This window comes from Artemia sp. Qi Xiang Cuo, chromosome 4 (assembly GCF_049724085.1).
Source record: "Artemia sp. Qi Xiang Cuo chromosome 4, ASM4972408v1, whole genome shotgun sequence".
In the NCBI taxonomy this organism is placed as follows: domain Eukaryota; kingdom Metazoa; phylum Arthropoda; class Branchiopoda; order Anostraca; family Artemiidae; genus Artemia; species Artemia sp. Qi Xiang Cuo.
In genome coordinates, this window is record NC_142797.1 from 7,452,489 (window position 1) to 7,740,846 (window position 288,358).

Below are 288,358 nucleotides of genomic sequence, written 5' to 3' on the forward strand. Positions count from 1 at the left end.
GTCACTAAAATTACGACGCTTACAGCATAAAATATAAAAAATTACTAAATGAAAATTTCCATATTTATAGTGAGGCTATGTTCCAAGATAAAACACCAACGAAATACTGTCAAGTCAGAAAATCTTATGTGTTGAAATCTTATGTGCAAAAGCAAAAACAGTTAAAATCTTATACATAATACGTATACGAACAAAGATGCATTATGGCCTATAAAATGTAGTAACACCAAAATAAGAAGTTCATCTAAGAGAGTTGAAAAAAAAAACATACAAAAACAATACTTAAATAATACCTCAAACTAATTCTAACAAGCCTAAACGAAAACATGACCTAAATTAATTGAAAAATTGTTTCAATACATTCTTTTCCATTATGATATCTCGTGTTTTAGCGAACACCTGGTACTAGCACGATCAAAATATCGACATTAACCAGTCTGGTGCATTACATACACAAAAGGTGTTTCTTATGAAGGGTCACGAACAACATAGTTAGTTTTAGCTTTATAAGGCAGTCTTTGTCTCACTTATAGTCCAACTTGAAATGGAATATATTTGAAAAGGCATATGTGACGTCTTCACATTATTACACGAGGAAAAACAAGCCTTTTTAACATTTCGCGACAATCCTTTTCCTCTAGAGGATTTAGATAATTTCGGAGACCACACTGCCTTTCCATGACGATAAAATAAAATTCCAAAGTAGGGATAAAATCCTTTTTAATAGACAGTGTATAATAAATTTCACAAAAAATACCAGATATTTCGGGACCGAAATATCTGGTATTTTTTGTGAAATTTATTATACACTGTCGATTAAAAAGGATTTTATCCTTATTTTGGACTTTTATTTTCTCGAGAATTTCTTCGAGGACATAGTTTATAGTGCAGCACTGATTAATTTGTCTCTTTTTTAATTTTAATTAGGTCATTAGGTCATTTCCAGGACGAGAAACTTAAAAATAAGACGTTCCAACACCCTCCTACCTCCTCTCGTAAGAGGTCTTTCCTACCGCCTACGAAATAAATTCACCTCTACAAATTGCGATTGAGAAAGTTTAGCATTGGGTACGATCTAGCTTACATTGACAATAATACAAGTTTGTTTTAGCAAAATTAACAGCATTACAGTCTACTATTAAAGTCTACTTACAGTCCACTTCATTTCATTACTTAAACAACTACCATTAGTTTCAGTATCATCTAAAAGTTATAGTTGCGATTATATTAGGAATGCAACGACCATTTTAAAGCCTCATTTACGACATCTTGGGCCTTACCACAGTACAAATCAATGCCGCATTTATCTATTTATCTCAAGCGGAAAATAAAAATCACCCCAAAAGTAAGAAATTGTTATGTTTGTTGTTGGAAATTTTCTTTGATTGGCAGTACCATTTTACTAATGTCCATGTTCATTAAAGCAGCGAAAATGCGCTTCATCTCAACTTATAAATAATTCCATGAAATAGAACATTATATTAAATTATTAATCCAAGTTCTTAATCTGCTTTTACTTCCAAATACTTCGTTTGCACGTAAGTAGATATAAATCCCGTTACCATAGTACACATTAATGAACAGATAGTGAGCCCATAGAAAGTATCGTAATAGGGATAATTAAGGAGCCTTAGGTCCAAGCTTCATCTAAGCATTAGAATAAAGCTTGCAGGTATTTTAGTTTTCCTCAATATGCAGACCCAAATACCTTCAGAGAATCTCTAAAACCGTTAGTTACAGCAACATAGATAAACAGCCTAAAAACCTGTGGAATCTAATGAGACCTGAGTAACGCCACAATGACATACAAGGTAAACCAAATTCACTTACAGTGCCAAGAACAGTGAAAATTTTGATTGTTTGAACTGGTGAAGTGGAAACTAACACAAACATACACATCTTAAAAATTAGAATTCCAACTAAGAAATATTTTCCATGTGAAGTTTCGCAGTGTTTAGTAGTTGTGAACGCCAAATTTAAGACGAAAAAGCGTAGGTGACAATCAGCAAAAAAAGCTAAGAAAATGTGGCACTAAGAAAATGTGTTCCTTATAAGGGGATAGCTTTCCTTCGAAGGTGGAATTGTCTCCTGGAAAAAATGGTAAATAAATACCAACATTCCAGAGTGTGGCTGAGTTGTTGCGTCGTGCCCATTGCCACTCCACCGCGGCGAATGTTGCTCCCGTTACTACGGGTGCTAGCACCAGGTCCTCTATCCAGTCGTAAGACTTGATGAAGCCTGGGATATACACATTCAAGGCTGCACTGTAGTCGTTCAGGCCTGCTACTGGCCCTTCTTGTAAGGGTAGATTCATGGACCCTATCCCCATTCTTGCCCACGGTCGATATTGTATTGGCCATGCGGTATTTCTGACCAAATTTTGTGATACGGCGTTGAGTACCCGGGCTCCATAAGATATGAAGCCCCACGGTGTGCTGGTTGCCTGCCCTCCTGAAGACATTATACTGTATGTCTCATCGCCTACATCTGCGTACCAGCCCGCTCCGGGGCCGCCAAACATCACCTCCTGTTTATTGGTTAGGCCATAATTTAATCATCCATGACATCACCAAAGGGTTAATCAGGTAAGGTATGCGGTGTCCCCATACTCCCGCCCATTGTGTGTTGTTATTGACGGGTCCTATATTCACAGAATTTGCCCCCCCACATGTCTTGGGCTAATACGTTGGCATCGATAACCACCTCAGTTATCATAGTAAGCTCGTGAAAGGCTATCTGGTATAGTGGCGGTGGGTCCCTTGCCCCTGTACCCTTGAATAGTTGGGCACAATAGTTTCGTAACGCGCCTGCCCCTGCGGTGGCCACTCCTGCTACGGCATTAAGCTCGTTTCCACCTATGTTTTGGTTGTGGAAGGCCAAGCTTATCGATAAGGATATTGCCTGTGAGACGCCTGCTGCAACTATCAGTAGCTCAGACATTGCTTGCCCGGCCAGCGTGTCATATTCCAGCGTGTTAACGGAGATATTAGTGTTCATTCGAGCTTCTGTGTTCAATTCATCTCCTGGTAACGCCTTCCTGAATTGGTATACCTCCAGCCACCTCCATATCGGGTTGAAGTCCCTCGGGGCCCGCCAGTTGAAAATTACTGCCCTCTCTAATGTAGCTGTAAACCAACAAACTACAGCTGGAGCCCCCTGCAATGACCGCCGCTGAAGTATCAGCGTGCATGCCTTCAGGAAGCCGTTAACTAGGGCGTATATCTCCCCTCTAGTTGCGGCCAGCTGGACCAAGGTGCTCCTCATGTCGTCGGCACTAAAGTCCACTATAGCAGGCACGGCCGGGGCTTGTCCCGCATAGTAGACGGCAATAGGAACGGGGAACCAGTTTATTTGATTTATTCTGGGCCTCTCTTCTACTGGATCTTGCTGCATAGGAGCGTTTTCTCGAGACAGATGTTGTAAGCACATTAGTTGTTCTGTGGTGAAGTCACTAGCAAGGCAAACGAACCTGCGCTCTTGGATATCTTTACACAGACTGTGTATTACATTTGCATCGGCCCAGCCCCGGTTGAAAAAGTTGGCTCCAGTGGCATTCCAAGCTATCGGATACGCCGCATTCACCCCTATTCTTAGCTCCAATATAGCTTTAAGGAATGCTAGAATCCAGCCTTTGGCATAGAGTGCAGAATTGTCGCAGACATCTCTGTTGATTTTGAATAAGGATGCTAATTCCAGGCATTGAGTGTAATTTAGGTTAATTTTGCTTGTGAGCACTGATGCTATGATTCTGCCATCTGCATTGGTTGCATCCTTCATGTAGTCACTAAAGAGTGCGATGTCCAATGTTTTTATTATTGTGGGGAGTCTGATGGTGACGGTCACAAATGGGTCCTCATTGTCAGAAAACATCGGGAGAACCGCCACCGGGTTATCACTGCGTAACAACGGGGGTCGGTCATTAACAACCAGCAGGGAACTGAACTCCCACTGTGTCACGTTAACATCGTATCGTATATAATCTGGGTTGGCCTTGAGGTAGTAATACATCCATGAGATGGCATTCGACCTGGCACCACCCCGCTGCCTGGTTCTATTAGGGGCTGCAGACCCTTCTCCATGTATTGAATAGTCTCCAAAGACAGATTGCTGGTATTGGTCTTTCACCTGATTTAGGGTAGTCGGCCTCTCCTCTTTGGCAGCCACTATCTTGACCATACCCCTCTTTCTCTTCTTGGGACATGCCAAAGGTGTGGGCCTCTGTTGTGTGTGATGTAGCGTACGAGCCACGGTAAATAGGTGTGATGGAGTAGGTCCGGCGCTCTCTGCCGTCGTCTTTACTGGTGTGTTGTCAAGGACAATCATTCGAGCATTTACGTCATGTCTTCTCCTGAGCCTCACCTTGCTTTGTTTCTCAATTGGGACGGCCCATAGCCCCCATCTCTTTAGGTTGATGTAAGTCGAACTGCAGCTCATCGGTTCATCTATAGACGTCCGGACGTATATGAAAACAGCGTCTTTGGGGCGGTATCCATGCGTGACTGCCCAACCTGAAAGGTGGATAAACCCAAAGGTTGGGTCAGCTTCTTGAATTAAACTAGCGCACTTGCAGCTACGTTGTCTATGAAAGTTTGCTGCAACTAGGTATAAATAGTAGCCGTCCACATTCCTGCTCCATGACGGTATGGCCACACCTAATATTCGCCATGCACCTCTAAAGTACGTGCAGCTTGTAGTATGCACCTCCCATTGGATTTTAGCTTCCTTATAAGGCGTATGATCTTCTGTTGGAGGGCTGTCGTATTGAGACGACTGATTGCTGAAACCAGCTGTGTATGCTACGTCCTGGACCTCGAGTTCTTTTGCGTCCAATCCCGGGTAGAGCTTACTTGCTCTGAACACAATTTGAGGATTCCTTTCTTCCCCCGGCACCTCACAACCGAGCCTAAGTTGGTGAGGATTCCTTTCTTCCCCCGGCACCTCACAGCCAGGCCTGATAGTGGTCTTGAAATCCGACATTACCACTGGGCACCCGGCGGCGGGTGGACTGTGCCGATACGTGAGTTAAGCCGTTGCAGTCTCTCGGCATTTAGGTTTCCCATTTAGCACCCCCGTTACCCGACCAAGGCTTGACGTTTTGGCACGCATTAAGCGCTCACGCACGAGTGGATTTTATGGACGATAATTTATCCTCGTGGAAACCCCACCACCAAGTCAATGACACATAGGCGTGGAGAGGCTCTCCTTTAAAAAAACAGGGCTTGTAATACGGTGGCGGGCCCAACCTACCAACCCTCTATGACTTTGCTCAGGCAGCGTACATTCTGCTGCTGCTGTGTGCGAAATGATACATGGACCGTAGTCACGCAACTACGCCAACGTATAGTGGGGTCATACCTGCGGTTGAGTGAGGCGATGTTCCAACAATAAATTATACGACTTACAGTACCAAATATGTTGGAAGCTGAATATAGTCTTTAACTTCTTAAAACAATTACAAAATTGACATAGTTCTCCAAAATGCTGGCCAAGTCAATCGTAAAATCAAAATAATAATAATAATAAAAAAAAAAAAGAAAAAAGAAAATCTACTTTCATGTTCCATATACTTATCTCGCAATAGCTCAAAACTATAGATTTTTCTTAAACATAAAGGAAAACTTTGTGTAGTAGATGAGGTGCCCAAACTTAGAAGAGGGAAAAAAGTTGCCCAATCTCTCATTTTGTTAGTGCACTATAATTTAAATCTTTTTTTTTTTATTAAAATCCAAGATATAGTAAAAATTGCTTTGCGATCAAGCACTCTTTTTAGACACCATTATTAATCTTTAATAGTCATTTTGTAATTAATGTAAAATTTGTAGACCCACCATTGTAGAATATTCAAATGTTTTAGCAAGATTGAACATTGTTAGCAGAAAGACAAACAGTATTTTTTTTCTCTAAAATAGAAGGGCTTTAAAAAAGCAATTTAGCAAAATTGTATTCCTGGAGAATAATTGCAATGTGCGAGACTAGTCAATATATATATGTATATATATATATATATATATATATATATATATATATATATATATATATATATATATATATATATATATATATATATATATATATATTATAATATGACACTTTCTAAACATAAACACAGCCCTCTCATTGAGAGAAACTGTAATCGAGAGGTCCTCCCTCTTTTGTACTAAGAGATAAGCAAAGCCCTAAAGGTGGACGCGCATTAGCTAAGTACGGATATACCATCATTTTACATAAGGTCAGTAAGTCCATATATATTTATTTATTTTATTCAATAAAGGAGGAAACCATAGGCTTGTATATTATATATATATATATATATATATATATATATATATATATATATATATATATATATATATATATATATATATATATAATATGACACAGTCTAAACATAAACACAGCCCTCTCATTGAGAGAAACTGTAATCGACAGGCCCCCCCTCTTTTTATCGAAAAATAAGCAAAGCCCTAAAGGTGGACGCACATTAGCTAAGAAGAGTTATCCCACCATTTTACATAAGATCAGTTAGTCCGTAAACTTATTTATGATTGGTGAATAGTTTTTACTGATTAACAATAGACAGTTTGAAATACTTCAGCTATGAAACACAAGTCCTTATAAAAGGCCGATTGACAATCCCAATCTAGAGGGCACTTGATTACTTCAGACTATAATACATAACTCTTCTTCTCCACGTGTTTTTGGGAAATGACATCCTTACATATCGTATTTAATCAACACAGAGTATAAAACCTTGCATTTTTAATTTAATGTGCAACATATAGCATAACATTAATACATGATTTTATCATTTAAATTAGCCGCCATTAAGACTATATACAATGCTTAATGAAAATACTATGTTAAAGTACCAACTCGTACCAAGGACTCTGTAAATGAGATCTGGTTGATTGAATTGGTAGAGTGGAAACTTTCAGAACCATACTTATCTAAAAATTAGAAAAAAATAACGAATTCACTTTTTTATTAAGAAGACGTCCATAAACAGTTATGTGGTTTTTGGTAATGACGGATGACAAATTTAAAAGAAAGAAAAGTGGTCGAAAATCAGCAGAAAACAAGCTAAAACCACATATTACCCAACAGGTTAAGAAGGTGTAACTTTTCTTTGAAGGTGTGGTTATCTATGGGAATCAAATCAACATATTTTTAAAGTTAAAATTTTTCCAGACGAGAACTATTGCCAAATATAGCTAATTAGTTTTGTTTATTTATATTATTGTTGAATCTGGCAACACTGAGTAAAATGTGGCATGGCTCTAAAAATTTGATAATTTTGAAACAACCAAAAGAAAAACCTTAAAAAATTAGGGATTTCAGGTATGGAAAGAGTAACAGTGGGTTCAAGGGGAAAAACAGTTTTTATTTTGATGATTTAACTTTTTTTTTTTCATGGTTCAATATGGCAACAGTAAAACAAAGGTGATAATGCTCTTAAAAACGTCACAATTTTACAACAACTAAAAGAGAAAATAATGATTTTCAGGGATGAATGTAGCAAAAATGGATCTAGGGGCAAAAATGTTTAGATTTTGATGTCCTTGGTACTTAATTATACATTAAAATACACATAATAGGTACAGCTTGAATAAAAAAATAAACATGGCAAACTTGTTACAGTAGCTCAACATGTCTATAAATTTCCCATTTATAATGGCAAATGTATTAAGCAATTTGATATTGACTACAATTACTATTTTTTAAAGTTTATGCTCCAAACAAAAAGCATTTACATATATATATATATATATATATATATATATATATATATATATATATATATATATATATATATATATATATATATATATATATATATATATATATATATATATATATATATATATATATATATATATATATATATATATATATATATTTACCCAACACATTTGGATAATTATTTTTACTTATTATTTTACACAACACAAGCTGATGGAGTGATTAATCCTGCTATCAGTGTCTGGCATAGTATGCAAAGACCTCTGTGTAAGTATCAACATCATGCCCAGGATAATTAAGGAGTTCTTACTAATCAAGGGTCAATCTTGATTGAAACAAAGAAGCAGATAAAAGACAACACAATACAATAGGACTTAATCAAGAGCTAGGTTAAAAAATGTAACTACTCGGGACATCAAGGTACAACAGATCTGATATCATTAAATATCATAACGAATTAAAAAATTGCCGAGATATTACATATAAATGGTATAATAAAAGATAATTGGCTTAGCAAATTGTATCAGTACATCTACTGTATCTACTGTTTCTATATAGACAAGTAGATCAAAATAGCAGATACAAGAGTGTATTTAGGATTTTTTCGGGGGGGGATTTACAAGAGACCATTAAAACCGCATTGAAATTTGAATAAATGCAATTTTATTACGTTTTTACGAGCCGGAAAAAAATGTTGGGAGGGGGGGGGGGGTCAAACGCTGAACTCCCCCCTCCTGGATACAGCCTTGAGTAGATATTTCTCTAAAATAGTTAGATCTACTTTATCAGATTTATCTTCCTTCTTGTTCATCTGTTAAAGTGTAAAGGCTTTTATTGTATCAAACTCAAGAAATGACAAAACATTCAATATTTGATATTGAACATCAAATATTCTTTTTAGAAATCAATTTAATTTTCAATAACAATTTTAGTAATAATTGCTGTTTTTTGTAGACACGCGTTTGTGGAATACACGACAATATTAAGGCATACAAATAAACAAATTTGACCACATCAAACATTTTCACCAAGTTTTTTTGTGACTTAACAAAAATTTCAACAAAAAAGTTTAAATATTGGTTTTGTTTTCACATCAAAATTCTTTTTTTTCAAGAAAAATTAGGAGAGGAGGGTCCTTGGAAAACTGTGGTCTTGGATGATAGTTTACAATTATTTAAATGGTTTGTTTATTTAAAACACTGTTTACATACTTTCTAAACCGTTCACAGAACTTTCCTGGCCAGACCTCCCAAGCTTTTAGCCTGGACTTTCTTTTTTCAGAGAGAATGGTAAAGGATTTGAAATGCAAAATTTAAAGATTTACACAACCGAATTTTGGTTTTCTTCAAAAAAAAGGAAAACAAAAAAAAATAAAAAACTTCCCTGAAAAAAACTATCCCATTTTTGTTTGGTTTTTCCATTAATAAAAAAGGGTGGAGAAGCTGAAGGAACTTGAAAAACAATACAAAATACATTTAAGGAAAACAGCACGATTTGGAGAGCTCAGAATTAAACACAGTTTTTTTTCATTATTATTATTCACATGCCTGTATATACATCTTAAGTCAAGGGGAAAACCCCTTAGTAAAATTTGTGAAAACACGTTAAAAAGTACAGACTTCATATTTTGACGACGAATTTTTAACCTACAAGCAAGCATATGATTTTTCAAAGGGCCTATTTTATGCTTCAGAAGTATAGTAAGCTGCTGAATTAATCATTGAAGATTAAGTAAGAAAAATCTACAAATTTCAGGTCGTGCCGATCAATACAGAATTAAGGATGAAGTCCATGCAAGAGTCAAAAGCTTTATCTATGGTCACTATAAAATCTTATCATTTTTATTAGAAGCGACAGAAACAAACACTTGCCCACATATATTAAACATATACAAGTTTTCTCCATCTTTTTGAAGTTTCGCTGGATCCTCACTGGAGAAACACACACCTTCATCTTTGGCAATATTAACAGAGCCATCTACTTTTTCAGCCTTCAAGGAACTTCTATCTTCTTTGAGATCTTTTGGAACTTTATCATCTTTGTGAGTAGACACAAAATGAGCCTCAATATATTCAGCTGAAACAAAATCTTGCCCACAGACATTACACATATACAATTTTTCTCTTTCCTTATCTAGTTTCCCCGCAGCTTCACTGGAGGAGCACGCTGGCCCATTATGTACCACGTTTTTGGCAGTGTTGCCAGTATCATCTACTTCTTCAGACTTCAAGGAGCTTTTATCTTTGCTGACATCTCCAGTTCTTGAGCCGTCCAGTTCTTGAGGATTTCGATATAAAATCGGTTTCCCAGCTTTGTCGCAGCAACGACTATCAATATGCACTTTCGCTCGAACGCTATTATCAAACGTCTTTCCACAAAGTTTACACTTAAAAGGTTTATCAGTTGAGTGTGTGTTCATATGCTGTTTTAATTTATCTTTGAAAGTGTAGCCCTTGCTACATATGGTACAATTGAAGGGCTTAATATTCATATGCCGTCTCATATGCCCATTTAAAGCATCGGTTCTAGCAAAGGCCTTCTGGCATATCTGACAAGAAAATGGCCTCTCTCCAGTGTGGATCTTTACATGTTGATCCAAGCTATATCTACGATTAAACATTCGTTTACAGATAATGCATTCATAAAGACCTTTCCCGGTATGCATTCTCATATGTACATTGTACCCGTATTTAGTGATATAATCCTTGCCGCAAATTTCACAGTGGAAAACGCGCTCAGCTGTTTCTTTTGAATTTAGCTGCCCGTTTTCCCGTCGTAAGTGTGATTTAACATGTTTATCTAAACGGGCTTTGCGGGCAAATGCCTTACCACACTGATCACGATCACATTTGAAATTCTTCTCACCCGTATGCATCGTCAGATGAAGATTCAAATGCTGACGACGCAAAAATTTGGCATCACAAAACGTACAGACGTGCCGCTTTTCTTGGGTATGGATTCGCATGTGGTCCACAAGATATTTTCTACAGGCAAAAAACTTGGTGCATAGGATACAAAAATGCATGTTCTCTAAGGAAGGCGCAGTATTATTATGTTGAGGAGGTGGAACGGCTAACGTGCTTGTAGATGGGGCTTCTAATACCTCTCCCTTCACTGCATCAAGTCCTAAAATTACATAAAGTAAATCTAATTCTATTACTATCCCTACCCTATTTTTAGATTGACTCTGTGATAGCACATGCATTGATACTCTGTTTGTATATACAGGGCCAAGGGACCTATTCCCCTGTAGCAAGGTTGGGCGACAAGCGTGCTATTTGTCCCTGTAAAAAAGACCCCGCAACTGAAACGTTGTTTTGATGCCCAGTCACTCTTCAACTGAAACGTTTTACGTTGAACGCTATGACGTTACAAGTGAAACGTTATATGCCAGCAATGGCTCTGGAGGATTTTTTATCCTTTGAGATCAAAGGAATTTTTTCAAGGGGAGGCGGGGGGGGGGCAGAAGAGCCCAATTATAAACAAAAATCTCTGGGGGGGGAGTACAAATGTTTTTTTTTTTTATTCGAGCAAGGGTTGCCCAGATAGTCCAAAAAATTAGGGCGCCCAGGGCGAGTAAGTCCACCCCCCCCCCCGTAAGTCCGTGGTGACACTGTAAAGCGACTACAAGACATTCTTACAAGAACAGCTATATCATTTGTTTATATGGACGAATAGCACATCAAGAATAATAATAGATCAAGGATGGGTGATGCAAAGTTTTTTTTTAGGATTTCTGTTTTTTAGACAAATCTTATGTTCATAAAATAAGAATTTTATGTTTATTTACTTTTAATATACTTTTACTTTGAAATCTGAAATTTTTGAATCCTATACATTTTCTGCTGGTTGAACATATTGTCCCAGAGAGACGGGGATTATCATAGCAGCGGTTTTCTTTTGCTGACTCATGACTAGCCTATAAGAAGAGGTAGATTTTAGGCAAGTTCTATTTACTGTACTAAGCGGGCCTTCCTTCACTGAGCCCTAATAGCGTCGTGCGCTGATATATTTTAGAGTGCGGTACCTACATTTACCAATGTTGGCGGCTATCAGTTGCTATCAGTGGCCACACTCCCAATATCGGTGGCTATCAGTGGGCACACCCCCAATATTGGTAGCTAGCAGTGGCCGCACCCCCCAATATTGGTAGCTAGCAGTACGCACAACCCCAATAGGTCTGAACAAAATAGTTGGATACAATGTCAGCGAACATAAAAATATTGAAAAGCATGCCAACAATTTAAAACTCAAAAACTCATAAGTTCATTATAATGTTTTATGTTATGAATATTATATGTATCATACATCTATTATATATTTTAACCTAGCCTATATATTATTTAACCCGACAAAATTTATTTTATAATACATATTTTATATCAGATATATTGTAATTAGATTATATAACATATATTTTATAAATGCTATACAGGTCCGAGCATTTGACTTCTTGGAGTTGTTTTGTTCATTGCCTCTTTACTCTTATAAATGAAGCTCATTAGCTCGATAAAACTAAAAAATTGTTATTTAAAAATATAGCTTGTTTATTAATAGTGTGATTAAAATTAAACAGTGTGATGCGATTTGACACAATAAAGCGCAATGAGTAGAATTTAGCTACCCGGCTGAAGAGTTAGCAGCTCCTTATTTGGAGTAGGATTTCTTTCCCAATATTGTAAAATTACAATATTATTAATTAAAAATATTATAATACTTTGGATTAAAAACACTATTGTATTGTAGTAGGATTCCCCCCCCCCCCAAATTCTAACATAAAGTATTCACAACCTTTCACAATATTCTATACAATTCTTGACTGCCACACTAAACGCTAATGAAAAGGTGTAACAAAACTAAGAGAGTCTCTAGTCCTTAAAGCCAATAGGCATTATGATAAATAAAAGTCAAATAGGGATAAAATCCTTTTAATAGACAGTGATGATGATAACAGTGATAGAAATTCACAAAAATACTAGATATTTCGGTCACATATGAAGTGACCGCCATCAGTAGTACTACTGATTACTACTGATGACGGTCACTGCATATGTGACCGAAAAATCTGGTATTTTTGTGAATTTCTATCACTGTTATCATCATTACTGTCTATTAAAAGGATTTTATCCCTATCTGAACTTTTATTTATCGTCATGGAAAGGCAGTGTGGTTTCCGAAATTATCTACGTAATAGGCATTATCAGTTGATACAGTGAAGTAAACCATGGGTCGACAATCTATGGCTCGCGGGTCGTAAGATCTTCGCCGCAACGCACCTGCCGGACCGTATTACTCACCATACCAATACACAACGAAGTGAAAGGGGGTGCTATCTAGCATTCTGCCATATAGCATTCTCGAAAATATCCGTAAGCCTCATCTAACATAATTAGTTTGATGTTCAACTTTCCAGACCAATTATTTTGGTATGTTACAATTTTTGGTTTTGAGTAAAAATACACCCCAAAAAAAATTTGTCTTTAGAGTTTCTTTATTTGTTCTTTTTTAGTTCAGTAAAATTGCTTGGGGTACCAAATGAAAGCCAAATTATCTGGTTACGGTATGGGACCATTTTCTTTATTTGTTCTTTTTTAGTTCAGTAAAATTGCTTGGGGTACCAAATGAAAGCCAAATTATCTGGTTACGGTATGGGACCATCTTGTGGAGAAACATTAAGAAGAAAAAAATAACCCTTGATTTTGCAGATGGGTGTCATCTGGTATATAGTGGGACAGGAAAATATGGCAAACACTGGGACATTTCCCAGCATGTACCAGATGACACCAAAATCGAGTTTTTCTGAAGGGTTTAAACACATCCACGTTGTCAAAGGAACATAGATACAATATCTCAGGATTAGAATAGGTATTAAGTTTCAACATTCAGGGAAACTAGAGGGGTAGTAAAACTAAATCAAAAGGGACAATACATATCCAGATTCTCAAAAGGGTGTATGTGCAATATTCCAGGAAAAAGCGGGTGGGGGTACGTTGGAACTTTCAGAGCATATTATTGACGATGTTGAACTGAATAAAAAGACTATGCCCATCCAAGTTTGTCAAAAGGGCGTATTACGGCATCTTAGGAACGGATAAAGGTATTAAGTTGAAATTTAGGGACCTGTTGAGGGAGATTTCTAACTAAATATGGATGTTGAAGTGGTCTATCTGCAATATATCTGGGATGGCTAAGGACATTAAGGTGAAACTATCAAGGATTATCACAGTGTATATTGAACAAAATCAATATGTACTCTATGCATGCAGGTTGTCAAAAGGGCATATGAACAACATCTGAAAAACAGCTGAAAGCAATAAATTGAACTTTTGAGGGCTGCTAAAATTATTACTTATGCAATTAGTGCTACTGCTATTATCTTTCAAACTGTGACCGCTTTTAACTGTTTGAAATTGTAACTACTTGGAAATGCAAATACTTGTGAATGTGACTGATTGCGACTGTGACTTCAACTAAGTGTAACTACAATTGCAAGTGCATATGACTTTGAATGCATCAACTACTTTGCTATAGCAAACAACAAGACAATCCCTCAGAACTGAAGCCATGCCAAAGAGGCAGGGATAGACTGGCTTGTTGGTTTTTGAGTTCAAAATTCATAACTGTTACTATACAAGCCTGAACCCACAAGCTTGGGTCATGCAAGAGCTTGAACAGGGTGAACATTGAACAGTTCTTCTCATACCCGAAGTCATTTCTAGAAAAGCTTCCTTTTACTTCAAGTGACAAATACAACTGTACCGAAAATTCTGTGACCACAGTTCACGTTCCTCCTAGGGAGAGGGGTCAGATGACATTGTGCAAGGCAACATCTTCAGAGAGAAGTGTCTTTTTTGCCATGGTCGGGACTGTTTCGCAAGCAGTCAGTATTTACCACCTTAATTTATACTTCCAAGGAAATATTTTCAGCCTCAAATGCTAACTAATGCGCCAGCAAACTCAGCAGGTGGAGTCTCACCATCCAGTTGGATCAGCTAAGATCTATTTTTGAAATATATTCATCAGCTCAAGGATATATTCACACCGACCATTTTCCAAATTGCAAGAAAGCAGTAGAAGAAGCTGATATAAATTTTGTTTGGCAAAATACTAAAATGAAAAGTGCATTAATACAAGTTGAAACTGAGTTTGAAAACCGGGTTTCTGATTTCACAAAGATCTCACGTAAGATGGATATTTTCGAAAACCCCTTCGCAGTGGGTATCAATAACAGTGGCGTCGTTTGGAGGTGGCAAGGGCGGGGGCAGTTGCCTCCCAATAAATTGATCACACTGGCTATCACACTGCGAAGTGTGATAGCCAGTGTGATACATTCCGAGATCACACTGGCTAAGCACGGTATAACAAGAAACGTAACGAAGAAAAACATCCAAGATAATCAAAGCGTGTGACGAAAGAGAAAAGTATCGGTTGGGATCGTCCACACACCAGAATTAGGAATAGAAGCAAAAGTCCAAAGGACAACACAAAAAGACAACATGACTTAAATATTCATGTATGACATTACTGTAATTTTTTCACAGTCCAGGTGCTGGCCCAAATAATGTGGATTTTATTTATGTTTATTTTGGAGTCTTTCAACGAGAATCAATTCACTCCTAAAGCTGACACAAACACAAAAACAAACCACGCTGAACAGATCTGCTAAGACGCCTTTTTATCCTTCATTAGGTGGAGTATCCTCTCAGCCCTTACCTGTTTGGAGGGGTGTCCCGCAAGGCTCCGTTATAGGCCCTATTTTATTTCTCCTATATATCAATGACCTTTTTGTGGACCTGGGCCCTTCGGTGTATCCTGTACTATTTGCTGATGACAGCAACTTCTTCATCACTGGCACCAATTTACCATCGGCAATAACCTCTGCCCAAGTCCTTTTGAACAGAGTCCAGGCGTGGTGCCTTACGAATAACATAACCATTAATATTAATTCAGAATCCCCTACAACAAAGACGTAATTCAACCTGCTCTTGGTCTCAAGTACTCCTCCGACATCCTCCTGCAAGTGGAGGCTGCCAAGTTTCTTGGTGTATTTATTGACTCATGCTTGTCATTCTCTAATCATATTTCTTACATCACAGCAATAATTTTGAGAGACGTAGCTATGATTAACCGTGTGAATTATTTTCTTCCTCCTGACATCCTAGTTACCCTCTATTATTCCTTTATTTTCCCTTACTTTTCTTATTGCGGATCATTTTGGGGAAATAAAAACCGGTCCTTCACTAAAAAACTCAAATTTGCCCGAAACCGTGCCATTAAAGCAGTTTTTCGGCTTCCCCATCTATATCCAACCCGTGATTCTTATTCAGATTTTGGCATAGATCCACTTGATCAAATCATACAAAAACTAAACTTATCGCTTGCTTACTCTGCTTTCCACAATATTCTTCCTCCTCAACTACTAACCTATTATAATTTAATAATTCGGAAGCCCACTTTCTCCGTTCATCCAATAGAGCCTTTATAATTCCTAAATGCACTTCTAATGCTACCCAGTAATCTCACACTTACAAGTCAATTATTCAATGAAAAAAAATACCCTCCAGTGTTGACTTAGCCACAAGTTTCTGCAAGCTGTACAAAAATGTAACAAAACTTGATAATATAATTTAACCTTTCCATTTTTAGCCAATTTGCTTTAATTACCCATGTTTTATTCTTCTATCTTTTTTCCAGTGTTACTTTAATTTTATCTTTTTTTGGTCCTTAACAAGTTCTCTTCTAGGATCTTTATTGTTATTTATGTTTGTGTTATGTTTTTATTCGAATAAATTGAATTGAATTGAACTATAGAAGAGTGCAAATTCTACAAAATTAAGCTGTTAGAACAATCCGTAGGCATGTCCAGGATGTACATGACACATGTGCTTGTTTTAGGTCCCTGAAGCTCCTTAACGTAGGTCAGATAAAAGATTATCAAGCTGCAGTATTTGTGTTTCAGCGTAAAAATGGTTTAACCCCTGATGTTTTTAAGAATTTTTACCAAATTAATTGTGACCTGCATAATTATGGAACTAGGCAAAGTGATAATATAGTTGTTGACTTATGTCGTGGTACTAGGTCTTCATTTTCAATGTAACACCTGGGTCCATCAGTATGGAATGAGCTACCATTGAGCATTAGAGCGGCAGAACACGTACCTAAACTTAAAAAGAATTTAAAAGATTATTTTTGGGGGAAATTTGTTAGATTTTATTAAGGGTGGTAGGTTGGGTAGGGGAGGAAGAGGAGCTGGAGAGGTAAGGGTGGGCTGGGAAGCTAAGGGTGGGTAGAGGCTAAGGTAAGGTTGGAAGGGCAGGGTGGGGAGGGGAGTTGAGTATTAAGAGTGATGGTGAATGGATTTGTTATTATTATTTTCTTTTATATTTTATTTATCTGTTATTATTATTTTTAATTCAGTTATTTATTTATGTATCTATATATTTTTTTCATATATATAGGTCATAGTTTACCTATTTTTGGTTTATTTATAAAAATAAACCTAAGTATGTAGTTACGTGGACTTTCGCGCGATCGCAAACCTTCAAAGGTTTTCTCCAGCGTGAAAGTGTTGTTTAATTTATTTATTTGTCTGTGAATGTGGATTAATAAACTTACGAATATATATATATATATATATATATATATATATATATATATATATATATATATATATATATATATATATATATATATATATATATATATATATATATATATATATATATATATATATATATATATATATATATATATATATATATATATATATATATATATATATGCTGGCGTTATGACAAATATGAAATAGAAACCGTTTCCAGTAAAGCTCAAATAAGCCTTTAGAGGGTTTAGGGAGGGCAGAATCCCAATGTTTATTTGTGGTAATTTCTTTTTGTTTCAAGTTTGAACCCATTATTCATTTTAATTTCAGTTCATATTAGGTTTAACTTATTCATTCATGTAATTTCGTTTCATTTCAAGTTTGATCAATATGTGCCTTTATTTCTGTTTGTTTTACCTTTTGCCAGGGCTTTAATATATTTTTTTTCTTCGGAAACTTTTTTTAAATTTTGAATACATAGATTTAAAGGAAAGTTTATGGGCAGGCTAGAAGATTTAGTTGTACTGTGTTTTCCATGTATCATATATATGCACTTATTTTGTTAAGTTTTATTCTAATTAAGAAACTCTTCTTTAATATTTCTTTTCTTTTCTTCTTTAGCATTAGTGTTTCTACTGTTTTATTGTGAATATCTATCAGCCAGAGAATGAATACGCTTTCTTAATTTTAGCAGACCAAGTACTGATGAGTCCCCCCCCAACCCTGTTGTGGTGACCTTTTCTAAGAGTTATAAACACAATAAGACATGGCATAGTCACAGTTCTTCTTCCTCCCCCTTTCTGTACTGGCAAATTATTTCAATACCTTCAATTTTAACAGATTCAACATCTCCTTCAATCATCTCTGCTTGCAAATAGTGTAGAGAGTCCAAATCGGAAAAATTTTCAACATCGTCATCATCAGAATCCTCCATTCCATTCTCACCTAAAATTAAAACAAAAACAAAAATAATAAGAAATTCTCTAGCTGACAAAATTGTTGGCTTACTCATTGTTACAAGCTTTTCACATTTTAAATTTAAGCTTAAACCTCATTTTCCGCTCGGGTTACACACTTGAGTCCTTGGGTAATCAGCATAAACGAATCGGCAGACAAACAGATATGTTCAATGGGTAGATGATATTTAGGGTTAAACTAATGAAGAAGTCAAAGAGACTTAATAAATTAAGGACAATTTAATCTCTGGAGCATGATATCCCCGACAAACCAGACTTCTTCTTGCTACTTAGCTTATGTATAGACTTCAAAATCTTCATTACTTTAAAATCTTAAGCCTTTCTTACTGAGCCACTTTCCAGGGCTAAACAGTGTCAAGTTCTTCAACATCGTCAGCGTCATTGCGGTTATGACAATCTCGTCATCTATAATTTTGTGCTGATCATCTCCTGAAAGTCACTTTCCTGCTTCAACCAAATATGCATTCTCACATCCATGCTGCGCTAAGGACAAAACATTTTCCTGGGCTTCATCCACTACACCTCGAGTGGTCTCTCCGTCTTCACGCAACAGCTTGTTTCATTCCCTCGTAAATTTTTTGCCCCGATATTGCCCCAGGCGCTTGCAAACCAATAGGCCATATCTTTCAGATGTGTGATTTTCAATTTCTGAATCTAGTCTTGGCAATCTTCCATTTCTTCTATGAGGTCGCACAGAGATATTCTTTGATAATGTGTCTTAAATGCTTCTAAAATACTTTGGTTCATTGGTTGACAAATGAAAGTTTCATTTGGCAGGTAGATATATAGCCCTTACATCCCTATCGCTAAGTTTATCTTAATCAAGATAAGGTGGGGTTTTATCTAGGAGTACAAAATACCTTTCTGGGTAGATTATCATCGCTTAAAAATCTCTCAGTTGGTGGCAAAACTTGATGAGTGCATATCCATGCACGCTTTTGATAAAAGTACTCTAGTGGCAGCTCAAGTTTTGAAACCGCCACAGAAGCGCCACAGAAGCTCTTCGCCTTTCCAGTCATTGTCGAGTTATATTTAGTGGTTTGATTTGGAGTCAGAACCTCAACAATTATACGTCATAGGTAGGTAGTAGAAATGGTCGTAATTTAATCTAAAATCTGGTGAGGGTTAAAGTTCTAATAAATCTGTTGAAATTAAAATGATGTAAAAATATTGATACAAAAAATAGTAAGGTTATAAAAACCACCCTGACTGCTCCTTCAACTACCATTACTACTCACTACCCCGGCTACTTCTACTATCGCTACTCTTAACCTTGCTCTCACCAAAACAACTGTTTTTAGAACAGCTCCTCTTCGTAAGGCGACGAACGTAGCGGCAATGGGCCTTGACGGCCTGAGTCTCAACCCACTGATGGTGGGTCCACCCCTTCTAATGATAAAAATAATATGGCTTAAAATCTTGCTGAGATTAGAAGAATTTCATTTTCAAAAGCAAGAGCCAATAAAAAAGTACTAAATATCCAAAATTTTGGTAAATTTTTTTCTAGTTTTGAGTTTTACATTTCAGTTTTATGTTCCACTGATAATTCTGAAATTTTTTGCAAAGATTTTAAGCCTTAATATTGATAAAATAAAAAGCTGTTCACCATCTACCAAAAGAATGATATTTAGTATTTTCTGCATAATTTTTAGCCTTTGCACTACTGGCCACTATAGCGAGTGATTTAAGCTTTGTATTGTCAAAAAAATCCATCTCTTGGCGTCATGCATTCTTTGTGGCTATTTGCATTGGTCAAATCATTTAGCATGTCGCCTAACTATATGGCATTGTTTAGAAATTAGTCAAAGAAACTTTTTGCACAAAATAAGTTTTTCAAAAAAAAACTAAAGAACTCCATTAAACCAAAAATGTACAAAAATAGAATCAAATAATTTACCAAGGATACAACAACTAAAAATTCGTATCAATAAATAAATGAAACCCAAGACGAGCAGAAATTAAAATAAGTCTAACTCAAAGCAAGCAGAAATTAATCGGTGTAGAGTTCTAAATCCTATCCTTTCTAAGAGCTAGAATATAATTTTTGATTAAGTGAAAAAATTCTTTTAAATGTTTTCAATTTTATAAATTTAATAAATAAAAAATTAATTAATATTTTAAGGAATAAATATCAGCATATGTATATTAAACTGACAATGCAGATTTTTTTCAGTAAATTCATTTGATTTTTTTTCAATTCATTTGAATTTAAACTTTACTGTTTAAAATTCTTTTAAATGTTTTCACTTTTACAACTTTAAGAAATCAAAAATTAATTAATATTTTAAGGAATAAATAGCAGCATATGTATATTAAACTGACAATGCACATTTTTTCAGTAAATCCATTTGAATGTTTTTCAATTCATTTGAATTTAAACTTTACTGTTTAAAATTCTTTTAAATGTTTTCACTTTTATAACTTTAAGAAATAAAAAATTAATTAATATTTTAAGGAATAATTATCAGCATATGTATAAACTGACAATGCATATTTTTTCAGTAAATCCATTTGATTTTTTTTCAATTCATTTGAATTTAAACTTTACTGTTTAAAATTCTTTTAAATGTTTTCACTTTTCCAACTTTAAGAAATAAAAAATTAATTAATATTTTAAGGAATAATTATCAGCATATGTATACTAAACTGACAATGCACATTTTTTCAGACATTCATTCATTTGAATTTTTTTCAATTCATTTGAATTTAAACTTTACTGTTTAAAATTCTTTTAAATGTTTTCACTTTTATAACTTTAAGAAATCAAAAATTAATTAATATTTTAAGGAATAATTATCAGCATATGTATATTAAACAAACAATGCACATTTTTTCAGTAAATCCATTTGAATTTTTTTCAGCAAAGTACAAATTATATTCTGGCTTTTAATATTCCGGCACCGTATATTACCAAAATTAAAGACGTCACTCATTCACAAACACCCGATAATAGTAGCTTTTATGCACGAACTGTACAGAAGAAACTATAACGTTTTATTTTATTTATATTTTACTATTTTATTTATTTATATTACTATAACGTTTTGTTTTATTGATTATATTTTATTTATAATATTGTTTTACTTATTATATATTATTTATTATATTGTTTTATTTATTATATTTTATTTGTCTCCAAACAGATCTTTTTTAAGGGGTGATTGAGTCGAGGCAGTTTGGAGATTTGGAGTTGTAGGAGATTTGGAAGAGGGTTCACTAAAATATAAATCTCTCACTTTATTCCCCTTTTTAAGTTGCAAAATAGACGAGTCCTACAACAAATCAAGAAGTTATTATGGATAATTATTTCTACAAATAATATGTCAGTCATTACAATGCAGAGATGGCACTATAAATTGTCTGACAACGTGGTATTCTTTACTCTTAATCACCGTTCCTCATTCTTTTCACTTACGAACCCCCTCAATTTATGTTGGCATAATCAAGCTAAGTTTACAATTATCAAGGAAATTTCGAATAAAATAACACATAAAATTAGGATTCATTGCTGATTAAGGCATAATTAAAATGAGGCCTTTATAGCCAATGCTAACTTTGAAAATTATCTAAATGTAGACACATTCATAATTAAATTTAGGCAATACCCAGAGACTAACTGAGGCGGAACACAAGTTAAAGTCATTTGGAAATTGATAAAGATTAGCCAAGTAGAATATCATTATCAATGCTAGGTCATTTAGAAACAAAACCAGACATTTTAATAAGAATTTGAATTTCAAAATTCAGGTAATTTAAATTTAAATTTACCGACGGGTTCAGCATTGAGTGTTAGCATTATCTGAATCTCATTGAAAGTAAACACAATGCTAATAGATCTTTAGCGACACAACTACACTGAGACGTAAGATTTGGTAGAAGTATGAATTACTTCTATTGTTTAATAATTATATATTAATAATTAATAATTATTGAAGAAGTATCTATAAATCCTCACGAAGACTTATTATCATTCAATAAAAGTGAAGCAATTTATTAAGCATTTTGAGGCTCCAAAACTTGCGTTATTATCATCAGTGATACATTTGTTCATAATTTCCTCCTAAATACTTAATAGAACAATGTTTTAACATGGTCTTCCCATAGTAAGGCCTGAGAAACCGAAATATCCTCTTCTTGCACTATACAAACGCTAAAGAAGCTACATTTTGACTAATCCACCATTTTCAACTAAAATAAAAAAAAATATCTTATTAGAAATGACGATTTATGAAAACCAGGCTTACAGTCCTTATTGTAATCTGTATTTGTTTCTGTTAAATATCCAATTTCTGTTAAATATCCAAACCCAGGCAGTTAAAACATCTGAAACATTGAAGTTTATTCCCAAGTAAAAGAGATATTTGGATTTGAATATTATTTTAAACTAGGATTACCGGGGGAGACATTGAGGACTTGGTTTCGGATCTGAAAGAATTGCCTGCCACAAAAAAATAGAAAAATAGTATTTGAAAGAAAAAGGGTGGCCCCAGATGCATATGCAGATTACTCTTACCCCAGATGTAACCTAGGTATTGAGAATGTGGTCCATATTCTCGCCGAGTGCCAGCAACTTTCTCTATTAAGGGTAAAGTATTTTGAGGGTGGTAACTTGGAGTTCCCGGGGATCCTTAAAACGACTGTAAAAAGGACAATCAGGCAGTTATGTAAATATGTAAATGAAGCGCTGACATCAATGAGCGAACCTTGATAATTATATTATTTTTCTTGTGGAGTGTATTTAAGAATACTGTACTGTATGGCCTGTTTTTTTTTGGCTTATAATAAATTATTATTATTATTATTATCTAGTTTTGCCCGACAAAAGAAAATGGAAGAGAAATTAACTAAAAATTGTATATCCTTACCGTCAACTATTAGTGCAGGCGTCACAAATGACTTCGATAAAGCCTCGGGGCGATGAAATTCAGTTTTACATTTCATCACCAAATTCATACTAAACAATAAACGTCAATATGACAATAAACGTCATATTCATAAATGACAATAAACGTCAATAAATGACATAAATAACAATAAACGTCAAATTCAGTTTTGATACTCGACATGCGATCAGGACATCCGTACGAAAACAACGAATCTTTAGTATCTTGATCTACAGCGTATTCAGTTTACAACACTTTTTTGTTTTCCAAGCCTTAAGAATACACAGTGATTGTATAAAATAGAATTTATCTGCGATTACAGCCCATAGGCCATGGCAAAAAACATAAAACAAAGAACAATGACACGGAAATTAAAAGATCCTAACATAATCCTACAGAAACCTCCATGATCCATGGCGAGACAAAGAAATCGTGCCAAACTTCTGACACCCATAAAACATTCATCCGCCAACCACTCCATACTCTCGCCAACCACTCCATACTCTCACCAACCACTCAAAATCATCCATACTAACACTTCAATTCTACAGTACATACACTACATAGACTTTCATTCAAACCTCAACACATAAGATAAGTATATGAACCAGTCTTTGAGCTTTCCCTCCCGATTAACTTTCTTCTTTGGCCCGATGGAAAACTGTCAGCTCTCATTTCAACAAATAACTTCATTTCCTTTTTATTCAAACCCACCTTAAAAAATAAAACTTCACCCCAAATATCCTTTAACTGACAATAACCACCCAGTGAATTCGAAAGCAAGCGCTGGGCCTGGCACGCCTGTATTTCTTAATCCTGTAAAAATCCTTTCAACTAATTCACTTACTTAGTCCCTAATATCCTCAAGCCCTAACATATGACATCCCCGCACATATGACATATATCCCCACACATATGACATATCAGCGCACATATGACACAATCGAAACTGATCTAATATAAAAACTTGCATATAGTTTACACAACATACATAATATACAGTTTAACCATTCTTGTAAAAACAAAATAAAACAAAACAAAACACAAGAATCAGCTAAAATTGGCAGTTTAGATTATCGGGCAAGAAAAATAGAAAGAAAATAGGAAAAAATCCTTGGAAAGGAAAATAGGAGGAAAAGATGTATAGTCAACTAAAGGTAATGAATTTATAAACCCTTTACAAGGCAAGCTTTAGCAAGTTGCAAGAAACAGAGGCAATTTGAAAATTAGCAACCGTGTAAAGAAGAAAAATTGACCGCGTAGTAGGCTAGGTTTCATCCACCATGGTATCCCAGTAAGGTTACCGCATTTGTTGTGGCTTCACTGAAGGCTCAATTAAACGCAGCCAAAAATAGGTAAGGAAATTAGCTGACCATCCTCAAAGGTACATCTACAGGACCTTTCGGTCAAATCGACTATCCTCAGAGAATAGCTATCAGGAGCCTATATCATGGGTTAAGTCCCATTTTATCCGTTTCATTTAAATAAGAATATATGGCTATATATTGAACAGGTAAATCAAAAATCCTATTCTATTCTTAGATTATTGTATATCTATCTTATTAAAAGAGAAATAACTGTAGATGTGTATATTTTTCCTCGAAAACAGCACAATTTTTCGAAAAACTGACGTACAGGCATTTTCTGGGTGAAAAGAAGATTTAGATAGGCCTAAACTTTGGGAAAACTCTTTTAGAGTACCATTTTTCATACAAAGGACGTCACATTGATATGCGTCTCTGTTTACGATTCTGTTTCTTTACTTTTCTTTATTAGCCCACTTAGCGGAAGGGAAAGTGCGTCGGATTCCGAAAATATTTTTCGTTGTTTCATTCTAATACCGACAAACATTTGCTTTAGATATATTGAGGTTAATACTACGAGTTTTATATTTTATTTATTGATGAAAACTACATTTGTTTTATTTTAATATATATATATATATATATATATATATATTTATATATATATATATTTATATATATATATATATTTATATATATATATATCTTTCTCTCAATCTATATAAACCTTTAAAAAACAAATACAAATAGGAACCCGAAAAGAAAGACAAATGTTACCATAAATTTTTGGCATATATGTCCCAAAAAGTTGGGAAGGAGCTTCACGTTGCGCATCACCAGAAGTGCCTATACAGTCAATGTTGGATCCTACTGAGTTACTTTGAAGTCCATGAGAAAAAGGTAAACCATCGTTATCTCGAAACTCCAATTTTTTATTTGACAATGGCTTTAATTCTTCTGAACCTTAAAAAAGATGAATAGATAGAGAAAGAAAAATAATCAAATATAATATAATAAATTACTGTCAAGCATCAACGATTTTTTTATGTTATTTAAAATTACCTCCCTTCCAGGGGGAATCCTGCTTTCACCACGCCAATCCTGCTTTTGGCCACGAAAACTGCTTTCGATTCAGGTAGTCTTGAATAGTATAAATCAAAGGGATTCAATATTCCCGTTCTAGCTCTTTATTTAGCTTAAAGAATTATTAATTTCTTAAAAACAATAGCGTGAACAAGACTATTTTCTTAGCCTTTTCTTCCAGTTCTTTTTTTTTATTTACTTGTAATGAGCTTAAGTAGTGAGCATATAACATGTAATGAACTTAAGTAGTGAGCATATAACATTCCACATTCGCAATTCTAATCCATCCTCTAACTCTTGGCCCAAAGACTTACTCCTACCGCAACTGACAACTAACTGCTGCACAAAGCCACTTGAGGCCAACACAGCTACACTCGCTTCTCCTCCATCCCAATCTACTCGAAGCCTTCCTCTTTTAACCCACCCAAGAGGGTCCAATTTCCCTCAAAGCTTTGTTTACGACATCCTCCAATCCCATTCGGGGGCAACCTTCTCCTCATTTGGCCCTAGATGGTTGGCCAACAAGAACGATATTTGGCAACATGTTGTCCTTCATCCACAGATTGTGTCCTAGCCTTCTCAACCTTTCTCACATTATAGCACCAGAAAGCAGGAAACAATCACATTTTTCGTAGAGCTCACTCTATGAAATGTGGTCAGTTAGACGGGTACCCAAAAAAGTTTTTACTTAAATTTTCTGGAAAATAGGTATGAAATCCTCCAACGTCTCGCGTAGCGTCTACGCTTCAAAGCTTGACCTCTGTTATTACTGTAGCATCCAATATTCTAATCTTGGTTCGCAGATACACTAGGTAGAAAAAAACACACTAGGCCTTGGCTGTTCTACTTTTAATATCTTCTCTGAGTCTACCGTCTTTATTAACAGTACAACCTAGGTAAGTGAAGCTGTCCACTTGGTCAATCTTCTTGTTAGCCAACATTACCTTTTCAACTTCACTTATTCCCAGTCTTAGAGACTTATTTCTCTTAACATTAAATTTCACACCTATTCTTGCATTCTGAACTCTCAAAACCTCAAAAGATCCATTTATTTTGCTAACATTTTCAGCTAGGAACCTTATATCTTCAACGTAATATAATTCTAGGAGAGTTTTAATTCCCCATTTGATTCCATGCTCTCCTATAGCCTTTGTTGTGTTCTTAGGACAAAGTTCATAAAATTTTATCCATGTAAGTATGAATAGAACCGCAACCCTGCCTAACTCCTGATTCAACACGACACCAGCTACTAACCTCATGTCCTACCTTAACCATAGGAACAGTAGTTTCGTACACAGTACAAATCAGTTTAACGTGTTTCACTTGTATACCATATAAGGATAGGACTTTGGCTATCTCTTCTATTGGCTAGAAGAACTGCCTACTCATAATCTATGACATAGAGGACTGAAAGGGTTTGATGGCTCAAAAAATTCTCTGTTATTAATCTCACAGTGAAAATTATGTCGATGTACCTTCTCCTCTTTCTAAAACCACATTGGTCTGATCTTGAAACTTTAGCTACGGCATCTCTAAGTCCAAAAAATATCATCATATTAAGTAATTTGCTTCCTATAAAAACCAATATGTCTCTATAATTACCACTCTCACTTTAATCACATTTCTTGTAGGGGGGTATAATTAAAGTTTTCCTAAAATCGTTAGGTACTTCCCCTTTTGTTAAACCATATTCATAATCTTAGTAATTTTACCTCTAACTTCACAGCCACCATAGTAAAAAGTCTCATTTAACACACTATCAACACCCGGGGCCCTTATTAGTTTTAATCCTTTTAGTACTGTCTCTAATTTATTTATGTTTTTTAGTAACTAACTAACTTATGTTTTTGTTTTAGTTTTTTGTTATCCCCTTGTTAATTTTACGAGTTTTCGTTTTTTTTTGCATTTTTGCTGACTTGACATTGGCCTTCAAATTTTATAAGTTTAATTTGTTTTTAACATTTTTACGTATTTGACATTGACCCTTTTATAATTGTCTTTTGTTGTTTGTTTGTTTTTGTTGTTCTTTTTTCACTTTATTTGACGCTAAAGTGCGAATTCTACCCTTTTGGGCTTGTGATATCCGTTTTTCAGCAATAGATCTTATCTTATCTTCATTTTTCTTCACAAAATAAAGCTTCCTTGACTTCTGAAGAATAAAAATTTTTCATTCTTTTCTATTTTCAAAATTTTCGATTGCACATTTTCAAAATATTCTGCCTACCTCTCTTTAACTCTTTCCTTATTACTAATAATGACCTAGTTCCTATCTTTAACTGAAACAGTTGAGATTGACTATTCCCTCTCAATTTTAACCAGTCTTTTGCAGAAAATTCCACTTTCATGCAATCACGACGAATTTAAAAGTACTTAGATATGTGTAATAACCTGTCATACAGACAGGGTCGGATTTAAAGCTTTGACGCTTCTAGGCCAAAGCGTCTTTGCCTCTCTGTTTTTGCGAAATTTTCGGGTCAAACACAATCTTAAACATTTTCAGACTCCAAACCCTGTTACAAAACTTAAGAGATCAAATTTGTATTCTCTTGTACCTTACAAATGTAAAAGGATTTAAGATTCCTATTATCCAATGTTTTCAAATACAGTTGAATATTGTAACCAGGTCTTTGCTGGTTAACCTTAAAAGGCACGAGAGAAAAATAGCCTAAGGCGCCGCAAGTGCTTAGAACCTAATAGCTACTGTAAATCTTTTTTTTTAATATAGTAAACACTTTGAAAGGCACCGACATATTCCTGGCTGGGACCGATATTGCATTACTTCAGCAGCAGGCTGCTTCGCATTCAATTATGAGCACTTCTTTTTATTTGCCTTCTTCTTTTATTTATTACCTTTTGATTATTCTTCTTTTTTCATTTATTGGTCGTGCACTTTCATCATTACACATGAATTTGTAAATAATACATTGTCTTCTAATTAACTAGACTATTTTTAGTTAGGCTACATCATTAGTCCTTATCCAATACTAAGCTGAAGATAAAACTGTAAATTATGAGCAAGTTTTGAAAATTATTAATTCTTACTTTTGGCATTAATATTTCCCAAGACTCTATTCATTGTGGTCTTGGTTCAGGCTCTGTGAATAAACATAACCATAAAATACTTATCGTATACAATCACTTAAAATCCTATTCTTCATCAAATCACCAACGCTTCTTTTTATGCAACTAATCTGAAACTTCTAGTCTCCACACAGACCTAGAAATGCCTTTAATCCTTTATACATGAATTCACCATTTCCAGGAATAAGCCATTCTCCTCTTAACTCCCCTTTTACCCGAACCCTCTTATTCTTTCTCTTAAAAGTCCTACCCCTCCCATCAACCCCCGTCTGAGATAGAAGTGGTAATGGCCAAGAAATCTTCTATAAGGGCAGGGATGATCTTGCAAACATGCCGCTGCTCAGTGTCTATATAGGATTTTTTTTTTAGAATTTTAAATCTTAATTGGTTCAATATTTCTATTTATTTGTAGATTTCCAATAAAGTTTTTATAGATTTCCAATAATGTTTGAAAAATAAAAATCGATGTCATTCCACTTATCCAAAATGAGAATACAGAGACCGAACTATGCCGGCTAGATAAAAAAATGAACACATAATTATTTGCCCTCCTTTAATAAACAATTTTTTAAAAATCTATTTTTCTCAAATGATTTCTCCTAACTTTGAAGGAGTATTTCGACTCATATATTTAGTTTTAAGTGTATACTTTGCGAACCTTTATTAAAGTTCAGATATTTCTAAAGAGTCATGCCTTGATTTAATTTTTTTAGGATGAACAGAGGAGATAATCTGTCATATAATGCAGAGCTTTAATTACATGAAAATAGGCATTAAAGTGGCCACCGTTTGCTAACCGAAATCCAAAACGTAAATTAATAATATTTTTGCACTTATCATGCGTTTACTTTCTATTATACAAATCCCCAGAAATAACAATGTTGTAAAAACCACAAGTCCAAATTTTAAGACAGCCAAAAAGAGTAATGATATCAATTTCTTCACCTCTGTGCAATAGTAATACTTAACAACAAATCTTTTACAGTAAAGCGAAATTCAAAAGTTTTTCAGCCCTGTTGTGACAGCACAATCCTGACATATCATTTTGACAGCCTAAAAAAGTTAGGATTTTAAGTTTCCCCTCCTTCTTATTACGAAATGAAGATTTTTGATGGACAGTTCCATTGATAAATACAAATTTAATTAAATACTTTTAGATGGTATGCATCATCAGTAAAATCTAACAGAAACCACACAAAGTAACCGAAACTTTGTTTCAAACTTGGTTGCAAAATGAAACAGCCTTAACAATTAAAACTCAACTATTAAAAACCAATTACAAGAAATAGCCAATTAGTATTACATCATCCCAACCCCAACCAGAACAAGCACCCAACTCCAACCCCAAATCCACCACTACGTTAGGGGGCGCGCGCCCCCCGTCTGGATCTGCCACTGGATTAAGATCAGTTATGTCACAAATAAATAATCGATTCCTTGTTAAGCTTTCAGCTTTCAATAAATGTTTTAATTTATTTCTATTTGCTGGATTTCTTCGAAGTTTGATGACGGTGATTGCAACAAATGTTCAACTGATAGATTCCACATTGTCTTTTCCATCTGCCCAGCCAGCATACACTAGCTGTAAAATCTGCATCACCTAATTTGAATTCTTTTTCAAGATACAACAACTTTTATGTCCCAAGAATGACACCCTTTATCCCTTAATTGGAAAAATCAAATGTAAAAGGCCTCATTTGTCTTTGCATTATTACTTTTTTTGCATGTTTTGTTTTGTCTTATAAGTCAATTTCGAAAATTTGAGAGGGACATCATTCTTATAATTTTCATCTTTTCTTGCAACTCCCAACAGGGCAACAACTGACACCTTAGACATTAGCAACCCTATCCAATGTTTCCTTTCCATTCCATACTTTCATTTTTTTTACTTTCCATAACCACAATTTTTAATTAGAACCGGAATAGAACGCACTGTAGTGAAGAACTGAATACAAAATATTTCCTAGTACCAGATACTGAAGAGAGAATAAAGGTTTACTAGGCTAGGGAATCTATCATTAGACTTTTTTTCAACAATTTTTGTGGCATTATTCAATTAAATAGAAAATATAAATGCTGCTGGTAAGGGATATAGCCAGGACACCACTGCATGTACATACACATTATTGACTAAAATACCTGTTAAGTTCTCAACAAAACAGGAGAAAAAAAATATATAGAAAAGAAAACAAGAATACAAGCTGACCTGAAGACAAAAAGACTAAGTTTTCAACATAACAGAGAGCAAAAAAATTAAAAATAAAGAGTAAATAACAGTTCTCAAACAAAATAAGTGAATATTTATAATAAAGGGATTCAAGGAATAAAGGAATTGCCTATAATCAAGCCGTTTTCTATTGGTGTAATTTTCTCATAATTATAACAAGATGTTTCAAATCACAGAACACCCGAGAATTTTAAAGCAGATAAACAGCTTACTTGACATGACAAGTTTTCTCATATTCCTTATTAAAAACATTGGGTCAGCTTCTGAATGTGTAAGTACCTTAAAAATCTATAGGGCTGAAACATTCATAATTGTTATGAATATACCAAAGCCATTTTCATTATGAGTATTTTCTCAGAAATTTGCTGAGAATTTTAAAAATAAATGATTGATCAAAACTCATTTGTAATGCTGAGCTGAAATACATTAGACAAAAATAGGAAATACGTTTCAATGAAATATCCCTTGAAATACAGCATATCCCTTGGATCCATTTTTTCTCTCTGTTTTATTTCTTATAACTTTGCTTTTTTCTAAGTGTCCAACTGATCTTTAACAAAATTTTTAACTGATTTGTAGCAAAATTTTTGTTCTGTTTTTTTTCCAAATCTTTTTTGTGTTCTTCTTTTTTCCTCTAATCTTTTGTCTCTATTTTTTTATTTTTCTAAGTTTCCTGCATCTTCTGTTTGGTTCTTCCAAATAGTTGTTACTACCCTACTCTACTTTTTTTAGAATGATTTTTCTCATGCATTACAATTATTGCAAACTTGTCCATTGGAAAAATGTGTTTTTCTTGATACCCCTTCCTTATAAGGCAAAAAAACATTACTGGATTGTAGACAATTAAAATCATCTAAACTTCCATTTTAGATGTCAGCTGGCAGCAAACTGATAAAGAGCTAAGCACAGCTAAAACCTTATTAGTACCTGAATGGGAAAGCATCACCTTCATAAAATCACCATGCATCCTGAAGTAGCATTACTTCAGAACAAGTGGAAAGGCTTCATCAATGTCCTAACCACCACCAATCACTCCAGAGGATCTAAGGTAAGGTTCACACATTTTCCATTCTACTGTGATTGCTACACTTAAGTGTGGTTTCTATTCCTAAGCACAATTTCCTTGCAAGTCAATCATTTTAACAACCTGCTTTGCCATCTAATTGTAGGCCTATACATGAACTCTAGATTAAACCAATAATCAAAAATGTTCATATAAAGACTTGCTAAGTTCATTTTGGGTATTATCACAATAAGCTGTTATTTGATAATACATTCATGCATAGATCCTTAAACTTTTCACAACTCAAAAATCATAAAATTGTTTAAATTGGATGAGATTTTGCTGTCAATGTCAATACTTTGTCAATACAAGACAATGTCAATACAAGATTTTGCTGTCAATGTCACAAATAGATTGGGTCCATTAACTAAAAATGGAGTCCATCAAATCTTTCTCTCTCTATCAGAAAAATCCTCTAATACCCCTCCCAGGTCTGAGACTTTAATACAAATAATGGTGCAGTTATTATACCAAGGTTTATTTTTTAAAACCTAAACCATGATTTTAAATAAACTAAAATTATTTCCAATAAATTTACTGTTGCAACTATAAAAGAAATACTTATTATGCTAATGTAAATACACCAATCTCAATTAAAGCAACAAATCAATTGAAGGTTAAAATTTAAAATAAATTAACACCATTTTGTAATAGTCTAATATTAAAGATAAAGAAGTACAGCCTTTTTTTATCTAGGGTACAATCATTTCAACATCACTTAGAGCTAGAGAGAGCAAAACCAAATAAAAAGAATAATTAGAGATAACAAATAAGAATTAGAGAATAAGAAGAATAAGAATAATAATATCAGATAAGAATAAGATATAATAAGAAAGAATAAGATCCTAATAATAAGAAAGAATAATTACCCTCATTATCAGGCTGGACTGATTCTTTTGGATCTTCTTCCTTTCCAAAAAGACTAAGAATGTTCACTGCTCTTCCCCCCATTTCAGATCAAAAAAGGAGAAAATACCTGAAAAGACACTAAATTCTTACAATTTTCTTATATTTCTACATATTTTTTTTACTATTATCTATATTTTATGCTATTACCTATATATTCTATCTATATTATCTACATTTTTGTCTACTTTAAAAATTTTACCCTATTTTCTCTGTATTGTCACTTCTAAAATTGCATGCATATATTTTCTTTCTTTTCCTTTTCTCTATTAGATCTTCTTGAATAAAAAGAAGAAAAAGCCAAAAATGGATGGTAGCACCTATTTTTGTTTGTTGCAAAAGCATATGAATAGAGCTATTTCATAAATACCAATGATTGGTAAGCCAAAGTAAGAAGAACTACATAAATTCATAACATAATTCACAATGCTGCAGAATGACCTTGAGGAGTGGTGCCCCTTGAGGAAATTATAACCAAAGTTATAGATTTCAAAGTTTGCTGAAAGCTCCTCCAAAGTCCTACTGTCCTAGAAGAAAATGTTAGGTTGTAATAACTTGTAAATAAACTTGTTTTTCATTGTTTTGAGAGTTCAAATTGCAAAAATAGGTTGGAAAAATAATGCTAACAAGACTAAGTTACTAAGACTAGAAATAAGTAAAGGCAAAGAGGAGATGTTGGACATGATGTAGATCAATCAACTGGACAGCTTCACTTGCCTACAAGGCTGCACCCAGGGGAAGGGGGCTGGGTAGGGGGGTTTGCCCCCCCCTGAAATTTTTGTCTGACTTGTAAAAATGTAACAAAAATGGATAGAAACAAATTTTTGGTGCTGGTTAAGAAAGTGGTAAACATGCAATATGTTGCATAGGAAGCTACTAAAGGAAACTAGTCAAATGGGTATCTGTCATTAGAAAAATGGATTGCAAAGTGTGGGGTGTCATTTTGCATTTAAAATATTTAGACCATTGTTTTTGGGGTTTAGGGGGAAAAGGTACCTAGGTTAGGTTACATATTTAATATATGCTTTGCTTTACCCCCCCCCCCCCCCTAATGTGCAAATACATAGCCAAAATTTGTTTCTAAACTATTATATTTCCATCTTATTTTGTATAATTTCATTAGCATTAACATAACTTCACTTATTGCATGTTTACTGCTTTCTTAACCAGTTCCTTATTGCATTTTTTCTGTGTAGACCCCCCCCCCCCTGCAAAAAAAATCCTGGGTACAACCTTGCTTGCCTAGGTAGTATTATTAGCAAAAAACAGTAGATGCAGTGAAGATGTTAAAAGTAGACTGGTTGCGGTCCAGGTTTTTTTTTACAAACTATGTGTTTTCACTTTTTCATCTACATTAAGATAAAAAAATATTTTACTTAGTTTTGGGCTTTCTGTCTCTCTTTCATTTGCCCTATGCTTGGTTTTTATTTTAGTCAGAGTTCAAGCCTTATTGATACTCTTTTACCAAATTTATGAAATAGATATTCAAATCTTAAGATCTGGTACCCTATGATAATTCAAATTAGAATTGAGCAAAGGTAGTTATGGTAGAAAAGGTAGCTAAAAAATTGTCCTTGTGCCTCATCTAAGAAGTAGGCTAGGCCAAATCTGAGAAGTAGGGGTCTAAAGCCTAAAGTATGTCCTGGGAAGATATTTTTATATACCTACCTCCAGCCCTTCCCTCTCTAGAGCATCCTCAAATTTGTCTATATGACAGGTCACCTATTGAAAATTTGACCAATCAGCATTTTACCTTAATTTTCAGTTTCTTTTTCTCTGGCTTTAGTTCTGAAAAGACAATTCCTGTTATTTGAGTAGAATTTTAAGCCATATCAATTTTTTTTATTTAGGAAATGTATTTGCATATCTTTATAACCTTATAAATTTGGATTGAGCAAAGTTGTGAAGCTGAAAACAATTTTGTTGTACTTCATTTAAGCAGAAGATCTATTTTGCAAGGCTTAACTTTTGTAACACACAGATTTTTAAAGGTCATCAAAGGTCAGGACCCTCTACAGAGAGAAGGAGTAGAGGTAGGTACTTCAAAACACCTTCCCAGGACATAACCTACTTTAGCCTACAGAAACCATCCCTGAAAGTTTCATTTTCCTACCCTACCCTCTTTCCAAGATAGCCAAAAGTAGCTAAGTAGAAGTTTACCTCAACTGCTGTTAAGATGATGGGTAAAGTTCTACAAAATCATATTATTGAGTTAGGACTAAAGTGAATACACCATTTGAAGCCTTTTTTTATGCTGATTACAAATATAATAAGCATTTCTATCGGAAATGAATTTCAGCCCCCCCCCCCTATATAGGCCAATTCAGGGTTAGGTTAGGTTTAGCCTAAATAGGGGGGGGTTGAAATTCATTTCCAATAGAAATACTTATTATATTTGTAATCAGCATAAAAAAAGGCATCATATGGTGTATTCACTTTATTCCTAACTCAATAATATGATTTCGTAGAACTTTACCAGATGATGATTAGCATAGGCCTAGCTGTCCAACTAGGTATCTTACTCTTATTGATTCCTTCAGCAGAGGGGATGGACCGGGCTACACTAAACCAATAGTGTTCTTAGCACATTCCGTATGAAATGCTTGAATAGGCCTATATTAACTCTGACTTGTAAAATAAATAATTACAGCTTATCAGATCTAATTACTCAGATCTTCATTGCACATGCTCCAGTTTTGAATACGATATTAAAATGCTTACTACAAATGAAATCCCGAGGTCAGAAAATAATGACTTTCTCATAGAGAAGAATGTAATAACTAGCGAAAACTGTGGAAAACTCGGCAAATGTAAATATTTTTGAGAATTGCTTGTCTCTTTTTCAAGAACTACTCCTTCGAGAAATTAAGAAGACGAATCTTCTGGAGTTGTCAGTTAGGGATGGGACATTTCTCCCCTAGATTTTGAAAAATCCCTGTTTTTAGTATTTTTATAGAAAAATGCCGGGGTTTTTATTATTTTTTGTTTGAAAAATTGAAAAACAACAAACTGCCACGTCAGATCTTGAGGACATATTTTGTCCCCTCATTCTACATGTTTGTAAATACAATGCAACTCTTTCAAATTGTACATAGTTGAAGATCATTAAATGAGTGCTCCGAAATGGTTTAGTACTAATAAAAAATGGCTAAGGCTAAAAAATTTTTTCTGCTGATGCATGTTAACTACTTTTGTTTAAAAACAAATGCCACCTTGTGAAGCGGTTCCTCAGCACGACTAGCATTAGATTATCTTTTGGTGTGCTAAAGAAGAAAGTTGACAAGTAAAAGTCATCCAAGTAGCAAAGATTCAACAGAGAGAATTATCAAATGAACAAAAGGAGAAAATAAACAATGAAAAGGAGTAAGTATTACATAAGAACTATGATAATTTTATTTTGAAAACTTGCATAAAAAAAAAAATGATTGCAAGAAGAATGTTCAAAAAATATTTTTACATATAAATGCAGAGTAAAAGTGAAATAAAAGAGAAAATGCTGTTGGAAGTTTTGCACTGTAAGAAAAGTATATCAAATCAAAGAAGTTAAAAATGAAAACTTAAAACGATTAGTTCCAGTGGACAATGTCCAAACCAAAAACGAATTAGTCGTAACTAAGAGACGCTTTTTAAACTTTTGGACATGTTTGTAAATGTAAAATTTTTAATGAGAAAGACGCCGACAGAGGTCATGATCACTTGATTAACTCCAATTCATTGGGAGATAATTTTACGGTGTGGCAACAGGTTTTGAAGATCTGTGAACGGCGTTTGATAAGTGACATACAAATAATCTTAACTGTATTATTGTCTCACATTCGACAATGAACAGTGCATGGTCTTTAAGAATCAACATTGTTTAAAATATCTTCTGTAATGATCTGTGTTCAGATTCTTGGTTTTGGATGTCCTGCAGATCCAAAAGGTCTTTGAGAACGATTAAAAAATCAGTTGGCTGGAAAACTTATTCTGCCTGCACGAAAAAGATAATTACCAAGAAGAAAAAACTTTGACGTTCTAAAACATGATATGATGCAATATGATGGTTGTGTTCTTGTCGAAAATTGCATAATATTTTAATATTTCAGTTGCTTTTGGCTAGAATTCGTTCTTTACTATAAGTAATATCTTTGAAACAGGAAAAAGCCTTCGACTCTTTCTTAGCTGTAATTAAGTAGCGACTAGTGACAGCTGAACTCCGAGTACTGAAACCTTGAAGTTCATTGTCGTTTAAACAGTTCTAGTGCCTATTTTCAAAGTTAAAATTGATTGGAGGGCGTAGCCCTCAGGACAAGGGCTATAAGTTGTACTAGTTGTCCATTGTTAACATTTCAGGTTTCATAGGCAACGCAATCGCGCTGCCTAAGTAAAGAACGATGTTGACACAATGTATTATTATTTTTTCTTCTTCTTCCATACCAGGCCACTTCGTATCGAAGGAGTTGTCGTAGAAACTTCGAAAATGGCTCATTCGATTGGAAATTGGAATGGCTAGTGCCCTTTTTAATAGTCGAAAGTGATTGCAAGGCAACTAAAACCTCTTCCAGCGCCCACTATTTCGCGAAAAACATCCAAACTAAATTTTGAGATAGCCATTTTATTCAGCATAGTTAATTTTCACATAGGAAATATGTTTTTGAGGAGGTCACTCTCCCACAGCCCTCAGGGCAAGGGTTTTAGGTTATGCCCTGGGGGCATATAAGAACGATGTTGGCACAATGTATTATTTATTATTTTACCCTTTAGACCAGGGAACTTCGTATCGAAGAAGTTGTCGTAGAAACTTCAAAAAGGGCTCATTCAATTGGAAATCAGAATTGCTTGTGCCCTTTTTAATAGTCGAAAGTGATTGGAAGGCAACTAACACCCCGTCCACGCCCACCATTTCCCGAAACAGATTCATTCAAAATTTTGAGATCGCTATTTTGTTCAGCGTAGCTGATTTCCAGATAGAAATTATATTTTTGAAGAGGACACTCCACCACAGCCCTCAGGGCAAAGGTTGTACGTAATGCCCTGGGGCATATAAGGTTTATATAGAAAGCGTTGTCATAGAAACTTCAAAAAAGGCTCATTTGATTGGAAATTCAAAGCGCTAGTGCCCTTTTAATAGTCGAAAGTGATTGGAGGGCAACCAAATCCCCTCTCAAGCCCCCCTTTCTCCACACACATCCAATCAAAATTTTCAGAAAGCCATTTTGTTCCATAAAGTGGAAAGTTCTGGAAATTAGGTCTTTGAGGAGGATAACCCCTCCACAACCCTCAGGGCCAGGATTGTAAGTTATGCCCTGGAGTCATATAAGGTTTTTATAGAACGTGTTGTCATAGAAACTTCAAAAAGGGCTCATTCGATTGGAAATTGAAATAGCTAGTGCCCTTTTTAATAATTGAAAGTGATTGGAAGGCAACTAACACCTCTTTTTCACCCACCATTCCCCTAAAAATACACAGGCAAAATTTTAAGATAGCCATTTTATTCCCAGCAGTTTAAAAGTTCAGAAAATTATACCCTTGGGCACGACACTCCCCCGACAGTATTCTGGGCTAGTGCTATAAATTATCCCCTGGGGGCATATAAGTTTTTGTTGTCGTAGAAACTTGAAAAAGGGCTCATTCGATTGGAAGGGATTTGAGGACAACTAACCCCCCTCTCATGCCCACTTTTCCCAAAGCATATCTAATCAAAATTTTTAGATAGCCATTTTGTTCAGCGTAGTTGATTTCCAGATAGAAATTATGTTTTTGAGGAGGACACTCCCCCACAGCCCTCAGGGCAATGGTTGTACGTTATGCCCCGGGGGCATATAAGGTTTTCATAGAAAGTGTTGTCGTAGAAACTTCAAAAAAGGCTCATTTGATTAGAAATTCAATGCCCATTTCATGCCCACCTTTTCCTCAAACACATCTAATCAAAATTTTAAGATAGCCATTTTGTTCAACGTAGTTGAAAGTTCTGAAATTAGGTCTTTGAGGATGACAACTCCCCCACAGCCCTCAGGGAAAGGTTTGTAAGCTATGCCCTGGGGACATATAATGTTTTTATAGAAAGTGTTGTCGTAGAAACTTAAAAAAGGGCTCATTCGATTGGAAATCGAAATGGCTAGTGCCCTTTTTAATAGTCAAAAGTGATTGGAGGGCAACTAACACCCTTTCCACGTACACCATTTCCCCAAATACATCAAATCAAAATTTTGAGTTAGCCATTTTGTTCCACGCAGTTTAAAGCTCAGGAAATTATACCTTCGATTAGAACACTCCCCAACTGTCTTCAGGGCAAGGGTTATAAGTAATGCCATGGGGGTATATAAGTTTTTATTGAAATATTTGTCGAAAAAACTTGAAAAAGGGCTCATTCAATTGGAAATTCAAAGGGCTAGTGCCCTTTTTAATAGTCGAAAGTGATTTGAGGGCAACTAACCTCCCTCTCACGCCCACTTTTTCCCCCAAACACATCCAATCAAAATTTTAGATAGCTATTTTATTTGACGTAGTTGAAGGTTTTAAAAATTCGGTCTTTAAGGATGACAAACCCTCCCCTATCCCCTATCCGTAGATATCATTTAGATAAGCAAAAGATATAAGTTTCTTTTCTTTTCAAAGTAAGGAGCAACATTAGGACTTAAAACGAACTGAAATTATTCTAAGTAAAAGGGGCTTCTCCTTTATCATCCTTAGGTTTTTACGATAAAGTCTTAAAGTTAAAAAAAATATCCTCATTCATAGTCAACGGCCCTTGTGTTTGAGCAGTCTTACTTAAAGAACCGTGACAAAAAGTCAAAATTTTGAGTAAAGAGGGAGGGACGAGGAAGGGGCTCCCTCTTATACGAGATAATTTCGGTTCGCTTTAAGTTTTAATGTTGCTCCCAACTTACAGCTGTTTTTCTTTACCGTTTTTCAAATTATGCCAGGAAATATTCCCCCCCTCCTGTGTGAAATTTCCCATGGAAATTCTTCTCTTGAAACTTTCCTCCCCATAGGAAATCCTCTATGGAAAATTCCCCTCTCCCGCGGAAAATTTTCTTATATTCCCAATAACAAATGCTTGGTGTGAACGGTGGGCGAATTGCATAACTTACACCCCTTTCCTTAGGGACTGTTTTGGTTCGTGTCATCCCCAGTGAAATAGCTATTGGGTCGTTCATCTATCCTGAACCTGATGGCTATCTCAAAATTGTTATCTGACGTCTCGGAGGAAAAAAATAGTATGGGACGGGGACTAGTCGTCTTCCATTTTCTTGGTTCACTTAAAATGGACACAAGGACTTTTGATTTTTATTCGAACGAGCCCTCCTCTGTTCTTCTAAGACCACTGGTATGGTATGGTCTCTCCTGGGGAAAAAAAACAGCATATAAAGACGCATTTGTGATTTTTCTTCTGGCTAAAGAATGAAAGTGTACTCACATTGTAACTATGTATTACCAAGACTTTTAACTCATCAATATTATTCATTATTGTTTCCATATTATCACAGAACCTTCTGATAATTTAATCACAACACATGTCCGTTTATTGCGAAATCACTCGGACAAATTGTCATGCAAAGTAGAAGTCATGTGTAAGCGACTCTCTGATTGGCTCGAAAAACACTCTGATTGAAAAACTTGGAGTTGAATACAATGCACCTACTCGCCCAGAGACCTGTCTGGTTGGCTCAGAAACCTGTCTGGTTGGCGCAGAATCTTGTCTGGTTGGCCTAGAAAGCTGTCTGGTAGGTTTCGCATAGTTCCATATGCAATTGATATCTTTTTTTGCAGTGTTTAGGAACAGGTGGGGAATCCCCGCTCGTTTGGAATGGTATCAACGGGACATAAGCAAATAGCACATAGTTTCATAACGTGTTTAATCACGTGTAGAGGTCCCATAGAATAACAATGGAAGGAACACTGAATAGCATGGAAGGGAACATAAGCCAAGCAAATAACATGGGAATTGCTATTGGGCCAAGCAAAATGGTACTTAGTACTCTACTGATGTGGCTTTTAAATGTTTTTTTTTTCAACTAGAATTCTGCAAAAAAGTACGCTTCAATGGTCAACAGTTTTGAATTGAGTCTTAAAATATCGCTGTATGAGAGGCCTGTGTGCTAGTTCTAATGGTGGTAATTGAGGGAAGAGTAGCGTTTTTTTAGATTTAGCTTTTCGATCCTGCCTAGGTTTTGAAAAACGCTTTTTTTTGTAGTCATTTCATTGCAAAAGGCACTTTCTTTCATCTGAGAAAAAAAAACAAGGGAAAAAACCAAAAGTGCAATGTTTTTTAGGAATATGACAGTTTATGATGGTTTTATCAAATCAAATGTATATAAAGTGACGAAGTGTAAAAATTAACGTTTAAATGAGCCCTTAAACCGCTCTTATTGAAGCAGCCTTCTAGTTTCTGCAAGTCAGTAGACAGGCTAAGAGGGCTATATGACTTTTTCAGGCGAAGTCAGTCGAGTAAAAACAGCGTTTTGCTAATCGAAAAACAAACGTTCCTGAAAAACATGTATTGTTTTCCAAAGTATGGATAGTGAACTTTATGTTATAGACTGAAAGTTTTTCGTAGCTGTCACGGTTGTTTGCAATATTGTCTAGGTGTCTTATCTCTCCTAGATCGGTGAAAATTACAAATTATATTAAAAATAAGTTTTCAACTGAAGCTAAAGAATGACATTAAAACTTAAAACGAACATACATTATTCCGTATAAATAAAGAAGATCATGGCAGTGTTGTTTCTCCATTAAATTTTAATAAAAAGCGAACAAAGATTAATTTAAAAAAACGAAGTTTTTCCGAGGGAAGTAAAGAGCGAAGTTGAAACTTAAAATGAACAAAAATTATTACTTCACAGCCTATCTAATTTATATCAATAAAACTAGTACAACTAAACAAACTAATTATGTTTCCCTATGATTCTAGGATTATAGAAAACTAGCGCTTTACTGAAAACACAAATGTATAAAAAACAGGAATATTGATTTGGGAGTCAAAAGTGAGTTTGTAGCCTGACAACAGTAGATTAAACATTAAAGTTTTTTATAGTCTTACACCAGTTATGACCATGGGCGCCCATAAGCTGAATTCCAGGGGGGGCAAATCTCATCTAATTGGCACTTTTTATGCTATATAATAGAAATCTCAGAACAAAAATATAAAAATAAGGCAGCATCATTCAGCCAGGGGGGGGGAGCTCCCCCCTGCCCCCCATATGGGCGCCCATGGTTATGACATCAGTAACTTTCAGTATACAGAAATATTGGATTGATTTATCAGGTAGCATTTTGGTCTCACCAGCTATAATACCAGTAGTGGTATATACAATCTTATACAATCTTATATACAATCTTAAATTGTAAGAAATATGTTTAAGTATTACTTCAAATGAAGATAAAATAAGATATAATATGAAGTCTGGAAATCCTGTTATTTTTCTCTATGCAACAGTGAATGTGAAGCTATGATACAAGTTCTAAAGCTAGCCTATAATCCTATCACTATGAACTTAGTTTCGTTTTAAACATGTTTAAAAAATAATCATGAAATTTCCATTTCGGAACCAACAGGGTAGCAAGTAATCGGACTGAATCACTTCGCATAAATTATATAAAATTAAGTAAAAGTAAAATAAAGCAATAGTCCTAAAATACTTTATTTTTGTTCCGTAAAAAGAGTTCTTAACTGGTTTCCTTTTACTGTTCCAAAACTCCTTTATTAATTTTGTGTTTTGAGTAAAGCACAGTTTTGTATAATCCAAGAAACATAGGGAAACATAATTAGTACTTCCCTCGGAAAATCTTTGTTTTTTTAAATTAATGTATTTCAATAGGCTTGTCAATGTTTAAGTTTTGAAGTTATTTACATTGTGCCTTGTTTTGTTTTTTCCTACTCCGTCAGTTGTGTGCTTTTGTACATTATGATGGGCAATAAAATTTTTTATTATTACAATTCTGTTTGAAATTTCTGCTTTTCACACAGCTCGTGGTAACAAACTGTAAGTAAGGAGCGACCCAGCCTAATAGTAACCTGAACTCTAAAAACAAGAATTTTGATAACAGTTAACACATCAAAAGGATTGGATTTTTATGCTGATTCCAAATATATATTGTTGATTAATATTAATATTACCCGTCAACAGCTAAGAGCCTTTGAAAATGTACTTGATTTTGAAAAAGGAGGGATACAACCCCAAAGTCCAGTGATGTTAATGAAAATCCCACTATGAGATTCAGCATAGATTTAATTAAAACATTGATAGATACATACTCTTATTGGTAACCTGATTGGTGTCCTCTTATTCCATATATGAGGGAGGCTGCCCCTTCCTCAACCATCGCTCTTTGTGCTGCAGTCTTGAAGTTCTTTGAAAATACATCTCATTCAAATTCAACGGTCCTTGTTTTTGAGCAGTCTTTTTTAAAGAATTTTGACAAAATGTCAAACTTTAGGGTAAAGAGGAAGGGGCAGCTCCCATCTTATAGGGAGTAATTTCTATTTGTTTTAAATTTTAATGTTGCTCCTTACTTTCAGTTGAAAAAAAACTTGTTGTTTTTTATTTAGTTTCCGACCGTTTTAAAAATCATATCAGGAAATCCCCTTCCCCCCCCCTGTGTAAAAAATCCCCTACCATCCCCCTGAAAACTTTTAACTCCACAGAGAACTATGTCAAATTTCCCCTGAACTCTACCCGGATACTTTCCTTGACAAAAATAGACTATCAATTCAGATTGAAAGATAAATTTGTCTTTTTTTATTTTTTTCTATGTAATTGCTGAAAACCGCAATTTCCAATTAAAATAATCCCCTATAACCCATAAACTATCTGATATTTTGAAATTTTTGATATTGGCACCTATTCACTTTTTTGGCAACCGAATTTCCCTTATTATGTTTTAATTTTGTTCAACATCCCCCTCAACATTTTCTGAAAGCTTCGTCTCAATGCCCTAAGCCTTTTTGAGACCCAGGATCAAACATGCTCGCTTTCCTAAAAACAAGCCCTATATGGACACAACGGGGCATCTTACATAGCTTACATCGCATGCCCCAAGGGGCTGTGGGGAGGGGGCCATGTCACGCCTGGAGACATATTTAAATCGGATATGTTAGGGGGGAGGGCAGCTGAAAAGGACGCGGGAGGGTGGCTGATCGCCCTTAAATTAATTTTGACTCTTAGAAAGGGCACCAAAACTTTTAATTTCCAATAGAATGAGCCCCCTCCATAGTTTCTATGATCATCCTTTACATATTAAGTGGCTTCAGGAAAAATAAATAAATAAATTGAAGGCTTATGGACCTTTACTACAGGCAGCATTAATAATCCGGTATAGACATTTAAAACATTTTATCGAATATTGCAGAGCACTAATCAATATCTCATTTTGACCTTTTGTAAACCCCACGCCCTCCCCCCCCCCCCACTCCGAAGAAAACATTATCCCTCCTTCTGAGTCGTGGACGTTCAGATACCTATGATAAATCTAAATTTATATTATAATTTAAATTTAAATAGACGGGATCGATTTTGGTCTGTGGATTAAATAATAAAAAAACAGTTTTTTCTACTGAAAATAAAGAGCAACATTAAAACATAAAACTAACAGAAATTATTCCGTATCTGAGAGGGGCTGCCCCCTCTTCAACACCCCTCTCGTCACGCTAAAGTTTTTCAAGAACTTTTAAAAAAGTTTCTGATTCTAATTTCACAGTCTTTCAGTTTCAGGAGTCGTTCTTAAAGAATTGAGCCAAGGGTCAAACTTTAGTGTAAAGAGCGGGGTATTGAGGAGTGGGTAGCCCCCCCCCCCATATACAAAATAATTCCTGTTCGTTTTAAGTTTTAATGTTGCTCCTTACTTTCAGTAGAAAAAAATGTTTCCTTTTTTCATTTAATTTTTGATCGTTTTTCAAATAATGCCAGGAAATCCACCCCCTCCGTGGATAATCCCCCCACAAAAAGTTCCCCAATAGAAAGTTCCTCCCACGTAAAATTCCTCCGATAGGAAATTATCCCGGACAATTCCATACTCGCTGCGAATTCCCTCCAGAAAATTTATTGCTTACGATTCCGCCTGAAAAGTACTCCTTTGCACACTTTCATTTGAAGAAAGACTTGTTTTTATTTAATTTGTGGGCCTTTTTTAAAGTCATGGTGGAATTCCCCTGTGTGGAAAATACTTTCAAAAATACCCCTCCCCCCAATGCAAAGTTTCTTCCGCGTAAAATTCCCCGTAGAGAATTTTCTTGGTGTTAATTCCCCCATGGAGAGTTCCTCCCGTAGTAAATAACCCCACGCAAGAGTCCCCCAGAGAATTCCAACTCCGCTGAAAATATCCCCCTTACAATTCTCCCACAGCATCTCCACGTGCAAAATGGGATCGCCAACGAGAAAATAAGACAAATAAAATGAATTTCGTAAAATTAGACGAATTTTGGGGAAAAAGGGCACAGCTCAGTTCCTAAATGGCACCGCCTTCCTTATACCTTTAAAATTGTTTCTAAGCCCCCTCCCTCAAGGTTTTAACAAAGACAAAATAATACAAGTCATCTTGGGAAGTATTAAAGAGTTTTTGCAACTTGTTCCCAAGTATGTAGTTTCAAATTTCTATTGAAGGGGTTCAAAAATAAAAAATAATCCTAGGAAGATCAATACTGCAGAAAAAGCCTATTTTTGGGGTGTTTAAACGATATTTATCTCTTTTTAGTAGCCTATATATATTAAAAGAAATTTTAAAAGGAATTACCCTTTTGCCCTCTCTCCCACGACGGGTGTGCCTCCTGTCTTTGCCAGAGTTAAGTTTTTTCTCGGGGGAGGGGGGGGGGCAAACGTGGAATTTGCCGCCACCTTCCGTACCGTCAATACTGTAAATATTACAATTTTTGCAAAAAAACATATAATTTAAGCTTCTTTTGTCACCCAGGGTGCTTGTTCCCTCTAGCCCCCCCCCACCACCTTAGATCCGGCCCTGGTCTTTGCACCTCTGCTGAAGAAACACCTAATCGACGTCAAGTTTTGCGCCCTTACTTCTGGTGTAAACAAAGGAACCTAGTTCTAACTCCCTTGATAATAATCATTTACAAGATCATTTGGTCAAAGCTAGATACGCCATCTGATTGGTCAATATTTCTTATTTTCCTTCAGCTTTCAAGCTCTCGTAAAAACAAATGCAAAAATGTATTTCATTCTTTTGACAGTTCGACTGCAACTTTTGAGGTCCTTTTGAATGAAAACAAATCATTCAACGGCTCATCTATCCTATAATATATTCAGTTGACTCGTGAGTGTTGAACCAGTAATAAAGAATCATAGTTTATGTAGTAAGTGAATTCTATTTGAATGTAAAAGATTGAAAGGATGGTAATATGCGATAAAATTCTAGACAAGCTACTTTTTGCTATCTTGGAGAGGGGTTAGGTTACATTTTGCCCCTCTATACTTTACCCTCAACCTCCCTTGATGTGCAAATATATAGTCAAAATCATATATTTCCTATCTGCGTTTCAGCAGGGGCGTAGCTACAGTATTTTTATGAGGGGGGGGGGGGGCACGCGGGGGTGCTATTGAAGTAGGTGAGAAAAGTAGCTATTTAACAAACATGCTACTTGGTGAATTTAAAAAAAATTACGCAATACATTATAAACAATAAAAACGCACTAAATACTCAAAAATAAGTGCTGGTGCTCAGATTTTACTCAAATGTCTGCAATGAGCTGCTGCAGACGACACTAAATTGTAGTATAGCGTAAACAAGCTTTCGGGTGGGCGAAGGTGAATGTCGTATACAGTTGGCTTTTTTCAGCCAGATTCACTATAATGTTGTAGTACATATTCCCCCTCCACTTCCCCCAACGCCCAGCACAGGATGCTCTATCCCATAATTGAACTAAGCTCTATTCCAAAAGCACCGGTTATCGCACTAGTCATTTGCTCGTGATTTTGAATGTATTTTGACTCTGTAAGATTTAATTTGTTGTACTAAACTTATAACATACTTGATTTATCGAAGTATTACTTATGATTTGTTTGTGGGTTCGTCGATTTATATTAATAAATAGCATTGATATCAGCGGGCAAAAGCGTAGCGGTGTTTAAGGAAAGATAGAGGATAAGTCAAAGTATTACCACAGGTTGTGAAACATTATATTGTGACATATTCCCCACATTTAAATAGCGACCGTATTTTAAATGTGAAAATATTCGAAAATTAAAGTTAGGATTATTAACTTATCCGTTGGGCATTGTTTGACAAAGAACATCCAGAAAATCTCAATAATTCTTGGCATCATTGCGGAAGAAACCTTAAATCGATTAAAAATTGCCAGGCATGCCGATTGGAAGGGAAATTTGGGTACTTTCCCATTATGTAGACACCTCTAAAAAGTCAAGTTTGGTTAATGATAATGAAATAAAACAAAATAGGATGAATATATAATAGTTTATAAACAAAATTGGGCTATATATTTGTACATTAGGGGAGTGGAGGATAAAGCATTGCATATATTAAATACGTAACCTAACCTAACCTAGGCACCCCGGTAAAGTTCTACCAAATCATATTATTGAGTTAGGAATAAAGTGAATACACCATTCGATGCCTTTTTTTATGCTGATTACGAATATAATAATCATTTCTATCAGAAATGAATTTCAGTCCCCCCCCCGATATATACCAAAACCACCCTAACTGAACCCTGAATGGGCAGATATATGGGGGGGGGGGCTGAAATTAATTTCTCAAAGAAATGATTATTACATTCGTAATCAGCATAAAAAAAGATATCGAATGGTGTATTCACTTTTGTCCTAACTCAATAATATGATTTGGTAGAACTTTACCGGTCCCCCCCCCCCCTAAACCCCAAAAAACAACAGTTTAAATATAGTTCCTGGAGTGAGAAACCCTTTGTTTATAAGCGTAAACCTGTTTTTCATCACACGTTTTGGTCTATTTCGTGACTGGTTTCCTTGTAGGTGTCCTATAATGGCAAAGTTCCGAAAATTGACTCCTAGAGTTTGAAAATTACCTTCCCCTTTGTATCTTTGTTAAAAAAAGACGAGTTCTATAAAAATTACACAAAAATCTTTCGGTACTTATGTATTCTACGAAGAACACACTCAAGAACTTCTATCGCGAACGTGAGACATTACCCGTTTTTCACGGTGTTAATACCAGACAATTAGCTTCGGTTCGGTGGAAAAATACATTGTAGCTATATTTTGATTAAATATTTAGCTGGTATTTTGGTTAAGTTAGGTTAGTTTATCTTAGTTTAGGTTATGTATTTAGTATAATGCGCTCTGGGCGACCCCCTTCTATAATTGTTTGATGTAGTTTTCATAGCCGAAGCTAATTGTATTGTCTCATGTTCGTGATAGAAGTTCTCGAGTCTGTTTCTCGCACAATACATAAGTACCAGTTTTTCTTGTGTAAATCAGGGTATGGGGGGCTCACATTTTCGGAGGTGGTCACACTGAATATCATTTTATGTCCATAGTTCGCTTCACAAGCAAAGCACGGTCTCCTAGTGCTGCATGATAAAACTAATAACAATAGAAAAAGAAAATTGGTCGGTACCGCTTATACGTGGACACAAAATTTCTAAATTGTGAGAAAAATATACTGATTTTGTTTAATTTCACATCATTCTATTTTCAGCAGACATTTAGTACAGCACTCTGATGCAGAGATAAATGTCCCACAAGTAGCGCTGGCATTGTGCGAAATACAACTAATTTCTGTCATAATTCTTAGCACATTTATGTCAATTCTTTTTTTTTGGAGCTGGTTAAACGAAATATTTAGAAAAGCGAAAATAGGGAAAAGTCGGCATGGTATCGTACATAGAGGCAGTACTACAATTACTGGTTAGTATCTGAATCCAAGACCTAGACCTAGGAGAGCGTGCACTGAACTTATGTTCATTATGCGAATTCTGATTGAAGAGAGCCATGAACGGAGGAGGAAATTGTTGATCTTATTCATAGATTATTAGAAAAAAACTACGTTTTCTAAAGAGTTAAAGAGGCTGAGTTACAAGGTCGAACCTTAAAACGTACAGAGATTAGGAGGCACAGTTGGGGGCTGCCGCCCCCAAACCCCGCTTTCGCAGCCTTTAAATAAAAAAAAAAGTTTTTTAAACTGAAAGTAAGGAGCGACATTAAATCTTAAAACGAACAGAAATTATTCCGTATATGAAAGAGGCTGTGCCCTCCTCAACGCCTCGCTCTTTACGCTAAAGTTTTTATTGTTTAAAAAAAGTTGTGAGAAAGTCAAACTTTAGCGTAAAGAGCGAGGCGTTGAGGAGGGCACAGCCCCTTTCATATACGGAATAATTTCTGTTCGTTTTAAGATTTAATGTCGCTCCTTACTTTCAGTTTAAAAAACTTTTTTTTTATTTAAAGGCTGCGAAAGCGGGGTTTGGGGGCGGTAGCCCCCAACTGTGCCTTATAATCTCTGTACGTTTTAAGGTTCGACCTTGTAACTCAGCCTCTTTAACTCTTTAGAAAACGTAGTTTTTTTTAAATAATTTCTGCACGTTTTTGTACAGTTTATTACTTATTATTGCTTGACTAACTGTTAGCTGATCGTGTCAGGAGTTAAAGTTGGGGGCTGCCGTCCCCCAAACCCCCCGCTCTTGAACATTCTTGTGTTAAGGCTTTTAATTCCTGAATACTCAAATCACGTCGTACAGGGTGCCTCCTAATCCCTGTACGTTTTAAGGTTCGAACTTGTGACTCAGCCTCTTTAACAGCCCCCCAACTGTGCCTCCTAATCCCTGTACGTTTTAAGGGTTGACCTTACATTTTAAGGTTCGAACTTGTGACTCAGCCTCTTTAACAGCCCCCCAACTGTGCCTCCTAATCCCTCTACGTTTTAAGGGTCGACCTTGTAACTCAGCCTCTTTAACTCTTTAGAAAACGTAATTTTTTTCAAATAATTTAAAAAAGAAACTGAGTTTCTTTTTTAAAGTTTAAATTCAGTATATAAAAAATTTCCTCTGACGGTGAATCGAGTTTCTTTTTTAAAGTTTAAATTCAGTATATAAAAAATTTGCTCTGACGATGAATCGAACCCGGGTCTTCCGCCTGACAGTCTAGAGTATCAACCGCTGGACTAAAGAGACACAATTATAATTGTTTTTTAGTAAATGGAATCTATTTTCGACGCAAGCATATTCCCACAAAACTTGATATTTGGTTTTTGGAAAACAGGGAAGGAGTGATCAGATTGAGCTGAAATTTCAAGGATAAGCTCCCAGGCCCCAGGAAAGCTTATCCTCTAAATTTCAGCCCAATCTGACAACGTTAAAGGGGGGTTGTGGTGGGAAAAATTAACATGGGCTATTATAGGAAAACGAGGTTTTTCGTAAATGTAAATTCGGGGGATAATTTTTTCGGTCTGAAAATATCAAAAGGCCCTAACAGGTCGAATTCTGCTTCGAATGGGTCCTCATTCACCCGGATCAGTTGCCAACTATGGCCAGTAGGCGTGGATAAGAAAAAAAAGAAATGATGATGAATTTTAAGTGGCTATATTTGGTTTTTTGAAAACAGGGAAGAAGTGATCGGATTGAGCTGAAATTTCTAGGATAAGCTCCCGGGCCCTAGGAAAGCGTAACCTCTAAATTTCAGCCCAATCGGACAACGTTAAAGGGGGGCTGTGGTGGGTGGGTTGAAACTTCCGGCCCAGTTTACCCCATGAAGATAAAGTCGGAGGAGGATGAAATTTTGCAAGTTTCTAAGTTTGAGCTTGGGCTACAAAATGCGATTGCCGCCGTCTCTCTGCGACCTCTAGGACCTGAAATCGCTTAACATTGTGGTGGGTCGCCTCTTTATAGAGGCACAAGTGTGCCTCCTTGACTTTGAAAAAGCCTTCGATTCAATCGATCGAGAAACCCTGTGGAAGGTTTTATCCCACAATGGATTGCCAGAGAAAATAGTAAATCTGATCATGGCCGTTGACGAAGAAACAGAATGTTGCGTTCGTACCAGTACTGGTGACACAAGATGGTTCAAATTGCTTCGGAGGTTAAGCAGGGATGCGTGTTGTCTCCCCTCCTGTTCATCATTGTCATCGACTTCATCTTCCGAAATGCTAACGGTAAAGGAGTAAGACTTAGCAACTCAAAACAACTGTCAGGTGTAGGATTTGCAGACGACCTAACTCTCCTAGCTGAGGACAAGACTAGCCTGCAAAAATTCCTTAACCGTGTAACAGACCGAGCCGAAAAACTGGGTCTACGCGTTAACGCAAAGAAGACGAAATGTATGGCTGTTAGCAGCGATCAACTTCTCGAGATCCTCCACAAGGGCGAAAGAGTCAAGCAAGTATCATGCTTTCGATACCTTGGCAGTATAGTTGATGAGAGAGGCAACATAGCTAAAGAGGTCCAGACCAGAATTGGGATGGCACAGACTGCCTTGAATCGGCTCTTATCAATATGGAAATCTCTAAAATTATCATTAAGGCTCAAAATGAGACTCTTCAACAGCAACGTGATGAGCATACTGCTTTACTCATGTGAAACCTGGAAACTCGACCAAACTCTAGAGAAACGTCTGCTAGTCTTTGAGAATTACTATCTCCAACGATCGTTGCACGTCCGCTGGTACCACCGAGTTACCAACGAACAAATACAAACCCGCACCATGCAACCACCCATCACAGAAGAAATCAAGTATAGACGCTGGCGTTTTCTTGGTCACGTATTACGCATACCGGACAGTAGACTACCGAAGACGACGTTCCAATGGAATCCAGGGGGTTCAAGACGCAGAGGCAGGCGGATGAATTCTCTACGCCAGACGTACGAAAAAGACCGAGCAACAATAAACACTGCTATTGTGCCAGACTGGGTAGATTTTACTAGCCACCATGGGCGCCCAAATGGGGGGGGGGGCGCCCGCCCCCCCCCCTGGCTGAATGATACTGCCTTATTTTTATATTTTTGTTCTGAGATTTCTATTATATAGCATTAAAAATGCCAATTAGATGCGGTTTGCCCCCCCTGGAATTCAGCTTATGGGCGCCCATGCTAGCCACTGCCCAGCTTCGAGAAAAATTACGGAGTCCCACTGATGTCCTTTGCGCCCCTGATGACGACGGAGAAATTAACGTTCCTCTTATTCTTCAATGATTCCATTTCTGTCCTATTTGCAGATGTAGAGGGTGTATTAATTTCCACTTTTGAAAGTTTTAAAACAAGATAATCTAATCTTAATTCTTGAACTGATAGATTTTAGGAAGTAAAAGCATAGAACAATATTCGATTTTACCATTAACTAGCCTCATATTTTTACTCGATGATAATGTTTCAAAGGCAGTACAGAATATCGTATTAAGAGAGGGAGAGGTTTTGAACCCCCCCCCCCCGAAATGTTTGTCTGACTCATAATAACGTAACAAAAATGGATATAAACAATTTTTTATGTTTTTTGAATTTTTTTTGTGCACCCCCCCCCCCCAAAAAAAAGTTCTTGTGCAAAACACCCCCGAAAAAAAATCCTGGATACGGCCCTGGCAATATATTTGGAAAAAATTTAATGCGGAACGCATTATGAAGCGTAATGGACCGCTATTTTTCTCCTTTTCCTTATGTTAAAAATGAGCATGGATTAATAAGAAAAAAATATCCACTTAAAATAAAGAGTAAATTTGATACATAAAAGAGCAACAGTTTTAAAGCTACTTAATAAATTACAGTTTTTTCCAAAGTATTGGAGGTGCAACTGCCCCCCCCCCCTTGCCCCCCCCCCACCCCCAACGACACGACTGCGGCTCAGTTGTGTCAACAGGTGTACCTGTAAATTGAATCAACTGTGGAGAAACAAGAACTGGTTTTGAAACAAGAAACGGTGGCTGAATGCATTCAAAATATTTAATTTGGGCTATATATTTCCACATTAGGACTGCTATGATTATTATCATTCTGCACTATGATTATTCTGCATATTATGAAGTAATAATTGTTTTCTTAACTTGTTTCCTTCTCTCCAGGTAGTTCTTTAGTCATATTTGTACATTAGGGGGGGGGGTAAAGTAAAGAAAATAATTAACTATGATTATTCTGCGTATTATACAGTAAGAATTGTTTTCTTTCGACGTTTCGTTATGTTCAGTTACTTGTCTAGGCTTATATCACGATTAATTTTAAAAAACAAAGTTTTTCCGAGGGAAGTAAAGAGCGAAGTTGAAGCTTAAAACGGACAAAAATTATTACTTCACAGCATATTTAATATATTTTAATATAACTAGTACAAACAAACCAACTAATTGTGTTTCCCTATGCTTTTATGATTATACAAAACTAGCGCTGTACTGAAAACAGAAAATAATATAGAAGTTTTGGTACAGTAAAAGCAAACCAATTAAGGACACTTTTTATAGAATCAAAATATTATCAATCCCTTTTAGGATCAGTCCCTTTAAAAATAAAGCAACAATTCATTTTAGGATTTCCTTTATTTTTTTACGTTTGATTTGGTATCACTTCCGCACAATGGCTCAGTTCAATTACTGGCTCTCGTTTTGGTTCTTAGAAGGACATGTCATGATTAGTTTGTACACAAGTTCGAAGTAAGGCCATCTTGATAGTATTATGACTATAGACTAGATTTAGAATTTGTATCATAGCTTAAAATTCACTCTTGTATAGAGAGAAATAATTGGATTTTCAGAGTTCATATTATGTATTATTTGATCTTCATTTCAAGTGATACGGAGGTATATTTCTCCCAATTTAAGACTGTATATTACCCACTATTGGTATTATAGCTGGTGAGAGCAAAATGCTGCTTGATAAATCAGTCCAATATTTCTGTATGCTGTTCAATTACTTCGCGTTTATTAAAAAATATTTAGATTTACGCTTATGTTTTTAAGGAAATTTTAATTGTATACTGAAAGTTACTAATGTCACACACAACTGGTGTAACACTATAAAAAGCTTTATAGATTCGTTTAGTGTTGTCGGGCTACATTCTCACTTTTGACTCTCAAATCAATAATCCTGTTTTTTATGCTTGACTTTTGTGTTTTCAGTAAAGCGATAGTTTTGTATATTCACAAAAGCATAGGGAAACATAATTAGTTGAATTATTTGTACTAGTTATATTAATATATATTAAATTGACTGTGAAGTGATAATTTTTGTCCATTTTAAGCGCTTTACTTCCTTCGGAAAAACTTTGTTTTTTAAAAATTAATCTTTGTTCGTTTTTGATTAAAATTTAATGCAGAAACAACGCTGCCATCGTCTTTTTTATTTAAATTATTTGAAAAAAGCTACGTTTTCTAAAGAGTTAAAGAGGCTGAGTTACAAGGTCGAACCTTAAAACGTAAAGGGATTAGAAGGCACAGTTGAGGGGCTGCCGCCCCCAAACCCCCCCCTTTCGCAGCCTTTAAATAAAAAAAAGTTTTTTAAACTGAAAGTAAGGAGCGACATTAAATCTTAAAACGAACAGAAATTATTCCGTATATGAAAGAGGCTGTGCCCTCCTCAACGCCTCGCTCTTTACGCTAAAGTTTTTATTGTTTAAAAAAAGAGTTGTGAGAAGGTCAAACTTTAGCGTAAAGAGCGAGGCGTTGAGGAGGGCACAGCCTCTTTCATATACGGAATAATTTCTGTTCGTTTTAAGATTTAATGTCGCTCCTTACTTTCAGTTTAAAATTTTTTTTTTTATTTAAAGGCTGCGAAAGCGGGGGTTTGGGGGCGGCAGCCCCCAACTGTGCCTCCTAATCCCTGTACGTTTTAAGGTTCGACCTTGTAACTCAGCCTCTTTAACTCTTTAGAAAACGTAGTTTTTTTCAAATAATTTCTGCACGTTTTTGTACAGTTTATTACTTATTATTGCTTGACTAACTGTTAGCTGATCGCGTCAGGGGTTAAAGTTGGGGGGCTGCCCCCCCCCAAACCCGCCGCTCTTGAACATTCTTGTGTTAAGGCTTTTAATTCCTGAATACTCAAATCACGTCGTACAGGGTGCCTCCTAATCCCTGTACGTTTTAAGGTTCGAACTTGTGACTCAGCCTCTTTAACAGCCCCCCAACTGTGCCTCCTAATCCCTGTACGTTTTAAGGGTTGACCTTACGTTTTAAGGTTCGAACTTGTGACTCAGCCTCTTGAACAGCCCCCCCAACTGTGCCTCCTAATCCCTGTACGTTTTAAGGGTCGACCTTGTAACTCAGCCTCTTTAACTCTTTAGAAAACGTAATTTTTTTCAAATAATTTAAAAAAGAAACTGAGTTTCTTTTTTAAAATTTAAATTCAGCATATAAAAAATCCGCTTTGACGGTGACTCGAACCCGGGTTGTCCGCCTGACAATCTGGAGTATCAATCGCCGGACTATAGAGACACAATTTTAATTGTTTTTTAGTAAATGAAAGTTATTTACGACGCAAGCAAATTCCCACAAAACTTGATATTTGGTTTTTGGAAAACAGGGAAGGAGTGATCAGATTGAGCTGAAATTTCGAGGATAAGCTCCCAGGCCCCAGAATAGCTTATCCTCTAAATTTCAGCCCGATCAGACAACGTTAAAGGGGGGTTGTGGTGGGAAAAATTAACATGGGCTATTATAGGAAAACGAGGTTTTTCGTAAATGTAAATTCGGGGGATAATTTTTTCGGTCTGAAAATATCAAAAGGCCCTAACAGGTCGAATTCTGCTTCGAATGAGTCATCATTCACCCGGATCATTTGCCAACTGTGGCCTGTAGGCGTGGATAAGAAAAAAAAAGAAATGATGATGAATTTTAAGTGGCTATATTTGGTTTTTTGAAAACAGGGAAGGAGTAATCGGATTGAGCTGAAATTTAGAGGATAAAGCTCCCGGGCCCTAGGAAAGCTTAACCTCTAAATTTCAGCCCAATCGGACAACGTTAAAGGGGGACTGTGGTGGGAGGGTCGAAACTTCCGGCCCAGTTTACCCCATGAAGATAAAGTCGGAGGAGGAAGAAATTTCGCAAGTTTCTTAGTTTGAGCTTGGGCTACAAAATGCGATTACCGCCGTCTCTCTGCGAACTCTAGGACCTGAAATCGATTAACATTGTGGTGGGTCGCCTCTTTATAGAGGCACAAGTGTGCCTCCTTGATACGGAATAATGTATGGTCGTTTTAAGTTTAAAGTCACTTCTTAGTTTCAGTTGAAAATTTATTTTTAATATAATTTCTAATTATCACCGATATAGGGGAGATAAGACAGCTCTAAAAAATACTGCAAACAACCTTGACAGCCAAGAAAAAATTTAGTCTATAACATAAAGTTCACTATCCATACTTCACGAAAGAATATATGTTTTTCGGGAACGTTTGTTTTTCGATGAGCAAAAAGCTGTTTTACTCGGCCGACTTCCCCTGAAAAAGCCATAATGAAGACAGGGCTTTATAAATCACCTACTGACTAGCAGAAACTAGAAGGCTTCTGTAGCAAAAGCAAGCTGTTTAAGGGCTTATTTAAAAGAATGTGTTTATACTTAATCGCTTTTTATATATTTGACTTAATAGCAGATTCCCACAAAGTGCACTTTCGGTTGTTCCCCAACTTTTTTAAATGAAAGAAGTGCCTTTTCTAATGAAATGACCAACAAAAGGTGATTTCAAAACCTTTTGCAATAATCTTTTACTTTTGATTTATGAAACTTACTGACAGGGTCTGGATGGGGAGTATATGTGAGGAAATCGTATAAGCCTCCAGTTAAGGGGTTTGGACCATAATTATTGCAATGGTACAGTTTTATGCTTCCAAACTCTTCCACTTAAGAAGTGGTACCAAAAGTGCCGTTTCCTCCAAAATGAGTGCCATTAAACATCACTTTTTAAAGTTCTGCTAGCCCAATAGCCCCACACTGTAAAAAAATCGTTTGAGATTCAACAAATTTTTTGTAATGTTTATCAACAACAAAATTTGAATTTCAACAGCTGAAATTGAATATTGGAGACCATTTTGGAATTCCATGGTCATTATTGAATTTCCAAATTGTTGAAAAACAAAAATGTTGAATTCCCAAACCCAAATTGAATTTTCAGTTTGTTGACAAAACAACATGTTGGATGTTAAGATCTTTATTGGATTTCCATTTTGTTTGCTGTTTATGCCAAGGGCATAACTTAAAACCCTTGCCCTAAGGGTTGTGTGGGAGTATCCTCCCTAAAAACATATTTTCTATCTGGAAATTAACTACGCTGAACAAAATGGCTATCTCAAAATTTTGATTCGATGTGTTTGGGGGAATGATTGCCGTGGGGGGGGTCGTTCTTTTATTGGATTTCCATCAAAAGCGTTGTCCAATTTCCTTGGTCTAAAGTCTATTATCTAGCCCCCGGGCTCTAGTTTCCCTTTCTTCTTTCTAAAGCAGAAATAAATACAAAAAAATAATCTAATTTATTTTACCAGTGAAAAGAATCACAGCCGCACTTGTCTCTCAAGTAACATGACAGCTCTTAATAGCTGCAAGTTTTCATGGTGTAAATAAGAAAATCAGTAAATGACGTAGCAGACTGACAGAACATACTGAGTAAGAAGTATCTCCGAATCACGAAAATAGTGACACTTGGACCTGAAGTGAAGATGAAATCAAATCCAGCCACAAATAAAAAAGAGACTCCCCCTTTTTTCTACATCCAGAGGTGAACGGTTGCAATAATAATGCCACGAATCTTGTCTTTTCCGAATACCTTTGACTTACTCATCAGATCTCATAAAAACTCTTGTTCGCCGTCTCATAAAAATCTGTGTTTTATAAAACTGAAACCTTGCAAAATAGATCCTCTGCTGACATGAAGTACAACAAAATTATTTCAAGCTATAAAACTTCGCTCAATCCAAATTTAAAAGTTTTTAAAGACACGCAAATACATTTCCTAGATTTTGAAGAAAAAAAAAACATTGATATGGCTTAAAATTCTACTCTAATAACAGGTATTGCATTTTTGGAACTAAACCCTGAGAAAAAGAAACTGATAACTGAAAATCAAGGTAAAATGTTGTTTTGTCGAAATTTCAATAAGTATGGACCTGTCATGTTGGCAAATTTAAGGACCCTCTAAGGGGAAGGAGTGGAGGCAGGCACTTCAAAATACTTTGCCGGGACATACTTTGGTACTTCCTTTGTATAGGAAAAACATCTTCGAAACTATAGTTGAAAGTTCTGGGTTTCTTTCGAAAGGATTTTCGTTTAGTAGAGAAATGGATTATAAGACCCGGATTATCTTTTGTCTTACAATATTAAACCGTTGTTTTTTGGGGTTTAGGGGAAAAAAGGTACCTAGGTTTGGTTAGGCATTTAGTATATGCTCTGCTTTACCCCCCACCCCCACCCCCTAAATGTGCAAATATAAAGCTGAAATTTGTTTTTAAACTATTATATTTTTATCCTATTTTGTTGTACTTCATTAGCATCAACCAAACTTCATTTTTCGTGTGTGTTCCAGATAGTACATAAGTACCCATACTTTAGCCTGTAGACCCATCCCTGAATGTTTCGTTTTCTTAACCTAACCTCTTTCCAAGATAGCCAAAAGTAGCTAAAGTAGAATTGGTACTGTTCTATTAGCTGTAAGCCATGCAAGATAGATGATAAAAGAAACTAGTCAAATAGTTTCTTTGGGTAGATATATGGATCGCACACAGTGATTTCTAACTGCGTTTACAATATTTTAACTTTAGTTTTTTGGGGTTTGGGGGGGAAAAAAGGTCCCAAGGTTAGGTTATGTATTTAATATATGGAAGCTTTTACCCCCACCCCCTAATGTGCAAATATATAACCTAATTTTGTTTCTAAACTATTGCATTTTATTCTATTTTGTTTTATTTCATTAGCATTAACCGAACTTCACTTCCTGCATGGTTTACAGCTAATCGGACAGTACCGTAGAATTTTAGCAAACTTTTTTTTATTTATAAAAATGTACTGTCTTAAACATTTTGGGAAACATAATACACAATGTATCAATATTAATAGACTAAACAGAACACTTGCCATCACAATCAGAATGTCGTCTCTCTCTGATCTGAATGCCCCCTAGGTAAAATCGTCGCTTCGTCGTTTGAAGGTCTTAACATTAAATCTACTTAAGTATTATAGGTTTGTAGCACAGTTTATATAATTAGACACAGTTATTTCTAATTATATAAACTGTGGTTTGTAGGTAGTTGAAGGAGAGGATTTTTTTTTGTCAGATTGATTTTAAATCATATCATTCGAAAACAAAATAAGAGACAAATTAGGTCTTGGGAGGAGGTTTAGTTGCCCTCCAATCTTTACGGTCTGTTAAAAGGACACTAGAACCAAAAAAAAACAACAGATAGAAACGCATCCGTGATCAGTCTTCTGGCAAAAAGATAAAGTCCACATTTGTTCAGGTAGGAGATCATAAACCCTCGCTATAGCATTTTCTGAAATACCGAACCTGAATGTCTGATTAATATTAAGATTTACTGACCTTTTGGGAGACGTATCTCTCATTTTATAAAATCAGGCTCCCTTTTTTCAAAATCTCTTTTTCCTCTGAGGCTTGGAGCCTTTGGCGGGTAGATATTAAACGTAATGAAATTTATATATTTTGCAATCTGCATAAAAACCCAATTCTTATCAATTGTTATCAAAATTCCATTTTTGAGGTTCGGTTACAATTGAGGTGAGTCGCTGCTTAATTACAGTTTATCACTATGAACTGTTTGATGAAACTTATTCTGCTAACGTCCAATTTTTTAATTAATCCCGTATAAAAACGGAGTTTTTGAAACATGATTCATGCTACTAAAGTGTAGTATTTCTGAGTCCTGTTGAAATGTTCGCTATTTTAGAAAATTCTCTTTTTTGGGAAGCTTTTGGTTCCTTTACGTGTTTCGTAAAGGACTGAAATACCCTTAAAGGCGTCTTCTTTTCTTCGATATATTTGCTTACTTGGCTATTCAACGTAAGCAGCAAATTTATGGCAAATCCAGGGAAGAATTTTTTTTTGAAACGCTTTTTGGGTCTCACTGCAAAAATGACGTTCATCGCAAAAACATAAGTTGTTCCCACATAAGGATTTTCGTTCTTAATTAGAAAAAACTGAATTCATAAAGTAATATATTTTCACCGTTAGTACTGTTAAGGTTAGGGTAGCATCTTAAGAAATTTTCTACCTACAAAAACTCACAAAAATGTATTTAAACAAGCGATTGTAAAAGTTAAAATATAATTTTTGTACATAAATTTCCGCGTGTTCATTTTGCAGACAAAAAAGTTCAACTTATTTCAAAGTAAAAATATATTTAATTATTTTTATAATTATCTTTTTATACTCAAAATTCAATTAGCATTCCCCTTTTTCTGCTATAATTCAAATATTTGAATTGAACTTATACTGAACATATTACTTTCAATGGTCCTATAGTCAAATTTAAAATGATATTCAAGAAACTTCAAACTACTGTTGAAGTTCAAACCGTGTTGATTGATATAGCCTATTTACGGTGAAAATTAATTTTTTTTTCTGCTGAAAAGTACATAAATCTTAATAATTCAATAAGCAATTCACAATTTCAACAGAAAAATTGGAATTTTTTTGACTGGTTTGAATTAAATAAGCAAGCCACAATTCCAACAGAAAAATTGGATTTTTTTTTTACTTGTTTGAATTCGAGCAAAATATTTTGTTGGAAATCAATTTTTTTTACAGCGCAACTTTTCTACTTGAGACACGACACCAAAAGTGCCGTTTTTACTGCCATCTGAACTTGATGATGGTGGAATTTATACGAAAGACATAGATATGTGCAATATCTTTTATATCAGCTATAAAAGATCTACCAACGATGCTCCGGTAGCCTTCTAGTGCCACCCTTTGAGAAATGGCACAAAAAGTGCCATTTTAGTGTCATATGACACTTGCAGATGGCAGAATTTATAAAAATCACGTAGATATGAGAAATAGCTTTTGAATGAGTCATTAAGAATCTCTTATTGATGTTCTGGTAGCCCGCCAGACCTGTTGAAAAAAAATGCATTCTTTGCAATAACATAAATAAAAGGGAAGATACTTGTGTATTATACCGACCCTGTTGTTCTTGATTTGTTTAAAACCGGCTTCTCTGTATGAACTCGGAGATAATCAACTTAGCCTGAGTGAGATAGATTACTATGCAGGTATATTTTAATTAAACATTTAATGTATAGAGGTGGTTAGGTATTTAATATAATGTGTTATGGGTTGTCTGCTTTTTCATAATTTTCTGTTGTAGTTTCCATAATTTTGGTTCGAAAGTATTATATTTTTATCATATTTTAGTATATTTTATGATTAACCTAGCTTCACTTATTGAACGTGGTCGATATGATACGCAAGTACCAGTAAGTCAGTAGTCATAAGTCATTTTGAAAAAAAAGCAGCAAAATCACATTTTCTTTCGGTTAAAAATATTTTGATTTCGTCCTTTAATAACCATAATCTTCTTAAACTTTGACCTCTTGACAACTATCTTGCTTTTGCATGTAATAATAAAGTTGTGTAGCTGGAATCCGTATCCTTACAGAGATTTGAAAATAAACGGCTATTAAGGGCATGGCTCTTAATAAAATTAATTTGAAAAAACAAAGTTTTTCCGAGGGAAGCAACGAGCGAAGTTGGAACTTAAAACGGACAAAAATTATTACTTCACAGCCTATTTAATATATATTAATACAACTAGTACAAATAAACCAGCTAATTATACTTCCCTATGCTCTAATGATTGTGCAAAACTAGTACTTCACTGAAAACACAAAAGGCAAGTATAAAAAACAAGATTATTTATCTAAGAGTCAAATGTGAATTTTAACCTCAATAACACTCAACAAATCTGTAAAACTTTTCATAGTCTCACACCAGTTGTGACATTAGTTACTTTCAGTATACAATTCAAATTATCTTAAAAACACAAGCGTAAAACTAAATATTTTTTAATAACCGCGAAGTAATTGAACAGCATACAGAAATGTTGGATTGATTTATCAAGTAGCATTTTGCTCTCACCAGCTATAATACCTATAGTGGGCAATATAAAGTCTTAAATTGTAAGAAATATGCTTTGGTATCACTTGAAATGAATATCAAATAAGAGATAATATGAACTCTGGAAATCCGATTATTTCTATCTATACAAGAGTGAATTTCAAGCTACGATACAAATTCTAAAGCTAGTCTATAGTCCTAAAACTATCAAAATGGCCTTAATTTGAACTTGTTTACAAACTAATCATGACATGTCCTTGTAAGAACCAAAACGAGAGCCAGTTATGGAACTGAGCCATTGTGCTGAAGGGATACCAAATTAAACGTAAAAAAAAAATCCTAAAATGGATTGTTGCTTTATCTTAAAAGGGATTGATCCTAAAAGGGATTGATAATATTCATCCGGATAAGAAACAAGACAAATGAAAAGACCACTCAGGACACAATATGAGGGACAGTGTGTTTGAGGGTCTTGGACGTAGTCACTGAAAAGTGTTCGGGAAGAGACAGCTCCCTCCCTGGCACCTTTGCAAACATATCGACAAGTTTGTCACATGGAACGGAAGAGCTAAATTTGTCGGTGAATTTTCAGCCTCGAGTACATGTCTCCCGAAGCACTTATGACTCCTCGTTGTGCTCCACGTATTCACTCCTCGTTGTGCTGCAAACAAAAGTATGTCGGCATGTACCAGTGAGTCCGGCACGCCCGACGGACATAATGTCCACCCAAAACAAGCATTTCGCCACTATCATCTGCATCGACCAAGATGTTCTGTCACCGTTGTTGAGAGCATCAGAACACCCTAAGCCGTGCTGAAAACCGAACTGATACGGAGGGGCATAACATTTATGCTTCAATTTGTCGATAAACAACAGCTCGAATAGCTTGCAGACGGTAGTCGACTCAATTATCGGGTGCAACGAAGAACACCGTGTCGTCAACTTTCCTTTCTTGGGAACAGGTGTCAAGTGTCTAATGCAGAAAGATGATGAAACAACTCCCTTTATAAAAATCGGTTCTTGGCGTTTACAACCCCCCCCCCCCCGCGGAAAAAACCTCCCGTGGAAAATACTCACCCAGAAAATACCCCTCGGGAAAAAGCCCCGCGGAAAATACCCCCCCCCTCCCGAAAAATACCCCCGTGGAAAATAAGGCTTTCCAAATTTGAGATTTATTTGGGTTTTATTTTTTAAATTTCCGTAGGTGGAAGGAATTTTGGTACTTGTGTATGCGCCACTCACTCAAGTTTACGCTGTGTAAAATTCGAGAACACCAGTTTTTTCGTTAGTTTCTTCGTTACTTACACATTAGGGAGAGGAGAGTATAGCGGGTCTGCATGCAAAATGTGTTTGTTACGATTATTCTGCATATTAGATAGATAGATAGATAAGTGTATTTTCTAAAAGTTTCATTTTCCTAGCCTAACCCCTTTCCTCGAGATATAGCTTGTATAAAATTTTACCCTTGTCTATAGTTTTTAGACTATGTGGTAAAATTAAAAACTAAGTAGATATAAAAATCAGCTTATAAATGATGTCTTGAATAACTCTATGATGTTTCAGTGCCCTGTCAACAATAAAATAAATAATAACAATAATAATAATGGACGTATCAGCGCTACCGATACAAAATGAGATTTTCCTTGCTGTTCAAGGTGGGGGCTGTAAGTTTCCTGTTCAGGGTTTTTAACTATGGTGATTTCAATTGTGTACTTTTTGTGTTTCTGTGCCGCCTTTTTTGATGGGTTTCAGGCTCTTTTCACGAATTCCTTCAAGTATGTTTTCAATAAAACATATTTACTGTTAAGACTCATGAAAATAATAGTTACCATTCTTGAAACAGCTACAAATGACAGTTTTTTTTCGCACTTGACAGGTTTTTTAGAAACACATTTTTAAACTATAATTTTTTTTTATTTTTGGCCCCTTTAAGACCTGAAAATGGAATTTGCGATTATTGAATTAAGAAAGAGCATAAAAAGAGGCGTCAAGTGATGGATTCATTTTCTTCTAGCTAAATTATCTGAATATGTGCATATTTACTGAGAAGACTGTATAGAGCTAAGGAACCTGTTGCTGTTTTGTAGGGCTGCCTATGGAATTACTGTAAATATTTAATTTGGGTAATTTCTGAAGGAAATATCACAAACAAACAGAAATAGCACCATTAGGTTCCTTATTTAATACTATTTTCAAATACCACAGTCTTTAATCTGGCAATGCATCCGACCCCTCCCCCCTCTGAGGGTCCAAGTTTTAGCCTGAGGAATACATAAAAAAGAAAACAATGAAATTCATTAGTATAATTTCGACTAATTTTGAACGTGAAATGTTATTACGGAAACGAATTTATAGGAATTTCGAAAAAGAGCTTGAAACTCCTCAAAAATGGTGATAGGTTGGAGCAAAAGTACACCATGGGAATTTCCTTGGTCAAAATCCCTTGCAGGAGAAGGCCTTCTTGATCAACAAGGAAAATTACTTTTTTGCATGCGAAGCACTGATGTTTCTCTTACTTTTTCTCCTTGTTTTTTTTTCTTCGTCGCTAATGGGGCGCTGGAACACCATAGAGCTGTTAAAAGGCTCATCTGAAAGCTATTTTTCGTTTATATGTGATTTTTATAAACTCGACTTTATAACGCCATCGTAAAGTGTCGTATGGCGGCCAAAAGTGGCAATCAGGGTTCCATTTCGGGAGTGGAAACGCTAGGTAGTATGAAAAGAGTACCATCACATTCTCCATGATCGAAAAACCTACACCTGAGCTTTACAATCCCCCATCCTGTATACCCTCTCTCACTTAGCAGACTATATAGAACGACATTTTATAAATAATAAATTTTTTCCTACAACTTCTCAAACACTCTATGAATAACATGCCCCATAAACCTTATATATGATAGCTATATTTTTTGTCCTGTTTTAACAAAAAGTCATGTTGACTTCTGCTGTTTCTTCGCCTAAGTTTGACAAATGTCTCTTCGTGAGGCTTATAGTATATTTTTCAGACCTAAAAACGAACAAGGAATTAAAAAAAGAAGAAAAACGTTGCCCTTTCCCTATATTTCGAACTAATACATTTTGGCCTCCCCCAGTTATTTTTTGAATTGACGCAATTACCCAAAGAGTCAGTTGCCGAGGATTACAAATTCTAATAGAGCCATTCAATTTTTCATTTTCTAAACTCATATCTCCATTGGAAAGTGGCGTTTTCTGACACTTTATGCCGCTAAACGTCAATTTATAAGAGAGTAAAAATAGCCCGAAAGGGAAAATCTAAGATAGCTGATTGATTTTTCATTGTTTAAAACCCTCAACTGGTGGGTTTGAGCCCCCCCCCCTGCGTGAAAAAGAAGGTAAATCAGTCTTTTGCTTAGTTGTTATGTATGTCATTATTTCATGATAATTTTTTTCTACCAAGGCTAGCAGGTTACCGCAACATCGTGTAAAGTTTTTAATTTAAAAGCTTCGGCCTCTCTTTATGTGCCACTTGTAAGTTCGTCTTAATAACTCAGTCGCAAAGGGCCATACGAGGCCATCTACTTATGAATCAGTCTTTTATTTACTGCTGGATGCTCGTGGAATTTTCAGATCTCAAGGCTTTTTAGACTGAAATAAGCACCATTATTATCTCCATTGTCGAAAACTTTTAATAGAATCCTATGAAAATGAACTTTTAAGGCTTAGAATGTCTCCCCCAGTCCCCTTTGTGAGTGAAAACTAAAAAGTGTCTTATGATGAAAAAAATGGAGAAAATCGTCCACGGACTTTTTAGTCATGTGACAAAATTGCACATATATTGTGGAAAAGTTTGAGGGAGGTTGCAAGTAAGGCCTATACTTAATGTCATTTTTAACAAAAAAATAATCTTGAGTTTTTAGTGTCATTGCCGAAATTGAACGAAAATTTTTTATAAGCTTTATTGTGCATTTTGAAATACGAGCTGATATTGATTTTAAAAAAAAATGTTTTTTTTTATTGACGTAAAGAACGAACTTGAACCTAACTTGAACCTTAGAACGAACAAAAATTATTGCTTCGAAGATTACACAAGATATATTTACTGAACTATTCTAAATAAACTGACTTCTGCCATTTTCTAATATATATAGAATTCTAAAAACCCTTTTTAAAAACTTAGCTTGCTTGAGTTTGTTAGAGTATGATACTTGTATGTTAAAAGTTACCGATATCATGGCTTGTGATGTGAAACACTGTTTAGACACTTATCTAAATCAGTCTTTTATTTACTGTCGGATGCTCATCAAATTTTCAGATCCTCAGAGAAAATATTGTTTTTAGGTTTTGTGTTTTGTGTTTTCATTAAAGCACCAGTTTTCAGATTTCTAAAGATACTGGAAAATATCACGAATTTATTTCGGCTACTGTTGTAAATATATCTTGTGTAATCTGCGAAGCAATAGTCTTTGTTTTTTTTTTAATTTAAACTTCGCTCTTTACTTCCGTAAGAAAGCTCTTTTCTTAGATTAATTGCATATAAGTAACTGGGAACTTTCGGTAAACGATTTTTGGACATGTTGAATTTGATGGTGGGATTTTCATTTTTAGGTCCAAGTTTTTTATAGGTGGTACTTCCTATAAATAAGGAATGGTGATTTGGCCCTTAATCTTCATTTTCTTTTAAGAATATTTTTGAGCTAAGCCTGGAATATGGAATGACAGCTTCCATCTTATTGCAGACTAATCTTTACGGGAAATTCTGTATTTTAAATGTCATGAATAGTTAAACCGTGGTGTAGAGAGCGGGGTCCCGACGTTTGGTGACACCTTCCCTCTTATTTGAGATTTTATTTTTGTTAAGAAAAGCAAATACGCCTTAATGATCCCTTTTTCTCAAAGCTTTTTCTTAAGTAAACTTTAGCGTAAAGAGTTGAGGCACGAGAAAACTAAAATCGGATAAATAAAAAGGATAAAGGTGTCTTTCAATCCACACCAGGTCAGTTAGAGTAGTTATAGTACGTGCAAATGCTACAAAAAGTGTAACTTCCTACAAAAAACAAATAAAAAACATTACTTTTCAGTGCTTCCTACCACAGCCGCATAGGTAGAGGTATAATCATAGCACATTTCGTATTTTGTATTTCCTTAAGCCACCTGCGTTAAAGTTACCGATTTCCATGCAGGTGTGATAAACTCACCTGTGCCTCCACACAGGTGAAAATATCAATCACGTCTATCTTTGAAAATTTTTTTGAGAATCTATTTGACGCTATCTAAGAATTTTACTTTGTGACATAAGACTATTTGATGTAAAATTTATTTTGTGATGTAATAATTGTGCCGAATCTAAATAGTGAATAGTCGTTGATTTATTCTGGCTTTGTTTTTGTTTTCTGGAATCAAGTATTTCTTCTGCTTAGTGTTCACTTCAATAGGCTGTTTTTTTTTTTTTTTTTTTTCAGCACTGAATATGGTTTGACGGAGGTCCTTGCCGAAATACGAGTAAATGTCCTTTCGCTTCTTTTTTCCTCTGGCTGATACTCACCCTCGTTTTCTTAGTTACTTTTTTTAATTATATACTTCTTTTTTAAACGTCAGGGATAGCCACTATGGTCTTAGAATATATTTATTTCAAATTTGACAACAAAACACTTCCCAATTCAAGAATTTTAGCAAGTTTCGGATTTTCTTTCTTCTGACCCTTTGAATGTTCGTGTTTCTGCAGTTAAACGTTTCACATTTCCAAGAATATTGGCTCTTTTCAAAATCTCTACTTTTTATGTCAATTTTTGATAACAAAACAAAATTCCACAAAATGTCAATTTTTGACCACAAAACAATTTTCAATTCAAGAATATTAATATATATCACATTTTTTTGTTTTCAAGCCCTTTGAATGTTTGTGTTTTTATAACTTAACCTTTCAGATTCCAAATAAACAAGTCTTTTTCTGATTTTCACAGTTCTTATTACAAGTTTGACAATAAAACTTTTCCCAATTGAAAAATTTTAGCAAATTTTTCGTTTTCTTCCGTCTGACCCTTTAAATTTTCATATTTCTGTAACTAAACGTATCACAATTCGAAAACATCAGCTTTTTCAAAACTGCAAAGTTATTTTGTCAATTTTTGACTTGTATGAAGAAAAAATGAAAATCTGTGAATTTCCTACGGAGAACATGAAAATGAGGAAATATACCAAGAGAAACTCTATTTTTCTCCTTAGATATAGGGTTACTTGATATCGACTGCCCACCAAACGAGTGGCCTTGAAATAGCTTTGAAATAGGTTAATTTAGACAAGATTAGATTGACACCACTCTTATCATTGTCGAAATAAACCTAAATTTCAAAGCTATTTTAAGGACACGCGTAACAAGTGTTATGACTCGTGTTAGTGAGTGGCTTGTTAGATGTCTTCATTCTTTGTAGCTTTGTTGGATATTCCAGAAAAGTTTTTCGTTGGTAAAAATGTATATGTTGGTTATTCACCGGCAAATTTGGAACTAAGGTTAATTTTGGTGTTCTCAGAAACACCAAAGGAAGGCTGATCCTAAAGTGAAGGTGGCTAAACAAAAAGCTAAGTTCTGGCTCCGCATGTGGATAGCCTGTGATCGTCCTCCTTCTGGTTCTGTCCATCAAACAGAGGAGAAAACCAAACGAGAGTACAAGTATTCCCTGCGTAGAGCGAGACTAAATGCCTGGGATGGCCCCTGTCACAAGAAATCCTGGGATCGTGTTAAAACAATTTAAAGTGTTCACTTCCAATTAATTCCTCTCTTCGGCTGTGTGATTTCGTTTCCCATTATAAAAATATGTTGCTTTCATTTAATGTTAATCTCCAAAATCATTTTACAAAGCTTGTCAGCTCGATCCTTCCAGTTCGTATCAACCAATCTCAAATGCTACCGGCGGAAGGTGTTATACTCTGAGCTCTTAAGCAAGTGAATAAGTCTAAGTCTTTTGATAGTAATGGTATTTGCTTCAAGTTTTAGCATATGACTGTCCTGAACTACTGAAGCATTTGCAGTTATTGTTTCAGATGGCTTGGCACAGTCCATTGTGCCACATAGTTCTTGTCCGGTTGTATATCTCCCATTGTTAAGAGGGGTAAGGACCCCTGTGCTTGCTCTAATTACCTTCCTATCACTGTATCTTGTTTTGTTAGTAAGCTATTTGAATACGTCCTACTTCCAGCCATTAACTCCAACTGCGATTTTACGCCCTTCCAGCTTGGTTTAGAAAAGGTATAGGCTGCCGTCAAGCTCACCATATTGTGGGTCGGCTAATGAAACAAGCTGTTGCTCAAGAAAGTCCCCTGTATTGTTTGACCGTTGATATATCCAGTGCTTTTGACAATGTAATTCATTCAAATGTTTTGTTTTCTCTAAAAGCGTCTGGCATTAACTTTTCTGTTGTTTCCGTGCTTAAGTATTGGCATGCTAATTCTTCAGTTAGGGTGAAGTGGAAGGGTACAGTAGGGGAGCGTATTCCTGTCAAAAAAGGCGTTAGACAAGGTGCCGTGTTATCTCCAAGTATATTTAAGTGTATTTTAGCTTTGTGTCTCCGACGTCTTCAACCGTCAGTTTTTTACAATGATATTTTAGGCATTAGTCATGTTGCTTATGCAGACGATGTTCTGCTTCTTAGCCAGACAAAACAAAGTCTAATTGCAAACTTTGACGTGCTTTCAACTGCACTTTCTGAAGTAGACCTTTCAGTTAATGCTGCCAAATGTGAGTTTTTGTGTTTTGTGAATCTTCCACCAGCATCGCCTCTTTACTTGAGTTCTTCAACTATAACATGCTCAGGAAGTATTAAATGGTTAGGTCTATTTTTTTTCATGCCACTTTCGACTATTTTTCCGCTATTACGTACAGCGTGCTGAAAAGTATGCGGGTTGGTTACGGAAAAATTTCACTCAATCTAGTCGGTATAACCGAAGAGGAATTTGCCGTCTTTATTCTATATTCTGTGCCCCTGCTGTTTTTTATCTTTCTAGTTTTGCTTTCCTCCTTCGTAAGAAAATTACGAAGAAAATATGCTCAGGATATTTTAAGTAGTATAAATATCTGCTGTGTTTGCCTCGGTGGTACCAGAACCATAGAATCGTTTCTAAGTTTGACATTGTTGATGCGCCTTCGCGACTGAAACAAATATCTGCAGATCTATGTTTAAAAACTCAGCAGATGATTGTTGTTTTTGACCCTCTTTGGCCATTTTTTGATTTTGTGTTAATTTATTTATATTGTATTAGAATCGTATGTTTATCGTTGTTTTTTTTTTCTTTTTGTTTACTCCACAGTTTTATCATTGTATTTTACGGGTTATAAACAAATATTATATTATTAAAACCCTATGTCTGGGAAGTTGGAGTGGAATCGTATTTAACAAAATTTGAGAACTTCTAAGGCAATTATAGTGGAAAATATAGAGTGTATACCTTCTCTGTTTGGGCTCTTAGGATGATGATTTGTCGTGAATAATTAAAACATAGGGAAGAAACACAGTATACAGTTAAAGGGTGAAAGAGATCTTGAAAACAACATCAAAATATGATTGGTAAAATAAAAATCCAAAAATTATCAGTTGTAGAAGTGAAACTTTAAAGATAAAATAGCCTCTAACGAAAAAAAAGAAGAATAAATAAAAGTTGATGTGATTGTAGCAGAGACGCGTGGAGATCTTTTACGTTTGATGGTAGTTTTAGCTTTCGTCAACAATTGCATAAAATTGGGCTGGAAAAAAGCATAAAATAGACGTTAACGAAAACATAGATATAAAATATCATATTAATTTAATGAAAAGATGTGGAGGGGGAGAGGTGCAATTTGGAGGACAAATTGTTAGTTAAATCTTTATCTTTTTATTATTGAACCATAAAACAGAGCTTTTTATGCTGTCCGGGGCCGGGGGGTACAATGGAACCTCTTATGTCTTTACTAGCAGGTTTTAAAATAAAATTAGTTAAGATCAAAGGGGGATTTTCCCAGAAGTACCCTCCAAGCTCCATTAGCAAGAAGTACAAGTTTTATTTTATGAATTATCTTCAAGATGTTTATAAGTGCATTTTGTCTCTTCGATTCTTCCTTTCCTTTCGCTAGTCATATTTTTCCGATTTCTTTTAGTTTCCACCGACTTCTTGGACGAGGAGAAAAGTCTTTCGATGGAATCTTTATTACTCATTGAGGAAGAAAATGTTGAAGAATCTTTACACGTTATGTTTGGTGTTGTCAACATGTGTCTAAGTCAACATGTGTTTTTTGACCGCTCAAAAATCACCCCTAAAAAATCAAAAAGGGAATTTGAGTATTACAAACAAAAAGGAAACCAGGCATTTGTCTCGTGTGAGTTAAACTTAGCTCTTGAAAACTATAAAACTGCTTGTAAATTTGCATCTTGTCAAGAGGACTTGGCTTTCTCCTATGGAAATATTTCAGCCGTGTTATTTGAATCCGGTAAATATCTTAAGTGTCTAGAAGCAGTATCAGAGGCTCTGTTTAATGGTTATCCAAGAGAGAAATTCTATAAGGTTTTCAAGCGAGCTCAAGAATGCCTTACAAAACTAGGATCAGCCCGCAGGCTACCTGTATATTCCATAAACTCGTATGAAACCCTAAGCACAATTTTAGGAGAATCAATCAGCATGCTTATTTCAGAGAAACCATTTCCTATTCCTAATTTTGCGTTGAAATATGTAGGTAGGAAAGATTTTAAAAGAAATACAGATATCCCAACTGTTTCAGAGTCGGTATCGATTACATGGGATGCAGATAGAGGCTCTTCTATGGTGGCAGTTGCTGATATTTCACCGGGAGATTTAATCCTTGTTGAAAAGCCGGTAGCAAAAAGTTTGGACTTGAAAAAGAAAAACTGTGTATGCTACGAATGTTTTGTTCCTGTTCAAGTGCCTTATCCATGTGAAAACTGTGTATACGTCATGTTCTGTTCACGTAAATGCAAAGAAATTGCTTTAGATTACCACAAGAGAGAATGTCCTTTCCTCTCACTTATGCGAGAAGGAGACTCTGGAGCAGTTTGGACAGTTCGTCTTATATGTCAGAGTACCCCTCAGGAATTTCTTGATCAAACCCTCGAAGTCTTTAATGGTCAAACTGAAAGTGTTTATGGAAAAATTTGTGAGCTCGGATCTCGCACTGATATCAATGATATCAAAGATGTATCAAAGATATATATGTCATATACTACTTGCCTTGTTACAAGACTGATGGAAGATTATTTTCGTGGATGCACCACCACAATTAGGAGCAGAGTTGACTTACTCTCGGATGTTATGTATCATGTAGCTTTTGTGACCGCTAAGCTCCTATCAGCTATCATGTATAACAGAGCTGCAGTAAATTCAATCCCACTCGAACATGTTGCCATCGTTGAGGGGTACACTCTTGGTTTAACGTATAGCAGAATTAACCACTCGTGTGATAATAATGTAATTCCTTACGATATAGGTACAGAGAGATTCCTTGTTGCAAGGCGACCAATCAAGAAAGGCGACGAAGTCCTAACAGATTATCATTATCAGTTAATTTATAGTTTGTTTGAAAACCGTTTTGATATAGATTACTTCCTTAGGATGAATTACAACTTTGCTTCTTGCTTGTTGCATGGATTACAATTTTGCTCTTTTTGAAACTTTGCGAAACAATTTCGCTCTTTTTGTGCAGTAGAACGTTACAATGGCACGCGAATGCAGCTACTGGTTGTACATACTTTCATCTGTGAAACATGCAACGAAAAACATGTTTGGACTGACCTAGATCTTAATGAACGACATGTTTGCAATAAATGCAAAAATAGTATTCCCTTTCATGCCTTACATTGCAACTTCACTGGAATGAAGCTTAGAGCTGAGGCTATTTTGTGTTGTAACAATTTTAACGAAGAAACACGCTTTAATGAGCTACTTAACCTCATAGGGGATTTCCATGCTCTGTGTGGCTCTCCATCATATTTTGGGATTATGTTAGAAAAAAAGCTCCAATTTGTTCTGAGGGATTTCGTAAAGGAAGCTGCGTCATTTGAAGGAAAATGACTTGAATATCCTAGGTTCCTACCCTTATGGAAGTAAATAGATAGTTCTTAATTCCTTTATGTTTCTTTCGTGTAGCCCACCAATCTTCAGTGATAATAATGTATATGTTTACCTCAGTAACTGAAAATGTTTTAAGTTTTGTTCAAGTATTTGAAATATGGATTTACTTTAGAAGGTCTCCTTCATTTGCTTTTTTCTGTGTATGTGCCTGGTAAGAAGTGTGCAGAAATCTGCCTTTTGCTGCGTAGCCGGTGCTATACAAAAATAAGGCTTCTCATTATAGCAATATGAAGATAATGGTTCTTGTGTGCAACTTTGAGAAAATGTTTATATTCATAATTTATGAGGAATGAAATAGGTTTTTTTTATATTCGGGATGCTACCAAAACCCTTTACGGGGTCTCCGTATGTGCTTTTTATGTAGTTAAGTAAAGAGTAAGTTCAATTATGATATGTTTTATCATAGATAAATTTCCTGATTGCGGGAAGTCAAGTTTAAACAAGACCAGCCTTGAGAAGACTAAATTCTTATGGGGCAGAGGGAAGGTGCGTTTATTGCGCCTGACAGGTGCGTTACTAGCCCAGGTGGGTCAAAAATTACAGGTTATGTGTTATAGAGTCGTATAGCATGTGTTATAAGCTTATCCTATAGCCGGTGTTATAAAGTTACTGCTGCCTATAGCACGTAGTGCAGTGCCATCTTCATATTGTATATGCTGAGAAGCTTTCTTTTTCTATTGATATGGTCAGAAGATAAGCCTTATTTTTGCATAGCACCGACTACAGAGTAAAAGGCACTTTTCCACTGTTGTGTTATTATATTTTTATTGCTGGGCCATATTCCTTTATTACATTTTTGTCCTTACCTACGCTTTTTCAATGTATTTGAAATTAAACAATATTTTTAAGAACTATGGAACCTACTTGTCCAGATAAGAATAAAATAATTTACCGTGACATATAAGGAAACCTAGTTCAAATATCGAATTGCAGTGCATTGCAGTGCAGTTTGCAGTGCGGTCAATAATGAGGATCAAGGAGCAAGAGACCTACAACTATAAAACTACAACTACATAGATACATAATATTTAACTTAGAAAAAAGACAATCCTAAAGCTTGTTAAGCACTGAGTAAAAATTAAGAATAATTTTTAACCAAATATGATTTAAGATTTTTTAAAGCAAAAGAGAAGAACAAAATATACCCATGAAATCCCAATATGAATCCTAGCATCGTGCAATCGATATTATCGGAGCAAATGTTGACCGATGAAAAAAAAATGTTGATCGAAAAAAAAAATCGATGGGTTTAGAAGCAGGTCTTTTGCCGGATTTTATGGTTATGTAAATCTTAAGATTGGGAAAATATATTTTCATTCAATAAATACAGTGGTGGTTCTTTTTTATTAAGCAAGAAGTATGACACTCTTCGATAATGCAGGGGCCATCTGAAGATAACCAGTTTTTTCCCACTCCTTAAGTCGTTTAATGAATATACAGTACAATGCCGATGAACTTTTGTATGAATGACTTTAAACTAGCTCTCTAGATAGAGCCAACATAGACAAAGATCACGCAAACCTAAATACCGACGAATGCCCCAACACACGACCACGAACTTTCGTACGAATGACCTTGAGCTAACTCCCTGAATACCAATGGTATAACTATTTTAAAATTTTTCGCAATAGGGATTTCCCTTCTACCGTTTTTCATACCTTAGGATTGGATAGATTTTTGAAATAAAGCCCTCAGAGGCTATTGACATTTTTTTCTAGTTTGGACATTCAAAGGATAGTAAAGACAAGTGAATTAGCTGGACATTTCGAGATGAAGCTTTTTGAAGGGTGGCGAGTTAAGCTAAATCCATTGATTTTTTTTTAGTTTGGGCATTCGAAGGGGAATAAAGATCAACTTTTAACCCTAAAGCATACACGAATAAAATCCTTGAGTTTTTTTTTTTTTTATTGCAACACCTGAATTGGTATTACACGGTTTTTAAATGTCGAAAGACAAGCTAATGGCCAGCAATTATATTAGAATGAATCAGAGCAAAGTAAATGCTGCGTATGGCAAATCGTGCTTAAACTTCCGCATTAAACCAACTCAGCTTGAAATCTTTAAATGAAGTTGTTAAGTGTGTGTTTTGAAATATATATTTTTGTCCAGAGATACTTCACAGTATCTGCCCAGGGAATTGATAAGAGATGCTTCGAAGAACTTGTTTCATTAATGTAAGGAAACGAACTTGACTTTAAGCTACTGTAAACTTCAAAACTAATTTTTGATAAGTTCAAATTAAAAACGGCAGTTTCAATTTAAAACAAGCTCCATATCATTTTTCTCAAAAAGGGGAGTTGGCATTTCATCTGCAAAACACGCATGAAGGTAAGCAATTGATATGGCGAATTGAACGAACAACTTCTATTACTGCAAACAGCTCACTGCAGCACCGAACCTTCGGAGGCCTACACAGCTGTGCAAGCTCGTCCTCCATCTCAATTTATTCCAAGCTGCACTTTTTGCCCCACTTGAGAAGTCCCAATTTCATTTATTCCTTCCTTATGACCACTTCCCACCCGCTTCCGGGACGACCTGCTTTTCGTTTGGCTCCACATAGAAAATAATTAGAATAAATTAAAAAAATCCGAAGATCTAGGATGTAACCTTGAGAGACACCTAAAATAGCTCCAGTGGTCCTAAAAGGGTATTTTCTAAAACGTACATTGAAGTATCTCGTTAAAAAAAATAGCTATTATCAAGACCTTTACGATATTCGCAGATGTTGGGAAAGACGGATTAAGCTGGGGATATGTTTTGGCTCTGATCATGACCCCTCCCTATGGAAACATAACCTGACACCCCATATTTTACCTGGTCAACGTCGTGACTTAATTATTAATCAAAAGAAAAACGCCTATTTGCATTATTTTCTTTAGAGACTTACATATTGAGCTTTGAAGGCCAACACTTGCTATTTGGACGGTTTAAAGCCTACTTATTTTTCTCCTATTGTTTTCTTTTTTGGTCACTCTTTCTTTCTCTCTCTCTCTCCTCTCCTCTCCTCTTTTTCTTTCAATAAGGGGAAACATCCGACAACAAAAGTGAGGATTGATAAATTTTTTTCTCAGTGCTTTAAGAACAACTACTCAAGCACAAGAACAACTGAAATGGTATAAAAGAAATGTTTCACAATACTGCAAGAATGGGAGAGCTTATTAATATTCGTTTCTTTTAATAATTGAATATTTCAGTCCAAATATTTTAAAGGTTGATAGGTAAATAGGCACTGATTTCCCATTAGCTATGTGTTTGGACTCGTAAATGCTTTTATCATAGCACTTCCAAACTTAAGCGTAAAGAGCGGGAATTATGCTGGGACAATCCGCCTCATGTATGAATCATTTATTTATTTCTAAGTTTTTATGTAGCTCTTTATTTTCATAGAAAAAAAATTTCCATGAAAATTCTGATGCATCAAAACTTGGAAAGAGAATAGTACACAAACAAGCTTTACATTAAATAAATCTCAAGGAAAACTTAGGTTCCGTTCATTATCGAAAATTTTATTGGGTTGCCTTTTTACAGTCCACCTGGGAAAGCTATTCTTAACTTTATTATTTGTTTTGATATTTGCCTTTCATTTCGTTTCTTTTGGACTTCAGTCTATATTTTGTTCATTCTAAATTTTTTTTCTTTTGGCAAAGAGAACGGCTGAGCGGATGTTTCTCGAAATATTTGCATAGTTTTTACCTGCTAATGTTTTTTTTTTTTTGTCCTGGGATTTTTCTAATTATCAAGCTTAGTTGGTGTTTTCTCAATGCTTATTTACTCTCGATTTTCTTTCTCCTTATTCTCTTCTCCCATATCTCGTCCTTTCCTCTCTCTCTTTCTCATTATAGACTAATCACTTAGATGAAAAGATAAATCCTAAATCATTTCGCCCATCCTCCCAGTCTCAGGAAATTTAGAAATCGTGCAAAATTAGTCTTGTTCGCATAGATGATATTTATGAAGAAGTAGAGTATATTAGATCATTCTCTTCTTTTTTCTTGAGACTTGTCAGATTGGTGCAGTTTTCCATTTTCATTTGAAAGCATAAAATATACGCACCGTACCTTGAAAGGCAAGTAAAGAATACATTGCAAGGAAATCTCAAAAAACAGAAGTATAAAAAAGGGATACACTTTAAAAGATGTTATTTTTTAAAACCCGTATTGTTATAAGCCTTAGAGTTGTGTATCAACAATAAAGGCTGTAAAATATTCAAGTTGCCCATTGTTTACTTGTAGATTTTATCAGAGGCAACAATCTAGCATTGTCTATAGTAAATAGCCACAAGGTTTTGATGTATTCTTATTTATTTTCTTCCCCAGAGCCATTTCATATGGAAGGTGTAGTCGTATTAACTTCAGAGGAGGCTCATTCTATTATAAATTGAAAGTTATAGTGCCCTTTTCTTAAGTCAAAAGCGATAAGAGGGCTACCAGCTCTCCTTCTAGGCCCTTTCTACCCAAAGACATCTGATCAAAATTTTGAAATCACTTTGGTTCAAAATTGCCTAATTACCGTACCGCCGGGACTGGCATAGCCCTCAATAACCCATGGGTCAAGGGCTGCAAGTTGCCCATTGTTCCATATAAATTTTTTGTAAGGGAAAGGGTGGAATGTTTGATCCTGGGTCTTCAAAGAGGCTTAGAGTATTAAGGTGAAACTTTCAGGAAATGTGCATGCTGGGCGTAAAAAAAAACAGGTCAGCAATATGTAAGGAACGGTTGAGGTTATTAAGTTGAAACTTTCAGGGTGTGTTGAGGGGGATGTTGAAGAGTGGTAAAAGGGAAACTAGTCCCATTGCCCTTTTAGATACCCCGTTCCTCAATACTGACTGAAATTTTGAAAAAATAAACGGTTTTGTTCCAAATAGTCAAAAGGTCTAACAACTATACCTCCGGGGAGGCCATGCCCCCACAGCCCCCTAGGCAAGGAATGTAAATTCTGAAAAATGTCAATTGTTTACATACAGGATTTATCATAGGCAGTGCAATAGCGATGCCTAAGTACAGAATAATGTTGGCACAATGTATTATCTTTTTTTGTTTAGACTAGGGCACTTCGTATCGAAGGAGTCGTCGTAGAAACTTCGAAAAGGGCTCATTCGATTTGAAATTGAAAAGGCTAGTGCCCTTTTAAATAGTCAAAAGTGATTGGAGGGCAACTAACCCCCTTCCCACGCCCACCCTTTCCCCGAAAATATTCAATCAAAACTTTGAGATAGACTTTTTGTTCAACGTAGTTGAAAATTCCGGAAGTTATGTCTTTGAGAATGACCCCCCCCTAGAACCCTCTGGGCAAGGGATGTAAGTTATGCCCTAGGGGAATTTAAGGTTTATATAGAAAGGGTAAACGTAGAAACTTCAAAAAGGGTTCAATCAATTGGGAATTGAGAGGGCTAGTGCCCTTATTAATAGTAAAAGCGATTGGAGGACGAATGCCCCCCCCCCCCCACGCCCAACATTTCCTCAAACACTGCCGATCAACATTTTGATATAGCCATTTTGTTGAACACAGTTGAAGGGTCCAGAAATTATGTCTTTGAGGTTGACACCCCCCCCCCCATAGCCCTCAAGGCAAGGGTTGTAAGTTACGCCCTTTGGGCATATAAGATTTTTCTAGAAAGTGTTGTCGTAGAAACTTCAAAAAGGGCTCATTCTATTGGAAATTGAGAGGAATAGTGCCTTTTTTTTAGTCAAAAGTTATCAGAGTGCAAATGACCCCCCCCATGCCCATCATTTTCCCAAACACTTCCAATCAAATATTTTGAGATGGCCATTTTGTTCAAGTTATTTGAAAGGTACGAAAATTATGTCTTTGAGGATAACAAATCCCCCCAGTCGTCAGGGCAAGGGTTGTAAGTTATGCCCTGAGGGAATATAAGGCTTTTATAGAAAGTGTGGTCATATGAACTTAGGAGGGGTCTCATCAGATTGGTAATCAGACGCTCTAGCGCTCTTTTTAAGAGTCAAAGTGATCGGAAGACAGCTAACCCCCCCCCACACACACACACACATACACTTCGTATTGTCCCGAAATGTATCTAATATAAATTTTGAGATAGCCATTCTATTCAAAATAATATAAATATCATATAAAAAGGCTTTTGGGGTTAAAACAAACTCCAAAGATTAGGGGCAAAGGTTGTAAGTTATGCCCAGGGCGTATTTAAGTTTTTATGGAAGGGATTTGGTTGTTTAACTTTAGAAGAGACTCATTTGGTTGAAAATTGGAAGTTCTAGTTCCTTTTTAAGAATCAAAAGTGATGGAGGGCATTTAGCCCCCTCCCATACAACCCCTCCTTTCACCGAACCCATCTGATTGAGATTATGAGACAGCGATTTTTTTTAGAAGAGGCTCATTTGGTTGAAAATTGGAAGTTCTAGTTCCTTTTTAACCGTCAAAAGTGATGGAGGGCATTTAGCCTCCCCTCCCATAAAACCCCTCCTTTCACCAAATATATTTGATCGAAATTCTGATATAACGATTTTTTGTTCAAAATAGTCCAATGAACATATAATAATGTCTCCAGGGATGACACAACTCCCCAGTGCCCAGGGGATAGGGTTGTAAGTTATTTTATGAGGGTCTGTAAGATTTTTATGAAATGGGCGGTCGTATAAACATCGGATGGGTCTTATTTAATTTGAAATTGAAAGTTATAGCGCCCTTTTTAAGAGTCAAAGTGATTTGAGAGCAAATAGCCCCCCCCCCCCGTCCACGCTCATCATTTGCCTTAGCACCTCCAATCAAAACTTGGAGATAAATATTTTATTCCTCGTAGTTTAAGGTTTTGGAAATTATGTCTGTGAGGAAGATACCCCCCGCCCCCTACATCTCTCAGAAAAAGGGGTGTAAGTTATGTCCTTGGAGTATATAAGGTTACGACCACCGACCACCCTTTTTTAAAGGGTGGTCGTATATGCTTTAGAGGGGACTCATTGGATTGGTAATCATAAATTCTAGTGCCCTTTTTAAGAGTCAAAGTGATCGGAGCACAGCCCCCCCCCCACAGACAAACACACACGCAAACACGTCATTAGTAGAGTTGACCTTTTGAATTCTACGGCCCCTCCGTACCAAACAGGTTTTTCTGGTAGGTATAGTATGCTACCGGTCCTATAGGTAAACATTTCTACAGGTCATTACACCTTTGCCAAGAGGAACGAGTATAACTTGATTGTTGATTAGGATTTGAATAAAAGGAATAGTTTTCTTTACAATTCATATTAGTAAGAGAATTGAATTCAAAGAGAATAGTTTATTTGAGAGGATATTAGTGGAGAAAAAAAAATGAGTGGTGCATTTACACTATTGGAGATTAATGATGGAACTGACAGCAGCAGCAGTAGTGATATACGAGAACCCAATGTGGCTGTAGAAATAACTTCTGGTTGTAGACTATGTCTTGAATGAGACATTATGCATGCGAGATACATTATATCATTAGGCAAATTTAAGCTGGAGGAGTAACTATGTTTTGCTGTAAAAATGAATATTCTCCATATAATGAACTTCAGTTAGCATTAAATATCCTATAGATATATATTGATGAAAACGAAATGCATCAGTGAATATTATTATTGTAATTATGATCAATAAACCCGTTTCTAAATCAATGGTATTTTTTCTTTCTATAGTAGTCTAGCGTATATTTCTTAGAGTACAAAAAAGAGATTCTGTTCAGTCTGAGGTTGGTTTTGAGAGAGTTAGGACTCTAATAAACTGACAGTTTCGAGAAAGATCGAATCATGAGGAATCTAGTTCTTATGGAAAAACGTTTAGTTCTAGACGATGATTTTCTAGAGTTGTCTGTTCAAAGGAAGATATTTTCTCGGGGAATGCTTGTCGATATAATGAAAACTGATTCTCCATCATTTGACTATTGTATGAAACTTCTACATCGTGGTCGAAATGCATTTACTCAATTTATTGATATATTGATCACGACACAGCAAAACGATATTGTAGATATGCTTTTAAACATTAGTTTAGAAATTTAGAACTTTTTTTCATGAGAAAGATGGTGCTCAAGGATGATTTACTCCTCTCTCTCTCTCTCAGACAATTTTTTTGATGTTGCTATCTCAGTTTCATGGTGGCAGTGAGAGCGTCAACACATGACAAAATGTTCCATACATGTCAGTTATGTATGTATTCAGTGAACAACTGGTCTTCATCATCATGTGAGATTTGCACAATGATTGATGAGTATGATGAGAAATGTGGATTATGCAACCCATGTAAATTACATAGAGAATATGCTATGCAAATTAAAGGTTGTAATTCCTGTCTTGAAGAGGTGTGTGACTCTCATCCTAGAGGCTCCAATTGCCATTATGATAAATGTAAGCAGTGGGAGAGTACATATCCCGGTATGATTGGACAGAATCCTAACCGTGATTTTAGTTTATTGCTACGAGATTGGTATCGTCGTGGTTTTAGATTGTTCTGGGAGGAGGAACCAGGTCAACGATTCAACTGTTGGAACAACAAGAGAATATGGTTTCTACGTCATTGTTGTGAAGACAATGGGTGTTATGATTATAAGCCCACTGATTTTTATTTGGCTGTGACGGAATGTGATTCGACACTTGAGGACACTGTTTGTGAAATTACTTCAAATACACAAATTGAAACATGTGAATTCTATAGAATGAATGCGAATAGTATCATTGACTATACAAAGAGATATGACAAGAGTGAAGTCACACTGTACTGTAGAAAATGTGACCCTGACATTGCAGTACATCAGGATCAGTACACTGTGAATTCCGATAATCTACCTGCACTAGTTGTTGTCGACAAATACCAAGTAGTGGATGAAATCTAAAGAGTAGAAAAGTCGTTTTATCATGTATATTATTTTTTTTTTATTAATAAACCATTTCACATACATCTTTAGAACATTTTATTCTTAGGTCACTAAAATCAATATTAAATACACTTGTAAGTATATTCTCCACTAGAAAGTCGTTCAAATCGAGGAAGTAAACGTAGATGTTGAGAAACTGCTAGTAGGTGTAGCCACGACATCTGAACATGAAAAAGAGTAGTGCATGAAAGCCACATGTCTTAATCGTTAAATCCTGTATTCTTCGTTGATTTTGAATAGTGGTTTTCTCACTGATTTCAATAAAGATGCTGATTTATGGAGCGTAGAATTTATACGACAGGCCAAGAGGATCAAAAAATTCAATATTCTTCGCTGTTTGAAAGATGTATAGCCAGTGACCGGTCGTCAAAGTCGATGGACAGCTATTAACAATGATTAGGGTCTTGTTAACACATAAAATTTTTCCAATTAAGTCCCAAGGTATGCTATTGGAATTGAACTGGGACATGTAAGGATCCATACTCAATGTATTGATTATTTGATTTGTGTTCATGGTGCAAGATCTATTAGAACACTGCCGTCAGGTGGGATTTCCCAATAGGTTTCAAATTGGCTCAGTGATATTAGCGTGATACTCTCAGTCAGAGCATTGGCAAATGTACAATCTAAACTTGCATTTCCGGTTCGTACTATGCTTATATCCTGTGTGCCTGAAAGTTCCAATACAATAGCCCCATGATTTTTTGAAAACATTGAATCGGTTATTCCATTTTCAAATACGTGAGAGTCATGATCCAGGGATTGCATGGTCAACTCTTGCAGAGTTTTATCGGATTTTGTGTCAAAAGAGAGAGTGTACAGAGGAATACCAGTCCCTTTTCACACGAGACTAGAGAGACCGAAAAAATTAAAATCATTTGGGGATTCAGTCTAGGATCCAACAGCACTGCCACTCTTCACAAAGACCAAAGCCAATGTTGATGGGATTTCTCCATTGATAAATGATGAATCGCTATAGCTACGAGAACCGGCGGCAATGTGACGTTGATTGGTGATTGTATGGGGGACAAGAAGTTTAAGGTTGTTGCCATTGGCTCTTAGCTTTTCCACTGCCAACGCAACAGAGCTCATAACTTGTTGTTTTCGGACATGGAGAATTGCCGATGTGATAATGACATTTGCATCGGGTGCTGCAGGAAGTGTTTTTCTCAAAATGAAATTCCATGGTGCCATCTGTAACTTCATGTCAATCTTGACATTGGGGGGTAGCCATTGGGATATATTGAATATCTCCTTATTTAATTTTCCAACTAGATGATACTCCTGGGTCACTGCAGTAGTAAACTCACCGTCAGTATCAACAACTGTTCAATATTCATAGCCCAGCGATTTTCCTCTCATCTACTTGTACGCCTTTGGCGTCATCATCAGAAATTGTATGTATCTTGCATAGTTTGATGTATTAGTGCCAATGCTCACCAATGTTCCATTAATAAATACATTAATTTGTTTGAATAGGTTGTGTAGAATACAGTTTTCATAGGAGAGACCATCGCCGGCAGTTGGAGTTGTATTATATGACTTTTTCGTCGCTACAACATGTAAATCAATAAATGTTAACGACTAATCAATGAAATAGTCTTCATTGGAAAATATTTGAAAGTGTAAATTCTCCCAGAGGGGCTGTTGAGGGTAAAATTGTTCATAGTAGCCATACTTGACGCTGACACCAACATTTTCAGCATTGAATAGATTCAATGAGGAGCTGATTGATGGATATGATTCCTTACGGGGGAGATAAGTCATCTTAAGAGAAGAAATCCTTCTTTGATCTAACAATCTTTTTCTTTTTCTTCTTCTGCTGCTTATTGCCCTTCGTTGTTTTATTTCTCAAAGTCCTTGTTGATGTCCTTTGCTTCCTGCCTGGGGGGAGACTGATGAGTGAATGATACGAACGCATACTTTTCAATCCCTCCCCATTTTGTCGAGATTTTAATTGTTCACCAACGGCTCTTGCTGAAGATCTAATATTTTCCTTAACACTGTTCTTGAAATTCTTGCCCGACCCCCAGTCTTGTAGTATGGAGACAGCAAAATTCGACGCAGCAGGTACAGGATATTTTTTGGGAAGGAGTAGTGCAGACCGAGATAGCCTAGCAAACCAGCTACCAAGACCATAGCCAGACATTGTAGAACGCCCCTTGTAGTAGTCCAATCCATTGCCTATTTGACGTGGACTCAAAGCACCAACATAACAGTCACTATCGGGACAGACAAATGGAATTCTTCTATTGTTCATTTTTTAGGTGATTGTACTGTCGTTGACAATGGGTCGAAAATGACATGTAATCACTGCTAAGCCTTTTGAAATTGCTAGAGAATCACCTAATTCAGTTCTTAGTGTTAACTGACAGAGTTCCAAACAGGAAGTGTTTACGGGAATATACTGAAGATGCTTTATATTGTAGTGGTGAACATGTTCTTGATTGGTTTTTCATTCAAGAACTCGTAGGAGGGGAACATTTGAATTACCAACCCGAGATGTTTCCACAACTGAAGCGTATTAAAGTATACAAGTGTCCGCGTAGATGCTACGTGTGAAATCAAAGAAAATGAAATTATCTTATCCGGCACTTCTACTAGTGAGGATATTTAACTTAATCCAAATAGCATTATATAGACTATCAGTTAAAATAATCTTTTCGTTGGCAATAGGTGAACCAATGTAGATCTTGCCCTCCTCCTTTGAATAGTTGAAATGAAAAGCTCCTTTTTTACGAGCAGAAATTCTTTTATTGATAGTACGACATAAATCATTCAGGCAGGTGAGCTCCTCGTAGGGTAATTCAACATATGGATAATCCATCCAATTGAGTTTTTGAATTTGTTCTTGATCACCTGGTGGTGGCGGCCAATCAAACGGTCTAATTTTTTTATTATTTTCACGATCCTTTCTCAGTTGCTAATTTGCACTTTCTAGGATGCAATTGAACATAGCAAAGTCGGATGCGCCTGAAATTTGAACGGTGGGGGAGAGTGTCTTCCTAAAATCACTGTTAGAATTCTAGTTAGTTGCGAGAAGATTAGAAACGTTGGACCCAGCTGTTATATAAAAATCATTGGTCATTGTGAATATCTTCAACATCAATCTAAGAATCAAAATCAGAGTTGTACCCTAGCCACCGAACAAGTAACTGTTTCTTACCTCTGCGAGTACGTGTTTTTAATATTTTTTCAATTTGATATATTTAACTAGCATTTTTAACTTTTTGCAATTCATAGTCATAAAAGACGCCGAGAATCTATTCATCTTTGGTATTACGCAGGAGATAAGTTATGGGTTTAGTGTCTAGGATTTTTGCCACTTTGAAAAGTTCAGTGGACCACAAGTAATTCCCCTTTTCAAAAACATTAGTTGTTCTATTAATTCGAACAGTATCACCAACATTGAATTTATTTTTCTTCTTCTTGACTTTTGATTCATTGGAATATCGTTTAAGAAAGGTGTCAATTGTATTATGATCCGAATGATGAACTTCCGTTGGTGTAGAGTTGGACAATGATTGATGAGGTCGTTGATTATAAATCAACATGATTTTATCTAGATCATGAATATAAGCCGGCGTATTTTTCAATGTACAATATCTTGAAATTAAAAGTCGAAGAGGTCTTATCAATGGTTCGGCTAATGCGGCCTTTATACGGCTGCGACTATGATAGAGCAGCACACTATATTTATCTAGTGCTTGTGCAACCTGAGGATATAAAAATTCACTACAGTGATCCTTTTGAATTTTTTATATCAGTCCTGCCCGAGAATACTTTTAATGGCCTGAGAAACTTCAACACCTCTCTTTGATTGCGATGGAATCGCATATGAATAGCGACTAAAAACACTGATTGCAAGTAGAATGTACTTGTACGGTGTATTGTGACGTCTTTGAAGCTCATCTAGAGTCAGGAGATCTGCTTGCATTATATGCAATGGGTAAAAGGCTTTAGTTTTTCGATATTTCTTTTTAGAGGCCATTTCTTTTTAGAGGCCAATGTACGTACAATGGAACGATGTTGCTTTGCCTGTTGCTTAACTACTTCTGGTAGTTGAACATTACCCTCGGTCAAATTTAAACAAAGTTCAGATATTAGATTAATGAAATCATTGTCAATACCGTGTGTTAGCATTGCTTTTCTATGCTGAGTTTTTGAAATGCTGAGAACTGACAACAAATATCTATTTTCATATAGTGTTCTCAGTGTCATGATAGCGACTTATAGGTCTTTTTAGTTTTCACTTGGAGATATACGGTAATTTTATTGTCGAAAATATCTGTGACAGCACGCAGTTCCTCGGATGTATTCTTATTAAGTCCAATAGGATATAACCGTGGGGTTTATTAGTTGCCTGATTGTATGCTGAGAGCAGAAATTTAGGGGCACTTAGATAGATTTGTTTATTGAGGGTTATTAGGGAGCTAGAATCACGAACAACTCTGTAGATGATATAGCAGGTACAGTTAAAAGCAAGTGTTCGCATACATTTGCTCTGATGAAAGAGATTGTGTAGAACCACAGTAACGGAAATCTGTTCATGATGAGAGCGAACAGTTAACAATTGCAGCATTTGCTGGGAAGATTGTTCAATAGATTCAGCCAGATCGTCTATTATCAGCAAAGAGATTGTTTAAATAATGCTGGAAAAATCAAGTCCCTGTATGAACTGTATCTGCACAGATCCCATGTCGGTATCAAGTGGTTTTATTTTATTGTATGACTCCTGCCCAATAATATAGCACTAGTATATTTTTTCTGGCTTTCCGGGAATAATTTTATCACAAAGTTTAATTATTTTAGTTAAAAGTGTTGTTTTTCTCGACATTAAGGGTCCACATAGAAATGATCTGAACAGTCTTTTAAATTCATGCATGTTCTTTTCAACAGATTAACTGGACAACTAACTGTAGACCCTAATTGTCTAATGACTAAATAATTTTTCCCCTACTACTACTACTACTACTACTACTACTACTACTACTCTGTTCTTCAAGAAGACAAAGACAAAAAGACGAATAAATAATCCTATTTTTTTCTTTTATTATATGCACATAAAAAAGTAAAAATGATTTGAAAAAAAAATACACTTTTTTTAAATTTATTCATAATAAAAAATAAAACATTTACATGGGATGCACAGAGAAAAAACACTTTTTTTGTTCGTTTATAGAGAAAAAAAATAAAAAATTAAATTAGAGAGAGCACTTGAAAAAAAAATACACTTTTTCTAATTTATTCATAATAAAAAAATACAACATTTACATGTGTACACACAGAGAGAAAAAACACTTTTTTTTTGTTTACAGAGAAAAAAAACATTAAATTAGAGAGAGAGCACTTGAAAAAAAAAATCTGCTCTAAGCCCAAAAAAAGATAACTTTGGTGACGGTGCACCCCCGCGATGGCGGCGGCCCCCCCCCCGGGCCGCGAGGCCCCCCCCTTCCCGCGAGCCCCCCCCCCCCCCAAAGGTTTTTTAGGTAATTATTTACAGGACTTTATTTAAACCGAGCCTTTCTCTATGGGCACTATATTCGGCCCGGTTTGAAATTTAATAATGACCAAGGGGGAGGGTAGTCACTCCATCTTGACAAACATTGATCTTGTTTGAAATGGTACTCATGGCTATTTTTTCTACATTTACAGTAACGTTCCACTAGTTCAATGAACGAATTGCCAACAATTTGGCTCGTGGAATTGCATTTTCAACAATACAATCCCTATAAATGTTCATGTCGAAATTCTTATCCACATAGCGCGTGGGTACTCCTTTGCATCGTTTCTTGATTTCTTCGTCTTGTGTCTGTATAAAGTAAACCTTTGGACCTACAAACATACCACGGGAAATCAAGTCGCGTACGATTTAAGATTTAAAAAATAAAAGCTGACTTGGTGCCCCACGGTTTACTAGCTCAGGGTAAAGACCACTACTCGAATTGGTGTAGTCCATCCGTGAGCTGATAATATCACCGTGTGCCAAATCATCAATTAGATTTGATGTTTTTACTTTGAGCAGTAGAGAATCCGTGTCACTATAGCAGACCTCTACTTGTCCCTTTTCAGGCCCCTTTAACCTAGCCAGATTGTAGTTGAATTCCAACATGAGCTTTTTTGAGATCTCCAAGATAGCACTGCCTGCAGCAATATTTTTATTCCAGACAATGCGTCTTTTTTTCCTATTCAAAAGTAACATGTCCGGGCAAATGATTGTAAAGGAAGTGTAATTGGGATCGGCAATAATTCAAGCACATTGTTCTGGATCGGTCACAACCTCACAACGATTCCTATTGCGGACGCTCTCACATATTTTGCTGAAAGCCGAATTAAAAATGAGTTTATAAATTTCTTTTTCGGCCTTCGTCTGTGCTTCAGAACGTTTGCTGACAAAAGTGTCGACAAATATTTTCAAATAGGGTTTTTGACTTAACTGAAGTGCTCTACGAAAGTTTTTGAAATTGAAACCATTGTTACACATATATTTTGTAGGCACTTTATGTACAACTGAGTTTCTTTTAGGCAGAAGTTCAGCAAAAAGTTTTTGTGTTGAAGGCGTCCAATGCAATCCGTCCACCTAAACTAAATACCTATTCTAAGGTCTCAAAGATTCCTTAGTCACAGTTTTATTGATGCACGGAAAAACAAAATCCTTTACTGAATCGTGAAACTCGACAGGTATCTCTCCATCAATTTCGAAAAACCATCCAACCGGGCCATTCTCCTCAGCACTGCTAATTTTAAAGGAATGGGGACCTTGAGGATCATTGAGCCATTTATAGTCGCCGCAAGGTAGTGCATAATGGGACATGGCCGAGGGGTAGAGAGAATTCATATCGAGGAAAACTGCATTCGATTTTGTACCCGTCTTCTCCCCCGTTGGCTCGGTTTCCTAGATACGGTCCCCGGGAAAAAAAACTCTCCCCCGCCTTGACCTCTCGAGGACCAGGTGCTGAGCAATGTCAGTGATTAGCCCAATTTTTTCCCCACTAATTTTCAGGATGAGGTCCATCACTAGATGAGGCGAAGAAAAATAATAACCCAAATCAAGATTAAATTCCTCATAGATTTTATCCGTATTTTTATACATAATGTCTAACAAAGTTAACACATCACTCGACACATACAGCTTGCAGAAGTCAAATCCATTTTTACAACCTCCCTCTGCCCAAACTTTCTTAGCAAAACTGTATTCCTCGGGGGTGCAACTACGATCGTGAATACTGTCATCATACGATTAAATTGGGAGAAGAGACTCTTTGGTAAATTTCAACTTGGACAACTACTGGTCGGAGGTCGAGATGTCCGGGAACGTACAAACCTAGTAGACACACCTTTGAAATCGTTTCTTGAGTCGTTAGGAATAGCTGCAGCCTTTCTCATTTTTCCACATATAAATTAATTCGATCAATTAGTTAGGGAAAAAACTATATGACTATAAAAAGCGAATTTTATTCGTCTGCTCAACGCCGGCTTTAACAAATTTCCAAATAAATTCCAAAACAAGCAACTTTTCCGCTGATTTAGGTATGATTTTGTACGTAAAGCTGTCTATCACCCATGCATTATTTATTGTTCCATTTCTTTGAAGGTGAGCCAATGCAGGTAACACATACTTCAGATCGTAGTTAGAGTTATGTATAAAAACAGGAAGAAAAAGATGTTGTTTAATTTTTAAATTACACGAATTGTGAGCCCACCCTCGAAAGTTACTTTGTCCCGTTGAATTGGGGTCAATAAGGTGGTTATGGTCCCAGACCGCGTCTTTTGGGGCAAGGGCACCCCTACACACCCAGCAAATTGTCCCCTTTTCCAGCGCCAGTTGCTCTTTATCCGACAATGTCATTGGATAATTGGTATGACGTAATCGTGAAATTGCCTTGTTTGCCGTTTTTATTAAAGAAACCAATAGCTTTTCCATACTGCCCTCCTCGTCCATAGTAAAAAAAAACTCTTCCAATTGCATTTTACGGCTGCAGTTACGACGAGCATGCGCAGAGGATCACGCAACTAGTTTGTGTTCCTTGACTATATTTGGCCTTGATGGGTCCGATTCCTCAACCAGTCTTGTTTCACAATCTAAAGACACTATCAGATTGCAGAAGGGAATTTTGAAAATTTTTAAATTGTAAAGTGTCTTTGCCTTCTGCCAGCATTTCAATTCTTTGATTTCCATGAATTTTGCAATGCCCCATGTGGTCTGAAAACGTTCGCTCAGATCTAAATGGGGAAAGGCACATGGGGCAATAGAAACGTTCTCCATATTGTCTGCCTTGACATAGGAGTCGACTTATTTCAGTAGCGGGAAAAAAATGATCACAGGAATTTATATTTGTAGGATGCTGGTAAATAACACATTCCCGATTTTGTACATATTACTTATTTAGTATAATCGCTGAGTATAAAAATCCTTTTTTATTCGGTTTTTTTCCCCCATCTACAAATTCAGTGTCGTACTGGAGAAAAACCACCCCCACCCCAAGATTTTCATTTGCTTTTTCAAATATGCTTATTTCTTTAAAGGACACCGGATACTTTCCTTCTAAACAATCAAAATTTACTTTAGGGAAATTTTTTCCGCCGTTACGTGCAAGTCTGTCGAGATTTTTCATTGTTGATTCATCTTTTAATGTCTTATGGGCTGCTGCTAAAAACGCGTACTTAAAACATTGCAGCCCAGTTTCAAAATTGAAACTCTGAGCCCCTTTGGTAGCCGACAAATCTGGGTGGCATTTTATTCTTTTACCCACCCCGTTTAAAATAAAGTTTTTTTTAAATCTACTGAGATTCAGATCCATGTGTTCAATATATAAAATGGTGGACCCACGTCCCCTCTCGCTAAACTTGTCCAAGTTTGAAATCAGTTTATTTACCCAGTTGGAAAAGTTGTCTTCAAAATTGTTTAGACCTGAGTAAAAAGTCTGGTTGGCGGTCGAAAAATGAAAATAAAAAATGTCCCTAGATGTCCCCTTGTGTAAATAAACTTTTAGGTTCACTGATGCTTTAATTCCCTCTTGACCACCCCATTTCTGGATCTGAATCTCAATTTTTGCTTTAATTTTGTCGATATAGCTATGGAGAACTTCCACGGGGACAGTTAGAATATTGCCAGCGTGTTCCTTCGTGGGAGTTAAAATCTACCATTTCCTTGTGCAAAGTATCGGGTTTAGAGTCCAACAAATAAAAATCAATTAAGTCTAGGAAAGTTGCAATGTTGTTATGTCCTGTCCCTGTTGGTTAAGGACTCATTTCCATCATAGTGAAGTTCTGGTTAAAAATACCCTCGGAAAAATTAACTACTGATGTACTACTACTACTATCTACTACTACTATTAGGTGGAATGGTGGAGGAGGGTGACAGGGAATTGTCAATAACACCACTCCCAGTCTGTTCAATCACATTGGGGGGATGTGACATAAGGTTCCCTAGTACATATTCCAATGTGTTTGGGGACAATTGATCGAGCCAGCCTGTATTGTCCTCTAATGGAATTTCGTTTTGAGGACCCGGTTCAGAAGCACTTGTAGCATCACCTAAATGTTCATGCATAAAACTGTCCGCCCACTCCGGGTCCTCAAGCATGTCAATATCGCAAGTTAAGTCCTCCAGGCAAGCTAGTTCCCCAAAAACATCATTAAGGAATCCCCCAAGCCACTCCATATTATCTAGATCTAGTGTAGGTTCATCCCTGAACTCTGCTGGTGGTGACAGATTTGGTTCTGTATATACACTTGCTTCATCACTCAATGGTGTCGCTGGTGGTGTTATATTTTTAATCTGTAGAAAAAAAAGTTTTACTTCTTATGTAAAATAACCATTTTTTTTTATAGTTAATAAACTTTGTCAATTTCTCATAGTCATTGCCCCCACCACCAACTGAACAATTAAAAGAAGAAGAAAAAAAAAGTTAAATTGCTTTATGTCTTTCATAATGTCAACTGAACATGTTAAAAAATATATATTGTTTTGTTTTTGTTTTTTTAGTCAGGAAAATGTAGTCTTATTCTTAGGGGGTAAGTTAGAACAAGAGAATGATAAAAAAAATTAATGGTTTTATTCAAAAAATTTTTTAAAAATAAAAATGCAAAATATGGGTCCAATTCGAGTCCTTGACCCTCTTCTATATAACTCTCAATGAAAATTGACCATCGTTCAACTGACGCGGTATGCTGTATGAACAGTTGCTCTCAGCTTCAGTTAACGGATATGAATCTCATATGTTGACGGGTGGTGGCGTTAATTTCTCAATAATTCGATTGTTCCTCTGTGTTTTGTCGACAGATTTATTTGAACTTGTGGATGTAGCTGACCTGGGCTAAATAAATGATTGTAAGAGAGAAGAACTTTTTTCTCCATCTTTATCAACAATTAAAGTGCAATTAAAATGTTGGATGGTCCTCTTTAGAGCCCTCCCCTCCCCCTCCACCCAACCCCTCCCGGGGGGACCCTTGGGACTCGGGAGCTTCCTTCGAGGTAAGAGGATCGATACCCTTTCGAGTTGGGGTATCGGACTTCACAACACTGTTCAAATAGAACAGCCTCAAATTCTTTTCTCAAATGCATCTTTTTTTCAACGAAAATAATTGCCTGAGTTGGTTCAAAATATTGTTTTCTTCGCATCATTGTGAAACACATAATCGGTGATTTTTAAGGACTTTCTTACCGCAAAAAAGACATTCTGTTATAAGGAAACCCCTAATTAAAATTCAAAGCGGATTAAGTTGGCGATGAAGTAATTTGATAAGAGCCCGGATATGCGTGATGGCCTAGCACAAAATATACGGCAGTTTGAGAACGATTTGTGAAACAGTGAATAGTTAGTTTTTGTTTTTAAAAGGAATATTGGGATTATTGCATTAGAATGCGTCTTGGTTATATGTTACAAGGTAAGGTTTTTTTTATAGAAATGCGTGATAAGCTATTACAGCGTTATAAGCTTTCTTTTATATACCACTAATTTGGTTAATGAAAGAAAAGTGAAATATTTTAGAAACAAATTTTAAGTTTTACTCATCAAAAGCTATGCGCCTGAGAAAATTTACCTTATTTTTGAAAATAGTGATAGAAAAATTTATGTATATACTTACAAATTATGACTGGGCTTCTACATCTGAACTCCTTAGAAAAATATGAAGGGGGTCAAGCTCACGATCTTCAGTAGGCTGAGCTGAGGCATTATGAGAAGCAGTCCATTCTCTTTTCATCTTCCTTCCACCTTGCGTGGAGCTAACACTGGGGTTAGAAGGCTCTGGCACTATAAGTTGGGTGGTCGTTGGCTGATCCAGATCGTGTGTAATTCTACCACCATATTTGATAATTGATGGCCTTGCGGCTTGCATTAATATAGCTTCACTGCATCTTTCTTTCTTTTCATTAGGGGGTCTATTGCATTTATCATCTTACTTGAAAAAAAGGTAAAAATTTAGCATGAAAAAAAACAACCCCTTTTTTCATTTTGTCGGATAAATGCTTAAGAGGTCAAATTTTGTCCTCCTCCTCCTCCTCCTCTTGTTTATTGCTCATTAGGGTGCTCCTATTATTAATATCATACTTCATACTGGGGGGGGGGGTTCTCTCCCAAGTCAATACCTCGCTCTTTACGCTATAATTTTTTTTAGTGCTTTCAAAAGAGCTATCTATTCTAATTAAAAACGGCCTTTGTGATTCAGAGGGTTGTGAATCAAATTTTTTTTAGACTTTTAACGTAAAGAGTTTGGTATTGACTAAGGGGAGAACCCTCCCACCTAATATACGTAATAACATATACGTAATAGAAAAAAAAACAATAAAAAAAAAACACGCGACACGGCTCAATAGTAATCCAAACTTTTAAAAACGGAATTTTGATGTTAATAAATGTATCAAAAGAATGTGTTTATAATGCCGATTCTAAATATATATATATATATAAATTTTATTACGTTTAGTATTACTCATCAAAGGCTACGAGACTGAGAAAAATTTACCCGTTTTTTTTTTTTTTTTAAGAGAGGGGTAAAACCTACTAAAATTGAGTGAATTTTAATCAAAATCCCACCGGCAGATTCAGCGTATCAGAAAAACCTGTTACATAGCTTTAAAGCTCATATATAAGAAAATCTGCAACTTTATATTTTTTGCCAGAAGAAAAATACAGGAATATAGAAGTTAGTTACGTAAGTTAATTTGTAAAGACATCTATTTAGGAAAAGAAAAGTAAAATTTTTGTGCAAATAAAAGCTGCATTAACTAAAAAACGATCAGAAATTAAATAAAAAAAAAAGTTTTTTTAAACTGAAAGTAAGGGGCGACATTAAAACGAACAGAAATTATTTCCTATATGAAAGGGACTGTCCCCCTCCTCATCGCATCGCTCTTTACGCTAAATTTTGACCTTGTCTCACAACTTTTTTTTTTCAAACAATAAAAAACTTTAGCGTAAAGAGCGAATCCTTATGATTTCAAATATATCAGTTTCATCAAGTTTAGCTATAGCGGTCAAAAATTACGCGCCTGAGAAAAATTTGCCTTGTTTTCGAAAAAGGGGGAAAACACCCTCTAAAACTCATAGAACTTTAATGAAAATCACATCATCAGAGAACCCTACTATAGAAGTTAAAAGCTCCTATCTGGAGTCCCATTCGAACGTAAATTAAAATTTATAATGTCCTTTTTAAGTAACCCCAAAAAAAAAAAAAAAATTGAGGGCCTCGAGGCCCCCACCCACGCTAATTTTTCCCAAATCAATCCACCGTGACATTGGAATTAGACAAACCGCCTTTATAGCAACAGCCTGTGAAATTTAACCCCCCAAAAACTCTCGCACTCTTTTTAACACGCAAGCTTTTCATTCAAAGCAGAAAAATACATCATGTTAGGAAAAAGCTTTATTTCTGAATGATAAAGAAGTGTTTTTCAAAACAATTAAAACTTGTAAACATACCTATGGTGGATAGATTTTATTTACATAATAGAAAAACGCGTGCTTTGACGTTTCTATCGAATATAGTCGTCATATTCTTAAGATTTTGTATTGTTGGAGGGGAGGGGGGCTGTCCCTCTGAAATTTGAATTTACTAGTAAAACGTTTTTCTTTATTTTTTTTTTTTTTTTGGGAAATAAAAGAATGAAAAGTGTACTCACATTGAAAATCGAGAAATCCATTGTTTTCAAAAGTTAAAATATATGGTGTACCATAAACAATGTCTTAATGCATAATGAAAATTGGAATGCAGTGTAGGGACATTATATCGGGTTTTTTTTTTAATTAAGTACATTATAGCATGACAAGTTTTTTTTTTTTTTAGAAAACCGACCAATCAAGTTATTATATTGGACTAACCACCAACTTTCTCTAATCGACTGACACACAAAAAATCGATGTCATAATAAAAAAAAACATGTCTGTCAAGCCATGTAGAGCTCATTGTAATAGGCAAATGACCCTGGTAACCCCAATTACTTGAAAGTACACACACAACCTGTTTGGTACGGAGGGACCATAGAATTCAAAAGGTCAACTCTACTGTCATTTTCCTAAGATGTATCCAATAGATATTTTGAGACAGTCCTTTCATTCAAAATAGTTCAAATTACATACATCAAGGCTTTTGAGATTGATAGAAACCACCAAAATTCTTTTAAATGTTTTGATTTTTATAACTTTAAGATATCAAAATTGATTAAGATTTCAAGAAATCAATATCAGCAAATATATAATAACCTGACAATGCACATTTTTTTCAGTAGATCCATTTGAATTTTTTTCAGTAAAGCACAGATTATACTCTGGCTTTTAGAAAGCATAGGGTTTTTGAACCCCACTCATATTAATTTCTGCTCGTTTTGAGTTTGACTCTGTTATTTATTTTAATTTCTGTTTGTTTTGGTTTCATTTATTTATTGATTCTGATTTGTGGTAGTTGAATGCTTGGTAGATTATTTGATTCTATTTTTGTTCATTTTTGGTTTTATAGAGTTCTTCACTTTTTTTTTTAAACTTATTTCGTGGAAAAAGTTTTTTTCATCTTAATCTCTGGGAAAGAAGCAGTGATTGTCTTGATTGACTGTGCCTGTGTCCGAAAAGGCTAAGGATATTAAGGTGAAACTTCCGAAAATGTTGAGGGGTATATTAAACTAAATCAAAAGACACTATGTACTGGATGTTTATTAAAAAGAGGTGTCTGCAATATCTTAGGAATGCATGAGGATATTAGGTTGAAACTCCCAGAGCATTTTGAGGGGGATGTTGAAAAGCGGTCCGATGGCAGCCAATCACCCTCTTACGTCCAGTATATCTGTCCTCCCCCTAAAGATGTCTGATCAAAATTTTGTGGTAGCCATTTTGTTCAAATAGTCTAATTGAAATAACTATTCATCCGCAGATTACATGAACCCCCCTCCCAATATCCCTAAGGGCAAGGACTGTAAGCTATGGAAGTTGACCATTGTTTACATACAGGGTTTGCCATTTGGAAAGAGGGTCATGTTCGATCCCCGATCCCCAGATATTTGTAATCGGCATTCTTTTGATGTATCAATTGTTGTTAAAATTACTGCATTTTGAGTCTCGTTTACTATTGGGCCGAATCGTTCTTTACTTACAATTCAATACCACGAACTGTTTGATTGGGATGCAAACACTAAACGAGCAACTTATCTTTTCTTAAAGGATTTCTTTGGGTAAAATCCCCTTCCCCACCTCCCACAGAAAATGAAGATATTGACTACTTGCTAGGCACGGTACCATGTCGGTATTTATTAATTTATTTTAGGCTTAAAATGTATCCAAGGCTATATAATAGTCTGGGTCAAGCGTTTCTCGTTTTTCTAGAACCCCCTATGGAGCAAAAAGCTGCTTGCTTAGAATATAAATAAAATACTTAGAAAGAAGTAAACATTTTTGAAACCTGAACTAGAACAAGGCTCCCGAAGTTTCAAAAAAAAAAAAATGTAGACAATTTTACAGTTTTCATTAGTTTTTTTTCAATGCTCTACTTGCGAATTATCAAAGCATTGTTGTGAAATTTTAAGCGGCTAATGCTAAAATACAGCAAGAAATATTGTAATATATAACAAAACTTCATTCGGGTCAGTGCTAAGCCCTTAAATATTCAGATTGTATTCCTTCTCTACACCTGTTTGACCCAGTCTGTCCGCACAAGTCAAAGTCGTCCTTCGAAACCTGCATTTATGAAGTCGGTGAGTTAACAGTTTCTGCTCAGATGCTCAATGATAACGACTCTTGTTTATTCCCTGAGTGTTTAGTTTATGATTCTACTGAATGCAATGGGGAATTTGTTATCTATACGCCAACGTATCACCATTTTGATATTTGCTTCAAATATAAACTTTTCACTTTCTTAATGGTTGCCAAAGGGGAACGGTTTTTTTGCAGCTTAAATAGTTCTGAAGTAAAAAAAACGTAAAATTTTTGCCTGTCTACTTCATTCGAGCTATAAACCCAGTCACATGAAAAATAATTTTTAATTAATTAAATTGAATGCTCTTCCAGCTATTTATTTGAATAATTGTTGATGACAAAGATAATCAGAAAAAATTGCCGAAGCAAAAAAAAATCTTCTAAATCTTAGTTGATCAGAGTGCTTCAATCACCAAACAGTAATTTTCAATTATTTTCACATTAAAATGATTTTCTTGGCTTGTGTCACGAAGGGTGGGCGATGAACGCATCTGGTCAAACATTGTCTTCAGTGAAACAACTAAGTATTGGGAACTTTATCAATTTCATTGCTGCAGTAAATAAATATGGTTGCATTGGTTCCTTTTTACGTACTGGAATGCTATGCCAAGCTAGTTACAGAGGCCTCCTAAACCGTCGTTGGCTTCGACGATCATGATGATTGAATTCAAACTACACTATTCCCAAGAGCTTTCATGTCTTAATATTTGATAAATTAAACTGAATATTTGATGTATAATGATATTAATTGTTGAAAGCTCATCAGTTCAAAATTTTACTGTAATTTTAATGTTTGTTTTCAATATTAAGTACAAAAGAAAATATTTGTCATAAAAATGGTTTTCATATTCAATCTAAGGATTACTCGCTTTAAGATATATTTATTCATTTATATTATTACTTGTTGTTTGTTTTTTGCTATGATTGTTTGTTTAATTTCTGTTCGTTTTGGGTTTCATTTATTCTTTAATAGTAATTAATCAAAAAAACTTTTTACACAAAATAAGTTTTTCAAAAAAAATTTAAGGACTCCATTAAACAAAAATGAACAAAAACAGAATCAAATAATCTACCAAGCATACCACTACCACAAATCAGTATCAATAAATAGATGAAACCCAAAACAAACAGAAATTAAAATAAGCGAATCTCGAAACGAGCTAAAATTAATCTGAGTAGGGTTCTAAACCCTATACTTTCTAAAAGCTAGAATATAATTTGTACTTTACTGAAAAAAATCAAATGAATTTGCTGAAAAAATTTGCATTGTCAGTTTAATATACATATGCTGATATCTATTCCTGAAAATCTTAACTAATTTTTGTTTTCTTAAAGTTATAAGTGAAAACATTTAATAATATTTTTTTCAGTAAATTACAAATAAAAATGATGGACGTTGGGAGGGGGGGATTCTTCCTCGGATTACTTTCGACTATTAAAAATGGCACTAGCCCTTTCAGTTTCCAATTGAGTTAGCCCTTTTTGGAGTTTCTACGACAACGCTATCTATAAAAACCTTATATTGCCCCAGGGCATAACTTACAACCCTTACCCTGAGGGCCATGGGGGGTTTATCATCCTCAAAGACCTAACTTTCAGAATTTTCAACTACGTTGAACGAAATAGAAATCTCAAAATTTTGATTGGATGTGTTTGGGGAAACGGTGGGCGTGAGAGGGGGATTAGTTGCCCTCCAATCACTTTCGACTACTAAAAAGGGCACTAGCCCTTTCAACTTCCAATAAAATGAGCCCTTTATGAAGTCTCTGCGGAAACATTTTCTATCAAAACCTTATATGTCCCCAGGGCAAAACTTACAACCCTTTCCCTGAGGGACTTGGGAAGCATGTCACCCTAAAAATCATAATTTCCAGAACTTTCAACTACGTTGAATAAAATGGCTATCTTAAAATTTTAATTGAATGTGTTTGGAGAAATGGTGGGCTTGAGAGGGAGGTTAGTTGCTCTCCATTAACTTTCGACTATTAAAAAAGACACTAGCCCTTTCAATTTTCAATCAAATGAGCCCTTTTTGAAGTTTTTACGACAACACTTTCTGTAAAAACCTTATATGCCCCCGGGGTATAACTGAAAACCCTTGCCCTGAGAGCTCTGAGGGGGGTTGTCGTCCTAAAAGACCTAATTTCCAGAACTTTTAATTACGTTGAACAAAATGAATATCTCAAAGTTTGGATTGGATGTGTTTGGGGAAATGGTGGGCGTTAGAGGGGGGTTAGTTGCCCTCTAATTACTTTCAACTATTAAAGAGGGCACTAGCGCTTTCAATTTTCAATCGAATGAGCCCTTTTTGAAGCTTTACGACAACGCTTTCTATAAAAACTTCATATGCCCCTAGGGCATAACTTACAACCCTCGCCCGGAGGGCTGTGGGAGGTTGTCATCCTCAAAGACATTCAACTACGAACTTTCAACGACGTTAAAAAAATGGCTCCCTCAAAATTTTGATTGTATGTGTTTGGGAAAATGGTGGGCGTGATAGGGGGTTAGTTGCCCTCCAATTACTTTCGAGCATTAAAAAGGCCACTAGTCATTTCAATTTCAAATGGAATAAGCCCTTTTTGAAGTTTCTACGACAACGCTTTCTATAAAAACTTTATATGCCCCCAGGGCATAACTTACAACCCTTGCTCTTAGGGCTCATGGGGGCGGGGGAGGTTGCTATCCTTACAGACCTAATTTCCAAAACTTTCAACTATGTTGAACAAAATGGCTATTTAAAAATTTTGATTGTATGTGTTTGGGGAAAAGATGGGCGTGAGCGGGGGGTTATTTGCCCTCCAATCACTTTTGACTGATAAAAAGGGCACTAGCCGTTTGAATTTTCAATCGAATGCGCCCTTTTTCAAGTTTCTATGACAAAGCTTTCAATAAAACCTTATATGCTCCCAGGGTATAAGAGGTGACCCACCACAATGTTAAGCGATTTCCGGTCCTAGCGGTCGCAGAGAGACAGCGGTAATCGCATTTTGTAGCCCAAGCTCAAACTAAGAAACGTGCAAAATATCACCCTCCTCCGACTCTATCTTCATGGGTAAAAGTGGGCCGGAAGTTTCGACCCTCCGACCACAGCCCCCCTTTAGCTTTGTCCGATTGGACTGCAATTTGAAAGTTGAGCTTTCATCGGGCCCGGAAGCCTATCCTCAAAATTTCAGTTCAATCCGATTACTCCTTCTTTGTTTTCCAAGAAAGAAAGATAGAAACTTAATGTTCATTTTTTTTTGTTATCATTACGTAGAGACCACATTTGGCAGCTGATCCAGGTGAATGAGGACTAATTCAATGTAGAACTTGACCTTTTAGGGCCTTTTGATGTTGTCAGACAGAAAAAAATATCTTCTAAATTTACATTAGCGAAAAACCTTTTTTTCTTATAAGAGCCCTTGTTAAATTTTCCCACCACAGTCCCCCTTTAACGTTGTTCGATTTGGCTGAAATTTAGAGGATAAGCTTTCCTGGGGCCTGGGAGCTTATCCTCGAAATTTCAGCTCAATCTGATCGCTCCTTCCCTGTTTTCCAAAAACCAAATATCAAGTTTTGTGGGGATTTGCTTGCGTCAAAAATAGATTCCACATACTAAAAATACAATTACAATTATATCTCTTTAGTACAGCGGTCGATACTCCTGACTGTTATGCGGAAGACTCGGGTTCGATTCCCAGTCAGAGGAAATTTTTTATATGCTGAATTAAAAGTTTAAAAAAGAAACTCAGTTTCTTTTTTAAATTATTTGAAAAAAATTACGTTTTCTAAACAGTTAAAGAGGCTGAGTTACAAGGTCGACCCTTAAAACACCCTGTCGAGAAAGAAAAGAATAATACACAATCATCTAGCAGTTAGTCAAGCAATAATAAGTAATAAACTGTACAGAAACGTGCAGAAATTATTTGAAAAAAACTACGTTTTTTAAAGAGTTAAAGAGGCTGAGCCACAAGTTCAAACCTTAAAACGTGCAAGGATTAGAAGGTACAGTTGAGGGGCTGCCGCCCCCAACCCCCCGCTTTCGCAGCCTTTAAATAAAAATAAAATTTTAAACTGAAAGTAAGGAGCGACATTAAAACTTAAAACGAACAGAAATTATTCCGTATATGAAAGGGGCTGTGCCCTCCTCAACGCCTCGCTCTTTACGCTAAAGTTTGACTTTGTCACAACTCTTGTTTTTAAACAATAAAAACTTTAGCGTAAAGAGCGAGGCGTTGAGGAGGGCACAGCCCCTTTCATATACGGAATAATTTCTGTTCGTTTTAAGTTTTAATGTCGCTCCTTACTTTCAGTTTAAATTTTTTTTTTATTTAAAGGCTGCGAAAGCGGGAGTTTGGGGGCGGCAGCCCCTCAACTGTACCTTCTAATCCCTGTATGTTTTAAGGTTTGAACTTGTGACTCAGCCTCTTTAACTCTTTAGGAAACGTAGTTTTTTTCAAATAACTTTTTCAAAGAACGACTGTAATTTAGCGGAGTGCCCAGTTACATTACAAACTCTCCATTTGTTATGAAGGCTGGAGGTCTAATTCAGTGGCGGATCCAGAGGAGAGGGGGGGCACCCCCTTCTAACGTAGTCTAAAGTAGTCTAATTCACTTAATTAACGCTAGTTTTCTTTAATTAACCTTGATCCTAACGCAAATTTATCGGATCAGCATATTTTGACCCACCCCCCGAAAAAATCTTGGATCCACCCCTGGTATAATTTGTTTTTCATATATAACGGGCGTAAGTTATATTTTCCAGATCTGCAATACTGTGTTTCAATATACCTATTTATATGTAGTTTTTCCTTTGCCACAAAAATTTCCTGTGAATTAAATTCATTTTAATTTCTTTTTCTTTTTCTGAACAAAAAAATGCCAATGTCCTTTTCATGGCTAGACAACCTCATAGTGGTTTCAAATCATTAAAGTCTGCTCAAAATTAAAAAAAAAAAAAAAATTATATACTTCTTTCTAATATGCCACAGGTCAATGTGCGACCCTTAAAACTATTACGTTATATTAATCAGGCTAATTACTACTACACCTAACAACTCACCGGAGCACCAAGCCGCTTGAGGCCAACATAGCTAAGTGCACTTCTCCATCCTAATCTATTTAAAGCCTCCTTCTTTATACCCTCCCAGGAAGTTCCCATTTCCGTTCAATATTTCTATACAACTTCCTCCCACCCCAACCGCGAACGACCTGCTTTCCGTTTAGCCTTATACGGTTGGCCAAAAAGGACAATCTGTCATCCTTCATCCGCAGAAGGTTAATTATTAACTACGTTAAAGGAGGGCCTACACGGTCAATCATCTTGATCAAGTGTTTCCGTCAATAGTTTGAGGTGTGCTTCAATCAGCCTTCCATCGACACTTCAATCAACCCTTCAATCTCGACCAAAGCTCACGCAGCACACGGCTTTTGATCAAAATGATAGTCATTCAAACTTTCTCACAATCACTGTCACTGATTAACTCCCTCGTCAAACATTTTACTCGACTTTCAATAATGATTGTAAATCTAGTGAGGTAATCTTTTTATATAATTTATTGACCGTCTAGAGCCTCCTTAATACTTGGTTGAAATGTTGAATTTGTTTATTGCTGTAGAGTTCTTTATACATCACTATTTTATTACGTCTTTATGTTTAAAATAATACTTCAGTTTCAAACCTCGCCAAATTTCACGGAATTCACAGAAAAATGTTGATACTTGATGGTGACAAGTTAGTATTGGTATCATGACCTACACTGTTTTTGTGTTTATTATAGAGAGAGAAATGAACTTTAAATATACACAAGCAAAGGTCAGTGATCATACGTGGGAGCAACCTACCTGAACTGAACATCATAGTATATTTTATACTGTATAGCAGTGGCGTGTCCAGGATTTTGTTTCGGGGGGGGGGCGTCAGTCTACCTTTTTATAGCAGTCATGTGAGCAAGAAAATTGTCTATCATAGTGCAAGATTTCAGACGGGAGGTAGGGGGGGGGTAGCGAGGTAAAGAAGTTAAAAGTACACACTTGTCATGAGTATTTCTAGTTGTAGACTTTTTGTTTGAGAATGGATGACAATATTTTGCCAACAAAGTCAGAATTAAAAAAAAAGTTAGAAGCAGTGAGAGGTTCTATTTTGGGCGAGTAGTTGGTTTGGAACTGCCACGAAGCGGCAGAATTTAGAAAATATAAAATAAAGAGTGCATTATTCCTTATATTTGCCTATGGGACCCTTGTTTTAGAGAACCAAATAAATAAAAAATAATATTATATCAAAGACAATTGCCCAGAATTTTGTTTCGGAGGGGTATGGCCTTAGTCTACCTCTTATCACTGCCATGAAAGCAAGAAATGTATTGATATTAACGTTGTTTACAGAGGATAAAGCACAATTAAAATTTAAAAAACAGAATCAACTGCACTTAGAGAAACGAGCAACGGAAGACGACCTAACCTCTCACAGTAACAGCCGCTGGTCTTTTTTGGCTGCAAATCGATCAAAAACTTGGTCAGCTTCGACCTGGATATCGTGGTTCAGGGTTATGTGAGCTAGTCCGTTCAGACGCTCCTCGCCCGAGGAGCTCCGCTGATAGGTTTTTAATCGCTTAAGACAGCTAAAGCTCCTCTCAGTAGAAGCGGTAGTCACTGGTAACGTCTGAAAAATCGTCAAAAGTCTTTGAATGCATGGGAAAAATCTTGCATTGCAAGAAGCAAGAGTTGAAGCAACAGTTGATGGTTTCTCAGACTTTCCGAGCCACTTCTGTTTCCAAAGGACTAACTCACATTCGAGCGCACGTCTACCCCCGTGAAATCCCTCGTAAACAGCAACATCGTTCACAAATTCATTAATATTTAATGACTTGTTGTTAGCTAGCAAAAGCCTTCTGATTTTGAAAGATGCCTCCTGATCGCGCAAAAATCTTTGATCAAGTTCTTCAACAAGTGAAGCAAAGTAAGGTTCTAACAATGACTCGCGATAAAAAACCTTGATGGACTCATTATCGTTGATGGATGTTCGGCGGATAGACCTTGAAACAGCCGGAGCCACATTTGCCTCTTGTGCAGGCTCAAAGGCTTTCTGAAAAATTGTTTCAAAATCATTTTGTTTTGACTGCAGTAAAGTGTCAAAACATAGCTTAATATGCCGACAGCACTCAACTAAGTCTAAATCTTCGGCTTGCAGTGCCTTAGAGACAGAGAGCATTATGGCACTAACAAACTCTAACATAGCCAACATGAACATAAAACTAAATTCGGTTGCTTCTGAAACCAACGCATTTGCTTTTGAAATAACTTCCGTGTCGCACCGTATGCTACCAACTATTTCCTCAAGTACGGAAATAATCGCACAATACAAAGGCATTATAACTAAAATGCAATGGTGACGCTCCACCCATCTCGTTTCGCAAAATTTCACATGATTTCTCCCGGCACTATCCGGAAAAACGACAGCGACCGCTTCTACAAACATATTCGTTCTTTTGGTGATGATGATAAAAATGATATAATCCGCTGTATATTAGCAAAGGTTGACCTAACAAGTCCTACCCGACTAGTTCTACATAAAGCCAAATTTAAGCTGTGCGATGCACAGTGGGTGTAGATCACATGCGGATATTTTTTCCTAATTTCTGCCTGTGCGCCAGAATAGCAGCCTGACCTGCTGCTGGTCCCATCAACACCAACCCCCACAAATTTCTCCATTTTTAAGCCGAACGCAATGAAGAGAAAACTGTAAAGCAACAGTCAGAAAAACTGTTACTACCGAGTTATTAGTAAAAAGCGCTAAGTAAAGCAACCAGCTAAAAAATAACTAGTTTCTCAGATATTTATTGTCCGATTTCACACCGACCTCTGCACTGGTTTGTGGCGACTCGCGTAGTCCTACTCGTCGGCCCTGGACCATCACCCGTTTTAATTGGTCACTACCCAGCTTCTCAGAGCTTTCCCTCAGAAGCCACAACAGCGTGGATTTTTTTAATGGTGTTATGTAGCTATCAGAAGTCTTGACAAGACAAAACCTAGAATTCTTCATGTTCGTCACAGGCTCACTAACAAAATTTTTCTCAACTTGGTGTTTCACACAGTGAGCAATCACTGGCAAATCTTCAAAGATGCCGACACTTTCCGAGCCTGATTCAGTGTCAGTCGCGGAAGCATTTTCCTGCTTATCGGGCAGAGTATTTTCCTCTGAGTCATCGTCTGAGTCACTGTCGTGAAGTACAGAAAGACGAACATTCGGTACTTGGTGACCGAAAGCAGAAAGTACGTCGTCGGGTATCAAGGCTTTCAATATTCGCGGGCTTTCAATACGAGCTCGCCCTAACTCGAGCTTGATTTCATCGTCCCCGGGCAAAGAAAAATTGGAACTGACAGACACAACGCCAATGGATCTAACTCACATAGCATTGGGCAAGGTAAACTGTTCATTAGGACATTGGGCTTCAAAATCCCTTATGCTCTCATATCGACGAAGTCGATGTAGAAGTTAGAGGAACGAAAAGTTTATTTCAGTACTGTAAGTGCTGGTTTGAGACCGCATCTTCCTAAAAAAAAATTTCACACGGTTGGCTATTCATGTCGGAGAGTTTGAAAAGACGTTCAAGTCCAGGGCGTTTGAATCGAAGAGTGAGAAGCACTAGGGAATGCATATTTATCTCTAGGCAATGGTAAAGGTTTGTAGTAATAAAATTATCGTTCAAAGCATAATGTCCACTTTTTAGGACCCAGGATCTCCAATGTCGAACGCAGTAAACAACACGACCAAGTAAAGATAACCTCTCAAGAGGAGAAAGTTTGCCGTCGTAAAAAACGCGCCGTACGCTTTCCATAAGCCAAAGATAAAACCGTGTTCCTTCGCTTCCAGTAACACGCTGTTTCAGGTGTGCCGGAGGCACGGAGGCACAGCCCTAGGCACGAAGGAAGGAACACCTGCGACGGTCAGTTATTACCCCCTCGGTTGGAGCATCATGTAGTGTGACCTTAACATTAAAGTACCAAGAAAATGCTCTCTACCCGTCTGTTCCAAGGCTTCAAAGATTGCCCTTGAATCGTTAAATTACTCATTTTATTACTTATCTCGCTGTTCCTGGACAAACATCAATTTTGGCAATTAAATCATAATCGGAACATTTTTTCTCCCGATTTTACTAATGGTTGCAAAAACTCGTTTTCCTCGTAAAAACTGAAAACAATTAATTTTTGTTAATTAAATCATTTGCGTACATGACTTGTCTGGTAGGTCAAAGTTTGCCCACCCCCCCCCACCCCCTAAAAAGTATTGAATTTTAGAAACACAGCTAAAAAATCTGGAACGGCTCTTAATGATCAATTCACACGGTAAAATTACCGTTTTTGCGAGGTTCCATTTTTTGTGTCTGAAAATATGAGAATATGAAGGAATTCCGACATTAGCCATGCTCATAGTTACACAAGAAATAGAATATAAAATGAATGAAGTATTAATAATCCCATTTTGGGCTCTAGAAAAAGATTAATTTTCAAAAAAGTTTGATCCCACCCAAATAATGATCATTTTTACTGTTTCCTTTAATTGATCATAGCTAAGAAAAATTCTTACGAGAAGATTTCCAAATTTGGATTTGGTCGTTTTCAATCTAAATTGGGAATTGCATTTAATTACAAGTGGCACAGGCGTGCTTCAAAACCCACTAAATACAAACTATTGTCAGAATAGTAGTAAACTCTTTACCGTCATTGCTGGTTTTAGCAAGCTTTAAGAAATGCTTACTGCTGGGCTGGTGTCGCGTCATTTCATTTAGTTCCTCTCACGTTACCTTTCTGTTTCAATGCTTTTCTTACTCTGGAATTATAGCACCGTTTGAATGAACTATCGCCTCTTAGTCTGATTAAATAAAAAAAACAAGTTTTTTTAACTGAAAGTAAGGAACGACGTTAAAACTTAAAACGAACAGAAATTATTCCGTATATGAAGGGGGCTGTCCCCTCCTCAACGCCTCGCTCTTTACGCTAAAGTTTTTTATTGTTTTAAAAAATAAAGTTGTGAGACAGAGTCAAACTTTAGCGTAAAGAGCGAGGCGTTGAGGAGGGGACAGCCCTTTCATATACGGAATAATTTCTGTTCGTTTTAAGTTTTAATGTCGCTCCTTACTTTCAGTTTAAAAAACTTGTTTTTTTTATTTAATTTCTAATCGATTTTTAGTTAATGCAGCTTTTATTTGCATAAAAATATTACTTTTCTTTTGCTAAATGGATGTCTTTACAAATTAACTTACGTAACTAACTTCTATATTCGTATATTTTTCTTCTGGCAAAAAATACAAAGTTGCAGATTTTTGCAGATATGAGCTTGAAACCTATGTAATAGGGTTTTCTGATACGCTGAATTCTGACGGTGTGATTTTCATTAAAATTCTTTCACTTGTAGGGGATGTTTCCCCCTCTTTAAAAAATCGAGTAAATTTTCTCAGGCCTGGAGCCTTTGATGAGTAATACTAAAGTTAATAAAATTTATATATTTAGGATCAGCATTATAAACACATTCTTTTGATACATTTATTGACATCAAAATTCCGTTTTTAAAAGTTTCGATTACTATTGAGCCGTATCGCTTGTTTCTTTATTGTTTTTTTATTACGTATATGTTATTACGTATATGAAGGGGTTCTCCCCTTAGTCAATACCACGCTCTTTACGTTAAAATTTAAAAAAAAATTTAATTCACCAACCCCTGAATCACAAAGGCCGTTTAATAAGAATAGATAGCTCTTTTGAAAGCACTAAAAAAACTGTAGCGTAAAGAGCGAGGTATTGACTTGGGATAAAACCCCCTCATATACGTTATAATTTCTGTTCGTTTTCAGTTCTAATATTCCTTCTTACATTTCAGTTGAAAAAACTTGTTTTTTTTATTTAATTTCTGATCGTCTAATGATCGATTTAATTTCTAATGCTTGGAAATCCGGCGCCCCTTCATAGAAATGTCTCTTACCCCAAAGAAACATCCTCCACGGAAATATTCTCCAGAGTAACCCCCTCCTCTAGCCCCCCCCCCAGAAAAATCCTTCCTGAAAATGGTTGTATACTTCCCAATAACCAATAAATAATGCTGGCAAGTCCGGCGCCCCCTTCATGGCAATTTCCCTTCCCCCATGAAAACTTCCATCATGAACAGATCCTCCAACATAACCACCGACCCACCCTTCCCTCCCACTACCAGAAAAAACACCTCCTGAAAACTTCTGTATACTTCTCAATAACCAGTACTATATGTTAACATTGGGTAAAGTTCATGACTTTTAGCCCTCCCTTTGAGAACTTTAGGGGATTAAGTCACCCTAAAAGTTATATCTGTAATATATTCGATTCTTTTTAACACAACAGCTATCTAAAAATTTCGATTAAGGGATATTGAGAAAAAAATAAGTATGAGAGGTTGCCTATTTACCTTCCATTTTTTTTGGTAACTTAAAAATGAAACATGAAATTTCAATTTCCGTTCGAATGAACCCTCTCACAATATTCTAGGACCACTGGGTCGATACGGTCAACCCTGGGAAAAAAAAAACAAACAAATAAACACGCATCCGTGATCTTTCTTTTGGCAAAAAATGCAAAATTCCACATTTTTGTAGATAGGAGCTTGAAAACTCTACAGTAGAGTTCTCTGATACGCTGAATATGATGGTGTGATTTTCATTAAGGTTCTATAACTTTTAGGGGGTCTTTCCCCCTTTTTTTGAAAATCAGCCAAATTTTCTCAGGCACATAACTTTTGATGGGTAGCACTAAACTTGAGGAAAATTATATATTTGAAATCAGCATTGAAATCTGATTTTTTTAATGTATCTATTTGTATCAAAATACCGTTTTCTAGAGTTTCAGTTACCATTGAGCCGGGTCGCTCCTTACTTACAGTTCGTTACCACGAACTGTTTGATTCCTTATCGCAATTCCTTCATTGCAGAGAGGCCAGTGCTTATAGCTCCGAGGGTTAAATAGTGAGAAAAATTTCTTGACATCTTGTTTGATTACAGGAGGCGATTGCACGTTTGATGATAAAATAATGATATAAGCTTGCCGGAGAAATGGATAGCCATTTAACAAAAAATGAAAAAAGAACGGGTGTTGCAAATAACTTAAAAGCGTGAATATTTCGGAACTTACTAAATTGCCACTTAAAAAAAATAACAAAACAACTTTCGGGGGGGGGCCTCCGACCCCCCTGGATACGCTACTGCTGTACAGTATATATTATAGCATATATAATATAGTATAATTATAGTATATATTTTAATGGATATTGAGTTCAAATTTTTAAAGGATTATGGTTCCGCAGTCAGATTTTTCTCTTTATGGAAAGGCTCCTTTGTGGAAATCGTCTTTTTTTGACCTTTATCAAAAATGACCTGATTGCTAAACCAACAGTTTCCATAAGCCCAAATAATCAAATAAATAAAGCTATGCCAAATTTACACACTTACAGTAAAATAAGCTCTTTTTTAGCACAGTGGAGTATCTTTGATCTTTATTATGTATATTACAGATCTTTATTGTATACATATTACAGCATTAATTAAAAAACCGCACAATGTTGACAGTTAATTCGAAATAACTTTGAAGTAAATACTAATTAAATTACAATGTCCATTGGGAAGACACTGTATCACATGTCAATTGTTTTCTTATTGTAGGTGACCATTGGAGATAAGGAGATTTTAGCTACAAGATTGACGCTTGACAAAGATGATGCCCTGGATTTAGCCATGCTCAGTACTTTTGAAGAACTTACTAATCTTCCTCATGGTACCAAAATACTTTTTTTTACCGCCGTACCCAGACCCAACGGGGGATTTTCACACATTACATAAATGAGTAGGTAAGAATAAAGCCCCCCCCCCCCCACCGTCACCCCTAAGGGGGTTGTAACAGGGAGGAGGGGCCCGTTTCGGGTATCTAGGAGTTATTTGTAGAACCGTTGGCTATTCAAAAATGGATACTCTAAAATGGTGTCTTGAAGTTAGAAGTGATTTTTTGCCTCCCGGAAAAGAATGGCATATATTGAGCATTAGAAAAAAAGAAGGGGCCGGCTCACACCCTCTGCATGGGTGCATAAATGAAAGTGTTTCATTTTGCTGTATACACGTGGGACATTGAATGATTTGCGAGATAACATACATATGTGTAAAGTCGAATGAAGAGGGCTGAAATGTAGATAGATAGATAGATATTTATTGCAACAAATGCCTTTTCGGGCCATGGCAAAATAACACAACAAAAATAAATACAAAAAAACACACATTAAATTACTCACAATTCATCAAAAAAGTTTCTCTATGTGCCATACCCACTCTTACAAATTTACCCAACCTTCTAAAATCATCAAAATTTCTACTTTTTAAAATTTTTTCAAACCAATCCACCCCTCCAAAATCTGTTCAAAACACTTCCCTCCTCAAATTTCTTAACTCCTGGCATGTACCCATAAAATGGATGAGATCTGCCTCCTCTCCACACATAGGACACTGGTAAGGACCATTTTTAATCCTATAATTCCCAATGTATTTCCTCCTTTCTCCAATACCCAAAAAATTACCACGAACCGAAATTACCCATCTTAAATCCTCACTACTCATCCCCGCTTTAAAGTAAACTTCCTCCCCCCAAACCTCCTTTGCCAGCCCATACAGCCATACAGCCAAATGTATGCCTGGGGGGATTGCTGGGATTCTATTAAGCGGCTGTGAAGAGTCCTCAGGGTAAGCAGGGAGAACGTTGAAAATTATGAGTCATTATAGGAGATTTAGGGAAATGGGATCTTCTTGGGAGGGTGTAGAAAGGGAAGCCTCAATTGATAGGACTGGAGGAGTGCGTGGCTGTATTTGCTTAGGTTGCTTGGTGCTGCAGTAAGTTGTTAGCAGCAGTGGTTGTTAAAACAAAACGCTACTAAAATAATAACGCTAAAAAGAGTTTATCTTGCAAAAGTTCAATTTTCATTGTTTAATTTGACGTTATTTTTCATCAGGATCATCAAAATAGCGTGAGATACTGAGCTTAAGATACAATGTGTTGGTATCGTTGTTTTGATAAAGTTTCATCGGAGTAAAAACTTGAAATTAATGTTTTCCGTTTTATATACCATGGTATGCCTAAGTTTACTTTGCCTCCCCCCAGAGACTACCTAACGTAATTTTACTTACTAAAAGTATGTTGTTACACTCCTAAAAAAAATAATGAAAAAAATAAGTTACAGTTTTACTAATTTTTTGAAAAAGCTGTTACTAACTGAAACCACTATAGAATCTTGAACCATAGAACAGTCGTGGTTCCACGAGTCAACAAAACATTTATAGAACAATTTTTTTGAAATACTCTCGCTTTTCGATACGCTGGAGGAAATTATTGATTATTTGAAAAGCGAAAGAAAAAAAATGGTGAACTAATTTTGCAAAACTCCTTTATATATTATAGTTTTATGTTTAATTAAAATAATAAAATTTTAAATTTAAATTAGTTTTTTATATTTTTTAAATATGGAGTTAATTTTCATATGTTATACATAGCTAATTTTTCCCGTGATTTTTTTTTTTTTTTTTTTTTTTTTGCTAAAATTATTTAATTTAAAGGTCTGTTTCCGGGATTTTTTATAAATGAAAAAAATTTTGTAAGGTATAAGCGGGGATGATATAATAAAATTAAGCCGCCGTTTTGAGCCACGTGCTTTGATGCTTTCTTTATAGTAATAATGACAATAAATTGAATAGAGCTAATAATGCTAGTATAATGCTGCGTTCTATTTTCTTAATTAGGTTACTTTTGAACACAGTTTATATAATATACCAGTAAGTTTACCGCAGATGATTTCTGGCTCTTCATTCTCGGTGCGAACAAAAAGCTCCTCCCACTTATTTCTGCACTTATTGTCCACTTATTGGTTGAGCCGGCGAAGTGTTTGTGTCAGTACTTGTTCCGTAGGTGATTATTCTTTGTCTACCCGTGAAAAGATCTAATGCCGCTTATGTTTATATCTGCAAAAACATTCTCTGGAGCACTCGCACCTCGGTCCGGGTTTTTGCAATTGTTGAGATAGGGAAAGATCATACTGGATAATTATATAAACTGTGCTTTTGAAGTAGTACCCTCTTACTGTGGTTTGGACAGATTTAATTGTTTTCTATCTTTTAGTTGTAGTTGTTTTGCATATATTAATAACTGATTTATATTAATTAAATTCTAAACTTTATTACCAATAATAATTCTTTTTATCTTTTAATAAGTTTTAATATCGAAAAATAATAATAAAAGCGCCTGTGATAAAATTTGTACCATACTAGACTCAGAAAAGCCTATATGCATACAACTATGCTAGTAATAATAATATTAATTTCATTATTACTCACCATTCAAAACTAAAAATATCAGACAAGAAAGGACTGGAAATAAACAACAAAAAAACGATCAAGAAAAATTGCATCAATGGTTGCAAAAAGACTGTTGCAGTAATGACTGGCTTTCAGGGGAAGATCTAGAAGTTGGTTTTAGGGAAATGTGCCCCCTCCCCCCTTCACCCAGGAGGACAAAAGTTGCACAAATTACAAATTTACAAAACCCCAGGGTGGAGCGCGAGTTGGGGTGGTGCCCCCCCCCCCTAAAAAATATTAATTCAGTATCCTACTCTAGTCTTTGTACGTGATTTCGTACCAAATAATATTTCACTTAAATTTAATTTAGGTCTTTCTCATGTGTTCTGTTAAATGCATTGATTTTATGTTAAAAAATATCGTCTATCATTATGTATTAGCTTAATTGTCTTAACTAGAAATTTTGATAAAAAATTTACTGCTAGTATAATTACCATAAAGCAAAATAATAGTTCACTAAATTTAAATTATGTGTGTATCATGTGTTCTGTTAAATGCATTGATTTGAGGGTAAAAAAAAGTCTTCTATCGTTATGTTTTAGCTTAATTGTCTTAACTAAAAATTTTGATAAAAAAACTTACTGCTAGTATAATTACCATAACGCAAAATGATACTTTGTCAAACAAACAATATTAATTAATTTTTATTATAAATATATTTGTTGCTGAACTAAAGAATTGCACAAGTATTTATCTGCCATTTTGTGTTGAAGGTAATTGTTAACTAAGATAAGATAGATAAGATAATATTTATTCATAATCAATTAATCATACAAGAAAATACATTGTGCTAATCCCCCAATGGCTCCTAGGCCTGTAATAGAGGGGGAATACATACCGTTTAAATCAAACACTAAATCAATAGAAAAACATTAAAATAGACCTACATTGAATAATCCAATCAATACTCCTAATCCCCCTCGAAAGGCTCCATGGCCAGGGATACAAGGGGGAATGAGAAAAAAAAAGAAAATACAATATATCCAAACAACCATAATAAAATAAATCAATCGCCAAACAACATATAAAATTAAAAAGGGACCATACCTGAGGCCTGAGAGTCATAGCGCAGAGAAGACCACCATAAAACAAAACTAAACATTCAGAGGACATCAACTCCACAAAAAAAAAAAAAAAAAAAAAAAAAAAAAAAAAAAAACCTCTTCTGTTTGATTCTTAACTAAATGGTCCTTAAGAATCCTCTTGAAAGTGTCAAACGAGTGGCATTTCAGTACTGAAGAAGGCAGGGAGTTCCAAACCTGATGACAAGCGATGAGGGGATTGAAATCTGACCGCACAGTGGGAGTAGTTACAGGGTTGAGCGGGAAAAAACTGATGGAGTAGCCACATTTTTATCAGTAACCTCCTCCCTCGTTAATTCTTTATCCGTTAATTCGTTAATTCTTTATTCGCCCCTGGATTATTCCCTATTTCCTTTTTGCATTACTATTTTTATAATTTTTGCTAAATGCACATATTATTTTTATAATAATTTTAAATGTCTTTATAAAAATCTTTTTTTTTTTTGTCATTTTAAAATACTTCTTTAAATTAAATTTCAGTTATTGTTGCTAATTAAAGATTGTTGAAAAATAAGAGTTTTTTTAATGTATTTTTATTAATATTGCTGACGAGGTTTTTTAAATAGAATTAAATTAATGGACGTACTAATCACATGATTTAACATTGCTTTGTTTCAATTTTTTAGGTGGCGCTGTTTTGCCTTATTTTTATCCTAATTTAACCGATCCTAATGTCCGTCCCCCTTTTAGTTACCCTAGCTACCCTAGTCTTAACCTTGCTAGGACCCTTGCATGTGAATTTAACCCTTTAACCCCTTTACAACAGTTCAACCACGACGCATATGCCACCCCATGGATTCCAAATACAGGTCACATGGCCCAGCAGCAGATAGGTCCTCGATCAATGGCACCTCTTGCAGTGCCACACTACCAGGATATTGGAGTGTTCCAACACGCCGTGGGAAAAAATTATCTTCAAGGTAGGGTAGTTGTATATTGATATTATTCTTCTTTTTTTTTTAATTAACAAAGCTTATTAATACACAAGGAATGTATCCGTGATTTCGTTCTTTTTACTGGTTTAAACCTTTTATTTAATCGCACAAAAAAGCTGATCATGTTTTGTTAAATTTTAATAACTAAAAATTTGATATAGCCACAATGGGTAAAATATCATTGAACCATTTTTTGATCTCTTATTTGCTTTCAAATAGCTTTCAGAACTGATAGACTATTTGAATTACCTTTACTGTATGTCTTTCTACCTTAGTTCTGCCTTAGGATGGATGCTACACTATCATCAAAATGTGAAAATAATCATTTTTTTTATACAACTCTGAAAAGTTATGCCAGCTTTGCTTCTCACAGCAGCTATCTGTCTTGGCTTTACTCTATAGTCGGGGAGCCAAAGTTGAAAAAGTCGTCAAATAACGATTTGTAAAAAACATTTTGGTACATGAGTTCTGACTTTTGGAAACGATATTTTCGAACATGCTGATTCCATTTATTTCGGGAATTTCGACCACCAAAGTGCGCTTCATAGTTTAATATGAGGTCAAAGTTTCGACTCGATCATCTATGGTGAAAAATTTTAAACTTAACTTGTTCATTACTAAGTAGATGACACTGCATCTTTCTCGTGGCTTTGTTATGGTTATGTTGACTGCCATGTGCCATGCTACTGTGTAAATAAATTGATGGTTCAAAAGCTTAAAAGCTAATTAACTCTATTATTTGATCCTCAAAGGTTTGTCTTTACCAGTATTTCGACTTTTTATTGTTTCGCCTCGTCTTTTAGGAATATAAATTTAAAATGGATAGGCTAAAAGTAAAAGTCTTACCAGTTTTGGGGTCAAAGGATAGTTAGAGGCTCACTTAAGTGGTTTAAAAGTAGGGTAAAGGTGCAGATTAGTTCCCCCTGATAAAAGCAACTTGTTTCTTACTATTATTCAGTAAATTGAAGGGGTGTCCACGGGAGGGGTTTTAAGAGGAGCTTGGCTCTTTTGTGAGCTAGCCTAGGTGGTACGGTACAGGTTTTTTTCAAGAATAGTCAAGCAAAGGTGGTACACTCTGAAAATACTTGGCTGTCTTCTCTTTCCTTTTTTGTTTGTCAAGAGTCTCACTATTTACCATTGCTCCTCAAGTCACTAACTTTATAGTGCATCCAGACTATCCAGTTTCTGGAAAAATGGGATGGAAATCCAGAAAAAGGAATAGCCATCCAGACTTGGCGGATTTTTAAAATAATATCTTTACAAGTTTATCAGCCATCCTTATCAAATCTGTTTTTCTGAGCCAAAACCTATAGAAAACAATTATAGAGCCTCAGTTTGACAATTTACCTTTTTTCTATTTTAAACCACATCAGACAGCTATTTTTATTTATCACTCATCATGTTGAATCGTCTCCTTCTGCTGGCATTTTTTCCAGAAACGCTGTCCACACTACAGTCTTCTGTCCCATTTTTCCATTTTTGGACCCTCTGATCCTTCCTGCCCAGAAAACGGAAAAATGGGATGGAAGACCTGTCTGCATTTCCGGATTTCCATCCCATTTTTCCAGAAAGCGGATAGTCTGGATGTGCTATTAGGTGGCACAACAAAATTTTAGGCTAGGTGGAAGAAGGTTTGGTGGTACCTTCTTTTTGGCCAACACGATGCCTCAATGCCCAATACCATGGCACAAAGTTGTAAAATTGTTCAATGGAGCATTATTATTATTATTTAGGGCGGACTCAAATGGGTTGAGACTCAGGCCTCCAAGGCCCATTGCCTCTACAATGGAGCATTAAGAATTGTCATTTTCCATCTTTTGAGTGACCAAGACTGAATATGAGTATGCTTTACAGACTCGAAAAAAGTAAAATTTAGCCCGAATACGTGTCTTTTATCTACCAGTTCGTACTTCGAATCACGGATGGCGGGGGGGGGCCGGTACTTACTTTCTGGGTTGAAGATTTTTTTTCACAAGGTCTTTACACTGCTTATATGATCCTATTATATACTATAATAGTCTGTAGATATTGGAAATGGATCGGTTATATATCATGAAGAAATTCTTGAATTTTTTTTCTAAGGTTACCATTAGTACCATACTAAATTTCTTATCTATTTTGCAAAATAGCATTGAATCATTTGCCAGAAAAAAATTAGATGCTCTATATAGCCCCCCCCCCCAAAAAAAAAATTACTATGCAAAGTGTTTAATCTGCCAAACCGATGGAAAAGGACAGCTTCACACTGTTAGTGATATAAAACGTGTCTGAGAACTTCTATTGACCAGATGCAAGTGCAATGCTAAGTACCATGCTCTAAGAAAGGACTGTCAGCAACCAAACTTCTTACAAAAAAGGCTTGTTTGGCATAGAACTTGTAGACAGAAATTTTTGTCTTGTGATCTCCATGGAGGTCTTTAGGAAGCAAATATGCCAGCTACACCTGCAAGACTCACTAGAACATTGGCAACAGAAGTGAGTTTCTCATATGCTGACTGTTGCATCATTTGTGGCAAAAAGGGAAGTACCAAGCGTAAAAGTGAGAATCTTCTTGCAATTAAAACGATAGAAAGGCAACAGAAGTTATCACAGCATGCTGAAAGACTTTTACGAGAAATGCCTGCTGTGTTTTCAAGGTCCAAAGACAAAAATTTGATTCAGTTGAGTGCAAAATACCACCAAAAATGCATGCTTAGCTTCTTTAAAAAGAAGACTGAGGAAGAGACTAACTTTTCTGCCAGAGAGGCTGTTGCAAAAAGTGTGGTGGATGAAATTGAAACTCGTCTTAAGGAAGGAAGAATATACTCGCTTAGTGAGCTAAGGTAGAAATTAAGCAGTGGACTAGCTAGTTCAGGTCTGGAAATAAAGGCCCATGATGTTAGGATACTGAAAAAGCAATTGAGTGTGAAGTATGGCAAAGCACTAGAAGTGAGCTGTAGTAAAAAGGCAGACCAGTGCTTTTACTATTTGAAGCATAAAGTATCTGTTGGAGCCCTGAGCCGTCAGGTTTCAAAGTTTGTCAAAGAAGCAGATGATTCAGTTGTGCTCGTAGAGAGTCCTACCTTAGATACAGACTGTGTTTTTTTTTTTTTTACTGATGTGGTAAATTAACGATCGCCTAATGTTTTGGCTAGGTATAAAAAAGACAACTACAATATTCTAGTAGAAAGCTGGACTTAGTCTGAGTGAAATAGAAAAATCAACAAACTTAGTTGCAAAAAACCACCAAGCGCACCTTTGGCGCTTATATTCCCGAGATATTCGTAATCAGCATGGTCGATTTAGTCTAAAACCTCTCTCAAATCACTTGTCCCCCTCAGATTGCTATTTTGTCAGATTTTCAACTTTGGCTCCCCAACTACTAATTACTCCTGGCTCTCAAGTCTTTCATCGCTTCCACCCAAGTTGAAATACGTGCCATTTGGAAAATCGTTAAGATAGTTCATGGAAAGTCATCGTTGTCAAACAGGACTCAATTGAAAGAACCAATCAGGATATACAGAGTATTATAACTGCATGGATGAACAATAAAGACACAAAGTAAATGTTTAGATAGTTTACCTTTTGTGTAGTTCCAGGAAAACTTACATGCCATGAAGGAATATGCCGAAGTCCTTATGGAGCCATGTTTGTTTTTAAAGCAAAAAGAGGAATACCATCGTTTTTTTGCCTAGCGAACAAATAATTTATAATAATTATAATATATTTTTTAATAATTTTAATTGAAAAAAAAAAGCCAAACATATCCCAGAAAAAAAAAAGCAGAAAAAAATATTAAATATGTAAATAAAAAAAAAAGAAGAGGAAAAAAAAGAAACCTCTACGGTTAAGCCTAGTCTCAGGAATTTCCTTGGCTTACGAATTACCCCACATTCAGTGTTTCTCATTATTCTTATCCAATTTTTATTATGAAGTAAAACATTCCCCCGAAAATTATTTGCTTAACTCTGCCAATTCATAACAATCTTCTGCAAAATACAAAAGATTTCCCCCAATCCCCTGACGCATTGGGCTAAACCAAAGGCATTTTTTCTGCCTAACTCGACACGTATACTTCCTCCTTTCCCCAGCAGTGACCCGTCTGCTCTCGTAGATATCAAACTATCTAACTCATTCCCCCGACACGTCTACCAAAAATAAATATCTTCTCCATGCTTTTTTGATTTCAGTATACAGTTATATCCACCGTGGTTTTGCCATCTCCATCTTCCGGCCCCATAACCTTTCTTTCACTCTTTCCGCTAAGATATACACGTCCTTTGCTGTCTCCTTATGCCACATTTGAATATTCTGGTCCCGTAACCTTTCTTTCACTCTCCGTTATCACATCCACATCCACACCCGTATCTTCATTCCATAGCTCGTTCAGACCACAATCATACAGTAGTCTCTTTATTGCACCTGGCCACGAACCATTCTTATTCTCATGTGATCTCTCAAGACAACTAAATACGCTGCGTTTGCAAGAAGGAACTTACGCATCTTCAGAATCTTTCACCAAGATCTAATCATAAATACCAGTCTTCTACATCTCAGCTACATAGAGACTGTTAATGCTTCTAAAAAAAATTGAGCGGTGGTCGCATCGAGAACCATATCATAGGCAGCGCAATCGCGCAGCCTAAGTAAAGAACGATGTTGGCACAATGTATTATTTTTTTTTTGGGGGGGGGGGGGTATACCAGGGCACTTCATATCTACGGATTTGTCGTATAAACTTCGAAAATGTTTCATTCGATTGTAAATTGGATTGGCGACTGCCCTTTTGAATTTTTTAAAGTGAGTGGAAGGCAACTAACAGCCCGTCCACGTCCACCATTTCCCCAAACACATCGAATCAAATTTTTGAGATAGCCAGTTTGCTCAGCGTAGTTGATTTCCTGATAGAAATTATGTTTTTGAGGAGGAATTTTGTTTTGAGGAGGAACACAGCCGAACACAGGAGGAGAACACAGGAGGAACACTCAGAGCAAGGGTTGTAAGTTATGCCCTGGGGGCATATAAGATTTTTATAGAAAGCGTTGTCGTGAAAACTCTTTTACGACAACGCTTTCGCATATTCTAAAGAGAAATAATGAAGAATACCTGCAATCTATTACGGCTTCCCACTAGGTTCTGACTGAAAAATGCGAGTTAATGTCCAGATGTCCAATCACGGCTGTCTCCCTAGGAGCAGCCTAGAAATTTAGAAGCAACGAACTTTGGTCCAGAGCAACCGAACATTTAAATTTTTATAAAAAGAACACCCACTAAAGAGAATCTTCTGGAAGCAACAAAAATACTCCGAACCTCACAAAAACAATTTCCTCTTGCTCAAATGGCTGATACTCTACAAATACACATCCCTAATTTCGAACATGGCTGTAGAGATAGCCAAAATGTGCTAGTGGTTGCTGTTACAATAGAAGGCTCCGATATCAATGAACTGGAAAATAGAATTAGTACCCCCAAGCAGCTTGACGCATGTAATCAGTGTATATTCTTAACTAACAGTTACTTTCAATAGATAATGTTTATTGTCAAGAAATGTCATTAAGCGAAGCAGCACAGCTAATCCAACAACCGGGGTAATGCTATACAAGCAGTCAAGGCCGTACCCAGGACTTTTTGGGCAGGGGTTTTATTCAAACAAAACTTTGGGGGGGGGTGTTGTTATACAAAAAAAAAACCTCAAAAAAGCATAAAAAATTTGTTTATATATTTTTTTTTTTCGTTTTTACTAGTCACCCCACCCGTGCGGGGGAGGGCGTTCAACCCCTCCCCCTCGGGGGCCGGCCGTGCCCGCCGGTGTGGCAAAAGGAAGTGGTCCAAAATAAAAGTAGGTGTAAAAGCTAGGGCCTTTTGCACTTCAACGTGTCGTGATAATTAAGTGGTTTCAGTAGAACCTACTTAATTCAGCTTTTTATTCATAGGACCTTCCATGTTTATTGATATAAATGGTCTAATGAAGAATTTTCCAGGAGTTATATTCCATGTAATATCAGTATATATGTAAATTCAGAAAAAATGTTCCAGGCTTTCTTTTTTCAGAAGTTCCTTTAGTTTTAATGTTGTCATAAGTATATGTATATAGGCTATTGCGGCAAATGTGTACCTTTTCATATAATTTAACTAAGAAGAAGAGAATATATAACTAGATGCCCTTTTTGTATGCTCTTTCCAAATATAAAAGTCACTTCTTGGTGAATTCCATTCGAACCCTAAAAGATAGCATATTGCAGTTTCTAGTCTATGATTTAAAGTTAGAAAAATAGTTGAAAACCAATTAGATATGAAAATTAGCTTTTAAATGAGCCCTTAAACACCTCTTTGATTTTTAAGTGACGGCTAGCAAAAAAAAGAAAATAAAAATAAGAGTTTAGTGCTATCTGTGCTATAAAGGCAAAAAATGTGATTTGCCGTGTGGTTCAAGGTGGGGGGGGGGGGTTGTAATGGTCAGGTGGCAGGTGATCAAACAGTGTTAGAAAACGGGCAGAATCTGTTTTTGCTGTGCCGCCGTGGTCGGGGGGGGGTTTCAGGCTCGTTGTGTAATTTATGCGAATTTGTTTTCAAAATCGAAATAGTAATTATCATTCCTGATTCTTGCTTCAGGAATTTTTGGTTACTTTGGGCTGTTTTAACCCCTATAAGGACCCAAAATGAAGTTTGCCCCAAAAGGGATTATTGTATTTGGAAAGAGCATAAAAGTAACGTATTCACTTTCTTCTTAGCTAAATTGTATGAAAAATTATAAATTCATCTAATTCTATAGATTGATTTTCTGTAATATGAGAAATAATCAGAGCTAAAATAAAAGTGATAAGTTTTCCAGAATTAAGAATTTAGATGCTGAAATCATTTCCCTGAAAGTTTTTTTTTCTGGTTAAATAAGACACTAAGCAGGTAGCCTACCAAGAACATTATGTATTTACTGCTCTGACATTCTTCTCTAATACATATCTAACTGACTATTTGACTAATTTAGTAGCAAAGAGATGTTAGATCGCAAAAAAACCATTCAGTTGTAGAATTACAGTTACTCTATTACATATATTCTCAGGTCTTATGTTTTATGTTGAAACACTTACTTAGCCTATATCACAGGAGTGTGACCAGAGCCGTTGCTAGGGTGGGTGGTGGCCGGGGGAAAAATAATACCGACTGCAGGAAAATAAAAACAGGTCAAATAACATTTAAAAATTTTCAAACCTATGGCCCTGCCCAATCCGTCAGGCCCCTCCCCCCTCGGGGGGGCGGGAGGGAGCGGCCCCGGTCCCCGTCCCCCCGCGTACCGGCTCGGCTCTGGGCGTGACGGACACCTACCCCGGGGTGTAAGACGGCACTTGATGGGTATTTTTTAAAACCGTCATACATTTACACATTCGGGACTGGTTTGTGTCACAGCCCCTAAAACACAACGTCAACGTGGGCAGCAAATGGGAGGCGTAATAAACTATATCGTCACTTTTTAAAATTTTAAGATGTTTCTTTGGGGGGGGGGGTGGGCGTTCCGGACGGCGTTAGTAGGCGTATCCAAAGTCAAATTTTACAAAAAATCATGATTCCCCAATTTAATAACATTATATTCTTAAATATCAGCAGTATTAACCTTTGACAGGTTTGATTAGAAACAGTTGCAAACAAATGTGTAAAGAAGCGTTTTCTAGATTTTCTAGATTCTTCTTTTTGGCCGAATCTTTTAAATCTATTTCTTGAAAATGTTGACGGTCAGAACTATTATGTTAAGTTATAGTGGCTCATGGTAGAAATAGTAGGGCACTTTCTATCTTTTATCAGTACATAAAACCGGGAACTTTTATTGATTTTAGTCACAGTTTTGACGGTTGGATAAGATACTCTTTAAATTTGATCCAAAACAAAAGTGAACTGAGTTTTCGCCCCCAATTAAGATATTTTGTTTAGTGGTTAAGTGAAGTTACCTGCTTAATTATAATTCGAATATTTTCAGAACCCGCCGGCAAAGGATAATATTTGTGAAAAAAAAAATCAGGTAAATTAACTGTTTTTTTTTTTTTAAATTAATTTTTTTTCTTTTTTAGATTTAAAAAATATGCAAAAAAAACCTTTCAAAAATATCTTTGTTTGACTTAGGAGAGGAACCTAAAAATTTCAAAGCAAAATGAAATTTAAACACGTAAATAAACATTTTGTCAAAATATGGCACTAAATATAGGATTTACTTCGCACCTCTCTTAAACTGTCCCTTTAAAAAAAAAGATAAAAAAAATCTGCATTTTTTTTCAGACAAGGGGTCCAAGAGGTGTGTTATCCTCGGTATCTTTGAAGAGTTAAAGATACAAATTTAAATATTTGACATTGGCTATTGTCCTATATGAAATACATACAGATTTTCGCAAATAAGCGTCACTGACTCTAAACCACTAATTTTAAGTGAGGCGTATTCGCACGGAATTTTTATAGCCTTACAGATGGCGAAAGTTTGCCTAAATGAGTTTTAATACCCATTTTTTATTAATGGGCTGTGTGTCAGTGGCTCCAAGCTGGGGCGTAGCTCCAGCTTTTTTATTGGGGGGGGGCAAACTGGGTCCATATCCAGAGAGTCAAGGGTATGGGTTATATAATAATTTTTTTCTCTAAATTATTGGGGGGCAACTGCACCCCCCTTGCCCCTTCCAAACGACGCCACTGGCGCCAAGTTACAAAAATGTAGCAGCGAGAAAGGGTTTTTTCAATCCCCTCACTGTTGTCTAAACTATTTTTGTTATGTCGGTTTTAAATTAATTAATTGCTTGTTTCAATGCGCAATTTGTCTTCAGTAGTGCCAATGGGGGTAGGACATTTGGGCCTCTAAATTGTTTGCCCCCTCACTGGATTTAGAAAAATAATTTTTTGCTCTTGTCATTCCTCTTATTTAGTATTAGTTGTAATGACTATAAAATCATACTCAGCAATTTAACATAAATAAAAAAAAACGTTTTACTGTTATTTCCAAATTCGAAATTCTGTAATAAATACAGGAGTACCCCTAAAAAATCAGAGCAAATAAGTATGCCTACCGGTTTTAAATTAACAAATTTCTAATAGTCATTATGCCAGATTTATATAATTGTACACGTCACCATCAAAATGCTACGGAATCAAGAGTAATTGCATACAAAAAAAGTGTCTCCAGTGGTATTTGAAACCATCGACAAATTACTTCATCAAGGAGATAAAAATATCTGTTTCTCGGCTGGAAGCAGTAGCGCGCGTCTGTAACCTATGTGGGGGCCGGAACCAGTGGATGGTTTGAGGATGGGGTTCCTCTGACATAGTTGCCCATGTTGAGTAGGCGTCCGCACTAAGTCTTGCGTCAACATCGTGACCCTAGCGGAGGCAAGGATCACGAGGTTGCTTAAAGAGGTGTGTACCGGGCCAGAGGGGAAACCCAGCAGCCAGAAGCGCCCGCGTTGGACAGTAGTGGGACAGCGCCTGTGAGTGGGGGTTATGTTGGAGCCAATCCAATATAATCAGAACTGGTTCTGTTTTGCATATTTTTGCCAAATTCATTTTTTAAGAAATAGATTAGATTAAGACCGTGGACTTGGGATTGTGACAATTTGCAATGCAATTTTAAAAGGACCATGTACCCCCTCCCCCCTTGACCCATTTTAAAACTTTTTTTGATATTCCAAAATTATTTAGTTTTTCAGGCCAGTATATTTGTCAATGTTATAACGCTGAACCGTGAAAATAAATAAACCAATTAATTAATTAAATTTGACAAGCTTTTCAGTCAAAAGCAGTTGGTTTCAAATTTTGTTTTGTCCATTTTGAAGGTCACGCGGGGCCATAATGGGCCAAATCGCCCTTTATCCGGCCCTAGTTGGAGTGTCAAACTCTTTATAAAGTGAAGTCCTTAATTTTCACCTTTGCTCAAGTCCTTCTCCTTTTTTTCTTTCATGTCATTTCTCTACTTAACATTTTCTCCCCCAGCAATCGGTGTGATTTTGTTTTTATATTTTATGACATTTTTCTTTCATTTCAAATTCATTGATTTTTATTTTATTTTTTAAGCAATCGTTGTGACTGATCTACGGCATAGAGCTTTACTACATTCTTAAGCTTAATTTGAAGTTTAATGTCAATCTGTTAATTTTTTTTCTGTATTTGTTCTTGATTCCTGCTTGTGTTTCAGGGCCCCCGGATCCCCAAAGGTCCTCCCCGGGCCCCAAAGAGTCCCCTCTCCATTTTTTTAATGCTTTTTTATGGCTTTATTATATCTTTTCAGAACAAGTTCCAGAACCTATTTTCCAGATCCACTTTTCAAAACAACTTCAGAGCAAGTTACTTTCTTAATGTCCCTCCTAAACCCATTTTCTAACTTGAAGTACTTATCTTTTTCACCCACAACTATACTTTACAGATTTGGATACCTCAACACCAAGAAATATTTTTCAAAAGCCATTTCAGAGCAAGTTACTTTCTTAATTTCACTCCTAAACCCATTTTGCAACTTGAAGTACTTATCTTTTTCACCCTCAACTATACTCTACAGCTTTTTGGATACCTCAACACCAAGAAATACTTTTCAAAGACCATTTTAGAGCAAGTTACTTTCTTAATGTCCCTCCTAAATCCATTTTCCAACTTGAAGCACTTATCTTTTTCACTCACAACTATACTTTACAGCTTTTGGGATACCTCAACACCAAGAAATACTTTTCAAATACCATTTCAGAGCAAGTTACTTTCTTAATGTCCATCCTAAACCCATTTTCTAACTTGAAGTACTTATCTTTTTCATCCGAAACTATACTTTACACCTTTTTGGTTACCTTAACACCAAGAAATACTTTTCAAAGATCATTTCAGAGCAAGTTGCTTTCCTAATGTCCCTTCTAAACCCATTTTCCAACTTGAATTACTTATCTTTTTCACTCGCAACTATACTTTACAGCTTTTTTGGATACCTCAACACCAAGAAATACTTTTCAAGGACCATTTCAGAGCAAGTTGATTTCCTAATGTCCCTTCTAAAGCCCATTTTCCAACTTGAAGTACTTATCTTTTTCAACCGCAACTATACTTTACAGCTTTTTGGATACCTCAACACCAAGAAATACTTTTCAAGGACCATTTCAGAGCAAGTTGCTTTCTTAATGTCCCTCCTAAACCCATTTTCCAACTTGAAGTACTTATCTTTTTCATCACAACAATACCTTAAAGCTTTTTGGATACCTCGAAACCAAGAAATACTTTTCAAAGACCATTTCAGAGCACGTTACTTTATTAATATCACTCCTAAACCAAGTTTCAAACTTGAATTACTTATTTTTTTCATCACAACTATACTTTACAGCTTTTTGGATGCCTCATCACCAAGAAATACTTTTAAAAGACCATTTCAGAGCAAGTTACTTTCTTAATGTCCCTCCTAAACTAATTTTCCAAATTGGAGTACTTTTCTCTTTCACCCTCAACTATTACCTTTCAGCTTTTCGGATACCTCAACACCAAGATAAACTTTACAAATAAAAAGAAATAGCACCTTACTTACTTATTGTCAATCCTAAACCCATTTTCCAACTTGAATTACTTATCTTTTTAACCCACAACTATACTTTACAGCTTTTTGGATGCCTCAACACCAAGAAATACTTTTCAAAGACCATTTCAGAGCAAGTTACTTTCTTAATTTCACTCCTAAACCCATTTTTCAACTTGAAGTACTTGTCTTTTTGATCACAACTATACCCTACAGCTTTTTGGTTACCTCAACACCAAGAAATACTTTTCAAAGACCATCTCAGAGAAAGTTACTTTCTTAATGTCCCTCCTAAGCCCATTTTGCAACTTGAAGTACTTATCTTTTTCACCCGAATCTATACTTTACAGCATTTTGGATACCTCAACACCAAGAAATAATTTTCAAAGACCATTTCAGAGCAAGTTACTTTCTTAATGTCCCTCATAAACCCATTTTCCAACTTGAAGTACTTATCTTTTTCATTACAACTATACCTTACAGCTTTTTGGATACCTCAAAACCAAGAAATACTTTTCAAATACCATTTCAGAGCAAGTTACTTTCTTAATGTCCCTCCTAAACCAATTTTCCAACTTGAATTACTTTTCTTTTTCACTCACAACTATACTTTACAGCTTTTTGGTTACCTCAACACCAAGAAATACTTTTCAAGGACCATTTCAGAGCAAGTTACTTTCTTAATGTCACTCCTACACCCAGTTTCCAACTTGAAGTACTTATCTTTTTCACCCACAACAATACTTTACAGCTTGTTGGTTACCTCAACACCCAGAAATACTTTTCAAAGACCCTTTCAGAGCAAGTTACTTTCTTAATATCACTCCTAAACCTATTTTTCAACTTTAAGTACATATCTTTTTCGCTTTTTGGTTACCTCAACACCAAGAAATACTTTTCAAAGACCATTTCAGAGAAAGTTACTTTCTTAATTTCCCGCCTAAACCCATTTTCCAACTTGTATTACTTATCTTTTTCACCCAAAACTATACTTTGAAGCTTTTTGGATACCTAAAAACTAAGAAATAATTTTCAAATACCATTTCAGAGCAAGTTAGTTTCTTAATGTCCCTCATAAACCCATTTTCCAACTTGAATAAATTAGCTTTGATCCCCAAAAATGTAAATTGAAGAAAGTTGGTTACCTCATCAACAAGAAACCCCTGTCTAAGGCCATTTCAGAGAAGTTTGCTTTCATTATTACTTTTCTAAACTCATATTCAGACTGTACTTCAATTCCTCTTTCACCCAAAACTAGACAATACAGCTTTCTGGATACCTCAACACCAAGAAATACCTTTCAAAAACTATTCAGAGCAAGTTACTTTCTTAATGTCCCTCCTAAACCCATTTTCCGACTTGAAGTACTTATTTTTTCATCCGCAACTGTAGTGTACAACATTTTGGATATCTCAACACTAATAAATTCTTTTCAAAGACCATTTCAGAGCAAGTGACTTTCTTAATGTCCATCCTAAACCCATTTTCCAACTTGAAGTACTTATCTTTTTTACCCAGTTTCTAAATGAAAAAGAAATTAGTTTTTAATCAATTCTATTTTTCCAAATAATATAAAAATTTTCCACTTCGGTTCAGATTTTTCTCAAGGGGATGAAAAAATTTAAAATAATGTTCCAAATTTTCTCAACAAAGTGAAGAAAAGCTTATGATCTCTTCTGAATTTTACCAATGAACACGCTCCAATTCTAATTTCTCCAGAGAAAACAAAAATCTTCCAATTCAGTTCTTTATTTCACAAAGACATAAAGAAATTTAAAGTTCAATTCTAATTTTTCGGTGGAAGATAGAAAAAGTAATACCAAACTTGGGAATATTTTCCTGGAAGATAAAAAGTTCTTGTCCAATTTAAAATTTTCTCAACGAAGTGAAGAAAAGTTCAAGTTCTCTTCTGAACTTTACCATAGAACACACTTCAATGCTAATTTCTCCAGAGAAAACAAAAATCTTCCACTTAAATTCTTAATTTCACAAAGACATAAAGAAATTTTAAGTTCAATTCTAAATTTTTCGGTGGAAGATGGAAAAAGTAATACCATACTTGTGAATATTTTCCTGGAAGATAAAAAGTTCTAGTTCAATTTACAATTTCCTCAACGAAGTGAAGAAAAGGTCAAGTTCTCTTCTGAATTTTACTAAAGAAAACAATACAATTCTAGTTTCACCAGAGAAAATAAAAATCTTCCACTTTAGTTTTTTATTTCACAATGACATAAAGAAATTTAAAGTTCAATTCTAAATTTTTCGGAGGAAGATATAAAAAGTAATACCAGACTTGTGAATATTTTCATGGAAGATAAAAAGTTCTAGTTCAATTTACAATTTCCTCAACGAAGTGAAGAAAAGTTCAAGTTCTCATCTGAATTTTACTAAAGAACACAATTCAATTCTAATGTAACCAGAGACAATAAAAATCCTTCACTTTAGTTCTTTATTTCAAAATGAAATAAAGAAATTTAAAGTTCATTTCTAAATTTTTCGATTGAAGATAGAAAAAGAAATACCAAACTTGTGAATATTTTCATGGAAGACGAAAAGTTCCACTTCAATTTTAAATTTTCTCTAATAAGTGAAGAAAAGGTCAAGTTCTCTTCTGAATTTTAACAAATAACAGAATAAAAGCCTTATTGAACACAAGAAAATAAAAATCGTCTAATTCATTTAAATTATTTACAAAGACATAAGGAAAGTTTATGTTTAATTCATATTGTTTGTTGAAGAGGGAATAAGTCATAACATAATTGGGACTTTTTTACATGACGATAAAAAGCTCTAGTTCAATTTACAATTTCCTCAACAAAGTGAAGAAAAGTTCAAGTTCTCTTCTGAATTTTACTAAAGAGCACAATTCAATTCTAATTTCTCCAGAGAAAACAAAAATCTTCCACTTAAGTTCTTTATTTCACAAAGACATAAAGAAATTTAAAGTTCAATTCTAAGTTTTTGGGTGGAAGATAGAAAAAGTAATACTATATTTGTGAATATTTTACCGGAAGATAAAAAGTTCTAGTTCAATTAAAATTTTCTCGACATAGTGAAGAAAAGTTCAAGTTCTCTTCTGAACTTTACCAAAGATCACACTTCAATTCTAATTTCTCCAGAGAAAATAAAAATATTCCACTTCAGTTTTAAATTCCCCAAAGAAATAAAGAAATTTAAAGTTATATTCTAAATTTTTAGATGAAAGAAAGAAAAAGTAATACTATTATTGTGATTATTTTCCATGAAGATCAAAAGTTTCACTTTATTTATAATTTTTCTTAAATTTGGTTCTGATTTTTCTCAAAGAAATAAAAAATTTAAAGTTCTGTTCCAAATTTTTCATAGAAGATAGAAAAATTTATACATTGATTGTGAATATTCAACATGAAGATAAGGAACTCCACTTTAATTCAGAGTTTTCTCGAAGAAGTACAAAATGTTCAAGTTCACTTCTGAATTTTCTTAAAGAAGAGAAAAAAGTTAGATTAATTCTGAATTTTACCCGTGAAAATGAAAAAACCTTCCACTTCAGTTCAAAATTTCTCAAAGACATAAAAACTTAAATTTCAGTTCTAAACATTTCTGTAGAAGATAGAAAAAGTTATACTATGATTTTGATTATTTTCCAGTGAAGATAAAAAGTTTTCACTTTAATTCTAATTTTCTTAAATTCAGTTCCGATTTTTGGCAAAGAGATAAAAAACTTAAATTGGGTAATTTAGGTTATAGTAAATTATCATGCGCTCACATGATAATTTAACCTAACCTTTTCCGGTGAGTATGGTTAGTTTAGGCTAGATTAAGTTAGGTTAGGTTAAGTTAGGTTAGGTTAGCCCACGTACGCTTCACTTAGGTTAGCTTAGGTTAGGTGAGAGACAGGCAAAAAGTTAGGTGTATGATTAGGTTAGGTTAGGTTAGATTAAGTTAGGTTAGGTTAGGTTAGGTTGGGCTAGGTTAGCCTACGTACGCGCGCGTACGTAGGCTAACCTAGCCTAACCTAACTTAACCTAACCTAACTTAATCTAACCTAACCTAACCTAATCATACACCTAACTTTTTGCCTGTCTCTCACCTAAGCTAAGCTAACCTAAGTGAAGCGTACGTGGGCTAACCTAACCTAACTTAACATAACCTAACTTAATCTAGCCTAACCTAACCATACTCGCCGGAAAAGGTTAGGTTAACTTATCATGAGCGCTCATGATAAGTTAGCCTAACCTAACTCAAAAAATTTAAATTTTTAATCTCTGCAAAAAATCGGAACTGAATTTAAGAAAATTAGAATTAAAGTGAAACTTTTTATCTTCTACAGAAAAGTTTAGAACTGAAATTTAAATTTTTATGTCTTTGAGAAATTTTGAATTGAAGTGGAAGATTTTTTCATTTTCATGTGTAAAATTCAGAATCGAGCTACCTTTTTTCTCATCTTTAATAAAATTCAGAATAGACCATGAATATACTTCGCTTCTTCGAGAAATCTCTTAATTAAAAAGTAGTTAAATATCTATATGTTGAATATACACATTCAACGTATAAAGTTTTCTATATTCAATGAAAAATTTGGAACAGAACTTTAAATTTTTGATTTCTTTGAGAAAAATCAGAACCAAATTTAAGAAAAATTATAAATAAAGTGAAACTTTTGATCTTCATGGAAAATAATCACAATCATAGTATTACTTTTTCTTTCTTTCAGCTAAAAATTTAGAATAGAACTTTAAATTTCTTTTTTTCTTTGGGGAACTTAAAACTGAAGTGGAATATTTTTATTTTCTCTGGAGAAATTAGAATTGAAGTGTGATCTTTGGTAAAGTTCAGAAGAGAACTTGAACTTTTCTTCACTATGTCGATGAAATTTTAATTGAACTAGAACTTTTTATCTTCCGGTAAAATATTCACAAGTATGGTTTTACTTTTTCTATCTTCCACGAAAAATTAGAATTGAACTTTAAATTTCTTTATGTCATTGTGAAATAAAGAACTTAAGTGGAAGATTTTTGTTTTATCTGGAGAAATTAGAATTGAATTGTGTTCTTTAGTAAAATTCAGAAGAGAACTTGACCTTTTCTTCACTTCGTTTAGGAAATTGTAAATTGAACTAGAACTTTTTATCTTCCGGGAAAATATTCACAAGTATGGTATTAATTTTTACATCTTCAACAAAAAATTAAAATTGAACATTAAATTTCCTTATGTCTTTGTGAAAAATAGAACTGAAGTGGAAGATTTTTATTTTATTGGCTGAAATTAGACTTTAATTGTGTTCTTTGGTAAAGTTAAGAAGTTAACTTGAATTTTTCTTCACTTAGTAGAGAAAATTTAAAATTGAAGTGGAACTTTTCGTCTTCCATGAAAATATTCACAAGTATGGTATTACTTTTTCTATCTTCCACCGAAAAATTTAGAAATGAACTTTAAATTTTTTTATGTCATTGTGAAATAAAGAACTTAAGTGGAAGATTTTTATTTTCTTTGGTGAAATTAGAATTGAATTGTGTTCTTTAGTAAAATTCAGAAGAGAACTTGAATTTTTCTTCACTTCGTTGAGGAAATTGTAAATTGAACTAGAACTTTTTATCTTCCATGAAAATTTTCACAAGTATAGTATTACTTTTTCTATCTTCAGCCGAAAAATTTAGAATTGAACTCTAAATTTCTTTATGTCATTGTGAAATAAAGAACTTAAGTGGAAGATTTTTATTTTCTCTGGTGAAATTAGAATTGTATTGTGTTCTTTAGTAAAATTCAGAAGAGAGCTTGACCTTTTCTTCACTTCGTTGAGGAAATTGTAAATTGAACTAGAACTTTTTATCTTCCGGGAAAATATTCACAAGTATGGTATTACTTTTTCCATTTTCCACCAAAAAATTTAAAATTGAACTTTAAATTTCTTTATGTGTTTGTGAAATTAAGAATTTAAGTGGAAGATTTTTGTTTTCTCTGGAGAAATTATCATTGAAGTGTGTTCTTTGGTAAAGTTCAGAAGAGAACTTGAACTTTTCATCACTTCGTTGAGAAAATTTTAAATTGGACAAGAACTTATCATCTTCCATGAAAATATTCACAAGTTTGGTATTACTTTTTCTATCTTCCACCGAAAAATTAGAATTGAACTTTAAATTTCTTTATGTCTGTGAAATAAAGAACTGAATTGGAAGATTTTTGTTTTCTCTGGAGAAATTAGAATTGGAGCGTGTTCATTGGTAAAATTCAGAAGAGATCATAAACTTTTCTTCACTTTGTTGAGAAAATTTGGAACATTATTTTAAATTTTTTCATCCCTTTGAGAAAAATCTTAACCGAAGTGGAAAATTTTTATATTATTTGGAAAAATAGAATTGATTAAAAACTAATTTCTTTTTCATTGAGAAAGTGGGTGAAAAAGATAAGTACTTCAAGTTGCAAAATGGGTTTAGGAGGGACATTAAGAAAGTAACTTGCTCTGAAATGGTCTTTGAAAAGTATTTCTTAGTGTTGAGGTAACCAAAATGTTGTAAACTACAGTTGCGGATGAAAAAATAAGTACTTCAAGTCGGAAAATGGGTTTAGGAGGGACATTAAGAAAGTAACTTGCTCTGAATGGTTTTTGAAACGTATTTCTTGGTGTTGAGGTATCCAAAAAGCTGTATGATCTGGTTGTGGTGAAAAAGATAAGTACTTCAAGTTGGAAAATGGGTTTAGGAGAGACATTAAGAAAGTAACTTGCTCTGAAATGGTCTTTGAAAAGTATTTCTTGGTTTTGAGGTATCCAAAAAGCTGTAAAGGATAGTTGAGGGTGAAAAAGATAAGTACTTCAAGTTGCAAAATGGGTTTAGGAGGGATATTAAGAAAGTAACTTGCTCTGAAATGGTCTTTGAAAAGTAATTCTTGGTGATGAGGTATCGAAAAAGCTGCAAAGTATAGTTTTGGGTGAAAAAGATAAGTACTTCAAGTTGGAAAATGGGTTTAGGAGGGACATTAAGAAAGTAACTTGCTCTGAAATGGTCTTTGAAAAGTATTTCTTGGTGTTGAGGTAACCAAAAAGCGAAAAATATAAGTACTTAATGTTGCAAAAAACGTGTAGTATTGATATTAAGATTGTAACTTGTTCCGAAAATGTCTTTGAAAAGCATTTCGGTGTGATGATGTATGCAAAAAGCTGTAAATTATTGTTGTGGGTGAAAATTATAAGTACTTCATTCTGAACAATGGGCTTAGAAGGGACATTAAGAAAGTAAATTGCTCTGAAATGGTCCTTGAAAAATATTTCTTGGTGTTGAGGTAACCAAAAAGCTGTAAAGTATAGTTGTGAGTGAAAAAGATAAGTAATTCAAGTTAGAAAATGGGTTTTGGAGGGACATTAAGAAAGTAACTTGCTCTGAAATGGTCTTTGAAAAGTATTTCTTGGTTTTGAGGTATCCAAAAAGCTGTAAGGTATAGTTGTGATGAAAAATATAAGTACTTCAAGTTGGAAAATGGGTTTATGAGGGACATTAAGAAAGCAACTTGCTCTGAAATGGTCTTTGAAAATTATTTCTTGGTGTTGAGGTATCCAAAATGCTGTAAAGTATAGTTTCGGGTGAAAAAGATAAGTACTTCAAGTTGGAAAATGGGTTTAGGAGTGACATTAAGAAAGTAACTTTCTCTGAAATTGTCTTTGAAAAGTATTTCTTTGTGTTGAGGTAACCAAAATGCTGTAAGGTATAGTTGTGATCAAAAAGATATGTACTTCAAGTTGGAAAATGGGTTTAGGAGTGAAATTAAGAAAGTAACGTGCTCTGAAATGGTCTTTGAAAAGTATTTCTTGGTGTTGAGGCATCCAAAAAGCTGTAAAGTATAGTTGTGGGTGAAAAAGATAAGTAATTCAAGTTGGAAACTTGGTTTAGGAGGGACATTAAGAAAGTAACTTGCTCTGAAATAGTCTTTGAAAAGTATTTCTTGGTGTTGAGGTAACCAAAAAGCTGTAAAGTATAGTTGTGGGTGAAAAAGATAAGTACTTCACGTTGGAAAATGGGTTTAGGAGGGACATTAAGAAAGTAACTTGTTCTGAAATGGTCTTTGAAAAGTATTTCTTGGTGTTGAGGTATCCAAAAAGCTGTAAAGTATAGTTGTGATGAAAAAGATAAGTACTTCAAGTTTTAAATTGGGTTTATGAGGGAGATTAAGAAAGTAACGTGCTCTGAATTGTTCTTTGAAAAGTATTTCTTGTTTTTGAGTCAACCAAAAAGCTGTATCGTATAGTTGCGGTTGAAAAAGATAAGTACTTCAAGTTGGAAAATAGGTTTAGGAGTGACATTAAGAAAGTAACTTGCTCTGAAATGGTCTTTGAAAAGTATTTCTTGGTTTTGAGGTAAACAAAAAGCTGTAAAGTATAGTTGTGAGTGAAAAAGATTAGTACTTCAAGTTGGAAACTTTGTTTAGGAGGGACATTAAGAAAGTAACTGGCTCTGAAATGGTCTTTGAAAAGTATTTCTTGGTGTTGAGGTATCCAAAAAGCTGTAAGGTATAGTTTTAATGAAAAAGATAAGTACTTCAAGTTGGAAAATGGGTTTATGAGGGACATTAAGAAAGTAACTTGCTCTGAAATGGTCTTTGAAAAGTATTTCTTGGTGTTGAGGTATCCAAAATGCTGTAAAGTATACTTTCGGGTGAAAAAGATAAGTACTTCAAGTTGCAAAATGGGTTTAGGAGGGACATTAAGAAAGTAACTTTCTCTGAGATGGTCTTTGAAAAGTATTTCTTGGTGTTGAGGTAACCAAAAAGCTGTAGGGTATAGTTGTGATCAAAAAGACAAGTACTTCAAGTTGGAAAATGGGTTTAGGAGTGAAATTAAGAAAGTAACTTGCTCTAAAATGGTCTTTGAAAAGTATTTCTTGGTGTTGAGGCATCCAAAAAGCTGTAAAGTATAGTTGTGGGTGAAAAATATAAGTACTTCAAGTTGGAAAATTTTGTTAGGATTGAAATTAAGAAAGCTTATTGCTCTGTAATGGTATTTTAAAATTATTTCTTGGCGTTGTTGTATCCAATTATCTATAATTTATAGTTTTTGTTTAAAATTTTATTAACTAAAGTTTTGACATGTGGTTTAGTAGGGAAATTAATAAATTAACAATATCTGAAAAGGTCTTTGAAAATTATTTATTTGTTTTGAGTCATCCATAAATATGTACATTATAGTTTTGCTGAAAGAGATAAGTACTTAAAGTTTGAAAATGGGTTTATGAGGGATATTAAGAAAGTAACTTGCTCTGAAATGGTCTTTGAAAAGTATTTCTTGGTTTTGAGGTATCCAAAAAGCTGTAAGGTATAGTTGTGATGAAAAAGATAAGTACTTCAAGTTGGAAAATGGGTTTATGAGGGAAATTAAGAAAGTAACTTGCTATGAAATGGTCCTTGAAAAGTATTTCTTGGTGTTGAGGTATCCAAAAAGTAGTAATATATAGTTGCGGTAGAAAATGATAAGTAATTCAAGTTGGAAAATGGGCTTTAGAAGGGACATTAGGAAAGCAACTTGCTCTGAAATGGTCATTGAAAAGTATTTCTTGGTGTTGAGGTATCCAAAAAAGCTGTAAAGTATAGTTGCGAGTGAAAAAGATAAGTACTTCAAGTTGGAAAATGGGTTTAGAAGGGACATTAGGAAAGCAACTTGCTCTGAAATGATCTTTGAAAAGTATTTCTTGGTGTTAAGGTAACCAAAAAGGTGTAAAGTATAGATTTGGGTGAAAAAGATAAGTACTTCAAGTTGGAAAATGGGTTTAGGATGGACATTAAGAAAGTAACTTGCTCTGAAATGGTCTTTGAAAAGTATTTCTTGGTGTTGAGGTATCCCAAAAGCTCTAAAGTATAGTTGTGAGTGAAAAAGATAAGTGCTTCAAGTTGGAAAATGGATTTAGGAGTGACATTAAGAAAGTAACTTGCTCTGAAATGGTCTTTGAAAAGTATTTCTTGGTGTTGAGGTATCCAAAAGCTGTAGAGTATAGTTGAGGGTGAAAAAGATAAGTACTTCAAGTTGCAAAATGGGTTTAGGAGGGACATTAAGAAAGTAACTTGCTCTGAAATGACTTTTTAAAAATATTTCTTGGTGTTTAGGTATCCAAATCTGTAAAGTATAGTTGTGGGTGAACAAGATAAGTACTTCAAGTTAGAAAATGGGTTTAGGAGGGACATTAAGAAAGTAACTTGCTCTGAAGTTGTTCTGAAAAGTGGATCTGGACAATAGGTTCTGGAACTTGTTCTGAAAAGATATAATAAAGCCATAAAAAAGCATTAAAAAAATGGAGAGGGGACTCTTTGGGGACCGGGGAGGACCTTTGGGGATCCGGGGGGGCCCTTGAGGGCCGGGTGGTCCTTTGGGTGCCCGGGGGCCTTTGAGGACCAGGGGAGGACCTTTGGGGGTCTGAGGAGGGCGTTTGGGGGATAACATTTCGAAATTTTTACTTTTTAGTTTACTTTTTTTGCGGCGCATCCCTGAGGCGGATCCTGCGGTGCCTCCCTGCGGAACATTCCCCGCGGTGCTTTCCTGACCCGCAGCGCATCCCTGCGGCACATCCTGCGGCGCTTTCCTGGCCCACGGCGCATCCCGGCAGCGCTTCTCTGGTCCGGGGGGCCTTCGGGGGCCGGGGGAGGGCCATTGGGGGGCACAGGGAGGGCCTTTGGGCACAGGGAGGGCCTTTGAGGGTCTGGGGGGGACAGTTGGGGGCCTTGGGGACATTTGGGGACCGGTGGAGGGCCTTTGGGACCCCGTTGGTCCTTTGGGAGCTCGATGGGCCTTTGGGGGACCCGGGGATGGCCGTTGAGGGTCTGGGTGGGCCTTTGGGGGCGCCGGTGGTCCTTTGGGAGCTTGGGGGGCCTTTGAGGGTCCGGGGGGACAGTTGGGGGCCTGGGGGACATTTGGGGACCGGTGGAGGGCCTTTGGGACCCCGTTGGTCCTTTGGGAGCTCGATGGGCCTTTGGGGGGCCGGGGGTTGGCCGTTGAGGGTCTGGGTGGGCCTTTGGGGGCACCGGTGGCCCGTTGGGAGCTTGGGGAGCCTTTGAGGACCGGGGGCTTCCTTCGGGGTTGGGGTAGGAGGATTGGAACCCTTTGGGGTTGGGTTAGAGGACCTCACACCACTGTTCAAATGAAACTTGTGTATTATAACGACCACAGAGTTTCACCATTAAATTCTCTTCTAAAATCTCTTCAAAAATCTTCTTTTAAAATGTCTCTCTGTTTCGCCGAAATAGTTCCATAACCTGTCTAAAACGGTTTCGCCCAAATAATCCCTAAACGTAAATTCAGCGTGTTCCTTTGTTATTGGCATCTCTGCGCTAACGCATTTCAAATTAATTAGAAACCTTTTCGCGCGCTAAAACAATTCATCGCTAAGATATTTCTTGCCTAATTCTTTCCATGGCCTTTGGTTATTAATATCTTTTGGAGTTCGACCAGTAGAACTGTTTCCGAGGCAAAGACATTAATGATTTGGATCTATTCCTGGAGAAATGTTTCTAGGCGAAAATTTTTAAAGTCTGACAGATGATGTCATTGATTGATTGATCTGTCAAGAAAGGGGAAATTAATTTGTTGTTTCTAAGGGGAATTATTGATTCACGATAGGTGAATTGAGGTCGACAGCACAGGTGTTCCAAGGTCGATGTTGTTGATGTTGTAAGTACATGCTCTCAGCGAATGTCAAGGTCGATGTTGTTGTTGTTGACACACTTTGATTACGCAATCAAGTTCTCGGAAATTCACTTCCCCCTCCAGTCCTAGATCAATAACATTGTTCCCGTTAGAATTCAATGCGCATGTGCAACCTTCATCCCGGAGCTATTACACATAGAAACATCAAATAAATCGACCTTGGAAAAAGAGGTCATTGACCGATTACGCAATCTTTCTCCCTAGGGAGGCGATGCCCTTATTTGGGGTGCAAAAAAGTTGTAGGTGGCAGCAGGGGTGAATCGTGGGAGTTTTAAAAAAAAGTGTGCGGATCGGGATTCGAAGGGGTATTGTCCTCGTGGTGGCTTTAGGGTCACCTCTACTTTTGACGTAGCATTCAAATCAGCATTCAGCCTCTGAAGTAAGTCTTGAACAGAGAATCGTTGGGCTTACTTTTGGAATAAGATTTCAAGACTGTTGACCCATGGTAGAGTTATTGTATCCTGGTCTGAAACAAAGGCAATTTTTTTTTTTTTTAGTTTTGGACTCGAACTCAGACATGAGTCATTTTATCATTCAATATTTATTTTTTATTTTTTATTTATTTATATTTATCTTTTACCATTCTTGGACATGTCATTCTAGCATTCTAGTATCTACTGTAAAAGGCCTTGAAATGAATAAAAATAAGCATCGCAACCGTTGAAATCCGTTAACCCGAGTTGAATTATCTAAAGTAAATGCTCGTTTATTCCATTGTATTCAGCATGTCCCAAATTGCGTGCAACCCACAGAAATTCAGTCTGTTGAAGACATTGTTCAAATCTTAGCGATAAAGAATTAGTAAATCGTGGAAATATGAAGCAAAATATCTTTATAATGAGTTAACCATGAGAATAGTCAGCTAGAGTATAACTAAATAGAAAAATAAATATTCCAATTTTGATAATTTAATATTCTATTTATGGTGCCCAAAGATTAATGGAAATTACACTCAACTTTTGTTTATATTCTTTGTATATTTTGTGTATGTGTATATTTTTGTGTATATTTTGTCTTTGTATTTATTTGGGTGTAAATTTTTTGCATGTTTAGATGTGTAGGATTACAAATCTCTTTGAGATTCACGAAAGCAGCTCTAGCCGCACAACTTACGAACGGGGGAAGACTCGAACTTCAAGGTCAATTTTTTCCTTTACCAAATTTTGCGCCAGTACGTTAGTTTACTCTCAAGACCCTAAGTTAAATCTCTTAAATATGTCGTGATTTTAGCCAATGCTAAAAAAAAATTATAACCCTTGCCGTATAACCCTTGCCCTGAGAGCTTTGAATGGGTTATCATCCTCAAATACCTAACTTCCAGAACTTTCAACTACGTAGAACAAAATGGCTATCTCAAAATTTTGATTAAATGTGTTTGGATAAATGGTGGGCCTGGAAAGGGTGTTAGTTGCCTTCCAATCACTTTCGACGATTAAAAAGGGCACTAGCCATTTCAATTTCCAATCGAATGAGTCCCTTTTGAAGTTTCTATGCCAACGATTTCTATGAAAACCTTATATACCCCCATTGCATAACTTACAACCCTTGCCCTGAAAGCTGTGGGGGGGGGGGTCATCCTAAAAGACCTAATTTTCTGAACTTTCTACTACGTTGAACAAAATGGCTATCTCAAATTTTTGATTGATTTTTTTTTCGGAAAAGGTGGGCGTGAGTGGGGAATTAGTTGCCCTCCAATCCCGATCCCTTTCGACTATTAAAAAGGGCACTAGCCCTTTGAATTTCAAATTGAATGAGCCGTTTTTGAAGGTTCTACGACGAATCGTTCTATAAAAACCTTATATGTCCTCAGGGCATAACTTACAACCCTTGCCCTGAGGACTGTGGGGGAGTGTTCTCCTCAAAAACATAATTTCTATCCGGAAATCAACTATGCTGAACAAAATGGCTATCCCAATTTTGATTGAATTTGTTTGGGGAAATGGTGGGCGTGGAAGGAGTGTTAGTTGCCTTCCAATCACTGTCGGCTATTAAAAAGGGCACTAGCCACTCCAATTTCCAATAGAATGAGCCCTTTTCGAAGTTTCTACAACTCCTTCGATACAAAATGCCCTGGTATGGAAGAAAGCAAGAAATAATAATACCTTTTGCCAACATCGTTCTTTGCTTAGGCAGCGCGATTGCGCTGCCTATGATTTCTGGTAGTTTTGAGTTTAAATTTTAACAGGTATTTGTATCTGCTGAGCTGAAGTTTAAAATAGCCTTTACTTTTCTTTGAAAAACTCATTTTTTGGAAAGTTTTTTTATTTAATTATACTAAAAGGGAGTTGTTAATTTATTCTACAAACACACGAATGTAAGTTGTTTCAATGCTTTTGAGTTTAACAGTCCATCGTTACTGCTTCAGCATGCACGAATACATAATTGAAACCTATTTTAGAAAACTACCAACTGTTACAACTCAAACTGATGTCATAATATTCCACGTAAACTAGTTACATGAGCAGTTCCCAAAGCCACAGCAAAACCAGAAATGCACCTCTGATAATATTTCAGCAATTCGCCGCCGCAAACACTTCGAAGTGCCAGTGTGCCGCCATCATTGCTGGCAAAGGCAATTAACCGGGAAGTTGTTGCAACAAATATGTTTTCGAGATAATTTGTTGAAATAATAGGCGAATATAAGATAAAATCCACTATTTAATGGTACAAACAAAATTCTGGACTCCCTTCAAGATTTTCTTTAATTTACTCGTCCACTACGGACTCTTGATTTTCCTCTACTTGTTAATGTGCTCTTCCCTGTAATTATCAGTTTTTGAGACATTGAATAATCATTAATGTTTAAAAGCAAGCTATTTACCAAAATTCCTTTACAAGATTTGAATATTGGCCAATAAATCTTGTAGAATGTACAATATGTACAATTATGCTAACAATAACACCCGTAGAATATAGTTAAAAGCACAAATTCGAGAGAATGAAGTTTTTTTTTTACTCAGAGCTTTTAAAAATTAATCACCATAATTATCTAATGCATCCTCGGATTGGAAATATCTTCAAAAATGACTCTTGAATTTGGAAATTCATCAGGATGAAGTTCTAATACCATTTTCATTCCTGAATGAGTCTTTTCTTAATTTTTGAACTTTCTTGTTAAGTTTCTAAACAGCCTATCAAGGAGATCCACAGGGTCAGAGATAAACATTAAACACAGAAAAACTAAGACAGAAAAACCAGGACGCAGTGCGGTCCCCAGACACTAAGGGCTATAAATTATGCAGTTTGCCCATTGTTTACATACAGAGTGTATTATTGGGATAGGGGGAGCACTTGATCGTGGGTATGTCCAAAAAGGCTAATTTATTAAAATGAGAAGATGAAAGAATGTTTAGGGGGAAGTTGAACAAAATCAAGACACTAGGTGCATCCAGATTATTGAAAGCTCATATCTACGTATCTTAGGAACGGCTAAGGGAATAATTTGCAACTTTCAGGACCACTACTACTGATACTACAACTGCGACTGCAACCACTTGAACTGTGACTACAACTGCTTGCGACTGCAACTATTTGTAACTTTGACTGCTTATTACAATCATTACGACTACTTTCGGTGAAAATTGTGACTACTTGCGACTGTGATTCTTACTATTTCGAATGTGACTTCTTGTGACTGGAAGTATTTGCAAGTACTTTTGACGATTACTGCAACTTCTTGCGACTGCGATTGCAACTTTGTGTCACTACTAGTGACTGTAATTGTGACTACTTGCATCTGCAACTTCTTGCGAGTGCGACTACTAGGGAGAGCAACTGATTCATATTATGATTGAAGATAAATCTGCGAGAGAATGTGGTACTTACGAAAAGTTTTCTTGGAAGGGCTATAAGGCTTCAATGTTTTTCGTTTACTCTAAACTAAAAATCTAAACTAAAACTCTAAACTAATGCTCTAAACCGAAACTCTAAACTAAAACTCTAAACTAAGCTCTAAACTAGTACTCTAAACTAATACTCTAAACTAAAACTCTAAACTAATGAGCTAAACTGAAATTCTGACTAAAACTCAAAACTAAAACTCTTAACTAAAACTCTAAATTAAAACTCTAGACTAAAACTCTAAAACTAAACTAAGACTATAACTAAAACTCTAAACTAATAAGCTAAACTAAAACTCTAAACTAATAAGCTAAACTAAAACTCTAAACTAATAAGCTAAACTTAAACTCTGAACTAAAACTCTGTACTAAAACTCTAGACTAAACTTCTAAACTGAAACTCTAAACTAAAACTCTAAATCTGAACTAAAACCCTAAACTAAATCTCTAAGCTAAAGTTCCAAACTAAAACTCTAAACTAAAACTCTAAACTAAAACTCTAAGCTAAAACTCTACGCTAAAACTCTAAACTAAAATTTTAAACTAAAACTCTAAACTAATACTCTAAACTAAAACTCAAAAACTTAAAATATATAGTTGAAATCCATAGTAAAATTCTAAACTAAAACTAAACTAATAAGCTAAGCTAAAACTATAAACTAAAACTATAAACTAAAAATATAAACTAAACTCTAAACTATATCGCTAAACTAAAACTCTAAAATAATACTCTAAACTGAAACTCTAAACTAAAATTCTAAACTAATACTCTAAACTTAAAAAAAAACCACTCTGGTCTCTTTCTTCGGACTTTGTGAATGCAGTCTTTGTAGGGGAGCCTTAGGGGGGGGGGGGAGGGAAAGCTCAAGTTCCTTTTTTCTTTGGTCTTCCTTTTGACGTGGTTGGTTTTTCTGCGGTTTAAATTAGTTTTCCTTAGGCGCAGTTAAATCAGCAACGGGATTGGCGGGCATCACCAGATTAATGTCTGATTGCTTCAGATTAATAATTTCACTGATAGTTTCGTTTTTTTCTTTGTCTTCCGTTTTAGGTGGGTGGTTTTTCTGGGGTTTAAATTGGTTTTCCTTAGGCACAGTTAAATCAGCAACGGGATTGGGGGGCATCGCCAGATTAATGTCTGATTGCTTCAGATTAACAATTTCACTGATAGTTTCGTTTTTTTCTTGGTCTTCCTTTTTACGTGGTTGGTTTTACTGCGGTTTAAATTTGTTTTACTTAGGCACAGTTAAATAAGCAACGAGATTTGCGAGCATCGCCAGATTAATGTCTGGTTGCTTCAGATTAACAATTTCACTGATAGTTTTGTTCAGTGAACACATTTTTCTAGTTTAAATTAAAAGATTAAAACTATTGTTCAGATGCCATAAATATTTTTGCAGTTTATAATTTTAGCGATTCTGAACTGAAAACTAAAATAAAACAATTTTTTTCATTTTTTGCGTCGTCACTCCTTACGTCATATATGGTTGTTAGTAGATGAAAAGACATCAAAAATGCTAGCAAAAAATCCTAACATTAGAAAGAAACAAATATCAAAGCAGAAAACAGTCAACAACGTGATTATAAGGACAACTTACTGGTGTGTTTGAGTGGAAATTAACACAAAAGTCAAACAACGCTTGACGAATTTGATCATGTGCATCCGAAACATAAATATATATATATATATATATATATATATATATATATATATATATATATATATATATATATATATATATTTATATATACATATATATATATATATATGCAATTTATAGTATAAATTTATGTAAAATTTAAAACTTAGAAATTTCTTAGAATTTTAAACTTAAAAATTTATTATATAAAGAGTTATGTATAAATTTTTCTAGTTGCTTTTTAATTTTTATCTTGTTTTACCTATTATTATTTAATGTTAACTATAATCTCGAGAAACTAAGGTAAGAGGCTTTACAAAACAGTTGTTATAGATAAATTATCTTCCTCAATTTAAAACATAGTAAATAAGTATACGAGTAAAATATTTATAAATCACGGTAATATAACAATCATTATATATATTTAACATAGACCAGGGGTCTTACAGACAAAACAAACTTAAAGTAGGGACTCCAGTCACTACTGGGGTAAGAAATAGGGACCAAATAGGTACCAGTTTAAATGAAACTAATTAAAGTAACCACCAGTGAGTACCACCTCCGTTGTAACGAGGTGTTCTAAAACTCACCGTCACTGATAGTTCCTCCCTCAAAATATCGGACAGAAATTTCAGTAAACATTTCTATCACTAATCAGAATGTGGCACAGCGTCTCTTGTTTGACCAATATACTGCTGGCCAAAACGAATGGGTAACTTATAACCGTTGAACCTGGCATTAGTGTCAGCAAAAAAACATCAACAATAATTAACTCTTGGTGACACTTGGCTCTTGTAATTGTTTTCCTGTCAGAAACAGAAAACAGAAAATTATAACTACACTAATATAACCAACTACACAAATTAAATTAATTATTCTTATTATTGTACTGAAAATATGTCAAGTGTCACCACACCCTAGATGGCGTCGATAGTTTTTTTGTCGACTCTAGCGCCAGTTCCCACAATTATAAGTTACCCATACGCTTTACTGCTGGCCATCAAGTATATATTGCTATAGGAGCAAGGGTGATAGGCAATTGCTAGCAGCTTAAATCTAGCTAAGGTACTGCTGTATCTATACAAAAACATAGCAAAAGACTTCGAGAGGTGTTTTATACAAAATAAACAACTTCAAAAGATATTTGAAAAGTTCGTGTATTTGCATTTTGTTTTGTTTTTTACGAGTTAGACAAAAACTTACAGGGGGGGGGGGTGTTAATTCAAAGCCGCCCTCCCCCTAGATACGGTCTTTCCGATGAAATATCCAGAAAGAAAACAGTCATAGCTTCACTGGGTAGATAGTAAGAAAATAACTGAGATATTTATTTCAAAAAATTTCTATCACAAGTCCCAATGGGCTGAATTCCAATTTTTGAGTCATAAAAACCAATACAAGCCAAAAAAAAAATTTGGAAACAAGAAAACTAAAAAAACTAGCAAACAATGTGTACACAGCACTATCAGAATGAAAAATCATTCGTTAGTCAAAGTAATTGAACAGCAAAGTGTCGGAGCAAACTAAAAAGATAAAAACTGGAAAAACTGAAAAAGAATTAGATAGGCTCCTAAGCACACTACCGTCTGTTTTCGTTTGCCATTCGTAGTTTAAGCTGTTTACACGTAAAATAGAAGAACCCAATATATTTGGCTCTCAACGGGGTCAGCAGTATCTTATCACGATACACATCGTTCCTTTTCGATAAGCGGTAAATACGCTCGTATGTCGGTTAATATACAGACAAATATATTTGGTAAATATATCGACATTCCCGAAATGAAAGGACATGTTTCGAGCTGACATGAGGCAAGTCTCGCTTCGGTAGCCACATTTCACGTTCATCCGAAGAAAAAACTGTCTTCACGTGGGCGAATACACACTTCTTTTCAGTTTCGGATGAGGGTCGAAAAAATCTGCTTTGCCGACGGGCTTCATCGCTTCACCCCTATCCCTGGTGTTGAAATAAATAGAAATTTTTTTTTAGTTTTTATTAAGAAACGATCCCTTCCCTGTTCAACCAAGTTGAAGAATTACAAGAAACTGCTACTGTAGCAAGTTCTTATCATACTCAACGTAGTATGAAAAAAATCGTTTCCAAACTTTTTGACTAGGGTCGAGGGTGTAGGGCAACTAATAAGGGCATGAAACTGAGGCTGTTTTCCCTCCAATACTTTTTTACTCTTAAATAGGCACTAGAAATTTCAATTTCCAATCAAATAAACACCCTTTGGGGAACATTTCTGAGGGCCTGGGGGAAAAATATATAAATATTTTATTCAAGTCATATAGCCCTTTACTTAGGTGGCGCTAATGTACAACTGAATTTGTAATTTTTTATACATTTCCTAGGATTCTATCTTGTTTTTTCTTTTGTTATATTGTTTTTTTTTAAGAGATATTAGTTGTTCTGCTTTGATGCCTATCTTGATTCTTTTTTTTATTATCTCGCTCTTTCACACCTTTCTGTGTATTTCACTACTTGCCAACTATTACTGTTGAGATAACTTGAGTTAATGTGTCCTTTTATGCTGGCAAATGACGTCAAATTGTTTTGATGTCATGATTTAAGTCTTAATATAGCGTCTTTAAAAATGAGCAGGACAACATTGTGGGGAAACAGGTAACGGAATCATCAATCTTACACTATACACCTTGTATTAAAAGCTACGTGTATTAAATCATCTTCTATATGAAGATGTAGTTTTTGTCCAAAACTGCACTTTATTTTAATATGACCTTTTGTTAGATAATAATAATGTTTAATGTATAATATGTTGATGTTCCAGAACCATGTTCGTGGCGACAGAAAAAAAGGAGACACATCGTTGCCTCCTATGGGAAAAAATGATCTTTGTTCAAGATGAAAGACTGTGATTCTTCTAAATGGGTTTCTCGGCTATAGTGATTCCGATGGTGCTATAGTGATCCTGATGGTGCACATTTCATCTTGATCCTAAACTATTCAGTGCGGTTTCAGAATGTTTTTTAAAATTCTTAATTTGTTTTTGCAACAAACTTTAATCACTAAGTTACAAGCTTCAAATAACCATTCTTCCTTGATTGACAGTTTGTTTTTTTAGAATACATTTTTGTGTGTTGTATGTGTTGGCCGTTTCATTTGTTACTAGGTTCCAGCTATTGCTGCAATACTGTGATAATATTTCAGAGACTAATACGATAGTATTGACTTAGTAAAGAACAATAATCCCAAAAATGTTTTTTTCTCCAAGGGTTATCGTATTGAACAGCTAGTCGTAGAGGAGAAAGGCTATGAAAATAAAGTAGATAGTTTGGACAGTTTTACCAGTGGACAGTGTTGCCAGGCTGAACAGCCTGGACAGTTTGGACAGTGTTGCCAGGCTGAACCGTGAAAATAAACCAGTGAAACTAATTAGTTTGTTGACAACTAATTAGTTTCCTTCTGCAATAACTTAAACATTAATTCCCTGTTGATTCCCGAAGTTAACTATACCTTCAAATGAAAGCTAAACCTTCTTAACAGTGGCGTAATTTCGTCAAAATTCTGGGGGATGGGGGTAAAGTTGGAGCCAATTTTCACAAACAAGTGAAAATTACAGTGAAAACTGAAAAATGAGTCATATATTGCCAAAAAGGCAAAGATATACTAAATAAAACTGACCTGTTTCTCTGAATTTGAGCTGAGGTGACGACGGATGGTAAAGTAGGGCTGGTGATGAAAAAGTTGCTATCGTCAGCAAAAAGTACTGGGTGCACTGATGGACCCAGGTCCGTAACCAATTCATTAATATAAAGGAGAAAAAGTATTGGACCAAGAACAGAGCCCTGCGGGACGCCCATCCTGACAGGTAGGGGATGCGAGGTCATGCCGCTCAGACTCACACACTGTACTCTACCAGAAAGATAAGAGCCGAACCATGAGATTCCACGAATCCCTATGGGATTCCACGAATCCCTATGTTCTTGAGTTTGTGGTCAACCATGTCAAGGCCTTAGAAAAATCCAGAAAAAAGCCCAATACAGTATTTTTAAGGTCAAGTTGGAAACGTACAAACTGTGTGGCGTCGATTAGTGCATGAGCAGAAAATAACGAATCTGAAGGATTAATCACAAATAAAAAGGGAGAAAGACGTCGGAAGATAATTCTCTATAGCACTTTGGATATAACTGGGAGAAGTGGATTGGACGATAATTACCTATCTTAAACGGATCGAATTTTTTTATGGTTCTTATGAATTGGAATAACAATTGCTTATTTAAAAGTTCTTGAGAGGACCTCATTAGTCAGAGAAAGATTTTCTATAGTTACAGTAGGCACATAAGCACCTAAGCATATGGTCGAAAGAAGCTTATTGCTTATGCGAAAGAAGTTAGGTATACTACTATTAGAGAGATAGTTAATAACTTGAAGCACTTCTTTACTATCAGTTGGAGAGAAAAACATGGATCTGGGATTCTTTCTAGGGTTACTGACTGGGAGGGAGAACAGGAGTTAGCATTTGGAATAATGATGAAATAATTATTAAAAGCATCCGGTACTGAAATTGGGTCAATTAATCTGCCACTGATATCCTTCAGGTTAATAGGTATAGATCTTGAATTCTGTTTTTTGAAAGAATTTCATCTATTGTGAACCAAATTTTTTGCAAGTTCCCTTTGCAGTGAGAGATTTTTGAATAACAATAATTTTTTTTGCTTCCCGGACGAGTTTGGTATATAAGTTTTTGTATTTTTTATAATAAGTTAGGTCAATAACGCTACTGGTTTTGCAAACTAACTTATATAGGTCATTTTTACGGTATTAATTAAAAAAACTTTCCGAAAAATAATTTTTTCAAATAAAAGTAAAGGTCATTTTAGACTTAAGCTCAGCAGATACAAATACCTTTTAAAATTCAAACTCAAAACGACCAGAAATTACGATTAAAGAATAAATGAAACCCAAAACGAACAGAAATTAAATAAACAATCAATGCAAACAAACATACAATAGATATTAATGTAAATTAATAAATAAATCTTAAAACGAGTGAAACTTAAATTGAATATGCAAATCAAGCTTGAAACGAACAAAAATCACCACAAACAAGAGTTTGGGTATGACCTCGTTCTCTCACTGTAAAAGTCTAAAACCTACTGCGTCATTGGCGCTTTACTGAAAACCTTATGCGTATTGAACAGTGTTGGAAAGTATAAACAACTTCAAATTGAATATTTGATGAATAATGATATTAATTGTTGAAAGATCCATCAGTTCAAGAATTTATTTCACTGTAATTGTATTTTTATTTTCAATGCTGTAAGAACTGGAAAAGAAAATATTTGTAATATAATCCGTTTTCAGTTAAGCGCCAACGACGCAGTAGGCTTTTGGTTTTTATTTGCAGTTAAGAAAGGAGGCAGTATCAAACACTTGTCTGTAGCGAAACTATATTCGTCTTTAACAACTTTAAAAAGAGCTAATAAATTAAACTGAATATTTTATGTATAATGACGTTAATTGCTGAAAGCTCATCAGTTGAAAATTGTACTATAATTTTAATGTTTGTCATCACATTTACCCTTAAATGTGTTTTATGCCATTTAACTCCAGAACCACCAAGATTGACAGACATGTGAGATAGTAGAATCAATGTACATCTATATCCTCCGTCACCCTGCTATAGCTTTTCTGTTCTAAAAATAACATCCTATCTATATAGAATATTATTTTACACATACAACCTTATTTCTGGAAATACCTTTATCTATAATTTGTTAATCCTGCAATATACTCCCTGGCCTGATTACAGGTACGTACACAGATACTGTTTTTTGGGGAAAGGGCAATAGTAAAAACAAACTATATCATTTGAAAAAGAAGTTTCCATAAATTCATAAAAGTTCAGATTTTTTTTTTTGGGGGGGGGGGGGACACGTAGACCCCCACTTGCTCGTGTCCCTGCCTTCCCTACGAATTTTCTTTAGTTTTTTTTTCACACGGCAAAAAACTACTTTTGAAATATTGCTAAAACATCATTTGGTTCAGTTGTCTAGTTTTTCTTACATAAGGTAGGTCATACACAATCTTCAGGTGGCTAGACTTTATTTTGGATGTACAATTTTTTTTTGTTCTCAAGTACTGGTAAATGTAAAGAGAAACAGTACAAAAAACGAAATTTTCTTTTTAGATTTCTTGATCCTAAAAGTTCAGATGTTCTGGAGGAGGTGACCATCAAACATTTCCTTGGTGAAGCGATGATTATGAAGCAAGATTCTCATAAGGTAGTAATGCGCTTCTTCATTTCAAATGTTAGTCATTGTGCAGAAAACGCCATCTTTGCGGATGTTTTAAAGTTCATTTCAAAGATTATAGATAACTTACCCTTCGTTCCCACATGCTGCGGATTGCGGAAAAACGAAATGCGATATCCGCATTCTCTTTGCGGAAAAATCGCAAAATATTTTCCGGAAAAACGCATTTTGAATGTGGGAAAATCGCATGCGGAATAAGTCTAAGCTAAACAAGTTATTTTTAGATTCTTCTTAGAATGATTCTATCTCCAACTGCAGCTGCTACTGCCCTTGTTTTGCTTCGCAGAAGGAGAAGAAGGGTAACATATTTCACTATTTTGATTAACTTTCTCCCAAGAACTGTCTATGCCCATAAAAAAACAGTCCATCTTGCATATAGGCCTTTTGAAATCCAGGTCCCTGGGTCCTTCCCTTCCCTTTTTAGAAATTGCTTTGTGGATGACATAGACCGTAGTGCTCAGACGAAACCAAAACACGGAAAGACTAAGTTTTTCTTATATGGATGACAGTGCATCCCAAGTAGTAATTCTCTTTAATTTATAATAATTATTTTGTAACGTATAGCAACAAATATTGCAGTTATGGTTCATTTTGCAAAATTACCAAATGGTTTTCAACCATTATTGCATATAGAATTATATCTTTAAAAAACAAGTTTTTTTAACTGAAAGTAAGGAGCAACATTAAATCTTAAAACGAACAGAAATTACTTCGCAAATGAGGCGGGTCGCACATTAAAAAGAAAAACATAGAAAGACTAAATTTTCTGTGTATGGATTACAGTGCATCCACAATTAGCAATTCTCTTTATTTTTTAGGATTTCTTCTTTAATATATGACAACAAATATTACAGTTAAATGGTAAAAGTATATATACAAAATCATTAAACAAGCCAAAAAAGAGCCATTATTTTTCACCATTATTGTATTTAGAATTAAATTTAAAAATGAGTTTTTTTTTCAACTAAAAGTAGGGAGCAACATCGAATCTTAAAACGAAAAGGATTATTGAGGAGAGCAACCCCCTTCTATTTAGGAGGGGGTTCCAGCCCTCTCATATGCTTCGAGTTTTATGCTAAAGTTTGATAAAACAAATATCCATCAAAAATCTGGGACAGAATAGTCCCCTTCACAGTAGATACAGTAACTACAATTTTGGACGAGAAAAAAAAGTAAAAAAAAATTTATATCAGGTGATTATTTCTGTTTAAAAAGATGGGATGGGCAGCACCTAAGCCCCAATTAAATGACCAATAAACGTTTGTACTATTTATTTTCAAAGATTTAATTCAACCCCCCTTTTTTTAGCTAAGAGAGTCAAAGCCAGGACGTCAATGAAAACGAGGTTTTTCGTAAATGTAAATTCGGGGGATAATTTTTTCGGTCTGAAAATATCAAAAGGCCCTTACAGGTCGAATTCTGCTTCGAATGAGTCCTCATTCATCCGGATCAGTTGCCAACTGTGGCCTGTAGGCGTGGCTAACAAGAAAAAAAAAAGAACTTAAAGTGGCTTTATTTGTTTTTTGGAAAACAGGGAAGGAGTGATCGGATTGAGCTGAAATTTTGAGGATAAGCTCCCGGGCTCTAGGAAAACTTAACCTCTAAATTTCAGCCCAATCGGACAACGTTAAAGGGGGGCTGTGGTCGAAGGGTTGAAACTTCCGGCCCACTTTTACCCATGAAGATAAAGTCAGAGGGGGTTGAAATTTTGCACGTTTCTTAGTTCGAGCTTGGGCTACAAAATGCGATTACCGCTGTCTCTCTGCGACCGATAGGACGCAATGTTAAGCGGAAATCGCTTAACATTGTGGTGGGTCGCCTCTTGATAGAGGCACAAGTGTGCCTCCTTGATATATATATATATATATATATATATATATATATATATATATATATATATATATATATATATATATATATATATATATATATATATATATATATATATATATATATATATATATATATATATATATATATATATATATATATATATATATTTATACGTATGCTATGTTTGTATTGTAGGTAGAAAAAAGACTGGAAAGAATGGCAGTGCGAACGCAGAAAGAGCTCGTGCTACTTCATAGGGAGTCAAAATCAGGGGTGTCAATGGTTTCGCCAACTGGTACTGCTGCTCGGTTAAATATTAGAAGTTGGTGCTCATCGCATCATCATCTCATCGCATCTCAAGACATGTTTGTACATCCTGCGGGAAATAAAAGGAAAATAGCACGTCTTTTGGGTTTTGATTGTCCATTTTTGCTTACTCAACTGTTTGTGGTTTTTTTTTTTTTTTTTTTTTTCGGAAATAATAATTGATGAAAGACCAAATTAACATGGGGGGGGGGGGTCTGGAATTACAGATATTGTTTAATTGCTAACTTTTATTTTAACTTCTAAATCACTGAGAGATATATCTTTAAATTTAAGTTAGTTAAATTTTCAGTTCAAGGTTAGAGAATAGCGAGAGTTAAGGTTTTTGCAAAAAATTAGTTTTTGCGTTTTTGCTTTGTGTTTTTGCCGTCTTCGGTGAGGAAATGGACTATTTAACATGAGCCAATATTAAATATTTTATTAGAAATCATAAACAGTTTATCGAAATAGATCATTAGATGACAAAAATTACCATACCTTAAACTTTAGATCCTCCTGTGTCGCCAGAGGCACCCAGGGTATCCAAGAAGAGCCGCCAATCGTCCCGAATATGCACCACCACCAGAACATCTTTCCATTGGGGTTGTATCGTCGTTGTGAACATTGGACAGGTCTCGTCTATATCTGCAACGCAAGGTGTTTTTTAGTCGACCTCTCCTGTGGTTTCCCTGAGGTTGCTATTCCTAGATCTGTCTTGGGATCCTATCGTCCTTCATACGGATCACATGCCCTAGTTATCGCCACCTTCGTTGCCGAATGATGTCCGTGGCTATGGGCTAGCCTGAGATAGAACGGACTTCCTGGTTTGTGACATGATCTCTTCAGTCGATATTCAGAATCCTCTGAAGGCAATTGTTTTCGAAGGCAAGAGCCCGTCTCCCTTGTTGTTGACTCCCCGCTTCGGACCCCTCCCAGCACATCATAGCCAAAGGATGGGAAAGAGAAAATCTAAATTAATGGGCGATTCAAATCAATGATAATTTACACTCTGCTAAAATAATAACATTTTTTCTTAATTGTGGCGGCCCCATTTCTAACCCACTTTTATATAACCCTCTACCTACCCCCCTCACTGCACTCACTCACTACTGCATAGGAGGGGAGAAAGGATATTGCTATTAAATAGCCTCATTTTTAATTTCGTAGAATACTTTTTCGATCGCCATACTGGTTTTAGTCGGTTGAAAGCTCCATTGGCTTACCCTATCCTCAACTGCACTTCCCGCTCGCTTGACCCTGAATTTTCCACCGTGTTGCCGAGGTACCTGAACTCTAGACCGACAGTTGAATATCCACTCTTTATTTTCAGGAGGAATCAGTTGTTGCCATGATCTTTGTCTTTTCTGTGTTGATCTTGAGGCCATGTCGGCCTGCATTTTCACGGATAGTATCGAGGAGATCCTGGAGTTTGGTCTTGTTGCTTTCTATCAAGGCAATATCGTCAGCAAAATCCAGATCGGCTAGCTGCTTACCTTCTCCAATTTGGATGCCGAACCCTGTACAATCAAAGAATATGTAGTCGACAACGAGGACAAAGAGGAACGGAGAAAAAATAAAGTACTATTTTACGCCGGACATGATACGGAGATATCTAGTATTTCCTTCTTGGGTCCGAACGCAGCATTCTTTGTTTTTGTATAATGCAACAATTAGGGCCGCTATTTTATCAGTAATTCCGTAGTATCGTAAGATTTTCCAGAATCAGAATCATCAGAATCATTTTAGAATCATTTTAGTCTCGGTCGATGGAGTCGAAGGCTTTCTCGAAGTCCAAGAAAATCAGGTACATTTTTCTCGCCTTTTTTGCACTCCTCAATCATCACCCGTAGTGTATAGATAAGATCCGTGCAAGAACGGGACGGCCGAAAGCCGTGCTGTTCTTCCTGTAGGTAGTTATCAAGAACTGTCTGGATGCGCTGAAGAATAATTTGTAAGAAGAGTTTACCCGGAATAGATAGGAGACTGATGCCCCTCCAGTTGTCACAATTTGTGGCGTCTCCTTTCTGGAAAAGTTTGATGAGCGTTCTTTTTGTCCAATCATCGGGTACCTTTTAAGACTTCCAGATACTAGCAAAAAGTTTAAGCCACACATCGATACAAATATTAAGTGATACGTTTATTATCTCGACTTCCTGCTGCTCTGCCATTCTTAAGCTTGCGGGCTGCCTGTCGAACTTCTACATCGCAAGGTTCTTCTGTGTTCATTTGGAGGTTCAAAAAGGGGGTTGCAGGGATAACTGGTGGATCCATTGGGCGGGGTCTGTTAAGGACCTTCTCGAAATGGAAAGCCCACACTACGGGTATTTCGGCTGGGTCTGAGACAATTTTGGCATTTGCATTTTTAACTGGTCCGTTTACGATTCTGTATTTCTTCACAATTTCATTGGTAATCTTGTATACGGCTCCGGAGTCACCACAGCTTTTTTCCAAAAGGTTGTGTTTATCCCCCCTTGCGCTCCTTTTGACTTGTTACCTTTTGACTTTTCTTTGTACGTTTGATTCTTCAGAACGGTGTCACTGTTTTCACAACCTTTTAGGAGCTGTAGCTTTAAGTTATGACGCTCACCAATCAGGTTCTAGGTTTTCTCTGACAACCATCGGTCTTTTGGTCTCTTAGCGTTAGCTTAGCTTAGGTCTTCCCACGCCGGCTGGCGCATAAGGCGACAACGGTGCCTCTCCATGACGATATCTCTTGTGCTTTTGACCAAAGTTCTTCGAGCGATGATCTCAGAAGCGCAGCATCCTTCTCAGGGCATTTTCCCAGTGTTGTGTTCTATCGCCCGTGTCTTCTGATGCCAGAAGGAACCCAACACCACACATCGTGGAGTAGGTGGCCCTCACCCATCCGCACCATGTGACCCCAATATCGCCATCGGTTAGTCACAATTCTATCGATCACGAGTGGCTGCTTTGTCTTTTCACATATAGAGGCGTTGGTGAGCTTATCAGTCCACTGGACACCAAGGATACGCCGAAGACAGATGTTCTCAAAACCCGGGATTCGCTTTTCCAGCTGCTTAGTCAACGCCCAAGATTCGCAGCCGTACATTAGTAGGGAGAGGACTTTACTATTGAAAAGCTGAAGCTTGAGCTATAGGGAGTATGCTGGATTCCTCCACACATTTCTTAGTTTATTGAAGGCACCTCCTGCGCATGTAATCCGTGCAGTAATTTCCCACTCAAGGCTACCATCATATTTAATGATACTACCAAGGTACTTGAACTCTTCAACCTCCTCTAGTAGATCAGATCCGATTTTTAGCAGTGGGGCAGGTAGGGTATTGACGCTGTTTCGCATGACTTTTGTTTTCCGTGTACTAATTGACATACCAACTCGCCCGGCCATACATGAGAGTACAGCTATATTATTCTGTAGCTCCTCTCTTACATGAGATAGGAGGGTTATATCATCAGCAAAATCGCCGTTATAGAATGTGTGGATTAGGTTCAGCTGAATTCTACCTCTAAAATTACATTTTCGAAGTACGTAGTGGTTGAGAATAGAAAACAGCACTAGATAAATGATAAATCCATCGTACACATCTTACTTCGTTCTAAACCATTTGGTCAGTTCTCGGTCACTGGCCCGTACAGTATATACCAAATCCTCATAGAGCCTGACAATCATAAACACAATCTTTTTAGGAAATCCATATTATCGTAGTATTTTCCATAGTAAGTCTCTGTGGACCGAACCAAACGCTTTCAAAAATTCAATGAAGGCAACAATAATCTCAGTCTGCCATTTGTTTGCTTCTTCTATCAGTATCCCCAAACTGAATATCAAATCAGTGCACGATCTCCCTGGTCGAAACCCATGTTGCTCATCTCTTAATATTGCGTCAACTTTTGACTGAATACGGTCCAGTAGTACTTGGCAGAAAATCTTACTCCCTACAGACTTCATAGTGATACCCCGCCACTTATTACAGTCGGTTGTTCTGGCTTTTTTAAAGAGCTTGACGATAACCCCTTTCTTCCAATCGATGGGAATATTTTCACTTTCCCATATCTGAGAAATAACATCGTGACCCTTCACGAGGGTCGGCAATGACTTCAGCTCTATACTTTAAGAGTTCAGGCTGTAAGCCAACAACTCCTGCAGCTTTGCCATTCTTAGAGACTCCCGTCTCTTGTCTACTGTTGCAGTTGTGTCTTCAGTTGAAAAACTTGCAAACCTATTAGCAAGATTCACACAGTACGCTTGTTGAAGATTCTTGTCCTTGAGCTTCCGGACGTCAAAGGACTTGATAGGGTTTTTACATTTCTTCACTGTCTTCAGCTTGAGTTTGAAACTGGCAATCACCAGTTAGTGGTCAGAGTATGTATCTGCGCCACGGTAAGTTCGCACATTGTCGAGCGATCGTCTATGGCACTTTTTCACCAATATGTGGTCAATCTGGCTTCTTGTAACACCGTCAGGAGAAGTCCAAGTATATTTGTGTACTTCACGGTGGGGGAACCATGATCCACCTACTATCAGGCTTGGGCTGGCACACATATCCACCAAACGCACTCCATTATCATTGATAACACCCAGGCCATGGCGGCCTAGCACATCAGGCGCAAAATTGTTATCACTACCAACTTTGGCACTAAAATCATTACACACAACTAATACATTGTGCTCAGCTACTGTATTGAGCATGTCGTTCAAACTCTCATAAAAACTGTCATTGGGGTCCCTACTAACATCGTTTTTGGGGGCATAGGCTGCAACGAAGGCAACTTTAGACTGGGAGCTTGCAAAACGGGCCCTAATAATTCTTTCATCCATAGGTACAGACTCTAACATCGACCTCTTTGCTTGTTTACTGACAACTAGGGCAAATCCGGCTTCGCATCTCTTCTCTTTACCTGAGAAGAATACTTCATAGTTGTCAACATATATTGAACCAGCGCCAGTCAGCCTGGCTTCAGAAATAGCTGCTATTTCAATCTTATATGGTTGGAGAATTCTAATCATGCCCTCTAGACGGCCCGGTTTTGTGTCAGGATTAAGAGTCCTGACATTCCAAAAAGCAACACAAAAAGGTTCATTTGCTGTCAAAAATCGTGTCCGTGGACGGTCAGTAGTCGTTTCCAGAGAAATCAAATTAGGTCCGAGGCTTTTCGTTGTCGTTTCGAAAATCATCTAAAATTTTTAGAGGGATAGGGGATTAGCCTATTAAACAAAATAGGGATATAGGGAAATAGGGATATAGGGATAGGGGATTTTCGCTCATTTCTTGTTTAATAGAGTTCTTTATTTTTCTTTGAAAACTTATTTTGTGGAAAAGTTTTTTAAAGTAATTTTTATAAATAAAACAAAGTTTGGTAAACTTCTACGTTACTGTGCTATTATCTGTAAACCATGCAAGAAGTGAAGTTTGGTTAATGCCAATGAAATAAAACAAAATAGAATAAAAATATAATAGTTCAGCAGCAAAATTCGGTTATATATTTGCACATTAGGGGAGTGAAGGGTAAAGCATAGCATATATTAAATATGTAACCTAACCTAGGTACCTTTCCCCCCCCCCTAAACCTAAAAAAACTAAAGCTTAAATATTGTAGACTGTTTGCAATCCGATTCTCCGTTGAAAGAACCTGTTTGACTAGTTTCTTTTATCATCTATATTTGGTGGCTTACAGCTAATAGAACAGTACCAATTCTACTTTAGCTACTTTTGGCTATCTTGGAAAGGGGTTAGGTTAGAAAAATGAAACTTTCAGGGATGGGTCTACAGGCTTAAGTATGGGTACTTATATACTATCTAGAACACACGCGAAAAATGAACTTTGGTTGATGCTAATGAAGTAAAACAAAATATGTTAAAAAGAATACAACACCCTTACTAAGTCAAATCCATATCCAGCAGCATCATAAATTTAGTAGGAAAACATTCATGGCTCTCCCTATTCGTTAAATTCACCTACAAAGCATTAAAGAAAGCTATTGGCTAATTGACCACTTTTGAAATAGATGAAAGTAGTCTAAACAGCTGCTAAGTTTCGATCCACCTCTAATTGTCAAATTTATCCAACGTTTCTTCGTTCTCAAAGTTAAACGCTTGATTTGCCAATCAAATTTTCTACAACTTTCTGGGTGGCATTTGGGAGATTCCCTTCGAACGACCAATCCTCACAGAAATAAATTACTAAAAACACATTTTTGGACTTTCAACGCGATCCCTTCAAAACAAATGGATTGTTTATTTGAAGATAACATACATTTTGACAGCTTTTTTTGACCGCTTTGACAGCTTTTGAGACAACTAAAAACTGAGTTTAGACCAAAGTTCATCGCACATAAGACAATCGTTTTGGGCCATGCTACTGCGGTATACAAAACATTCCAATACTTTTGACCCATTAATTATAATCTTTTTTCATATAAATATTTTTCGCCATTTACTTTCATCGGCAATGTAAAAGTGTCCCCCATATTTTGCCTGTGCCAATTTTATCAATTAACGCTTATTAAATAGAATTCATATCTATGTTTCTTTTTTTAAATGGCTAAAATTCCAGTATAAAAATATATTTTATTTTGATACAAAACAAACATAAAAAAATCTTTTGACAGAAACTAAGCTGTTCCAAGCCGCTTACAATTGTAAAAGAGTTAATATTCAGAGTTTTAATCCAGTCTCCTCATTAGATACGTCTTCTATGAGTTTGTAAGCTATTAGAGAGCTGTGGATAATAGTTGGTAGGATAAGCAGGGTAGCCGTAATATCCCCAAGGATAGCCATACATATAATAGTTGGGATAATATCCTGGAAAAATGCCTTGTACACTTGGTGTTTGGTTTGGGCTTGGAACAGAAGGAAGATTGTTTGTGCTACTTAGGGCTGGGTTATTGACCGTTACTGCATCATTTTGTTGTGCAGGCGGTCTAGCAGCTATTGTATTGCCTGCATAGGGAGCCTGTGCAGCTGGAGCTATTCCTTGCAACATTTGCTGGAAAGGCTGAAAAATACTTCCGAAGGGACCAAACCCCCCAGAAGATGCAGGAGATGCAGCGGCAGCTGAGTTACTTGCATAGGGGCCCTGGGCCGCAGGAGCTACTCCTTGGAACATTTGCTGGAAAGGCTGAAACATACCCCCAAAAGGAGTGACTCCCTCAGGAGGGGCTGTATCTTTCCCAAGGAAAACAGGACACATATCACCAACACCAAAAAAGGTCATAAGGCCACACTCAAATTGCCTTGTTGTTAACGCAAATTGTTCAACTGAAGGTCTTAGGGGGGCAAAAATATTTCCCATATTAATGAATCGAGGTCGAGGGGTATTCGCTTGTCTGACCAACTGATTTGATTCTGTTGTAGGATTCACCACAGCTTCTGCTGGTAATGGGCTTGCCATAGCTGAGTTTAGACAAATGAAACAAACAAATAGACATACCTAGAAAAAAAAATATTATTATGTAGTCTTAAAATATCTTGTTACTATGATTGCATGTTGCAAGGAAAGCAAAAATGTGTGCTACAGAAATATGAAATAAAGAATATCAGAAAATTAAGGTGTTCAAGTCAGTATGGTGATGCCGAAAAATCTAAACAAATTAAACGCTGCATTTCTTCTCATATAATCTTGAGCTGACCAAATTTTTCTGGAATATTTCCAGCAGTCATGGTAGCGTAAAGAAACTGCGTGTGCCAATTGCTCTTTTTACACTTGGCTGTAGTTTTTTTTTTTTTTTTTTTTTTTTTTTTTTTTTTTTTTTGATGCAAGAGGGAAGAATTGAGAATTTGCATATCCCAATTCTCCCAATTCCCAATTATTGGTCATCCATAACTGACCAATAAAATTCGAAAAGGAGAAGCAATGTATCGAAATTGTAAACTAAAGAGAAGTGACAGAATAGATAAGAAATATATAATTCGGGCTATATATTTGCACATGATGGGGGAGGGGGTTAAGTATTTTGACAGTTTGAAGTCACAAAACAATTCTTACTTCATAATATGCAGAATATTTATATCTAACAAATTTTGCATGCAGACCTGATATACTTTACCCTCCCCCTCCCTAACGTGCAAATATATAGCCCAAATTTGTTTCTTAAGTAACGAAACTAACAAAGAAACCGGTTTGTCCTCGAGTTTTACACATGGTAAACTTGAGTGAGTGGCAAATAATACACAAGTACCGGAATTTTCATGGAGAGCGCCGGATTTCCCGGTATTATTTAAAAACGATCAGAAACTAAACTAAAAAAAACAAGTTTTTTCAACTGAAAGTAAGGAGCGTAAAACTCGAGAACAAACCAGTTTGCGAAGACACTTAATACAAGGGCACTGATATCGAAGAGTTAAAAAAATTCAAACTTCTTGTTAATACTGTGACCCAAGATGAGAACTGTGACAGAGAAGTCATTCGTCGTGTAGCGTATGCAGGAGCAGCATTTTCTCAGCTGAGTAGCGTTTAGAAATCCAAAAGCAGCTTCCGGGAGCTGAAACACACTACTTAGAAGCAAGATAATCTTTGCACGTATGTACGGATACAAGTCATGGAGCCTATTGAAGATAGCAGAGAAACGATTACTCAGCTTCAAAAATAACTATCTACGTAAAACCCTTGCGGTACACCAGACCAACAGAATAACGGATGCCTAGGTAACGTACAACGACATCGTAACGAAGAGGAGTAGAGCAATACTAGACTATATTAGATCAAGGGGTACCCGACGATGTGAAGTAGGTTAATAAAGATTAGACAACCGATCGATTGGGCACTTTTTTACTTTACATGTACATTTTTAAATTAATGAGCTGTATTGCCCAAAATATTTTGGTGGATTATTTTTTTTCACTATTTCACCAAGAATAATTTCCAAGTTCACTTCTTGTAGTTGGACCACCATAAGAAAGAATTCAACAAGATCAGCGTCTTTATATGGAGTCATTCACATTAAAGAAAAAGAGTTGAGAGGGTTTGGAAATCAGTAAAAGACCAAACCATGACAGAAAATAAGAGACTATTTTTGGTTATTTTTGGACTATTTTTGGTATTTCCTTGGTTAAAAGGGAAGTTATCAATACTTCCTTTTTCTTTATGTAAAGTTATTATTACTTTTTTTTCTTTAATGTGGATGACTCCAAATAAAGACTGTGATCTTGTCGAATTGGCCTCCCATTTTGTGAAATAAGTGTGGTAAGTTAATAACTGGTGTCGCACTTTCCAGGCACAATATTTAATTAATGTCGCACAACTAAATCATGTACTTTCCAGGCACGACCACGGGAAGGCGTCATAACAACTAGCCGCCAGGAGTGCTAACGTCATTTCGTCTACAAAATCCGTCATAACATCGACGAAAAAATTCGTCAGAACCACTAACCGTCATAACATCGAACATTTAAAAACTTTAGTTTTTCGTGGTTAAGGGAGAAAAGGTACCTAAGTGAGGTTACATTCTGAATATATGCCATGCCGTACCCCCACCCCTTTGACGTACAAATAAATAGTTATAATTTTCTTTAAATTAATATATACTTGTTAAATATATACTTATTATATAGGTGTATATTAAGTATATATTACTATAATATATACTTATTATTTATAAGTTTATTATATAAACTTATAATTTTTTTTAGATGTTATGACAGTTAGGGGTGCTGACGGATTTTCTTTTTAAATGTTATGACGTTTAGTGCTTGTTACGGTTAGTCGAAATGGTAGCACCCCCACGACTACGTTGCTCAACGAGTGACGAGTTGCTCAACGAGTCAAAATCACAGATGCGTGCTTATTTATTTTTTTGCGGGGTTTTCCCGCGGGGATGATAGTATCAAACCTAGAGTACTAGAATATCGGAAGAGGGTTAATTAAAAAAAAAAGTTCTAGTGCCCTTTTTAATTGGCAAAACCGATTAGAATGCTGCTAACCCCCTTCCCACGCTTCCTCTTCCCCAAAGATATCTGATAAAAATTTCGAGATAGCCTTTTGGCTCAACATAATTGAAAGGTCCAATAAATATGCCTCTGGATATAACTTGACCCTTCACAGCCCCCAAGGAAAGGGCTGAAAGTTATGTAATTTGTCTATTGTTTAAATAGAATTTAATTCCAAGTTATATGAATTAAATTGAAATATAATATATCCCAAGGCTGGTCAAGCTCTACAATTAAGAGTAGTTCTGTCATTATTTTGATGATATCTCAAGCGGTTCGTGAGAAAATGCGGACATTCATAGCAACTGTTGATTTATGGTTCGTTTACACATTGCGGAAATCTATGCGGAAATCCGTCCGCTTCTGTTCGAACCATGGCTAAAATAACACTGCGTTTTAAGGCAAATTTTTCAAATTATTGCAACAGCATGACCTTTGTTCTTACCCTCTTCTGAAAGCTGTTGAACCATAGAGAGCCAAATGACACCGTTTTTCTTAGTTTTCTTATAGCCTGGGTGCGCAGGATCATAGAAGCCGGGTGTAGCCTTGAACCAAAGTTACAAGATCGTGTTGTTTTTGATAATCCATACTCATGATTTTATTCATTTAAAAATGCCAATTTTCCGTCCTGATTTGACCAAAACGTTGCGGAAAGCTAGAGATTTTTTCTAGCACAAAAACGGACGGAATTTCCGCACAGATTGCTAAATCCGCATGAATTTCCGCAATGTGTAAACGAACCATTACTCACCTACGCGTATCGTTTCCTGAGAATACCGTTAGTATAATTTTGTTATAATCGCCTGACGAACGATCGCTTAGCTTGTAAGACAACCTAGACTAAACTGGGCCGCCTTATCTGCTATTAAAGAAAGAGTAACAAGTATTATCATATGAAAGTAAGTAGCAACATTAAACCCTAAAACGGGTAGAATTTATTCCATATATATTCCGAAAATACGGAATAAATACTGCTTGTTTTAGGGTTTAGTGTTACTCTTGATTTTCATGTGGTAATACTTTCTCAGTGTCTCCTCAATTTTACATGCAGGTGTAATTTTCCACGCTAGGGGGAGGGGTAGTTTTCCAGTGGGAGTATTCCGCGAGGGAATACCCAAGGTAGAGATTTCCCCGAGGAAATTTTTTGCGTTGTGAATTTTCTGTTTGGAGGAAAATTCTGCAAGTGGAAGTTACCGAGGGGAATACGCAAGCCCCCAATATTAGTTACTGTGGCTATATGAAACCCCTTTTAGCATTGATTCACCGTAGCGTCTTCATAGAGCCAAAGAAAGGAGGTAAACGTTTTTAAAAATGTCCTATTGGATAAAATTTAAAATTAACTACGGGTTGAGATTTGCTTCATAATCTATATTTTCAAACGTTTTTCATTTAATTATCATAAACGAAAACTAATATTTAACTATATCAGTTAAATATTTCGATTACTTTTCGGTCAATTCCCAGTTCTGATGTTCCTGTTCCCCTAAGACTTCTGTCTGTTTCTTTTCCTAAGAGTTTTTTTTTTTTTTACTGTCACCATAAAACAGCAATTATTTAAGGGTTTTCGAAATTTAAAATTTAAACCATGTAATTTTTTTGGAATGTTCTAAATAAGCTGCAGGTTAAAAAATTAAATTTTTAATATTCATCTCCTTGGGGTGTTAGTCATAAAACGAAACATTACGATACAATAACAACGAAATACGTAAATTTCGTATGAAATACGAAAAAAAAACTTTTTTAGGCCATTAATCTGCACTCTTTCCGGAGCTCCCCTTAAGGACACCTTATTTTAAATTAAGTAACTACACTAAATTTTAATTAAATAGACTATATAATAACTTGTAAGCAATAAAAAAATATAAGTTTATGTATGCACTTTTCTTGTCAATTTTATATTAATTGACATTAATAATCCTCCATTAATTAAAATTCCTCTTTAGAATTTGAAAAGGAATTGATTTTTTCATTTCTCAATTAAAAAGATTTTATTTCAATCCAATTTTACGCTTTATGTCGCAAAAATTTTTTTTTTTAGCTGTAAACCTATAGCTTGGCATGTATTACCAAGGGCGGATCCTGGATATTTTAGGGCGGGGGGGGCAAAAATAGGTTGATCCTATAAACTTGCGTTAGGAGCAAGTTTAATTATCGCAAACTTGCATTAATTGAGTAAATTGCACTGCTTTATACTACGTTAGGGGGGCGCCTGCTTGCCCCCTGGATCCGTCACTGTGTATTACACACATTATTAGTACGTTTTAAAAATAAGATGAGTTCATTCATTAAGCTATCCCGCTTGAATATGATAAACACTATGTCAGTCAACTCGTCTTTCTGATTGGCCAAATATTACGCTCTTTTTGTAATATACGGAGGTTTAACCAGATTGTATTCCATAATTAATTCCCGGTTTAATTACGTTCTTTGATAAATTCCCTGTAACTATCGTTTGTTACCACACATGCCACGTGCTCATTAATAAACCTGTCCAAACATGGACAGGTTTTCATGCCTGTTGACTCTAAATTTAAAAATGAAAATTTATACTAGATTAGTAAATGAGAAACCGAAAACAATTTACTACCTTAGTAGTGATTTTTCTGCATTGGCCAAATGTAGAAAATCTATAGAAACATATCATGGCATAATCCCATTCGTATTGCACAAAGCAAAAAGATTTGCCACGTTCGTCACGTCAGTTGACTCGTCGAACTAAATAGCAAAATTTTCTCTCGACCGTAGCTACTACATCGGAAAAGATTTGACACCTTGACCAAACGTTAAAATAAATCAATAAGAAATTCTGAATATAATTTCCTCTCTCATATCGGATAATAAATCAAAATTCTATGTAAAATTGCATCGGACATACCATATTTGGCTAACTCGTCAAACAGAAAATTGTCCATTGACAAAATGACATAAAAGAAATCAATGTCATATGTCATAAAACTAGGGGGGCAGCTGCTTCCCTACCTGGGCCATGAATCGCCACCACTGGAAGGCGTCTGCATCTTTCAATATCTGCTAAGTTTTGACAGAAATGCAAAATGTCAAATGAAAAAATTGAATAAAAAAAACGGTACTGGTGCATTAGGCGGATACTGCTAAAGAAGTCAAGTTTGGTTAATGCCAACGAAATAAAATGAAATAGAATGAATATATAATAATTTATAAACAAATTTGGACTATATATTTGCACATTAGGGAGGGTGGGGGGTTAAGTATAGCATATATTAAATACTATATATTAAATACGTAACCTAACTTAACCTAGGTACCCTCCCCACCCCTAAACCCCCAAAAAACAACAGTTTAAATATCGTAAACGCAATGAAAACCACGCTTTGTATTCCCTTTCTCTATAGCGGTCTCTTGCAAATAACCCGTTTGGCGAGTTTCGTCTCTCGTACAATATATAGCAGTGTCCACATAATGCACTAGTACCAAAAAAACTCTGGATAACATATTCCCTCTTACATCGGATAAAACACAAAAATTATATGAAGAATTGTATCGGACAAACAAAACACAATCATGTTTTACTATCTCGTCAAACAGAAAAGAAAAAGTTCAAATTTACCCTTTGATAATAAATATTTGCTACAAATTATGACTATATTTGAGTACCGTTTCCGATTCTAACATTCTTTTCCATAAGAGATGTAAACCTTACCTTATAGATCATCTTGTTGCGACTTCTTCAACACATCCCACCTAACCCACTAGCTTACTATGCCAAAAAGTAAAAATATAGCACAGTGCGTAAGCTCACGGAGTTCTTGACCTTGCCAGAAGAGTGCTTGGTATTCCAATACCTTGATTCTTGGATCATTACACCGATGATCAAGAATAGAAAAAAAGAATATGTCGAAAACACTTTCGTCATCATACAGCTTTATAAAAAATTAAAGCTCATAGCCATAATGTTGTATAACCTGAAAATAAAGAGTAAATAAACAGTTGGTTATAACGAATTTTATAGAGCGACGGAGCCCTATAGTAACCAAAACTATAAAAAGCTGAATTTGATAACCACAGATTCATCAAACAATGGGGTATTCATATTGATTACAAATATATGTAGTTCATTAAGTTTGACGTTATCCATCAAAAGATACGGGCCTGAGAAAATTTGCCTGACTTTCGAAAAAAGGGTTAAAAACAGCCAAAAAAGCAAGTGATCATAGGCAACGCACTAGCGCTGCCTAAGTAAAGAACGATGTTTTTTTTTTCCTCCGTACCCGGGCACTTCGTATCGAGGGAGTTGTCGTAGAAACTTCGAAAAGGGCTCATTCGATTGGAAATTGGAGTGGCTAGTGCCCTTTCTAGTAGTCGAAAGTGATTGGAGGGCAACTAGCCCCCCCAATCCCATCATTCCCCCAAACACATCCAATCAAATTTTGAGATAGCCATTTTGTTCAGCGTAGTTGATTTCCAGATAGAAAATATATTTTTGAGGAGGACACTCCCCCTCAACCCTCGGGGCAAGGGTTTTAAGTTATGCCCTGAGGTCATATAAGAACGATGTTGGCACAATATACTATTTATTATTTTTTCCTTTAGAGCAGGGCACTTCATATGGAAGGGGTCGTCGTAAAAGCTTCAAAAGGGGCTCATTCAATTGGAAATTGAGAGTTCTAGTGTCCTTTTTACTAGTCAAAAGTGATTTGAGGGCAACTAGCCCCCCCCCCCACTCACGCTCATCATTTCCCCAAACACATCCAATCAATATTTTGAGATAGCAATTTTGTTCAGCGTAGTTGATGTACAGATAGAAAATATCTTTTTGAGGAGGACAATCCCCCATAAGCCTCTGGGCAAGGGTTTTAAGTTATGCCCTGGGGGCATATAAGGTTTTTATAGAGGGTGTTGTCGTAGAAACTTTAAAACAGGCTCATTCGATTGGAAATTCGAAGGGCTAGTACCCTTTTCAATAGTCGAAAGTTATTGCAGGGCAACTAGCTCCCCCACGCCCATCATTCCCCCAAACACATCCAATCAAAATTTTGAGATTTTGTTCAGCGTAGATTATTTCCAGATAGAAAATATAATTTTGAGGAGGATACTCTCCCGCAACCCTCAGGACAAGGGTTTTAAGTTGGGCCCTGGGGGCATATAAGATTTTTATAGAAGGCATTGTCGTAGAAACTTCAAAAAACGCTCATTCGATTGGAAATTCAAAGGGCTAGTGCCTTTTTTAATAGTCGAAAGTAATTGGAGGACAACTAGCCCCCCCCGCGCCCATCATTTCCCAAAGGACATCCAATCAAAATTTTTAGATAGTCATTTTGTTCAGCGTAGTTGATTTCCAGATAGAAAATATGTTTTTGAGGAGGTCACTCGCCCAGAGCCCTCAGGGTAAGGGTTTTAAGTCATGCCCTGGGGGCATACAAGGTTTTTAAAGAAGGCGTTGTCGTAGAAACTTCAAAAAAAGCTCATTCGATTGGAAATTCAAAGGGTTAGTGCCCTTTTTAATAGTCGAAAGTGATTGGAGGGCAACTAGGCCCCCATCACCCATCATTCCCTCAAACACATCCAATAAAAATTTTGAGATAGCCATTTTGTTCAGCGTAGTTTATTTCCAGATAGAAAACATATTTTTGAGGAGGGCACTCCCTCACAACCCTCAGGGCAAGGATTATAATTTATGCCCTGTGGGTATATAAGAACGATGTTGGCACAATGTATCATTTATTATTTTTTTCCTTTAGAGCAGGGCTCTTGGTATCAAAGAAGTTGTCGTGAAAACTTCGAAAAGGGCTTATTGAATTGGAAATTGGAGTGGCTTGTGCCCTTTTTAATAGTCGAAAGTGATTGGAGGGCAACTAGCCCCCCCATGCCCATTATTCCCCAAACACCTCCAATCAAAATTTTGAGTTAACCATTTTGTTCAGCGTAGTTGATCTACAATAGAAAATATATTTTTGAGGAGGACACTCCCCCACAACCCTTAGGGCAAGGGTTTTAACTTGTGCCCTGGGGCATATAAGGTTTTTATAGAAGGCGTTGTCGTAGAAACTTCAAAAAAGGCTCATTCGATTGGAAATTCAAAGGGCCAGTGCCCTTTTTAATAACCGAAAGTGTTTGGAGGGCAACTATCCCCCCCCCACGCCCATCATTCCCCCAAACACATCCAATCAAAAATTTTGACATAGCCATTTTGTTCAGCCTAGTTGATTTCCAGATAGAAAATATGTTTTTGAGGAGAACACTCCCCCCCCCCCCGACCCGCGGGGCAAGGGTTTTAAGTTATGCTCTGAGGGTATATAAGAACGATGTTGGCACAATGTATTATTTATTATTTTTTTCCTTTAGAGCAGGGCACTTCGTATCGAAAAAGTTGTCGTAGAAACTTCGAATAAGGCTCATTCAATTGGAAATTGGAGTGGCTTGTACCCGTTTTCATAGTCGAAAGTGATTGGAAGGCAACTAACACCCCTTCTACGCCCACCATTTCCCGAAACACATCCAATCAATACTTTGAGATAGCCATTTTGTTCAGCGTAGTTGATTTCCAGATAGAGATTATGTTTTTGAGGCCACTACCCCGCAGCCTTCAGGGCAAGGGTTGTAAGTTATGCCCTGGGGGCATATAAGGTTTTTATAGAAGGTTTTGTCGTAGAAACTTCAAAAAAGGCTCATTCGATTGGAAATTCAAAGGGCTAGTGCCCTTTTTAATAGTCAAAATTGATTGGAGGGCAACTAGCCCCACCCCCATCATTCCTAGGTACCCTCCCCACCCCTAAACCCCCAAGAAACAACAGTTTAAATATTGTAAAAGCAATGAAAACCACGCTTTGTATTCCATTTCTCTATAGTGGTCTCTTGCAAATAACCCGTTTGGCGAGTTTCGTCTCTCGTACAATATATAGCAGTGTCCACATAATGCGCTAATACCAAAAAAACTCTGGATAATATATTCCCTCTCACATCAGATAAAACACAAAAATTATATGAAGAATTGTATCGGTCAAACAAAACACAATCGTGTTTTGCTATCTCGTCAAACAGAAAAGAAAAAGTTAAAATTTACCCTTTGATAATAATGATTTGCTACAAATGAAGACTAGCCCCCCCCCCCCATGCCAATTATTCCCCCAAACACATCCAATCAAAATTTTGAGATAGCCATTTTGTTCAGCGTAGTTGATCTCCAGATAGAAAATATGTTTTTGAGGAGGACACTCCCCCACAACCCTTAGGGCAAGGGTTTTAAGTTGTGCCCTGGGGCATATAAGGCTTTTATAGAAGGTGTTGTCGTAGAAACTTCAAAAATGGCTCATTCGATTGGAAGTTCAAAGGGTCAGTGTCCTTTTTAATAGCCGAAAGTGTTTGGAGGGCAACTAGCCCCCCCCCCACGCCCAGCATTCCCCCAAACACATCCAATCAAAAATTTTGACATAGCCATTTTGTTCAGCCTAGTTGATTTCCAGATAGAAAATATGTTTTTGAGGAGAACACTCCCCCCCTACCCTTGGGGCAAGGGTTTTAAGTTGTGCTCTGAGGGCATATAAGAACGATGTTGGGACAATGTATCATTTATTATTCTTTTCCTTTAGAGCAGGGCATTTCGTATCGAAGAAATTGTCGTAGAAACTTCGAATAGGGCTCATTCAAAAATTGGAGTGGCTTGTACCTGTTTTAATAGTCGAAAGTGATTGGAAAGCAACTAACACCCCTTTTACACCCACCATTTTCCGAAACACATCCAATCAACACTTTGAGATAGCCATTTTGTTCAGCGTAGTTGATTTCCAGATATAAATTATGTTTTTGAGGAGGACACTCCCCCGCAGCCCTCAGGGCAAGGGTTGTAAGTTATGCCCTTGGGACATATAAGGTTTTTATAGAAGGTTTTGTCGTAGAAACTTCAAAAAAGGCTCATTCGATTGGAAATTCAAAGGGCTTGTGCCCTGTTTAATAGTCAAAATTGATTGGAGGGCAACTAGCCTCGCCCCACGCCCATCATTCCCGCAAACATATCCAATAAAAATTTTGAGATAGGAATTTTGTTCAGCGTAGTTGATTTCCATATAGAAATTATTTTTATAAGGGCACTCCCCCAAAGCCTTCAGGGCAAGGGTTGTAAGTCATGCCCTTGGGGCATATAAGGTTTGTATAGATTGACAAGATTGACAAGACTAAAGCTATGATTGACAAGACTAAAGCTATGTCTAATGCCCCGGATATAAATTCTATCCCTATAACCCTTAACCATAGGCAGATTGAAGTTGTCAATAAATTCAAGTATCTCGGATCATACATTAACACTACTGGCGGATGTAGCAAAGAAATCCGATGCTGCATTGCATCAGCTTCCGCTGTCTTTGCACAGCTGTGGAAGCCGCTATGGAAAAGGAGGGAATTCCACCGGAAAATAAACATTCTTATTTACGAAGCCCTTGTCCGATCAGTCTTACTGTATGGCTGTGAGACTTGGCCCTTAAAAGTCATCGAGGCACACGCCCTCAACACTTTTGAACACAGATGCCTGAGGAGCATATTGGGGTTACGACTCAGCGACGGAATCCCAAATACAATCATCCGCCAACGATGTGACCAGAAGTATGACATCACATCTATCATTAATGCCGCCACCTGTCCTGGTTCGGCCATGTTTGCCGAAGACCAGCCGAGACTTTCACAAATCAAAGCCTACGCTGCAAACCAGCACCTGAGTGGAGGAAACGAAATGGAGGACACGCCAAAACTTGGCTTAACACTGTCAAATTTGAACTCGAGCCGATTGGCGGTTTCCGGAGACATGGTCACAGATGGGACCCTTCATGGCTCGCATTTATCGCCCCATTAACCCAAGACCGTAACCTCTGGAATTCAACAGTCTACCAAATCCTGTCGCCAGGGAGGGCTACATAGCTTGTGTCCTGATCCAAGTACAAGTAAGTAAGTACATTCGATTAGAAACTGAAATGGCTTGAGCCCTTTTTAACAGTCGAAAGTAACTGGAAGGCAACTAACACCCCTTCCACGCCCATCATTTCCCCAACCACATCCAATCAAAATTTTGAGATAGCCATTTTTTTCCACGCAGTTAAAGTTGAGGAAATTATACCTTTGAGCAGGGCACTCCCCCCACAGTCTTCAGGGCAAGGGTTGTAAGTTATGCCCTGGGGGCGTATAAGTTTTTATAGAAATCTTTATCGTATTTACTCGAAAAAGGGCTACTTCGATTGAAAATTCAAAGTTCTAGTGCCCTTTTTATAGTCGAAAGTGATTTGAGGGCAACTAGCCCCCCTCTCTCACACACCTTTTCCCCAAACACATCCAATAAAAATTTTTAGATATCCATTTTTTTCAGTGTTGTGGATTTCCAGATAGAAATTATATTTTTGAGGAGGACACTCCCCCACAGCCCTCAGGGCAAGGGTTTTAAGTTACGCCCTGGTGGCATATAAGGTTTTTATAGAATGCGTCGTCGTAAAAACTTCAAAAAGGGCTCATTCGACTGGAAATTGAATTGGCTTGTGCCCTTTTTAAGAGTCAAAAGTGATTGGAAGGCAACTATCACCCCTTCCACGCCCACCATTTCCCCAAACATATCCAATCAAAATTTAAGATAGCCATTTTTTTCCACGTAGTTTAAAGTTCAGGAAATTATACCTTTGAGCAGGAAACTCCCCCACAGTCTTCAGGGCAAGGAATATAAGTTATGCCCCTGGGGTATATAAAGTTTTTATTGAAATCTTTGTCATAAAAACTTGAAAAAGGGCCCATTCTATTGGAAATTCAAAGGTCTAGTGCATTATTTAATAGTCGAAAGTGATTTGAGGGCAACTAACCCCCCTCTCACGCCCACCTTTTCCCCAAATACATCCTATCAAAATTTTTAGATAGCCATTTTATTCAACATAGTTGAAAGTTGTGGGAATTAGGTCTTTTATGATGACAACCCCCCCCCACAACCCTTAGGGCAAGGGGTGTAAGCTATGCCCTGGGAGCATGTAAGGTTTTTTTTATAGAAAGCGATGTTGTAAAAACATCAAAAAAGGCTCATTCAATTGAAAATTGAAAGGGCTAGTGCCCTTTTAATAGTCGCAAGTGATTGAAGGGCAACTAAACCCCTTCTGACGGTCACCATCTCCCCAAACACATCCAATCAACATTTTGAGATATTTATTTTGTTCAACGTAGTGGAAAGCTCTGGAAATTAGGTCTTTTAGGATAATAACCCCATCAGCGCCCTCAGTGCAAGGGTTGTAAGTTATGGCCTGGGGGCATATAAGGTTTAGATAGCAAGTTGTTTTAGAAATTTCAAAAGGGGCTCATTTGATTGGAAATTCAAGTTGCCCTTGTCAACAGTAGAAAGTGAATGGGGTGTAATTGACCCCACTCTCACGCTCACCATTTCCCGAAAAACATTCAATCAAAGTTTAGAGATAGCCATATTGTACAACGTAGCTGAAAGTTTTTGGCACGATGTATTTAAGGATGACAAACCCCCAGAGTCTCCAGGGCGAAGGTTGTAGATTATGCTCTGGGGGCATATAAGGTTTTTAATGACAGATTTGTCCTAAAAATTTCAAAAGGGGCTCATTCAATTGGAAATTGAGAGGGCTAGTGCCCTTTTCAATAGTTGAAAGTGATTGTAGGGTTACTAACCCCCCTCTCACGCCCAACACTCCCCCAAACACATCCAATAAAAATTTTCAGATAGCCATTTTGTTCAACGTAGCGGAAAGTTCTGGAAATTAGGTCTTTGAGGACGACAACCCTCCCCCCAAACCCTCAGGGCGAGGGTTGTAAGTTATCCCCTGGGCGATGTAAGTTTTCTATTGAAAGCTTTGTCGTAGAAACTTCAAAAGGGCTCATTTGATTGGAAATTGGAAGGGCTTGTGTCTTTTTTAATAGTTGAAAGTGATTGGAGAAAGACTAACGCCCCTCCCACGCCCATCATTTTCCCAGACACATCCAATCAAAATTTTAGATGGCCATTTTGTTTAAAGTAGTTGAAAGTTCTGGAAATTAGGTCTTAGAGGATGACAACCACCCTCACAGCCCTTTGGGTAAGGGTTGTAATTTATGCCCTGGGACCATATAAGGTGTTCATAGGAAGTGTTGTCGTAAAAGATCAAAAATGACTCATTCGATGTGAAATCGAAAGGCCTAGTGCCCTTTTTAATAGTCGAAAGTGATTGGAAGGCTTGACATTTTTATACTAAAGATCGATGTGGGTATAATGCTTTTTTTTATTATTTTTTTTTTCAGACCAGGGCACTTTGTATCGAAGGAGTTGTTGTAGGAACTTCGAAAAGGGCTAATTCGATTGAAAATAGAAAGGGCTGATGCCCATTTTAATAGTCGAAAGTGATTGGAGGGAAAATAATTGCCCTCCCAAACCCACCCTCCCATTTGCCTTTATGTTTAAAAACTAAATGTTGCCATAAGATTAAATCAAAATGCACTGTGTTAATGCTAATTCCAAATAAGGCATCTCAGCAGTATCTCAAGAAGGACTGAGGGTATTATGTTCAAACTTTTGGGGCTACTTCTGCTCTTAATATTTAACCAAATCAAAATAGCGTAAGCGTATCCAAGCTATCAAAGAAAGTAAACCGAGTTTTTTGCGAATGGTATCAAGTTTTCCATTTCAGGTCAACTGGAGGAGGTATGAAACTAAATTAAACACTACCATTTGTGTCCAGATTTTTAAGAGGGTGTATGTTGTTAAAAATTGCTGAAAATTTTTCTCCATTGTACAAATAGCAGGCCAAACTATAAATTCTTAAAAAAAAAATGAAAGATTTAAAGTATCATTTTTTTTCTCTGAAAAGACTATGTCAATATAAAACGAACAGAAATTAATTAAAAAAAAACTTTTTCCACAAAATTAGTTTTTCAAAGAAAAGTAAAGAACTTCAGTAAACAAAAAATGAGCAAAAATAAAATAATCTACCAAGCGTAAAACTACCACAAATCAGCATCGATAAACAAATAAAACCCAAAACGAACAGAAATTACAATAAGTAACCGATTCAAACTCAAAACGAGCAGAAATTAACATAAGTTGGGCTCAAAACCCCTATGCCTTCCCAAAGCCAGAACATAATTCGCACTTTACTGAAAAAAATACAAATGAATGTATATTGTCAGTTTAATATACATATACTGATATTTAGTAATAAAAATGTTAATATTATTTGATTTATTAAAGTTATAAAAGTAAAAACATTTATATTTTTTTTACACGTTGAAAAACGTATTTAGTATATAAAGTTTTTTTAGTTAATCTTAATAAAAATCGCAACCTCAGATTCTGTATATCAAAAAACCCTACTGTAGAGGTTTCAATCTCCTATTAACAAAAATAAGGCATTTTTTAATTTTAGCTAGATGAAGATCATGGATACGTGTTGATTTGTTGTTGTTCTTTTCCATCGGTAGTTGTGTCGAACCAGTGGTCCTAGAAGATTCGCACTTTACTGAAAAAAATACAAATGAATGTATATTGTCAGTTTAATATACATATACTGATATTTAGTAATCAAAATGTTAATATTATTTGATTTATTAAAGTTATAAAAGTAAAAACATTTATATTTTTTCAGTAAAGTGCTAAATATGTCCTGGCCCTGGGAAGACATAGGGGTTTGTAGCGCAACTTATGTTAATTTCTACTCGTTTTGAGTTTGACTCGGTTATTTCTTGTAATTTCTGTTCGTTTAGGGTTTCATTTATTTATCGATACTGGTTTGTGGTAGTTTTACGCTTGGTAGATTATTTGATTTGATTTTTGCTCATTTTTGTTTAATGGAGTTCTTTACTTTTCTTTGAAAAATGTATTTAGTAGATAAAGTTTTTTTAATTAATCTTAATAAAAATCGCAACCTCAGATTCTGTATATCATAAAACCCTACTGTAGAGGTTTCAAGCTCCTATTAACAAAAATAAGGAATTTTGTAATTTTAGCTAGATGAAGATCACGGATGCGTGTTTATTTGTTGTTGTTCTTTTCCATGGGTAGTTGTGTCGAACCAGTGGTCCTAGAAGATCGGAGGTGGGCTCATTCGAACGAAAATCAAAATATCTAGTGCTCTTTTTAGTGACAATAAGGGTTGGAAGGCAACTAATCCCCCTCCAGTCCTCAATAATTCCCAAAGGCACAATCCACAAATTTTTTGATAGCCATTTGATTCAGCATAGTTGGTGGCCAATAACTATGCCTTTGGGGATGAAATGATCCCCCATAGTCTCTGGAAATAGCAATTCTCTCGTTGTAGTCTTATGGTACTTGTTACTGGGAAATTAACGGAAAGTTTTGGAGGAATTTTCTGCAGGGGGCGGGATCTTCCACTTGAAAGATTTTCTGTGGAGAGGAAAGTTATAGAATCTCCCAAGGGAAATTTTACACAACGGGGGAGATAAAGGGATTTCCTGGCATGATTTGAAAAACGGTGACAAAAACACGTTTTTCAACTGAAAGTAAGGAGCAAAATTGAATCACAAGACAAACAGAAATTATACTGAATTTGAAGGGGACTACCCCCTTTTCAATTCCTCACTCTTTACGCTAGAGTTTGAGTTTTTGTCACATTTCTTTAAGAATGTTTGCTCTAACACAACATCTGTTGAATTTGAATGAGAAGTATTTTTTAAGAACTGTAACACTTAAGCGTAAGAAACAAAGGATTAGAGAGAGGGTGTCCCCCTCATATACGGAATAATTTCTGTTCGTTCTAAGTCTTAGCGTTATTTTTTCTTTCAGTTGAAAAAAAATAATTATTTTAGTTTAGTTTTAAACATAATATGAACGAAAATTATCCTAACAATTATGGATTACGTCTCCCCCCAAGTCCTCTACGGTAAGGTTCAGCTAATCAGTGAAGGTTATTCAAGAATGAATTGCTCATTGAGGTAAATTTCTTTTACACCTTACTGTTTAATTTTATTTTTGTCAAGGCATCAGGTAAATAAATCACTTGCAGTTACTAACCAGCCATACTTTTATCTTTCTACCGCAGATAAAACTTAGAGCACAAAATAGGGTCTTATAGCGGTGGCCACTGTCGAGTTTCGAATTTTATTTTTTTAGCTACGTTGTTTTAAGAATTAAAGTCATTTTTAGTGTTAAAATAATTGGTTTTGAGTTTTACTTTCTAGCTATTCATTACATAAACATCATTCATTACTGCTCATTATATGAATTCACACTTACAAACACACAGACACACAAACTCTCACTCACATACACATGAAGGTACAAAAAATAGTTGAAAGCCGAACACAAATTAAGGAAATTACCAGAACAAGTGAATGTCGTCATCGTTGCTTGAGCCACGAAGATTGTAATAATAAAAAAATACTTGACCTTTTTACAGGAATTAATTTTTTAAAAAGTTTCCACAAAACAAGTTTTTCCAAGAAAGTAAAGAGCTCCACTAAGCCAAAAGTGAGCAGAAATAAAGTAAAATAACCTTCAAAGCGTAAAACTACCACAAATCACCATATTGGGGTGAAAGGCCTTCTTTTTTCATGGTATATATATATATATATATATATATATATATATATATATATATATATATATATATATATATATATATATATATATATATATATATATATATATATATATATACTGGTCTTTATTCCTTAAATTTTGAATAACTTTTTATTTATTATAGAAAAATAAGTAAAACGTTTTAAATATACTTTGTTTTCAGTAAAGTTCAAATCATGTTCTGGTCTTCAGCAGACTGGGGGTTGTCAGTCCTTCTCTTGTTAATTTTTGCTTGTTTGGAGTTTGACTGGGTTATTTATTATAATTTCTGTTCGTTTTGAGTTTTATTTATTTATTGATGGCGATTTGTGTTACCTTTACGCTTTGAAGGTTATTTGAATTTATTTTTACTTATTTTTGGCATAGTGCTCTTTACTCTTCTTTGAAAAAAAAATTTTTTGTGGAAAGAGGTTTTTAAATTATTTTTCATTTGGTTTTTATTCACATAGTCTTTTTCATGAAAAAAAAAACATTGTATATCTTTTGAGTTTTTTTTTTCTTTAAGAAACCATAGTATGGCTTGTTATTTGTATGTTGGAGAAACTTTTTCAGCAATTTCTAATCCTGACACAAATAGTGTTATTTATTTAATTTTATGTCTCTGCATGTTGACCTGAATAATAAAACTTAATATCCTACTAAAAAATTCAATCCATGCTCTTTGACAACCTGGATACACTTAGACTCTTTTGATTTATATAAATAGTAAGAGCAGAAGTAGTAATAGCAGTAGCTCTGAAAGTTTTGAATTAACACACCGAAGTCGTTCTCGATATATTGCTGAGGTTTATTATTGGCAACAATACACACAGTGCCTTTTTATTTAATTTTAAAGCATAATGAGGCAATTACATAATTGATGGGAGTTGACATAACAAATATCCCTAAAAACATAACTGCTAGACTGTTCTTCTATGCTGAAAAAAATGGCTGTCTTAAAATGTTCATTGGATGTATTTAGAAAATGAAGGATCTTGGGAGGAGCTCCAACCTCCAATCTGCTAGCCCTCGAATCCCTTTTTACTCTTAAAAAAGGGCACTACAACTTTTAATTTTGAATCGAATTAGCTTCTTTAAAAGTTTCAATAATATTACTAGCTATTATAGAGTGGTGCTGCCAATGATATTGCTTATATGCCCTTTCAATAACCTGCAAGCTTATAGGTTTTTCGTTTAATTGAAACTCCCCCTAAACGTTCCTTAAAAGTTTCACCTTAATACCCTAGCGTCATTAGTACAGTCATTAACTACAGTCGTAGTATTAATAGTATATGTATTGCTTTTTGGTGATTTGGACATCATTCTCATCAAGTCATGGAAGTTTCAACTTAATAAATTGGCCGTTTCTATGACTTTACTTATATATCCTTTTAATAACCTGTATATTTATATACTTTTGCGATTTTCTTTTTAATGCTTTTAGCCTTACAAGCAGTTAAACAATGTAAAAGTGGCAGTAGTATTAGTAGTAATATGCACATATTGCGTTTTGGTCAATTGATTTTCCCCTTTAAGTATTTTCCGAAAGTTCCATCTTAAAACTCAAATCTATTCTTGAGATTCGTTTTTTTGACAATGTGCGTGCGCATAGTTTCTTTTGATTTAGTTCAAATTTCCCCTCAATATTTTAAATCTAGTAGTGTGGTAGTTGTAGTAGTAGTAGTGGTGGTAGTTGTAGTAGTAGTAGCGTATAAATATTACCTTCTTGGTCAATTGATCATATCCCTTATTATTTACTGAAAGTTCCAAATTAATATACTCAGTCAATCCTAAGTTACGCCGTTTTGACAGCCTGTATACACAACGTATTTTCAGTTGTTTCAACACTCCCTTCGAGCTTCTCTGAAAGCCTCACCTGAATGCCCTTTTTCTTTTTAGAAAGTAAAGGTCAAACTTGCATACCTTTCTAAGTAGCATATGCTATATGTAAACAGTGAAAGAATTGCCCTTGTTCTGAGGGCTGTGAGGGTTTGACATCTCCAAAGGCAGACCTACAGGATCTTTCAAAAATTTTTAAGAAGGTAGACGTCTCAAAATTTTGATTGGATATTTGTTTTGGAAAGTGATGGTCGTGGGAGGAGGGTCGGTTGCCCTCAATTCACTTTTGACTCTTGAATAGTACCATAAATTCCAATCAAATGAGCCCTATCCAAAGTTTCTACGATCTCCCAATCGACAAAAACCTTATTTACCTTTGGGGCATAACTTAACACCCCTACCCCCAGGATCTGAGGGGATATTTCAACCCCAAAGGTCTTTTTATATGATCCTTAGACTATTTTGAAAAAATGGCTATCTCAAAATTTCTATCGGATACATTAGGGGAAAAGAGACGTAGGGTGGGGCTTGTTGCCCTCCTATCACTTTTGACTCTTAAAAATGACACTAGGACTTACGATTTCCAATTGAATGAACCACATACGAAAAATATACGACTACCATTCCCTTAAAAGCCTTAAATGTTAGCAATTGACAACTAATATAACTTATAGGCAATACCCTGGGGGCCACAAGGGGGGGGTGTCATCCCTAAAGCTATAATTACGGGACTTTCCAAATCTAATTTCCATTCCAATTATCCTCCTCCAAAGCTTATACGACCACCCTTTCCATTTAAACCTTATATGCCCCCGGGGCACAACTTAAAATCCTTGCCCTGAGGATTGTGGAGGGTGGGGGATTTTCATCTTCAAATACATAATTACTAGACCTTTCAATTACTCTGAACAAAATGGCTATCTCAAAATTGTTATTGGATGTATTTGGGCATTCAGATTTCCAATTGAATGAGCCCCTTGTTTTAAGTCTCTACGACAACTCCTTCTAAAAGGAGTGCCCTTGCCTAAAACCAAAAAAAGGACGGGGGTAGCTGCCCACCGATCACTTTGACTCTTAAAAAGGTACTACAGCTTCTGACTACCAGTTTAATGAGCCCCCTCCGTAGTTTATACAGCCACCCTTTGTATAAGAACCTTATTTACTTTCAGTACATAACTTAAAACCCTTGCCTTAAGGGCTGTGGGGGTGGATATCCTCAAAAATATTATTTTATATCCTCAAAAATCTCAAAAAAATTTTTGGATGTATTTAGGGAAATGATGGGCGTGGGGGGGCCGTTTGCCCCCCAATCACTTTCGACTAATAAAAAGGGCACTAGCCCTTTAAATTTCCAATCGAATGAGCCGACGACAACTCCTTCTATATGAAGTGCTATGGTCTAAAAGAAAAAAAAAGATAAAAAATTGATAAATAATACATTGTGTCTTTACTCTTTGTGTAATTGCTCTTTACTTAGGCAGCGCTATTTCGTTGTATATGATACTACACAATTCTGTCCAAAATTGTGCCGGTGATAGCTAAAATTATGTGCGGTAAAAACCAAACAGAAATTAACTCAAGAAAATATTTTTAAAGATAAGAATTTTTTAAAGCAAAATAGAGAACTATATCAAAATTTCAAAATAAGATTAATAGTTAAGTCAAATTTAAAGGAGCAGATTGTGCAATATTATTATTAGCGAAACCTAAAAGGAATAAACATTAAATTGAATAATTATGAGTAAAATAAACAGTTAACAGAGTCTACCATAAATTAGAATGGTCTAACCCACCCTTCTAAAGGCTTTTTGTGCTTCTTTATGTTTTACTGAAAACAATAATTATTTTGAATACTCTGTATTTGAATAAATTTCTTAAACAAATACATCACCAACTTTCACTTGTTTTTATATCTAGGACAATTTTTAGCCAACTTCCCTTTGGTTCTGTATCTTTCCTTTGGTTCTATTTCATCGAATGGTATAGAAATTAGGATCAAATTAAAACTTTGAAAAGTCGATTAATATTTTTGAAGTTGCTTGCTAAGTTTACTGATCGGAGATTTTGAATTGAAAAATCAATAATTGGTTTGTCAATTGAACTTTCAACGTTTGAAAGGAATCTATTAAGAAGGAAAAAATTAATAGTAATACCACTACAAACAACTCACGATAGCACCAAGCTGCCAGATCTGCGGGTGCTGCACCAGCTGCTGAGACTTCTCCGTCACCTCAGTCTGTTCGAATCTTTACTTTTTAATCAGTCCTTTACTGTTCCTATTTCCTAAGAACTCTTTTCGCCCCATTCGGGGACGACTTGCTTTTTGTTTGGTCCCAGAGGAATGGCCAGATACCACAATATTTGGCACATCTGTTACCCTCCCTCAGATGAAAGCTGTCCTAGTCATCAAAACCTCTCTTTTATTATAGCCCTAGAAAATGAGATGGAAACATAATTTCTGTACAATTTGTTGTTTGAAATATGAACAGCTACTTAGAACTATTGTTCGACAATCCCCCTGGGTATTGTTAATGAAAATATATTATTATAATATTAGATAATCAAACGTTATGCGATAATATGATTGTAATTATATGTAAAGTTACAACTCAAGTATTATATATTGATGAATATGAAAGATGGTGTCATAAGCTAAATTGACTATTCAAAACATGGTGTCATAAAAAAAGAATATATGGAGCCTTGGGCAACATAAAATTTGTCAATTTTTTCAGTGAAGAAAACAAAATTTGTTGAGATAGATTTTGGTTTCGGTAAAGTACACCAATTTTCTAGCCCTTACTGGGTTCGAGGGAACGGTAGTCCCACTTTTATTTGTGGTTTTATTGCTTGTTTCTAGTCTCCCATGGTTATTCCTTTTTAGTTTCTGTTGTTTTTAGGTTTAATTTATTTATTTGTAGTAATCTTTTTTTATTTCAATTTTAACTAGACCAGTTATTTCAATCTTTGTTTTTTTTTGGAATTTTACTTTTTAGTTTAAATCATTTTTTTTTTTTTACTATGAATGATTTTAGGACTTAAATTTCCACTAAATTTATGTTTTAATATTCACGTTAAGTGAACGTCCCATACTGAATCTAGTGGACTTTAGTTTGGTACACGCTCTGTCTTATTTAGGACCTTCATCCCCATTATCCCTCTCCAAATTAACAATACTTTAATTATCACGATTAAAGTTGCATTCGCTACTTATTTCATCCTCTTCTTAATGGCCTTCTTTGTTCTTCTTTGTTCTCTAGGAGCATGGGAGTATTTTGGGCATATAAATCCTAAGGTGCCATTGATGTTTGAAGCAGGCTCGTTCACAAAAATGTGTTTCATTGGACAATTTAGGGGTACAAGAAATAGAAGATTTGTCAAATTAGCCAAAACAGACAGTTAGTAGAAAATTACGATTAAATGAGAACAATTACAATAATCATAATTTGTGACTAGGATATTCTGCCCCCAAGACACCTCTGTCATATGTATGTAAGCTTCATTGTGAATTTATTTTGTTATTGCAAATTTCATCCATGCTAGAGGAAGGCAATGACTATTCTTTTTTTTTACATGTTTGAAGATGCCAGGTACATTCTCCAATTTGCCTCTAGTCCTTTATCCGATTTAATCATTAGATTTTCTGCATCTATTGATTCTTCTCACTTACACTTATAACTGGTTGCTGTGGCATCTAGTAGCGTATAGAGTTAAAACAGTTGACCTCTACGCTGGAGAGTCATGAGCCAATGCCGAAAATTCATTGATGAGCGATCCTAGAACTTTTGCATTATTTTGATTGGACTGATCAACCATAACTTTTCTACTACTTTTATAGTGGACCACAGAAGTCCGGTACCAAACTTTATAGAGAGTACTGATTAGAGCCTGATTAGAATTCAATGGGGAACTCCTGTCCCATTCACAATGATATTTATTAATATCAAGATTTGGATAACACTATTCTGAGCTAATCACACTTTTTCGTGGAACCTTTCAAACAATCAGAAAATTTTGTCAGGAATCTGATTCACTCAACCTAGTGCTCAGCTAAATATCAGCATTAGTAAGTTATCATTGTGAATAGGCCTTTAGTTGGAATTGGTAAGAAAAATAGTCTATCTGGTTAGGGACCTGATCTGACTACTAGGTACTCTATCAACCAAATTGATTGCTGGCAGTCTCCACAGACAGTTGTTCTCAAATCCATTCAGACTCCACCCTGGAGTTTTTAGGATTCGCATCCATATATCGATATGAAGATTACATTGTTTTTGAACATGAGCAATTTAGGTTTCAAAAAGAATTTGTTAAATCTTCAAATAATAATTTATTTTACTACCAAGGTAATGAAATTCCCTGACTCCCATAATGACGCTTCCCAAAATATTAAAACTTGCTGTAAGCGAGACTTTATTGTCATTTGGGATCATTTCTGGCCAGGGTTGCCACCAGACCGAAAAATTTCGTAACGTCCAACTCTTAAAAACCTAACCTTTTCGTAATTTTTGATAGGAAAGTCACTTTTCTAGTATAAGAGCCTTAATGTCAATATATTTATCGTTAAATAAAATGGAGATGAGAGGTACGTTTTATGCCTATATTCGACTTAGGTTTTCAATCATATACGTCGACCTAATCCTTCCCTTTGCCCTTCCCCCCAGCAAGAACCCCCCCCCACCGATGCGTGTATAACACTACATGATACGATTTTTATGCTCTTGTTGTTGTTTTTAAGTGCAATTTTTTTGGAATTGCGAAAATATATTTTGAGAAATAAGTACTGAATAAGATACAAAAAACTACGAACGTTTGAGTTTATATATACTTATCAAAAATGTCAACAAACTAGGTTTTTTTTATTTATGTTTAATATTATCAAAACATTACATTATGTAATACAGCTTCTTAAAAAGACCTACGAATTCATTTTAATAATTACCTTCCCGTCTAATATTTTAGATTTGCTCGGTCTCAGTCTCACCTCCTCTAGTTTCAAACTTTCATCGCTCCAACATAAAGATCTATACAATTTCGAGTGACACAATTTTTGTTTTGTTTTTATTTTATCGAACAAAAAATATTTCAATCGTTGTCTTCAGCTCCTATGCAAAACAACAGTTATTTTTCATAATATGCTCTTAAATTAATTAATATGCCAGAATCTCCCAAGCACCGTATTTTAAAATAGAACGGAAGTTACTTTTTAAAACCTGCACGGTAATCTTAAAGAGCTGTGATGGTTTTTTGTCAAACAATAAAAAAAAAAATTAAACTCATTTAATAAATTTAAACCCAATTCTTGAATTTTTTTTTCCATATAAAATATTATTATATAAGAACCTGAATTGCACAAAGGCACTGGGTTTTGAATAACAAAATAAAAAAAAATATATAGGTTTTAAATGTATAGACTTAAATATTAGATTTTTATTGTCAAAAAAACACAATAGGAAAACTGATTAACACCAAACTTGAATTTTTTAACCAAATTTTCGATTTTATTTAATTTATTCAAATTAAAAAAAAATATATAAACTATAAAACAATATAAAATAAAAAGTAAAAATATCATCGTGATATGCTCTTATCGTTGTGGTAGCACTTTTCAAGAAGACTGTTAGCCTACTTTAGACAGAGCCTATACTGTTAACTTCTCCATAAAATTTTAAGGTTTATATTTTCATATGTTATCTACCCGTAATCATTGAGATTACTGGTTTTTAATCATAATTTTTAACACACAAGACTACATATAACTTAATCATTTTATACTCAATACACCTCTCAATGACCATGGTAGGCAAATACACCCCCCCCCCCCTAATGGTCCGGGATATAGCCCAAGGAGAATATTAAAAAAAAATAAAACAATAAAAGTATTAATTTGCTATATGAAAGAACACGGAAAAATCTCAAGAGAATGTATGTCATCACAAGGTTCTAAACAACGATGAACTATATTTAGACTTTTATCTATGGACTCTAACAGAGGGGGAGGGGGGTATTATTTGCAAAATGATCATCATACTACTTGAAAATAGTTTAGTGTTAACTCAAAAGGTCCAGTTCGACTAATCCACCTCAGTGCTTAGATAAATACAAAACATAGCTCGTTTTTACTGTTTCATATATTCTTTCAGACAAATGTTTGAATAATCAAATATAAAAAGAGCAACTTTTGTATAGTGCATTATTGAATCAAAATAACCACAGAAAGGGGGGATTAGTATGTTAGGAGAAGACTCCGTCAGCGACGCTCGTGATTGATCGGTGGTCTAAAGACGCGTATAACCTGAATCTATAAAATTGTTAAGCACATTGTTTATTTTTTTACTATTTTTTTTTACATTATCATAAGTATAAAATGAAAATATCTTCTTCTTAATAGAAAATGGTTCTGTATTTTCAGGGAACTAGATTCAAACTCAACTGAGGAAATTGATAGTATGTCAGTTTACTAAATGACTATTTTCAGTAAGAAAATTACCATCTTCTACTCATAAAAGAGAATGTTAACATAGTGGAGTGCTTATTGTCTAATAATTGTAATGGATTTAGTTCTTTGTAACATTAAATGATTTAGAAATGAAAAAATATTATTACTTCTCTCATTGTAATTAAAGTGAGAACAGCGGATTTTGTTTCATGGGGGAAAAAAATAGATTACTCAAAAAATGTGAAACTTCCTTATTATTCAATAGCGTAACATAAATTCAAAAACGTAACAAAAATGTAACGTTTTTAGGACCGTAACGTAAAACGTACCAAAAATGGTACGAACGTAACCTCGGTGGCAACCCTGTCTCTGGCTGGCTCAAACGAATATGACAATTCATCTGGGAAGCTTTTAAAGCAGAGCTTTTAAAGCTTTTAAAGCATAATCTGTTGTAATCTTCTGTGAAACGAGCAGCAAGAGCTAGGACGTCGGCAAGATTGTCGTTGTGAAATTGTTTGTGAGGGTTTACCTTTATGTCCCTAATTTGGAAATTTTAAGATGAAGTCAATGATTATGGTTGATCTCTTAGGGGTGATCTATTGTAACCGAAAACTAATGAGTTTTGAAAAAAAAATTAAACGAAGAAGTACTGTCGTTTTAAGCTAATGCAGAAATGGACACTGTTATTTTGTTCAATTTTAGTGATTAAATAAATAAAAAACAAGTTTTTCAACAGAAAGTAAGGAGCAACGTAGCTACTATTTATTTTCCAACGAGCCAAAGCAAAATGCCTGGTATAAAGAAGTTGCTTAACCAGTTCATTGGTCTCATGTTCGCATCATTCGTGATCGAAATTCTCGAGTTTGTATTATTTAAGATACAAGTACCGTTTTTTATTTAATTTCTGATCAATTTTCGAATAGTGCCAGGAAATATGGCTCCAGCTCCATGGAAATCCCCCTTCTCACAAAAATATCGTCTAGACAATTCAGTCCCAGTTAGAATTTACCCTGGGCAATTACCTTTAACATGTCCGCATGTAAAATTGAGTCGGCAAAGAGAAAACAAGTCATGTAAAAGGAACTTCGTATAGGAATTCTGGCAAATTCCCCCAATGAGAAACTTCTCCTGAAAAGCTCGTCCCCTGGAAACTTCACTCCTTATGGAAATTTTTTCCCGTGAAAATTTTTTCCCGTGAAAATTTTCCCCCGGCAGAAAATTCATCCCCCCCGAGAAATGTATGCATACTTCCCAAAAACAAATATAGGCCTATACGTAAAGAGCGGGCAAATTTTATAGCTTAAAGACTTTTTTCCAGGAATAGTGGGGATCATGTTATCTCCGAAGGCATGGTTATTGGGTCTTTCAACCATGTTGAACAAAATGGCTGTCTAAAAATTTTGACTGAACGATTTTGGGAAAAGGGGGCGTGGGAGGGGCCTAGTTGCTCTCCAATTTATGGTCACTCGATAGGGGTACTAGAACTTTTAATTTCCGTTTGACTGAGCCCTCTCCCGATATTTTAGGGCCCCTGAGTCGATACAATGACCACTGAAAAAAAAAAATATAAGAAGTACCCGTGATCTTTTTCTGGCAAAAATATACAAAATTCTATATTTTTATAAAGATAGCCTAAGATAAGAGCTTGAAACTTCTACAGCGGGGTTGTACGCTCAATCTGAGGGTGTGATTATTATTAAGATTCTTTGACTTTTGGGGGGGTCTTTCCCTCGTTTTTGAAAATCAGAAAAAATGTTACAGGCTCGTAACCTTTGAAGGGTAATACCGAACTTAATTTGGAACAAGCCGATTCTTTTAATGTATCTATTGGTTTGAAAATTACGTTTTTTTAGAGTTTTGGTTACCATGGAGCTGCGTCGCTCCTTACTTACGGTTCGTTACCACGAACTGTTTGATAAAAGTTCATCGTGAAAACGATTAAATTGTAATTTTCAAAAATAGTCTGAAACCCGGTAAAAATTATACCGGATGAAAATGTAAGCTTCATCACCGTAGCTGAAAAATCCATTTAGGGGAACTGTAGTCCTCAATCTTGAGCAACTGGGAAAATTACTTTTTTGCGCGGGGAAAAGTGATGTCTTCCATTTCTCTTTTTTCCATTATGCTATTAAGATCAGGTATAGGATTCATCCTTGTCTCATACCATATTCAAATACAAACAATCCGTTTTTCAATTTCAGTCTGTACCGTAAATAACTGCCGTTTAAATAAGGCTGTGATCATTTCAATAATTTTTAAGAATTCTATAAAAAAAAGTCCATATCGCTCCACTATTGGTAAAATCAAAAGTTTCCATAAAATTTTATGAAAACCACGATATCTAAAAATTTTGGAAAACCAGGTTGGATTAAGAGCGGTAAAACTTCCATAATGGGCTGGAAACCTAAGCTAGAATACATAAAAAAATTTCCGATCTTATTTTTTCAACCACAAAAATCAGATATTATTTTAAAAATCCTACTGTTTTCATTCCTTTTGATAGTTTGTCGAGTGATATCCTATATAATAATAGTCGTTAGTTTCAAGTTAGTTTCAAGTTTTCTTTTTTTATATTATATAGGATAGGTTATATCCTATATAATATTAGTCCATCAAAAACCTTTGGCTTTAAGAACAGCTATATAATATATAATAATATAATAATAATATAATATAACTATATAATAATAGCTGAAGATTAGGATTGTTTACTCAAAGATTGTTGGTAATGCAGGGATGTATAACCGTAAAATTAAGTGGAAATTATTTTCTTTTTTTTATATTATATAGGATAGATTATATCCTATATAATAATAGTCTGGCAAAATGTTTGTATCTTCTGTCTTATTTTTTTCAGTGGTTGGATATGAACAGGACTAGCCCATCCCATCACTTTGTCTACGCTGAAAGATGTCAGTTTTCATTTGCAGTTCCTGAGTAATTCATAAGTTACAGTGACACGTCACCGAATTCTTGGAGTTCATTCTCCTTTTTACACTTCTAAAAAAGGCATTATGAATAACCAGATCTTAACTTCCGCAAACCCCATGCATAACTGATGAAGGACGTTCAAAAATACCCGACTAATTTAAAACACAATTTAGTCTGCTTAGTTTTGAAAACTAATTGAAGTTTCGCCTTAGGGGATTTTGACCCCCCCCCCCGAAATGTTTGTCTGGTTCGTAAAAACGTAACAAAAATGGATATAAACAAATTTTTCTTGAGCTTTTTTTGTGTAACCCCCCCCCCCAAAAAAAAAAAAAATCTTTGAGTAAATAAAACTGCTTAGTTTTGAAAACATTGCAAATAATTGAATTTACCCTAAAATGTAAGCTTTTGCTTTTATTTAGGCTTTCATTGAGCTTTCATTTTTATTTTGCGAAACAAGTCCCTTTAAGTTGCTTTCATTCCCTTTTCTACCAGACAGCTACTAGAAATTGTAATTTTAGTGTTTCTGCACAAATTTTTAGAGGGAGGGGGGTGTGTGTGAATTCTATGTTTTCCTGTTGGTATTAGGTCGTATCTCAGAAAGCAAAGCAAATGCAAAATTCTGAAAGCACGCTTAGTAATATACGAATGATAATAATAACAGTAATAATAATATTAACAATAATTTATTTGTACCCTCTTTATACAAAAATACACGTTAGAGTAGTAAGTAAAAAGAAAAACAACACTAAGCAGAGGAGATACGTACAAAAAAGGAGCAAGGACTAGAACTATTAAAGGACACCGATAAAATTCTTACCCAGTGAAAACACAAAAACAAAAACAAATAAAATAAAAATATCACTCATAATACCCTAACTCACCTCAGAGGAAAGTCAACTATTTTTTCAGAGCACTTCAGAATCTAATCGAAAGGTCGTCCATCTTTTCACTAATCTTGAAAACTTTTGTACCACCTAGAAATAAGACCGTTTATAGTCCATAGAGAAAACTAAAGGAAACATTTCCAAAATTGAAAAAAAAAATCAGAAAGGATTGAATTACTTTCGGTCGCAGAAAAACCGCCTAATTATTGCAAAGAAAAATACATGGGAAGCAAAAAATTAATTACAAAATCTACCTTACGTTTTATAATGTGTGAAAATTGAGCTAAAAATATGATAATTTATATTCTTACTCAATACCTTTTACAATATATCGTACCAACAGCTAATCTTTTAATTTAGCAGGTCAAACATGGAGGAGGATAAGCTCGAAGTCCCCAAAGATTAATTAGTTTTGCCCCCTCCCTCCTGAGAAATGTTCTGGTGTACGTGCCTGAGTGGAGCCAGATTAATCCACTAGGTCCACCATCATTTACCATCTTTATTAAATCCGTATCCCTCTATTCACCTCTCTCTCTCTCTCTTTCTCTCTCACTGTCTCTCTTTCTTTCATCTATCTCACTCTTCTTTTTTCTTGAGTTTTTGGGCAGAGGCGGTAATGCAAACCTGAAGAAAATGCAGAATCTCCAACTTTTGCTTCATTTTCAAAAAATTGCTCCGGTTTTGGTTCAAACTTAATGAATTTTTTGGGTCATAGCCCCTGGTGTTTCTTTGGATGGTTCTGAAAGTGATTAAGGTACATTATCTTTATCAAAGCCCTAAACTATAACTTGTGATTACTTAATTTAACTCTTTCATTAGCTCACACCTAGGGGCACTATAAACGGTATTAGGATTGTAAATGGATAGGATAGTTTGGCATTAGTAGTATTAGTAAGAATATAATAGAATAAATTAGTATTAAATAAAAAACGAGTTTTCTTTCAAGTCAAAGCAATGAGTTACATTGAAACTAAAAACAAACAGAAAATACTCCACATATGAAGGAAACCGCCCCTCTTCAATTCTTTGCGGTTTACGCTTACTATTTTAGTGATTTAAAAATTAGTGATTTGTCGCTTGGTCCTTGTGTTTCAAAAGTAAATTTTACGGAATTAGGACAAAAATCCAAAGTTTAGCATAAAGAGCATGGGAATGAGAGGGGACAGTCACCTTATATACACGATAATATCAGTTACTTTGAGGCTGTACTTTTACTCTTTAAATTTTTGAGCAAAAACTTAAATATTATTAATTCTGTCTATTTTGATTCATACTCAGGGCTATCCTCAATGTCAGGAGAAAAGCCACCTGTCCAAACACAACTCTTTAAATTAATAATTAACTTTTGCAGAGCATTGATTCGAGAAAAAAAGTTTATTTAGTATGGTTATTATTGAAAAAAAGCAATAATCATTCCCGATAAAAAACACCTCTGCCATGAAAGGGGATTTGTCATTCCTTCAGGCCTCGTACTTGGTGCGGATTTTCTGGCTTGATTTGAAATTTTGTTTGAAATTGAATAAATATAAACAGGTTTTTTAACTGAAAGTAAGGAGCAATGTTAAAACTTAAGTAGCACATAAATTATTCCGTATATGCTTTCTCGTCCCTTGCTCTTTACGCTACAGCTACAGACTTTTTGTCCCAATCCTTTATGAATGACTCTTGAAACACAAGATTTGTTGAATTTGAATTAGAACTATTTTTAAAACACTCTAAAACATTAGCGTAGAGAATTAGGGTTGAAGAAGGGGCAACCCCTTCATATACGAAATAACTTCTGTCCTTTTTAAGCTCAAATAATGCTCCTTACTTGCAGTTGAAAATAAAACTTATTTCTTTATTTGATTTAGTAAAGATACTTCTAGTCCTAGAACCTATAAACTTTGAATGTCTAATTAAATCAATTGAACGTAGAAAAATAGTTGAACGTAGCGTAAAAACAATAAATAAAAACATTAGACATTGATTCATTAAAAGCAGTTTAGTTTCTGCGCAGATCAAGTTGATCAAATTAACAACTAGACTGGGGCACACAAAGTACTCTCTATCGCAGGTGGTACTACATTCCTGGTAGGTAAATCGAATTGAAATGAAAGAACTTGCAAAACAAATTACAAAATCACTAGATTTTGAAGGGACGATGGACCTATGGCCCCTGTCTCCACTAATTGTGCACGTCAGTGTCTATGAATTTAATCAAACCAGATAAAAGAAAAGTTCATAAGCCCCCCCCCCCACGCTAACTGTGCAAGTAAGTATTTATGGAAATAATAAAACCAAAAAACTCATGTTTTGTAAGTAGATGAATAACAAATAAATGATATAACGATTCCAATCAGAGTGCTTTTGATTATTGTTTTTATTTTTTTAATTGCCTAAGAGAAAGACCATGAAGCTTAGAGTTAATTAAATAAAAAAACTGCGTCACTGGCGCTTTACTGAAAACTATACGAGTCTTGAACAATCTTGGAAAGTATAAACAAAATCAAATTTAATATTAGATATATAATGATATTAATTGTTGAAAGATCCATCAGTTCAAGATTTGGTTTTCACTGTAATTTTTATTTTCATTTTCAATACTTTAAAAACTGGAAAAGAAAGAATTTGTAATATAATTCGTTTTCAGTGAAGTGCGAATGACGCAGCAGGCTTTAGGTTTTTACAGTTAAACATTTCGCATTACTACTACTATTGCTAAGAACTTCTACTAATATTTTCACTACTACTGCTACTGCTACTGCTGTTACTGCTACTACTAATTCAACAATACTACTACTGCTGCTGCTACTCTTACTACTACTTTTACCACTACTTTTACAACTGCTACTGCTACTTCTTCTATTGAAGAAAATTGAAAGACCTTAGTGCATCCAGGTTATCAAAATGATATATATGCAACACATGCGAGTAGTATCTTATATAAAGGTTTCACGGTCACAAGAGTATACAGTGCAGTTTGGCGAACACATTGCAAAAAGCGACCAATCCTTTTATATTAGAGACCTATAAAGTGATCAAACACGTCTTTAGCAACTTCGTTCATCATAACGTGTTTTTTTTTTAACCAAAAACTAAAAATTGGTACGAGTGATTGCATGATATGCCTTTACAGACTGGTTTAGACACAGGTTTCTAAGCCAAAACTTTTGATTGTCACATTACGTATTCAAAAGTGGTTTCTGAGGCAACACCTATTTTTTGGACAATTGCCTTAACTTGAGAGTAGTTTCTTAGGAATGTGTCGTTGCTAATTAAAAAATTGGATGCTACACTCAGAATTGTTTGATTGACATATGCTGTTGAAACATTTTGCGTAAAAGCTAACTCTATTTGCAAAAAGGGATAAGGGATGCACGAATTGGACTGTACGAACGATCTTATTTGAATAATAGGAAAAAAAAGAGCTAGATAACATTTGTGAATTGGATCATATGAAGGTGGAGAAAAAAGGGTTAAACCGATTAGCAGTTAAGGTAAACTTGAAGAGCATGTTAACTCATAGCTTATTTATTATAAATTTGGAACAATATCAATCTATGGAAATGGTTAACGATGATAAAATGGTCTTATGACTTGACCTAGCTTTACTTCTTCGATGTGTTCTGTATAATACACAAGTGGTGTTTGAACAGTGTTGTCAATTTAAAATAGAGTTTAACGTTATAGTATACTAAAAAGTTGATACTAAGAGAGATGTATATGGCAAGCAAAGAATTTTAATAATGAAATTCAGAACAATTCATAGAAATCCTTACAAATCAAGTAGTGAGGTGTATACGAGTACGAACCGCCAAGGATCATAAGCGTCAATGACTCTAACCACCAGGAACCTCAACCCCCAAAGGTCCTCTATCCCCAAACTCGAAGAGGGCCCCCTCCCCTCCAACTTTTTACCCCCCCCCCTTTTTTTATAATGTTTTTTCAACTTTTTTTTACATATCTTAGAATGACATGTACCATACATAAAAATAAAAGAAATCACATGTAATATTTTCCAAATTCAAACTGAGAATGATATAGAAATGTTAGTTGCAACTTTTACTATTAGAAAAATATTGTTTGTAGTAGCACTTTTTTTATTGGACTAAAAAAATTTTTGGACTTTTTTTTCACGTATCTTAAAATGACATGAAATATGCTTATGACTCTAACAATTGTACTATATGCTTGCTCAGAGACACGATGCGGCTTTCCCAATGATACTCTATGTCCGTTTATCGACACTACCTAGTTTATTAGATGTATTAAATCAGTATTTTTTACACACTGGAACAATAAACACAACTCATATCTCTAAGAAGTGACGATGAGGCATTTTAAGAATATATTTTCACTTGATTGTGGTATTGTAGCATTGAACGCTGACAAGGAGAAATATTTAAACTATGAAATAAGTACAAGTGCTAGCACCATCAAAAATACATACGTGGCTGGTCAGGACGCTAAGGAAATTAATTTCAGTGAAGTACAAACAAAAATCAACTCTTATGATGGTGGATATGCGAGATTGAGATCTCTGGAGATGATTGCACTCAAAGAGAATGCCAACATAAAAATAGTAGTTGATGAAGAGGGGCATCTTCTTGCTAGTACTTGTGGTAACGTGTTACCCAGTGTTAAACCATATCGTCAGCTTTCGGGTATTAGCATTCAAATGAAAGCAAAGACGAAAAGAAAGGCCTACTCTTCTACTAATATCTTAAACCATATCTTGTCTACGTGCCGGATCTATTACCTGTGTAAAAAATAGTTTGATAATACACAGTGAAGTTGCCCGAAAAATAAGAAGGGTATTTACAGAAAATATTAATAAGGAATATAAAGATAAATTGATAAAAATCCAGGCACCAGCAAACGTAACTGCCATTAATCAAACAGTCAATGAACAAAATAATACCAAAGACGAAAAGCATATGGAGCCTGTTGATGACACACCTGTAAAAATTGTGTATGACTCAAAATGGAATAATGATTATTCTACTGATTACGAACTAAGAGAAGACATAAGCTATAGTATCAAGAGAGAAAATGGTGAACCATTTTATGAAACAGATTCAAAATGACCAAAGCTGTTCATTGATGTTAATAATGTATAATAATAATATATTTTTTGTATTAATATTCTACATTGCTTTATTTTATTAAAAATATGTTGGACATTACATTCTTATTTGTTCATTATTTTTAGAGCAAGCTAGCATATCAAACGTTTAAAATTTTTATTAAAACATTCAAGATATAAGAAAGGGAATTTGCATACATCATGTGTCGGATAGATATGTTAACATAGAGAAAATCTAAGTATAATTATGAATAAATTCTATATCAACATTTATTGACAGATACTTGGGATAGCTTTGACGGAATCTAAGTATCAGAGTGAATAAATTCTTTATCAATGTCTTTTGACTGATACGTTTGATAACACTGACATAATTTAAGTATCAAATTGAACAAATTCTTTATTAACATTCTTTATCGATATCATTTGTCGGTTACGTCAGACAGCATTGACAAAATCTATCTATTAGAATGAATAAATTCTTTATCATCAGCCGTTGTCGGATTTGTCATTATGAAAAAACTGTAAGTAAGTAACAAACTCTTTTTTGAATTCACCTCTTGCATACACAATACGGAAATTATAAAAAAAATAATTGTAATTTCCAGACTTCATTTGCACGCAATAGATTCCGAGAGTTGTATGACCCCTCCCTACAATGAATTCTAAAGGTTTTATGACTCCTCTCCACAATGAATTCAGATGGCTTTAGGACTCATCCCCCTAGCCATAACTCCATTCAACCTTCAGCGAAGGTATAAAAGCATGATGAAGTACTTCCTTACGTAACAACTACATTAATAGCTTCCAAGATGATAGGACTATATGACACAGAATTTATCGGTTTAAAAAAATCTTCTTGTGGTGTTATATTTGAATTTGCATTTTTGTTTTTGTCTACAGAACTCAAAGAAATTGACTGTTATCACTGGGTAGTGGATTATAATATGTTTGAGTATGACAAAAGCTTATGGAGTACTACATCACATTGTATAAACAGACAGGGGTTCTACGATAGAGTGATTACGCCCCTTAATAATAGTTGGCAGGAACTGAGAAATGTTCCGGAGGAAGTCAGTGAAATTTGCAGCTTTTTCGGGGTAGAAGCACTCTATGTAAAGGGTAATGTACCTACAGATAAAGTTTTAACTCAAAAGTATGGCCCCAGGATTCCATTTTTCAATCTAGAAGAATTTAAGTGTCCTAAATTTGAAGGGGCTTATCACCGTCCTGAAGACAAGGTTAGGTTCTTCTCGCATTGGATACCTAAGGACATACCTGATCGCGATAAATGCATGAGACACGGTGAACTTTAAGTACTATTTTTATGTAAATATGTGATTTTTCTAAAAAAAAATCTATTAATGTGTTTAAAAGAAATAAATATCTTTAAGCTTAACCCGTATTTATTCTTTAGAATAGTTCTATTCATTTCATTAAATTATGAAGAAATTGTAAGTAAGTAACAATTTCTTTCTTGAACTCACCACTTGGATACACAATGCAGAAATTCCATTCAAGAAATTATGAAGAAATTGTAAGTAAGTAGCAAATTCTTTCTTGAATCCCACAGGCATACAAAAACACATATAAATATATGGATTCAGACATACAAACCGACAGAGACAGGCATTGAGATAGGCAAACATCCGCCCAGACACATAAGCAGAAGAACTGAGGGAGACAAAAACACATATAAATGTAAGGATTCTGACATACAAACCGACAAAGACAGGCATTGAAATAGGCAAACATCCATCCTGACACATAGGCCCAGAGAGTGAGGGAGACAAAAACACATATAAATGTAAGGATTCTGACATACAAACCGACAAAGACAGGCATTTAGATAGGCAAACATCCGCCCAGACACATAAGCAGAGGAAGTGAGAGAGACAAAAACACGTATAAATGTAAAGTTTCTGGCATACAAACCGACAGAGACAGGTACTGAGATAAGCAAACACCCGCCCAGACAAATAAGCAGAGGAAATTAAAGAGACAAAAACACATATAAATATATAGATTCTGTCATACAAATCGACAACGACAGTCACTGAGATAAGCAAACAGCCACCCAGAAACATAGGCAAGGAGAGTGAGAGAGACAAAAACACATGCAAATATATAGATTCAGGCAAACAAACCGACAGAGACAGGCATTGAGATAGGCAAACACCCGCCCAGACACATAAGCAGAGGAAGTGAGGGAGACAAAAACAAATATAAATATATGGATTCTGACAAACAAACCAAGAAAGACAGGCATTGAGATAGGCAAACATCCGCCCAGACACATAAGCAGAGGAAGTGAGAGAGAAGAAAACACCTATAAATATATAGATTCTTACATACAAATCGACAAAGACAGGAATTGAGATAAGCAAACATCCGCCCAGACACATAGGCAAGGAGAGTGAGAGAGACAAAAACACATGCAAATATATAGATTCAGGCAAACAAACCGACAGAGACAGGCATTGAGATAGGCAAACACCCGCCCAGACACATAAGCAGAGGAAGTGAGAGAGACAAAAACACATATAAATATATGGATTCTGACATACAAACCGACATTGAGATAGGCAAACATCCTTCCAATCACATAAGCAGAGTAAGTGGGAGAGATAAAAACACATATAAATGTAAGGATTCTGACACACAAACCAAAAAACAGGCATTGAGATAGGCAAACACCCGCCCAGACACATAAGCAGAGGAAGTGAGGGAGACAAAAAAACATATAAATATATGGATTCAGGCATACAAACCGACAGAGACAGGCACTGAGATAAGCAAGCACCCGCCCAGACACATAAGCAGAGAAAGTGAGAGAGACAAAAACACATATAAATGTAAGGATTCTGACATACAAAGCAACAATCACAGGCATTGAGATTGTAAAACACCCGCCCAGACACATAAGTAGAGAAAGTGAGGGAGACAAAAACACGTAAAAATATATGGATTCAGGCATACAAACCGACAGAAACAGGCATTGAGATAAGCAAACACCCGCCCAGACACATAAGCAGAGGAAGTGAGAGAGACAAAACCACATATAAATGTAAGGATTCTGAAATACAAAGCAACAATCACAGGCATTGAGATAGGCAAACACCGCCCAGACACATAAGCAGAGGAAGTGAGGGAGACAAAAACGCATATAAATATATGGATTCAGCCATACAAACCGACAGAGACAGGCCCTGAGATAAGCAAACACCCGTCCAGACACATAAGTAGAGAACGTGAGAGAGACAAAAACACATATAAATGTAAGGATTCTGACATACAAAGAAACAATCACAGGCATTGTGATTGGCAAACACCGCCCAGACACATAAGCAGAGGAAGTGAGGGAGACAAAAACACATATAAATATATGGATTCAGGCATACAAACCGACAGGTGTGTGTGTGTTTAAAAGCAAATCCACAATATCATTTTGTCTTTTTTCGCTTAATATGTCAATAAGCCTCGCAAATATCTTTTATCTACGAAATAAAAGTTTTTTATAAATTGCTACTGACGGAGAATCAGTTTCCATTAGATTAAATGGTATTCACTAAGAAAACATCTTCCTTTGAATGGATAACTCTTGAAAATCATCATCTAGAATCAAATGTTTTCCCATTAACACAAGATTCCTTATGATTTTGTCTTTCTCAAATCTATCCATTTTTTAGAGTCCTAACACTCTCACAACCAACTTCAGACTAACCAGGATTATTTTTCTACTCTAAACATAAACACTAACCTACTATAGAAAGAAAAATATCTTCGATTTAAAAACAATTTTATTGAATTGAATTACAACAATAATAATCACTGATTCAATTTATTTTCCTCGATATGTTTCACTAGTGTATCTAATGCAACTTGAAGTCTATTTATATGCACAATTTTCATTTTTGTTGCAAAGCATAATTTCTCCTCAAATTGAAATTTTCTCCAAGATATCACATATTTAGCATACATACCATCCCTTCTCAAGGCTTATTCTACATCCTCGTGTAATTTCCACTACTAAGTTTGATACTCTCCCCCTTGTATCATTGCTGCTATCTGCTCCACCATCAACCTCCAATAGTGTAAACGTACCACTCATTTTCTATGCTAATATCGTCTCAAATAATAATAAACTGTTCTCTCTCTGAATTCAAGTCTCTTACTAATATGGACTGCAATGAAAATCATTCCTTATATTTGAATCCAATTACTATACTAATCAAGTTATCGTATATGGAGTAGCCGCTGTATCAGCTCTCTCTGATTGGGCCAGAAAATAAGTGTTGATTCAGAAACCAGTCTGGTTGTATTATACCATGTAGTCCCTGAATATCTACTTCCGAAATATAATGTGTTTGGTCACTTTATACCTCCAAAATATAACGTGTTTGATGGCATTATGCAATATCCCCTGAAATATCCCCTGAAAGTACTAGATAGCTCACTACTTTTAAATACATTTGAATGTAACGTCATTTACATGAAAAGTGTTTTTCTTCGAAATCAAAGCTCCAACTATAAATAGCTGAAGGGTGCATGTCCTGCCCACGACCCACCAGAATATTACAATGCCCCGCCGGTAAGATATGTGCCCCACGTAGGAAATCACGACTTTAAAGCATGGTTAAAGCCAGGGGCGTCGTTGGAGGGGGGGGGGGGGTTGCAAGGGGGGGTAGCTGCTCTTCAATAATGTGGAGAAAAAATATTATACATCTCATGCCCATTGACTATCCAGATATGGACCCCTTTTGCCCCCCCCCAAATAAAAATGCCGGAGATTCGACCCTGGCTAAAGCATAGCCAAAGGGTGTACACCTTTTCCATGGCCCACCAAAATATCACCACGCTCCACCGGAGGGGCCTGCTCCCCACGTCTGAAATCACTGGTCTACCCCAAGGTTAAAATATGTTAACGACTAAATGTCAAAGATGTAACTTTACTCTCATAAGGGTATTGCTAATAAATAAAATGATAACAAACAATCAATTTCAATTAATCTCTCTATGCAAGTTGGTTACGCAATACCACTATGCAAATTGGTGCGTACAAATTATGTCAACCCAGTCTCTCTTGAATTGATCAACTATGGTTTTTGAGACAGAACAAAGAGAATGTTTTTGGGTTTTATTGACTTTCAGAAACATTTTAACTAGCGCGTCCATCTGCTTTTGATAATTAGTTTCCTAGAAGATTCATTGGCTTGAATTTACACTATCATAACACTTTACGTACTCTATATTACTTAATTTACACTTTAGGCAATCTATCATAAGACACCACTGGCAAAAAAAAAATCTAGGCAATGATGAACAATCACTAGAAATAGGGATAAATCACTAGGGGTGATAACAATCAATCAAGGGGTGAAAACAAAGAGATAAGAGGTGATAACTGATAACAGTCTTCGAGGTAATAAGAGGTTAGAGTTTAAACTTTAATTTAACGACACTTACAAACAAAATTTTAAATATATTATGCAAATAGTTTTCTGTAAAAGGAACTAGTTTTTGTCGGTCAAAAAGTTTGAACCACAAGAAAAAGGCAATAAAAAAGGAGCTGTTGATCCAGTTAGCTTACAATTGCACTCTGTGAAACATGGCAAAGAAACACAATGAAAATGAACTGAGCTTGCTTACTGTGCAGAAAAAGAGTGCATAAATAGAAAAAAAATAAGAAGATTGGATGATCAAGGCTTCCAAACATCTATTCGACTTTAATGAAACATTTTTTCAAGAAGATTTATTAAAAAAAAAAAATCCCATAAAATAACTTCTTAAGAGAAAAGGAGAGAGCTCCAATAAACCACAAATGAGCAGAAATAAAGTCTGACTGGCTTGATTATCGTAATTTCTGTTCGTTTTGAGTTTCATTTATCAGTGAATGGTGATTTGTAGTAGCTTTACGCTTCAAAGATTATTTGACTTTTTTATTATTTGGCTTTTTGATTATTTGATTATTTGACTGGTCATTTTTGGTGTAATGGAGCTCTTTCCTTTTCTTTAAAAAACTAATTTTGTCAGAATAGTTTTTAAATTCGTTTCTGTTCGTTTTGCCATGAATTAATTCATGGGGAAAAAAATAATACATCTGACTGTTCAATACCCGGGGCGGTACACTTTTGGATTTAAACTCGGTGTAGCAGCTTAAAGCATAAATAGATAAACAAATATTAATTCATTGAACCGTTAGGATTGCCTCTGATGTAAATGGGTAAGCAGAACTTTCAATTTCTTTTCTAATGGACATCCAAAATTATCAAGGGGGAATATGAGGAGGGACTTCTTGAGAGGATATTTCACGAGGAATCTCCCACTGGAGAATTTTTCGCAATGGGGGGTAGGGGTACCCTCAACATTTGTTCAAATTTCACTTCAATATACTCAGCATTGGCAGTGCTCACAAAAGAAGCAGTAGTTATAGTGGTAATTGAGGTATTAGCAGTAATAGTAGTCGTTGTAGTATGAATGTATTTTTAACATATATCAGCCTGATGGAACCAAATTAATATAGCAAAATATAATTATTCGGCTGGTAACGTACGGGTGGATTTTGTAAACTTCAACTTTACAAAATCCATCTGTCTTCTTTCTTCCACCAGTGCCTGTACCTCCACCGCTTCGCTCAGGATCTGTCGTCATCCACACGTCTCTACTGTAGAACCAACGTGGTCTTTATCGTATGGCATCCACATTGGGTTTTGAAGATTGAAGTTTCCAAGATTCGCCGAAAATGATCGTGCTCAGCAAAATCAAAAATGTAAATTTTCTCGCTCTCACGAATCTACATTTGAGAGGAGAAGAGAATCAGTTTCTGGCTTATTCGATGATGCCAGCCATCATGAAAAATTGGCTGCAGTAGCCTCTTAATTTCCATCTGTGGAAACAACCCCACAACTTAATTAAAATGTAAATTGCCCCTTGGCATAATTTCAAATAATCCAAGGCCAAAAATACACAGGCTAATGAAAAGGATAGGGGTATCATCAATCAGTTCATTCTGGGTTCCCTCCCCTGGGATAATCAGCTGAAGAATAGGCGTTGATACCAACTGAAGACGAAATTTAGATACTGAGTATGGTTTGCCGGAAATAATTGTTGATTCCCATGAAGAGTAAAACTATGAATAGGGTTACTGAACAAAGGTTTGGGTGAAATATGAAGTGACTAGGAGAGAGAATCCCTCAAGGACTCCAGATCAGAGAGGCAAAATCTCGGTAACAGGGTCACAACTAGTCAACCAGTTGTGCATTGAGCAAATCGTCCATAATTCTTTTTTCCCCAAAGAAAAGGGACTCCTCCCCCGCAAAAGAGACCGAATCTACCTTAGAGTTGATAGGACTAATCTCAGATTCCTTCCCAAGTTTTTCCAATCCAATCCGACATTCAATATCTCCCAACTTTTCTTCAACCTGCTGTAGGTCGTTCAACTCTATTTTATGCTCATCTTGTTTTATTCCTCATGGGTCTTGGGCCTCTTCCCCCCCCTATTATTAATGTTAGCTAGGAACAGCCCATCTAATTTTTTATTTTTGCCCTATTATCTATTTAATTTATGTTAGCTAGGCACAGCCCATTCACTTTTTCATTTCTCGCCACTGCAGGCTGAATCTCCAAATTTTGTCTCTTTTTTGCACTTTTCTTTCCATCTCTACTTTTCTCAAATTTTCCAATCGTGCACACTAAATCATCATTAAATCTTAATTGGACTCCAGTGTTTACTATATTTGACTGTATTTCTCTATTGTAATTCCTTTTAATATATCTTTTCTCTTTTTTAGTTTCCTTTTTCTTTGTCGTAGTATTAAATAAATCGTCATGAAATCTAAATTGGACTCCAGTGTCCATCATCTTTGACTGCCTTTCTTTATCGTAGTTCCACTTTGGATCTTTTTTCTCTCTTTCAATATTCTTTACTTTTACCGCAGAAACAAATATTTCCTTTTCAAATGGGAACTGAAATCCGACATTTAGTTTTTCATATTGTACTAAAATTTCTCGAACTTTACGAAGAAAAGCGTATGCAATAAATTTCTTCTCATTGTTCACTGGTACAATCAGTGCTTCATTTTGGTAATTTTTTTTGGCATCTCATATTCGTTAAAAGTGTTCTCAAGTTTCCTGTTTTTTGCAAATTTCCCCGAAAAATCATTTTCGCGCGTCTTATTTTCAATATTATGTAGTCAATTTACTTCCAAATCCCATTTTTGCGGATTATAAACATCACAGCTTATAGACAGTAAGCTTATCGCAGATAATTTCTGGTCTTCGGTCTCGGTGCGAACAAAAACCTCCTCCCAATTGTTTCTGCCTTAGCGGATTAGTCTGTTATCGTCAATCACGGAGAAATGGTTACCAAGTGCATTATTCGTAATAGCGGGTTTCCACTTGTTTCGTGTCCAAGAGAAATCTGACTTGTCTACCCGCGAAAAGATCTGATAACGCCTATGTTTCTATCCGCAAAAACGTTCTCCGGAGCAGTCGCACCCCTGTCCGGGTTTTTATAATGGGAGAGATAGAGAATGATCATACTGCTAATTCTATAAACTGTGATAAACATTTTGAACACGAGTATCAAGCATTTCGTTTTTTCGACAGGGTCCCCAATTGTTTTATGGTCCCAATTTGTTTTATGGGCCGGTCCACCTTCTCCCCTTGTCAGTGTTGCATGTTTTTCCGTCTTAGTGTAGTTTTGTAATTTTCTCACTGTTAAAACAGTTGCTTTTAAGGATAGGACATTTCCGATATCCCCAGAGTCTCCTCCTACTAAAACATTCACTGCCATAGTTAGTACAAAGCCTACCTTCATCGTTTTTCTTTGGACTGTACCGACCTTCCTTGCAATTTCTATTCTTACCCAAGCAGACGGGCATTGGTGATTATCTCCATAATAACATACTATTGAAATATTATTTTTATGGTCTATTTCTGTCTTTTTAATTAGTTAATTTCGCACAAAAGTTTGCTCACTCCCTGTGTCAATTACCATTTCGGTCAATTTTCCATTTAATTTCTCTTTATTTTATGCGACCTCACAAACTCATCAATGTTTCCTATATTATGGGCTATAGCCAAATTTGTTATTTTGTAGGTTACTTTCTCATATTTATTATGGCAATTTTTAGAAAAAGGTTCCGAGGAATCACATTTTACCGGATTATCAACACTTTGAACTGGAGTATCAAGCATTTCGTTTTTTCGACTGGGGACCCAGCCTCCCCTTTTGTTTTTTGGGCCGGTTCACCTACCCCCGTAGTCAACGAAGTAGCATGTTTTCTCGTAAAAGTGTTTAATGTCTGGCAATTTTCATTTTCTTGCGATTGATCCTTAAACAAATTATTATGGCTATCTGACGGCCTATAAGTAACTTGTGATAAAACGTCACTTCGCGAATTTCCTGTATTCGCGAACGGGCCTGTCTTTCTTCCTCTACATTTTCCTCAATTATTTTGTATAATTTAGAGGTGTATTCTTTTCGTGGTCTAGAATTTTTCTTAATTAATAGAAGAACCCTGCCAATAATTTCCATCTGAAATTTGTCAACCCTCTTATTTAACTCTTCGTAGGGTTCTCTGAGTGCTGTTATGCAAGCCTCGTAAGCAATGTTTTTACTTTTCACCAGAGGGACGAACCCTATCTAATTCATTATATAGATCCTTAATAGTCTGTTGACGTTTAAGAACAGTCTTTCCATCCTCCTTGTATCCTTCTATCTTTCCTCTTAAAATGTTAATATGACTCTGAATCATTTCAACAATTGCCGACCGTTCTTTTTCGTTTTCCTTAACAGTTTCTTCATATACTTGTAATCGCTTTTTATCGGCCTCCGTAAAGATTTTGAAAACAATATCTTCTGCCTTACTGGCTCCGTTGAATTCTACTAGTCCTATCAAAAACTCCGTATTGCTATTATTAATGTCTTTAGACAAGATTCTTTCTAGAAGATCTTGGTTGCTAAATATCTTGGAACGAACATTTAATCTCGAGCTAACATTTTTTAGTCTAGTTGTTCATCAGACATCCGGAAACCAGAAATTTTTCTGTTGACTTCTCTCAAATGCCTCCATATTAGCCTTTCTCTCTATTTTCTTACTTTTTCTCTGGGCTTCACTTGCCCTTCTCGGTCTTAAGTTAAGCTTATCTCTGTCCGACATTATTTCAAAATTCCGTTAACATCAAAATACTTCTTCGGTCTAAATGAAAATTCTTTTTACCAATGTCACTTTTGGTCTCTCGCAAAAAATTGCTGCGTCTCAATTAGCCTGTTATTTTTGCACACTAATTAGTTGCGCGATATATTGATTCATATATTTTTTTTGTTATTGTCTAACTAGGCACAGCCTATTTAGATCTTCGTAATTCTGCATTTTTTTTCTCTTCGCGATTTTTTTTGTATATATTATCACAATAGGTTAATATGTAGGCTAAATTAACTTGTCTCTTCGAAAATGCAGAATTTTTTTACTACCAGGTTTACCGATAGGACTTTTATTACTGCAACCAGTATTCGTGACCGCTGTCACCAGTATTCAGATGGTAAGGTATTGGTGCTAAAATGGGGCTACACCACTTACTGGAGGGGAAAGCCTCGCTGGCACCAAATATTATAATGGGATGCCCGCACTTACCACAACGGTTCTGCAAATATAGGGCTTGTTAATACCCAATTTACAATATAGCCTGCCCAAGGGTATGATAATGTGATCGAACGGTCAGACGGCCAAACTCTAAGGTCAAGGGTGCACCCAGCCCGGGTCACCACTAAAATCTCTAGCTATCTCCTTGGACGGTGAATGAATCCCTCCTGTAGATATGATAATAACGGTAGTTTTCGCAACTCTTTCCCTACCCTGTCTGGGTTCCTGGAAAAATGGTCTACACAGACTTAGAAAATAACTTGCTTGTAATCTTCCAAAAAAATGTGTAATCTCATACAAACACATATATAGATCCCCACACAGGGTCTCAATGTCAACTAAAAATACAGACTAATTAAATAATATTAGGACACTTAAAGAATCTTGGCACTTGGGGTGTGGCTCAGTGTGATGCGGGCTAATCAAATGCATCAGGTCCCTCAATTGAATTTGTCCTACATATATTTTCAGAATCAATGACATGAATTTTAGCAAGCCCATGCGATGACTCATACTGACTTATAATCAAAACAATTTACCTTCTCTTGCAAACTCGTCGCCTTGGCGACGAGAATTAACATACAATTGAAATTTATCTTGTAGGCAAAAATAATTACAGAAAAGAAAATAGGTCATTTATATCTGAAAAGAAAAGAAACAAGGGGTGGAACCCCAACAATAATCCCATTAATTTCGAGAGGTTTTGTTAATCTAATAATTTTTTTCATTGTTATAATGATAAAACAGAGATCGCTTAAAATATATATATTGCTTTCAGTTGGGGTAAAAGAGGGACGACTTTCCATTTATATGTCTAATAAGATATTGCAGATATACCCTTGGAATAACCTTTATATTGATAGTGTGTTTTAAATACTTTCTAAGTATTTAAAACACACTATCAATTTTCGGCATGGTCTTTCATTCAGTGTCTGCTCGGATCTTGTACAGTAAACTCCAAAAAGTTAGATTCTTGTTGTTGTTTTTTTTTCTTTTTCTATTTTGTTTCAGCACTGGGGACAAATTGGCTAAGGTCCTTGTTGAAATGTTTGCTTGTTGCTCGTTTTCATATTTTGCCACTGTCTGACAAAATCCTCGTTTTCTCACCCTTTTTTGGTTTTATTTATTATTTATTATTTCCTTTCCTCTCTTAGCTTCTTACGTAGTGTGTTTTAATTTAGTTGAACTTCCCCCTCAAGACTTCCTGAAATTTTCATCTTAGTACTCTTAGTGTTAGTAGTAGTTAGAGCAGTTGTAGCATTAGTAGCAGCAGTAGTAGTATGGGTAGTAGCGGGAACGCATTGCCTTCTGGTCAATTGATCTTTCCTCATAAGAATTCTTTGAAAATTCCAACTTAATTCCCTAATCCGTCCCTGAAATACATTCCATTGACAATTTGCATGCACATCGTGTTTTTAGATTTAGTCCAAATTTCCCCTGTGTATTTTCTAAATTTTCACATTCGTAACCCTATTGTTATTAGCACTAGCCTCATGGTAGCAGTGGTAGTAGCAAAAGCAGCAGTAGCAGCAGTAACAATGCATTAAGAGAGGTAATAACAGTGCAATATCAAACAATGCAATGGTAATGGTAATAATGGTAATAAAATGGTAATAACAATGCAATATCAAAGACTGTAGTAGTATAAACCTGTTCACTTTTAACCAGTAGAATCTCACTCTCACGATGCCCTGGAAGTTCCAGTTTGATGCGGTGCGCTGTTCCAAAGATGTTGCTTATACGCTCTTTTGATAATCTCTGTGCACATAGTACGTTCTGATTTAGTTCAAATTTATCCTCTATATTTGCTCAAATTGTAGTTTCAATATCCTTAGCCTTAGAAGTATTCTCTACAAAATCAGTAATTGTAGTGACAGTAGCGATATTAGTAGTGGCAGTAGTGGCCATTGTAGTATCTGCAAATACTTCTGCACATTCACAAAAAGGACACTAAAAAGACACTAGGACTTCCAATTTTCAATCCAAACAAATTAAGAGCATAAAGATGATAATACTCTTAAGCCTCAATTGAAGTAATAGTTGAAATAGCTCAGTAGCACTAGTAGTAGTAGTAGTAGTAGTAGTTGTAGTAGTATTAGTAGTAGCATGAACATGTTGCCTTTTGGTCAATTGGTCATCCCCTTTAAGTATTCTCTGACAGTCCCAACTTAAAACCCAAATCAATCCTTGAGATACACCCTTTTGACAATCTTAAAGCACTTAGTGGGTTTTGATTTAGTCTAAATTCCCCCTCAATATTCTGTCAGATTTTCAACTTCATACGCTTAGCCTCAATAATACAAGGATCATAGTAGTAGTGGTAGTTGTAGGAGCAGTAGTATCAATAATAGTGTTGTATTAGTAGCAGTATTAACAGTAGTAGCAGCAGCACTAATAGCAGTAGTAGCAGCTATATTTTTCCTTTTGGTCAGTTGATCATCTCCATTTTAATGTCCAAGAAGTTTCATCTTGATATAGTAGGCCGTTCCAAGAATATTGCTGATAGGCCTGTAATACTAATCTGTATATACATACTATATTTTGATTAGTTCAACTTTTCCCTCAATATTTTCTCAGATGTTCATTTTAATACCCACAGCCTTGGTAGTACTCGCTACAAAAGCAGAAGTTTGAGTGGTAGCAGTGGTTGTAGTAGTTGATGTAGCAGTAGCATGTAGACACTTTCTTTTTGGTCAATTGATCATCTTCCCTTATCATCAAACAGTTCGTGGTAACGAACCTATAAGTAAGGAGCAAATCGGCTCAATAGTTACCGAAATTCTAAAAAACGGAATTTTGATATCAATTGATATATCAAAAGAATCAACTCATTATGCTGGTTCCAAATATATAAGATTCATCAAGTTTATTCTTGCCCATCAAAAGTTATGAGCCTGAAATTTTTTTATGATTTTTAAAAGGGATAGATACCCCCTAAAATTCAATTAATCTAAAACCTAAAATAACCTAAAATTCAAGCATATTTGAGAACTCTGGTGTAGAAGTTTCAAACTCATATATTCAAAAATGTGGAATTTTGCAATTTTTTGCCAGAAGAAAGATCATGGATACGTGTTTATTTTATTTTTTTTTTCTAGGGGTGATTGTATCGAAATAAAATTCCTAAAAGATCGAAAGAGGGTGCATTCGAACGGAAACTGAAGATATAGTGCCCTTTTTAAGTGATTAATTAAAAAAAAAGCTTTCCGACAAACAAGTTGTTCAAAGAAAAGGAAAGGCCATATTATACTTAAGCACAGCAGATACAAATACCTTTTAAAATTCAAACTCAAAACGACCAGAAATTACTATTAAAGAATAAATGAAACCCAAAATGAACAGAAATTAAATAGACAATCATAGCAAATACATACAACAAGTAATAATATAAATGAATAAATAGATCTTAAAGAGAGTAATGCTTAGATTGAATATGAAAATCAAGCTTAAAACGAAAACAAAATATTTACCTATTGAAGTATAAATGAAACTAAAAACGACCAAAAATTAAATAAACAATCAATGCAAACAAACTAACAGTAGATATTAATGTAAATTAATGAATAAATCTTAAAACGAATGAAACTTTAATTGAATATGCAAATCAACCTTGAAACGAGCAAAAATCACGACAAACAAGAGTTTGGGTATGACCTCCTTCTCTCATTATAAAAGTCGAAGACCTACTGCGTCATTGGCGCTTTACTGAAAACCAATTTTATGACAAATATGTTCTTTCGTACTTAATAACGAAAATAAACATTAAAATTATAGTAACATTTTGAACTGATGAGCTTTCAGCAGTTAATATCATTATACATCAAATATTCAGTTTAATTTATTAGCTCTTTTTAAAGTTGTTAAAGACGAATATAGTTTCCCTACAAACAAGTGTTTGGATACTGCCTGCTGTCCTAACTGTAAGTAAAAACCAAAAGCCTGCTGCGTCATTGGTGCTTAACTGAAAACGGATTATATTACAAATATTTTCTTTTCCAGTTGATGTTAGATCAATCCCGCTCTAGATTGATAATTGTTTCGTTTTTGTGTTTGAGATATGTTGATTTTTTATGTTGATTTGTTATTTAGGCTAGCTCGGTTCAAGTTTATTTTGATTATTTCTTCCCCAGTTATTTCTGTTCTACTTATACCTTCTCAACTTGGGTCTTCTCGAAGGATGATAAGCATGGTTGGTTTTCATGACTCGGCAGTGGCACGGGCTCCTTATCACGCGGGCTTACTGGCGCAGGGTGGGATCTTTCGATTATTACTTAGTTAACTTTAAAGTTTGCGTGTGCGCGGGGGACCGATAGACTGGTGGCTTTGGAGGAAAAACCTCTTAACCTATCTACTTTCTGAAACTTTTCATGTATTCGGTCAAAGAGAAAACAACACTTTTTCTAAAATAAAGCCGTCATCGTACGTTTCTCCTAATGAAATAAAGAGACTTGAGAATAATTCATTGCAAATGAAGTTTGTGAATGTACAAGGAGTCATGAGTTCTATTGATGAACTAATTAGTTTATTACCAGCAAATCAAATCGACATTTTGGGGATTTGTGAAACATTTATTAATGATAAGACACATTATAATGTGAAAATACCGGGATATAAATTCGTTGATAAGAATCGAGTAGTCCATGAAACAGGTGGCCTTGGGTAATTTTTGAAACATGGAGCACAGTTTGAGTGGCTCCCTGAACTAGTAAAGTATAATGTTAAAAAAGTCTGTGAAATACTGGGTGTTGTCTGTTAGCATTGAACTAAAAAAATTCCAGAGTTTTCGGTTTATAAGCCTCCGTCAGCCCCAATACCGCTTTTTTTGCACTCTTTGGAGTCTTTACTAGCATCTTTGGATGATAAGGATGTTGTGGTTATGGGGGATTTTAATATCAATCCACTAGAATTTAAAGAAAATACCCATACAACAGAATTTATTACATTAATGTCATCGAATTCCCTAATTCCTTCGTGTACAATTCCAACGCGTGTTGCATTGACTAGTGCAACTCTGACAACATATTTTTAACAACACCAGCCACGTCTTCAAAGGTTGTTCTGACAAATTTTTCTGATAATTTTCTGTATATTGCTGATGTGAGATACCAGATTCATAAAATAAAATTACCAGAAACAGCAAGCCGGATTATTAATAAAAAAAATCTAGTATGTTTAAAGGACAAACTTAATTTAACTGATTGGTATCCTGTATTTAATGCTGATGAAATAAACTCTGCGACTTATTATTTTTTAGAGGGATTTCATGCTGCTCTTGATGAGTCGTGCCCAAGATTAAAAAAACGAAAACGGAAATATATTCAACCCATCCAACCATGGATATCGCCAGCCCTTTTGACATCAATAAAACATAAAAACAATCTCTATAAAACTTTAATATCTTTCGAAAGTGAAGAAAATAGAAGAACCTTCAAAAATTATAAAAACCTACTTTCAAAAATAATACGCAATGCTAAAATGAAATTTTATTTCGATTCTTTTAGTGAAGTAAGTAAGTCCTCAAAGAAAATTTGGTAACTAATCAACTCATGTTTAAATCAATCGCGTACGTCTTCTTCACCATCAAACATACGAGATGTCCATGGTAATACAATTGAAAGGAAACTATAAATGGCAAATTACATAAATTTTCATTTATGTAATGAAAGTGACTATGATCAACGACACAGTTTCGGATCCATGTCTGTTGTCAAATATTGGTGTCCCGCAAGGCTCAATCCTGGGACCACTGCTTTTTTTAATATATATAAATGACCTTCCATCAGCAACAGAAAACCTTGGTCTGAATGTTCTTTTTGCTGATGATGCCGGATCATCACTTACTGGATATTCGGAAGAAGATCTCTATGAGAATCTGCAAATCGTATTTTCACAACTTCTTGTATGGCTAAAAGCTAATTGTTTGTCACTAAATGCATCAAAAACCAAATTTATCATTTATAGTAGAATTGGGCAGAATGCTCAAGGAATTTCAACTATATTTGATCATGCTACAAATATTCAAATTCAAAGGGTAACTTCGTTCCGGTCTCTGGGTATTATTATTGATGAAAATCTGTCATATAAAGAACACTGTAATAGATTACGGGTTAAAGTTGCTTAGGGGGTCGGTATAATGCGAAGGTTTCAGCATTTTTTTCCATATGAAATCCTACGTCTAATTTATTTTGCGTTGGTTCATTCCCATCTTACGTATTGTCCTCTGATATATTTGGCAACATTCAGATGTCATGTGAAACCGATACAAATTCTTCAAAACCGGGCTCTTATAATTTTACAGAAATATTTACCGTCACCGTTTTCGTATCCCAATAAGAATAAAACTGAAACTCTATTTCTTCTAACTAATATTTTGCCTGTTTCACAGATATTCACCCTCAATTCTTTTTTATTTAAGGTAAAATATGACCGGTCGGAACTACCTACGTACTTTCGTTCGAATAATTTTTTCCCTGTGCAACATGCCCATTCTTATGAAACCCGACATAAATGGAATATTCAGCACCTAAAATTAAGCACAGAGAGATCACGGTTCTGTCCCTTATTTTAAATCACGGGTTCATGGTGTCTTCATCTACCATTTATTGATTGCAGCAAATCTCTTCCAAATATAAAAAAGCAACTTCATTCTATCCTTATAAATAATTTTAAGAATTAATAATATATTGAAAACCCTGGGTACATTTGATATTATTGTTTTGTTGGGTGTTTTGCCCTGTGAGATGCCGGTTATCGGTTACCCTTATTCGCCCGTTGGTATTTATTTTTTTTTATTGGTATTTTCGGTGGATCATTGCCCGGTGTCGGTAGGTTTGTGGGGTGGGTGTCCGTCTATTGGTGAGTCGTGGAATAACTCTTATTTATTATTTTGTTGTTAAACAGGTTTATTCCGATTAATGTACCGGGATTTTGTCATCCGACCTTGTGTCTCCGGCGTTTACCCTTTATTTATTTCTATTTTGTACAGATATTTTAAAATTAAACCTTGAACCTTGAAAATAAAAATACAATTACAGTGAAATAAATTCTTGAACTGATGGATTTTTCAACAATTAATATATACATCAAATATTCAATTTGATGTTGTTTATACTTTCCAAGACTGTTCAAGACGCATATGGTTTTCAGTAAAGCGCGAATGACGCAGTAGGTTTTAGACTTTTAAAGTGAGAGAAGGAGGTCATACCCAAACTCTTGTTTGTGATTTTGGTTCGTTTCAAGCTTGATTTGCATATACAAGTTAAGTTTCACTCGCTTTAAGATTTATTTATTAATTTACATTAACAGCTATTGTCCGTTTGTTTGCATTGATTGTTTATTGAATTTCTGTTCGTTTTAAGTTTCATTTATACTTCAATAGGAAAATATTTTTTTTCGTTTTAAGCTTGATATTTATATTCAATCTAAGCATTACTCGCTTTAAGATCTATTTATTCATTTATATTATTACTTGTTGTACGTTTTTGCTATGATTGTTTATTTAATTCCTGTTCGTTTTGGGTTTCATTTATTCATTAATAGTAATTTCTGATCGTTTTCAGTTTGAATTTTAAAAGGTATTTGTATCTGCTGAGCTTAAGCTTAAAATGGCCTTTACTTTTCTTTGAAAAACTTATTTTTTTCAAAGTTTTTTTTTAATTAATTTTTGTTCATTTTTGATTTCAAAAAATTTCAAGTTTTTAAAAATTCCTTATTTCAAAATTAAACTTTAAAAAAAAATCAAATATTCATCAAAGTAACAAAACTGGTATCAAAGTAACAATATCAAAGTGAAAAAATGGGTTTGTGTCAACCTCGGAGTTTTTATTATCTGATGTTTGAACTATTTTTAACAAAATTGCTATCTCAAAATTCTATCGGATGGGTTTGGGGAAAAAGGGCTTTGGGGGACTAGATTAAGCTTCAGTCTCTTTTGACTCTTTAAAACTGAACTATGCCCTCGGATATCTTTTGAATCTTAAAAATTGAACTAGAACTTTCCATTTCCAATCAGTTGAGCCCCCTCTGAAGTTTAAACGAGCATTCCTTTCATAAGAACCGTATACGCCCCCAGGTCAACACTTACAACGCCTATCCCCCGGGATCTGGGGGACTTTTTTCTTATCAAATTTTTGAACAATTTTAAAACACCGGCGATCACAAAATTTGTATCGGACGGGTTTGGGGAAAAAGAGCGTGGGGGGGGGGGTAGTTTAACTCTCTCGACTCTTAAAATGTGAACTAGAACTTTCAATTTCCAATCAAATGATCCCTCTGTGAAGTTTATACGAGCATTCCTTTCATAATAACCATACATGCCTTTAGGGCATAACTTAGAACGCCTTCTCCCGGGCCCCGGAGGGGTGTCTTGACACCGGAGTTTTTCTTATCCGACCTTTGAACTATTTTTTATAACAAGATGTCTATCTCTAAATTTTCATCAGATGGGTTTTGAAACAGAAGGCGAGGGGGGGGGGCTAGCTTCCCTCGGATCTCTTTTGACTATTAAAAAGTGAGCTCAAACTTTCAATATCCAATTAAATGAGCCCTTACTGAAGTTTATATGAGAATCCCTGTCATACAAACAATATATGCCCCAGGGCATAACCTGCAACGCCTGCCCCAGGGCTCTGGGGGGTTGTGACGACACCTGAGTTTTTGTTATCTGACTTTTGAGATTGTTTTTAACTTAATGGCTATCTCAAAATTTTTATGGGTTTCGTTTAGGGAAAAAGGGGCGTGGGGGAGGGGGCTAATTGCCCTCCAATCTCTTTTGACTCTAAAAAACTTAACTACAACTTTCAATTTCCAATCAAATGAGCCATCTCTGAATTTTTTACGACCATCCCTTCAATAAGAACCATATATTCCCCCAGGGCATAACTTACAACACCTACCCTCGGACCCGGGGGAGTGTGTTGACCCCTGAGTTTTCGTTATATGGTCTTTGAACAATTTTCAAAAAAATCTATATCAAATTTCTTATCGGATGGGTTTGAGGAAAAAAGGGCGTGGAGGGGGGCTAGGAATCTCTTTTGACTCTTAAAAAGTGAACTAGAATTTTCAATTTCCAATCAAATTATCCGTCTTTGAATTTAAAACGAGCATCCCTTCCATAAGACCCATATATGCCCCCAGGGCATAACTTACAACGCCTACCCCCCGGGCCGTGGTGGGTTGTGTCGGCACCGGAATTTTTCTTATATGATCTTTGAACTATTTTTAACAGAATAGCTATCTTGAAATTTTTATTGGATACATTTGGGGGGGGGGGGAAGCTGGTTACTCTCCAATATCTTTTGACACCTAAAAAGTGAACTAGAACTTTCAATTTACAATCAAATGAGCCCTCCCTGAAGTTTATACGAGCATTCCTTCCATAAGAACCATATATGCCCCAAGGGCTGAACTTATAACCCTTACCCCTAAAGAATGGGGGGGGGGGAGTGTCCTGCTCAAACACATAATTTTCGGAAATTTCAACTACGTTGAACAAAATTGCTATATTAAAGTTTTTATTGGATGTGTTTGGGGAAATGGGGGGCGTGGAAGGGGTATCAGTTGCCTTTGAATCACTTTCAACTATTAAAAACGGCACTAGCCCTTTGAATTTCTAATCGAATGAGTCTTTTTTGAAGTTTCTACGACAACGCCTTCTATAAAAACCTTATATGCCCCCAGGGTATAACCTAAAACCCTTGCCTTGAGGGTTGTGAGGGAGTGTCCTCCTCAAAAACATATTTTCTATCTGGAAATCAACTACGCTGAACATAATGGCTATCTCAAAATTTTTATTGGCTGTGGTTGGGGGAATGATGGGCGTTGGGGGGGGGGGGCTAGTTTCCCTCCAATTACTTTAGACTATTAAAAGGGCGATGGCCCATTGAATTTCTATTTCAATGAGTCTTTTTTTAAGTTTCTACGAAAACGCCTTCTATAAAAAACTTATATGCCCCCAGGGCATAACTTAAAACACTTGCCTTGAGGGTTGTGGGGGAGTGTCCTCCTCAAAAATATATTTTCTATCTGGAAATCAACTACGCTGAACAAAATGGCTATCTCGAAATTTTGATTGGATGTGGTTGGGGGAATGATGGGCGTTGGGGGGGGGGCTAGTTGCCCTCCAATCACGTTAGATTGGATACGTCCACATAGCCGTTTGGATACGTCCACAACGTCCACTTAGCCGTTCTGGCTAAGTGGACTCGCGCGGGGCTGAGACTTTGAGACGTCGGGTTCGATCTCTGATGTAGTCAGTTTATTAGTTTAAGCCGTGGGTCAATGATGTGACCATGTACGCTTATCCAGAGTCAACCCATCTCCAAATAGGTCCCTGGAGAAATCTAGGGAAGATCAACAGAAAGGGTTTGTGAAAGCAAAGGCTGGTTGGCCCCCCGGTCCCCCTTGAACTTCCTGGCTGAAGGGCCACGAAACGGAGATCAGCACCGCCGGTTTGGACCTGAAGGGTCTAGTGCCGCATCCTTTACCTTTACCTTTACCAATCACTTTAGACTATTAAAAGGGCACTAGCACTTTGAATTTCCAATCGAATGAGCTTTTTTTGAAGTTTCTACGACAACGCCTTAATAAAAACCTTATATGCCCCCATGTCATAAATTAAAACCCTTACCCTAAGGGTTGTGGGGGTGTGTCCTCCTCAAAAACATATTTGCTATTTGGAAATTAACTACGCTGAACAAAATCGCTTTCTCAAAATTTGATTGAATGTATTTGGGGGAATGATGGGCAGCGGGGGGGGGCCTAGTTGCCCTCCAATAACTTTGGACTATTAAAAAGGGCACTAGCCCTTTGAGTTTCCAATCGAATGAGTCTATTTTGAAGTTTTTACGACAACGCTTGAACAAAATTGCTTTCTCAAAATTTGATTGAATGTATTTGGGGGAATGATGGGCATAGGGGGGGGGCCAGTTGCCCTCCAATAACTTTGGACTATTAAAAAGGGCACTAGCCCTTTGAGTTTCCAATCGAATGAGTCTATTTTGAAGTTTTTACGACAACGCTTTCTATAAAAACCTTATTTACCCCCAGGGCATAAACTTAAAACCCTTGCCCTTAGGGTTCTGGGGGAGCTTCCTCCTCAAAAACATATTTTCTATCTGGAAATCAACTACGCTGAACAAAATGGCTGTCTCAAAATTTTGATTGGGTGTGTTTGGGGAAATTAGGGGTGTGGGGAGCTAGTTTCCCTCAAATCACTAGCCCTTTGAATTTCAAATCGAATGAGCATGTTTTGAAGTTTCTACGACAGCGCCTTCTATTAAAACCTTATATGCCCCAAGGGCATAACTGAAAACCCTTGCCCTGAGGGTTATGGAGGATTGTCCTTTTCAAAAATATATTTTCTATCTGGAAATCGACTACGCTGAACAAAATGGCTATCTCAAAATTTTGATTGGATTTGTTTGGGGGAATGATGGGTGTGTGGGGGGGGCTAGTTTCCCTCCAATAGCTTCTGACTATTAAAGTAGGAATGACAGTACCAGCCCCACGAGAACACATGTGCTGCCATCTACAATTTAGTCTAACGCCAAACCTACATAATTTATTCAAGGATTATTGATCGAGTCTAATTGGGTCAATGCCCTCCCGTTTCAAGGTCGATTTATTTGTTGTTTCTAGGTGTAATGAATCCGGGGGGAAGTTTGCACATGCGCATTAACGGGAAGAGATGTATTGATCTAGGACAAGAGGGGAAGTAGATTTCTGAGAAATTGATTGCGTAATCGAGAGGAAGTATATTTCTGGGAAATTGATTACATGGATAGATTTCTGAGAAATTGATTGCATAATCAACTAGGACAAGAGGGGAAACATTATGGCTTCTTTAATCTTTAGGTCTGAGGGATAAACGGTCTTTAGTGACAGAAATAAATTAATATTCTATTTTTAAATATGTTTTCTCAGATCTTTAGGTCACAGAGATAAATTAATATTCTATCGAAGCCGTAATAGAGTAACCAAGAACACCTTAGAGATGAAGAGATTAACGCGGAAAATGGTTTATTGGGAATTTCAAATGTGACAACGCAGGGATGCCAAAACAAAACGAACACGCAGAAATTACGTTTAGGGATTATTTGGGCGAAACCGTTTGAGACACTTTAGAAGATGGTTTAGGTGAAACAGTTTGAGAAATTTTAGAAGATGATTGGGGTGAAACAGTTTGAGACATTTTAGAAGATGATTTTAGAAGATGATTTAGAAGATGATTTGAGGTGAAACTCTGTGGTCATTATAATACACAAGTTCCATTTGAAGAGTTTTGTAAGATCCCCTACCCCAACCCTAGAGGGCCCCCTACCCGAATCCGTAAGGACTCCCGGGCCCCCAAATGGCCCTCCGGCGCACCAAAAGGGCCCCTGGAGCCCCAAAAGGGCCCCTGGCGCCCCCAAAGGGACCCCTTGCGCCCCCTAAGGACCCCCTGGCATCCCCACAGCGCCCCCCCAGTGCCCCCAAAGGGCCCCCGGCACCCCCTAAGGGGCCCCTGTCCTAGTTTAAAGTTTTAGTTTGATATTAGTTTACAATTTTAGTTAGAGTTATAGTTTAGTTTAGTTGTAGTTCAGAGTCTAGAGTTGCAAGTTAGACTCTCAGCACTTAGAGTTTTAGTTAGAGTTATATTTTATTTTAGTTTTAGTTAAGTGTTTTGAAGTTGTAGTTTAGTTTTAGTTAAACGTTTTAGTTTAGAATTTTAGCCTAGAGTCTTAGCTTTGAGTTTTTTTGCACTTTTAGTTTAGTTTAGTATTAGTTAAGAGTTTTAGTTTAGAGTTGTAGTTTAGTTTTAGTAAAGACTTTTAGTTAAGAGTTGTAGTTTAGTTTTAGTTAAGAGTTTTAGTTTAGAGTTTTAGCTTAGAGTCTTAGCCTAGAGTTTTAGTTAGAATTAAAGTTTAGTTTAATTTTAGTTAAGAGTCTTAGTTTAGACTTTATAGTTTAGAGTTTAGAGTTTTAGTTAGAGTTATGGTTTAGTTTAATTTTGCTAAGAATTTTAGTTCCGAGTTCTAGCTTAGATTTCGTGAAGAGTTTTACTGTAGAGTTTCAGTTTGGTATTAGCTTATAATTGCAATTAGAATTGTAGTGGTTAAGAGTTTTAGTTTGTAGTATAGAGCTTAAATCTATAGCCATAGTTTGTAGTTTTACTCAGATGAATACTTTACATTAGTTGTATTTAATAATTTTTATTTAGAATCTATAGCCTTATCTTAGAGTTTTAGTTTAGAATTTAGAGATTTAGTTTAGAGTCTTATTTTAGAGTTTTAGTTTAGAGTTACATTTTAGTTTAGTTTTTGTTTAGTGTTTTAGTTTAGAGTTAATGTTTAGTTTTAGTTAAGAATTTTAGCTTAGAGTTTCAGTTTTGTATTAAATTACAGTTTTAGTTAGAGTTATAGTAAACAGGAGTTTTAGTTTAGAGTTTTAGTTTAGAATCTTAGATTAGAGTTTTAGTTAACAGTTTTTTGTTTAGAGTTTAGAGTCTTAGTTTGGAGTTTTAGTTAGACTTTGGCGTCTTAGCTTAGAGTCTTAGCTTAGAGTCTTAGTTCTATTTATAGTTTAGTTTAGTTATAGTTGAGAATTTAGAGTTTTAGTTTAGAGTCTTAGCTTAGAGTTTTAGTTAGAGTTTAAAGTTTTGTTTTAGTATTAGTTAGGAGCTTTAGTTTAGATCTCTAGTTTAGTTTTACTTAAGAGTTTAGTTTAGAGTTTATAGTTTTAGTTTACAGTTTTACTTTAGAGTTTTATTTAGAGTTACAGTTTTAGTTTAGTTTTAGTTATGAGTTTTAGTTTAGATATTGGAATTTTAGTTTTGAGTCTTAGCTTAGAGTTTTAGTTAGAGTTATAGTTTAGTTTAGTTTTAATTCAGAGTTTTAGTTAAGAGTCTTAGCTTAGAGTTTTAGTTAGAGTTATAGTTTAGTTTAGTTTTAGTTAAGAATTTTAGTTTTGAGGTTTTGTTTAGTTTTAGATAAGAGTTTTAGTTTAAAGTTTCAGTTTGGTATTAGCTTACAGTTTTTGTTTAGAGTTTAGAGACTTAGCTTAGAGTTTTAGTTAGAGTTTAGAGTTTTAGTTTAGAGTCTTAGCTTAGAGTTTTAGTTCTATTTATAGTTTAGTTTAGTTTTAGTTGAGAATTCAGAGTTTTAGTTTGGAGTCTTAGCTTAGAGTTTTTGTTAGAGTTATAGTTTAGTTTAGTTTTTGTTAGGAGCTTTAGTTTAGATCTATAGTTTAGTGATACTTAAGAATTTTAGTTTAGAGTTTAGAGTTTTAATTTGCAATTTCACTTTAGAGTTTTAGTTAGAGTTATAGTTTGAGTTTAATTTTAGTTAAGGGTTTTAGTTTAGATATGGGAATTTTTGTTTTGAGTCTTAGCTTAGAGTTTTAGTTAGAGTTATAGTTTAGTTTAGTTTTAATTCAGAGTTTTAGTCTAGAGTCTTAGCTTAGAGTGTTTCATAGAGTTATAGTTTAGTTTAGTTTCACTTAAGAATTTTAGTTTAGATGTGTTGTTTAGTTTTAGATAAGTTTTAGTTTAGAATTTTAGTTAAAGTTATAGTTTAGTTTAGTTTTAGTTTAGAGACTAGAGTTTTAATTTAGAGTGTTAGCTTAGAGTTTGAGTTAGAGTTATAGTTTACTTTGGACTTGTAGTTTAGTTTTAACTAAACGTTTTAGCTTAGAGTTTTAGACTAGAGTCATAGCTTAGAGTTTTTACATTGCACTTTTAGTTTAGTTTAGTTTTAGATAAGAGTCTTAGTTTATAGTTTCAGTTTGATATTAGTTTACTATTTTGGTTAGAGTTATAGTAGTTAAGTGTTTTAGTTTAGAGTCTCAGCTTAGAGTTTTAGTAAGAGATATAGTTTAGTTTACTTTTAGTTAAGAGTTTTTGTTTAGATTTTATAGTCTTAGCTTAGAGTTTTTGTTAGAGTTTAGAGTTTTAGTTTAGAGTCTTACCTTAGAGTTTTAGTTCTATTTATAGCTTAGTTTAGTTTTAGGTTAGAATTTAGAGTTTTAGTTTGGAGTCTTAGCTTAGAGTTTTTGTTAGAGTTATAGTTTACTTTAGTTTTAGTTAGGAGCTTTAGTTTAGATCTATAGTTTAGTTATACTTAAGAGTTATAGTTTAGAGTTTAGAGTTTTAGTTTACAGTTTTACTTTAGAGTTTTAGTTAGAGTTATAGTTTTAGTTTAGTTTTAGTTAAGAGTTTTAGTTTAGATATTGGAGTTTTAGTTTTGGGTCTTAGCTTAGAATTTTAGTTCGAGTTATAGTTTAGTTTAGTTTTAATTCGGAGTTTTAGTTTAAAGTCTTAGCTTAGAGTTTTTCATAGAGTTATAGTTTACTTTAGTTTTAGTTAAGAATTTTAGTTTAGAGATGTTTAGTTTTAGATAAGAGTTTTAGTTTAGAGTTTTAGTTAGAGTTATAGTTTAGTTTAGCTTGAGTTTAGAGTCTAGAGTTTTAATTTAGTGTTAGCTTAGAGTTTTAGGTAGAGTTATAGTTTACTTTGGACTTGTAGTTTAGTTTTAACTAAACGTTTTAGCTTAGAGTTTTAGACTAGAGTCATAGCTTAGAGTTTTTTCATTGCACTTTTAGTTTAGTTTAGCTTTAGATAAGAGTTTTAGTTTAGAGTTTCAGTTTGATATTAGCTTACAGTATTAGTTAGAGTTATAGTCGTTAAGAGTTTTAGTTTAGAGTTTTAGTTTAAAGTCTCAGCTTAGAGTTTTAGTTAGAGTTATAGTTTAGTTTACTTTTATTTAAGAGTTTTTGTTTAGATTTTGAAGTCTTAGCTTAGAGTTTTAGTTAGAGTTTAGAGTTTTAGTTTAGAGTCTTAGCTTAGAGTTTTGGTTAGAGGTATAGTTTAGTATAGTTCTAGTTAAGAGTTCTAGTTTAAGGTTTTAGCTTGGAGCTTAGAGTTTGAGTTTAGTTTTAGTTAAGAGTTTTAGTTTAGAGTTATAGTTTAGTTAAGAGTTTTAGTTTAGAGATTGAGTTTAGCGTCTTAGGTTTCTCCACGTTTAAGTTAGGTTAGGCTAGGTTATCATGAGCTTAGGTTAGGTTAGATTAGGTTAGGCTAACCTAACCTAACTTAGCCTAACCTAACCTATGCTCATGATAACCTAACCTAACTTAAACTTGGAGAAACCTAAGACGCTAAACTAAAACTCTAAACTAAAACTCTTAACTAAACTATAACTCTAAACTAAAACTCTTAACTAAAATTAAACTAAAAATATAACTCTAACTAAAACTCTAACCTAAGACTCTAAACTAAAACTCTAAACTCCAAGCTAAAACCCTAAAATAGAACTCTTAACTAGAGCTATACTAAACTATACCTCTAACTAGAACTCTAAGTTAAGACTCCAAACTAAAACTCCAATTTCTAAACTAAAACTCTAAGCTTCTATAACTCTAACTAAAATTGTAAGCTAATACCAAACTGAAACTCTAAACTAAAACTCATATCTAAAACTAAACTAAATTAAAAGTGCAATGAAAAAGTCTAAGCTATGACTCTAGGCTAAACTATAACGTTTAGCTAAAACTTAAGCTAAAACTCTAAGCAAAGACTCTAAACTAATCTGACATCGTTTAATGTTTATGCTTAATAGAAGCATTTTTAATCATTACTTTAATCAATAACAATAATCAATATTTAATCATGTTTGCTATTCACACTGGCTTGGAAAAAAAGGCATTCGGAAATATATCAAATATCCAAAGTGTGAATGAATAAATTGAAGAATCCATTCTTAATTGATAGTTTTTAAACTGTATGGTAAAATTGCTTCTAAAAAATATTTGACATATTAGAGTATAAGTAGATAAATTTTTTATTTATTAATTCGTAGAATACAAATAAGAAATTAGCTACAATAAACCGTTTGTACAGCTTCATTAAATAAGAAGTAATAAATACAATTAATCTCTTCGATTCTAGGTATAGTTTCGTTTATACGAAAGATTATATAACTTTTGAAATGCTGAAAAGATTGGCGATTGACACCCTGACTTTGATCTATCAGCATAAACCAAGATTTCCGGTTGCCAATCTAGTGAAATTAATGGTACAACTCAGCAGCATTTACATCAGTCGCAGTGCTGCTACCCTTAGTGAAGTTTTACTAAAGTTAGTAAAAAAAAGGACCCGAGTTAGTAAATTGAGGTCAGATTTAGTAAATTTACCAGAAATATGAACAAAATGTTTAACGATTTTTTGGCCAAGTCTCATTCTGTTGAACAAAAATTTGAACATTTTTCACTATCTGAGTCTACATTTTGTATTCTATGGCTTCGGTTTCAGTCTCTCACCTCTTCATCACCACCAGTATATGGCGCAAAGCTTTGACAATCCTAAGCGTGGATGCAACCACCAAAATTCGTTTTTATTGAGAATGTTTTCTTGTTTTTTTCTAACAAGTGGATAGAAACCGCAAAATATTGAAATGTTTTCTTAACGGTTGATTCCTCCCAGCAACCAATGCAAAATTAGGTGAAACACACACTGGGCCTGTTGTTGCAATGCGCTTGGAAAAATACTTCAAACATGGGGAATCAAGCTAGCTTACATGAAGCGAGCTATTTCCGTGGGTACTTATTCTCATCATGTCCGAGTGAAATTCCGACAGAAGTCACGAAAATTAAAATCTTTTGTATGGTTTCTATTGCCGTAGTCTCAAAGTCTTTAACCGTGTTAGTGATAATTTTATAGTAAGTTACATCGCAATTGGTAACAAACAAGTACAATTTGAACGTAATAACAGTCTTTAGTTTGGTCGAAATGCAATCCCGAAGGCAGAGCAGAGTTTAGTGTACCATCTGTCAAATACAAAGGTCCCACGTTTTAAGAGATTTGAATCTCCAGTACATAGCTGAATGAACCTGAATTTTGTAAACTGTTTTTTTTTTTTTTTTTTTTTTTTGCTCAAAAAAGGGCAGAGAATGTGACAAGGGCAGATAATGTGATGGAACCAATTAAAGTATTTGAACCAGATTTTGAGCCTACTTCTCCATATAACCTGCTCAAATGTGAAAGTTTATTACTATTTCCAGGGGATCGATGTTGCTTTTGTCAAGATCCATGGCCAAATCGAGCTTGCAACACAGAAAGATTTTATGGTTTTTCACATGTTCCCAGAAACCACCAAATCTAGGGAAGTAGAAAGGTTCACTGTTCTTGAAAATGAACCCTCCCTTTTTTATATTGATGGTAGCCGGGGGCGGATCTCCAGCATTTTATTGGGGAGGGGTAGGGCAAGAGGGGTTCATGTCCGGAAAGTCAAGGGGCATGGGATATAGGCCTTTAATATATTTTTTTACCAGATTATAGGGGGAGGGGCAACTACCTCCCCCCCAACAAATCTTCTCCAACAATTCAAATCATTGTTGGAGGATTTAAAGCGCAGTGCAAAGAGTATAGGTAATTTAGAAGACTAGAAACTGGGACTAGTGTTGACAAAAAAACATCAGCACCATCTAAAATTGTGAAACGCTGGGCATTTTTCCAAGCTTTGTAGTCGTGTCAGGAACTGAGATCGGACACTTGTTACTGCACTCTACTAACAACACAAATTAAATAATTATTCTTATTATCGCACTGGAAAAAAGTGCCATGTAGTCAAACACAGATTACTGACTTTTTTTGTCAACACTAATGCCAGTTCTGACTCTTGCAAGTTACCCATGCTCTTTGGCATAATGTTCAAAAGCCAGACAATCCCTCCAAGCAGGGTAATAAGGGCAATTGAAATAAAACAGGAATATTCTTTTCATAATATCTCAACGACGGAAGGGCTAATTTATGAGCATTTGCTACAAAGACTAGAATTTTCAAATCAAATGTTTTATACGAAACCGGACACACAGTTGATGCATTCATAATATTGTCAAGGCCGGACTCTAAAATTTACGTGCCAAAAGCAGACAGCCTTCTTCATAGACAGGATAATTTCTGATCGTTTTAAGTTTCGACATCACTCCTTACTTTCACGTGACAAAACACACTTTTGGGGACAACGCTGTAATTTTGGTTCTGAAACTGGGAAGGTAGAAACACAAGTTCTGAATAATTCCAGAGCGATTGACAATGTCAGAATTCTCGTTAGCCTTTTATTTTAGCCGTATTTTAGGTCAAAATTACTTGTTTGTGGCATAAAATGGCAGAAAGATGCATTTGGCTGTGGTTCGATGGTGTTTTTTTTATTATTACTATTCTAGGAAGCACTTTTAAATCTTTAGCCACTGACCTTAGACCTTAGTTTTTCCTGTGCCTCTAGAGGCACCTAAGGCATCCACGAAAAGTCTACAGTCATCTCGGAGGTGTGCTGCAGCTAGTACGTCTTCCCATTCGGGCTGTAGGAACGCATGTATATTTGACAAGTCTCTTCTGTGTGAACGTCTCTGGGTGTTTCTAGAACGGCCTCGTCTTCTTGATCCTTCTGGTTGCCAGAAGAGGATGGAGTTTGGCAAGCGATTTATGCCATTCCTGATGAAATGGCGAAGATAACACCACCTACGTTGACGGATAACGTCTAATTATGCCACCACTGACAGTTTGGCATAATGTTAAAAAGAAACCAAAACCAGGATCCTCTTCCTAAGGAGAAATACGTCAGCGTCGGTAACTATTGCCAATTGTCATTTCCTGCTTATCCTTCGCTATCGTGATTAGTTTCAAAATTAGATTACTGCTATTCTTGATATAAAATGCGTATAAACTCAAATTCAATACACATATTTTATTCGTACAAAAAGTAAAAAAAATAATAAAAAATTATTTCTCCTTATATTACTCTGTTGATGACATGGATAACACCATTAGTAGCTGGGATATCAGCTTGTATTACATTGGCTCCATTAACAGTGACGCCAGCTATAAGATAAATTACTCAAATTAGAATGTTAAACTTGAAGAGATTATTAAACGCAAACAAACTGTTTCAAATCTCAAACAGACCCAATAGCCTATTGAGTACGCTTTATATAAGGGGACAGTTTTTTTTCCCAATGTTGAGCCCCGATCTCTTCCCAGTGGGACATATCACGTAACAATAATACGTTTCCCAGTTGCTAACTGACTAAAAAAGACGCAAAGAAGTTTTTCAACATTTCAGACTTCAGTCCTGAACCACAGGATCGTTTTTTGCAATTTCCTTTACTTTTCAAACATCTCAAAAAAAAATTTATTTTTATCTCTCTGTTACATTGGTTTCCTCATTTCTAGATATGAGTGTCCCGAACTGAATTCCGGTAGACAGAAACCTTTTAGAGTTTATGCTACTGAAGTAATATGTAAAGGTTTTAAGCACTGTACAATTGCCAGGAACCGGTATGACAGAATGACATCATCTCAAGCTCTCAGTTCAAAGCCTGTTAGCAGGAGCAGCCATGAATAGGTTCCATGAGGTTAGATAGAATTTGAGCTTTGTATTTTTTTTTTCTTCCAGCAAGGACTCCGACACATATTCAAGACGTCAAGAACTAGAGAAATCCCTCAACAGGTCGGTCAGACGGCTGTCACAGCACGTGAATTATTTCCAGCAAATCTAAGTGCAGAAATACTGAGAGTTATTTTAGCTTTTTGCCTGCAAAGCGTCGGGCGCAAACCCGAACCGTTAGGTTAGGTTAGGAGCCATGATTAGGCTCCATGAGGTTAGATAGAATTTGAGTTATATAGTTTTAATTTTGTTTTTTCTTCTTCCAGCAAAGACTCCGACACATATTCAAGACGTCAAGAACTAGAGAAATCCCTTCACAAGTCGGTCAGACTACTGTCACAGCACGTGAATATTTCCAGAAAATCTAAGTTTAGAAATATTGACAGTGATTTTAGCTCTTTGCCCACAAAGCGTCAGCCGCAAACTCAAACTGACAAGAACGAACACTGTAGTTTCACCAGACGATAAACAAGCGTATAAAAACGGGTAACACTTCCCAGGCGGTTGATTGCTCTCGAGGAGGACCTGAAATTCATGGCCACCCTGCTCCTCTGATCTGAGTTTATTTGACTACTTTTTTTGGTTGTATAAAGAAGAGAGCTTACAAGGACAATTTCAACAGAATTGACAGGGTGAAAGAAAACATCAAGATATAAGAGACTGTGACAAAGGCGTTTGATAAGAGACTGGCCCAGCATGATTCTCAAAATAATGCAAAGCCCTTTAACCTTTAAGTCCTTTAAGAGTCAGCTTGAAAATTTGGCTTTCTTACACAACAAATTTTACCATGAACAGAGTTTGTCTTCTAATGTTAAGTTATCTAGGTACTGGAGGTTTTGTCTACAGTCAATATTTTATTAAGCCTTTATCGTTCGTGATCAGGGACACAACCATAGAGTACATCACAATTAGCTGCTATTTTATGAATATTGGCAATAAATTGTATCCATTAAACATATTCAAATATCCTTAATATTATAACACTTTGCTGAAAATGCAGCAGCCAGCAAAACAATGTATATAGTTTAATTACAATGATAAAATTTAGTCATTAACTACAAACAAACCTAGCGTTTAAAATATCAATAGTTTCTATTTGTGTTTGAAACTTTAGTTAAATGTTTGTGCTGAATGTGATGCGAAAATCACCAAGAAAAGGGATTTACTTACTAAGAAACAATTGTAAATTAGAAACTTTTTAGTTACTTAGAATTTACACAAGAAACTATCAGGTTTCTGTATAAATAAATATTGCATTATATTGTATAAGGATATAAATATAGTATTCTATATGCAATTTTAAACTTGCTAGTTTAAGCCCTTCTGAACCGTGAGGCTTACGCTAGGTTGAGATTACTTCCAGTGGCGGCTCTTCATGATTTTTCTATGTAAAATTCCGTCAGTGGTAAGTCTGCTTCTTTCTAAGTGTGTTTTCGCATGTTATTGAGGTTCATTCCCATGGTACAAGGTCAATGAACAAAATTTGTGTTAATTGTTTGGTTGCATCTAGTTATTTTCTTCTCTTGATTTAGAGGGCTAAGTTATGGAATTTGTTAAATGATAATATTTAAAGTAGGGATTTAAGTTAATTTAAAAATTTGTTGAAGAATGGATTGTTTTCTCAATATGAGTTTAGAGATTAAATTAATATGATACATAATTGATAGAATAAGATGGTGTTAAATTATGAAAACTTGTACTAATGTACTAATTTTGATTGATGTGTATTAAGGGAGGAGATTAAGGGATCAATTTTTCTTTCTGAGGATTTGTTTCATTATCCCTTCTCCATATCGTGCAGTAACATTTGGAGACATTTGGAGTGACATTTGGAGAGGATGCATTTTTGTTACGCGTTTTGTAATCATTGGTATTGAATTAAAAAATCTAGAGAAAAACGTCGCGATTGCTGATTGCTGGCATAAAAATAAACCAATGGATTTAAGAAGCATTTTTCAATGCACAAGTAGAGGATAGTAATCTGATTTTTCTTTCTTTGGTTTGCCATTATTTGGTGCTTTTAATTACAGTTGTTTGACATTTCTGATCAAAACTAGTTCTAAAATTATTTCAATTCTGTTAAATGGCTCTCTTAGGTCATGCAGCGATGTAAATTCAAGGAAATAGGGGGGGGGGGTCCGTTATCCAAAATAGAAGGGATGGGGTGGAATCAATTCTGCTGTTTTTCAAATATCTCATGGAAAAAAAACAAAAACAGTTTCATTTTCAATGTATATACAAAATATAGGTGTCTTCCAAAATATATGGGAAGAGGAGGAGGGGGAATCTTCAGGGTGGAGGAATTGCCTCCCTTTCCAGTAGAAGCCACTGCATACTAAAACAGATGTAGGAAATTTCATACCTGAAGATTTTTGAAGGTGAATTTGCTTGCCAGGCTGAGCTGTCTGTACAGCACCGGCTGAAGGTACACCCGCAGCAAAGACGGTACCAGGAACAACATGACCAAGAAGAACACTGCTCAACGCGGCCCTGTCTCTCAAGAGGCCATCAAGAGCTCCAGGTGGTAGAGCAGCAAAGGCATCGTTTGTTGGAGCAAACAGGGTGTAAGGTCCATCTAGGGTGAAGATGCGTTATTAGTAACTTGCTAAGGGAAAATTAATTAAAGTTGCAGCTGACAAAAATTTCAGAAAATCAAATTTCTGTTTCTTTTCCATAGAAAATTGATTTTCCTCAAATCCTACTGTAAAATTAGTTATGGCAAAGAAACTAGAGAACTAGTGATTTCAAGTAGTTCTTTATTTTTTTTAATATTATTTGGCCGGTAATGCACATTATTGAAGAAACTTTAACTGCAAAATAATGCCCATCAGCTTTTGAAGCGATAATTTCCTTTAATAACATTCGACTGAAAATTAAGAAATTGTGCTTTAAAATGTATATTATATCTTAAAATACAAATTAAATACGCCATTTAAATAGGAATTAAAATGTATCTTAAATATCACTTTGGCTTTGTCTCAGCTGGAGTTAGTAAAGAACAAATCCTGGGGAGTCAGGCAGCAGAGTCACTCAAATATGACAGCATATCCCAGAGAAGTAATTTTTCAATTTATACGTATGAAAACATACTTGTTATCATCTTGTATATGCAAGATAGGTATTTGTCAAATATTACTTTTTATTCTAATAGTATGGTTTTAATAATTACAAAACCTACTAGATATAGTAATTCAATTTCAAATGAGTTCTTAAACAGCTCTAAGATGTTCTAGTGTCCTGCTACCAGCAAAGAAAAAAGCGCGCACATCAGTCCTACCCTTGCAAAAAAATGGACTCCATCTTTTCTTTACTATGTTGCAGCAAATGCTGTAATCATGACACGGCAACTAGGGCTACAGAACCTTTCTCCTTTAACAAATTATTCTTTGTGGAGATGTCATTTAGTTCCTGAAGATCTGGCAGATGACTGCACAAAGGACGGTCGCTCACCTTATAACTGTCAATAGATAGCATTTTGACCCTATTTTGGTCAAAACTCTTATAGTCAAATTGGCTAAATATATAATATAGTCATATTGGCTATAATATAAATATGGTCAAATTGGTTTTTCGATAGTTTTAAATAAATTGGCTAGTTCAAAACTGTCAATAGATAGCTTTTTGACCCTATTTTGGGTCAAAACTCTTACGGAGAAGAAGCAAATGACAAAAACGTTTCACATTTGCAGTAGACAAATGTTTTTCAAAGAAACGTTAGCAAATGAAATGATTCATTTTATTATCTAAAAAAGGGACTAGAAGATTAAATTTACGCTGGAAACAGGCTATTTTTATCGTTCTTATGTACAGAGATTACTGGTACAGTGTATGATTATCTTACAGCTACGACAGTGCTTAAAACACCTAAACGCCCATCAAAGAAAAAAGACATGTTGCCTTGTTGATTATTCTCCCTTTGGTAATTGTTGAATAAAAACAGGTAATTATTAGGTAGTATCTTTTTGGCTCTCATACACTATAAAATTCGCTGTAAAATACAATGTAAAAATTTCTTTAAATTTTTAAAGAAATTTTTAATTTTAGAAATTTTTACCCATTAGCTTTTGACAAGTAAATTTAGAGTTAATGAATACTGCGCATTTAGAATATCCAAAAAACTATTATTTTTTAAATCAAAGCTCTGTTTTTGCAAATTGACAAGATTGGCTCTTTACTTAGTTTGTTACTACGAGCTCTGATTCGGGGCTCTCTTAAATACGAAGGATCCCTTTTTAAGACAGTTCTTCTTCGGAACAATTCAAAAAATTATATCTTACAGATTGGAATATGAAACCTCCCAGCGTTCTCTGATGGGTTGGATTTGCTGGTTTAATTCCCATAAGGTTTACTAGCCCGTTTAGGAATTTCTATAATCTGTTTCAAAGATTATGCAAATTTTCTAGCAATAATCACTTTAATACAAATCAAATTGGAGGTGAGACATTGTCAATCAATGAGACTTGATATAATCATAAAAAAACATCTGTAAAAATTCTATAGCCTATTATTATAACATGCAATTATACTATTGATTATTTTATTGATTTACATTTCGTTACCATAAACTGTTATAATTGGAAAACTTGTTAGAAGTATAAAAGCTATGTATATATTTTGATGTTTTAAGGGAAGGTTCGAAATTTAAAGACAGTGGATGTGACTCTTAAAAGCCTCTCAAACCTCTTATGACGAATCTCAAACCTCTTAAAAACCTCAAGCCAAGATTTTTACAAGCCTCTCAATACAAGATCTTGCCTGCATGTCTAATATCCGGTTCAAACAAGATTGAGCTACTTTATGACTTACCAGCTGAAAGTGTATCGACTAGACCAGCCTGTTGGACAGCTGTTACCAAAGTAGTGAATCTCTGGTGAGGATCGTTGATAAGAGCTGATGGAATCGGTGTTTCTGGGATAGGATATAGGACCCTGTTTACAACGTGGATGATACCATTGGAGGCACGTACATCTGGTTTGATGACTTGAGCACCGTTGACAGTGATAGCCTAGAAGATAGAGCAAACACATTCACCAAGTATTCAGCAAGTACATTCACCACTCTTTTATTATTCTAATAAAAGAGCGGTGAATGCAATATACATAACACTAAAATAAGGATGGAAATGTGTCTTCAATTAATAGGAGTTTTGGGAACTTGCAGTATTTATCGATAGAAGAACGGGCTGTAATATGTAAATGACTATAAAGGAAAGGGTTTTAGAAGCTGTTTGTTAAAGAAGAAAGTGCTTTATATATTGAATTTTAATCTTTGCACATTAACAGCTGTTTCAGCTATTTTAATTTCAGCTTGCTGTTTTTATTTACCATAGTTTGAATTCATATTCATCGGAAACTTTGGGATTTTTTTTCACCTCTTTTTATTATTGCGATGAATTTTGGGATTTTGGGAATTTTTTTTTCACCTCTTTTTATTATTGCGATAAAACTAGGAACAGTGTCTGTGGCTCGGAGTACTCAACTTGGATCTTTGTTTCCGTGTTTTGCGGGATTATAGGTATGAATTTCTATCCCGTGGGATGCATGGCTATCAGATCATATTAGCCAATTCAAGAGTAGGTTGAAACGTTTCATTCAAAGAAGTTGTTAATTATTTAGATCAAAATTTGACTGTTTATTTTATTTATGTCTCTAATTCTGTCTATTTTTTGTTGCTCATTTTTCTGTTAATAATTTTTGGATGATGAGTCAGGAATTAATACATAGTAATAGTAGGTTATAATAATTCAAACAACCATCATATACAACCCAACGGGTTTTCCATGCGGTTGTTGAAAGATGGCGCATATGTTGTTTTCAGTAATAAACTTATTTATTAATCTATTTGCTTTTACCCGTCGGTTATCTTCAAGAAAAAAAAAGATCCCTGTAACCCGCTTTAAACTACAAACATGTTACTTCAGTGGGGTATACATACTTTTCGGATCCACAATATATCTAAAAAGAGGCCTCTTAGCCACTTTGACTAAGAGACAATTATGACTAAATTATGACTAAGAGACATCATATTTGGGCTTTGCCCACGAGAGCTATGTCTTGCTTTTGAATTAAATGAATTTGAATTTGGGCCTAATTTTCCTTCGCAAGGGTTTACACTAATTTGACTTTATTATTACCTTACATACCAAGATTGGCATTTGGCATTATAATCTAATACTAAGAAATACCAAACGCCAAACAGTAGATTGAGTGGGAGTTTTTTTTCTTCTTCAACGCTAGCACTAGTTACCATTCTTATAAGTTATTCTTACTCTTTAAAACACAACCCCGTTAGCCTGTGGTTTAAACGTATTTCTTATCATCTTTTGAAAATTTTCATTTTGTCACACAGTTTAAAAAGACCTCCGTCATAGCGCTGCAGTCCGCAGTTCGTTTTTTTTTTTGGCATTTTTTGTTGGCTTTGAAATCTTGATTTGAAAATCTTTCAAAAATTCAAAATCTTAATTCCCATTGGGCTTGTGAAACCCATTTCTAGAAGTCAACCTTATCATACTTCTTCAACTGGAGTACTTACATTTCCGTAAATATTAACACGAACTTTAGCCCCTTGAAGGGTTGGTGCAGTAAGTTCATTGGCAAGAGCTGTAGATGGCACTTCCCCTTGTACAACGTGGTAGAGCAAGACTTTTTGGAGTAGGGCAGTATCTTGTCCTAGTGCGTCAAGTGTTGGCTTTGGAAGGGCAGCAAAAGCTTCATTTGTTGGGGCAAAAACCGTAAATGGTCCTGCAAAATTTAAAATACTAATTAATTTTCTTCTTGAATTAATCCCTGAGAAATTCACCAAGAGTAACAATGAAGATAATTTCATTGTAACCCTCTATGTATACAATAAAAACTACAGAGGGATGTAGGAAAAGAAAAAGACAATGAAGGACAGAGCACAAAAGAAAAATTTACAGCTTTAAACAATTTGAGGTTTAAAATATTGTTCATCCAATGAATTTCATCAGAAATTTGCCATTTAAAGAAGACGAACCATCCAGGTAATTCAAACATAAATTATGTGTCCTTTTCAATAAACCATCGCTCCTTTTTAATAAACCAAAAATTAAGTGCCATAGTAAAGTGGCGTATACTGCCATATTGTTCCAAGTTGCTATCAATTGAAAACCCTGTGATCCCAAGTCAGTTTAAAAATGTCAAAATCTATAAATTGAGGTCCCCATTTCCAAAGGCAGTGATATTACACAGCGAATACAACATACAGTTAATACTGACATTTTTTTAAGGTTTTATTTAACTAAATTTACGCATTTGAAACTCGATGAAATTATGTAAAGTGGTGTTTAATTTCAGATTAGCCAGTATAAAGTATGGCCAGGGGATCTTGTGTAATTTTGGGGCGATATGTGCTAGTTTTAGTGTGTTATGTGTGCTAGAAGCCTTAAAAAGTGTGCTTTTATACTTAAATATACTAAATTACCGTGAGCCTTCATATCAAAACAAACAAATCGAAAAGGAGACAGAACCAAGGATGATTACAACCATTGAACAAACCATAAACCATGAACAGCAATGTGGAATTTTTTTTTCACTGGCTGTGTTTTTGTTTTGTCATGATTAGCCAGTCTGGTCTCAGAAATTACTTAATCCCCTATACTTTTGGGAATATTTTGGGGCTATGCCTGTGTTATTTTGCTGAGCGGGAAGGCACCCATGTTATTGAAGAAAAGTGTTTACTTCATAACATAAGAGATTTAATTCCAACGCCTATCGGCAAAGAGGTGGCGAAGATGAAGGTGGGGAATATGAGCACCATTGTTGAATTTCTTAGGAGGATGGGGTGTTCCAAAACTTCTAGAAACCTTGATTTCACCAAAATTTAGATGAAAATATTTTTCATTTTTTTTAGGTGAGTATATTACTTTAGTTTCTTATTCCGACAGGCATTACCCTTCTCCACTGAGGGGGGGGGGGACATTATAAAAATTCACCTTGAAAACCATAGAGAGGATGACCCTATAATTAACTTTTGATATTTCAGACACGCACACACCCCTTCTAGAACCTCTCCTTATAAATATTTGGAGGAGTATATTTTTTAGTGTTGATTAGTGATTTTGAACGCATTGTCTAACGGATACTAAAGCAGTTGACTAAGAAGACGGAACTCCCCTCATATGCAGAACAGTTCTGTTCGTTTTATGCCTTAAAATCGTACTTCACTTTCATTTAAGGAAACTTTTTTATTTAGATTTAATCACAAAAACAAACGACCAATCTTTAAGACAAAAGGTACTATTTTGTTGATAAGAGATCTACAGAATTTGTTAGAGGTTTATGATTCACGAAATAGAGCAAATATGTTTTTTTTTCAATATAGGCTGTGCAAAAAACTTTAGCCCTAAAATAAATTTGTTCTGAGTTAAGGCTTTTTTCAATAAGTTATATTATTACATTAAACAAGCAAGATATTCCACTGCATTTTTGTTTAAAATTGTATCATCTACTAATGTAGTTAATCTCCAGTCTCCTGTTTGGAGACTTTCCGTTACCTCGAATACCATTAAAATTATCTAAATAGTTGTGTGTATTTTAACAGGACATGTTTACACATTTTGGTAAGGCTGTCTGAATAGATTATATGATGACTACTGCCCACTTATAGCCCTGTCTTATTGTTTAGACAATGAAATTTAAAAAAAATTTATGTCGCTATTATAAATCAAAAACTGTTGGATAAGCTTTGCTAAGTGAAGGTGAAAGTCTAAGTTTTATTCACGCAGTCACAAATAAATAAATAAAATAAATAACACTTTTGCGCTGGAGAACACCTATGAGGTTTTGTGGCTCACGAATGTCCACGTAACTACTTACCTATTAATTCAACTGTTTAAATATACCTCAATTATTTATATAAATCTATTACAAATAAATCGTGAATAAATAAACCATAAGATTTATATTAAAAAAACAATGTAAATAAAAAAAACGAATAAAAAATAATAATAGATAAGTAAAAAATAAAATAAAAATAACAAATCTTGTCTAAATCACTCTTCAATACTCAACCCCTCTACCTCCACCCTGTCCTCTCACCTCCACATTACCCCCTGCCCACCCTTACCTTTCCAGCCCACCTTTACTTCCCCGAATCAACGTGCCTCCTCTTCCCGCCCTACCACCAATAATAGTGTTAATCAATACATAAAAAAAAACATGTTGGTTTTGTAGTTGTTCAGGCAAGACGGATATATTACTGGGTATGTATGCTAGGCGATACAAACAAAAGAGGGAAAATGAAAATTTTGGAAAAAAGAGGAGGCTGATGTGCGAAAACCTCAAATGAACCAACCATAAAAAAAAAGTAGCAGCTCATTTTGACAATTCAATTAAATATCAGAACCAAGGGAAGCTCAATTATGGTAAAAAAAAAATTAAATTATCTTTTTCTGTATTGATTCGAGTCACCCTTTATTTCGATAATAAAACAGAACGCCTTTTAAGAAGTGGCCTTGGCACCTTTTTTTTCTAAAAAGAAATCTAGTCCAAAAAACACAATATAAAATTTCTTAAATACTATTGTGGGTTCGGATTTATGTACATTCAAAGGTGTTCATCAGTTGGGGATAAGGATAGCTTCAACCCGAAAGAAGACACAAAATCTCACTGATCAGTCCTATAGAAGATACATGACATGAAGTGCCGGATTTTTGAAAACTTTAAAATACCCCCCCCCCACCCCCTCTTCCAAGTTTAGAGCCAAAATCTATATTTCACTCACCTGGTCCAGATAGAGCATCAGCGAGCCCAGCTTTTACAACTAAGTCAACAAGGGTAGATGCACCGAGATCTGACGCTACACCAGGAATGTTCTTGGGGGCAGAATATGTTGGCTGAAGTGGTTGCCTAATTTGTTGATGGTATCCTGGTTGAGCTCCTCCATATTGTTGACCGTGAACCTGGCTGCTTTGAGGATGTACTCGTTGAGGAGCCGCTCCGTATTGTTGGCCGTGATGCTGGATGCTCTGAGGACGTACTGGTTGAGCTTGGTGAGCCACTACGTGTTGTTGGCCGTGATGCTGGATGCTTTGAGGATGTACTCGTTGAGCTTCAGGAGCTCCTCCGTATTGCTGGCCATAATACTGATTGGCATGATGATGTCCTCTGTCCTGAATGAAAATGGCATTTGATTAATAATTTTATAATTACTAGCTATATTGTTGGGAAGAGGGGCAAAACAACACAGTTATAACAAGAAAAGATGCTGCCTCGAAAAAATACTAAAACAGATTTTTGTTATTGTATATTATCATTCATTGAAATCTAATGGAGAAAGGTCACATTGTTAATCAGCATCTAGATCTTAGTTTAGAAGAACAAAATATGACATTTTTGTAAACTGAAAATATCATAAGCTGCGCAATAGCGCAGCCTAAGTAAAGAGCGATGTGGGCAAAATGATGCTGTGATGTTGGCAAAATTTTTCTTCTTCTTTTTTTCTTTGTATCTTCTGACCAAGGAACTTCGTAAACAAGATGTCATAGAAACTTTGAAAGGGGCTCATTAGATAATAAATTATAAGTTCTGCTGCCCTTTTTAAGATTCAAAACTGATTGGAGGGCGGTCAGCCTTACCCCTATCATTTCATTTCCCATGTCCAATCATAATTTTGAGATACCAATTTAGTTCAGCATAGATGAAAGCTCCAGTAATTAGGTCTTTGGGGATGATATCCCCCTACCTACAACCCCCAGGGCAAGGGTTGCAAGTTATGTCCCGGCGTATATAAAGCTTTTATGGAAGGGGTGTTCGTATAAACTGGAGAGGGGGCTCGTTTGATTGAGCGATCAAAGGACAACTAGCCCCCCCCTCCAGTCATCTTTTCCACATACGCATTCGATATAAATTTTGAGCTATATTTTCAAAATAACCCAAAGGTCATACAAAAAGGCCTTCAGAGTCAACACAACCCCCCAAAAGCTGGGAGCAATGAGAGCAAGTTATGTTCCGGGGGTATATAAGGTTTTTTATGAAAGGGATGGTCGTATACACTTTAGAGGAGGATCATTTGATGGAAAACTGAAAGTCCTTGTTCCCTTTTAAAAGTCAAAAAGTGATAGTGGCAAAAAGCCCCTGTGGCAAAAAGCCCCCCCCCCCTTGACACCCTCATATTCCCATACGCATTTAATGGAAATTTAGATATAGCCATTTTTTTTCAAAATAGATCGAAGAAGATACAAGAATGCCTCAAGGACGGACATAGGCCCTCAGAGCCAAGGGGAAAGGATTGTGAGCTATAACCCGGGACATCTAAGGTTTTTATGGAATGGTAGTCCTTCCACAAAAAGCACGATATAAAATTGAAGAGCGATCTGGGCACAACAAATATTTTTTTTTGGACCATAGCACTTCGTATAAAAGAAGTTATCATAGAAACTTCAAAAGTGGTTCATTCGATTGGAAATTAAGAATTCTAAAACCCCTTTTTAATAGTCGAAACTGGTTGGAGGGAAACCAGCCCCGCCCCCGCACGTCCATCATTTCCCCAATCATATCCAATCTAAATTTTTAGGTGGCCATTTTGGTCAGTGTAGTTGAAAGATCCGGTAATTATGTCTTTGAGGATGATAACCCCCACAGCACTCAGAACAAGAGCTATAAGTTATACTAGTTGCCCATTTTTTTTTTTTTTTTTTTAATATTATTATTTTTAACATATAAGGTATTTATCGAAGGGGTGGTCGTATAAACTTCAGAAGGGGATCATTGGATTGGAAATCAGAACTTCTAGTACCCTTCTAGGAGTCAAAAGTGATCAAAGAGAAAAAGTCCCCTCCCCTCCTACGTGCTTTTTTTTGCCAAATTCATTCGATAGAAATTTTGATACACATTTTGTTCAATATAGTCTAAAGATCACATAACAAGGCCTTCCAGGTTCAAAACACCCCTCAGAACCTGGGGGCTAGGGTTGTAAGTTATGCCCCGGGGGTATATAAGTTCCTCTGGCCTATATGGAAAATGTTACCATAGAAAAGTTCCCCCAGAAATCAACACCCTCAAACAATTTCCTGCCCACTGAAAATTTCCGCTGTTCAATTTCCCCAGAATAATCTCTCCAAATTTAAAATCTAGTAGCCAAAAAGAGTTTTTGACAAACACAAAGAATTCTGTATATGGATCCTGACAAATTTAACCTAATATAAAATTTCTCATGGAAAGTCTCCCCCTATACTTTCTCCTACTAAAATTCTCCCTGTGACTACCCCCCCCTCCCGAAAAAATTGGCATGTTTTTCAATAACAAATATTATGTGCAATTATTGGGCAAATTCCATAACTTACAACCTTTCCCCAAGGAGCTGCAGGGTATAATATCACCTGTATCTATTTAGTGACTTAGACAGGGCACTAGAACTTATGATGTCCGTTTGAATGAGCCTTTGCCTGATTTCCAAGAACAATGGGTTCAATACGGTCACTCCAAGGAAAACAAACAAAAAAAGGAAAAAACAAAATAGAAAAAAGGGAAAACAACAAATAAGAATTTAAAACTTCTATAGTTCGGTTCTCTAATATACTGAATCTAATGGTGTAATCGTAATAAAATCCCTTGACTTTTGGGAGTGTTTTACCCATTTTTCGAAGAACAGGCAAATTTTCTGAGGATCATAGCTTCTGGTGTGCAACATTAAACTCAGTCAATTTTATACATCTGGTAGTGAATAAAACCCAATTCTTTTAAAATATCAATGATTATAAAAAATCTTCTTTTAGAGTTACGGTTGCTATAGGATTGAGTCGTACTTTATTTTACAGGTCGTTACCACGATATTGATAAAATTAATTTAAAAAACTTTTTCCACAAAATAAGTTTTTCAAAGAAAAGTAAAGAACTCCATTAAACAAAAAATTAGCAAAAATAAAATCAAATAATCTACCAAGCGTGAAACTACCACAAATCAGCATTGATAAACAAATGAAACCCAAAACAAACAGAAATTAGAATAATTAACCAAGTCAAACTCAAAACGAGCAGAAATTAACATAAGTTGGGCGCAAAACCCCTATGACTTCCCAAGGCCAGAACAAAATTTGCACTTTACTGAAAAAAATATAAATGTTTTTACTTTTATAAACTTTAATAAATCAAATAATATTAACATTTCGATTACTAAATATCAGTTAATGTATGTTAAACTGACAATGCACATTCATTTGTATTTTTTCCGTTACGTGCAAATTTTGTTCTGGCCTTGGGAAGGCATAGGGGTTTTGCGCCCAACCTATGTTAATTTCTGCTCGTTTTGAGTTTGACTCGGTCAAACTAAAAAAATGGCCATCTCGAAATTTTGATTGGATGTGTTTGGGGGAATAATGGGCGATGGGGGGGGGGGGGAGTTATCCTCCAATAACTTTTGAGTATTAAAAATGGTACTAGCCCTTCGAATTTCCAATCGAATGGAAATTTGAAGGTTAATAGTGCCCTATTAGAAAGGGCACTAGAACTCAATTTCATATCGAATGAGCCCCTTTTGAAGTCTCTACGACGACCCCTTCCATATGATGTGCCCTGCTCTAAAGGAAAAAAATAATAAAGGGTACATTGTGCCAACATCGTTCTTATATACCCTCAGGGCATAACTTAAAACCCATGGCCCGAGGGTTGTGGGGGAGTGTCCTCCTCAAAAAAATAGTTTATATCTGGAAATCAACTACGCTGAACAAAATGGCTATCTCAAAATTTTGATTGGATGTGTTTGGGATATCGTTGGGCGTGGGGGGGGGCTAGTTGCCCTCCAATCACTTTCGACTATTAAAAAGGGCCCTAGCAACCCCAATTTCCAATCGAATGAGCCTGTTTTGAAGTTTCTACGACAACGCCTTCTATAAAGACCTTATATACCCCCAGGGCATAATTTAAAACCCTTGCCCTGAGGGTTGTGGGGGAGTGTCCTCCTCAAAACATATTTTGTATCTGGAAATCAACTAGGCTAAACAAAATGGCTATCTCAGAATTTTGATTGGATGTGTTTTGGGGAATGATTGGCGTGGGGGGGGGCTAGTTGCCCTCCAATCACTTTCAACTATTGAAAAGGGCACTAGCCACTTCAATTTCAAATCGAATGAGCCCTTTTCGAAGTTTTTACGACAGCTCCTTCGATACGAAGTGCCCGGGTATGAAGAAAAAAAAAAACATTGTGCCCACATCGTTCTTTACTTAGGCAGCGGTAGCGCGCTGCCTATGATTATATATGACAGCCTTTTTTGTTATATTTACAAGTAGTTGAATATTTTCTAATTTTAGGCTAAGCCATGACAAGATGTTTGAAGTACTTACTGCACCCCTCTTCCCATAGAGACTGACCTTTAATAAATATTAAATTGTACTGCTAATTAACAAATAAAGCCAGGGGGCAAGGGGGCATGCCCCCCCCTAACGTAGTGTAATTTACTTAATTAACCTAAGATTGCGTTAATTGAGCTTGCTCCTAACGCAAGTTTATCGGATCAACCTATTTTGCCCCCCCACCCTTAAAAAAATCCTGGATCCGCCCCTGAATAAAGCCCACAAAAAGAGTTTTTATCCTCACAACTTTGCCAAACCCTCTTTTTGTACTGTTTGAAAGGATCTTTGAAATTATGTCTTAATTCTGAAAAAAAAATTGCAGCTAAATTCCTACTTAAATTATTAAAGTTTGTTTGCTAAACATGTAATCAAACAAAAGCATATTCATACCAAAAATTTATAAAATGTATATTTTCCCAACCTCAAGATAGGAACAGACAGTTCTTCTGCAGGCTATAATTTTTTAAGCGTTAAAATAGAGAAGGGACATAAGGACAAGCTTAAAAACACTTTCAAAGGTTTCACTTTCCAAGATATCTAAACAGTAATTTTTTTCTTCTCTGCTGGCTTTACTTTAGCATCGCACACTCCCCAACAAATTATCTCTCAGTTATTACTTATTACTCACCCAAAGGTACGTTATTTTGAATGTTAAAGTAACGGCGGATAGATTTTACTGTCAAACACTTACTTCTCTTCGCTGGTTTTACTTTACTACTGTATTCTCCTCTATAAATTCTCCCTCAATTATTACCTATTACTCACCCCGAACTACGTCATTTTGATTGTTATAGTAATGGCCGATGAATTTGATTGTCAAATCTGGCTTTTTAAAAAAATATTGCATAATAGTAAGCCGTCAACGTGCACAGTCGCGGGTTCTGAATTGAGTTAGAAATGTTGGTACTCTTCTATTAACCGGGCTCTTTTGAATAACGCAATGCATACCAGCCACGAAATAGATCGAGATGCCTGATGAAAACAGGTTTACAATGCCTTCTGGGATGCAAAAAAAAGCACGAACTGTATTTAAATTGTTGTTTTTTGGGGTTTGGGGAGGGAGGGAAGGTACCTAGGTTAGGTTACGTATTTAATATATGGTATGCTTTGCCCTCCCCCCCCCACCCCTAACCTGCAAATATATAGCCCGAATTTGTTTCTAAACTATTATATATTCATCCTATTTTATTTTATTTCATTAACATTAACCAAACTAGCACTATATAAAAGAGCCCGGTTAATAGAACAGTACCGAAATGTTTTTCTAAAGTCAGTATAGGAGTAGACCAGTGTTGCCAACGCATCAAAATAAACTGTACCAGTTTTCTGATTAAAATTGCACCGCAAGAAAGTAATTGGTACCACCGGAACAGCAAGTTAAAAATTTGCCCTAACAATAGGAAAACTTTCAATAAACTAAAACTTAGAAAAGATATTTGAGTCAAAAAGGAGCAAGTAAAACCTAAATGTACCGGGAAATCTGATTGTACAAACAATTTCCAAATATACAACACTGTGCCAGGACATCTAAATTGTACTAAAAACGGTACAATTATACCACGTTGGCAACGCTGGAGTAGACTTTTCTTCTGCACAAAGAGTACACAGAGCAGTAAACGAGAAAAAGAAATTGGAGAGGGGAAGTAAGAGATAACTATTTGACTTATCAGACTGTTAAATAGAAGAAACAAAAAAAGTATAAGAAAAAAGGGTACTGCTGCATTATGCGGGTACTGCTAAAGAAGTCAAGTTTGGTTAATGCTAATGAGATAAAACAAAATAGGATGAATATATAATAGTTTAGAAACAAATTTGGGGGGGGGGGTAAAGCATACCCTATATTAAATACATAACCTAACCTAACCTAGGTACCTTTTCCCCCTTAAACCCCAATAAATAATCGTTTAAATATTGTAACTCATTGAGAAACCACGGCTTTGCAGTCATTTATGTATAGCGGTCTCTTGCAAATAGCCTGTTTGACGGGTTTTTCGTGACTGGTTTCCTTGTACAATATATAGCAGTGTCAGCAAAATGTAGGAGTACCGAAAAAAGGTACTTATTAAGAATCCAGAACATACACGAGAAGTGAAGTTTCGTTAATTCTAATTAAATAAAACAAAATAGGATGAAAATATAATAGTTTAGAAACAAATTTGGGCTATATATTTGCACATTAAGGGGTGGGAGTAAAGCATAGCATTTATTAAATACATAACCTAACCTAGGTACCTTTTAGTCCATCTAAACCCCAAAAAACTAAAGTTTAAATATAGTTCCTGGAGTGAGAAACCATCTGTTTCCCTTTGTTAATGCAGCGTACCATATGAAAGACCGGGTAATGTCTCTGATTTTCAATACAATTGTCGCGTCTGTTCTGGATTCTTAATAAGTACCGCAAAAAATGCCTGCCCTCTATTTTATTCACTAGCTGGTTTACATAGATAGCAGATAAAAGCAGAGGTCATGAGATAAGTCCGATCCATCATTTACATTACAGGAAGGAATTCAGACAAATTAATTGCATTTCATGCGGTGACATTTTTGGACTGAACAACAATCAGTGTCGTCAATTGGAGGGCAATTCTGGGGGGCATTTAGTTCCTAGATTGTTTACCCCGAAATAGATCTTGAAAAATTCCTTTTTCGTCTTTTTTTTTAAATTCTAAAAAGGGGTTAAAAAATATAGTGTCAATATAAAGAGCCAAGGGTATGAACTATTGCCATCGCTAGATTTAATAAAAAAAAAATGCATTTTCTTACATATTCATTGTAAAGCATCGAAAAAGCCAGCCTTTCAACATTAAAAATCTTTCTGCTTGTGCCTTAAGTTAGAATAAAGTAAAATAATGCGGTAAATTTTTTGTTATTCATATTATTGACTTACGAATAAAATAAACATACCACTCGATGCTTTTTTTATGCTCTTTCAAAAATAATAATCATTTTTGTCGGAAATGAATTTCACCCCAACCCATCCCTATATATACCAATTCAGGGTATATATTTGCACATTAGGGGATGGGGGGAAAGTTGCAACTTACCTCTCATTTACATCAGAAATTAAATTTACCCCCACCCCCCTATATATAGGTGTGTGGGTAAAATTCATTTCCGACAAGTGATTATTATATTTGGAAAGAGCATAAAAAGGCATCCAGTGGTTTGTTTAATTTATTCGTAAGTCAATAATATGAATAACGAAAAATTTACCAATAATGCTTCCTCCCTCAATATTTTCGCAAATTGGAACCACTGTCTCCTCCTTCCTCCCAAAAAATTTTATAAGGGCGGAGTAAAAGACTGGTAAAACGGACGGTTAGAACCCCTCTGAAAAAAATGTGCAATAAAATATAAGGTAAAATTCTACTTTAGCTACTTTTGACTATCTTCAAAAAAGGTTGGGTTAGGATAATGAAACTTTCAGTTTCAGGGGTGGATCTCAAGAATAAAGTATATCCTAGGAAGGTAATTTGAAGTACCTACCTCCACTCCTTCTCTTTCTAGAGGGTCCTGACCTTTATTGACCTTTAAAAATCTGTGAGGTATAGAAGCGAAACCTTGCAAAATAGATCTTCTGCTTAAAGAAAGTACACAAAATTTTTTTTCAGCTTCGCAACTTATGTTCAATCCTAATTTATAAGGCTTTAAAGATATGCAAATACATTTACTAAAATTTGGAAATAAAACATTTATATGGCTTAAAATTCTGCTCAAATAACTGAAATTGCATTTTCAGAGGTAAAGCCAGAGAAAATGAAACTGATAACTGAAAATTAAGGTAAAATGTTGTTTTGTCAAAATTTCAATGGGTAAAGACCTGTCATGTAGTCAAATTTTAGGACCCTCTAGAGGCAGAAGGAGTAGAGGTAGGTGCTTCAAAATACATTCCCGGGACATACTTCAGCCTGTAGACCCATCCCTAAAAGTTTTGGTCAATATATACGAAACCATATTATTGAGTTAGGACTAAAGTGAATACACCATTCGATTCCTTTTTTTATGATGATTACGAATATAATAAGCATTTCTATCAGACATGAATTTCAGCCCCCCCCACCCCCCGCCCTATATAGGTTATGCCTAACCCAACCTAACCTAACCTAACCCTGAGTTGGCCTATATAGGGGGGGGGGCTGAAACTCATTTTGGATAGAAATGCTTATTATATTCATAATCAGCATAAAAAAGGCATCAAATGGTGTATTCACTTTAGTCCTAACTCAATAATATGATTTCGTATATTTTGACCAAAGTTTCATTTTCCTAACCTAACCACATTCCAAGATAGCCAAAAGTAGCTACAGCAGAATTTTACCAAATATGGTATAAGTAGCATATTAGTTTCCTTATGTTCGTTAATAGTATCCCGTTGTGTGACGCGTCGCTAGATGTAAAGAGCTTTATTTGAAAAGAGCATCAACATGTTTACTTCAGGGTAGCCTAGTTCTGCTTTTTTACCAAACGATTAAAAGGGTAACAACATACCGGTACAGCTAATGCCACGGCAAGACTGAATCCCAAGTAAGCAAGAAAGTGCGTCATTTTCAACGTTGAAATATAGACTAGCAAATTGTGTTGCTATACCTGCCTTTATATAACATTGCAAATTTAGAGTAAGCCATCAACGTGAATAGTCGCGTGTTCTATTTCGAGTTATATAATATTTACGTAACTGAATATTTATTGAGAAGGTTACTGAATTTAGCGCAAACGAGAACACATATGGAGCAATAAACAAGAAAAGAAGAGAGACAATTAGAAAGTCGTGTTTGTCATGTTTGTTTCTAATGGCTATTATATTTGTCATGGCAAACATAATACCATAGCGTAAATGTAGGCATGTTGCAACCTGTAAAAACTGGATTCATGTATGAGTTCTAAGGTTGTATGATTGGAAATTAACTTCGACTGGGTTTGATCTAACAGCCCCTCCCCCTACCAAATTTCAAAAAAAAGCATAGGCATGCTGCATCTTTTTATCCCTGAGTCACAGAAGTACTATCACTCTTTCTAATTAGTGCAAAGGAGTGGGCCTTTGGCCCCTCTAAACCAAGCATCCTTTCCCCCTTGAGTACTTTGAGCCTCGTTTGAACCGGAATTATTGAAAAAAAATTTCAGTCTAGCTTTATTCTGGAACAACTGAGACTCTCGACTCTTCCATCACCCTTTTCTCTTTACCAATTTTTAATAAGAAATAAAGTGAGATGGAAATTTAAGCAAACCAGGTTAGTTAAAAAAAAAAGAAAGCACAAGACTTTGTTTGATTTTATTGTGCATAATCAGAAACCCAAAGTGGATCAATAGCACAGGTAGTGTTCTAAAATGTGGGAAACACACGAGATTGCAACTCGAGAAAAGCAAAGACCAAATGTCTATTACCCGCTAATTTGCTATCTGACGCTGTATAACAAGGGCTTTCTCATCCCGGGAACTATATTTAAACTTTAGTTTTTTGGGGTTTAGGGGGAATAAAGTTACATAGGTTAGGTTAGGTTATGCATTTAATACATCCGGAGGTTTACCCCCACCCCCCTTATGTGCAAATATATAGCCGAAATTTGTTGCTAAACTATTATGTTTTTATCCTATTTTGTTCTATTTCATTAACATTAACCAAAATTCACTTCTCGTGTGTTTTCCATATTTTAGAACAGTACCTTAGCACATTTTCGGTATTAGGCCTTAGAAAAAATCCCCCTGTGGAAAATTCCCTTAGAAAGTACCACCCGGAAAACTCGCTTCCACGAAAATTCCCCCCCCCCTGCGGGAAATTCTTCCTTATGTTAGAATATGCTTGATTAAAATCCTTAATTTTATGTTAGTAGAGCCCAAAATCCATTAGGGGAGAGGTTATCGGACCTCAGGTCCTCAATCGACAAAGCTATAGGTCTACGTCAAAGGCCTGAGACTTTTGATTCGGCCTTGGCTCAACATGTCTTTGACAACCCACATCATTTCATTTTGTTTGATAATACCTCCATTATTGCCCCTGTTAAAGGTTTCATGCAAGTTTTCAGGGAGACAGTTGAAATAAAAAGCATAGTCACCAAAAGGTCACCCTCAACAGAGACTTTGGAGAAACTTTTCTAAGCCCCATTGATAATAAACTTATTAATTCCGATCGTTTTGTATATTGGTCCTCAAAATTATATTTCGCAATCCAATAGTGTCTGATATTACCCTACCTGGCAAGCAATTAGCCTTTAAGAATGCTTTATGTAAAATGAATTGTGAAATGCCATTCAGTATTGCATTTTTTTTTATCCAATTACCCTTTCATCATTGCTTGGAAAGGATCCTTATTTTAATTTCAGTATTTATTTTTAGGTTCGGTTCTTATATTGTCCTTTGGACTTTTCTCTGAATTTTTATTTTTTATTATTATTCTGCACTGAGGAAGGTTGAGCGGAGGTCTTAAGCGAAGTAATTGCATAATTTGTCCTTCAATTTTCCATTGGCTTTTATTGTCCTCGTGTCTTTCTTCTTTGTGATTTTTTTGTTTTGTTAAAATTCCTCCTGGAGATAATTCCTCCCCGGATAGTACCCCTCATATTCCCCTGGATGATCATTAGAAAGGAGCTTTTTCTGCTGACCAATCAACACAGTTCGTGGTAACTAACTGTAAGTAAGGAGCGATGCGGCTCAATAGTAACCGAAGCTAAAAAAAACGAATTTTGATATCAATAGATATTTAAAAAAAAAATTGGCGTATTATGTTGATTCCAAATATATAAGATTAATTAAGTCGAGGAATCTCAATGAAAATCAGATTCAGCGCATCCAAGAACCCTGATTTAGAAGTTTCAAATTTGCATCTGCAAAAATGTGGAATTTTGTACTCTTTGCCAGAAGAAAGATCACGGATGTATTTTTTTTTTTTTTTTGCTCAGGGGTGATTGCATCAAACCAATAGTCCTAGACTATCGAGAAAGGGCTCATTCAAATGTAAATTAAACGTTCTAGTACCCTTTATAAGTGACCAAAAAGATTGGAGCACAACCGCCCCCCCCTCCCACCCACCTTTTTCCTTAAAAGTCATTTGATCAAAATTCTGAGATCGCCATTTCGTTCAGCATAGTTCAAAAGCCCAGCAACTACGTCTTTAGAGATAACATAACCCCGCACAACCCCTGGGGAAAGGGTTTGTAAGTCAGAAAATTTGCCCGTTGTTTACGTATAGTATTTCTTTGGGAAGCCTACAGACATTTTCTGGGAAGGGGGAGAATATTGTGCTGGGGGATTTTCTACGAGGATAATTTTGCATGAGGAGGGAAGTTCCCGGGGGTGAACTTTCAAAGGGAAATTTTACAATGGGGGAATATTCCAAGATTCCTATACAAAATTCCTTTTATTTTCTTACTATCTCTTTGCCGACTCAGATTTACATGTGGAGATATTAAGCGGATTTGTCCGGGGGAAATGTTTACCAGATTGGAATTGTTTAGAGTATCTTTCTGTAGGTGGGGGATTTTCCACGGAACAAATTCTCTATGGTGGAGTTTTCCACAGGATAAGTTCTCCAGAGAGAACTTTCTGCTGGAAGACCTTTCTACTAGGGGGCGGGTATTCGTTGAGAAGAATTTTCTACGCAGGGGCGATTTTCAGCATGATGTTAAAAACAATCCCAAATTAAAGTCTTTTTTCAAATAAAAGTGAGATAAGAACAAGAAATTGCAGCCCGAATTGGCTGCAAAAAATTTTCCAGGGGTAATTTTTAGCTAGAATGGAATTGTCTGGGGGAATGAACTTGGTGGTGTGGGGAATTTTATGGGGGAAGAACATTACATGCAGGAATTTTTTGTTTGGGGAAGAAATTTTCCATGGTAGGGGAGCCAGATTTCCCGGCTTTATTTAAAAACAATCATAAATTAAATTAGTTTCATGTTTGAGGGTTACCCTTCCTCAATACCTTGCTCCTTATGTTTCTTAATGAAATTGTTAACAAATCATTTTCTTTGATTTGTGAAATGGAAAAATGGCCCTAGAAGTTGCAGTAACGACATTTTTTTAAACTATTTAATAAACGTGCGATTATTTAAACATTTTTTTTATTATTTTTATCAACAATAGCAGCATATCAATATTTGTTTTGTTTGGGCTATTACAGTTTTAAAGCAAAGACAAACAATTTCATGTATTTCTGATTTCAGCTCTTAAAATTATATTTTGGTAAACCTATTGTCGAAAAGTTCGAGGTAACGAACTCTAAGTAAGGAGTGGCTCAATAGTAACCGAAACTATAAAAACCGAAATTTTGATACCAATAAATATATCAACAGAATTAAATTTTTATGCTGATTTTAAATGTATAAGTTTTATTAAGTTTAGTCTTACCCATCAAAGGTTACGAGCCTGAGAAGATTTGCCTGATTTTCCAAAAGGGGGGAAACACCCCTTAAAATTCATTGAATTGAAACTTGAAAAATGCTGCCCAATCTCAGATGTACAATCTTAAATTTGGCTAAAGTGTTTAAATCATAGACAGACTCCATCATTGATTAAATAAAAAAAGAAGTTTTTTTTAACTGAAAGTAAGGAGCAACATTAACACTTAAAACAAACAGAAATTATTCCGTATATGAAAGGGGCTGTCCCCTCCTCAACGCCTCACTCTTTACGCTAAAGTTTTTTATTGTTTAAAAAAATAAGGATGTGGGAAAGTCAACCTTTAGCGTAAAGAGCGAGGCGTTGTGGAGGGGACAGCTCCATTCATATACGGAATAATTTCTGTTCGTTTTAAGTTTTAACGTCGCTCCTTACTTTCAGTTGAAAAAACTTGTCTTGTTTTATTTAATTTTTGAATATTTTTGAATTAGTGCAGGTTTTGATTTTGGCTCACCGTACATGAATAATCAAGACCAAATTTGCATATTAATTTTACTTTTATTTGGTTAAATGTTTTTCTCGAGCGTTGTTTAATTTTATTTACGAACGTTTTAATTAGTAATAAATATACGTCACTTACGAATTAACTTACGTAACGAATTTCTATACTCATATATTTTTAATAAGTATATTAGGGGGTTCGCCCCCTAGTCAAAACCTAGCTCTTTACACTACAGTTCGAATTTTGTTATAATTCTTTAAAAATGAACCTTACTCACAAAGGCCGTTAATTAGAATAAATAGCTCTTATGAAAGTACTAAAAAATCTTTGGCTTAAAGATCGAGGTATTGACTAGGGGGCGAAATCAATCGTATACGTAATATTTTCTGTTCGTGCTAAGTTTTGATGTTGCTCCTTACTTTCAAAACTTGAAAGAAAAACTTGTTTTTTTTATTTAATTTCTGATCTTTTTTTAAATAATGCTGGGAAATCTTGCACCACCTTCATAGCAATGTGCCTTCCCACATGAAAACTTCCTCCATGTAAAGATCCTCCCATAAACCCCCCCCCCCCCCTACCAGAAAAAATCCCCCCTTAAAATGTCTGTATACATCCCAGTAACCAATACTATATGTAAACATTGGTTAAAGTTCATAACTTTCAGCCCCCCCCTGGGACTTTGGGGGATTAAGTCATCCTAAAAGATATAGTTATCAAATTTTCGACTATGCTGAAGAAAATGGCTTGATCGGGTGACCTTGGGAAAAAAATGATCGTCGGAGGGGGCCTATTGGCCCTCCATTTTTTTTATCACTTAAAAAGAGCACTAGAACTTTTAATTTCCGTTCCAATGAGCCCTCCCACGATATTCTAGGACCACTGGGTGGATACGATCACCCCTGGGAAAAAAAACAAACGAAAAACAAATAAACACGTATCCGTGATCTTTCTTCTGGCAAAAAATGCAAAAATCCACATTTTTGCAGATAGTTCAAGTTCAAGTTCCATTTATTTCCATAAATAACAATAACAAAAACAATATCCCAAAGGGCTCAATGGCCCGTTATTTGGGAAACGACATAGAATAAATGACTAATGTTAAAACTTGGCATAAACAATACTAAACTATGTCTAATTTTTAAATCCATAAGGAAAAGAAATCAACTCACCGACAGTCCACACGAAACAGCGACCCTCCTATCACCCGACAATAAAAAGCAAATTAAAAATTCTCTACATCATCAAGGATCCAACGCCAACAAAACGAAACAACCACCCCCCCCCAAAAAAATGAAACTATAAAACAACTGAAAATTATTTAATATTTACCTTTAATAAAAAAAAACTTTTCATATGTCTCTTAAAGAATCCAAGTGTTCGTGACTGACGAATCTCAGCAGGAACCAAGTTCCAGGCACGTCCTGATACGCTGTATCTGATGGTGTGATTTTCATTAAGGTTCTAAAGCTTTTAGGGAGTCCTTCCCCCTTTTTTTGAAAATCCGCCAAATTTTCTCAGTAAATTTTGATGGGTAGGACTAAACTTGATGAAACTTATATATTTGAAATCAGCATTTAAGTCTGATTCTTTTGGTGTATCTATCGGTATTAAAATCCCGCTTTTTAGAGTTTCGGTTACTTTTGAGCCGGGTCGCTCCTTACTTACAGTTTGTTACTACGAACTGTTTGATATTGCTTCTTACTTTCAGTTGATTTTTTTCTATTTAATCATAGGCAGCGAAATACCACTGCCTAAGTAAAGAAAGATGTTGGCACATAGTATTATTTTTTTTCCTTTAGACCAGAGCACTTCGTATCGAAGGAGTTGTCATACAAACTTCAAAAAGGGCTCATTCGATCGGAAATTGTAAGGGCTAGTGACCTTTTTAATAGTCGACAGTGATTGGAGGGCAACTATTTCCAATCCCATGCCCACAATTTCCCCAAACACATTCAATCAACATTTTGAGATAGGCCCCCTCCCACGCCACTTTTTCCCCAAAATTACCTGTCAAAATTCTGAGATTGCTATTTTGTTCAGCATAGTTGAAAGCTCTAATAATTGTTTTTTTGGAGATAGTATGACCCTCTACAGCCCCTGAGGAAAGGTTTTTAAGGTTTTAAGTTAAAAATTTGCCCATTGTTTACGTATAGTATTTGTTATTGGGAAGTATGCATACATTTTTTCGGGTGGGGAGGGAAGGACAAATTTTCTTCTGGGAGGATTTTGCACTGGGAGAATTATCCTTGGAGAGGGAATGTTTCAGGGGCTGAACTTTCCACTGAAAATTGCATACTGGGGAAATTTGCCAGAATTTCTATACGAAATTTCTTTATATGTCTTTACCCACTAAATTTTACGCGTAGAGGTTTTGAGGGTAATTGTCCGGGGTAAATTTCCATCAGGATTGAATTGTCCAGAGGATATTTCTGTTGGGAGGAAGATTTTTCCGTGGAGGTGGAGCCAGATTTCCTGGCGTTATTTAAAAAACGATCAGAAATTAAACAAAAAAAAACAATTTTTGCAACTAAAAGTAAGGAGTAATATTAAAACTTTAAACGAACAAAAATTATTACCTTATATGAGGGGGTTATCTTCCTCCTTAACACTTCGTTCTCTACGCTAAATTTTGAATTTTGTCGGAATTCTTTGAAAAACGACTTTTGAAATACAAGGGTCGTTTAATTAGACCAATAAGTAACTTTTTTTCAAGTACCGAAAAATTTTAGCATGAAGAGCAGGGTGTTGAGGAGGAGAAACCCCCTCATATACGTAATAATTTCGATTTGTTTTAGGTTTTAATATTACTCCTTACTTTCAGTTGAGTTTTTTTAATCATAGGCAGCGAAATAGCGCTGCCTAAGTAAAGAACGATGTTGTCACATGTCTTATTTTTTTTTCTTTTAGACCAGAGCACTTCGTATCGAAGGAGTTGTCGTACAAACTTCATAAAGGGTTCATTCGATTAAAAATTGCTATGGCTAGTGCCCTTTTCAATAGTCGAAAGTAATTGGAGGGCAACTAACCCCACTCCCACGCCCACCATTTCTCCAAACACATTCAATCGAAACTTTTCCAAACTTTTTTTTGAGGACATCCCCCAATTTTCAATATAGAGGCTCAAATTAAGAGTTAAAAATGTGTAAGAAAAAAGTTAGCAGAACGTCAACTTTGACCTCATCTTTCAAGATTTAGACAAGTGGATGGTATGAACATCCAATTCTGTTACTGTTTACCTCACATTTTCAAATATAGCATTTAGAATGTTACCCCATTTTTTTTAAGTCCCCCCATGACCTAAAATGTTTCCTCATTATAACTATTTCTATTTACGAACCTTAGCGCATCAGCTATTCATGCAAACATCCACCAATAAAATCCATATTAAAAGAAATTTCCAAACACATTCTTGACCAATCTGCTAAAATTCTTGGCTAGAAACAGCTTGCAGACGTTCACGAAACGTTGAATCTTTCCTTATCCCCTAATAAAATTTAGTTCATCTGTTGTATGAATCAGAGCAAATTTTGTGGGTTTTCGCAAGAAAATAGCTCGTCTTTAACAAACTTAGCCATTGTGTATTGAAACTTTGTATAATTTCTTCATTTTTAGTCCAATTGCGTAGCTAATAAAGGAACATTTAACATTTTTTCTGATTTTGTGTGGTTTCGCAAGAAAATAGCTCGTCTTTAGCAAACTGAGTAATAGCTAATCGAAACTGTCTATAAATATCTTAATTTTTAGTCCAATTACGTAGCTAATAAAGAAACATTTTAACACTTTTTCTGATTTTGTGTGGTTTCGCAAGAAAATAGCTCGTCTTTAACGAACTTACCAATAGATAGTCGAAACTGTCTATAAATATCTTCATTTTTAGTCCAATTACATAGCCAATGAAGGAACATTTAACATTTTTTTCTGATTTTGTGTGATTTCGCAAGAAAATAGCTCGTCTTTAACAAACTTAGCCATAGCTAATTGAAACAGTGCATAATTTCTTAATTTTTAGTCCAATTGCGTAGCTAATAAAGAAACAAACTTTCCAAATATCGGAAGCATGGGGCTTTCATACATGCTACAATTGACTTTAAGGGAATACATTGGTCATACAATTTTAATAAATCGTAAAACTTTGGGTCAGGGGCGACCCAAGGGATGTATGTTATATTACCTTTTTCTCAAAATATAAATGAATGAGTTAGCAGCTTTACTCTGTACCTTTAAACCTATTTTTTCATATTATTTTCTTATTTTTGTGACTCGAGTTCCAAAAGACATTTGAAGCGATGTTTTATTTTTATGGATGTAAGGATTTTTATTGTTCATCATACAAGCGGGCTATCATTCCAAGCAGACACAGACCAATTGGTGTTAAGCGGCACAATATCGTAACAAGTTATTTGCACATTTGATTTTTCAATTTGATTTTTGATAGGTGTTAACAGTGACCTGTTTCGGGGTATTATTTACGGTATCATCCTGAGAAAATGCATATAACAATGATTTGAGATGCATAGTGGACACACAATTTCTTCTGATGGTTGGATTCGAAGTCCCCGCTCAAGAACCCGAAGTACTCCTCCCTCCATTAGGGTACCACCCCAAGCGCAGGCCACCACCGAGGGATTATCCAATCCACTGTACGGTTTATCTCAATCATGGCGCAACCCAGGACACATTTTTCAGCAAAAATATCAAAAGGTGCAAAGGGGAAAATCCTTGTTCACACCCACCCCGCGCGACGTGGGGGAGTTTGGTCAGTGTTGTCTCATTCCAGGGACGGAATCCGATCATCCCAACGCGATTCAGGGGGGTTTGCTCACTGTTGAATTCTTCCGAGGAGACGGAATCCGGGCTTCAGCTAGATGATAAAAGAGGCTAAAAATGGTCTCGCTCGAGATAATTTAAAGGTAGTAATAATAAGGAAATTATCTTTGAGTTTCTACAGCAACACTCTAACGTCAGAGCATTCCCTGTGCGAGAAAAGTAGATGTCAGAACCGATAAAAAAGTATACTTATGGTCCAGAGCGGAATGGCGCTACGACACTGTTTTCACACTAGCACCAGCTCTCCACACATCACCCCCGCCCCCTTTGAAAACAGAAAAGCCCCCATATTTTTCTTTACTATTATTAGATACTCTAAGCATTTCACCTCACAATGTTACACTATAAATACTCCAAGACATCCCCTCTGATCACCCCATCTGCCCAAAAATACTTTTCCAACACTTCTTGTTAAAAATTTTATTTTCAAGTCATTCATTCGGGCTTTCGCAAGCAATTCAGCCCACAGTGTAGCACTATAACTACTCCAAGACATCCCTCCGCCATCACAATATCCCTCCAACCACAAATTTCTCTTAGAAATAATATTTTTTGTCAGTGATAACACGTTTTCTGTTTGAACTAGCAAGTTTTCTGCCAAAGATACCAAATTTTTTCATAGAAGTAAATTTTTTTTGATTGTGATAACAGCTTTTCTGTCAGAAGTAGCAAGTTTTGCATAACACTAACCAACCTTCTCATCAAAGTAACAACATTCTTCTTTAATACTACCAAACGTTTACTTAACACACTCAAATTTCTCTTAGAAATAATATTTTTCATCAGTGATAACACGTTTTCTGTTCGAACTAGCAAGTTTTCTGTCAAAGATACCAAATTTTTTCTTAGAAGTAACAATTTTTTTGATTGTGATAATAATTTCTCTGTCAGAAGTAGCAAGTTTTCCTTATCACTAACAAAATGTCTCATCAAAGTAACAACATTTTACCTTAAAACTAACATACTTTTACTTAATACACACAAGTTTCTCTGAAAAACCATATTTTTCATGAGTGATAACACGTTTTCTGTTCAAACTACTAAGTTTTCTGCCAAAGATGCCAAAGTTTTTCTTAGAAGTAGTAATTTTTTGAATATGATGACAACGTTCCAGTCACAAGTAGCAAGTTTCGCTTAACGCTAACAAACTTTCTCATCAAAGTAACAACATTGTTCTTTAATACTACCAAACGTTTACTTAACACACACAATTTTTCTCTTAGAAATAATATTTTTCATCAGTGATAACACTTTTTCTGTTCGAACTAGCAAGTTTTCTGTCAAAGATACCAAATTTTTTCGTAGAAGTAACAATTTTTTGATTGTGATAACAACTTTTCTGTCAGAAGTAGCAAGTTTTGCTTAACACTAACAAACCTTCTCATCAAAGTAACAACTTTTTTCCTTAAAACTAACACACTGTTACTTAACATATTCAAATTTCTCTTAGAAATAATATTTTTCATCAGTGATAACACGTTTTCTGTTCGAACTAGCAAGTTTTCTGCCAAAGATACAAATTTTTTTTAGAAGTAACAATTTTGTTATTGTGATAACAACTTATCTGACAGAAGTAGCAAGTTTTGCTTAACACTAACAAACCTTCTCATCAAAGTAACAACATTTTACCTTAAAACTAACATACTTTTAATTAACACACTCAAACTTCTCTTCAAAATAACATATTGCATCAGTGATAACACTTTTTCTGTTCGAACTAGTAAGTCTTTGGTCAAAGATACCAATTTTTCTTAGAAGTAACAATTTTTTGATTGTGATAACAACTTTTCTCTCAGAAGTAGCAAGTTTTGCTTAACGCTAACAAATTTTCTCATCAAATTAACAACATTTTACCTTAAAACTAACATACTTCTACTTAACTGGCAGTGAGTTAAGTATTATCTGGCAGTGATGGATGCGCATTCATTACGTAAAGTGTGTGCCGCATTTAAGTTAGGGGGAAAAGCTTTGGGGGTTTTGGGCGAAAAAAAAAGAAACGCTGAAAAAGAAAATGTCTTGAGGGTTTTCGGCGAAAAATGTCAAAATGGTATTATCTGGCAGTGATGGATGCGAAGTCATTACATAAAGTGTGTGCCGCCATTAAGTTAATGAAAAAAAGTATTGCGCGACACTGTTTTACAATCATTACGTAAGGTGTGTGCTACAAGCAGGGATTCCTCCATGGGCTCCTTAGGGTTAGGCAAAATTGCATCAAGCATATTAGACTTGTCCGTTTGAAATCGGGTACTTCGTATGACGTTATTGGAGTCCAGAGGAGTGTGTCGTGGAGTCTTGCCAAGTGTGCTCCCTTTAATAGAACTGGCGACTGCACTGTGCAGGTGTGGGGGGTTGGTAGCTCCACTTATCTAGAGGCGAGGGTGTGTCGCGTGGTGTAACATGTGCTAGAAACAGGGGTAAGGGGCTAGGAGGTTATTATTAAAACTTGTGTATTATACGGACCACATTCCAAGTAATCATAAAACATAAAACTAAAATTCTTCAAATCTTGCCTGCAGTCGCCTAGAAACAGCTGACCTAACCCAACCATTGAATTCTTGCTGAGGGCTGCCATAGAAAAACAAAGGGGCTGTTTCACCTGACCTTTGAACTCTTGCCAGCCGTCGCCTAGAAACAGGGGTGCCGTGACGTTAGAGGGCATGACTTTGAAATTCAATTGGAAAAGGGGTATGTATGTTGTAGAAAAACAAAGGGGGTGTGTCATCTAACCATGCTAAGGATGGGAATTTTGACAGGTGTGACGTCCTAGGGCTCCGTTTAAAATCCAATGTTATTTTCCCTATCCATGCGTTTGAAATCCAATGCTATTTTCCCTGTGGCTGCCGAGACGTCAGACGGCTTCGGTAGAATCTTGCCTAAAAACAGGGATGCTCTTGGAATCTTGCCTAGAAACAGGGATGCAGTGACGTCAGAGGGCATGCGCTTGAATTCTATGGGAAAAGGGAGGGCATGCGCTCGTAACCAAGAAGGGCATGCACTTGAAAGCAGTGATGGGCTGTGCTTGAATCAATGGAGGTGTATCACCTGACGTAAGAATGCATGACAAAACCTACCAGACCACTTTCAACAGAACTGGAATTTTGACAGGTGTGTCGCGTGACGTCAGAGGGCTGCCGTTGAAACTCAATGTTAATATCCCTAGGGATGAATTTGAACCTGGAACCCCCCACCCCCTCCCCCGCTACTACTGTGGACATATAAACTTTGGAAGGGGCTCATTGGATTGGTATCAGAAGTTCTAGTGCTCTTTCTAAGAGTCAAAGTGATCAGAGAGCAGCTCCCCCCCCAACCCCGCCGCACACACATATCGTAATGTCCCGAAATGCATATAAGAAAAATTTTGAGATAGCCATTTTATTCAAAAGTCTAAATATCATATAACAAGGCTTTTTGGGTTGAAAAAAACCCCAGAGCCTGGGGGTAAGGGTTGTAGGTTATGCCATGGGGTTTTTTAAGGTTTTTATGGAAGGGAGGGAAGGGGGGTAGACTCATTTGGTTAAAAATGGGAATTTCTAGTTGCCCTTGAAGATTTAAGAGTGAGAGAGAACAGCTAGCCCCCCCTTCTGACAAATCTTCTTCACCAAACGAATCCAATAAAAATTGTGAGATAGCGATTTTGCTCAAAATCGTCCAAAGAACTAAAACGAGGCATCTATATAGGGTTAGTAGAAAGGGGGTGCCAGTCCGAACATTACCACGTGGTTTATGGTTTTCTCAGTGAGAATTAAAAAAAAAGAATTTTCTAACTTGAAAAACATGAATTTTCTCACTTTTATTGATGTTTTCTTGGACGGTTATTTGTGTTGGTCAATTTATTTGATGTTTTTGATGGATGTCAACAGCAATTCATGTCTGTTTTATGATTTTTGTCAGTGAGAATGAAAAAACAGGAACTTACTAACATTTATGGATGTCAACAGCAATTTATGTCTGTTTTATGGTTTTTGTCAGTGAGAATGAAAAAACAAGAACTTTCTCACATTTATGGATGTCAACAGCAATTTATGTCTGTTTTATGGTTTTTGTCAGTGAGAATGTAAAAACAGGAACTTTTTCACTTTAATGGATGTCAACAGCAATTTATGTCTGTTTTATGGGTTTTGTCAGTGAGAATTAAAAAACAGGAACTTTCTCACTTTGATGGATGTCAACAGCAATTTATGTCTGTTTTATGGTTTTTGTCACTGAGAATGAAAAAACAGGAACTTTCTCACATTTATGGATGTCAACAGCAATTTATGTCTGTTTTATGGTTGTTGTTTTGGTCATGTACATGCTCGACGCGAATGCTATGAGTTTCCAGGAAACAGTTAGAAACAATTCTCCAAGAAACATCTTAGCGATGAATTGTTTTAGTGCGGGAATCAGGTTTCTTAGTAATTTCAAATGCGTCAGCGCAGAGATGCCAAAAACAAAAGGAATACGCTGAAGTTACGATTAGGGATTATTTGGGCGAAACCGTTTTAGGGAATTATTTCGGCGAAACAGTTAGAGACATTTTAAAAGATGATTTAAAAGATGATTTTAGAAGAGGATTTGAGGGTGAAACTCTGTGGTCGTCATAATACACAAGTTCCATTTGCACAGTGTTGTGAGGTCCCCTACCACAACCCCAAAGAGTCCTCATACCCCACCCCAACCCCGAAGGGTCCTCATACCCCACCCCAACCCCGAAGGAAGCCCCCGGTCCTCAAAGGTCCACCGGGCTCCCAAAGGGCCACCCGGCCCTCAAGGGTCCCCCAGACCCCCAAAGGACCCCCCAAGCCCCAAAGGCCCCCTCCCCCCCCTTGGCCCCCAAAGGGCCCCCCTCACTCTCCCTCCCTCTCCTCCCCCTCCTCACATTCCCCTCCCCCACCCCCTCCCCTCCCCACCCCTCCCCCCTCTTCCCCTTTCCTCCTCCCCTCCCCTCCTCCCCCTCCCCTCCCCTTTCCTCCCCCATTTTTTAATATTTTTTTATGTTTATTGAGACACAGAAGGACCCCCTCCCCCCGCCCCCCTAAAGGGCCCCCGGCGCCCAAAAGGCTCCTGAGCCACCATTTTAATACTTTTTTAAGGCTTTAATATATCTTTTCAGAACAAATTATTATTTTAGGGAACTATTTCGGCGAAACAGTTAGAGACATTTTAAAAGATGATTTTTGAAGAGATTTTAGAAGAGGATTTGAGGGTGAAACTCTGTGGTCGTTATAATAAACAAGTTCCATTTGAACAATGTCGTGAGGTCCTCTATCCCCAACCCCAAAGAGTTCTAATCCCCCTACTCCAACCCCGAAGGAAGCCTCTGGTCCTCAAAGGTCCCCCCAAGCTCCCAAAGGACCACCCGGCCCTCAAGGGTCCCCCCCAGACCCTCAAAGGCCCTCCCCGGGCCCCGTTTTTCGTTGATGTGTGTTGTCTGAAACCTATAATTTGGGGTGTATGGGTTACTATTTTTGACTTTTCTGAGTTGGATTTCTTAGTTTTTCATAGGTATGTGTTGTCCGAAGCCTATGATTTGGGATGGGTGGTTTGCTATTTTTGACTTTTCTGAGCTGGATTTCTTACCTTTTCATAGGTGTGTGTTGTCAGAAAATTATGATTTGGGATGTTTAGTTTGCTATTTGGACTTTTCAGAGCTAGGATTCTTAGTCTCTCATAGGTGTTTGTTGTCTGAAACTTCTAGTTTGGGATGAGTAGTTTGCTATTTCCGACTTTTATGAGCTAGGCTTTCCTAGTATATCGTAGGTGAATGTTGTCAGAAAATTATGATTTGGGATATGTAAATTACTATTTCGGGCTTTCTAAGTTAGATTTCTTAGTCTTTCGTTGGTGTGTGTTGACTGAAACCTATGATTTGGGATATAAGCTTCTTAGTCTTTCGTTGGTAAGTTTTGTCTGAAACCTATGATTTGGGATTTGTAGTTTGCTTTTTGGATTTTTCAGAGCTAGGATTCATAGTCCCTCATTGGTGTTTGTTGTCTGAAACCTATAGTTTGGGATGAGTAGTTTGCTATTTCAGGCTTTTCTGAGCTAAGGTTTCTTAGTATTTCGTAGGTGTGTGTTGTCTGAAACTTATGATTTGAGGTGTGTAATTTGCTATTTCAGGCTTTTCTGAGCTAAGGTTTCATAGTATTTTGTAGGTGAATGTTGTCTGAAACTTATGATTTGGGATATGTAAATTACTATTTCGGGCTTTTCTAAGCTAGATTTCTTAGTCTTTCGTTGATGTATGTTGTCTGAAACCAATGACTTGGGATGGGTGGGTTGCTATTTTTGACTTTTCTGAGCTGGATTTCTTAGCCTTTCATAGGTATGTGTTGTCTGAAACCTATGATTTGGGATGGTTAATATGCTATTTTTGACTTTTCTGAGCTAGGTTTCTTAGCCTTTCATAGGTGTGTGCAGTCAGAAAATTATGATTTGGGATTTGTAGTTTGCTTTTTAGACTTTTCAGAGCTAGGATTCTTAGTCCCTCATAGGTGTTTGTTGTCTGAAACCTATAGTTTGGGATGAATAGTTTGCTATTTCAGGCTTTTCTGTGCTAAGGTTTCTTAGTATTTCATAGGTGTGTGTTGTCTGAAACTTATGATTTGAGGTATGCAATTTGCTATTTCCGACTTTTCATAACTAGATTTCTTAGTCTTTCGTAGGTGTGTGGCGTCTGAAACCTATGATTTGGGATGTGTGGTTTGCTATTTTTTGACTTTTATGAGCTGGATTTCTTAGCCTTTCGTAGGTGTGTGTTGACTGAAACCTATGATTTGGGAATGAGTGGTTTGCTATTTTTGACCTTTCCGAGCTAGATTTCTTAACATTTCATAGGTGTGTGCTTTCATAAAACTATGATTTGGGAGGTGTAGTTTGCTTTTTTTGGACTTTTCAGAGCTAGGATTCTTAGTCCCTCATAGGTGTTTGTTGTCTGAAACTTCTAGTTTGGGATTAGTTACTGGCTATTTCAGGCTTTTCTGACCTAAGGTTCTTTAGTATTTCGTAGGTGAAGCTTCCACGTCAGTTTTAAGTTCACCAAGACATAAAAAATTTAAAGTTCAGTTCTAAATTTTTTCATAGAAGATAGGAAAAGTTATACTATGATTGTGATTATTTTCTATGAAGATAGAAAGTTTCACTTTAATTCTAAATTTTCTTAAATTTAGTTCCGACTTTTCTCAAAGAGATGAAAAAATTTAAAGTTCGGCTCCAAATATTTTCCACCTCAGTTTTAAGTTCACCAAGACATAAAAAATTTAAAGTTCAATTCTAAATTTTTCCACAGAAGATAGGAAAAGTTATACTATGATTATGATTATTTTCCAAGAAGATAAAAAGTTTCACTTTAATTGTAAATTTTCTTAAATCTTAAAATGACATGAAATATGTTTACGGCTCTACCAATCGTACTCTGTGCATGTTCATAGACACGACGCGGCTTTCCCGCTGATACACAATGGCAGGTTATTGAAACTACCGAGTTTATTGCATGCATTAAATCATTTTTTTTTACGCAGTGGCATGATCAACACACAATTCATATCTGTAAAAAGTGAAGATGAATTATTCGACGAAAGTATGTGCACATGAAAAATCATCGTCGTGTTGAATGCTGACAAGGAGAAATACCTGAAATATGAAACGAGTGCAAGTGGAGATCTTATTGGGAAAGTATGCATACGTTGTCATGACAGTGAGGAGTTAAATTCCTTTGGTGTACCCAAGAATTTCCATCATGCAAGTGGTGGATATGCGAGAGTAACATCACCAGAGAAATTAGTAGTCAAAGAGAATGCCAACTTAAAAATAATAGTTGATGAAGAGGGACAACTTCTAGCTAATGGTTCTGGTAGCATGTTAGCCGTTGATAGATCTTATCCCAATCTTTCCGGTGTTAGCATTCGAATGAAAGCAAAAGGAAAAAGAAGACATGCATACAGCTGCATCAACATCATAAATCATATCATGTCAATGTGCCAAAACTGCTATCTATGTAAAAACAATGTGACAATAGACAGTGAAATCGCAGGCAGAATAAAAAGGACATTAGTAGACAATATCATCAATGAATATAAAGATGAATTGACGGAAAGTGAAGCGCAAGTGTACTAATAATGTATAATAATGTATTTAACATATTTTTATATTAATATTCAACATGTCGTTATTTCATTAAAAATATCTAATGCATTATTTTGTTAAGTGTTCATTATTTTTAGGGTATGCTAGAATGTTAAACGTTCAGAATATCTATTAAAAGGGTCAGAGATGTAAAAAAAATAATTTTAGAGATAATGATACTACTAGCAGGCTCAATTTTTCATAGAAGATAGAAAAGTTCAAGTTCTCTTCTGAATTTTACCAAAGAACACAATTCAATTCTAATTTTACCAGAAAAAATAAAAAGCTTACACTTCAGTTTTAAGTTCACCAAGACATAAAAAATTTAAAGTTCACTTCTAAATTTCTCCGTAGAAGATAGGAAAAGTTATACTATGATAGTGATTATTTTCCATGAAGATAAAAAGTTTCACTTTAATTCTAAATTTTCTTAAATTCAATTCTGACCTTTCTTAAAGAGTTAAATTTAAAGTTCTATTCAAATTATTTCTCCGGAAGAAGAAAAGTCCCAAGACATAAAAAATTTAAAGTTAACATTTAAATTTTTTCGTAGAAGATCGGAAAAGTTACGCTATGATTATTATTATTTTCTATGAAGATATAAAATTTTAAATTAATTATAAATTTTCTTAAATTCAGTTCTGAACATTCTCAAAGAGATGAAAAAATTTAAAGTTCTGTTCCAAATATTTCCCCGGAAGAAGAAAAGTTCAACTTTGATTCTGAATTTTCTCGATGAAAATGAAATAAGTTATTGATCAATTCTATTTTCCCAAAATAATAGAAAATTTTCCACTTCAATTCAGATGTTTCTCAAAGAGATGAAAAAATTTAAAATATTGTTCCAAATTTTTCTTAGAGGATAGAAAAGTTCAAGTTCTAATCTGAATTTTACCAAAGAACACAATTCAATTCTAATTTCTCCAGAGAAAATAAAAAGCTTCCACTTCAGTTTTAAGTTCACCAAGACATAAAAAATTTTAAGTTCAGTTCTAAATTTTTCCTTAGAAGATAGGATAAGTTATACTATGATTGTGATTATTTTCTATGAAGATAAAAAGTTTCACTTTAATTCTAAATTTTCCTAAATTCAGTTCCGACCTTTCTCAAAGAGATGAAAAAATTTAAAGTTCTGTTCAATATATTTTCTCGGAAGAAGAAAAGTTCAACTTCGATTCTGAATTTTCTCATTGAAAATGAAATAAGTTATTGATCAATTCTATTTCCCCAAAATAATATAAAAATTTTCCACTTCAGTTCAGATTCTTCTCAAAGAGATGAAAAAATTTAAAATACTATTCTAAATTTTTCATAGAAGATAGAAAAGTTCAAGTTCTCTTCTGAATTTTACCAACAAACACAGTTCAATTCTAATTTCTCCAGAGAAAATAGTTAGGTTAGGTTAAGTTAGGTTAGGTTAGGTTAGCCTACGTACGCGCACGTACGTAGGCTAACCTAACCTAACCTAACTTAACCTAACCTAACTTAAGCTAGCCTAACCTAACCTAATTTAATCTTTTTACCATGTTTAAGTTAGGTTAGGTTAGCTTATCATGAGCGCTCTTGATAAGTTAACCTAACCTAACTTAAACATGTAGAGATGTTTCTAATTATTTATTAATATTTATTTATACCTAACCTAACCTATTGTTTTTGATGGTTAGATGAATGAACTGAATTTAAGAAAAATTAGAAATAAAGTGAAACTTTTTATCTTCATGGTAAATAATCACAATCATAGCATAGTCATTCCTATCTTCTATGGAAAAATTTAGAATTGAACTTTAAATTTTTTATGTCTTTGAGAAATTAGGAACTGAAATGGAAGCTTTTTCATTTTCATTGGTAAATTTCAGAATTGATCTAACTTTTTTTCTCTTCTCTAAGAAAATTCAGAAGAGAACATGTACATTTGAAACTTCTTCGAGAAAACTCAGAATTAAAGTGGAGCTCCATATCTTCATGAAGAATGTTCACAATCAAAGTATAACTTTTCCTATCTTCTATGAAAAATTTAGAACAATATTTAAAATTTTGTCATCTCTTTGAGAAAAATCTGAATTGAAGTGGAAAATTTTATATTATTTTAGGAAAACAGAATTGATCAATAACTTATTTCATTTTCATTGAGAAAATGAACTTTTCTTTTTCCGGGAAAATATTTGGAACAGAACTTCAAATTTTTTCATCTCTTTGAGAAAGGTCGGAATTGAATTTAAGAAAATTTAGAATTAAAGTGAAACTTTTTATCTTCATGGAAAATAATCACAATCATAGTATAACTTTTCCTATCTTCTATGGAAAAATTTAGAATTGAACTTTAAATTTTTATGTCTTGGTGAACTTAAAAGTGATATGTAAACTTTTTATTTTCTCTTGATAAATTAGAAATGAATTATGTTCTTTGGTAAAACTCAGAAGAGAACAAGAACTTTTCTATCTTCTATGAAAAATTTGGAACAGTATTTTAAATTTTTTCATCTGTTTGAGAGAAATCTGAACTGAAGTGTAAATTTTTTTTATTATTTTGGGAAAACAGAATTGATGAATAACTTATTTCATTTTCATTAAGAAAATTCAGAATTGAAGTTGAACTTTTCTTCACTTCTTTGAGAAAATTTAAAATTGAAGTGAAACTTTTAATCTTCATAGAAAATAATCACAATCATAGTATAACTTTTCCTATCTTCTATGTTGAAATTTAGAATTGAACTTTAAATTTTTTATGTCATGGCGAACTTAAAACTGAATTTGCAGCTTTTTATTTTCTATGGAGAAATTAGAATTGAATTGTGTTCTTTGATAAAATTCAGAAGAGAACTTGAACATTCACGATCATAGTATAACATTTCCAATATTCTATGAAAAAATTTGGAACAGAACTTTAAATTTTTTTCATCTCTATGTGAAAAGTAGGAATTGAATTTAAGAAAATTTAGAATTAAAGTGAAACTTTTTATCTTCATGGAAAATAATCACTATCATAGTATAACTTTTCCTATCTTCTACAGAAAAATTTAGAACAGAACTTTAAATTTTTTATGTCTTGGTGAACTTAAAACTGAAGTGTAAGCTTTTTATTTTATCTGGAGAAATTAGAATTGAATTGTTTTTGTTTTTAAAATTCAGAATAGAAATTGAACTTTTCTATCTTCTATTAAAAATTTTGAATAGTATTTTAAATTTTTTAATCTATTTGAGAAAAATATGAACTGAAGTGGAAAATTTTTATATTATTTTGGGGAAATCGAATTGATCAATAACTCATTTCATTTTCAATGAGAAAATTCAGAATCGAAGTTGAACTTTTCTTCTTCCGAGAAAATATATTGAACAGAACTTTAAATTTTTTCATCTCTTTGAGAAAGGTCAGAACTGAATTTAAGAAAATTTAGAATTAAAGTGAAAATTTTTATCTTCATAGAAAATAATCACAAACAAAGTATAACTATTCCTATCTTCTAAGGAAAAATTTAGAACTGAACTTTAAATTTTTTATGTCTTGGTGAACTTAAAACTGAATTGGAAGCTTTTTATTTTTTCTGGAGAAATTAGAATTGAATTGTGTTCTTTGGTAAAATTCAGATTAGAACTTGAACTTTTCTATCTTCTAAGAAAAATTTGGAACAATATTTTAAATTTTTTCATCTCTTTGAGAAAAATCTGTTTTGAAGTGGAAAATTTTCTATTATTTTGGGAAAATAGAATTGATCAATAACTTATTTCATTTTCATCGAGAAAATTCAGAATCGAAGTTGAACTTTTCTTCTTCCGGGGAAATATTTGGAACAGAACTTTAAATTTTTTCATCTCTTTGAGAATGGTCAGAACTGAATTTAAGAAAATATAGAATTAAAGTGAAATTTTTTATCTTCATAGAAAATGATCATAAACATAGTATGAAGTTTGCTATCTTTTACGGAAAAGTTTAGAATTTAACTTTAAATTTTTTATGTCTTGGAACTTTTATTGTTCCGCGTAATTATTTTTAACAGAACTTTAAATTTAAATTTTTGAGACAAGTCGGAATTGAATTTAAGAAAATTTAGAATTAAAGTGAAACTTTTTATCTTCATGGAAAATAATCACTATCATAGTATAACTTTTCCTATCTTCTACGGAAAAATTTAGAAGTGAACTTTAAATTTTTTATGTCTTTGTGAACTTAAAACTTAAGTGTAAGCTTTTTATTTTCTCTGGTGAAATTAGAATTAAATTGTGTTCTTTTGTAAAATTCAGAAGAGAACATGAACTTTTCTATCTTCTATGAAAAATTGAGCCTGCTAGTAGTATCATTATCTCTAAAATTATTTTTCTTACATCTCTGACCTTTTTAATAGATATTCTGAACGTTTGACGTTCTAGCACACCCTAAAAATAATGAACACTTAACAAAATAATGCATTAGATATTTTTAATGAAATAACGACATGTAGAATATTAATATAAAAATATGTTAAATACATTATTATACATTATTAGTAGACTTGCGCTTCACTGTCCGTCAATTCATCTTTATATTCATTGATGATATTGTCTGCTAATGTCCTTTTTATTCTTTGCGATTTCACTTTCTATTCTCACATTATTTTTACATAGATAGTACTTTTGCCAAATTGACATGATATTATTTATGATGTTGTTGCAGCTGTATGCATTTTTGTCTTCTTTTTCCTTTTGCTTTCATTCGAATTGTAACACCAGAAAGATTGTGATAAGATCTATTAATGGCTAACATGCTACCAGAACGATTAGCTAGAAGTTGTCCCTCTTCATCAACTATTATTTTTAAGTTAGCATTCTCTTTGACTACTAATTTCTCTGGTAATGTTACTCTCGCATATCCACCACTTGCATGATGGAAATTCTTGGGTACACCAAAGGAATTTAACTCCTCACTGTCATGACAACGTATGCATACATTTCCAATAAGATCTCCACTTGCACTCGTTTCATAGTTCAGGTATTTCTCCTTGTCAGCATTCAACACGACGATGATTTTTTCATGTGCACATACTTTCGTCGAATAATTCATCTTCACTTTTTACAGATTTGAATTGTGTGTTGATCCTTCCACTGCGTAAAAATACTGATTTAATGCATGCAATAAACTCGGTAGTGTCGATAACCTGCCATAGAGTACCAGTGGAAAAACCACGTCGTGTCTATGGACAAGCACAGAGTACGATTGGTAGAGCCGTAAGCATATTTCATTTCATTTTAAGATTTAAGAAAATTTAGAATTAAAGTGAAAATTTTTATCTTCATAGAAAATAATCACAATCATAGTATAACTTTTCCTATCTTCTGCGGAAAAATTTAGAAGTGAACTTTAAATTTTTTATGTCTTGGTGAACTTAAAACTGACGTGCAAAATATTTGGAGCCGAACTTTTAAATTTTTTCATCTCTTTGAGAAAAGTCGAAACTGAATTTAAGAAAATTTAGAATTAAAGTGAAACTTTCTATCTTCATAGAAAATATTCATCATCATAGTATAACTTTTCCTATCTTCTATGGAAAAATTTAGAACTGAACTTTAAATTTTTTATGTCTTGGTGAACTTAAAACTGACGTGGAAGCTTCACCTACGAAATACTAAAAAACCTTAGCTCAGAAAAGCCTGAAATAGCCAACTACTCATCCCAAACTAGAAGTTTCAGACAACAAACACCTATGAGGGACTAAGAATCCTAGCTCTGAAAAGTCCAAGAAGCAAACTACACCTCCCAAATCATAATTTTCTGAAAGCACACACCTATGAAATGCTAAGAAATCTAGCTCAGAAAAGTCAAAATAGCAAACCACTCATTCCCAAATCATAGGTTTCAGTCAACACACACCTACGAAAGGCTAAGAAATCTAGCTCAGAAAAGTCAATAAATAGCAACCAACACACCCAAATCATAGGTTTCAGACACCACACACCTACGAAAGACTAAGAAATCTGGTTATGAAAAGTCGGAATTAGCAAATTGCATACCTCAAATCATAAGTTTCAGACAACACACACCTATGAAATACTAAGAAACCTTAGCACATAAAAGCCTGAAATAGCAAACTATTCATCCCAAACTATAGGTTTCAGACAACAAACACCTATGAGGGACAAAGAATCCCAGCTCTGAAAAGTCTAAAAAGCAAACTACAAATCCCAAATCATAATTTTCTGACTGCACACACCTATGAAAGGCTAACAAACCTAGCTCAGAAAAGTCAAAAATAGCAAATTAACCATCCCAAATCATAGGTTTCAGACAACACATACCTACGAAAGGCTAAGAAATCCAGCTCAGAAAAGTCAAAAATAGCAACCCACCCATCCCAAATCATTGGTTTCAGACAACACACATCAACGAAAGACTAAGAAATCTAGCTTAGAAAAGCCCGAAATAGTAATTTATATATCCTAAATCATAAGTTTCAGACAACATTCACCTACGAAATACTATGAAACCTTAGCTCAGAAAAGCCTGAAATAGCAAATTACACACCTCAAATCATAAGTTTCAGACAGCACACACCTACGAAATACTAGGAAACCTTAGCTCAGAAAAGCCTGAAATAGTAAACTACTCATCCCAAACTATAGGTTTCAGACAACAGACACCTATGAGGGACTGAGAATCCTAGCTCTGAAAAGTCCAAAAAGCAAACTACAAACCCCAAATCATAGGTCTCAGACAACACACACCAACGAAAGACTAAGAACCTTATATCCCAAATCATAGGTTTCAGTCAACACACACCAACTAAAGACTAAGAAATCTAACTTAGAAAAGCTCAAAATAGTAATTTACATATCCCAAATCATAAGTTTCAGACAACATTCACCTACGAAATACTATGAAACCTTAGCTCAGAAATGCCTTAAATAGCAAATTAGACACCTCAAGTCATAAGTTTCAGACAACACACACCTACGAAATACTAAGAAACCTTAGCTCAGAAAAGCCTGAAATAGAAAACTACTCATCCCAAACTATAGGTTTCAGACAACAAACACATATGAAGGTCTAAGAATCCTATCCCCGAAAAGTCCAAAAAACAAAAATACAAATCCCAAATAATAGGTTTCAGACAACAAACACCAAGGAAAGACTAAGCAATCTAGATTATAAAAGCCTAAAATAGTAATTTACATATCCCAAATCATAAGTTTCAGTCAACACACACCTACGAAAGGATAAGAAATCTAGCTCTGAAAATTCCAAAAGCAAACTACTCATCCCAACATCTATTTTTCAGACAACAAACACCTATGAAAGGATAATAAATCTAGCTAAGAAAATTAATAAATAGTAATTTACATATCCCAAATCATAAGTTTCAGTCAACACACACCTACGAAAGGCTAAGAAATCCAGCTCAGAAAAGTCAAAAATAGCAATTTACATATCCCAAATCATAAGTTTCTGACAACACACACCTATGAAAGGCTAAGAAACCTAGCTCAGAAAAGTCAAAAATAGCGAACTACTCATCCCAAACTATAGGTTTCAGCCAACAAACAGCTATGAGGGACTAAGAAATCTAGCTCAGAAAAGCCCGAAATAGTAATTTATATATCCTAAATCATAAGTTTCAGACAACATTCACCTACGAAATACTATGAAACCTTAGCTCAGAAAAGCCTGAAATAGCAAATTACACACCTCAAATCATAAGTTTCAGACAACACACACCTACGAAATACTAAGAAACCTTAGCTCAGAAAAGCCTGAATTAGCAAACTACTCATCCCAAACTATAGGTTTCAGACAACAAACACCTATGAGGGACTATGAATCCTTGCTCTGAAAAGTACAAAAAGCAAACTACAAATCCCAAATCATAGATTTAAGACAACACACACCAACGAAAGACTAAGAACCTTATATCCCAAATCATAGGTTTCAGTCAACACACACCAACGAAAGACTAAGAAATCTAACTTAGAAAAGCCCGAAATAGTAATTTACATATCCCAAATCATAAGTTTCAGACAACATTCACCTACGAAATACTATGAAACCTTAGCTAAGAAAGGCCTTAAATAGCAAATTAGACAACTCAAGTCATAAGTTTCAGACAACACACACCTACGAAATACTAAGAAACCTTAGCTCAGAAAAGCCTGAAATAGAAAACTACTCATCCCGAACTCTAGGTTTCAGACAACAAACACCTATGAGGGACTAAGAATCCTAGCTCTGAAAAGTCCAAAAAGCAAAACTACAAATCCCAAATCATAGGTTTCAGACAACACACACCAACGAAAGACTAAGAAATCTAGCTTGGAAAAGCCCGAAATAGTAATTTACATATCCCAAATCATAATTTTCAGTCAACACACACCTACGAAAGGCTAAGAAATACAGCTCTGAATAGTACAAAAGCAAACTACTCATCCCAAACTATAGGTTTCAGACAACAAACACCTATGAATGGCTAAGAAATCTAGCTCAGAAAAGTCAAAAATAGTAATTTACATATCCCAAATCATAATTTTCTGACAACACACACCTATGAAAGGCTAAGAAACCTAGCTCAGAAAAGCCAAAAATAGTAATTTACATATCCCAAATCATAAGTTTCTGACAACACACACCTATGAAAGGCTAAGAAACCTAGCTCAGAAAAGTCAAAAATAGCAAACTACTCATCCCAAACTATAGGTTTCAGCCAACAAACAGCTATGAGGGACTAAGAAATCTAGCTCAGAAAAGCCCGAAATAGTAATTTACATATCCCAAATCATAATTTTTTGACAACATTCACCTACGATATACTAGGGAAGCCTAGCTCATAAAAGTCTGAAATAGCAAACTACTCATCCCAAACTAGAAGATTCAGACAACAAACACCTATGAGAGACTAAGAATCATAGCTCTGAAGAGTCCAAATAGCAAACTACACACCCCAAATCATAATTTTCTGACAACACACACCTATGAAAGGCTAAGAAATCCAGCTCAGAAAAGTCTAAAATAGCAAAACACCCATCCCAAATCATAGGTTTCAGACAACAAATACCTATGAAAGACTAAGAAATCCAACTCACAAAATTCAAAAATAACAACCCATACACCCCAAATCATAGGTTTCAGACAACATACATCAACGAAAGACGGGGCCCGGGGAGGGCCTTTGAGGGTCTGGGGGGGGGCTCTTGAGGGCCGGGTGGTCCTTTGGGAGCTTGGGGGGACCTTTGAGGACCAGGGGCTTCCTTCGGGGTTGGGGTAGGGGGATCGGAACCCTTTGGGGTTGGGGATAGAGGACCTCACGACACTGTTCAAATGGAACTTGTTTATTATAACGACCACAGAGTTTCACCCTCAAATCCTCTTCTAAAATCTCTTCAAAAATCATCTTTTAAAATGTCTAACTGTTTCGCCGAAATAATTCCCTAAAATAATAATTTGTTCTGAAAAGATACAATAAAGCCTTAAAAAAGTATTAAAATGGTGGCTCACGAGCCTTCGGGGTGCCGGGGGCCCTTTAGGGGGGGGCGGGGGGAGGGGGTCCTTCTTTGTCTCAATGCACAAAAAAATATTAAAAAATGGGGGAGAGAAGGGGAGGGGAGGGGGAGGAGGGGAGGGGAGGAGGGGAGGGGGTGGGTGAGGGGAAGGTGAGGAGGGGGAGGATAGGGAGGGAGAGGGAGGGGGCCCTTTGGGGGCCAAGGGGGGGAGGGGGCCTTTGGGGCCTGGGGGGTCCTTTGGGGGTCTGGGGGACCCTTGAGGGCCGGGTGGCCCTTTGGGAGCCCGGTGGACCTTTGAGGACCGGGGCTTCCTTCGGGGTTGGGGTGGAGTATGAGGACCCTTCGGGGTTGGGGTGGGGTATGAGGACTCTTTGGGGTTGTGGTAGGGGACCTCACAACACTGTGCAAATGGAACTTGTGTATTATGACGACCACAGAGTTTCACCCTCAAATCCTCTTCTAAAATCATCTTTTAAAATGTCTCTAACTGTTTCGCTGAAATAATTCCCTAAAACGGTTTCGCCCAAATAATCCCTAATCGTAACTTCAGCGTATTCCTTTTGTTTTTGGCATCTCTGCGCTGACGCATTTCAAATTACTAAGAAACCTGATTCCCGCGCTAAAACAATTCATCGCTAAGATGTTTCTTGGAGAATTGTTTCTAACTGTTTCCTGGAAACTCATAACATTCGCGTCGAGCATGTACATGACCAAAACAACAACCATAAAACACACATAAATTGCTGTTGACATCCATAAATGTGAGAAAGTTCCAGTTTTTTCATTCTCACTGACAAAAACCATAAAACAGACATAAATTGCTGTTAACATCCATAAATGTGAGAAAGTTCATGTTTTTTCATTCTCACTGACAAAAACCATAAAACAGACATAAATTGCTGTTAACCTCCATAAATGTGAGAAAGTTACCCCCCCCCCGAAAAAAACGTCATGCTTTCCTGAGATACATTGAATAAAAAACTTTTGAGATAGTCATTTTATTCAAAATAGTCCAAAGATCATATAAAAAGGCTTTTGTGGTTGATACAAACCAACAGAGCCTAGGGGCAAGGGTTGTACGTTATGCCGCGGGGCATTTAAGGTTTTTATGGAAGGGGTGGTTGTTTAGCTTTAGAAGAGGATCATTCTGTTAATTTTAGTTCCTTTATAAGCGTCAAAATTGATGTAGGGCATTTAGCCCCCCTCCTCTCCGATAGCCCCTCTTTTCATCAAACGAATCTGTTTGAAATTATGAGATAGCGGTTTTGTTAAAAATAGTTCAAAGAACATATAATAATGCCTCTAGGGTTGGAATAACCCCCCCCCAGTGCCCTGGGGATAGGGTTGTAAGTTATGCCATGTAGGCATATAAGGTTCTTATGAAATGGGCCGTCGTATAAACTTCAGATAGGGCTTAATTGATTTGAAATTGGAAGTTATAGCGCCGTTTTTAAGAGTCTAAGTGATTTGAGAGCAACAATCCCCCCCTCCTTGCTCATCATATCCCTTAGCACCTTCAATGAAAATTTGGAAATAACAATTTTGTTCATCGTAGTTGAAGATTTCAGAAATTATGTCTGTGAGGAGGAACCCCCCCCCCTCCGCTATATCTCTCAGAAAAAGGGTTGTAAGTTATTCCCTAGGGACATATAAGGCTCTTATAGAAAGGGTGGTCGTATATGCTTTAGACGGGACTCATTGGATTGGTAATCAGAAGTTCACGTGCCCTTTTTATGAATCAAAGTGATCAGAGCTCAGCTACCCCTCCCCCCCCCTACACATAAATAGGTCATTTTTTCCCGAGATGCATCCAATGGATATTTTGAGACGGTCCTTTTTTCAAAGTAGTCCAAAGATCATAGGTCAAGGCTTTTGAGGTTGATACAAACCACCAGAGCCTGAGGGCGAGGGTTGTAAGTTATGCCCTTGGGGCATTTAAGGTTCTTATGTAAGGGATAGCTGTATAAACTTTAGAGGTGGCTAAAATTTGTTGAATTTGAAGCTCTAGTACTCTATTAAGAGTCAATAGTGGCGGAGGTCGAGTAGACCCCCTCGAGTACCCAACTACCCCTCGTTTCACCAAATGTATCTGATTGAAATTTTGTGATAGTAATTCTGTTTAAAATAGTTCAAAGAACATATGGCAGTGCCTCCAGGGTTGGCACAACCCGCCAGAGCCCTGGGGGAAGGTCTGGAAGTTATGCCCTGGGGACATATAAAGTTTTTATGGAATGGATGGTCGTATTAAATTCAAATCGTTCTCATTTGATTTTAAATTGGAAGTTATAGTGTCTTTTTTAAGAGTCAAAGTGATTTGAGAGACCCCCCCCCCACGCCCATCATTTCCCACAACAAACATCCAAACAAAGTTTTGAGAAATCAATTTTTCAGCATTGTTGAAAGGTTCAGTAATTATGTATTGCAATAGTTGTAGTAGCAGTAGTAGCATTAGTAGCAGTATGCAAATATCACCTTTTTTCAACATCCCCTTCAACACACGATGAAATTTTAATACCAACAACCGGTCCCGAAGCATTGCTGATACGTCCTCGATAGTCTGTGTTGGCATAGTGTATTTGGATTTATTCAATACAGTTACAATATTGCCAAAAATTTTCTCCTCAATACCCTTGGGTTTATTAGTAGTAGCAGTAGCACCAGTAGTTATGCTAGTAGCAGTAGGAGTACAGTTAATAGAAGTAGTCATAGTTTTAGTAGCAGTAGCAATAGTAGTGAAAGTAATAATAGTAGCAGTAGTTATAGGTGCTGTAGGAGAAGAAGCGGTAGTATTAGGATGCGAATACTGTCTTTTGGCTAGTTCAACATCCCCCACAACAAGCGTTGTAAGTCTTAGTTCCACAAACGAAACTGTTCCTAAGATATTGCTTATAGGCCCTTTTGACAACCTGCATACGGATGGTAGGTTGCCATCCGTACAACAGAAATATTCTCTGAAAATTTCACCTTCATACCTTCATAGGTCGCGGATTTTGAACTTGCCAGAAGACACTCTGTGTATACATTTAATGCTGCTTCTACGGTCACTGTAACTATCGACACTAATGGCATTACGTTGAAACTTTTAGGGAACGTTTAGGGAGAGTTTCAATTAAACAAAAATACTATATGCATGGAGGTCAAGCAATACAGGGTATATAAGGACATAGGCAGCGATGCTCTATCATAGCTAGTAATATCATTGATATTTTAAAGGGGCTAATTTGATTGAAAGTTAAAAGCTCTAGTGCCCTCCTAAGAGTCAAAAGTGATTTGAGGGCAATCAGCCCTTCTTTTTAGCTCATAATTTTCTAGACACTTCCAATCAAAATTTTAAGAGAGCTATTTTGTTCAGCATAGCTGAACGGTCTTTTAAATGATTTCACTTTTATAACTTTAAGAAATCAAAAATTGATTAAGATTTTAAGGAATAAATATCAGCATATGTATATTAAACTGACAATGCACATTCATTTGAGTTTTTCAGTGAAGTACAAGTTACATTCTGGCTTTAAGAAAGCATAGGGGTTTTGAACCCTACTCGTGTTAATTTGCAATCGTTTTGAGCTTGACTCGGTTATTTATTGTAATTTATCTTCGTTTTGGGTTTGATTTATTTATTGATGCTGATTTGTAGTAGTTGTATGCTTGATAGATTATTTGGCTTTTTTTCATTTTTGGTTTAATAGAGTTCTTTACTTTTTTTGAAAAAATTATTTTGTGGAATTTTTTTTTTTTACTTAATTCAAGTCAGAGGCAATGTTGGCCACAATAAAAAGGCACAAGGGTTCAATGCATTTTTTCTCACAGGAATTTCATATGGAAGATGTGGTCGTATAAACTTTGGAGGGAGCTTATTTGATTGTAAATTAAAGCTTTAGTTCTCTTTTTAAGAGTCAAAAGCTATTGGAGGGCAACAAGCCACTACTCACACAATTTTTTTTTTCAAACACTCCCGACCAAATTTTGAGATAGCCATAGTTCTTTATTGTTTATTAAATAAAAAAAAACAAATTTTTTTAACTGAAAGTAAGGAGCGACATTAAAACTTAAAACGAATAGAAATTATTCCGTATATGAAAGGGGCTGTCCCCTCCTCAACGCCTCGCTCTTTACGCTAAAGTTTTTTACTGTTTTAAAAAATAAAGTTGTGAGACAGAGCTAAACTTTAGTATAACGCGCGAGGCGTTGAGGAGCGGACATCCCCTTCCATATACGGAATAATTTCTGTTCGTTTTAAGTTTTAATGTTGCTCCTTACTTTCAGTTTAAAAAACTTGTTTTTTTTATTTAAGTTATGATTTTTTTTTAGTTAATGCAGCTTTTAATTTGTCTCACCGTCATTGAATAAGTAAACAAAATTTGCATAAAAATATTACTTTTCTTTTGCTAAATGGCTGTCTCTAAATTTGGTTCTGACGTAATATACAAATTAACTTACGTAACGAACTTCTATATTCGTATATTTTTCTTCTGGCAAAAAATACAAAGTTGCAGATTTTTGCAGATATGAGCTTGAAACCGTTATAGGGTTTTCTGATACGCTGAATCTGACGGTGTGATTTTCATTAAAATTTTTTTACTTTTAGGGGATGTTTCCCCCCTCTTTAAAAAATCAGGTAAGTTTTCTCTGGCTCGTAGCCTTTGATGAGTAATTCTAAACTTAATAAAATTCATATGTTTAGAATCAGCATTATAAGCCCATTCTTTTGATACATTTATTGACATCAAAGTTCCGTTTTTAAAAGTTTCGATTACTATTGAGCCGTATCGCTTGTTTTTTTTTATTTTTTATTTATTACGTATATGTTATTACGTATATGATTGGGTTCTCCCCTTAGTCAATACCACGCTCTTTACGTTAAAAGTTAAAAAAAATTTTAATTACCACACCCCTGAATCACAAAGGCCGTTTAATTAGAATAGATAGCTCTTTTGAAAGCACTAAAAAAAAACTGTAGCGTAAAGAGCGAGGTATTGACTTGGGGGAGTTCTAATGTTGCTTCTTACTTTCAGTTGAAAAAACTAGTTTTTTTTAATTTAATTTCTGATCGTTTTTTAAATAATGCTTGGAAATCCGGTGCCCCCTTCATAGAAATGTCCCTTGCCCCAAAGAAACATCCTCCACGGAAAGATTCTCCCGAGTAGCTGCACTTTATTTTTCCTGGTCGCTTAAAAAGGAAACTAAAACTTTTAACTTCCGTTCAAAGAAGCCTTCTTACGATAATTTAGGACCACTTGGTCAATAAATTTACCGCCGGGGAAAAAAAAAACAAAAAAACAAACAAACAAACAAATTAACACGCAACCGTGATCTTTCTTCTGGCAAAAAATGAAAAATTCCACATTTTTGTAGATATGAGCTTGAAACCCCTACAGTAGGGTTCTCTGATACGGTGACTATGATGGTGTGATTTTCATTAGGGTTCTAGGACTTCTAGGGGGGTCTTTCCCCCTTTTTTCGAAAATCAGCCAAATTTTCTTAGGCGCGAGACTTTTGATGGGTAAGATTAAACTTGATGAAAACTTATATATTTGTAATCAGAATTAAAATCTGATTCTTTTGATGTATCTATTGGTACCAAAATTCCGTTTTTTAGAGTTTCGGTTACCATTGAGCCGGGTTGCTCCTTACTTACAGTTCGTTACCACGAACTGTTTGAAAAGTCAAATAACCGTGCCTCCAGGCTTTAAAACCCCCTTTCAGACCCCAAGGCAAGGGTTGTAGGCTATACAAGTTGAATCTTGATAATTTATAAGATTTGTATGGGAAGGATAGGCATATAAACAAAAAAGGGTGCATTTCAATGCCAAAACATCCTGCCTCTTATTGAAACTTCAGGTAAATACAGAATTAGTTCTAAAAAAGGAGAGTGGAGGTGAAATTTATATTTAATCCAACTTTATTTCTAGGAATGTTTCTGGTCCACGCTGTTATTATGAAAGTAAGGAGTAACTACAAACCCCAGAAATGGCAGAACTTATTCCGTAAAGGAGGATTGCTGCCTCTTCCTTACCCCAACCTCCCCCCTCGTGGTCGTAGAAACTTTGAATAACGCTTATTTGATCAGAAATTGAAGATTATACTTCTTTTTTATGTGTCAAAAGTGATTGAAAACCAGCCAGCCCTTGTCATAAAACTGCTTTTGATGAGGTCCTTTTGTTACCGCTTATCATCATTAGGATATCTGATCATCATTTTGAGGTATCTATTTGGTGTCTGGAGTTTACCCCCCCCCCCCAGCAATTACGCCTCCCCCCTCGGAAAATTCTCCCAGAAAATACCCCCACAAAAATACCCCCCCTCGTTGGAAAATACAACCACGGAAAGTACCCCCCACCCCGGAAAATACCCCCCTGAAAATATCCCCCGGGGAAAATTACCCCCACCGAAAAAATCATAGGCAGCGCAATAGCGCTGCCTAAGTAAAGAACGATGTTAGCACAATGTATTATTATTTTATTTTTATTTTTCAGACCAGGGAACTTCGTATCGAAGGTGTTGTCGTAGAAACTTCGAAAAGGGCTCATTCGATTGGAAATTGAAATGGCTTATGCCCTTTTTAATAGTCAAAAGTGATTGAAAGGCAACTAACACCACTTCCATACCTGCCATTTCCCCAAACACATCTAATCAAAATTTTGAGATAGCCATTTTGTTTCTGTTATATTCTGGCTTTTAGAAAGCATAGGGTTTAGAAAGCTACTCAGATTAATTTCTGCTCGTTTTGAGTTTGACTTATTTAATTTCTATTTGTTTTGGGTTTCATTTATTTATTCATACTGAAATATGGTAGTTGTAGGCTTGGTAGATTATTTGATTCTATTTTTGTTCATTTTTGGTTTAATGGAGTTCTTTACTTTTTTTTTGAAAAACTTATTTTGTGCAAAAAGTTTTTTTGATTAATAACATAAATGAAAGGCACAAATAACATAAACTTGGATTAGCGATCATCATAAAACACTTAAATGAAATGGGTGAGGAGGGGGGGGGGTAAAGTATTTGGACAGTTTGAAGTCAGAAAAAAATTCTTTCTAAGAATGGCCACTAAAAATTTACAGAAGAATAATGAGGTAGGCCTATCTGAAAATTTTGTTAACTAAAAAAAAAAAAAAAAAAAAAAAAAAAAAAAAAAAATCCCAGTATATAGCAAATGTAATGTTTCATTAAAGTATTTTTACAAGTTTTTGACCGTTTTTTTTCAAGTATTAAATATTATTAGGTTAATGTAGTGTTTCATTTAAGTGTTTTATGGAGACCGCTGATCAAATGTTATTTGTGCCTTTCATTTATTTCATTTTACTGTGTTCATGGCCGTATATTTGGCTTCAAAATACACTTCTCTATCTATCTATCTAATATGCAGAATAATTGTTCCAGACAGATTTTGCATGCAGACCCCCTTTCCTAACCCCCCTCCCCTCATATGCAAATCTATAGGCCAAATTTATTTCTAAAGTAACGAAGAGACTAACGCAAAAACTGGTGTTTTCTCGAATTTAACACAGCGTGAGCTTGAGTGAATGGCGGATAATGCACAAGTACCAAAATTCCCTCCCCCTACGGAAATAAAAAATTTAAAACTCAAATAAAATTCTCAAATTAGGAAAGCCTTATTTTCCACGGGGTGGAGTATTTTCTGGGGGGTTATTTTCCACTTAGGGGTTTCTCAAATTTTACACAGCGTGAGCTGGAGTGAGTGGCGGATAATACACAAGTACCAAAATTCCTTCCCCCTACGGAAATAAAAAATTTAAGACTCCAAAAAATTCTCAAATTATGAAAACTTTATTTTCCACGGGGTGGAGGAGTATTTTCTGGGGGGTTATTTTCCGCGGGGGGCATTTTTCGCGGGGGGGAGGGGTATTTTCTGGGGGGTTATTTTCCGTGGGGGGGTATTTTCCCTGGGCGATGTTTTTCGGGGTATTTTCTGGGTGGGGTAATCGCCGGGGTCGGGGTAAACGCTTGGAACTCGAGATGTACCTTCTTCGCTTGCTCAATTTTGCGTGTGGGGGAATTTTCCAAAGGGGGAGAGAAATTTTCTACGGGGGGAGGGGAATTTTCCAGGGAATTTTATGTAGGGGGGGGGGTATTCTTGCTCCTATCTGTTTTGGTTTTCTCATCGAAACAATTCTTTTTTCACTGGAAAAAGAAGGAAGTCGTCTACCCTCTAATAAATAGATTTTGACCCTCCCCTGAACAGTTTCGTGAATTCATGCTATTTCCAGCTTCTTTCATCGACAATATTACACTACTACTGCTACTACCACTGTATAAAGATAATTAGCAGTAAGTAAACTGCAGATGATTTCTGGCTTTTCATTATCGGTGGGAACAAACAGCTCCTCCCATATTATGTTTTAATAGCACACACAAACAGCTCCTCTTATTTGATCTACCACTACCAGTCCAGCTACCTTAGTGCATGCACTTTGGGAGAATATTTCTCAAAATTTCTTTAAAACCAACCCGACACTTTACAAACTGTTTTTAATTTTTATAAACATCTAAAAATAGTACTACACAGCTAATTACCAGTTTTTATATATGTATTGGAATAAACTAATTTAAAATTAGATTTTTTTTTAAATTTAGTGTTCCAACGTTGAAGCAAAGTTTCGCGTTCAAGAGAAATCTGACTTGTCTACCCGTAAAAAGATCTAATGTCGCTTATGTTTTTACGTCCTCCGAAGCACTCGCACCTCGGTCCAGGTTTTTATAATGGGTGAGATAGGGGACGATCATACTGTCAAATATTTATATACTTTGGCTACTACTAACAATGCAATGCCACACCAGGCCGCGTTAGGTCAACACACCTGGGCACGCTCCTTCTCAACCCTAATCAATCTCCTCAACTTCAAAGCTACCCTCTTTATCCCTTCTTAAAAAGTTTCGGTTTCATTTAAAGTTTACCTTCTCACTTCTTCCAACCTCATTCAGGGACGACCAATTTTTTTATTGACCCTAGATGGAAGGCTGAAAGAATATTCTTTGGCAATCTTTCATCCTTCATCCACAAAATATATCCTAGCAATCTTACTCTTTTTCCCATTATAGCCTTAAAAAGTAGGATAGAACCAAATTTTCCATTCAGCTTGTTGTCAACCTTATAGCGAAAAACTTAACATGTTTCATCATGTTTGAAGCAGAATCAGGCAAAGATTATCTATCCATTTCACTTGAGAAGCAAAGTAGGACAGTCGAACCTGTAACAGCCCCCCCTTTTTTTACCACTTAGTTCTACTCCTCCCACACCGAAACCTGTCATTCTGTTGATGCAAAGCTAGACACTTGAAATACAAATTATGCAAAGGTTTTCAGTTTGTATGATTAGGAAACTGTAGTGGATCCATCCCCCAATTGTAAAAATGTTTGGTAGAAAGATCGGCTTATTCCGCCTTGTTTGAGTCGGAGTGCTGCAACAGTTTTCAATTTGAAGTATAAGCATAAAAAAGACGCACAACCTCTCAAAGACTACTCCCACTGAAAAGTTTTCATCCAAAGAAAAGACAGCTCTTTTTTTTTATTTTTACCGAAACTTGAAATTTACTAGGCAAGTGCTTTGTGCCAATGGGAAAACAAGAGAAAAAAAAAATCGGTAACAAAACATTTTACGGCAAGAAGGAAAAGGTTAAAAAAAAAGAAAATAAAATAAAACCAACCAACTTGATATAGAAAAAAAAGTATTAAATAGCTAAAACACAAGGATATAAAAGAGAGATTTAAACCCATGTGTACAACTACTGTTCTCAGTCAAAACCAAGGAAGTAGATGATTATATGAATTTAATCTGGATATGCATGGAATTTAGATATACAGGTATAAATTTCAAGTACCCAACCAGTTACTAAAACAGCGAGGTTTGGGTGGAGAGCACCTTCTCTTTCTACTTGTAAATGTGCTAAAAGGCATTGAAAACTGAGGTGATTTCTCGATTTTATGTGCAGTTGATGTTGCAAGAGCTTTTGACTCGTATATACTTACGCGGCTTTGGCTTAAGGCACCAAGGAAAAGCTGCTGATGCCACAGCAATTCTTTTTCTAAGATGTACAGATATCTGAAAGCTAACATTAAAGATGGTAGTTTGCTATTTTGGATCCTGATATGGGTAAGCGAAGGAGCTTTTACTTTTCTAGTTTTGTTCCATAACTGTCTTGCTTGAGCTCAGGATAAGTTGAACTGAACATTTATCTTCAAAGAAGTTGATCTCTCACTAGTTACATTTGCGGATGACTTACTGAACCTTTCCTGCACTTTCCAAGGATGTACTTTGACTTTTGAGCTTCCCCAAAAAGAGTATAAGCACATTGGTTTGAGTTTTCAAGAGTGATAACCCGTTATTCCACTATTTAACTATAAAGCCAATATAAATTCCATAAGTCTATCCGGCTCTGAAGTTACTTTTACAAGCATCCCTGCTTACCTGGGTATGCCTATTGGAGCAAATCTGAAAGAAAGTGAAAACCTCGTATTGAAATATTAATTGCTTGTAAGATTCGGGCTCCCTGTGCATCCCTGGCTTGAAACATTTCGTATATGAGTAGAATTTACCATTCTCAGTTCTGTAATAGCTTAATAGTTCCTCTCCTTGTTGCTTTTGCTCATGTTTTGTCTTTTTTTAATTATGGTAAGAGAAAGCAAATTCACCACCTTTATTTTAAATTTGCAAGGTGTTTGATGTAACTGCCAACATGGACAAGTAACTTTTTTTCTGCAGAGAAAGTATCTATTTGTAAATCCAGCTGGGGCTATTGAAAAACATACTCGTGATTTTTCTACTGAATGCCAAGAGTCTCCCTATCTTTGGTCATTTCTGCTTGTCCCGTTTTCATAGTTGTCGAAGTATGTGTTTCATTCTGATGCTCCTTTTGTGGTCTTCTTTAATTTTACTGTCTCCTGTGGGCCACGCCTAGTTTTCTTTTGTGACGGATTATAAATAAAATGATGATTATTAACGAGCTGCTTCACAAAGTAACTATAGTTTACTAACAGCTTCAAAAATACATTTCCAGATTTTGCATTTCTTCTTTTTCGACTTCCACAAGAAATTGAACTGATCCACTGAAATATAATAAGGAAAGTATGGCGGACCAAGGGGACTGAAATTTAGAGGTGTTACCAACTTAGATTTCCAGAGGTGTTACCAAAAATACATTTCCAGATTTTGTATTCCCCTTTTTCAACTTCCACATGAAATTGAACTGATCCACTGAAATCTAATAAGGAAAGTACGGCGGACCAAGAGGACTGAAATTTAGAGGTGTTACCAACTTACATTTCCAGAGGTGTTACCAAAAATACATTTCCAGATTTTGCATTCCCCTTTTTCGAATCCACATGAAATTGAACTGATCCACTGAAATCTAATAAGGAAAGTATGCCGGACCAAGGGGACTGAAATTTAGAACTGCGGACCAAGGGGACTGAAATTTAGAACTGCGGACCAAGGGGACTGAAATATTACCAACTTGAACAGCTTCGTTCTGAGAGTGAGAGAAGATGTTCAGTTACAATTCAGTTACAATTCAGTTAATGACTTCAGTTACAATTCATGGATATATAACTAAAGCCAAGGTTACCTCGCTCAAGAACTTTTAAGCACATACTTTTACGGTCAAAGGGCTTGCAATTTTCATGGCTTGATAGAGCATTCAGTTACGCCTTTTAAAATTGTCTTGCAGCATAAACGATAATCTGTTGTGCTGGAATTTTCTATATTACGAAGCTTACTTTCTTCCTGAATGTCAACTTAATACCCAAGGCTGTTCTTAGGATACTACTGATACGCACTTTTGACGACCCGCAGTCACTTAGTCAGGGGTTAAGCTCCAGTATTTTTTGGGGGGTGGGAGGGGGGCAAGATACTGGTCAAGTCTGCCCTCAAAGTGTGAGGAAGAGGGAGAAAAAAATTTAAATTATAAAAATTGGTTGGAGTAATAACGTTTATGGAGCTGTTGGTGAACAGTCAAGCTCGAGAGAAACAGAACAGTTGATGTAAACAGAACTGTCAAGCTTTGGATGCCTCAATATATATTCATCATCGTTCAGTGGTTCCTAAAGGCAGAGAGACTCGGTCTGTGGGAAGAACATCTGCACATAGAATAAAGCATGTTTACCTATTTCACAGCAGCAGGCCATAACCAGTATGTAAGTAGTAAGGCCCCAATTACTTGAAAATATAAATTAAAATCCACATTGAATTACACGTGGATATGTGTGTGTATTTTCAAGTAATTGGGTTACCAGGGCCATTTGCCTATTACTATGAACGATACATGGGTTGGCAGACGGGTTTTCTATTATGACACCCATTTTTTGGAGGTCAAACTCATGGATACATGTTTATTTATTTTTTTTTTTTTAAACTGGTATTATTTTAATGAAACCCATAAAACTTTGCAGAGACCCGTGAATGTAGGACTGAAATTCCATTTGTGCTATATCTGAATCCAGTTACTAATAAAGTTAGTGTGAGCACCATTTTTGTATCTGGTTAGGTGGGTATAATCTGGTTTGGTTTGTTATTGCGAGAGGATTACTCAATTTACATCTTAGTGTTAACTGGGCAATGACTAAAGGAACATTTGAAGGTGGAGAAAAAAAGGGGTAATTAGCGATTGGAAAATTTTAACAAGAAACGACTGAAAAGTGTTTTGGAGGAGATGGAATGAATGTGTACTGTATAATGCACAAGTGATGATTTGCACAGTGTTGTCAATTTTAAATAGTTTAGAAATAAAAAAAATTAACAAGAAATGGCTGAAAAGTGTTTTGAGGGAGTTGAGTTGCACGAGGGTTGAATTGCACGATGGGTTCAGTTACATGCGGATTCAGTTACACGGGGATTAGTTTAATGGGGTCGAGTTGCACGAGGATTCAGTAGCACGGAGGTTCAGTTGTACGGGGTTTCGGTTATACAGGGGTTCAGTTGCACGGGGGGATATCTGCTATAAAAAACACTTCTTTCTAAACAAATACGAACATTTTGAAAAGCAGACAAAAAATTGCACACTATAATCAGAATTATTTGATTAACATTTAAAAAGGGCTAATGAGATATGTGATCTGTATAATACACAAGTGATGTTTGATAAGTATTGTTAATTTAAAATAGGATCTAACGTTCCCTTCGTTCCCTCATTTCTGAGGGCAGGGAGGGGGGGGGTCAATTTTGGAGGGAAAGTATCTGCATCAAGGGGAAGGCTCAGAGACCCTTCGTTCCCACATTTCCGAGGGCAGGGGAGGGGGAGAAGGTGATAATATTCCAATACAATAATTCAAGCATAATAGAATTTATGCTCCTAGTGGAAGCTCGTAAAACCCATCCCCCTCCCCGCACTAGGATTATTGCCTGGCTGTACCTCTAAATACAGAGAATTAAGGTGATAGTATTCCGATACAATAAGTCAAGCATAATAGAATTTATGCTCCTAGTGGAATCTCGTAAAACCCTTCCCCCTCCCCGCGCGAGGATTATTGCCTAGCTGTGACAATGGATATTACCTCTAAATACAGAGAATTAAGGTGGTGGTATTCCAAGACAATAAGTCAAGCGTAATAGAATTTATGCTCCTAGTGGAAACTCGTAAAAGCGTTCCCCCTCCACGTGCTAGGATTATTGCCTGGCTGTGACAATGGATATTACCTCTAAATATAGAGAATTAAGGTGATAGTATTCCGATACAATAAGTCAAGTATAATAGAATTTATGCTCCTAGTAGAAGCTCGTAAAACCCTTCCCCCTCCCCGCGCTAGGATTATTGCCTGGCTGTGACAATGGATATTATCTCTAAATACAGAGAATTAAGGTGAAAGTATTCCGATACAATAAGTCAAGTATAATAGAATTGATGCTCCTAGTTGAAACTCGTAAAACCCTTCCCCCTCCCCGCGCTAGGATTCTTTCCTAGCTGTGACAATGGATATTAACTCTAAATACAGAGAATTAAGGTGATAGTATTCCGATACAATAAGTCAAGTTTAATAGAATTTATGCTCCTAGTGGAAACTCATAAAACCCTTCCCCCTCCCCACGCTAGGGTTATTGCCTGGCTGTGACAATGGTTATTACCTCTAATTACAGAGAATTAAGGTAGAATTCATGTTTCGAGTGGAAGCTCGTAAAAACTGTTCCCCGCCCCTTACGAGGATTATTGCCTAGCAGTGACAACTAATATTACCACTACAGACTAAGAAAACAGATGTTACTCTACAGATCCGATACTTAAAGCATACTAGAACTGACGCTCGTATTAGACACTCGTAAAACCCTTCCCCCTCCCCGAGCTAGGCTTATTGCCTCGCTATGACAATTGATAATAACTCTACATAAAGATTCTTAATGAGATAGTATTAAGATACAATAAGTCAAGGATAATAGAATTCAGGCTTCTAGTGGAAGCTAGTAAAACCCTTCCCCCTCCCCGCGCTAGGATTATTGCCTACCTGTGACAATGAATATTAACTATAAATACAGAGAATTAATGTGATAGTATTGATGCTCCTAGTGGAACCTCGTAAATCCCTTCCCCCTCCCCGCGCTAGGATTATTGCCTAGCTGTGACAATGGATATTACCTCTAAATACAGAGAATTAAGGTGATAGTATTCCGATACAATAAGTCAAGTATACTAGAATTGATGCTCCTAGTGGAAGCTCGTAAAACCCTTCCCCCTCCACGTGCTAGGATTATTGCCTGGCTGTGACAATGGATATTATCTCTAAATACAGAGAATTAAGGTGATAGTATTCCGATACAATAATTCAAGTATAATAGTATTGAAGCTCCTAGTGGAAGCTCGTAAAACCCTTCCCCCTCACCGCGCTAGGATTATTGCCTAGCTCTGACAATGGATATTACCTCTAAATACAGAGAATTAAGGTGATAGTATTCCGAAAAAATAAGTCAAGTATAATCGAATTTATGCTCCTAGTGGAACCTCGTAAAACCCGTCCCCCTCTCCCGCACTCGGATTATTGCCTAGCTGTGACACTGGATATTACCTCTAAATACAGAGAATTAAGGTGATAGTATTCCGATACAATAAGTCAAGTATACTAGAATTTATGCTCCTAGTGGAAGCTCGTAAAAACCTTCCCCTTCCCCGCGCTAGGATTATTGCCTAGCTATGACAATGGATATTACCTCTAAATAAAGAGAATTAAGGTGATAGTATTCCGATACAATAAGTCAAGTATAGTAGAGTTGATGCTCCTAGTGGAAGCTCATAAAATCCTTCCCACTCCCCGCGCTAAGATTATTGCATAGCTGTGACAATGGATATTACCTCTAATTACAGAGAATTAAGGTGATAGTATTCCGATACAATAAGTCAAGTATACTAGAATTTATGCTCCTATTGGAAGCTCGTAAAACCCTTCCCTCTGTAAAATCTGAGCTAATAAGGGTTTTTGACTGTAAACTCTAGTATGTTGAAATAAAATTATGGAAAATACAATTCTCTGGTTCAAATGTGAAACTTAAGTCCTTTTTTGGATTGAAAAATAAAACTATATCCGTAAAATCTGAACTAATAATTCAATATTTTTTTCATAAAAACAAACTATTTTTTTTTTAAACTTCGAAATTTTCAACTTTATTTATTTTTTTATTTTTTGTATCTATCTTAAAATGTCAAAGTATGCTTACGGTTCAAACAATTGCGCTCTATGATTGGTCAGAGACACGATGTGGCTTTCCCACCGGTATTCTATGACCGCTTATCGTCACTAGCTAGTCTACTGCATGTATTAAATCAGTATTTTTTACACAGTGGAACGATAAACACATAAGTCATATCTTTTAAAAAAGAAAGTGAAGATGGAACATTTTAATAGAGTGTGTTCACATAACAAGGTTATTGTAGCATTGAATGCCGACAAGGAGAAGTATTTAAACTATGAAACAAGTACAAGTGGTAGCACTATTGGAAATGTATGCATGCATTGTCATGACAGTAAGGAATTAAATTTCTTTGGGATACCGAAAAAATTCAACTCTTATGATGGTGGTTATGCGAGATTGAGATCTCCAGTGATGATTGCACTCAAAGAGAATGCTAACATAAAAATAATTGTTGATGATAGAGTACAACTCCTTGCTACTGCTGCAGGTAACACATTACCTACGGACACACCCAATCATCAACTTTAGGGTATTAGCATTCAACGGAAGGCTTATAAAAGAAAGGCTTACTCTGCTACTAATATCATAAACCATATCTTGTTTACGAGCCGAAACTGCTACCTGTGTAAAAATAATGTGTTAATAGACAGTGAAATTGCAAGAAAAATAAAAATGGCATTGTCAAAAAATATCACTACGGAATATAAAGATGAAACGATGAAGAACAAAGCACCAGCAAACATTACTGGCATTGATCAAACAGTCAATGAATCAAATAATAGCAAAGACGAAAAGCATATTGAGCCTGTTCATGAGACACCAGTAAAAATTGTGTATGATTCAAAATGGAATAATGATTATTCTACTGATTACGAACTAAGAGACGACAATAACTACAGTATCAAGAGAGAACATGGTGAACTATTTTATGGAACAGATTCAACATGTCCAAAGTTAATCATTGATATTAATAATGTATCATAATATATTTTTGCATTAATATTCTACATAGCATTATTTCATTAAAAATATTACATTGTTACGTGTTCATTATTTTTTAGAGTAAGCTAGCGTATCAAGCGTTTAGAATGTATATTAAAACATTGGAGATGTAGGAAAAGGAATTTGCGTACATCTATTGTCAGACACACTATTTCCGTAAAATCCGAGCTATTAAGGGTTTTTGACCTTAAACTCTAGTTGTTGTTTTTTTGTAAGAAAATTATGGAAATACAATTCTCTGGTTCAAATGCGGAACTTAAGTCTATTTTTGGATCGAAAAATAAAACTATTTCCGTAAAATCTGAGCTAATAAGGCTTTTTCGACCGTAAACTCTAGTTTCTTGTAAGAAAATTATGTAAAATACATTTTTGTACGTATCTTAAAATGACAAAATATCATTCTTGAATTCACCTTTTGGATACACAATACAGAAATTATAAAAAAAAATTGTAATACTTCCCCCCCAACTAAAATTTTCCAAAATTCTACTATAGAAGCTTTTAAAATATTTCTAAAGCACTAATAGATAGAGTGCTAAAACATCAGAATCGACTTCAGAGGACACATTTTATCACGGGAAGAGGTTTTGAATATCCCCCTTCCCCCCAAACTCAAAATTTTCCAAAATTCTGCTTTAGAAGCTTTTAAAATATTTCTAAAGCACTAGTAGATAGAGTGCTAAAAACATCAGAATCGACTTCAGAGGACATGTTATATCACGGGAAGAGGTTTTGAAAATCCCCCTTCCCCCCAAACTCAAAATTTTCCAAAATTATACTTTAGAAGCTTGTAAAATATTTCTAAAGCACTAATAGATACAGTGCTAAAAACATCAGAATCAACTTCAGAGGACACGTTATATCACGGGAAGAGGTTTTGAAAATCCCCCTTCCCCCCAAACTCAAAATTTTCTAAAATTTTACTTTAGAAGCTTGTGTGTGTGTCTCTTTGGGCTTTTTGTGTCTCTCTTTCTCTTTTTGTGAACTTTCTCCAAGTTGATCAAATTGGTCTCTAAACGGTTCATGATAAAAAAATATTTTGGGACAAGAAAAAAAATAAAATAGTGTCTTTAAATAATTTTCTACAAAAGGTGTAGTTTTTTTTTTGTGTGTAATATTTAATTTGTGTATGTGTTTTTTTCGTTGTTGGGTGTGTGTATGTAAGTTTTTTTTTGTGTGTGTAAGTTGTTTTTTTTGTTTGTGTGTAAAAAATTTTTTTTGTGTGTTTGTGTGAGTGTTTTTTTGTGTGTGTGTAAGTTTTTTTTTTGTGTGTGTGTAAGTTTTTTTTTTTTTGTGTGTGTGTGTGTGTAAGTTTTTTTGTGTGTGTGTAAGTTTTTATGTGTTTGTAATTTTTTGTGTGCGTGTAAATTTTTTTGTGTGTTTGTTAGTTTTTGTGGGTGTTTATGTTTTTTTGTTTGTTTAAGTTTTTGTGTGTGTGTGTGTAAGTTTGTGTGTGTGTGTGTGTGTGTGTGTAAGTTTTAATGTGTGTGTGTAATTTTCTGTGTGTGTGTGTGTGTGTGTGATTTTTTACAATAAATTTTATTTTCATGTAATAAAATTATGGAAAATACAATTCTATCGTTCAAATGTGAAACTTAATTCCATTCTCTGTTTCAAATGCAGAAAAACCCGTGTGGGTGAGTTGAAATAAAAAAATTTAACAAGAAATGACTGAAAAGCGTTTTGGGGGAGATGGTTTGATTGGCAGAAGGATGTATTAGTGAAGTTATAGTGGAGGGCGACAAAGTCTTCAAAGTCAAGGCTATAAGAAAAAAAAGTTCTGGATATTTTTGTAAGTTTGTAGTTTATGCACTAATATCATATCAGTAACGATTCGAGGATGTTTCCCCATTTATCGATAATCAGGCAATTTTTTCAAGCTCTTGGTCAGAAATAGAGGCTGTTTCCAAAGATTTAGAATAAAAAAAAAATTGTCAGGTGTGGGACTCGAACCCATGACCCCATATGGGGTTGATGTTAGTGTTGTCAGTCAAAAGCTATGACCTTGAGAAAAGAGCTTGAGAAAATTGTCTGGTTATCGAAAAATGGGGGAAACATCCTCCAAAAGTCGACAGGAATGCCCCACTCCAGCCCTTTCTCGGATATGTTGAATAAAATATGCAAAGTTGACATATCTTTTTTTAATTTTTTTAAGATTAATTTAGACGAGGTTAAGGGCACGCCCGTAACCTCGTCTAAATT

General features: G+C 35.6%; 5 protein-coding genes and 1 non-coding gene across 9 annotated transcripts; 3 read left to right on the plus strand and 3 right to left on the minus strand.

The window, feature by feature from the left end:
• Positions 1-7,978: 7,978 nt before the first annotated feature.
• LOC148952734 (uncharacterized) lies at positions 7,979-32,946 on the minus strand. The gene is made up of 4 exons (XM_089087393.1): positions 32,829-32,946; positions 25,283-25,468; positions 18,167-18,286; positions 7,979-10,866 (listed from the first exon to the last, which is right to left on the minus strand). The coding sequence occupies exons 1-4, from the start codon at positions 32,908-32,910 to the stop codon at positions 9,563-9,565; spliced, it is 1,692 nt and encodes a 563-aa protein (XP_088943519.1). The 5' UTR covers positions 32,911-32,946; the 3' UTR covers positions 7,979-9,562.
• A 13,093-nt stretch (positions 32,947-46,039) lies between these two features.
• LOC148952735 (protein-lysine N-methyltransferase SMYD4-like) lies at positions 46,040-73,767 on the plus strand. Its single transcript, XM_089087394.1, has 2 exons — positions 46,040-46,150; positions 70,899-73,767. The coding sequence occupies exon 2, from the start codon at positions 70,937-70,939 to the stop codon at positions 72,419-72,421; it is 1,485 nt and encodes a 494-aa protein (XP_088943520.1). The 5' UTR covers positions 46,040-46,150; positions 70,899-70,936; the 3' UTR covers positions 72,422-73,767.
• Positions 73,768-114,033: 40,266 nt separating this feature from the next.
• LOC148952736 (uncharacterized) lies at positions 114,034-225,301 on the plus strand. Of its 3 annotated transcripts, XR_016141671.1 has the most exons (4): positions 114,034-114,322; positions 149,113-149,206; positions 186,916-187,067; positions 224,271-225,301. XR_016141671.1 is itself a non-coding variant. In XM_089088066.1 (3 exons), exons 1-3 carry the CDS (start codon positions 114,195-114,197, stop codon positions 224,370-224,372), a joined length of 324 nt encoding a protein of 107 aa, XP_088944192.1. In that variant the 5' UTR covers positions 114,034-114,194; the 3' UTR covers positions 224,373-225,301. The 3 variants fall into 3 exon arrangements, 1 of the variants encoding a protein (XP_088944192.1); XM_089088066.1 differs by lacking the exon at positions 186,916-187,067; XR_016141672.1 differs by lacking the exons at positions 114,034-114,322; positions 186,916-187,067 and adding an exon at positions 114,961-115,089.
• Positions 123,530-123,823, plus strand: LOC148952737 (signal recognition particle RNA). The gene has a single exon (XR_016141743.1).
• Positions 157,907-165,095, minus strand: LOC148952738 (uncharacterized). Of its 2 annotated transcripts, none has more exons than XM_089088065.1 (2): positions 164,957-165,095; positions 157,907-158,782 (listed from the first exon to the last, which is right to left on the minus strand). In XM_089088065.1, the coding sequence occupies exons 1-2, from the start codon at positions 164,966-164,968 to the stop codon at positions 158,033-158,035; spliced, it is 762 nt and encodes a 253-aa protein (XP_088944191.1). In that variant the 5' UTR covers positions 164,969-165,095; the 3' UTR covers positions 157,907-158,032. The 2 variants fall into 2 exon arrangements, with proteins under 2 accessions (XP_088944191.1, XP_088944190.1); XM_089088064.1 differs by lacking the exon at positions 164,957-165,095 and adding an exon at positions 163,865-164,004.
• On the minus strand, positions 223,297-242,859 carry LOC148952739 (transforming growth factor-beta-induced protein ig-h3-like). The gene is made up of 6 exons (XM_089088062.1): positions 242,799-242,859; positions 233,746-234,133; positions 230,536-230,744; positions 228,811-229,009; positions 226,367-226,579; positions 223,297-223,439 (listed from the first exon to the last, which is right to left on the minus strand). The coding sequence occupies exons 1-6, from the start codon at positions 242,853-242,855 to the stop codon at positions 223,351-223,353; spliced, it is 1,155 nt and encodes a 384-aa protein (XP_088944188.1). The 5' UTR covers positions 242,856-242,859; the 3' UTR covers positions 223,297-223,350.
• Positions 242,860-288,358: the final 45,499 nt, after the last annotated feature.

Coding starts and splice junctions, on each gene's coding strand:
- LOC148952738 (XM_089088064.1), bottom strand. CDS start 163,921: ATGATATGTTTCTATAGATTTTCTACATTTGGCCAATGCAGAAAAATC. Junction 158,783..163,864: donor GCAGAAAAATCACTACTAAG/GTAGTAAATTGT, acceptor TTTTTTTTCTAG/GTATGTCTATTTGTTTGTTT.
- LOC148952739 (XM_089088062.1), bottom strand. CDS start 242,855: ATGACGCACTTTCTTGCTTACTTGGGATTCAGTCTTGCCGTGGCATTA. Junction 229,010..230,535: donor GTGTTAATATTTACGGAAAT/GTAAGTACTCCA, acceptor TCTATCTTCTAG/GCTATCACTGTCAACGGTGC. Junction 226,580..228,810: donor AGTCGATACACTTTCAGCTG/GTAAGTCATAAA, acceptor TCTTCACCCTAG/ATGGACCTTACACCCTGTTT.
- LOC148952736 (XM_089088066.1), top strand. CDS start 114,195: ATGGATTCCAAATACAGGTCACATGGCCCAGCAGCAGATAGGTCCTCG. Junction 114,323..149,112: donor GGGAAAAAATTATCTTCAAG/GTAGGGTAGTTG, acceptor TTTTCTTTTTAG/ATTTCTTGATCCTAAAAGTT. Junction 149,207..224,270: donor TGAAGCAAGATTCTCATAAG/GTAGTAATGCGC, acceptor TTCTTCTTCCAG/CAAAGACTCCGACACATATT.
- LOC148952735 (XM_089087394.1), top strand. CDS start 70,937: ATGGAATCTTTATTACTCATTGAGGAAGAAAATGTTGAAGAATCTTTA.
- LOC148952734 (XM_089087393.1), bottom strand. CDS start 32,910: ATGGGGGGAAGAGCAGTGAACATTCTTAGTCTTTTTGGAAAGGAAGAA. Junction 25,469..32,828: donor AGTCCAGCCTGATAATGAGG/GTAATTATTCTT, acceptor ATCTTTTTTAAG/GTTCAGAAGAATTAAAGCCA. Junction 18,287..25,282: donor ATATATGCCAAAAATTTATG/GTAACATTTGTC, acceptor TTTTAATTTTAG/GTGAGAATGGAATGGAGGAT.